The sequence below is a fragment of the Trachypithecus francoisi genome, unplaced genomic scaffold, assembly GCF_009764315.1.
Source record: "Trachypithecus francoisi isolate TF-2019V2 unplaced genomic scaffold, Tfra_2.0 Contig01676, whole genome shotgun sequence".
Lineage (NCBI taxonomy): Eukaryota > Metazoa > Chordata > Mammalia > Primates > Cercopithecidae > Trachypithecus > Trachypithecus francoisi.
The window spans coordinates 1,694,589-1,926,794 of record NW_022681448.1 but is presented as its reverse complement, the minus strand read 5'-3'; the positions used below and the strand labels follow the sequence as shown (position 1 = coordinate 1,926,794).

Here is a 232,206-nt window from a genome sequence, read left to right as displayed (position 1 = left end):
CCACAGCTGGGCCCCGGGCCCCGTGAGCTGAACTATAATCATGAAGCAGCTATTTGCTCCTAAATCTGTTTATGCCGGTGTACTTGTTACACATTACTGAAACCAATAAAGTATGACTCCAAAGAGACAATAACTGTATGAAAACGAAGTTGGATGCCTTTCAAAGACTTAATAGAGGGGAAATTTTTTTTCGTTTTAATCTTTCTAAATTGCTATCAAATTAGGTATGGGCAAAAAATAAACACAATGTTTGCGGAAATAATTTTTAAAGGTTTCAGATCTAACATATCTTGTTTCTCTTGTGTTGCCTGCCCATTCTCTTCTAGAAGAATCACAACTGTGGCAGGCCTGCGATGGCTGTGGTTGAGGAAAGAGGCCACACCCACAGCCAGTAGAACCACGCTCAGCAGCAGCCTAGCCCCGCGTGGAAGAGGCGTGAACACTCTCGGGAGAGGTGGATGTGCACTAACCGTTCCCAGCTCTGATCTCTTTGATTCACTGAATATGGTGATTGGTTTTATCTGAACGTCAGACAAAAGGGTATCTACGCCCAGGAAAGACTCTAAACACTCTGGACCCTGCTGGGGCAGATGGTGACCATGACCCAGTGATACCACTCTCCAGTGGGCAGCCAGCCCAGTCTCCTAATCATAAAGGACATTCATAGCAACACTAGGAAAAAGAAACGCTACTGTTCTGACCCGGAAAACAGAAATTTAAAACATTAAATATACATGTTCTAACTAAGAGGCAGATGGACCGCGCATGGTGGCTTATGCCTGTAATCCCAATCCCTTGTAAGGCAGAGGTGGGTGGATCATTTGAGGTCAGGAGTTCAAGACCAACCTGGCCAACATGGTGAAACCCCATCTCTACTAAAAATGCAAAAATTACCCGGATGTGTTGGCGGGCACCTGTCATCCCAGCTACTTAGGAGGCTGAGGCAGGAGAATTGCCTGAGCCCAGGAGGGTGAGGTTACAGTGAGCTGAGATTGCGCTACCGCACTCCAGCCTGGGCAACACCTTCTCAAAAAAAGTAAAATAAAATAAAATAAAAGGCAGACAAACAAAAGGAGATTTCCTCTGATCTTAAAAACAGAAGTATTTGTTTCACAGCCTGGATAATTGAAGATCTGCATTAGCAAACTATCACAAGAACAGAAAACCAAACACCGTATGTTCTCACTCATAGGTGGGAACTGAACAATGAGATCACTTGGACGCGGGAAGGGGAACATCACACACTGGGGCCTATCATGGGGAGGGGGGAGGAGGGAGGAATTGCACTGGGGAGTTATACATGATATAAATGATGAATTGATGGGTGCTGACGAGTTGATGGGTGCAGCACACCAACATGGCATAAGTATACATATGTACCAAACCTGCACGTTATGCACATGTACCCTAGAACTTAAAGTATAATAAAAAAATAAAATTAAAAAAAAAAAGAAATAACCTTGGGCCCCGCCCTCCCTCACAACAGACTGGGATAGAGGGAAGGAGGGCAGGAGGTGGGCCCCTTGTCCACGAGAGGCTCCTCCCGCCCCGTCCCCTTCCTCAGGAGGGCGGCCTGCCCAGTGCAGGCTCCGTTCACACCCACCTCCCTTCCCTGCAATCCACTCCAGCTGCTCACGGCCAGTCAAGGGGGGCGCTCTTCAGAGAGGAACAAACGGCTTCGGGGAGAGCCTGAACTCCCACATCCCAGGTGTGGTTTGCCAGGGAGCACAGAAGAAGGATGCAGGTCCCGAGAAGGAGGAGGCGCAGGAGGACGATAAGAGAGACAAGAGAGACAAGAGAGGCCGCCCAGCAGCGGGCTGAGTGCAGGATCTGGCTGAGGCCTCCTGGGGAGGGGTAGAGGCAAACATGCTGCTGCTTCTAGGCTGCTCGGGAGGATACAAGCTCAGAAGGGGCTGCAAGGCAGGACTCGCTGAGGAGCAGTCATGTGGATGCCCCGCCTCTCACACAGCACACACTGACAACATGCAACTCACAAACAACACAACACTGTACAATGCATTTATACAACACTCACAACACACAATGCACACAAACACACACAACCTATACAACACATACCCAATACATGCAACTCACAACAAAATATGCATTTATAACACACTCATGCAACACATAACCAATACATGCAACTCACAACACATGTACGTACAACACACTCATACACACATACAGCGCACGTAACTCACATACAATACAACATGCACCTACAATGCACTCGTACAGCACTCATACATACACAACACACAACTCATATACAACATGCACATGCAACACACTCATACAACACACAACACTCATACAACACACAACACACGCAACTCAGAACATAACATGCACACACAACGCTCACACAACATATACACCATACATACAACTCACCACATACACAAACAGCACACTCATACAGCTCACGTACAACACATGCAACTCACGCACAACACAACATGCACGTACAACACACTCATGCAACATATAACACATACAACATACACACAACACATGCAACTCAACACAAATACATGTAGAATGCACTCACAACACACAACACTCATACAACACACAACACATGCAACTCACAAACACACGTACGACACACTCATACAACACACAACACTCAAACATACAATCAATGCAACTCAACACAATATACACATACAACACAGATACAACCCATGCAACTCACATACAACACAACACACTCATACAACACATTCATACAACACACACTGTACAGATTCTAAGTATGAAATACAAAACAGTACACGCACGGTTTCTAAAGTATGATGAAGCTTTTTTTCAAAAAGGTCGTCCACATCCAAACTGGTACCATGTCCTCATTTTCAGCTGCTGTTCAGATTCAAGCATTTTTATCATCCGCTCTATGAATTATAATAATACAGCATACACCCATTTTTCATTTTACACCCACTTTGGTGTGGGGTGCTCCAAAACAGGGGCCAGGAGCCTCAGAGTCGTCCCTCGGAACAAAACACAACCCACACTCTGAGGCCAGGAAGGGAACTCGGGGGGCGACACACACACTCTCTCATCTGCAGAGCTCTGCTTCAATTACTTCACATGGAACCGGGGCTGGAACGGGGTTGGTGAGGTACAGACATGGCAAACCGAGACGAAACTGGCAGGTGGAGAAAGATCGGCCAAAATCCAAGGAAAAATGCTGAACATTTTCCACAAGTAGTTCACACAACAGATGATACTCGGGCTACTGAAAGTTTATTGAGAGGGATCTTGCTCCAAAGAAAAAGTTCTCTCCCAAGGTTATCGAAGATTCACAGCAGACACCTGCCCCCAACACACCATCTGCTGAGGGCCTATGAGTCAAAAAGAAGATAAGACAGAAATAACAGTGCAGGGGGAGGAGAGCGGGAGGGGACCGAGAACTCGGAACCAAGTGAAGTGATGGGCGGACACTGAATGCCTGACTCCAGGGTTGTCAACTCAGAAAACAAGTCTGTTTAAGTCCGTAGTAACAGTGTTAGTGCTTTCACTGAACCTGCACTCAACACTGGAGAACCTCCCTGTGTTATGAAGACGATCTGAAAAATAACATGAATTCACAATGTAGAGTGACGATTCAGCCACAGAAAATAAAACTGATAGAATCCACTGCAAGTCACACTGTGTCCTTCTTTAAGGTTGGTTTATGGTGCAGAAAAGAGGCAGCTTGAGATCTAAAATACTTAAACTGGCAGACACTTGTTTCCTGAATTCTCACAACCATGGCACCAGCTAGGGTAAGACAGAGTGGCTTTCAGAGCTTCCAGAACAGCAGAACAGATCAATCATAAATATGCAAAAGTCATCTGAAGACAGAATTCATATTCCACGTTTTTGCTTAAACTATTCATGTGATTTCCAATAAGTGGGAAACATTCACACCAATTTTTATAAGAAAGTTCAATGTGAACACATAGTACAGAACACTATCTTTGTTTTGGAATTTATTGATTTAATATGACAATTTCAATTGTCTTTAGGGATTCCTGATATTGAATGCTCATCTTTATTAATGATGAGCTACCCATTTTCTGACTGAGGAAACGGAAAGTTGTCACTGCCTAACAGCAATACTCAAAACAGCCTGTATGAAAGGAAAAGGTATATCTGTGTGCACACACATGCATACACATGCCTAAACATGCACACAAGCATGTGCATATGCGCACACACACATACATGTGTATGCACGTGCACACGTGCATGCACACGTACACATGTGTGCATACATGCGTATGCATGTACACATGTGTGCATACATGCATATGCGTGCACACATATGCACATACATGCATACACACGCATATGCGCACATACACAAACACATATACACACGTACGCATGCACACATACATGCATATACATCTGCACATGGACACACATACACGCACATACACACATGCACACACAGGTATCATCTCAGGTATGTGGATTCAAAATTCTGATGCAAACAAGAATAATCACAAAACAAGGTAGGGTGTCAACAAGTGAGAATTGAGATGGAAGTTCTGGAATGTTCCAGAGACGATATGGGGAAGGTCCACACAGCACATAAACATCTTACCCATTTTAAACGTGACCATTCCTGCCAACATCGGCCTGGATTAAGATGATTTCATTGACATAAGGAACAGAAAATATAATACTTGTTCTAATGAGATTCTCTAATCATTAGATTATTTTCACAATGATAAGTAATCACTAAATAACTTTCTCTCAAGGGTCTAAAAATAAAAATAAGATAACAAAAGAAAGTCACAGTCCTGACAGTTTTATCATGCAAATAACAGCTGTGAAAATAAAGCATGTTTCTGAGACTATGCCCTCCTCAAATATCCTTTATGGAATTTTGTACCAGTAATGGCTGGTAATTAATTGTTATACCAAGTGGAAAAGTATATCATTTGGGGTATATGAAGTAAACATGTAAAGAGAAATGACCACACACACCCGAAACCAGGTCTCATTTCACAACTGTTTCCTACTTTAGATTTGCTTAATTTACTTCATGAGGTGCCTCGAGGAGAGAAAGCAGAGCTGGGATCTGCCCCGAGGCTGCTTCGGGAAGAGCTGGATGGGCACCAAGCCCCTCAGACCGAGGGCTGAGCTGCGTGGCTATGACCCCATCACTACGGCTCCCCAAGCGTGTGTCCCTGTGTGTCACGCCAACCCCTGCCACACAGATGACACACGCCACACGCCTAACACAGGCTCAGCACACACGGAGCGATCAGTAAGTGGTGACTAGGGAGAAGCGACGGCCTTCAGCGTGGACGGAGAAAACAGGCCACAGACTCACAGAGGAAACGTCACAGATCCACAGACGGAGAAAACACCACAGACGCATGGACGAAGGAAACAGACCACAGACGCACGGAGGGAAGAAAAGCACCACAGACGCACGGAGGGAGGAAAAGCGACACAGACGCACACATGGAGAAAACGCCACAGACGCACGGACGAAGGAAACGCCACTGACGCGCGGACGGAAGAAAGGCCACAGACGCCTGGATGGAGGAAACGCGACAGAGGCACGCACGGAGAAAATAGGCCACAGACGCACGAACGGAGGAAACAAGGCAGAGACGAGCACACACCAGTGTGGAACATGGGACAGGAACGTCCCGGCCATGCGCCGTCCACTCCCACTAGGGACTTCCCACCCCAGAGCACTCAGGATGGCTATGGAGCTCCTTCCATCCACCCCAGAGGTGAAGCTGGGGAGCCAGAGATGAACAGGTTCACGCCCATCAAATGCGGCTGCAATCCCTGTAGTAACTGGAGGTCACCATTAAACAGAAGGGCACCTCACTTGGAATAAAAGCACTCTGCATAAAAGAACTCAAGATTGGCCGGAGACTGCTTAGAAACCATCACAATCATTCTTGTTAGTGACAGCGAAGCTTCAAGAGTGGTCACTTTTCCTGCAGAAACGCCACAGAGGTGATTCCTGGAACTCATTTAGAATATTTCTTTCCCGGAAACCACACAACCAAGAGTTTAATAATGCCGTCTCTTGACCAGAAAGATTCAGATTTCTGATGAAACTAAACCCTGGCCAGCCTCCTGATTCTAGAAGATGCTATACAGAAAAACTAACTCAAAGGGGTTGCATTTTTTTGTCATCCATGACACATAAAAAAAATTTTTAATATACAAAAAATGTAGGAATTTACAGTGACTACCCATGTATCTACCCCCTGGATCACAGATTAGATGTTAAATGTAAAGTTCTAAAGGTTTCCAGCTAAGGAAATGTGCAGTGTAAACCTCTACCTGGTTAGAACCAAGGGGAATGGAATGAGCTTTCCCCGGCCTTGCTGCTCAGCTGGGAGGGGCTGCCACAGTTCAGCCACCCACCCCAGGGCACCCAGGATGGCTGTGGAGTTCCTGCCACCCACTCTAGAGGTGAGCCTGGATCCCCAATCGTGGTGTTAAGAGTGAGCCAGCCGGGCGCGGTGGCTCAAACCTGTAATCTCAGCACTTTCGGAGGCTGAGATGGGTGGATCACAAGGTCAAGAGATCAAGATCATCCTGGCTAACACAGTGAAACTCTATTTCCACTAAAAAAAATAAATACAAAAAACTAGCCGGGCGAGGTGCCAGGCGCCTGTAGTCCCAGCTACTTGGGAGGCTGAGGCAGGAGAATGGCATAAACCCAGAAGGCGGAGCTTACAGTGAGCTGAGATCTGGCCACCGCACTCCAGCCTGGGCAACACAGCGAGCCTCCCATCTCAAAAAACAAAACAAAACAAAAAAAAGAGTGAGCCAGCCTTTAGACGCCATGTGGTCTATACTTGAATAGAAAATGTTCCAGGAAACCAAAGATTCCAATGCCTGTGATGAATTCTTAACCATTTGAAACCCAGGCTCCTCATCTATATAAAGAGAACAATGCTCTCTCCTGGGAAAGCATTTCAGAAGGACAAAAGAGGATCCACATGAGAGCAGCTGAAAACTACAAGGCACCTGCAATTATAAGATATTTTTCTATATCTTTGTTTTAAGGAATGTCAGCATTCTAAATATTGCACTCCATTCCACATCACCTTTCAGGAGCAAATCATAATGATCAAAGCTAACAGCAGAATCTCTACCAGCTCAGTCACCGCGTGCTTCTTCTCCCTGCATGAGAATTCCTGCAGAAAGAGGGGACCATCCAAGAATGGCACCCTGCCATCATGTGCCCATACTCCTTCCCCAGGGAGCTATTCCTGTACTCATGGGGCATGGGAAACCTGTATAATGCCACCAGAAAGTCCTTGTTTGACTTACACACTTCCCAGAAGGGCTGATTTTATCCAGAATCCGAACTGTGTCAAACACTAAACCTAAGAAATCATCAAGAAACCAAGGAAATGTAAGGCCATCTCCTGCCCCGGGTGCATGGCTACTAGGGAAAAAAGAGAAAATGAGACATGAAAGGAAACTTTTAAGATATTCAGACCATCACTGGATGATTCCAGGAACCCATTACAGATCATTGCTGTTCCTAATAACAGGAAAGAAATTCTAAAATTCCAACAGGCATGGTGAGTCCCTCACTTTCATGAAATCAAAATAATGCATTACTTATCTTCTAAAGGACAAAAGAAAAACTCTACTTCCTCTTCATATTAATTTGTGTACAAATAATTTAAGTGAGAAAATCTTAATGTCTGGACTGTGATATCAATAGCAAAATAACCCCAAGCTTCCCAATTAAAAGATATAGACGGGCTGAGTGGATTTAAAACAAGAAAAACCAACTATATGCTGCCTACAAAAAACTCACTTCAGCCATAAAGACACACACAGACTAAATGTGAAGGGATGGAAAAACATGTTCCACATTAATGGAACTCAAAAGTGAGCAAGAGTAGCTATATTTATTTCAGACCAATCACAATTTAAGTCAAAAACTGTAAAAAGGAGACAAAAAGGTAATTATGTAATAAAGAGATCAACATAGCAAGAGGATATAGCAATTATGAGTATATGTGCACCCAACAACAAAGCACCCAGATATATAAAGCAAATATTAGTAGATCTAAATAGAGAGAGAGGTCTGGCATGGTGCCTCACGCCTGTAATCCCAGCACTTTGGGGGGTGGAGGCAGGTGGATCACCTGAGATCAGCAGTTCAAGACCAGCCTGGCCAACATGGTGAAACCCTGTCTCTACTAATACAAAAAATGAGCCCAGCATGGTGGCACATGCCTGTATTCCCAGCTACTTGGGAGGCTGAGGCAGGAGAATCACTTGAACTTGGGAGGTGGAGGTTGCAATGAGTTGAGGGTGCACCTCTGCACTCCAGCCTAGGCAACAAGAGTAAAACTCCATCTCAAATATATATATACACACACATATATATACACACACACAAACACACACACACATATAGAGAGAGAGAGAGAGTGAGAGGGAGAGACCAACACAACAATAGTAGGGGCTTCAAAACCCCACTGTCAGCACTGGAGATCATCTAGACAGAAAATAACAAGAAAATATCAAGTTGAAAGTACAGTGTAGACCAAATGGACCTAACAGACATTTACAGAACATTTCATCCAACAGATACAAAATGCACATTATTCTCCTCAGCACATGGAACATTCTCTAGAATCAACCACATCCTAGGCTACAAAAGAAGTCTCAATACATTTTTTTAAAAATTGAAATAACATCTAGGATATTCTCAGACTGTAACAGAATAAAGCTATATATCAACAACAAGGAACAGTACTTCTCAAAAGAAGACATTTATGCAGCCAATAGACACATGAAAAAATGCTCATCATCACTCGCCATCAGAGAAATGCAAATCAAAACCACAATGAGATACCATCTCACACCAGTTAGAATGGTGATCATTAAAAAGTCAGGAAACAACAGGTGCTGGAGAGGATGTGGAGAAATAGGAACACTTTTACACTGTTGGTGGGACTGTCAACTAGTTCAACCATTGTGGAAGACAGTGTGGCTATTCCTCAAGGATCTAGAACTAGAAATACCATTTGGCCCAGCAATCCTATTTCTGGGTATATACCCAAAGGATTACAAATCATGCTGCTATAAAGACACATGCACATGTATATTTATTGCAGCACTATTCACAATAGCAAAGACTTGGAACCAACCCAAATGTCCATCAGTGACAAATTGGATTAAGAAAATGTGGCACATATACACCATGGCATATTATGCAGCCATAAAAAAGCATGAGTTCATGTCCTTTGTAGGGACATGGATGCAGCTGGAAACCATCATTCTCAGCAAACTATCACAAGGACAGGAAACCAAACACCGCATGTTCTCACTCATAGGTGGGAAATGAATAGTGAGATCACTTGGACACAGGAAGGGGAACATCACACACTGGGGCCTGTTGTGGGGTGCGGGGAGGGGGAAGAGATAGCATTATGAGATATGCCTAATGTAAATGACGAGTTAATGGGTGCAGCACGCCAACTTGGAACATGTATACATATGTAGCAAACCTGCACATTGTGCACATGTACCCTAGAACATAAAGTTTAATAAACAAACAGAAAACAAATCAACAACAAGGAGAACTTTCAAAATCGTATAAATACATAGAAATTAAACAATATGCCCTTGAATAGCCAATGGGTCAATGAAGAAATCAAGAAGGAAATTAAAAAATTTCTTGAAATAATTGAAAACAGAAACACAACATATCAACGCCTATGGTATACAGCAAAAGCAGTATTAAGAGGAAAGTTTATAACTATAAGCTCCTACATTTAAAAAACAGATTTAAAATAAACAACCTAACAATGAACTGCAATGAGCTAGAAGAGCAAGAACAAATCAAATCCAAAAGTGGTAGAAGAAAAGAAATAACAAAGATCAAAGAGGAAGTAAATCATATCGAAACTAACAAATATGAAAGATGAAGAAAAAAATGTTGGTTTTTTGAAAAGATAAATAAAATAGACAAACCATTATCTACACTAAGAAAAAAAAAAAGAAATCCCAAATAAATAAAATTAGAAACAAAAAAGGAGAATTACAGTTGGTACCACAGAAATACAAGGGATCATTAGAGACTATTTTTAACAACTGTATGTCAACAGATTGGAAAACCTAGAGGAAATGGATCAATTCCTGGACATGTACAACTTACCAAGATGGAACCAAGAAGAAACGGAAATCCTAAACAGACCAATAATGAGTAACATGTATGAGTATGTAATAATAAAAAGTCTCCCAACAAAGAAAATCCCAGAACTACGTGGCTTCACAGCTGAATTCCACACATTTTTATTTCAATTCTTCTCAAACTATTCCAAAAATATTGAAGAGGAGGGAATTCTGCCAAGTTCATTCTTCAAGGTCAGCATTACCCTGATACCAAAATAAGACAAGGACACAATAAAAAGAGAAAACTATACGTCACTACCCCGATGAACACAGATGCAAAAATCCTCAACAAAATACTAACAAACTGAATCCAACAGGAAATCAAAAAGATTATACACCATGATCAAGTGGGATTTACCCCAGGATGCAAGGATTGCTCAATAAACACAAATCAATAGACACACTACATCACATCAACAGAATTAAGGACAAAACCATATCATTTTGATAGATACAGAAAAAGCTTTTGATAAAATTCAACACTGCTTCATGATAAAAAGTCTCAACAAACTAGGCACTGAAGGAAACATACCTCAACACAATAAAGGCCATATGTGACAAACCCACAGCTAACATAATGGTGAATGGGGAAACACTAAGAGCTTTTTCTCTGACATCTGTAACAAGACAAGGATGCCCACGTGTGCCACTCCTATCCAACACAGCACTGAACGTCCTAGTCAAGAGCAGTTAGGCAAGAGAAAGAAACCAAGGGCACCCAAAGTGGAAAGGAGGAACTCTAATTGTCTGTTTTCAGACAATGTGCTCTTATATATTTAAAAAAAAAAAAAGACTCCAGCAAAAATCCCTTTGAACCGATAAACAAATTCAGTAAAGTTACAGAATACAAAATAAACATATAAAACTCAGTAACATTTCTATAGACTAACAATGAGCCAGTGGAAAAAGAAATCAAGAAAGCAATCCAATTTAGCTACAAAAATATCAAATAAAAATAAAAATACCTCAGAAGAAGTCTAACCAAGAGGGTTAAAGATCTTGCAGGGGCCATTGAAAATAATATGCTAAGAATAGATAAGGCTCAAGGACAGTATCTCTAGCTAGTTGCACTTTCAATGAACTCCCGTAGTCAAGGACAGTATCTCTAGTTGAACTTTTAATGAACTCTAGTAGGCGCCAAGAAGGCAGACAAAATAAGAAAGAGCTTAGAGACAAGGAACTAAGTAGAAGGTTACATCTGGGTGCAGAAAGTTTGTTTTGCATTGTGTCGTTTTTGCTGACGTGGGATTTATGGAGTATAAATAAAGTGAGGCGGAGGCTCTGGGCGCGGCCGCCATGTTCTCTGTTTGTCTTTGTCTCTTGTGTGTGTTCATTCTCCACCACCCCCGGCGCGGGCCCCAAGAGATCTCTATGAGGAAAATGATATTCTACCCTCTGAAGGTAGAACAGTGGAATCTAGAGACAGGAAAGGGTGGCGGGAAGGTGGAAAGGGAGAGGTTGGCTAATGGATCCAAAATTATATCTAGATAGTAAAAATGAGGTTTAGTGTGCTATAGCCTTGTAGGGTGACTATAATTTATTGTATATTTTCAAGCAGCTAGAAGAGAGGATTTTAAATATTCCCAGCATTCAGAAATCACAAATGTTTGAGAAGATGGACACGCTAATTACCCTCATTTGCTAATTACACATGATAAACATGTATTGAAATATCACACTGTATCCCATGGATATGTACCATAACGTGTCCATTAAAAATAGTAGTTGTTAAAAACCCAGGGGCCATTTCTCATTTGTCCTATGTCAATGTTGTGGTCCATTGGTGGAGACCTAGCCATTTGCAAGTAAGACTATAGTCACTTGAGCTGAAAGCAAATGAATCGTCACAAAAACTACCACTGGCACCAAGTCTTCTTTCCAGAATTTCCTGCCCACAGCACTGCCACAGTCACTGTGGGCAGGAAAGACACACTAGCAACCAAGTTTCAACCCCAGCACAGTGGATGCTTTTATTTCTCTGATTTGGAATAAGTGTGTGTTCATAACTTACATTTACTCCAACTGTCCCCTTGCTTAAATAGTTCCTTAAGGATGACTTCCTGTTACTAAACTCCAACAGCTTCTGAGCATCCACTATATTCTCCAAAGTCAATAAAAAGAGAAAATGTGTTGAAAGCCTGATAATGTTCACTTAAGAATCCAGCACGATGTACCGCTTGAAATGGCCACTCCCCCTTGTTTCTTTACATGACTTTTAAAGTAACCCCAGTTATTACACATAATTGAAGCCATAATTTCTGCAATACCATTAGGTCCACAGAGGGTGGGGCCAGGGGACTTCAAAGTCTGTCTCTGAATTTTTTTGAAAAAAGAAAAGCTTATGAGAGTAGGTAATGAAAATAAATATTCACACAACTCGAAACAGGGGATGGTGACACATAAAGCTCCAGCCTGGCACAGGTGTCCAGCCAGTGAGGGTGGGGACACAGACTCGTACGGTCCCCACAATCCCCCAGACGTGCCACAGTCATGTGGGTGACCTGAGACAGAGCCAGGCTCTGAATTCCAGGAGTTGTCTGGCTCTTGTGCACCCCATGTGGTCCACAGTGCACGACGATGCTCCACGTCACCAGTCCCGATGCAGAGCACAAGAATGTCCCATGTCACGAGCCCCCGCTGTGGAGCATAGCCCGAAGGTGCCAGCCCAGCCTCCTACACACACTGGCCACCAAGGCACTGCCCTCCAGGAAGGAGGACCCCAGAGGTCGTGGCAGGGTGAGGTTCTGCTCTTCATCATCCCCGAGAAGAGGGGAAAGTCCCAGCAGACATTTGGGGAGCCTCTACAGGTGGCTCTGGGACTCTGAGCAGAGGTTCAAAGATGTCCCCAGATACGCTAGACTCAAACCTAAAACAGGCCATTCTTCCAGATATGCCCAGACTGGAACCTACAGAGGCCATCCTTCCTAGCTTTCCTCTGGAAAAGCAGGCTTAAAAGAGTATCGACTAAAAGGGGCCACCAGGAAGAGGGAAGTCCTATCTTTAAAAAAAGAAAGATTTTTTTTAAAAAAAGAGGCACTGAGGCTCTGACCCATCTGAGCACAGAGTACGTGCTCGGCAGCATCTGTCAGAGCAGAGCAAGCACACACACGCTCTCCATACCCTGTGCTCCTGGCCCCCGTGGTCCCCGCACCCACGCTCCCCACACCCGTGCTCCCCACCCCTGTGTTCCTGACACCCGTGCTCCCCACACCCACGATCCCCACATCCACATTCCCCACACGTATCTATCCTCCCCATGCCTATGCTCCCTGCACCCGTGCTCCCTGCACTGTGTTCCCTGTGCCCATGTCTGCTCCTCGAGCTCTCTTCCACTGATTTCCTCTGTACGTCCCTCTTGATAGTCACTGTCACCGTGAATCACCTGGCTAAATGGAGGTAAAGAAAAAGTCTAGAGTAGCACTTTGGAGGACAGAGTGGAAGTGGCTGTTTACCAAGCAGGGCTATGAGATGAGCGCAACTGAACCCCATTAATCCTGACGGTCAGTTGATTAGCCATGTTCAGCAGCTGGAGACACTGAGGTGCAGAGGGACGGGCTTGCTTACCCCGGACGATGCTGACAGTGTAGGCCCAGCCCAGTCCCACAGCCACCAGGAGGAGGCTCCTGAGTGGGCAGGCACAGAGGTATAACCCAGAGAACGCCTGGGACCCTGTCACAGACTCCTTAGGAAGGAAACAGAGAAAGGTCCACAGAGACTCAAGCAGTACAGAATAAGGTCACCCACAAGTTAAAAACACATGTTTGTACTTTCTCGTCCCAGTGTGCTAAAAATCCAGCTCGCTCACACGAACAGCCTGACGTGAGCCCAGCCTCCTTCAGCACTGGGCTAAGCGAGAGCCGCACCTGCCCCTCTCCTGACAATAGCAGTCTGGGCAGCTGTTCTTCAACATACTTGACACCCTTCTGTGAGGATTCAGCTACACTCTGTCGACACTGGGTAAGTTTAATCCCGACACAGCTAACCGTGTCGATCTGCAGTGAACAAACAACTTACTTTGGATGATTCTGTCAGTGACAAAGACCCTGAATCTCCCAGTAAAGCTTAGTGACACGACTTACCTTTCTGTTTTCAATTCAGGTACACTGGCCCATAAGGTCTAGTTTACCTGCTGATAATGCCTTGGAAAGACCACCAGGGGGCCCCACACCATTTTCAGCTTCATAGGGATGTGAATTTCCCTTTGATGACAAAGATGATGGGGAAATAAAACAAGGATCCAAAACAGATGCCTGTGTGTTTCCTGGGAGTGATAAGGCCAGGAACTGCCGCTCTGTGTCAGGTGAGGCAGTAACAGAGAGAATGGCACCAACTCCTGAGACAGGACTTGAGCATGGTGCAGCCACCGCCTGTGGCCACGGAATTTCCAGGGAATGCAGGCCCCAGTTGCATGGTACAGCCACCATCTGTGACCACAGAAATTCCAGGGAATGCAGACCCTCAGTCACATGGTACAGTTACCATCTGTGGCCACAGAAATTCCAGGGACCACAGACCCTCAGACACATGGTACAGCCACCATCTATGGTCATGGAAATTCCAGGGAACACAGACCCTCATTCACATGGTACAGCCACCACCTATGGCCACGGAAATTCCAGGGAACATAAACACCAGTTGCGTGATGCAGACACCACCTGCAGCCACAGAAAATCTGGGGAATGCAGACTCCAGTCGCATGCTGCAGCCACCACTTGTGGCCATGGAAATTCTGGGGAATGCAGGCCCCAGTCTCTAAAGTGTTATTTGTTTTATGAACTTTACTGCAGTGAATGTGGAAGAGTTTCTCTCTGTGCAGAGCTCAGTATCCATAAGGGAAGTCGGCCCTAGGAATGCCTTCCTCCTCTTCAGAGCTCAGGGCCCAGGGCTGACGCCCTTGGGAGGGGTCCTTGTGTGGCAACTGTGCCTGTGGAGGGTTCCCCAACACTCACTGTGCACCTCCTAGGAGCGGAGACTACAACAGGGAGCCAGAGACCAAGCTCTGCTCAGACAACAGTGAGCTGATGACCTTCCACTCTAAGTTCCAACTGCATGGAGTGTGTATTCCATGAATGCTTGTTAAATGAATGATTCATGTAAGGTCGTCTGGGCTGACCTTTGCTGGTCTGCTTACTGTGGGCTTCAGAGCATAGACCTCATTCCTGGAGCAGCCAGTTCTTCCCAGAGTGAGGGCTGCTGGAGTTTGGACAAAGTGCAGGGCTTCTGTCCTACAGAAACGTGCTCAGGACCCTGCGCTGGGCACGCTGGGGGCCTCTCCAGCAGGAGATCCCAGTCCTGATCTTGCAATACCAGTGAACCCCAGGGGAGTCCCAAGTGCTCAAAATCAAGTAAATGTCCATTGTGATTTAACATATCCATTTTAGAAGAAAGGGCAGATTGCCACCTCCCTCCTCAAACTGGGGACCATAGATCGATCCACGGCCCTAACTGAGGCTCTGCCTTAAATCCTGCTAAAACTACCAGCCAAACACTCAAATTTACATTAGAGTTAAAGGAAAAAAACAAACTAACCCAAACACCTGTAAGAAATGGTCAAGTAACCTGTGATACATCAACCCAAAGATTAAACATTAAAACAATGAAGTAGCAAGATATTAAAAGAATATAAACTTTATGTACATCATGGCTCAAGGTTCTAAAATTACACAGAGACAAATGGAATGGAAGATGGATAGGTTTACAGATACATATTTTATTTTTTAATTTTTAATATTACTCCTCTAATGTATGATTTGACTAACCAGATGATAATTCGGCCAAAAAAAAAAAAAAATCAAGCATGCCTATAGATAAATATGTAAAGAATCCTTCTCTCTGATGCCAATGGAATTAGTTTGGGTCTGGCCCACAGTCTTCAATCTTTTAATGAAGACACAAAAACGATCTTTTAAGCTTCTAGAAAAAAAAAAAGAAAAGATTTAAAACCAGGACCCCAGAAGAAAAGGACCCGCTGTGTATCAGCGTCTCTCCACGCCTCTCCACCCCGGACAGTGCTCCCTCTTTCCCCATTTTCATACCTACTGCACAAAGCACTTAGTAAAGAACTATCTCAATTCATGAGTCGCACAGCACAAAGGGCCGATGTCGCTGCCAAACATACCCTGCAGCCCCAAAACGAAGCAGCAACCCCCAGTGAAGGACGAATGAGAGGCTGCTGGTTGTAATTTTAAATCTCACAACTCAATGTCTTTGCACTTTCCTGCTTTGTTGGTTTCAAGGGCTTATTAAAACTAACCCCCCTACTGGATACTGAAGAAAGAAAGCAGGACAGTTGTGCAGGCTCCGAAGAGGCAGAGCCCTAGTTCCGCAGCCACCACTGTCTTTCTACCCACAGCAGACGGGTTAACAAATTAGTCTCCCTTAGAGGGCACTGTTTATGATCATGGCGAACAAATGGATGCAATTGCTTCTTTTGAGATGTAACAAGTTTTGGGCCCTCAGCAGAAAAAACAAACAAACAAACAAACAAAAAAACAGGGCACTGGCACAAAAGTCATAACCTCTGCGTGACACACACACAGAAGGAAAATTAAAGTCGTGGAGGCGGAGGCGTTCGGAAAGGGATGGTGGAAGCAGGAAGGACGCCCACAGAATAGAGTGGTCAGAAACCGACCACGTCACCAAAGGGCGCCTTAGACGGTCCAGAGGACAAAATGCCCCTCTTTCCAGGGTAAACACCCATTTGCCAAACTAAGCCAGTGACCGCAAGCAAGAGTTTGCGTTTTTTTTAAGGCGTCGAGTAACGATGAGAAGAGCAAGAAATGAGCTTAATAATGGGACTGACAGGGCCCTAGGCTGGTGACTCAGTTGATGTGCACAGCATCAAAACCCGGGTTCCTCAATGCGCTCCCTCTGCAGTTCAGGACAGCACTACAACTCACCCCATAAATCACTGCTTTAAAAAGCAGTTCTAAAAAAAGAGACGACCCATTTGAAAGCAGCTGGAGGAGGAGGACAGAGAGTGACTCTCAGAATCCAACTGCTTGTAGCCTCGGAACCATAACAAGAATATGAAACTAACGGGTCCAGTGTGAGGCAGAACAGAGATGCTGTCACGGCTCTCCGGGGGCTGAGCGGGAAGCCCATGGCTCAGTCCCCACAACGCCCTAATGGTGCCTGGAGCAGCCCACAGGCCTGTGTCCTTCGCCTGGGTTCACCTTCCTCGTTTCCTGGGTACATTCAATGTATAGCCTTTATTCGCCAAGAAAAGAACATTCAAATCAAACTACTGTCATAACTGAAGGACTCTTAACACTCCAGTCCACACGTTCAAAAGCCCACAAATATCAGTGCTGCCACTGTGCAGGTAACAATGTTTTTGATGCATCATGCACCTAACCAGTAACGATGTTTTCATGTTTTCCCGTAGCCATCTCATTCAGGATACTTAAATATCTGTGACGACTTGACACTTAGTTATCTGTGACTTTCAGATAGATTTCACAAGGCTACCTGGCCAAGACGGCCTCACCCTCCTGATCCCGGGCACAGGCGCCCCTACGTGCCCCTGGGGCCTGGGGCGCGCACTCTCCATCACCTCCCGCTCTTCAATGTTAAATGTCCTCCCGGGGCGCCCGCGTCGTGGGCCCAGGCTCGGGCCCCTCCTGGAGAGCCGTTTCCACATTGCAGGGCAGGGGAAGCCCAGAGCCCGCGCGTGGCGCCGCTTACCTCCCGGAGTTCCCGCTTTCTGGTCCTTCCCGTCCACGGAGGCTGGAGGGGAGGGCCTGGGACCCATTTTAGTTTTCAGTTTTGTCACGAGCCGGAAGGTGACAGCACATGCGAGCGCAAGAAACCCTTTTTGTAAATCTTCCAGCGGAAACGCGAGGGGCTGCCGGACCGCCTCGGAGACGCTAGGCGGGAACCCAGAGCACCCCCGCCGCGTCCTGCATTGCAGCAGCCGGGACCCCGCCCACGCCACGCGGGGCACGAGGCGACAGGAGGCGTGCGGGGACCCGGCCGTTTCTTTCTCTACATTCTGGGTGGTGGCGTGGGGCGGAGTTGGGGGCTGGGGGGCCACTAAGGAAGTGATCGCGCTGTACCCTCGCTTCGGAGGGGAAGCCCGGCCCCGTCCTACAGCTCAGAGGCAGAACGACCCCCGAGGGCGCTCCAGGCGACCCCCTCTGCCAGGCTCCATTTAAAACATAAACCGGAGGGGATGAAAAGCTCACTATCTTCCGGATGGAGGTTCCTACCGCCATGACCCTTCCTCCTCCGCCCCACCCGGCAAGGACCCCGGCGCTGCCTTGCCGGCTCACGCTGCCCCTCAGGTACCCCTGCCCTGCCGCTCCCGGGCACCAGCTTCGACACAGTTCTCCCGATGGCTTCCCCGCTCTTCTCCCCGGTTCTTCCCATCGCTTCCCCATCTTTCCCCGGGTCCTCCCATCGCTCCCCGCCTCTTCTGCCCTGTCCCCCAATCCCCTTCGCCCTGTTCTCCCTCTCTCCGTCCGTCCCTTCCTCCTCACCTGGAGGGGGGCGCGCACCTTGAGCATCGCCGCCGCTGGTCCGCACGCGGATGGCCTTGCCCGCCCCGGAGAGGTGCTCCAGGAACTTCCGCAAGGAGCCACCAAAGCAGACCACGCTCTTGAGTAAGTCACATATCCTTTCTCTATTTGGTTTCTTTACATTTTTTTTCTTTTCTTTTTGTAAGGAGGGTCTTACTCTGTCACCTAGGCTAGGGTGCAGTGGCAGGATCAGAGCTCACTGCAGCCTCAAAATCCTGGGCTCAAAGCAATCCTCCCGCCTCAGCCTCCCCAGCAGCTGGGGCTATGGCGCATGTTACTGTGCTCAGCTAACTTTTTTTAATTTTTGTAGAGACAGGGTCTTGCTTTGTTGCCCAGGCTGGTCTCAAACTCCTGGCCTCAAGCAATCCTCCTGCCTCCACCTCTCAAAGCGCTGGGATTACAGGCATGCACCACCACACTCTGTTTTCTTAATTTTTAAAATGAGGGTAATCATGTTAACACTTCCCCAGAAGACAAGATAAAGCACCACCTTTTCCCGCCCAATTTTCACGAAAATAAACTCCTTCGGCTTCTAAACACCACCAAATTTAAATTCCCCGTTTGAGATCCTCAGGGAAGGCAAATTCTCAGACCCTGTGAGGCTCACCAGGAGGCGAGGAGCTCTTCTTGTACCTAGGGGTGGTGAGGTGTGGGTCATCTTGCCCAGTCAGGCTGGGCGCAGGCATGGTGGTCCTCTAGGACTGTGGCCCATTCCCTCAGAACCACAGGCGGACGACTTCACATCACTGAGGTTAGCCCTTTCTAGATGTTACCACGAGTTTTACTGATTTATGGATGACTAAGTTCTTGTCCTAGTCAACCTCAGAGGTCTCACAGTGCTACACAGAAACAACTAGGTTGATACCTGCAAGGTCAGAACCCAAACTCCCTTAAGCTATTTACCAGCAGTGACAAACATCTGCAGACCATTTCACCTCCCCATCTCTCCATGTATTCTTCTGCGAAATGGGAATGATCCCTGCCATTCCTTCCTCACACGTTTGTTTTGAGGCTCAAATAAGATCAAGCACTTTGAAAACGTTAAAACACCAAGATCAAGCACTTTGAAAACGTTAAAACACCAAGCAGTGGTGAAGGGTTCTATTATTATTATCAGAAACAAGTCTGTTATCAACCAAGGCTGTCTTTATTTCTGAAGTACATGAAATACCAGAACAAGGCTTGTTCTACCCGATGGTAACTGACAATAACCGAGCAGGCAAGGACTCTGACGCTCTCACTTGTCTATGGTTTATCAGCGGTCCTCCTACCTGCTTTAGGAATCACACTGACCCGCTTCCACATGAGATCTAATTTTCTAATTCGGCTGCTGTCCAAGTTTTATTATTATTATTACTATTATTAATCTGAGAAGATCTCGCTCTGGCTGGAGTATAGTGGCACGATCTCAGCTCACTGCAGCCTCCACCTCTCAGGCTCAAGTGATCCTCTCACCTCAACCTCCTGAGTAGCTGGGACTACAGGCATGCGCCACCATGCCCGACTAATTTTTGTATTTTTTGTAGACACAGGGTTTTTCCATGTTGCCCATGCTGGTCTCGAACTCCTGAGCTCAAGCAATCTCCCAAATTGCTGGATTACAGGCGTGAGCCACCACGTCTAGTCCCAAGTGCTCTTTCTTTTTTTTTTTTTTTTTTTGAGACGGAGTCTCGCTCTGTCGCCCAGGCTGGAGTGCAGTGGCCGGATCTCAGCTCACTGCAAGCTCCGTCTCCCGGGTTTACGCCATTCTCCTGCCTCAGCCTCCCGAGTAGCTGGGACTACAGGTGCCCGCCACGTCGCCCGGCTAGTTTTTTTGTATTTTTTAGTAGAGACGGGGTTTCACCAGGTTAGCCGGGATGGTCTCGATCTCCTGACCTCGTGATCCGCCCGCCTCGGCCTCCCAAAGTGCTGGGATTACAGGCTTGAGCCACCGCGCCCGGCCCCCAAGTGCTCTTTCTAACCCTCCACCCTGCTGTTATCATTCACGTCGATGCACGGTTCCTGAGCCCCAGCACTATGGCTACTCATTCTCCATAGCACCCTGCTCCTCCTGCCTTCTCTGGGCAGTTTTTCCAGTTTGGTTTTCCCAGCCCTTCTGACCAGCCAAGCAAGGATGTATGGATACTTAGAAAACGTACATCCAAAGAAAGGAAGAAGACTGTCAAAGGGACTTTCCAGCAGATGAATCTGAAATGTCTGGATACAACACACAACTTTCACCAAAGAGGATTTGGTTAATATGCTCTAAATGCTCCTATCAATTGGATATAATCATTTGTGCAAGAATAATGCAATTTTTTTTTTTTTTTAGGCGGAGTTTCACTCTTGTTGCCCAGGCTGGAGTGCAATGGCACGATCTCGGCTCACCGCAACCTCCGCCTCCCAGGTTCAAGCAATTCTCCTGCCTCAGCCTCCCTAGTAGCTGGGATTACAGGCATGCACCACCAGGCCCAGCTAATTTTGTATTTTTAGTAGAGACGGGGTTGCTCCATGTTGGTCAGGCTGGTCTCGAACTCCCGACCTCAGGTGATACACCCGCCTCGGCCTCCCAAAGTGCTGGGATTACAGGCGTGAGCCACTGCGCCCAGCCTGAATAATGCAATTCTTAACATATTCATGAAATTGTATGCTGCCGTAATAAGATTAATCAAGTCCGATTTATTTACCTTACAGTCATTATGTTTTCAAAGCAAACTCCCACGGGAGATGAAATCTCAAATTATTGGATTTAACTCTCTGCAAGAAAGAGAAAAGATTCTTTATAATGCACACCACATTGCTAAATAAATGTTCTCATCCTAGCATTCTCGTTTGAAATTTTTTGCAACTTAAAATTTCTATGAAAATCTATCTTGGGCTGGGCACGGTGGCTCAAGCCTGTAATCCCAGCACTTTGGGAGGCCGAGGCGGGCGGATCACGAGGTCAGGAGATCGAGACCATCCTGGCTAACCCGGTGAAACCCTGTCTCTACTAAAAATACAAAAAAAATTAGCCGGGTGTGGTGGCGGCGCCTGTAGTCCCAGCTACTCTGGAGGCTGAGGCAGGAGAATGGCATGAACCCGGGAGGCGGAGCGTGCAGTGAGCCAAGATTGTGCCACTGCACTCTGGCCTGGGGGTCAGAGCAAGACTCCCGTCTCAAAAAAAAAAAAAAAAAAAAGGAAATCACAGTGTAATCCTCTATTCGGCCTAGTAGTTCTAGAAAGTCTGTACTATGACTGCTTGCACTGATATCTCTGCCACCCTCCATTCTGACTACCCAACTTTCTGGAATTAAATAAATTACCCGACAAGAATTGGACACAGTTTGTATTAACTGCTTGGCCCAGATAATTTCCACACGGGACATTCCCAAAGCCTGCAGAGTCCGTATGAGATAAGCAAATCTCATTTTTCCGCATGCAAGATAGGAAATAAACACTGCCTGTTTATATTTTCTCCCAATTGCAATCACTTCATAGAAGTTATCCCATGGATTTTATTTTATTTTATTTTATTTATTTTATTTTGAGACAGGGCCTTGCTCTGTCACTCAGGCTGGAGTGCAGTGGCATGACTCACTGCAGCCTCGACCTCCCAGGCTCAAGCAATCCTTCCACTTCAGCCTCCTGAGTAGCTGGGACTACAGGCACAAGCCACCTTGCCAGGTTAATTTTTTTATATTTTTATGGAGACTGGATGGGAGGTTGGGATAGGGGAGCATCTCACTGTATTGCCCAGGCTGGTCTCGAACTCCTGGGCTCAAGCAATCCTCCTGCATTGGCCTCTAAAAGTGCTGGAATTACAGGCATGATCCACCACACCTGCTAACTGTTGATTAATTAGTACTTAGTAATTCAGAAACAACAGACTGTAAAATCCTCCTGTGGACAAAAACTGGCACAGAGCTGAGCGTAATGAATTCTCTGAGTAGAGAAAGTGGAACCTTCCATCCTTCAACACCCAGCCTAGGGCCTTGTATGAAGAGAAGTTCAATAAATAAAAGTTGGATTGTTGGAATCCTTTTTTTTTTTTTTTTTTTTTTAGCTGGAGTTTTGCTCTTGTTGCCCAGCCTGGAGCGCAGTGGTGCGATCTCAGCTCACCGCAACCTCCGCCTTCTAGGTTCAAGCAATTCTCCTGCCTCTACGTCCCAAGTAGCTGGGATTACAGGTGTGCACCACCATACCTAGCTAATTTTTTGTACTTTTAGTAGAAACGGGGTTTCATCATGTTGGCCAAGCTGGTCTCGAACTCCTGACCTCAGGTGATCCACTCGCCTCGGCCTCCTAAAGTGCTGGGATTACAGGCATGAGCCACCACACCCAGATGGATTCATTTTTTTAAGTGCTGTTAGAGCTATTTACAGCCCACAGAGTAACTGAAATACTATACATTGTCAATCACTATAATAAGTAAGGAATAGTACGGTCTATACAAGTAATTTTGTTTTGTTTTGTTTTTGTTTTTTGAGATGGAGTCTTGCTCTGTCACTCAGGCTGGAGTCCAGTGGTGCAGTCCCAGCTCACTGCAACCTCTGCTTCCTCAGTTCAAGTGATTCTCCCGCCTCAGCTTCCCGAGTAGCTGGGATTACAGGCAGGTGCTGCCACACACAGCTAATTTTTGTATTTTTAGTAGCAACGGGGTTTCACCACGTTGGCCAGGCTGGTCTCAAACTCCTGACCTCAAGTGATCTGCCCGCCTCGGCCTCCCAAAGTGCTGGGATTACAGGTGTGAGCCACCATGCCCAGCTTATACAAGTAATTGTAAACGAAAAGGAAAAAATGGAGATACAGTTTTTTCATGCATCTTAAACTTTGGTGCTTAAAGAAAAGTACCATTAAATTCTGCTCTCACATGAACACACACAAGATTACCACATTTGCTCTGGGCTGCCGTGTATAGGAAGGACATATATATTCAACAAATATTTGTTGAACTTCCATTCTGTACACAAAGCACAAAGAAAGATTCGTTCCCAGTCCATGTGGGTACTGGAAAGCAGTTCCAGCACTGCCTGCCAGGGGGCACCCCAGGCAAGCACATCTCAGTGGCTGCCAGAAAGTCAGCGAATTGAGGCTGAGTCTCTCTCTACACCCAAGTGTTAGGCGTTCTAGGCTCAAAGACAGACAATGACAATGCGGGCAATTCTCTCTTCACTGTGTCCCTTTCTTTGCTAGAAATGTTATTAGAATGTGGAAATGTGACCCGTCGATTGAGAATTCAGCACTAATCAGTTTGACATATGAGTATACCTACATATACACATATTTCTCCCTGAAATTGTCCTAAATACTGTCTTTCTTGAAACCAAATGAGAAGGAAACAACTGTTACAACTAAACATTAAGCCATAAGATTAACATCTTAGCTGTGTACCTAGAAATTGTAAAGTATGACAAGCGTAAAGAAACTGCTAGCTTCTTAGTTCTGCTGGTCTTTACACAACACCGTTTTAAAAATTGTTTTATGGTAGTAAAATATACATAACCTTTAACTTACCATTTAATCTTTCTTAATGTGTACAGTTCTGTGGCATTAAGTACATTCACATTGTTATGCAACCATTACCATCATCTGCTTCCAAAACTATTTCTATTTTCCCAAACTAAAACTCCATACCTAAGAAACTCTATCTTCCCATTTCCCACTGCCCCAGCTGCTGGTAACCACACTTCTACTTTCTGTCTCTATGATTTTGACTGCTGTAGGTAAGTGGAATCATACAGTATCTGTGACTTTTGTGACTGGCTTATTTCATTTAGCATAATGTATTCAAGGTTTATCCACGTTGTAGAATGTGATGTGGCTCTCCTTGCTTTTTAAGGCTGAATAATATTCCACTGTAGGTATGCAATACATTTTGTTTATCCATTCATCCATTGATGGACACCTTTTGGCTACAGTAAATAATGCTTGCATGAACATACGTGTAAAATATTTGTTTGAATTACATAATATAATTTAAAATCTGTATTTTAATAAAAAATGTTAAATTAGTACTATATTTCCATTTTTATCCTCAGATTACCAATAATAGCATTTGGCAAACATACTACAAATATTAACAATTTCTAGTGCTTTTGTGATCGACCAAAAAACAAAACCCAGAAACTATTCCTGTGCTTCTCAGAGAAAATGTTTTAAATGAGAAAAATACTCAAGTATTTTAAGACCTTCAAAGGTAGCATTTTCCAATTAAAAACAAGAAACTAAGTCTCCATAACTACTAGCTACTCCATACATACACCGCAAAGTTCCCAAAGGGAGAAGATATTTTAGATGCACCTTTAAGGGCTTAGTTTTTCCTCCTTGGGATAACTTTAAATTCAGATCTCAGCAGAACAAGTGCATTCTTCAGGGCAAGCCGACTGCTAATCCGAGTAGATCTAAACGCTAATGAAGGCAACCGATGGAAGCTGCTCCTTGGAGACATGAAAACTATGAGACTTGCATTTTGCCACATTCCTGGAATAAACTTACTACTCATGAAGGTAATTTTGGAACCGTTTCAGCTTGTAGAATGATCACCGAAATGCAGCCCACCGATATTTGTTAATATCCCAGACTGGCCAAGCCCCAATCCAGACCCTGGGGGACAGGGAGGGGACCCACGGCCTCTCTAGACTGTGCCCAGACAACAGACAAGGACGATGCCGCCCTGGCTCCGCGGCCCTCCCGGTAGGCGTCCCCCTCAAGCGTGGTAAAACCACCCCGAGGGGAACAGAAAACGTTAACATCTTCGCTGCGCGCCAGCAAACAAGTTAGGCCTCGCCCTGGCATCTCCAGGACCAGATGGACGAGGGACCCGCGGGGACACCTTCCTGGTCACCTCAGGCCGGGCCAAGTCTCGAGCGCATTGAAACAAGTTCTGTTTAAAAAACAAGCATCCCTGCGCCTGCCGGCTCCATTAAGTGTGTCTGACCCGAAGCCGGACCGCGGCCGCTATTTATAGCCTCCCGCCCGCCGCGGCGCCGCTCCCCGACAGCACCCACGCTGTGCCCGGCGGCGCTTCCGCGGGGACTCCCTGCGCGGTGGCCCCCTCCCCGCGCCAGCCGTCCGGGACCCGCGTCCCCCGGCGGCTGCAGACGGTCGAGACCTAGGGCCCGATGCCCACGCGCCCCCGGCTCTGGGAGCCCCGGAGAGCAGCTGCCTCGCGGGGCCTGCGGAGCCCGGGACAGGCGCGAGCGGGGCGCGGGCTGGAGCATCTGCGTGCGGTGGGCGCCGGCCAAGCGGGTCGGGACGGCCCCAAGAGCCCTCGGCTCTCCCCTCGCGTCCCGCGCCGGCGTGCCCCGGAATGTGTGGGCGGCAGGGAAGAGCCCCGCGTCCACACCTGGAGCGCCGGCGCAGGTGCGGGGCGGGGATGCAGGCGCTGGGCTTGAGCGTGCGCGCGGGCTAAGGTGCGGAATGGGGCCGCGGGGGAGTGCGGTGGCTGCGCGTGCAGGGTCGGGGTGCAGGGTCGGGGTGCGGGGGCCGTCGGGGTGCGCGCCGGGAGGCGCGCGGGGCGGGGCCGTTTGGAGGCGGCGGGGGCGTGGCGCGGCGGCCTGGGCTGCGGCTGGGGGCGCTGAGCGCAGCGCACACTGGGGCTGCAGGGATGGCGACCAGGGCGGGGAGGCCGGACCCTGGCGCGGGGCGCACGCGTGAAGCGGCACCGCACGTGTGAAAGGAATTCTTTTCAGAGAGGCCGGGAGCCGTGCTCGGGAGGAAGGCGCCCGGGTCGCCGCCGCGGCAGAGCGGGGTAAGGCGGGCCGGGCGCCCCGGAGGCCGGGCGCAGGGGCTGAGGGTAGCGCGGGGCGGGGACGGGCGGGTCGGCGGCGCAGCGGAGCTCCCGGGCGAGCCGGGCGGGCTGGGACTGCAGAGCTGGGAAGCACGTGTGCGGCTCCCAGCCCCGTGGGATTCTTTTAGGATTCTTTGGAAAGTTGTGGGGAGCTCGGGAAATTTGTGAGAAACTTTTGGAATAATTGATCCTCCTGCTCCTTTGCTCCTGGAGGTCTGGAGAGCTGCGCCTGGTTTGGCTTCCCGTGATGGACAGTCCAAGGCCGAGTTTTAGTTGTTTTCCCGGGTGGTTTGCCCCTCGGGTGGAGGAAGCCGGGCTGTCCCGGAGCGTCAGGCTGCAGGGCTCCTAGCGATACTGAAATGCTAGAAAACTCGCAGCAGATGTCACCGCGCCAGCGAGCGCCGCGCACCCAGCCGTCCGCGGGCATTCAGCATCGCCCTGCTCCCCAAAGTCGTGTTGGGATCGTTTAGAAACGAGCTTGGCTCGCCTACATTCTTTTCAGAAACTTTTAAAACTTTTTATTTTTAAGAAACACTGTAGCTATTAATGCCACGACCAAATGTCTTGACCTATATGTTTGTTATGACGTGTTCAAGTATAAAGAATTTGCAGAGGAGTGGAAAAGCCCCGCCCGAGCCCCTTCTCGTAGGAGACTTGAGAAAACAAATGGCAGTGACGCGGCTGCGTTTGCTTTGTTGCCGGCTCCAAACGAGTGAGCAAAATTCATCCTACCGTGTAGAGTTCTCGGCTCGTGAATATGTGACTGCGACTTTAGAACTCCAGTTTTTATTTTATCAAGATGTCTCCAAAACATGCCGTTTAAAAATGGTTCTATACCAACAGCTGACAAGCGAATTACGGCTCTCATCACCCAGGAATTCAAAACCGTGGTGATTTATGATCTGTGCATCACTTCACTGGCGGTCCATCCATGTGCTATGACATATATTGCAAGACAAACATTAAAAGATTAAAGAGGAAAAAAGAGGGATTTATTTTCCAAATATCACTGTGCGCAAAGTAAACATCAGCTAGTTTGACAGAGATTCCACCTGCTCAGCAGTTTGGTTCATGTTGAGATAAGCATCTCATAAGGGCAATGCACGTGTTGCTGTAGTGGAAATTAATTCACAGAACTGTACTACTCCAACAAATCAGACAAAACTGTTTCTTAACCAGGAACTGTTAACTGGCTGAAAGCTGTCTTAAAAGAATGATGGGTAACAAAATTTTTTGCCAATAAGGAAAATATTTTTGACCCAATTTTCTTGAATGTTACTTACATTTTAACTTATATTCATTTCTCTTAGCTAAAATAACGTCTACACACTACACACGTGAAACGAAACATATATGTTTATCGCAGCCTTTGTTTGTTTGTTTGTTTTGAGACGGAGTCTCTGTCGCTCAGCTCAGGCTGAAGTGCAGGGGCGCGATCTCGGCTCCCTGCAAGCTCCGCCTCCCAGGTTCACCCCCTTCTCCTGCCTCAGCCTCCCGAGTAGCTGGGACAACAGGCGCCGCCACCAGGCCCAGTTAATTTTTTTTGTTTGTTTGTTTGTTTAGTAGAGACAGAGTTTCACCGTGTTAGCCAGCATGGTCTCGATCTCCTGACCTCGTGATCCGCCCCCCTCGGCCTTCCAAAGTGCTGGGATTACAGGCGTGAGCCTCCGCGCCCGGCCTTTTTTTTTTGAGATGGAGTCGCGCTCTGTCAACCAGGCTGGAGTCTCGATCTGTCACCCAGGCTGGAGTGCAGTGGTGCAATCTCAGCTCACTGCAGCCTCCCGAGTAGTTGGGACTACAGGGGCCTACCACCGTGCCTTCTTCCTCCCTCCGCTGGATGGTAGCTATTCCCCAGTACTATGTAGTACTTATATTTTGATCTGTTTTTTGCTAGTCTGCCTCTCTCATAGATTGCAATTAAATCTCCTGAGAGTAAGGACTGGATCTTAATTATTTTTACTGTCCTCAGTGATGTCATTTGGATTTATATGACGAAATTGCCTTTTAACTGATGGCACTGTGTTTATGAGATCAGTGTTTGGTCTTCTATTGAGACGTCACGACTTGTGTTTTAGACATGACAAAAGCCTGTTCTGATCGCTGCGATGCTGCAGCACCCCTGTAATTTTCTCTATTACCCTTGCCCCAAGCCACCCCTCAGAAAGTGGGGTACTGGTAAATTCGATTTTACTTTAAGGAAGTCACTTTTTTTCATTATTCAATTTTTAAAACTTTGAGGACTAAAACATTGAAGGAAATACATTAACACATCACTGAAATGTCTAAATAAAATGTTTGGATAAGAAAATAATTTCAGTGGAATTAAGTGGTTCACAGAAGTTATTAAAACTTACAATGCCCTTTAGTAATTAGCAGAAGAAACCAGAGGGTTCCACTGGGAGATGGAGCTGGGAGGTCTCTGGAGGGTTGAAAGGAAACCCAGTGGGGCGTGAACAGTCTTGGCAGACAGTGTTTCTAATTACCCTGCAACTCTTTACATTTGCCTGTCAACTGAATTGAAACTAAACCAGCTGTTAATTTTCTAGCTTAATGTTAGGCCTCCTTGTGGAAATGTTGCTTTAGTGCTGATTTCTAGGGGGAATATTTATTTTATTCAAGTATTTCAAGAAGAAAGACTGTAGATAAATAGTATATTTTTAATTTGGCCAGTCTCGAGTATAGATATTGAAGACAATTGTTTTTAAATTAACACAGTTGTTTTAATTACTTCCAGTTTAAAAATAGCTCTCACTATGGCCAGGCTTCGTGGCTCATGCCTATGATCCCAGCACTGTGGGAGGCCAGGGTGCACAGATCGCCTGAGGTCAGGAGTTCAAGACCAATCTGGCCAACATGGTGAAACCAGAAATATTTTTGTGTTTTCTATCAAAAATACAAAAATTAGGTAGTTGTGGTGGCACATGCCTGTAATCCCAGCTACTTGGGAGATGAGGCCCAAGAATTGCTTGAACCCAGGAGGCAGAGGTTGCAGTGAACCAAGATCATGCCACTGCACTCCAGCCTGGGAGTGCAGTGAGACTGTCTGAAATAAAATAAATAAAATAAAATACTTTCACTAAGATTTTAAGTTATAAAAGGTAAAAAAAGATTAGTTCCTCCCTTTGACTAGAAATGAAAGTTTTTCACCATATTTACCTTAGCCAAATAAAGGTTTAAGAGCATATGACTTTTCAGGTATGCATAAAAGATTTAAATCCCCACATGAAAGAGAAAATAAGATAATAATACATAAATGGCAGACACTGTTGTACATGCTTTCCATACATTCTTATTTCGTAAATAAGCACATTTAAAATATAAAAATGTATAATCCTAGCAATGCCTTAGAACTATTAAAGAAGTTAAAAAATTAAATTTATAATATTCCTAAATCAGTTGGCTCTGGATGAGAGTAATGTTTCCTGCAACAACAGCATTAGATTTTTGAAACATTAAGAATAGAACCCAGGGCCAGGTGCAGTGGCTCAAGCCTGTAATCCCAGCACTTTGGGAGGCCGAGACGGGCAGATCACTAGGTCAGGAGATCGAGACCATCCTGGCTTACCCGGTGAAACCCCCTCTCTACTAAAAAAAATACAAAAAACTAGCCGGGCGAGGTGGTGGCGTCTGTAGTCCCAGCTACTGGGGAGGCTGAGGCAGGAGAATGGCGTGAACCTGGAAGGCGGAGCTTGCAGTGAGCTGAGATCCGGCCACTGCACTCCAGCCTCGGCGACAGAGCAAGACTCCGTCTCAAAAAAAAAAAAGAAAAAAAAAGAAAAGAAAAGAACCCATGTATCTCTCCATGTAAATTAGAGATGGAAACTCCTGGAACTCTACAATAACCACATAACTTTGAGATAAAGGATACTCTTAAATTGTATATGTATATTTTATAGTAATGCCAACAAATACTAAAATCTACATTATCTATTGAAAAGATCTATAGGACTCCTATAGATATATTCTATATATTATGAATATGGCATACAAAATAGGACAAGGGAGAAAATAAAATAACCTGTCATTTTTAAAAGCATATCAAAGTTGGTTCAGTAACAAAAGATAACCTAGCAAGACTAAATATTTTTAAATCCCCAAATAAACAATATTTGGAACCAAACAAAGGAATTTGACTACAAACACTATAGAGCTTCAAAATCATAAGAAAATGCCATGAATAATTTTATGTCAACAAATTTGAAATACAAAGTGGAAAATTTTCTAAAAAATATAAGTGACCAAATTTGACTTAGTAAACCTACATATGTTAGTAACAGTTAATGAAATTAAATTTGTAATCAAGTCTTCCCTCCTACCCCCTAAGAAAAAAGACATTAGTCTGATGTCTCACTTCAGTGCGATGGGAAAGTGCTGGAGGGACGAAACAGAGCATGGCCCTGTGGCCATGCTCACAGGGCTGCCCTAGGACAGTCTATGGGGGCAGGGGCAAATGCACAGCATCCAGCAAGGAGGCTGGGCCACAGTCCAGAGACATGATGTGAGCAGTCGAGGTATGAGAAAAGGCCCGGCCTGCATATGCCTGAAAGTGGTACCCACAGGCATTCCCCTGGCCTGGTGTGGGGAGGGCACCAGCAATGGTGCTCGGAACTGGAGGAATGGAACTGCCTTTTACCAAGATGGGGAGACCAGAGGAGGCCCAGGTTTGGGGAAGAACATGGAGATCATGAATTGCCTGGGACACGTTAAGTTTAAAATGCCTGAGATGTGCGAGTGTGGAGGCTGGAGGCGCACATCTGGGAGTTGTCACTAAGTGGACCCTGGGGCTGGATTGAGATCACTGAAGGGCAGGGGAGGAGAAAACAGGGGTGATGATAGAGCCCAGGGGTCCAACGGCATCCAGAGGGTGAGCACACACGGGCAGGGCACCTGCAGAGGAGCTGATCACCACCAAGCCAAGTTTTAGTTAAGACTCTGGAATGCAGCCACAGCCAAAAGGTGTAATTTGTACCATACCTGACTCCCTCTCATAACACCATATTGAAAATTAAGGCCGGGCGCGGTGGTTCAAGCCTGTAATCCCAGCGCTTTGGCAGGCCGAGACGGGTGGATCACAAGGTCAGGAGATCGAGACCATCCTGCCTAACCCGGTGAAACCCCGTCTCTACTAAAAATACAAAAAACTAGCCGGGCGAGGTGGCGGGCGCCTGTAGTTCCAGCTACTCAGGAGGCTGAGGCAGGAGAATGATGTGAACCCGGGAGGTGGAGCTTGCAGTGAGCTGAGATCCGGCCACTGCACTCCAGCCCCGGCGACAGAGCGAGACTCCGTCTCAAAAAAAAAAAATTAAAAATAAAATAAAATAAAATAAAATCACTGCTTCCAACCCACAACTCCTGTTCCCACTTCCATGGAAACGTTGCTGTCTTCTGGAAATGCATTCTCTTCTCCCACCTCTTATCCAAAACCACAAACTCCTAATCCCAGCTGAAATCCCACTTTTCTCTGCCTGCCCATTTTAGTTTAATATGAATATCCCTTTTCTCTGAAATCTCCTTGCATGTATATATTATGTAGCTCCCTAATTTACTGAATTTTCCCATCTCCACAAATAGATTTTTAAGATAGAGCCTATTCCTTAAACTATTTCTTTCTCTTTTTTTAAGAGACAGCGTCTTGCTCTGTCACCCAGACTGGAACGCAGTGGCACAATCACGGCTCACTACAGCCTCAACTTCCCTGGCTCAACTGATCCTCCAACCACAGCCCCCTGAGTAGCTGGGACTATAGGCATGCACCACCACACTCAGTTAACTTTTTTGTAGAGAGGAAGTCTCACCGTGTTGCCCAGGCTGCCTATGAACTCCTGGTCTCAGGAGATCCTCCTGCTTGGCCTCCCAAAGTGCAGAGATTACAGGTGTGAGCTCCTGCACCGAGATCATTCCTTAAACTTCTTGTGTGGCCAACAAAACCTGTGGCCCAGAATTGAGAGCAAGACTGTCACTGAGTAAATAGCCATTGATTTATCTGAGGGAAAATGCAATGGCTCTTGAAGGCCAAGGGGAAAACAATTTAACGGTTGAAAGGAAAGGGTAACTTTTCAAAGACTAAGAAAGCAGCGACATAAACTTTGAAACATAAGACCTGTTTGTTATTCAGACAGTTAAGAATCAAAGTTTTCACTGAGACAAAACCGAAAAGATGAAGGGCCGTGTCATGGGAGATCGTAAACACCCTGCAAGCCAGGACTATGGAACCCCCAGTTCTTAGGTCAGTTCTCTTAAAAGGGCTTAATAACGTGGGCTGCGGTATTCTGTCATTAGGTCGCATGCACCTTGCAAGGTTAAGCGATCACACCGGGGCCCTCCCCGTGGGTGATGAACGAAAGCCCGTGTTTTCCTCTGCCCGGCGGTGCTCAGGAGATGTGGCTCAACAGCGCCTTGCCTGACCTCACCCTCCGTCAGTCCTGGCATACCTTCTCTCATCCTCTGTCTGTACTTAGCACAGGAGAGCCTTTCTGTGACACATGTGCAAGTCTCTGCTGATTTCACTATCTAATGATATTAGGAATATGATTATAAAGTGATACCAGGCTGGGCACCGTGGCTCACACCTGTAACCCCAGCACTTTAGGAGGCCAAGGTGGGCGGATCACTTGAGGCCAGGAGTTCCAGACCAGCCTGGGCAATATCGCAAGACCGCGTCTCTACAAAAAAAAAGTTAAGATTAGCCCCACGTGGTGGTACATGCCTATAGTCCCAGCTACTTGGTAGGCTGAGGTGGGAGAATCACCTGAGCCCAGGGAATTTGAGGCTACAGTGAGCGATGATCCGTGCCACTGCACCTTAGCCTGGGCAACAGTGAGACTCTGTCTCTAACAACAACAACAAAAAACACCAAAAAAAAAACCCAAAAAAACATGGTGTTGGTAAAACGCCTCCAGAGCTTCTGCATGTCATCCAGAGCCAAGTAAAGTCTGATGGTGGCCAGGTGAATGTCGCATTGCCGAGGAGGCTTCCACACAGGTCTGATCAGGATCCAGGTGTCAGTCTCCCAGATAGATTGTCTGTCTGCTGGTTAAATTTTCATTTATTCATGCATGTGTCTTACAAAACAGAACCCAAACTGTGAAGTGTAGTCGTGAGGCTCAGATGAGTGGCAGGGACATGGACACCCTTGCCCTTGCTCGCTTAGAGTCTGTTGGGGAAACTGCTTTCTCCAAACACTGTGCCTGATGTGGGAGATTGCCAGGCAGGAGGATGGAATCCACTGTAAACTCTCAGTGATCCCACAGTCATTATCCTCTGACATTGGGCGACGCGTGCAAAGTGTATTGTATTTGTTTGTGTGCTTACTGCAGACATGATTAAAGCAATGAACGGAGTAGAAACCACAATGAAAGAACAATGAAAAAGGAGTCAGCTGACTTTTTCAAAAACTACAACTTCGAAAAATGAAAGCCATGGTCATTCATCTTTTATGATGAGCAATGTGATATGTTGTCATAGAAAATGCAGAGAACTGTGAAAAGAAAAATCACCCCCTTCTCAGAAGCGCCACTGTTAACATTTCAGTATTATTTTTCCTTTTTCTGTGTCCACGTAAGAGAGTGTATAAAATAGCTGGTATCAGACAGTTGTGTTGTCCAAAGCTTTTGTCATTTATCATAGCATCAGTAATGTTTCATGTCATTAGTGTTCTGAAAAATTACATCTAATGGCTCCTTTATTTAGTAAACTAAAACTATATTTTAGTAGTTATAAATGAACCATAGCTTTTCATTTTTACCAGGCTTTATTTCATGAAGCATTTAAGATAGTGTATCAGTTGGGAATTCTTTTTCACTTGCAAGCAACAGGAAACCTAATTTGAACAAATAAGATTTTCCCCTCACAGAAATCTGGAGGTGGCTGACAGGGCTGGCTGGGCAGTTCCACGGTTCACAGCAGGTGCCCTAGGACTCTCCTAACCAACCCCCCACGCGTATTGATTCATGCTTGCCAGGCGGCTGCCCAGCTCCAGCATCACGTCTGTACGTGGAAAAGGAAGGGAAGGGACCACACAGTACCGCCTGCCCTTTTCTTAGAAAACCAAAGCTTTCCCAGATGTTCCCCAGCAGACATCTGACACCTCACCGGACAGAACTGCCTTTTCTATTCACCTCCAGCCACAAGGGAGGATGAAGAAGCAAACATTTCCCTTCCCAGTCACATTAGAGTCAGGCGAGGGAGAGAAGGATGGGAGCAGGAGCTGGGTTGGCCAGAGCACGGTGTCAGCCATGGCCAGCCAGCACTGCTCAGGTAACTGTTCATCCTCTGCCAGCCATTTCTGTTTCCAGTCATTCCTTATGGGTAACATCACAATACGCCATACACACATGTTTATCCAAGTCTCTGATTATTTCCTCAGTAGGATGTCCTGGAAGTAGAATTAGAGGTCAAAGGTATTGTTAGGTTCATGTCGCTCATGCTTTTCCAGAAAGATCCACACAGATCCCTGATGTGCTACCACACTCAGTGTCTGAATGCTGGACGCTCCTGTTCGGGACACAATCTGTTGTCCTGTCTCTGGGACGCAGCCTTGGCCCCGATGGGGCACAAGCAAGGCTCTGGCTGGTGGCTGGTCATTGTTCTTGTAGATTGCACTCCGAGATCGCAAGTCTCTTCCAAGGGCATATATTAGAGTGTTTTGCAGCCCCTGGGCCTGAAGGATCTGGAACAGGCTGAGCCGCTGCGGTCAGCTTCCCCATCCTATTGTCTGGTTTACCAACTGAATAAGTAGTTATTTTGCCCCGTGTTTCTCAGCAGGTGCACGATGGGCATTTGGGGTGGGACAGTTCTTTCCTGTGAGGTCACCCCAAACACAGCAGAACATTTTGCCTCCACTGGCCCCACAGGGAAAGGCCAGCAGCATTGTCCAGTCTGTGACGGGCAGCAGGCCCCTCCCTCATGGTGCTCTGTGCCATCAGCCCTGTGTTGGGAGCCAGCCAGACCCCTGTCCCAGCAGCTCGTGTAGACTGCTATTTAGCAAGAACTGCTGGAGCATGTGTGAGGCTGCTGGAAGGGGAATGAGCTCTGGAAAGCACATCACCCCGCTGCTCCGCCTGTAGACAGGGAACAGGAAAGGATGCCCATGCCAGCCCTGCCCTCAGAGCCAGGCCTAGGGGAAGGACACAGGGGGCAGGTGTTCTTTAGAGCCCAGAGGCTGCTCTCGCCCAGCAGAGCTTGGCAGGTGGAGCTGGGGGAGGATGGAGAGAACCTGCTGGAGCGGGGTGGGGAGGAGGTGTTGGGAGGAGGTGACAGCCATTAAATCAGGGCGTGGCAAGGGGGAGAGAGAACCCAGGGCACCGGTGTAGGCCTGAGGTGGCCACCCCTGAGGGGACTGTGGGGGCAAGGGGCAGGTCAGCAGGCAGTGGCCTGATGGACCGGGGCTTTAGGTTGGAGAAACAGCATGTGCGAGGCCAAAGGTGGAGTTTCAGGCTTCAGCGTATCTGGGCCCAGGTCCCGATGGGTCTTGCATGCTGTCATGGTTTTGTCCTGTGCAGTGTCTACCCAGACGCCTGGGCAGGTAGGGGCATAGATGCCACTGGGGGCCTGGTCCCAGCCCAGAGGGACGCTTGGAGGAGAAGCAGGAAATTCCCAGACGTCTTTCATGGCGGTGACTGGGTGGTTTCAAGTGCAGTAATTAAGTTTCTAAAGTAAAACATCCTCCTCCTTAGAACACAAGAAAAGATGCCAGCCACAATAGGAGATGAGAGACTGGGAGGATGCGTGAATAGTCAGCTTTGTCTAAGAGCTCCAGGGGCCCAAGCAAAACGCTGGGAGTTTATTCTGAGGGAGAGTTAACATTCGTCTGTTTCTTTAGATTGTTAGTGAGTAGAGTTTTCTTTTGTTTATTTGCCTTTGAACCAATTCATAAAAATTAATATTTAAAAAAAATTTTTTTGTTTGAGACAGACTCTTGCTCTGTCACCCAGGCTGGAGTACAGTGGCGTGATCTCGGCCCACTGCAGCCTCTGCCTTCCAGGTTCTCCTGCCCTCAGCCTCCCAAGTAGCTGGGACTACAGGCGCACCCCCCCATGCCTTGCTAATTTATGTATTATTAGTAGAGATGAGGTTTCACCACGTGGGCCAGACTTTCTCAAACTCCTGACCTCAAGTGATCCTTCTGCCTTAGCCTCCCAAGGTGCTGGGATTACAGGTGTGAGCCACCGCGCCCAGCCTGAAATATTTTAAAATCGAAAATGACAAATGTTTTCTTTGGTTCCACTAGAGACTGTGTCCACACAGCTGAGACTGCTTTCCTCACTGCAAAGCATGGAGCTGTCTTTCTGTTTCCATTCCCAGCATCCAGCCTGTTGGGGCAGCAGCAACACGGGGTGCCATCTCATCTTCGTCCCCTGTGTCTGCGGGCACTGCCGCTTTCTCCGCAGGCCGGCAGTCTCACCTCCCTCCATCCCTGTGGATGACCGTGGTGCCTGTTGTACACAGGCTCAGAGAGTGGAAGCTGCCTGCCTGGGCATGTTTACCTAACACTTGCTGAGTTGGGCCTGGGGCTGGGCCTGCAGCTGGTACCACCTCCCACCTTGGGCTGCCTTCGTTGGAGTCACACCTCTGGGGCAGGTGTGGCTGGTGAGCCCTGCCCAGCACCCATGGGCACTCTGACCCAGAAGACCGAGGATCCATGCCATCTCCCACACTGGCTGGGCTCCACTCACTTGCACCCTGACTGACGCTGGACATGCTGTTTCCACCCCCAGACATCCTGGGTACCCATGAGTGCTGTTGGGTGACAGCCACTGAAGGCCCGGCTCTGCTGAGCTGGCCCCTGGTCCTGGCCGGATCCTCAAGCTCAGTTCACCCCAAGGGCGTCCTCTGCCCCCATCCACCACCCCTCCAGGTCTGCCTAGAATCCGATGTGGGCACTCGGGCAGGTGAGGTGATTTCAGGTGGTTGTCAGTTGATGCTGAATCCTGTGTGAGAAGATTGTTCCCTTATCAATTCTGTTTCTACTCTAATAGTGGCCTTGGAGAGGGGTCTGGTTTGATACTAGTCTGTTTAACACCTCTCCAGTACTCCTCCTCTTCCTCTTCGCAACAAAGAGAGCTCACACCCAGAGCTCAAGCAAGCAATGTCCCATAGAATGTATCAACTTCCTTGTCATCAAGGAATTTCTTCTTTTTTGAAAAGGGGGAGTAAGCCTTTATTTCCTTATTTCCAAAATACAGCTGACTGAGTTGGAATGTATTTACTCTTAAAGCTACCATCCCTTGAAGATATTAGTGCCAGTTTTCCACTGACAGTAGTAATGTAAACTTTCCTAGTTTAGATAAATTTAAGCGTAAAGAGTTGATGTGAAGACAGAAAAAGCAAATAGTAGAAGAGGTATCAGATTAACTTGGCAGAAGTTCTGAAGGTGGCATGGGCATGGGGATGGCAGCAGTTTGAGAAAAGGTTGCTGTAATCCCACCAGAACAGAAAGGTCATGATTCAGAATTGGCCCAAGCGGGCGCAGAGGCCGGAGCTCCCCTAGGGTCAGCCTCAGGGCGAGGATTTGGGCAGCCTGGAGGCCAGCGGGGGACATTTTCTCTTCTGGCTCTGGCTTCCTCCTCTCTGAAATCAAGAGTTTAACCTGTGGTTCCTCATGGACGCTTGCACTTGTGTAGTGCCTGCTCCTCCGGGTCCTGGGGAGCTGCGATGCCTGCGCTGTGGAGAAGCTGCCCATCGGCCCATCTCATCTCAGTACCATCGGGGCCGCCGCCGCCGCCCAGGGGCGCGAACCCCGGCACTCAGCCGTTGCCGACCGGTGTTCATGAGCGTTTTCCTCTTACAGGTTAGGAATCTGAAGCGATGGGCGACTGGAGCTTTCTGGGAAGACTCTTGGAAAATGCACAGGAGCACTCCACGGTCATCGGCAAGGTTTGGCTGACCGTGCTGTTCATCTTCCGCATCCTGGTGCTGGGGGCGGCGGCGGAGGAGGTGTGGGGCGACGAGCAGTCCGACTTCACCTGCAACACGCAGCAGCCGGGCTGCGAGAACGTCTGCTACGACCGGGCCTTCCCCATCTCCCACATCCGCTTCTGGGCGCTGCAGATCATCTTCGTGTCCACGCCCACCCTCATCTACCTGGGCCACGTGCTGCACCTGGTGCGCATGGAGGAGAAGAGGAAGGAGAGGCGGGAGGAGGAGCCCCCGAAGGGAGACAGCCCCAGCCCCCAGGAGCCGCCGCAGGACAAGCCCTCGTCGCGGGACGAGCGCGGCCGGGTGCGCATGGCCGGGGCCCTGCTGCGAACCTACGTCTTCAACATCATCTTCAAGACGCTGCTGGAGGTGGGCTTCATCGCCGGCCAGTACTTTCTGTACGGCTTCGAGCTGAAGCCGCTGTACCGTTGCGACCGCTGGCCCTGCCCCAACACGGTGGACTGCTTCATCTCCAGGCCCACGGAGAAGACCATCTTCATCATCTTCATGCTGGCGGTGGCCTGCGCATCCCTGCTGCTCAACATGCTGGAGATCTACCACCTGGGCTGGAAGAAGCTGAAGGAGGGCGTGACCAGCCTCGGCCCGGACGCCTCCGAGGCCCAGCTGGGCACGGCCGATCCCCCGCCCCTGCCCCCCAGCTCCCGGCCCACGGCCGTGGCCATCGGGTTCCCGCCCTACTATGCGCACGCGGCTGCGCCCGCGGGACAGGCCCGCGCCGTGGGCTACCCCGGGGCCCCGCCACCCACCGCGGACTTCACACTGCTGGCCCTGACCGAGGCGCGCGGCAAGCGCCCGTCCGCCCAGCTCTACAGCGGCCGCCACCACCTGCTGCTGACCGAGCAGCACTGGGCCAGCCAGGCGGCCGAGCAGCAGCCCCACGAGCTCGAGGCCCACCCGGCGGCGCCCCCGCCCGCGGCCCCCAGCCCCACCCCGCGCACGCACGAGGCTGAGGCTGGCGCGGCGCCCCTGCTGCTGGATGGCAGCGGCAGCAGTCTGGAGGGGAGCGCCCTGGCGGGGACCCCCGAGGAGGAGGAGGAGCAGGCCGTGACCACCGCGGCTCAGATGCACCAGCCGCCCTTGCTCCTCGGAGACCCAGGTCGGGCCAGCAGGGCCAGCAGTGGGCGGGCCAGGCCGGAGGACTTGGCCGTCTAGGCCCCGGGTGCCTGCCTCCAGACAGCTGTGTAGTGATCTTTTTCTTAGAAACCAAACCCAAAGTGCACTTCCCACCAGCAGATAGAACCTGAAAGTGAGCGACTGGCGTCCCAGGAGGTGGACGATGGAGGAGAGATCAGGTTTCCGTGTTCAATGCTTGCTGTTCTTAGCACTGTGAGTTGCAGTGGGGCTAACTCCCACTTTCTGAGTTTGGGGGTTGGGGGGACAAGGGTTGTGGGCCTTTAAGATCTTCACAGCAGCCCAGAAGTCTGGTTGCTGAGGGCTGTCTCTGGGGGTAACTGTTCCGTTGTGATAAAGCAACAGGTATCCTGCAGTCCCTTCAGCTCCAGGGCAATTGGGTTTGCTATTCCTAAGCTCTCCAGAGCCTCTGGGCAGCCCAGAGAGTCACAGGGGCACTTAGCTCTATCTCTGTTTGATACTTTTAACTTAGAGTTGAATTTCATTTGGGATATTTGCCAAACTGCACTAAAAAAAGATTTACAGCAAGTCTATGCAGTGTCATTTGTTTCTGAAATTGCATGTGAAGCCCAGGATATCAAGCTTCAGGCTTCATGACAAGTGACAAAGAGCAGTTACCCTCCAGAGGCAGGCTCAGTGGGCAAGGGCCCCAGAGGTTGCTGGCAGAAGGCAGGTGGAGACGCAGCCACACCTGAGGCCGTTTTTAAACAGTTGAGGAAATTGACATAAAAGTGTGTTGGGTATGCCGTAGGTATTTATTTTCTAAATGATTATTTTGTGCTTTGAATGGTACAGATATGCCTATTTTCTCCCACTTTCTTTCAGGAAAAATGAAAGAAAAATAGTGTGTTTCTTTCTCTAAATACTGTTAAAATGATTAGTGGCAGAAACAGTGCTAATTTGTCCTAATGCATACTAGTAAAGATTTTGAACTTTCTTTTAAAAGAAATTCTTTAACTTCATGAGTCACCTAATTACAATGAGAATGTATTATATAAAACAAAAGCAGGGGAAAGTTTTAAGTGCATTCAAATACTTGAAGTTCTGAAGATTTTGAATGGGAAGTGAAAAGTGAACTACTGTTGCCAGGAAAAGTATTTATACAGATGAATCTATGACAGTCGACACTTTAAAAAAACAGTACAGAATAAAAACACTTCAAGCTTCCTAATCATTCTTTGTGGACAGCCTGTTTGCTTTCTGCAGTGTAAATAATATAAGTGTCTGGGGATCCCTGCCTGGGGGAGGGCGTGTGCTCATGCAGGCTGTATGCCCCCTTCTCCCTCCACACCAGAGCTGTCCTGACAGGGAAGGCTATTTATGTGTGTGGGCATGGCTGGAAGACAGCAGAATTTTCTGTCCTGCACACACGGCTGTAGTATCTTGGTCACCATTTGTTTATAAAATGAATGATGGTCATGTTGAGCCTGTTTCTACTCCCACTTTTCACCTCCAACTTCTACTGAGTATCGTTAGCCCTTGTTCAGCAAGACCAATTTAATAATTTCTTTTTATAAATTAACTTCTCGATGGTGCATTTGTGACCACACTCCAAACATACTTTCTGTTTTCTATCATAAAGGGTGCTCCACTAACAATCTGATGAAAGGAATGCAATTTCCAAGTCTCAGATTCCTGCATGCAACTTGTTTTTCGTGTCAGTCAAACACAAAGAATTTATTAGTACATTCTGCTTGCTGTAGGATTCACTGGACAGGCTCCTAGGCTTGAAAAATGCTAACCTTTCCATACATCTCCTCACAGACTTTCTCAACCAGATTGAGAAAGAGAGAAGTTAGCCCTTTGGAAAACTGTGAGTGACTTTCTCACCTCTTACCAGGCTGGTGCATAACTACAGCCATTCTAGATACATAACTTCCCTCCGAAGTTAACTCATTACGTGCAGTGTATGCCATAGGCCTAGGGCAGCAGGACTTAGTTCTCGTGAGTGATAAAGGCTGCTAGAAGATCCTAGTGTGGGAAGCATTCTGATAAAAAGCTTTGGCCATTTTAGAAAATGCAATAGCAATCATCCAAGAGCATATAAGTGCAGCTCAAGTACAAGTGGATGTGAATACTTGCTTCTTTAAATTCTACCATAATAAATGTTCATAACAGTAACAGGCTTCTTGTTTACCCACAATTTGATTTTGAGTGGGGTTGGAGATGAGCATGAGAACTCAAATTGTATTTAGTTTTTACATTTTAAAATTGAATTTAGTCAAAATATGTTTATGGAAATGCCAGTATTGTACAATTGACCATAGTCTAGTAGGCCCATTTAGAGTGGATAGGAGTGTGGAATTAGATTCACCTACTTGAAAATCACTAATCTATAATAAAGAAGTGAGGTTTTGCAATAGAACAGTGCCTGTGGTGTTTTTTCAGGTTAGCATACTGATTTCAGTTCGTGTAAGAAATGAAAGCATGTCTTACATCCTTTTTCTCTTTGAGGTATCCATGATTCTAAAGGCTGGGTCTTTCTCTCTCGGGCAGTGTGAAATTGTTCTCTACTCAACTAGTCCTTTAAGACATTGAAACGTGCAATAAAAATAGAAATTGCCTCTGTCCGTGGGCGAGATTCCAGACCATTTTTTTTTTCTAGCCTGGAAATTTCACTGAAACTATTTTACTCTTGCTTTATTAGAAAGTTTTAAAAAATCTCTAAGCCTATTTTAAAACTCAAATGCTGTACCTATAGCGTTTGAGTATTATATTTACATACATGGTTTTTAAGCTGCTGTATACAATTACTTCTTATATCCCTGTTTTTCTAAAATGTTAAAGATCACTATAGTTACAGTACCAAAATTCATTTTTTAATTCTAAAACTATTTCTTATATTATCACTCACTTTCTCCTTTTTAAACTTTTACTGAGTTATTCTTGTATTTTTTAATAGAATTGACACCAAGAAATCCTTAAATTTACAAAAGAAAAATAGCAAGCCAGCATCTCTCTCATTTATCCTGGATTTCTTCGACTCTGGACAAGTAAGTGGATAGATCATAGAATTCCTACACAACAATACCTAGAACAATAACTATGAATATCATTTAAACATTACTTTACAAAAAATTAACCCAACAGGGTTTAGGTCTCCTTTCACTTTAGGCTTTTTAGAAAGTATTATTAACACTTTAATTATTTTGTATTACTGAATAAAGTCCTTTTTTCTGAATTTTTTGAACGTCTAATATTTGTAACACTAATTCATGAATCTCCACCAAAATAAATACTTATAGAGAATATTGCATGATTTAAGAGAGTAAATACATTTTCCAAAGATGAGTAGAGTCCTGCCACCATCACCACCTGCCACTCCCACAAATTGAGGATATCCTACATAACCTTTAATGTAACATAACGGACATTGTACATTTAAGGTCAGGCAAGGCACTTTTCTTCCTAATTTTATATTACAGTGCAAATCTTGGGTTGACTCACTCTAAGGTTTCTGACTGCCCAAAAGATGTTTTCCCCTTTACATTACAGAACATAACAAGGCAAACAAGTTAGGGATTTGAATAACACTCAAAGCAACAAACTGTTTCCAGAAAATGTCATATTTGAAGCTGTTTGGTGTGTAAATGTTCATTTAGCTCATATATTTGCAAAACTCTTACTAAAACTTAATTTCTGTGCCATAACAGTGTCTTTCCTGGATTACACTGTAACTGGAAGTAAACATTTTCTAAAATAATAAAAGTGGCCTTAAGTTTAAACCACTAGTTCTGCAGTGGGTTGCTTTCATTGACAGACTCCCTAAGCAGGTATTCAGAATCACACTTTTTGTTACCTTGGATATAGTAAGGAGGAAGACCTTTTTTCCTAACAGAAGCAGTTTGAGAAGTCACTGCAGGGGCGGTCCCATCTCTCACAGGCTTTCCCCAGAGTGAAAACACACAGGGTTCAAGCATTGCCGATGCCTGCGGCGAGTTCTGAAGAAATAATATAAAAGTTCACCTTCTTCCTGTCTCGTTAAGTCCGCCCTTGAGCAGCGTTCTCTCAAGCCCCATAGGGCTTCATGAGAGCGAGAAAGAGATCTTTGCTTTAGGAGGCTGGAGTTTGTGGTTCTTGGGAAGCTGGCCCGCATGGAATTCTATGTAAGGGGCCCGCTGTACCTGCCTCTGTGACACTGTTGGCAACACTGGAATGCGTCTGATTTTCAGTGCTTGAGAAGGAACGCATTTCCCACCTGCAGCCTTCCTGCTTTATGAACCCAGATGTGAGATGATTCCCAGGGACACAGTATAACACCAAGCCGCCGGCCTGGGGGCTGGGAAAGCTTTCAGAGCTCCACACCCAGAACTCAAAACTCAGCTCCTCCAAACACAAATTGGGGGGAGTTTCCCATATTGCAGGCAAGTGCAAACACCTGTCGTGAGGGACAGTTTGGGGGAGACAGTCGCGGCCTGTGGAAGGAAATGTTTAACAGTCCCAGGCCGCAACCTGTGGGTCCCTTGCTCACTGCGGGCCAGGACGGCCCGGACCCTGGGGACAGTGCGCGAGTGGCACCGACGAGAGGAGAGGGGCCGTGGTAAGAAGGCACAAGTGCATCCTGGGCAACATAGGGAGACCTCGTCTCTTCAAAACAGCAACAAACAAACAAACAAAAAAAGTCCTGGCGCGGTGGCCCACGCCTGCAATCCCAGCTAGTGGGGAGGCTGAGTGGGAGGATGGCTTGAGCCTGGGAGTTCCAGGCTGCAGTGAGCCGTGATGGCGCCACTGCACTCCAGCCTGGACCACAGAGCAAGACCCTGTCTTAAAAAAAAGAAAAAAAGGCCGGGCGCGGTGGCTCAAGCCTGTAATCCCAGCACTTTGGGAGGCCGAGACGGGCAGATCACGAGGTCAGGAGATCGAGACCATCCTGGCTAACCCGGTGAAACCCCGTCTCTACTAAAAAATACAAAAACTAGCCGGGCGAGGTGGCGGCGCCTGTAGTCCCAGCTACTCGGGAGGCTGAGGTGGGAGAATGGCGGGAACCCGGGAGGCGGAGCTTGCAGTGAGCTGAGATCCGGCCACTGCACTCCAGCCTGGGAGACAGAGCAAGACCCTGTCTTTAAAAAAAGGAAAAAAAAGCATGGACACACGGATCAGGACCGTTTCCCTCGGGAGGGGGCGGCGAGGAAACGGTGCGGACCCGAGTCTGAGCCTGGGCTGGCTGCACACCTGGGAGCAAGTGCCAAGTGCGCTCCGCACAGCGCCGCGGGAGGCCCGGGAGGGACGCGGGAACCACGGCGCCTGCTGCTGGCGCCACAGAACCCAGGCTGGCCGGGCGTGGAAGGAGACGCTTTCCGTGGGCTTTATCGTCTGCGCGGGCCTATCCGTTAGAAGGGAGTCTCCTCACCAGGAACTCGCAATGGTCCTGTACGGTGGACAGTTCCACGACCGAGTCCAGGTGAGCCGCTGTGGTCATGGACAAGGGGCTGAATGCTGCACCTCTCTTCTCCCACAGCTGACTTTGGGAAAGTTATCGAACGGCTTTGACTTTGTAGATGAGTTTTCTTGTCTGAAAAATTGAAATAAAGTTGCAAGGAGTAAAGAATGAACTTAAAATGCTTTGCCTAGTCCTTAACCCATAGCGATGCTTAATAAACGCAAGATTCCGGGTAAATAAAAATAATCCGCAGGCTGACCAAGATTTTCACCTGCCTACCCATTTTTATGGTTTACCTTTATTTCAAAACAAAACAGTTTTAGGCCAATTGGCTCACGCCTATAATCTCAGCTCTTTGGGAGGCTGAGGAAGGAGCATTGCTTGAGGCCTGGAGTTCAAGATCAATCTGGACAACATAGTGAGACGCCCCTCTCTACAAAAAAAAAATTTTAATTAAAATTAAAATTAGCTGGGCAGGCCAGGCGCAGTGGCTCATGTCTGTAAGCCCAGCACTTTGGGAGGCTGAGGCAGGTGGATCTCCTGAGGTCAAGAGTTCAAGACCAGCCTGGTCAACATAGTGAAACCCCGTTTCTACTAGAAATACAAAAATTAGCTGGGCATGGTGGTGCATGCCTGTAATCCCACCTACTCTGGAGACTGAGGCAGGAGAATCGCTTGAACCCAGGAAGCGGCGGTTGCAGTGAGCCAAGATCGTACCACTGCACCCAGCCTGGGTGACAAGAGCAAAACTCTGTCTCAAAAAAGATAAATAAGGGTTGGGCCCAGTGGCTCATGCCTGTAATCCCAGCACTTTGGGAGGCCGAGGTGGGTGGCTCACCTGAGGTCAGGAGTTTGAGGCCAGCCTGACCAACATGATGAAACCCCGTCTCTACTAAAAATACAAAAAATTAGCCAGACATGATGGTGGGTGCCTGTAATCCCAGCTACTTGAGAGACTGAGGCAGGACAATTGCTTGAACCAAGGAGGCAGAGGTTGCAGTGAGCCGAGATCATGCCACTGCACTGCAGCCTGAGCAACAAGAGTGATACTCCATCTCAAAAAAATAAAAAAATAAAAAATAAATAAATAAATAAAAATTAATCGGGCATAATGGCACTCACATGTGGTCCCAGCTGCTTGGAAGGCTGAGGCAGGAGCACTGCTTGAACCCAGGAATTCAAGACTGTAGTGAGCTATGATTATGCCACTGCACTCCAGCCTGCGCGACAGAGCAAAACCGTCCCACTAATATATATATATATATATATATATATTACAGCTTTAAAAGGGGAGGAAATTCTAACACATCCTACAACATGGATGAAACTTGAGGACTTCATGCTGAGTGAAATAAGCCAGACACCAAAGAACAAACACGACACAATCCCACCTGTACAAGATACCGTAGACTGTCACACTCATGAAGACAGAAACTAGAATGGAGGCCACTAGGGGCTGTGGGGAGGGGAATGGAGAGTTGCTTCCTGGGGACAGTTTCAGTTTGGGAAGATGGAAAACTTCCAGAAAAGGATGGTGGTGATGGTTGCACAACACTGTGAATGGGTTCAATGACCCAGAACTGTACACCTGAAGATGGTTAAAATGGTCAATTTCCTGTTATGTGTATTTTACCACAATTAGAATTTTGAAATATATAGATTCAAGAAGCCCATAAGAATCACATTTCAAACTGAACTAAAATACATATGGAAAATGGCGCGATGCCTACGCATACCGCTTGGCGGATCTGAACATACCTAGAGGAAGAGACAGAAAATGGCTTCCTCCCCAGAGCTGCCCTCTCTGTCCTCTGTTTATGTCACAACTGCCCACCCTTTCTCTTGTCATTATTCATGCTGAAATTCCTCCGGGAAAAGAAGGAGGCCCTTGGGATGGGGGCTGTGGGGGTGGAGGGGTTGGAAGGGCAGGTATGGGAGGAGGGAAGGGAGGTGCAGAAGGAGGCAAGTGGCCTGGGGACAGTCACCTGCAGCTGTCCTCATCCTGGCGCTTGGTCCTGTGTCGGTTTGACAAGCCGTTAGCTCACCCCAGAACACTGTTATTGGCCCTGATGTGGAATCTTCTTTGAACCATTTCATGAGTTTTCATCAAATTTCTAGTGAGAAAAACAAAAAGGTTTATAATTCTTTAAAAAAAAAAAAAAAAAAAAAAAAATCTAGGCCAGGTGCGGTGGCTCATGCCTATAATTCCAGCACTTTGGGAGGCCGAGGTAGGCAGATTGCTTGAACTCAGGAGTTCAAGACCAGCCTGGGCAACATGGCAAAACTCCATCTCTACAAAAAATACCAAAATTAGCTGGGCGTGATGGGGCAAGCCTGTAGTCCCAGCTACTTGGGGGCTGAGGTGGGAGGATTGATTTGAGCCCTGGAGGCCGAGGCTGCAGTGAGCCATGTTCATGTCACCGCACTCCAGCCTGGGTGACAAAGTGGTACCCTGTCTCAAAATTAAAAAAAAAAAAGGCGGGGTGCGGTGGCTCACACCTGTAATCCTAACATTTTGGTAGGCCAAGGTGGGTGGATCACAAGGTCAAGAGATCGAAACCATCCTGGCCAAAATGGTGAAACCCTGTCTCTACTAAAAATACAAAACTTGGCCGGGCGCGGTGGCTCAAGCCTGTAATCCCAGCACTTTGGGAGGCCGAGACGAGCGGATCACGAGGTCAGGAGATCGAGACCGTCCTGGCTAACACGGTGAAACCCCGTCTCTACTAAAATATACAAAAAATTAGCCGGGCGAGATGGCGGCGCCTGTAGTCCCAGCTACTCGGGAGGCTGAGGCGAGAGAATGGCCTAAACCCGGGAGGCGGAGCTTGCAGTGAGCTGAGATCCGGCCACTGCACTCCAGCCTGGGCGACAGAGCGAGACTCCGTCTCAAAAAAAAAAAAAAAAAAAAATACAAAACTTAGCTGGTCGTGGTGGCACATGCCTGTAGTCCCAGCTACTCGGGAGGCTGAGGCAGGAGAATCACTTGAAACCGGGAGGGGGAGGTTGCAGTGAGCTGAGATCATGCCACTGCACTCCAGCCTCTGCGACAGAGCAAGACTCCATCTCAAAAATAATTAAATAAATAATTAAAAATAAAAATGCCGGGCGCGGTGGCTCAAGCCTGTAATCCCAGCACTTTGGGAGGCCGAGACGGGCGGATCACGAGGTCAGGAGATCGAGACCATCCTGGCTAACACAGTGAAACCCCGTCTCTACTAAAAAAAAATACAAAAAAAACTAGCCGGGCGAGGTGGCGGGCGCCTGTAGTCCCAGCTACTCGGGAGGCTGAGTCAGGAGAACGGCGTAAACCCGGGAGGCGGAACTTGCAGTGAGCTGAGATCCAGCCACTGCACTCCAGCCTGGGCGACAGAGCCAGACTCCGTCTCAAAAAAAAATAAAAATTAAAAATAAATAAATAAATAAATAAATACGAAAATCTCCCCCAAAGGCAGTTTCTATGGATTTTTCTAAATAAATTGCTTTAGACTTGGAAAGCAGTTTCATCACAAAAAGCCATGCAGGTCCCTGGGCTTGGAGGGGTGGCTGCCTCCCTGGGGTCCACCCTGGAAGGCCCCACACTCACCTGGGTGTCCACTTCCAGAGGTTAATGTGTTTGCTAGGAAAAAGAAAAAAAAGAATGCTTTCTTTCATTTCCCCCAAAGAAAGTGTGTGCCCACTTTTCCTAGTTTCTAGGCCAACAGACGACACACCTGTGAGTGCTAGAGGTAGCACCAGGGCAGAACCTAGGGCCCCTGTTTGTCAGTCTCAGTCACTGCCACCTAATGGAACTAAAAATCATGTCACAGGGTTGCCTGAAAGGAGGATGGTAATGAATGTGCTCACTGCATTCTCAGATGTTAAGACCTATCCAATCATAAAAAGCACCATTAAACACCATAAAATTACAAAAACAGTGTCGTGTCATGAATATTAAGGGAGTCCCATGCTTTAGAACCAGTAGGGTGTCGACCCAGGTCTGTCACGTGCTAGCTGAGTGACTTCTAGACAGTTTCCCTCTTGGGCTCTCAGTTCCCCCTTGGTGAAATGGAGATGACACCCCAGTCGCTGTAAGGAGTAAGAATATTTCATGATGTCAGAATCAAATTGATATTATTCCAAGATCAGGCCAAGGGGGAGGGGCCCCAAACTCCCCTCAGCTCCCTTCACATTGGGGATGTCACTGACTCATAGTTTGCCCTCACACACTCCCAGTGGGCCAGGCTCGTGGAGGGGACCAGATCTGTGAATGAAAACAAGCAGCATCACCCACAGTTACTGAAGGGCTATTCGTAATAGCAAAAAGGTGGATGCAACCCAAAGTCCATCCACAGATGAGTGGAGAAACAAAATGGGATCTGTCCATACAATAAATATGATTCAGCCTTAGAAAGGAAGGAAATTCTGACACATGCCACATCGATGAGCCTTGAAGACATGATACTACGTGAAATCAGCCAGGATAAAAGGACAGAGACTGTATGATCCCATTCATGAAGTATCTGGAGGGGTCAAATTCATAGAACAGAAAGCAGAATGGTGGTTGCCAGGGGCTGGGTGGAGGGGCAAGGTGGGTGAGTGTTTAATGGGGGCAGAGTTTCAGGCTGGAGAGATGAAAGAGTTCTGAGATGGATGGTGATGATGGCTGCTCAACAGTGTGAATGCACTTAATGTTGGCAAATTTTATATGTTTTGATTCTATTCACAACAATCAAACAGTTTTTAAATAAAAATAGAAATTGTTAAAATAAAAAAAAGAAAGAAATGAGCTACAATTTCTTTGCCCCTCAGAGGCAGCGGGAATGAGGCTGACATGCTACTATATTTGTGCTACCATGGAGGCACTTAGGACATAATAACTCTAATATTATGGTCAGCTTGGCTGGTTCTTTTGCTGTGTGTACTAATTTTCCAGTTCGGGGAGAAGTTGTTTCTCCGTTGTGTGGACGGAAGGCGCTTGTTTTTCAGGCTGGCTACACATCTGGCCCACTCGCTATTGTCTCATCACTGCAGCTCACCTCCATGGCAGCCCTGCCGGGATTCCCTCTCGGTGGATTCTGTAGAACACTGCCCGGGCAGTAAGAAATTGTACCCAACGCTTGGAATGAGCTCTGGATTAGAGGCTTGCTGAGGGCAGCTTTTGTGGCCACATGAGGTATGCTGGAGTGTTGCAGGAGGTGGCTAGTCAGGCTTGAGCGTGGCAGGAGAGGGCTCCCTCCACCTCACCAGGAATGTCAGGCGACCATCAGGTGATGGTCAGGCAGTTGTCACACTCTCTCTAAAACAATCATTGGTCACAGCCAGTGCCAGGGAAAGGCAGTCTCCCAATAAACAGAAACACCAGAAACTGGTGATCACAGCTTCCCAATAAGCTCCAGGAGTTGGGTGAGCAGCAACTTCTGTAAGGTTTTACATCAGAGAAGGAATTTTTCCAAGCCTTGTCAGCAAGGCCCTCCCCAACACACTCCCTTCCTCTAGAGCAAGTTCGGATCACCTTCTCACAACCTGTTCTGTTGATTGTCTGCTTCCCACCCTCTGGCTTTGTGGCTTTTGTGTTTGCCTGGCGTCGAACTCTAGGCACACATAGGTTCTCGATAATACGTGCTGAATGAATGAATGTCGATAATACGTGCTGAATGAATGAATGTCGACACTACGTGCCGAATGAATGAATGTCGACGCTAGGTGCCGAATGAATGAATGTCTCCTTAAACACTGTGGGAGTCAGACAGTCACGTCCAGGCCACCAAATCACACACTTGCAACCTCTGCTCTACTCCGTTCTAATAGGGCTGATGATTCACTCAATAGACACAAGTGCCAATGAGCTGACCTTTCTCCAGAAAAGTTGGTACTTGTTCATCTACCTCTGTGCGGCATTCGTGGGTGCGACGCACACAGAAGTGGGCCGGACACTTCCGGCTTCCCACCAAACTGCGGATTACGTTGTCCAGTAATGGGCTGGGGGAGAGGATCTGCAGCCTCAAAGGGCTTCACTGGGCTCCAAATACCAAAATGGAAATAGAGACTTTTACAGAATATAGGAGGTGCCCTTCCTTCTTATTTTCCTTGAAAGTTCAAAGCACATTAAACAGGGGAGGGGAGAATGACTGACTTTTGAAAGTCAGTCATTTGTGCATGAGTTCAGTAAGCCGTAAGAAAGCTCTTAATCCCGGCTACAGCCTGCATAGCTGACTGTAGGAGGAGGCCCACAGAGGCCTGTAGGAGGCTGGCAGAGGGGTGAGGGTGGAGAGGGAGCTGAAGCACAGCCCCCAGGTCCCCCAGCCCCAGCCTCAATGGGCCTGGCCTCCCTCACTTCCCCAATGGCACCTGTGGGCTGCAGGTGCTGAGGAACTATGTACATGCACAGCGGGTCACTTGTGGCAGAATTGAACAGAGTGGTCTTCAAAGCAGTCCTGAGCTACAAATTTTCACTTTCAGCATCTTCGAAAACCATACAGAAAGTACAATAATCAGAAAGCACATCCCACCTCCATTTTAGCATTTACCTCGTGTGTGTGTGTGTGCGTGTGCGCCTGTATGTATATGTAAGTGTATCTGTGTATGTGTCCGTGTGTTCGTGTGTATGTGAGTGTAAGCCTGTGTCTGTGTGTATGTGTATGTGTGTGTATGTGTGTGAATGTTTATGTGTTTGTGTATCTGTATGAGTGTATGTCTGTGAGTGTATCTGTGTGTGTCTATGTGTATGTGAGTGGGTGTATCTGTTAGTGTGTGTCAGTGTGTATGACTGTGAATGCGTGAGTGTGAATGTGTGTATGTGTCTGTGTGTATCTGTGTGTGAGTGTATCTGTGTGTGTCTATATGTGTATATGAGTGGGTGTATGTGTGTTAGTGTATGTCAGTGTGTCTGTGAATGCGTAAGAGTGTGAATGTGTGAGTGTATGTGTCTATGTGTATATCTGTGTGTGTGTATCTGTGTGTGTCTATATGTGTATGCGAGTGGGTAGGTGATATGGTTTGGCTGTGTCCCCACCCAAATCTCATCTTGAATTGTAGCTCTCATAATTCCCACCTGTGGGAGGGACCTGGTGAGAGATCACTGAGTCATGGGGGCGGTTTCCCCCATACTGTTCTTGAGGTAGTGAATAAGTCTCACGAGATCTGATGGTTTTATCAGGGCTTTCCCCTTTTGCTTGGCTCTCATTTTCCCTCTTTGCCTGCTGCCATGTAAGATGTGCCTTTCGCCTTCTGCCATGATTGTGAGGCCTCCCCAGACAAGGTGGAACTGTGAGTCCATTAAACCTCTTTTTCTTTATAAGTTACCCAGTCTTGGGTATGTGTCAGCAGCATGAAAATAGACTAACAAAGTATGTCTGGGTGTATAGTTAGTGTATCTGTTTGACTGTGAGTATACGTGTGAGTGCCTGTATGTGGGTGTGGGTGTATGAGTGTGAATCTGGTCTGAGTGTGTGAATGGGTTTGTCTGTGTGTTAGTAGATCTCTGAGTAGGAGGGTGAATGTATCTGTATGAGTGTGTGTGTGTCTATGTGGAGGGTGAATGTATCTGTATGAGTGTGTGTGTGTCTATGTGTCTATGAAGGTGTATGTGTGTATCTATATGTGTGTCTGTACATGTGTATGTGTGTCTGTGTATGTGATTGTGTCTGTGTCTGTAGGAGTGTGTGTGTGTGCATGTGTGAATGTGTGTCTGTGTGTGTGTGTCTGTATCTGTATGAGTGTGTGTGTGTCTATGTGTCTATGAAGGTGTATGTGTGTATCTGTATGTGTGTCTGTACATGTGAATGTGTGTCTGTGTATGTGTGTCTGTGTCTGTAGGAGTGTGTGTGTGCGCGTGTGTGAATGTGTGTGAGCATGTGTATGTGAGTGGGTGCCTGTGAGGATGTTAGTGTATCTATATGTGAGTGTGTGTGAGTGTAACTGTGTGTAAGCATATGAGTATGGGGGGGTGTGAGTTTGTTAGTGAGCATAGGTGTTTAAATGTATGAGTGTGGGGGGGTGTCTGAGTGTGTGTATATATGTGTGTATGTGTGTGAGTGTGTGTGAGTGAATGTGTGTACACACTCTATTCCTTCTCATTGTACTCTCAGATTTGGTCTTAAAATATTTGGGACTCAATCCGGACAAAACATGAGGAAGATACAAAACCACAGGACGGCAGTGTGGCCTGGAAAGGAAGAACTTTTGTTTGTTTGTTTGTTTGTTGTTGTTTTTGTTTGTTTGTTTTTGAGACAGAGTCTCGCTCTTGTCGCCCAGACTGGAGTGCAATGGCACGATCTCGGCTCACTGCAACCTCCACCTCTGGGTTCAAGCGATTCCCCTGCCTCTGCCTCCCAAGTAGCTGGGACTACAGGCGCCGCCACCACACCCTGCTTATTTTTGTGTTTTTAGTAGAGACAGGGTTTCACCATGTTGGTCAGGCTGGTCTCGAACTCCTGACCTCATGATCCGCCCGCCTTGGCCTCCCAAGTGCTGGGATCACAGGCGTGAGCCACCGCACCCGGCCGGAAGAACTTTTTTTCTTAAGAAAAACGAAAACTGAGCATCACCGATGGGAGCCCGAGTCTCAAGCCTTCCCTAACCACGCGCACTCCAGGGGTAGGTCCCAGGGCCTCCGTCCTTATCACCGCGAGGGGCGACTGCACAGGTACGGAGGTTTTTCAAAATTCACTAAACTGCATCATTAAAATTAATGTATATTGTTATATGTAAATTTTGTGTCAATAAAGTTTTCAAAGGAAATATATATATTTGCGGGTGCATATATGTAAATATACATCGATGAAGAGGAATCCTTAACTTGACACAAAATCGTGGACTCTTCCATTCCGTGTATTTCCCTCTTTGATTCTCAGCAAGGTTTTGATGGCCGAGCCGGTCTGCGGGCGAGAGGAACCCACAGGACGGGGAGCCCGGCTGCTGCCAGGTGGCCCCGCCGGGTAAAGGGCCACAGCTGGAGGGGGTGCAGGGTCCCGCGGCTGCTCTAACAAAATCCCACAGGTGCGGTGGCTTCCGGGCCGCCCGGGACAGTTGCATTCCCACAGTTCTGGGCGTCCGGAATCGGCCCCACGGTCCCCAGCCTCTGCCCCCACGGTCACTTTCCTTCGCCTCCTCGCCCTCCCCTACAAGGACGCTTTGATGACATTTGGGGTCCGCCCGGATCATCCAGGACGATCTCCCTAACTCTGGACCCTTAGCCTGGCCACATCTGCAGAGCCCCGTGGGCGACAGAAACTGGTGTTTCCAGGGACAGGGGTCAGGGCCCGGGCACGGCGCCCGCCACTGCGGGTGGGTATTCCGGGCTGGATGGCACCGTCACCCCCGCCCAGAGAGTCTCGAACTCCCCCTCGCTTGGACCCGTGGCGCGGAGCAGAGACGAGGGCGCCCCTGGAATCGACGGGAAGCGCCCCACGGACAGGCCTGCGGGGGAGACCCGAGCCCTCACCCACCCTGTCTACACAGCGATTCATGCCACCCACCCTGTCTACACAGCGATTCATGCCACCCACCCTGTCTACACAGCGATCATGCCACCCACCCTGTCTACACAGCGATTCATGCCACCCACCCTGTCTACACAGCGATTCATGCCACCCACCCTGTCTACACAGCGATTCATGCCACCCACCCTGTCTACACAGCGATTCATGCCACCCACCCTGTCTACACAGCGATTCATGCCACCCACCCTGTCTACACAGCGATTCATGCCACCCACCCTGTCTACACAGCGATTCATGCCACCCACCCTGTCTACACAGCGATTCATGCCACCCACCCTGTCTACACAGCGATTCATGCAGGCGCCTGCGCTCGAGTCCGAAGTCAGGCTGCGTGAGACGCCGCGGCGGCCCCACGACCCGACGGTGGGACCCGGGCCCGGCCGCCCCGCGGGCCTCCTGGTGCCTGCGCGATTCGAATGTGCGGCTCCGGTCAGCAAGGCCTGGCCACCCGGACACCAGGGAGCCGGCGGCTCAGCTGGAGGAGAGGGGGTGGCACACTGGCGGGCAGGGGACACGGGACACCCAGCCGGAGGGCAGCAAAGAGGGGCGAACTCGGGAGTGGGAAAGGAGGCGAGGCCGACTTAGTGGCTGCGGGGAGAACGGCCCAGCGGAGGGCACCGCGCCACGGCGGCCGGGGGCTGCGGTTCTGGGGCTGCCCCGTGGCCTGCGGGATGCGGACGCGCACGGTGGGCACCTCCCCAGCCCGCTGACCTCACCTCACCCCTCACCCTCATGGCCCCAGCATTGACCCTGGGGGACGCGCGGGCTGGCCCTGTTGCCCACTCGGGGTACGCCCCCGAGGGACACGCGCGCCTTTACTCTCGCAGGACGAGGTTGCTCAGCAACTTCCCCGGCCCCATGGACCCCCGGGGCGGCATCCCGATGTTTCAGCTGGGGGCATCCAGACAGAATCAAGACTTGGTCCAGCTCCTGCACATGGCTCACGCCTGTAATCCCAGCACTTTGGGAGGCCGAAGTGTTAGGATCACTTGAGTGAAAAGTTCAAGATCAGCCTGGGAAACATAGTGAGACCCCGCCTCTAAAACAAGTTAAAAAAACAAACAAACAAACAAATTAGCCGGGCGTGGTGATGCAACGCCCGCAGGTAGTCCCAGCTACTAGTGAGGGTGGGGAGGGTGGGGGGTGTGGAGGCTGCAGTGAGCTATGATGGCGCCGCTGCAGTCCAGCCTGGGCAACAGAAGGAGACCCTGTCTAAAAAAATAAAAAGCTTTGGCCTAAAGGGGAAAAAAATGGCCTAAAGGTTTGCTTCAGGTCACACCAGGATGCAGAAAGCACAAGCAGTGACTCCCAGGCAGCGCTGTGGGCTAATAAGCACGGTTGGTAAGTGGCAGACCCCCTGCTGAAGCCCAGGTCCTCAGATGCAAGCCCACAGCTCCTCCACTGAGCGCGACTAAAACCAGAGCCCAGGCAGCTTCAGGGGTGCAGAAGCAACGCTTGCCATCAAAACAGGTGGTTTGGGGGTGGTGAGAGGAGGGAGGTGAGAGGAGAGGAGGGAGGGAGTGGGGTCAGGAGGCCAATGGGCACCCCTACCTCCTCACTAACAGAGCAGGCAGAGCTCTCAGCCTGGGCGTGGTGGAGCCCACTATGGTGAGATCCTGCTGAAAATACCCTGCACTTTGAAAACAGCCACATCCAGGAATCCAGGATCACTGGGTGGGGACTGCAGTCCAAAGACAGGATGCTGAGCAAGGATGCTACCCACGTTTGTGTGAGCTGAACACTTCTAAAGCTAGAGGCTCTGTTTCATTTCATAGCAGCCTATTGGTTATCTAACTTTAGCTTACACAAGAGGCACTTGGAGGCCTTGTTAAAAATAGATTCCTGGGGCTGGGCACAGTGGCTCATGCCTGTAACCCCAGTACTTTGGGAAGCCGAGGCAGGTGGATCATGTAAGGTCAGGAGTTTGAGACCAGCCTGGTCAACATGGTGGAAACCCATCTCTACTAAAAATACAAACAAATTAGCTGGGTGTGGTGGTGTGCGCCTGTAGTCCCAACTACTTGGGAGGCTGAGGCAGGAGAATTGCTTGAACCCGGGAGGCAGAAGTTGCAACGAGCCGAGATCGCACCACTATACTCCACCCTGGGTGACAGAGCGAGACTCCAGCTCACAAAAAAGAAAGAAAGAAAGAAAGGAAGAAAGACTCCTGGTCCCCAGAGCTGCTGCATCAGCAGGTAAGGTTAGAGTTCAGGAATTTGCATTTCTAATAAGCTCCAATGCTGCTGGTCCATGGACCACAATCTACAAGAACCACTGTCACGCCAGAGACGCACCGTCAACAACCTGCACAACTATACCCAGCAGCCCTGAACATCACAAAAGCGCCTTTAACAAAAACAGCTTGCAGGCCTGCTTGTGGGAGAATAAACCAGGCTGAAAAAATGACAGCCAGGCCAGGCGCAGTGGCTCATGTCTGTAATCCCGGCACTTTGGGAGGCCAAGGCAGGTGAATCACGAGGTCAGGAGTTCAAGACCAGCTTGGCCAACATGGTGAAACCCCATCCCTACTAAAAATACAAAAAAAAAAAAAAAATTAGCTGAGCATAGTGGCAGGTGCCTGTAATCCCAGCTACATGGGAGGCTGAGGCATAAGAATCACTTGAACCTGGGAGGCGGAGGTTGCAGTGAGCCGAGTTCGTGCCGCTCCACTCCAGCCTGGGCAGCAGAGCGAGACTCCATCTCAAACAAACAAACAAGCAAAAATGACAGCCAATAATGTCCATTATTTACAAGGCAAAGACAGGCACGAATATACTTGCAACCTAGATAATTCCCAAAGTGACTTAACTGCTTCGTTTTTAGGTTGTTGGTCATCTGACATTTTTGGCAAGATGACCACAGAAATGAAGCATGCCCTTCTCAGTGCATCACACCGAGGGGTGTGTGATACCATAGTGACTTAGTTAAGCACATCTTGGCTGTTTGCTTACAGCGGCATCTTCCCAGTTTCTCTGTTATAAAGCTAACAAGTTGGGGAGATACTCTGAGATGATGCAAAGCCCGTCTCCTCACACTTTCCCCCTGGATTTTAGCATCCATCAGTTGCTCTCACCTGCAGCATTTTTCCTGGGGGCTTTGCCCACGGCTGCCTTTCTATTGCTCTTTTTCCTTCTGCGTCTGCTCACTGGACCACTCCTTCTCAGCTGCCTTTGTCTCCATGTGAGCTCACCATGGGCTTGTAGACAACAAAATCCCAGGACTTTTACTGATAAAATAGCTAACATTTGTAAATGCACAGTTTACAAAGTGCTCTCACTTACACTATCTCATTTGATTTCCTCACATGAACAGCTGCCCAGAAAAGCGTCTGCATTCTGGGACCCCTGCAATGGGTCCAGCCTAAGTGGAACAGACAACACTGTCCTGGTTAAATCATCTTGTTAATTGGGTGCCAGCCCAGTTAGTTGAGTCATTTGCCGTATTAACTTGGTGTCATTGGGAAATGAAGTAAATGGACTTTCTCTATCATTAGTCAAGTCATTGGTAAAAATATTGAACAGGACAGAGCTAAAAACCTATAAATTTTTATTTTCAGTAACACTTTACTATTAATTGGACTACCCAAAGAGAAAGAAAACGAGTAGTAGGGAGTTAAAGAATTATCTTACATGTATTGTTTCTTAGAAATTCTGAAGTCTATATTTAGCCAGATCACATGCTCTGTGACTGATCATAAATTCCTACCAACAGCAGAATTTTTTGTTTTCAGTTACTTTCTCTGGCAACTGTACTAGCTACCATGTGGTAAATGACACAAAAATCTCCTTGAACACATGCATATATCACTATCCTTCATATAGAAAATAAGTGCATTATCTTACAACGTCAGAGCAATTGTAGCCTACTGTGTGCCTGGTGAACAGTAGGTGTTCAATAAATACGTGTTGAAGTAACAAATGAATGCATGAATGAACACATGAGTGAATGACTGTAAAATGTAGAAGGTAAGAGGTTTAAAAACACGGGTTTGTTTTTATTCCTCTTTTTTTTTTTTGAGATGGAGTCTTGCACTGTCACCCAGGCTGGAGTGCAGTGGCACAATCTCGGCTCACTGCAACCTCTGCCTACCAGGTTCAAGCGATTCTCCTGCCTCAGCTTCCCAAGTAGCTGGGACTACAGGTGTCTGCCACTATGTCCGGCTAATTTTTTTTTGTATTTTTAGTAGCAACAGGGTTTCGCTGTGTTGGCCAAGCTGGTCTTGAACTCCTGACCTCATGATCCACCCGCCTTGGCCTCCCAAAGTGCTGGGATTACAGGTGTGAGCCACGGCGCCTGGCCTGTTTTTATTCCTTTTAAAGCAACATTAATTAAATGACATGACAATTAAATCAATAGAGTATTGCTTAAAATTGCCCAGGCAGTAGATACATGATAATGTTGAGAAAAATGTCTGGCAAGCAGGAGAAACAACTTCAGCACGCCAGTCTGTCTGCCCCCTGCTTCCAGGGCCCAGCCATTCCTGCTGTCCTGGTGTTAAGGTACCGTCATTTCTCCTCAGGCTCCTGTAGGACCCTTGTCTCCTGACAGTCCACTCTCCATGCAAGAAGTCAAATCCTGCCTCTCCTCTGTTAAAAACCTTTCCAGCAGCTTCCACCTCACTCCAAGCAAAAGCTGAGGGATTCCCGGAGGCCCACGAGACCCCTGGGCCGGATCCCCTTGGCCGCCCCGGCCACCCTACCACCCTCCGTTCCAGCCACTGCACCCTCTACACCACCATAGCTGCACCTCCTCTCCAGGGCTCCGCTCTACTGTCACCTTCTCAGTGGGGCCTTCCCTGACCCTACAGTTTTATTTTATATTTTATTTTATTATTTTTTGAGATGGCGTTTCACTCTCATTGCCCAGGCTAGAGTGCAGTGACGCAACCTCAGCTCATTGCAAGCTCCACCTCTGGGGTTCAAGCCATTCTCCTGCCTCAGCCTCTCGAGTAGCTCAGATTACAGGCGCTTACCACCACACCTGGCTAATTTTTTGTATTTTAGTAGAGACAGGGTTTCACCATTTTGGCCAGGCTGGTCTCAAACTCTTGACCTCAGGTGATCCACCCACCTTGGCCTCCCAAAGTGCTGGGATTACAGGCGGGAGCCACCACCCCCAGCCGACCCCACAGTTTTAAGTTGCAGCTCCTTCCCACCTTGTCCTCCTCTTCCCAGCGCCCTTTCCCCTACAGCACGTGTCATCATCTAGCACACTAAAGATCTGGTTCATTTTAATTCCTGTCTTTAAATAAGACCTTATGTAAAAGACGAGGGCAGGAATCTTGAGGTGTTTTGTACACTGTTCTCTCCCCGACACCCTGGAGTGGCACATGCCCAGCACGTAATAGTCACTCAAGCATGCACTGAATAAATGAATGAATGCATCATACATTTTCGCATATATAAAATATTTTTGAGATCCTTAGATTGGAAACACTAAAAATTATCATGTCTGGTCCTGGGACTAGACAACATATATTAAATATCTGTTTGGAAATAAGGGCTTTGCCCACACAAGACTTTACATTCCATTTAGTTTTTCTATTTTCTTCCTCTTGAACATCATTATTTCTTCTGACGAAACACCTCAGACTGTACCAAATGGCTTTTCCTTGAAGTTAAATGGATAAATAAATAACAAAATCAACACAACAGCAATCACAGAGAAAAGAATAAGTATAGGCTGGGCACAGTGGCTCACACTTGTAATCCTAGCACTTTGAGAGGCTGAGGCAGGTGGATCACTTAAGATCAGGAGTTCGAGACCAGCCTGGCCAACATGGTAAAACCCTGTCTCTACAAAAAGTCCCCCCAAAAATTAGCTGGGCATGGTGGTGGGTGCCTGTAATCCCAGCTACTCAGGAGGCTGAGGCTGAGGCAGGAGAATCGCTTGAACCCAGGAGGCAGAGGTTGCAGTGAGCTGAGATCATGCCACTGCTCTCCAGCCTAGGCAATGGAGTGAGACTCTGTCTCAAAACAAAACAGAAAGAAAGAAAGAAAGAAAGGAAGGAAGGAAGAGAGAGAGAGAGAGAGAGGGAGAGAGAGAAAGAAAGAAAGAAGAGGAAGGGAAAGGAAAGGAAAGAAAAGGAAAGGAAAGGAAAGGAAAGGGAAAAAGAAAAACAAAGGCTTAAACTCATAACTATGAGCCTCCTTTTGATTTTCTGATGTGGTTCTGTGTAAAACCCCTGAAAATATGAAGATTAAATTGTGTGCCTTCCCAATGTTCTTTTTAAAAACCCTCTTGTCTGGGGATGCCTGGGATACAGAGTTTCAGGCTGTGAGACCTTCCCGTGGATCTGGGCTGAATAACACTACTGAGAACAGGATAAGAGGGAAAATGTCCTAACAAGTCGGTCCTCCAACACAGAATGTATTGAAAATAAATTTGGGTGTCTCCATTCTCCACCTCAACTGCGTTTAGCAAATGCTCCCTTCCAGTCTGGAAAGCATTTCATGAGTTAAGAGTCACAGAGGAGCTGGAAGGAGGCTTGGAGCTGGCCTCATCTAGTGATCTTATTTTGTGGAACAGGACAGCAGAGGCCTGGAAAGAGCACATCTCGTTTTACCCATTCGTAACTCAACAAACACTTAATAAGACTCGTGTGCTAGGCGCTCTTCTGGCACCACAGACATAGGAGTGAACAAAACAAAGTCCCTCGGGAAAAGGACAGTCTTTTCAACAAATAGTGTTGGGAAACTGGATATCCATACACAAAAGAATGTGGATACCTCACACTGTATGCAAAAATTAACTCAAAATGGATCAGGCCGGGCATGGTGGCTCACGCCTGTAATCCCAGCACTTTGGAAGGCCGTGGGTAGATCATTTGAAGTCAAGAGTTCAAGGCCAGCCTGGCCAACATGGTGAAACCCTGGCTCTACTAAAAATACAAAAATTAGCTGGGCATGGTGGCAGGCGCCTGGGAGGCAAAGGCAGGAGAATCTGTTGAACCCAGAAGGCAGAGATTGCAGTGAGCCAAGATGGCACCACTGCACTCCAACCTGGGCGACAGAGGGAGGCTCTGTCTCAAAAAAATAAATAAATAAAGGCTTAAATGTAAAAGCTAAACCTATAAAACTCTTAGAATAAAACAAGGGAAAAGCTTCATGACACTGGATTTAGCACTGGTGGTTTCCTGGCTACAACACCAAAAGCACAAGTAACAACAACAAAAATAGACAAATTTCATCAAAAGTGAAAACTGTTGTGCATCAAAGGACCTTATCAACAGAGGGCAGCCCACAGAATGAGAGAAAATATTTGTAAACCACTTATCTGACCAGGGTTTACTATTCAGACTGTATAAGCAACTCAACAACAACAACAAACCCTTAACTACAAAAAACAAAAAACTCCTAAACTCAACGACAAGAAAATAAACAACCCAATTTTTGTTTGTTTGTTTTTTTGTTTTTGTTTTTGTTTTTGTTTTGAGACAGAGTTTCACTCTTGTCACCGCGGCTGGAGTGCAGTGGCACAATCTCGGCTCACTGCAATCTCTGCCTCCCGGGTTCACGCAATTCTCAAGCCTCAGCCTCCCAAGTAGCTGGGATTACAGGCATGTGCCACCATGCCCAGCTAATTTTTGTATTTTTAGTAGAGACGGAGTTTCACCATGTTGGCCAGGGTGGTTTTGATCTCTTGACCTCGTGATCCGCCCACCTCGGCCTCCCAAAGTGCTGGAATTACAGGTGTCTGCCACCATGCCCTGCTAATTTTTGTATTTTTAGTAGAGACGAGGTTTTACCATGTTGGCCAGGCTGGTCTTGAACTCCTGACCTCAGGTGATCTGCCCACCTCAGCCTCCTAAAGTACTGGGATTACAGGCAGGAGCCACCACACACAACCCAAATAACCCAATTTTAAAATGGGCGAAGGACGTGAATAAACAGGTCTCCAAAGAAGACCTACAAATGGCTAATAAGCACAAAAGATGCTGAATGTCACTAATCATTGGGGAAAGGGCAAATCAAAACCACAATCAGATGCCACCTTGAGCCCGTTTGGCTGATAGGGTACAATTAGAGAAAGATATTTGGTTTTTGTCCCTGGTTCCTAGCACAGGGCCCCTAAAGCCCTTGGAATTTCCTGAGTGATAGTAGTGTCTTTTGTTATTTGTAATGAAGCCCCTATTGATCACATCTGAGTTTATGCTACGGAGGTGACTTAGGGTAAACCCTTACATAGCTTCAGGATGCGGTTGGTCACCGGAAAGACCAGGTAAGTAGGAGGTTGGATCCTTCAACCTCACCCTTAAACTTGTGAGAAGGGGAGGGGACTAGAAATCAAGTTCTGAAAAAGCTCTTGAACAAGGAGGTTGGGAGACTTTCCAAGTTGTGGGAGTGTGGTGAGCCTGCAGCCCCCACCTCATACCTTGCCCTGCCGGTCTCTTCCCTCCTGCTGTTCTGTGTACTTGAGCTCAGTTAATGAGCACAAATTCCCTACAGTATTGGTCTCTGACACTGAAGAACAACATTTTCACAAATTGAGTTTTAAAGATCTAATTGACTCTTATTAGCAATGTATGAAACAGGCAGCCTTCCGACTACAGAATAGAAGGCACTCGGCTGGGTGGCGCAGAACAATTGGCTTTGGTAAGGCAGCTTGAGTAGGGCTGAGGAAACCGTGTTGTTTGAGAAAAGCGCGTTGGTTATCACTGGGTGACTTTCTGAGGTAGGAGAATAGGGTCTGGAGGCAGGGAACCCAAGGCCAATTCACACTGAATTCCTAGAACTAAATCAAAAGGAAAACCCCGACATTTCACACCTAACTAACAAAAAAACCAGGGGCAGCTGGGCATGGTGGCTCACGCCTGTAATTCTAGCACTTTGGGAGGTCGAGGTGGGCGGATCACCTGAGGTCAGGAGTTCCAGCCCAGCCTGGTCAACGTGGTAAAACCCCATTTCCACTAAAAATACAAAAATTAGTCTGGTGTGTTGGCAGGCGCCTGTAACCCCAGCTACTCGGGAAACTGAGGCAGGAGAATCACTTGAACCCAGGAGGCGGAGATTGCAGTGAGCCGAGATCGCGCCATTGCACTGTAGCCTGAGCGACAAGAGAGTGAAACTCCGTCTCAAAAAAGAAAAAACAAACAAATAAAAAACCGGAGGCTACTCCCTTTGCAAACCCTACCCTTTTCTGCCTGGCAGATAGAAAATTGAAAGTGTCTCTGAGGGCAGCCAATCAGACGTTTACATAGGATTGTAACTTTGTAACTTCACTTCAACCTCTTTTTGATGGCTTCCCACAACCAGTCAGACTGATGGTGGGCCAAGTTCGCCTTTGCATAGAAGTGTAACTTTGTAACTTCTCTTTGCAATCAGAGGCTTGCATAGGATGTAACCTCTGTAACTGAAGTTACACCTCAGCCTCTGCTTGCAGGTCACTACTTCATTTACACAGAGTGTATACCAGGTAACCAATGGGAAACCTCTAGAGGGTATTTAAGCCCCAGAAAATTCTGTAACAAGAGCCCCTATGCTCCAGCTGCTCCCACCCTGTGGAGCATACTTTCATTTTCGATAAATCTCTGCTTTTGTTGCTTCCTTCTTTCCTTGCTTTGTTTGTGCGTTTCGTCCAATTCTTTGCTCAAAATGCCAACAACCTGGACCCCTCCACTGGTAACCTGTCCTTGTATGAGTTTAAGCAGAGGAGACCTCTCTATTATGCAGGCTCAGTGAACTGGACGGACCCCTTTTGATTGGTTGCTGGTAGTCTCCTATTCTTTCAGGAAAACTGGCCCTGTTGGGGGATTTTCCTGTTTTGTTTCAGTTTCAGTTTGATTAGGTGGCACTCAGCACAAGTGATTCCATTTTGGTCTGGCCTATTGGGGCCTAGTGCAGGAGCTCAGTCCAATTCAGTGGCCTCCCATAAATCTTATTTAACACTTACCACCACTGTGCATATGTGGAAGGTAAAACTCGGAGACGTTAAGTATCTCAGTGTGTCACAGAGCTAGTAAAAGGCAGAGCTGGGGTCAGATACATTGATTCATTCACTCAAAAACCTTTTTTTTTCTCGGGTGCATACTATGTATCAGCCTCTGGGTACTGAGCATGGGAGCAGAATCAGACACCCCGGACTGACAGGGCTCACGGGCGACAGGTGGAGACAGTTCTCAATTACAGAAATCATTTGTTCTCACAAACGGTGACACGTGCTAGAAGAAAAAGGCCTGAGAACTAGGAGGGCATCTAGAGGCACCCTTTCGGGTCTGGGCGTCCTACAGGCAGCTGGAGGAAGACGTGTGAGCTGACATCAGATGCATGGGTAGGAATCTACCAGGACAGAGGGATGAGTGCCTTCCAGTGGACGGAAAAGCTGTCCGGTTCCCGAAAGTTTCTTTTTCTTTCTTTTTCGTGTGTGTGTGTGTGTGTGTGTGTGTGTGTGTTTGGGGGGCCGGGCAGGGTCTCGCTCTGTTGCCCAGGCTGGAGTGCAGTGTCACAGTCGGCTTCACTGCAGCCTCAACCTTCTGGGCACAAGCGAGCCTCCTGCTTCGGCCTCCCCAGTAGCTGGGGCCACCGCCCCGCCAGAAGGTTTCCTCCTTCCGCACCAGTCAAATCCTGAGCTGTGTCTGAACCTCTCCGCGGAGGAAGGTAACGTGACCTCCCCCAGCTCACTCGCGTGACACTCGGTCCCCCCAGCGAACGGCTGAGAAGCCGTGGGAGTGACGCGCAGCCCCATTCCTTCCCCCTCCTGCGCCGGGTGTCCCCACAGAAAAACACGCGCCGACCCACAGCTGCCGCCCACTGCTAAGGAAGGGCCTTTGCACCCAAGAATGGAAGCGGGGTGGGTCGGGGTGAGGGCCCCAAAAGGGGTGGGGAAGACCCTGGCAGGGAGAACACTCAACGTTCTCTGCCAGCTGCTGCCCTGCTGGTCCCGGGAGCCCCAGCCTCCCTTCCACAGGCGCTGGGGAGGACACGGGCGGGGGCCACACGACGGGGAGGGGCGGACGTAGGAGGAGACACATGGGGGAGGGGCAGGCACGTGAAAGGAGGCGACACTGGGAGGAGGGGCACCCCGCGGGGAAGGAGTGAGGAGGGGAGGGTGGGGGAGGGGCACCCCGCAAGGGAGGGGAGGGAAGGTGGGCACGCGGGGGAGGGGGTGGGGGAGGGGAAGGGGCACCCCGCGGGGGAGGGGGTGGGGGAGGGGCACCCCGCGGGGGAGGGGAGGGAAGGGGCACCCCGCGGGGGAGGGGAGGGAAGGGGCACCCCGCGGGGGAGGGGAGGGAAGGGGCACCCCCGCGGGGGAGGCGTGGGGAGGGGCACCCCCGCGCAGGTCTGCCCTGGCTGGCGCATCTCGGGTCCTCAGACTGCCGGAGCTGGGAGACCCGAGACCAGCTCACCTGCTCTTCCTCACTGCTGTGCCAAGAGGGAAAAGAAGCGCCGCGTTGCTTTGGCGGAGAAACGCCTCCTGGAAGAAGGGGCCTGACCCTGAGCTGCCGTGTCGGCACCTGTCTTCCAACCGCAGCCCGCCAGGCACAAACGCGAAGGGAGGCCGCCCTGCAGGCTCCTGGGCGCTCCGGGCTCCGCGCGGCCCTCGGCGCACTCGCAGCGGAGGGATGGGGACCGCGCCGCGGCTCCGGGCCACCCGGGCAGGCCGCGTGCTCAGGACGCAGCCGGGGCCGTCCCGTCGAAGGCGACAGCTCCCCAGCTCCCTGTGGCGGGCCACGCCGCCACCCCTGGGAGGCGCCCCGCCGGGAGCCTGAGCGCTGGCTGCCAAGTGTGGGATGGTGAGGCTGCGTCCTCCGAGGTAGGTCAGACAGCCCAGAATGTCTGCTTTGGAACGGAAAGGCCGCCCCGTGTATGTCACTGATACTCGGCTGGTCAGTAAAGCAGGACATGGAAGCTGTAGGTACATTGATACTCCTCACCCGCAATTCAATAGAGCCATTTCACTCGTAGTTCAAAGAAAATGTGGCCGGGCGCGGTGGCTCACGCCTGTAATCCTAGCACTTTGGGAGGCCCAGGCGGGTGCCTCGTTTGAGGTCAGGAGTTCGAGACCAGCCTGACCAACATGGTGAAACCCCGTCTCTAATAAAAATACAAAAAGTAGCCGGGCGTGATGGGGGCGCCTGTAGTCCCAGCTACTTGGGAGGCTGAGGCAGCAGAATCGCTTGAACCCGGGAAGTGGAGGTTGCAGTGAGGCGAGATGGTGCCACTCTACTCCAGCCTGGGCGACAGAACACGTCTCTCTCTCTCTCTCCTCTCTCTCTCTCTCTCTCTCTCTCTCTCTCTCTCTCTCTATCTCTCTCTCTCTATAGAGAGAGAGAGAGAGAGAGAGAGAAGAGAGAGATGGAGAGAGAGAGAGAGAGAGTCATATTTTTCAACCATCACAGCTAATAATAGTCATAACAAATAATTATATCATTTATTCGTTTATCTGCAAGACTATTTTATTTTATTTTATTTTATTTTATTTTTTGAGACAGAGTTTCACTCTGTCACCCATGCTGGAGTGCAGTGGCACGATCTTGGCTCACCACAAGCTCTGCCTGCTGGGTTCACCCATTCTCCTGCCTCAGCCTCCCAAGTAGCTGGGACTATAGGCGACCCCCACCACGCCCGGCTAATTTTTTTCTCTTTTGTATTTTTAGTAGAGACAGGGTTTCACCGTGTTAGCCAGAATGGTCTCGATCTCCTGACCTGGTGATCTGCCCACCTTGGCCTCCCAAAGTGCTGGGATTACAGACGTGAGCCACTGCACTTGGCCAAGACTATCATATTTTAAATGCTGCTGCTTCTCCTGATGTTAGAAACAGTGTCTTTTTTTTTTAACCATATTCGCCAGTAATATAAGTCTATTGGAGAAATTTTTACTGTAGTGTATTTATTTTTTTGAGAAGGTCTTGCTCTGTTACCCAGGCTGGAGTGAGTGAAGCAGTCACAGCTCACTGCAGCCTCAGCCTCCCAGGCTCAAACCATTCTCCCATCTCAGCCTCCCCCCACCTCAGCCTCCCTACTAACTGCGACTACAGGCAAGCATCCCTGTGCTTGGCAATTTATTTTATTATTTTATTTTATTTTATTATTTTTTGTAGAGGCAAGATCTCACTCTGTTGCCCATGCTGGTCTTGAACTCCTGGGCTTAAGCAATCCTCCACCTCAGCCTCCCAAAGTGCTGAGATTACAGATGTGAACATACACTGTATTTATTTTTAATAAATTTATTTTTATGTATTTATTTATAAATTTATTTATTTTAATATATTATAAATATATTTATTTTTATATATTTATAAATTTATTAAATTTATATTTATTTAATAAAATTTATTTTTAATAAATACAGTGTATTTAATAATTTCTTTTTATGAAGTTAAAAAAATAGTCCTCAAAAGAAAGAGTTTCTCAAAAACTCATTGAATTAAAGCCTTAATTAAGCTTTACACAAAACGGATTATATCCACCGATGGTTACAAACATCAAAATTATTCAAAAGTCCCCCAAACACTTCATCCTGGAATTTTAACTAATGTCTGAAATTAGCTAATGCAGGAAACTTTAACTTAAGAACTTTTCTAACTCCTTAAACCAAACACAGAGTTACTCTATGGGGCTTCAAGCCCCTACCTTCTTTATATGGTCCTTTACATCTAAAGCCTTTGGATATCACTAACTGAAAGGTTACTTTTATTTCAGCTATCTTCCTTATACTCATCCCTATTTTCTGATTTTTCTAAAATGAGTTTATGTTGTTTTCATAATTTTTATAAAAGTTATTTTCATTTTTAAAATTAACTTCAACTCTAAGAGAAATGTTTCAGGTCACATTTAAAAAATAGAAAAATGGGGCCGGGTGCAGGGGCTCACGCCTGTAATCCCAGCACTTTGGGAGGCTGAGGCGGGCGGATCACAAGGTCAGGAGATTGAGACCATCCTGGCTAACTCGGTAAAACCCCATCTCTACTAAAAATACAAAAAATCAGCCGGGCATGGTGGCGGCGCCTGTGGTCCCAGCTACTCGGGAGGCTGAGGCAGGAGAATGGCGTGAACCTGGGAGGTGGAGCTTGCAGTGAGCCGAGATCGGGCCACTGCACTCCAGCCTGGGTGGACAGAGCAAGACTCCGTCTCAAAAAAAAAAAGACTATGAGAGGGCAGGGAAGGAGCATGGAGGCTGCTTAGGAGGCTGGCACAGCCATCTAGGCTGGGCATGGTGGTGGCCCGGCATGGAGGTGGCAGTTGAGGTGGTGTGAAGGGGTCAGAAGCTGGATATAAATGGAAGATGGGGCCTGTAGGATATCCTGTCATGGCCACTGTGCAACATGGAGAAAAAGAAAGGAATTGAGGATGAATTTGAGCTTCAGTTTTCACCGCACTGTGAGGCACAGTGGTCAAGGGTAAAGGCCAGGGTTTACCCAAAGAGTCTACCAGACAACAGCTAACATCCTAAAGGACTGTGCACCCAGCTTAAAAATTAGAGGAAGAAAGAAAAGAATTAGTAATCACTCCCTCCTAAGACTGCAAGAAACTTTGCCTGTTTAATCCATGTTATTCAGTGGAAAGCAGTCATCCTGCCCCAGATAACTTATAACCATAAGCTAGTTCTCAGGCATATTTTTAGCCTGAGCTCACACAACTAGTTGGACAAAAATCCCTTCAAGGTGACAGCTGGGTTTAAGGTGTCTCTAACCTGGGACAAGCACCTGCCAGTCCTCTCGGGAGGGATCATCTTCATCCTGTGTCTCAAAGAAGCCCCACATGATCTTCCAGTGAGCGGCTATTGAAGGAGTAATGGTCTTTTCCCCTTTCTGCAGCAAGAAAAAAGTCATTTTTAAAATTTTCCCTTACACAGCTTACAGACAAAAACCCAGTACATGCACAAAGCAATGAGGCCCTATGACAGCAAATAAACAGAAACAAGAGACACTAGAAATAGACCTACAAAGACTTCAGATTTTAGAATTATCAGACACAGAATGTAAACATGTAAAGAACAACAACAACAAAAACAAGATTAGAAATATGTGAGGTAAATAAGAAATAATAAATAATGACCAAATAGAAGTTCTAGAAATTAAAAAATAATAATAATAATTGAAATTTAAAACTCAATGGACAGATTTAACATATAGCTGAAGAAAGAATTGGTGAACTAAAAAATATAGCTGAAGAGGCCGGGCACGGTGGCTCACGGCTGTAATCCCAGCACTTTCAGAGGCTGAGGCAGACGGATCACCCAAGGTCAGGAGTTCAAGAACCAGCCTGGCCAACATGGTGAAACCCCGTCTCTACTAAAAATACAAAAATTAGCTGGGCATGGTGGCAGTTACCTGTAATCGCAGCTACTGGGGAGGCTGGGGCAGGAGAATCACTTGAACCCCAGAGGCAGAGGTTGCAGTGAGTCGAGATTGCATCACTACACACCAGCCTGGGTGACAGAGACTCCATCCCCCGCCCCAAAAAATACACACACACACACACACACACACACACACACACACACACGAAGAAATTATCCAGAATGCAGCATGGAGAGTCAAAGAAATGGCAGATATGAAAAAGTGATTCAGAGACATGAAGAATGGCGAGAGGTCTCACATATTCGAAGTAAAGGAGACAGAGAGGGAGCAGAGACAATATCTGAAAAGATCAGAGCTGAGAATTTCCCAGAGTTGACAAAAGACCCTAGCCATAGATTCAGAAGTCCAAGAAATCTCAACTCAAGGAAAAAAAAATCCACCAAGTCAAGACACATTATAGCAAAAGTACAAACACTGAAACATGAATATGAGTTATACGGATTTGCATCTGAGCGCACAGAGGTAACCTCTGATAACATTTTGATTTATCTGAGGTATTTTCTAAGTGTACACTTAAATGAAATTTGGATCCTGCTGTATATTCTGGTTTTTTAAACTTATTATGAACATTTCTCCACATTATGTTTTCTTCAAAATCAAAGTTTTAAAGGCTTCATGACATTGCACCTTATGTATGTATGACATTTTGTCTAAGCATCAGTTGTTGAACACTGTTGAACATTTAAGTTCTTTCCACGTCGGGCCTGTGTTAAATAATGCTTGTTGCACATAACTGGTCTCCACATCTCTGGTTATTTCTTTAGGGTGGACCTCTAGGAGCGGGATGGCTGGGTGAAGGATATGGACTCTGTTAAGGGTTTTGATGCATATTGCCAAACCACTTTCCAAAAGGCCTGTGATGACTCCTCCCTGATTGGCAGCTCACAAGTGCACCTTTCCCCACGCAGGAGGACTTCTCACCTAACTTGACTCAGGTAAATTCATGGTAGGTTGGTGGACTCGCCCCCCAAATGTTAATTGACTTTCATTTGTGCATCTCTCCAAAGTCAAAAGGCCCCGATATTCATATGCTAATAAAAGGAAACCACTTCACATCTCACTTCAGAACAAAAGTAATGAAAATCCCTCAGGAACATACACATATGAAAACTTGAAAACCCTTTCAGTTATTTTTAAGCGTTGCTTCCTTGTTTTCGAAATTGACTATGCTTCATTTACTTGAACACGTTTTAAAATGCAGTTGTCATCCATTCCATGTCTCCCAAAGCTGGACAGTTTGTTTTATGATCAATGGTGGCCTTAGCTCATATCACGTGATTAGAGGGAATTCAGCACACATCCCACCCTCTAATCACAGCTCTAATCTCGTTTTCACATTTCGCTCTGGTTATCCTACTTGACCCTGCTGACTGAAGCACTTTCATTGTGCTGGTTAAAAGGACAGGAATTGAGCAGAAACAAGAGTGAGGTCTGAGAATTGTTTTTATACCATGTGCCCATCCAGCTCTATGGCCAAATGAATAAAAAAGATCTGGAGTACAGCCAAAGCCACTTGATAGAAAACTCTGACTTCCAGAAAGTATTCTTGGTGCTTTTTAAAAACACCATAATTTGCCCAGGTTGAAAGAAAAAGGCCTGTTTGTTCATAGTGAAGGCACAGCTAGCTAGTGAGCCAGCGTATGATCCAGGGCTCTGCAAACCTTTTCTGTAAAGGGCTGGATAGTAAATATTTTGGATATTGTGAAACAAATAGTCTCCGATGCAACTGCTAAATTCGACAACTGTCAAAATTCGACAACTGTCACACAAAAGCAGCCACCGTTAATAAGTGGACCATGGGTGTGGCTTGTGTACCCGTACTTTTTTTTTTTTTTTTTTTTTTTAGACAGAGTCTCACTCTGTCGCTCAGGTTGGAGTGTAGTGGTGCAATCTTGGCTCACTGCAACCTCCGCCTCCTGGGGTCAAGCAATTCTCCTGCCTCAGCCTCCCAAGTAGCTGGGATTACAGGCGCCTGCCACCACGCCCGGCTAATTTTTGTATTTTTAGTAGAGACGGGGTTTCACCATGTTGGCCAGGCTGGGCTCGAACTCCTGACCTCAGGTGATCTGCCTGCCTCAGTCTCCCAAAGTGCTGGGATTACAGGTGTGAGTCACCACACCCGGCCACCAGTACTTCTTTACCCAAAAAGGGCAGTGGTGGGATGGCGTGCAGGCAGCAGTTTTGACAATCCCTGTTGTATAATCTAAGTTACCTCTGAGTCTCCTTCCAACTCTGGGATTCTTTCAATCTGTTACGTTTGGGACGTGTGGCATTTTGGATTTAAGTTGCTCGGTGCTGGCTGATGTTAGGGACGGCAGCGGATGGAAAGGAGGTTCCACTAACACCCAGAGGCCAGCAGGGCAAGCGCAGTGGCCAGCCCCAGCTGGAGGAGGCTGGACTCAGGGTTCTGTCCTTTTCTCTTTTGCCTTAGGCATTAACATCTGAGCTTTTTCTTACTCAATTCCTGTTAAATGTCTATAACCGCGGGGGAGTCTTCCAGTTCTGTAGTCACATGGAATCTGCACTGTGTGGTGAGGAGAGGCAGCTGATGGACCCACCTGCCTGGAAGAACAGCACTGTGGGGAAGTGCAAAGGGCTGGGTGCCAGTGACCCCAGCTCCCATCCCACCACAGACTATTTTGGAAGAAATATGGGTCCAAATGAACGGCCCTGTGACAACTGCAGTGCCAGCTTCTAGGACAGTCTCAAAAGGGAAATTAAGTTCTCACCGCTCTTCTCCCTTTTACCAGCAAAGCTCGCAGAACGGGGCACCGTTTCTTTCTGGAGCTCCTGATCTGTGTTTTGAACTCAGCGTCAAGGTTGGCCTCAATGAACCTGACACAGACACCCCCTCATTGCCCCCCGACCTCATGGCAGTGCATTTACTGACCTCCAGGCCCTCGCAGTGCCTTCTTTGTCTCTTCCTCTTTTGCTTCTCCTTCAATGTGGGCACTCCCAGAAGTTCTGTCCTTTGTTCTTTCCCCTTTAGGCATCGTCCTTCAGAGATCCCGTCCACCTCTGGGTCTGTGTCTCTTTGTGACCAACTCCAGCCTCTTCCCTCCTTCCCTTGAGCTCTGCATTGCACCTGGGTCCACCTGGACCCCAGACATGGCGAGCAGCTGGATTGAGGACAGGCCACCCCCTGGGCCTGCTCCTGGCTGTGCCCCTTCCATTTGTGGGATCTTTCGTCACCCCAAACTCAGAACCCCAGAATAACTCGTGCACTTCTCCCTTGTCTGCCGTCCCAAATCCCTTTGCTCTTCCATCCCAGCGCCTCCCCAGTGGCCCTTCCTTTCAGTTTCTGCCACCGGCTCCCTGGGCTGCCCCTGCACTCTCTGGGCAGGCTGGCCCCCATTCAGCCTATCTTGAACACAACTGCTCAGATTCACGCTTTAAAGCCCTCTCTTGAAGTCACTCACCTAATCGAAAGCCACCTGTGAGTTCCTGTTGAAGCAGGGCCGCGAGGCCCTCCGTGACGGGCTTTGAGCAGTGGGCCGGCCCCATTGCCCGGCCACCCCGCACTCTGCAGCCAGCCTGTGGAGCGCTGCTCACTGCTCTTCCCACATGCCCAGCAGTTCCCTTCCTGGGTGACTTCACTTCTTTCATCCCTGACAGTAAAATGCCTTCTCTTTCTCTATCTGTTCCCCAACTTCAATTTAAAATCCAGTCCCTCCACGATCTTTTCCCAGGTCACTGTGGCTGAACTCAGTTCTTTGTCCTCTGTACCTTGTGGAACTTAGTCTGTGTCCCTCCGGCCAGGTCGTCTGATGCTGTATGTGGGAGCCGTCTTCCGAGTGGACAGTGAGCTCCCTGGGCGGGCACTGAGTGTCCCTATGCACACCTCACCCGCTGTAGGTATCCAAGTAACATATGATCCTGTGAATAAGTATGAATGAACGAAGGATATTGTTTTCCCTATTTCTGGAGGAAAAAAATCCACAAAAGCCTGTTTGTCTTGGTGTTGGTTTTTTGTACCCTTTAACCCATTCCACAGACTAGCATCAACATGTATGTCACTGGTAGTTCTTAATAAACATTGAATTAGGCCACGTGCGGTGGCTCACACCTGTATTCCCAGCACTTTGGGAGGCAGAGGAGGGAGGATCACTTGAGCCCAGGAGTTTGAGACCAGCCTGGGCAACATAGTGAGACCCCTGTCTCTAAAAAATATTTTTAAAAATTTGCTGGGCATGGTGGCACACACCTGTAGTCCCAGTTACTCAGGACATGGAGGCCTGAAGATCGCTTGAGCCCAGGAGTTGGAGGTCACAGCAGTGAGTTATGATCAAGTCACTGTACTCCAGCCTGGGTGAGTAAGACCCTGTCTCAGTCAACCAATATCAAATTAATCTTGGCAACTTTAACAAAGGGGGGGAAATAGAATGGCAGTCCTTCCTTTAGGCTTTAAAAAATGGTTTAAAGGGCATTAAAGTGTAGAAATATTTCATATAATCAAACCTCCTCAGAGGAATTATGTAAGACGCTCACAATATACCAGAGGAAAAAGGTGGAAGATAAAAATGCTTTTGTTTTACATACAAATAATATGGATATATAAGAGAAGGGCTAGATGGGGGGAATACTGATATGCTTAGGGGTCAAATTTCAGATATATTTGCTGTATTCAAATGTTTCTTCTTTATGGTTACCATTTTCTATTCTTTACTGCTTTTACAAAATAATATGACTCCAGGTCAGGCACAGGGGCTCAAATCTGTAATCCCAACACTTTGGGAGGCTGAGGCGGGCAGATCATTTGAGGTCAGGAGTTTGAGACCAGCCTGGCCAATGTGGTGAAAACCCGTCTCTACTAAAAATACAAAAATTAGCCAGGTGTGTTGGCGGGCTCCTGTAATCCCAGCTATGTGGGAGGCTGAGCCACAAGAATCACCTTAACCCAGGAGGTAGAGGTTGCTGTGAGCTGAGATCACACCACTGCACTACAGTCTGTGTGATAAAGTGAGACTCAGTCTCAAAAAAATACTAATAATATGGCTCCAAACATTGAATAACCTAAAGCAGGATCTTTTACCGATAAGAATGTGAATTTTCCAGAAAGCTGTGATTTGGAAATCCAAACTCCAAAAAGTAATTAAGCATTTTCTGCTTATCTCTGACACAAAACTCTTTAACGTCTTCCTTGCCTCATGTCTCTAACTTGCAGCGTTTCACTAGAATGTGTTCCCGTCTGCCTTTCCCAATGTGGTGCCAGTCTGTGGCTGCGGCTGTTTTGGGTGTTAACTGAACGCTTGCCCACGTGACGTTCTCATTAGATCCAACAGGATGGAGAAGCTTCTGGTGTGCACCATCAGACTTGGGGGAGAAGGGGAAAGAAGAATGAGAATTTAAACAACAATCTCTCATTTCAGAAGGTTTCCTGTTTCCCAGAAAAGTCTTTGAGTAAAACTCACCTGCATGTTGAGAGCTTCTAGAACGTACCACAGAGCTGGGTTTTCAGGGATAAAATCAACCCCTTCTCTCTCGGTGAGTGCTCCTCCATGTCACTAGCCAGGAACGCTCCTCAAACAGGAGAATCTGTGGGACACTGCCAAGGAGAAAAATCCTCTCCCTCCTTCACACCCTGAGGATGAAAGGAGTTGGAACCGATGCTGACAAGTATACACAGGCATTGCGTGTGGGGACCTGAGGCTGCTAGACTTCCTCACCCACTTAAGTCAAAAGGCTGCCTTCTTACCAAAAGCAGCAAGTTCAGGTAGATCCAGATGGGCTCAGGAGACAACAAATACTACTTCTCTTATAGAATGTTTTCCCTTCAAGTGCAGGATCAACACCATGATTGCGGAGTGCATTTGGTGTGAAGGGCCCCGTGCTCTCCAGCGAGCCCATGTTCTGCCTCCCTTTGCCGATGACCCCTCTCCAGACGCTGGCCCCGGACGTTGGATTTCCCAGCCTCTAGAACGGTGAGAAAGACGTTTCTTTTCTTTATAAACGAGCCAGTCTGTGGTATTCTATTGTAGCAGCACAAAACAGAAGGAAACGCTGCCCACCCCTAGCACATTCCCACGAGCACCCGTTCGGACACTTGTCCTCCTGGGTGAGTCTTTGCCGATAAGATCTGTCACTCCAGTGAGGCTGAAAATGTCCCTAGACGCGGGGTTCTTCCTCCGGCCTCCAGTGTGGGAGAGACCCTGAGAAGAAAGCACTTGGTGCATCACACAGCACAGCATGGAGATGCCACGTGGAGAGCAACTCACCTGCAGCAACCACAGACGTGGACGCAGGAACACGGGGCAGGTGTTCAAAAGACGGTGGTTGGGCCGGGCGCGGTGGCTCAAGCCTGTCATCCCAGCACTTTGGGAGGCCGAGACGGGCGGATCACGAGGTCAGGAGATCGAAACCATCCTGGCTAACACGGTGAAACCCCGTCTCTACTAAAAATACAAAAAACTAGCCGGGCGAGGTGGCGGCGCCTGTAGTCCCAGCTACTCGGGAGGCTGAGGCAGGAGAATGGCGTGAACCCGGGAGGCGGAGCTTGCAGTGAGCTGAGATCCGGCCACTGCACTCCAGTCCGGGCGACAGAGTGAGACTCCGTCTAAAAAAAAAAAAAAGGTGGTGGGCAGGCTCAGCTTCACCTGGTTCCTGTGGCTGCGCGACAAACTGTCACGTGCCTTCCAAGACCTCATGGCCACGCTCTGTGGTGCTGGCCCCAAGCTCCTCTCTACCAACCTGAGAAGTGCTGTCCTCGTCCTGAATGAAATCTGACATCTCCTTTCAGCAAGTCAATGAATGTCATACTGAAAACTACTCTTTGATGCTCAAGTATTTTTCTCTGGTATAAATCATGCTTGAAATAATGGAGGCAAGGTAGTGGCCATTTACGACATAAGACAAAGTTAGAGAGGAATAAATTAAATTAAATAATAAATAAAATGAAATTCCCAAAATACCTTTCTCAAGCTAATGCTTAGTTTACAGATGATAATACTGCAAGCATCAGGCATGAATTAATGTTCTTTGTAGCAAAGGCCTGTATTTCAAATGCACCAATTTAATTAAATTCAGCTTTTCTTACTGTGGTAAAGCAAACATAAAATTCAACATTTTAATCATTTTTAAGTGTATAGCTCAGTGATATTAAGTATATTCACACTGTTGTGCAACCATCACCACTATCCATCTGCAGATTGTTTAGTCTTCCCAAACTGAAACTCTACACCCATTGAACAGTCATTCCTCATCTTCCCCTCTCCCGCCCCAGCAACCACCACTGTGGTTTCTGCCTCTATGAATTTGCCTACCCTAGTACCTCTTTTTTTTTTTCCTTTTTTCTTTTTTTGAGACAGAGTCTTGCTCTGTCACCCAGGCTGGAGTGCAGTGGCAGGATCTCAACTCACTGCAACCTCCGCCTCCTGGGTTTGAGCAATTCTCCTGCCTTAGCCTTCTGAGTTGCTAGGACTACACGCGCCCACAACCACGCCTGCCTAATTTTTGTATTTTTAGTAGAGATGAGGTTTCACCCTGTTGGCCAGGCTGGTCTTGAACTCCTGACCTCAAGTGATCCTCCCACCTCAGTCTCCCAAAATGCTGGGATTACAGGTGTGAGCCACCGTGCCCAGCCCCTAGCACCTCTTATAAGTGAAATCACACGATAGTCATCCTTTTGTGACTGGCTCATTTCACTTAGCATAATGTTTTCAAGGTTTGTCCTTGTTATAGCATGTGACAGGATTTCCTTCCTTTTTAGGATTGAAAAATATTCCATTGTATGGATAAGCCACATTTTGCTCATCCATTCATCTGTTGATGGACATTTGAGCTGTTTCTATATTTGAGCTCTCATGAATAAATTAAAAGACGAAGTAATACTTTAAGCAATTTAAAAGTAAAGAAGTCATCCCTCCTATTGGCTGTTTTGCTTTCTGCAGCCTCAAAATATTAAATGGAAAATTCTGGAGATAAACAATTATCTAAGATAAGAGTGTGCAGCCTTTTGAGTGGCGTGATGACATCCCACACCGTCCCAAGCCGTCTCACCCTTTGACGCGAGTCATCCCATTGACCAGTGTCTCCACACTGCACTTGCTGCCACCTGTCAGTCACTTAGTAGCCATCTAGATTATCAGACCGAAACAGAGTATATATAGGGTTTGGTGCTATCTGTGGTTTCAGACATCCACTGGGGGTCTTGAACCATATCCCCCGAGGAGAAGAGGGGGCTGCTGTAGCACTGAGAGACATGTAATAAAAACCAGCAGTGCCCTGCCCACTCCAGATTCCTCTCCTGTTGCTCTCCAAGAGCAGCACCTTTCCTGTCACTGAGCTCTTTCTCCTGGTCACTACGGCCATATTTCTAAACATACTTCAGTGCATTTTTTTTGGTTTTAGTTTTTAAATTTTCATGTAATCTACTGACTTCTCACCACAGAAGAGTTGGCTCTTCTACATACATACCCCCTCACATGTCCATCCATACCTATGTCCCCTTTCCATCATCCCAAGACCACCACAGCATACATCTTGATAGAATAATGTTTCAGTGTTTATAGTACTATGTGTATCAGTCGGGATCATCTGGAGACAGAATCCACACCAGTAACACTAACAGGGAAAATTTAACATAAAGAATTATTAACTAGTAATTAAGGAATGAATTCCTGGGAGGCATAAAGTGAACATTGGAGAATGCAGGAACAGCAGGTGTAGAGAGCACCTGTTACCTCTAGGATGGAGGGAAGGCAGCAAGGCAGGACCAAGGCTGAGGCTGCAGCCTATGGTAGAGTCAATGAGGTCCTGAGGCTGGGCCGATGGGCAGAAGTCACCACTGATTTGCCAGTGAAACTCACAGGAAAACTCCCCCTGGGGTTCTGCTGGCAGTCTCTCCACGAAAACAAGAAAAACGAGGACTGAACCCCAAGAAAACCCTTTCCTCTTGCAATGTCTTCCCATGCCCTTTACTGACAAGCCTTGCCATTGCGACGGCCAGCAAACGGGAAATGCTTACAGGGTACAGCTCCAGGAGCACAAAGAAAGGTAGAAGGGTGGATTTAGAGCCGAGAGACGATAAAGTGACAACCGGGGCACGATGATAACGTCACACAGCTGCCTGAAAGCTTGTCGCCATCCTTCAGTGCCTCTCATCCGGGCTGCAGCTCCTGTTTCCTGGATCCCCTTTCCTCATTCATAATCTCATTTCGGCAGAACAGAGCCACCTCTTGACAGCGACATCTAAGGGGGAAACTTTCTGAGAACTTGCGAATCTGAAAATGCCCTTCCTCCACCGGATAGCTCAGCTAGACATAGAATTTCAGGTTGGAAATAATTTTTTTCAGCATTTTAAAGGCTTTACAGCACTGTTTTTTTTAACTTCCAGCACTGCTGTCAAATCATTTTCTGATTCCAGATATTTTGTATGTAATCTGCTTTTTGGATTTTTTTTCTCCCTCTTTGGAACCTTGTAGAATCTTTGCATCACATCCCATTTTTTGAAATTTCACGATGATGTGTTTTGGTCTGAGACTTTTTAAATTAATTACCCTGGGCACCCTGTGCCCTTTCAACATGGATAATCTCACTTTCCCATTCTAGAAACTTTTCGCGTATCATCTCTTTGCCATTTTCTTCCCCTGCAGCTTCTCCATTCTCTCTCTCTCTGGAATTTGTAGTTGTCTGATAGTGGACCTTCTGGGTTAAACCTATAGGATTAAAAAAAAATCTTTTCTCTTTCTTACTTTGCCCTTCTTTATCTTTTTGCTCTACTTTATGTGAGATTTTCTTAAATTTGTTATCCAGTCTTTTGACTGAATATTTTATTTCTGCTATCATATTTTGAATTTTTCCAAGTCTTTCTTAATATTCCTTTTTCGTAGCCTCTGATTCTTGCTTCCTGGATCTATCTATCTTTTTTTTTTTAATCGAATTAAAGTTTTCCTTTGTTTCCTACATTGTAGCACTTTTTTCCCATTTCCTTCTTGTTTTGGTTCTCTTTCATGTCGAAAGCTTTCTTCAAATGTCTAGTCCATGCTTACCTAGAGTGCAAACCCCTGAAAGGGAGCTCTGTGGACCTGAGGAGGGTTTCCTGACTGCTGGCATTCACTGTAAGGTCATTGTGCAGAATCGTGATGTCAGCAGCTGTAGGTATCACTGTCATTTGTCCCGGGCTGTTTATCCCCCGAGAGAGGAATCGTCAGATCTTCTGCAAGCCTGGCCTCAAGCATCCTGGGTGCCAAGCAGTAGGGTTCTCACTTTCAGCTGTAGACTGGCATGCAACCCGCCAGCCTCAGTCTTGTCTGGCCTTTCTGAGTCCCAGGCTTCTCTACTGCACTTTTTCCAGAGACTAAACCTCAACTCCTACCTGTGGAGAATGGCTGCTAAGGCTGGGGGGAGGATCTTGGAAAGGACTACATGGTTTTACTGGCAGACTTTTAAACAATCGCCTGTATCTGATCTTCAGAGTGTCTGATGCTTCCAATTCCTAAGACTTTTTGGAGTTCTGGGGCATAATTGCTAGCTTTTGGTTAGCTTTCCTTTTTACCAACACGTATTTTAACTTTCTAGGCAGCATAGTGATTAGGCACACAGACTTGGAGCCCAGACTGCCTGTTGGAACCCTCGTTTCATTTGCTAGCTGATGAGTGTTGGCAAGTTATTTGAACTCTTTGTGCCTCAGTATCTCCATATGTAAAACGGGGATAATAATACACTACTCTGTAATAGCTTAAGGCAGGGGTCAGCGCACCACAGCCATCAGTGCAAATCTGGCCCATGGCCTGTTTATGGCCTATGAGCTAAGAATGGTTTTCACATTTTAAACGATTGTAAAGAATAAAAAAAAAAAACTCATAAAAGAACATGCAACAAAATGACAGTAAGAGGTGAAACCAGCTGGGCTTCTGGGTTGGGTGGGGACTTGGAGAACTTTTGTGTCTAGCTAAAGGATTGTAAATGCACCAATCAGCACTCTGTGTCTACCTAAAGGATTGTAAATGGACCAATCAACGCTCTGTAAAATGGACCAATCAGCACTCTGTAAAATGGACCAATCAGCAGGACATGGGCGGGGCCAAATAAGGGAATAAAAGCTGGTCCCCCGCCAGCAACCACCAGCAGCAACCTCCTGAGGTCCACTTGCGGGCTGTGGAATCTTTGTTCTTTGCCTTTTCACGGTAAGTATTGCTGCTGCTTAACCTTTGGGTCTGTACTATCTTTATGAACTGTAATACTCGCCACGAGGGTCTGCGGCTTCACTCCTGAGGTCAGCCAGACTACGAACTCCCTGGAAGGAAGAAACTCCGGACACATCTAAAAACATTTGAAGGAATAAACTCTGAAGAGTTGTAACACTCACCGCGAGGTCCGGGGCTTCATTCTTGAAGTCAGCAAGACCAAGAACCCACCAGAAGGAATTCAGGACACATTAGGAGGTCCACAAAGCCTCAGATACTTGCCCTTTGGCCCTTAATAGAAAGGTTTTCCACCCTTTGGCTTATAGGGTGGTTGTATTAACTGCGTTAATATAGCTAAAGTGCTGGAACAAAACATCTGTTCCCCAAGTTGGAGGTATATAGTCAATACATGTAACAGAGTTTTCAGTGTACGGGTGGCATTTAAAGCCATTGAGACTACGTAAGAACCCCACAGATTTAAGTTAGATAAGAGGCTCGAGAACTGAGCTGTGGACATCCTAACTTTAAGAGGTTAGGGGTTAAGGGGTTAAGGATGGTATTAGCAAAGAATACTGAGAAGAGCCATATGAAGTAGGAGAAAAATCAGGAGACTATAGAATATAGGAAACTAAGTTCAAAAATATGTTTCAAAAAGGAAGTCATGTGCTGCAGTTTAAAATGCTAAGTAGTATGATGATTAAGAATTACCTACTGGGCCCGGCATGGTGGCCCACTCCTGTAATCCCAGCACTTTGGGAGGCTGAGATGGGAGGATTGCTGGAGCTCAGGAGTTCAAGACCAGCCTGGGAAACATGGTGAAACCCCATCTCTGCAAAAAGTACAAAAATTAGCCAAGCATGGTGGAGTGCACCTGTTAGTCCTAGTTACTCAGGAGGCTGAGGCAGGAGGATCGCTTGAGTCTGGGAGGTCCAAGCTGCAGTGAGCTATGATTGCACTACTGCACTCCAGCCTAGGTGAGTGACACAGCAAAATGCTGTCTCAAAAAACAAAAACAAAAAAAAGAATTACCCACTGGATTTAACATAGAGGTCAGGAGTGACATTGGTAAGAGCAGTCAGTGTGATTTGGGACAAAAACCTTCTTGATATCTGAGAGAAAACAGGAATTATAGACCATAAGGCTAGACAACTTTTGAGGAATTCTGCTATAAAGGAAAGCAGAGAAAGGAAGTGGAGGGAAGTAGAGTTTAAAAAGGGTTGTTTTAAAGATGAGATCGACAGCAGCTTTTGTGCTACAGTGAACAATCAGTATGCTTACAGGTGGGTAGAAGTGATGATGGGATCAATGGAAGTCTCTTTTCATTGCTTTAAAATTGTACTTAGGTCAGGCACAGTGGCTCACGCCTGTAATCCCAGCACTTTGGGAGGCCTAGGCAGACAGATTGGTTGAGGTCACGAGGTCAAGACCAGCCTGGCCAACATGGTGAAACCCCGTCTCTACTAAAAATACAAAAATTAGGCTGGGCCGGTGGCTCAAGCCTGTAATCCCAGCACTTTGGGAGGCCGAGACGGGCGGATCACGAGGTCAGGAGATCGAGACCATCTGGCTAACACGGTGAAACCCCATCTCTACTAAAAAATGCAAAAAAACTAGCCGGGCGAGGTGGCGGGCGCCTGTAGTCCCAGCTGGTCGGGAGGCTGAGGCAGGAGAATGGCGTAAACCTGGGAGGCGGAGCTTGCAGTGAGCTGAGATCCGGCCACTGCACTCCAGCCTGGGCGACAGAGTGAGACTCCGTCTCAAAAAAAAAAGGAAAAAAAAAAAAAAATTAGCCAGGCATGGTGGGACGTGCCTGTCATCCCAGCTGCTCAGGACGCTGAGGCACGAGAATTACTTGAACCCGGGAGGAGGAGGTTGCAGTGAGCCAAGATTGCGCCACTGCACCACAAGCTGGGCGACAGAGCAAGACTCAGTCTCAAAAATAAGTACATAAATAAAAGTGCATTTAAAAGAAATTGAAGTAGAAAGCAAAGTTAACAACTTAAGTAGGAATTGGCAAGTTCAGGCTGCAGACCAAGTCTTACCTACAACCCATGTCTACAAGACACACTAGCTAAGGATGGTTTACGCATTTTTTGATGGAGACATTTTAAAAAATATTTTGTGGCATATAGCATTCAAATATTTCCATGAATAAGGTTGTATTAAAACACAGACACATTTTTTCACTTATGTATGGCCTTTGGTGGCTATTTCGCTGCAAGGGCAAGGCTGAGGAGCTGTGACGGAGCAGCCTGTGGCACTCTCAGCTCTGTGCTGCGCTTAGCACACTGCAGTGAGGGCTTCACATCAGTGTTTCAAGTGCCATGCACATTGCCACGCCAACATCTTATTTTCACCACTGCAAACTCACCATGTCAAAGCAATTAAAACGTCCTTTGGGTGCTCCGATGTTAAGGCACAGTGGAGTTGGATTCTGCTATTGCATTAGCTGGCTTTGTGTTTATTGTAAAATGACACGATAGCGATGCTGAAGAACACAGTGTCCATCAACATGACCAGACTGAGCCCTCCTCACAGTATGTCCAACTCATAGGAAAGCAGCGGTCAGAAAAATTAGAAAATTTGAAACAGAACCTCTCACTCCAGCACAATTTCCTCAAAAAATAAAAAATTCAAATGAAGCTGCAACCAAAGTAAGTTTCCAGCGGCTCATTTGTTAGCCAAGCAAGGAAAGCCGCTTCCCAATGGTAAATTAATTAAATTGTATGTGATTGCAGCAGCCAAAGAAATGTATCCAGAGAAAATAAGCTTGTTTAAGAGTACTGGCCTTTTGGCAAAAAGACTTGAGGACTTGAAGAGTCATTTAAAATTTTGAAAACAAGGTAGATGTTTTCAAGTGTTTTTCTTTGCTCTTGATGATTTTTTACCGACACTGCTTAGGTGACTTTTCAGTGTGTCTCATTGCAAGTTTAAAGTGACTGAAGAATTATTAGCATCTATGAGTAGATCTGTAGCTAAAGTGGAGAAAACCTGAAAATAGAATTGGCTGAGTGCAACTAATGGTGGCAAAATTATGAAGCAGAAAAAGTCTTAGTTGAAATGTAAATGTTTAAAGCCTAAGGTTGTTCATGGTATTATTTATCAGCAGTGCTTTGCAGTAAACACGTCGTGAATGGATCACGTGTTACTGAACCAGCAGTGTCAATGGCGAACTTCATTCACTTTCATGGATTTAACTATCGTCAATTCTGTGAACATCTGTCAGACAGCACAGTTGAATATCCTGACTTGCCCTACCACACAGCAGGTCAACGACTTGGCAGCAATCAAGTTTTATTTGATGTTTTGAGCTCAGGGCAAAGACTGCAATTGTTCTGAATGAGATAAACCACACTCAACCACTACGATTCAACACTGAATAGCTCTGGAAGTTATTTTGTTGCAAGCTTGATGACGTTTCTTGATGAATTCACCCTAAAATTACAAGGCAAAACAGTGCTTAAATGCAAAACATACTGCAATAAGGTTATTTCAGTTAATGATGACAACTAATGTTGCTTGAATCACAAGTAACATCAAGCTGCTTATGCAATTCTCATGCTGTCAAAAGTCAAAAGCAATGGCATTCCCATCCCCACACATTGAGAGCAGACACGTTGCCAGTCTCAAACTAGAGTTCCAGCAGTGTTTTTCAGAGCTCAATGCAAGCGTGAAGGAAATTTCTGTACTTCAAAATCCATTTAATTGTGAAACTGAGCAGATCACATCTAACTTTTAACTGAAAGTGATTAATCTGCAACACAGTAACATGCTGAAAGGTAACTATCAAGAGAACGATCTAACAGAATTGTACAAATGCTTTCCAAGTGATGAATATTTTACTATAATCACACGCTCATGGACTGATATCAGTATTTGGCAGTATTTACCTGCTTGAAAAGATTTTTTTTTATTTTTTTGAGACGGAGTCTCGCTCTGTCGCCCAGGCTGGAGTGCAGTGGCGCAATCTCGGCTCACTGCAAGCTCTGCCTCCTGGGTTCACGCCATGCTCCTGCCCCAGCCTCCCAAGTAGCTGGGACCACAGGCACCTGCCACTACGCCCGGCTAATTTTTTGTATTTTTAGTAGAGACGGGGGTTTCACTGTGTCAGTCAGGATGGTCTCCATCTCCTGACCTCGTGATCCGCCCGCCTTGGCCTCCCAAAGTGCTGGTATTACAGGCATGAGCCACCGCGCCCAGCCTGAAAAGACATTTTCAGAGATGAAATACATTAAAACCTAACAGGTGAACATTTGCAATCAATTTTGATCATAGCCAACTACTTACTTTGAACTCCAATTAAGTGAACAACAGTCCCCTAAAAAGCATTCTATCCCTCTCTTTAGTAGACTCGATTAAGAAAAATTGTACTCAATTATTATTTCGAATTTTGTCAGTTAAAAAAATACACGGACATTCCTCTAAGTACTTACATAATATCCTCAATGCTGCCTCTTGGTCTGCAAGGCCTAAAATACTCACTCTCTGGTCCTTTACAGAAAAAGCTGACCAACCCCCGAGTATATAGAATGGAGAAGTGTTCATGTGTGGCAGGAAAGGTATGGGATGGTAATCCAGCTGTCAGGTGTGCTCCTCTCAGCAGTCAGCTGCCGACGTGCAGGTGGGGCAAGCAGGGCAAGTGTATGGAGCGCGGCTGGGGACGGCTCTGCTAAGTTCCTTTCCGTGTATCCATCTGCTATCTTCCACAATTCTGCTGCAGGCTCACCTATTCCTTTTGTCTCCGCATATGCTCACTAAACATTTGCTCTACCAGTTGAGAAGAGGTTCGTGGATGATTGGGGTAGCCTGGGAGGACTACCTATTTCAGTCTGTCACAGACATGAATGGCCAAGTAGTTCAGGAGCACCCGTGGGCTTTTAGACACAAAGACCTAATGTGGGTCACACCTCTGCCACTTCTTAGCTGTGTGACCTTAGGCATTCGCTCATCTTCAGACTGGGAATAGTAATTCCCACAATACATCAGGGGTTGGCACACAGGGAAGCCCTGCAATAACTATTGCTTTTATTCTCACAGTCACTCAAGGAAAAAAGCATCTTGCCTCAAACTTACAGCAAACAAGTAGAGAAATGGATGATTCAAATACTACACCACACTAGCTTTGACTCGCCACTTACCTATTACGGCAAAATGAAAAGCACATGTCCCCACAGGTCACAACTTTCTGGAGTTCAGTGTAGATAAACGTAGAAAATGACATCTGAAAACAAAATGGGAGGTGCAGACTAACACCAAATCCTTCCGTACGTAGTGCGGAGTTGCTTAGTTTTCTCCTAGGGGAAGGCTTTCACACTTTGAAAACCATAAAAATGTTTTACGTTTGCCAACCAACGCACACGAGTATAAAACAAAGTTCATGAAGAAAATGCCTTTATTATGTTCTATTCCATGCAATTCTATTTCATTTTTTAAATTGTAGGTGGACCACTTTTTAGACTGTAGTTTGGGTTTTTAGCCAAGGTGTTTAAAATGCAACTCTCTGGGAGACTTGCACCCAGACTTATTAAACCCATCTCCAGTGGGCAGACCAGAAACCTCCAGTTTAACGAAATTCACAAGTGATGTTTAAGTGTCACTATTTTGAGCAGTACTACAGACCATCAAGTCCTACACCTTCATCTCCTTGGCTCTCACAAAGGGAAGGTTACGGAACTCAAGCTGTACTAGTATGCTGAGCAAATCAGAAAAGATACCCACACACAAACGCAAGGGAAGTGTTCAAAGGCACACCAAAAAACAGGTATTTCTTCATTGATCACAGGTCATATTTCCAATGGTTCCTTTATTTTCAAAATTCTTAAAAAGTACCTGTAATCATTGATTCATTCAACAAACATTTATTAACACCTAATAGGTGCTAGAGACTTTTCTAGGTGCTTGGGATCCAACAGGGAAACATTCCCTACATTACATTCCAGCCAATTATGTTCTGCTCTTACAGCAAGGTGACTGGTTAAACACTGAATGAACACACACTGATTCATCACCTCTAAAGACCGAGAGCCTTCCACCTGGTTCACTCTTATTTTTCAATGTGCTCATCTCTGCATCCTAAAAGCCGGTACCTCTCCCTTTCCAGAATGGGGACAGACAGGTGTAATGGTGAAGTCTGGAACCGCAGTCAGGAGACGGAGCTGTGTCACAAAAAGTAGCTTCTTGAAAAATTACTTGATCAGGGTATTTTACTCAAAATACAAGTGTGATCATGCTCAATAAGGCCTAAGTGCCCATCTTATTCTGATATTCCATCATATTCCCATTTCTCCCAGACTACGCTAAGTCCTCGAGAGGAAGGGCTGGGTCTGAATTCTGTGTTCCCAGCACCTGGAATAATTAGTGTGTGGAAGAATCTGAGTATTTGTTGAATGAATAAATGACTGGCTCCACGGCAAGACTGCAGCTCTTCATGAACGTTTATTTACGTAGAATACTTGTAATGCTCCAAGTATTGAGGCAAAATGAAAAGTAAAAGAAAGCAATTGTTAAGTGTTTCAAAATTCCGTCATGGTTCTAGAATTGCCATTTATATATATGCCTGTTTTAACAACTTCATGCATTTTTCTTAAAAATCTAATACACGAATTCTAAAGAAAGTCCTCAGTTACCTCTACCAAAGCTAAGCAATTTAAAAAGGGGGGGAAATGGCTACGTATTTCATTGGAAGGAAAATTCTAGACCCGACACCAGTTTCCTTGTAGAGGTCAGCAATCCCTAACCACCAGTTCTGAGATCCAAAAAATCTCTGAAAACCTAGTTTTTCCGTTAAGTTTGTGAGAAAAATTGACCTAAACTATGTCAGGCAGATAGCTTACTGCCTTACATAGTTAATCCCAGTTACTATGAACGTCTCATTTAGAACTGCAGAAATACTAACGTTTGATTATGGGGTGCTGCCCCGGGCCCACTGAGGGTGTTATGTAATGTACGTTATATATATCATCTCTGAAAAGGAGAAAATTCTGAATTCTAAAACCCTAAGGGTTTCAGATAAAAGGATTATAGTATACTGATAAACAAAGAAAGTAAGAGCAATGGAAGCCTCATGCTGTATACCATTTGTATACTATTGCCGTCTGCTGGTGTCGATAGAGAACTACAAATACGTAATCCAAATGGCAAGACTTCATCTTGCTTATAGGGTTAAGAGCAGCACACTCGTAACTTGGAAAATAGTTGAGATTTTATTTTCAAAAGTAATTATTATTAAAAAAATCCTTAGTGGATGAAGTTTAAAAAAAAAACTCTACAACGTTTGCAAGAATTCGTGTGCTCCATCCATCCTACATAACCTAGAAGCTGAATTACTCATTTGATTCAATGCACTTGAACACCTTTTAGATTTCTCTTTAGTGCATGGTGAGGGTGCTCTAGCTACCCCTTTTGGGTGCTATTTTTAACTCCTCTTGTATTAAGTTGGGCTGAAAGCCACAGATAAGGACCTATGCCATCAACACCGCGCCATCAAAATATCCAGAAATCGCTCTACTGACCGTTTCCAACAGAGCTAAAAGCAATGTCCAGATTACAGGATCTCACATTTCATAGACTGCGTCATCACAGACGGTCGTAATCCTCTCTGTGAACCCTCTTCTAGACCATAATGGCCTTTTGAGGTACTTCTGTGTGTCCACCACGATCTCTTTCTATTCTACCATCAATACTCTAAGTTCTCTAGGAGTTTAAATATACTGTATGTCTTGTTTACCCCCAAAAGATGTAAGTTTTTTAACACTAATGTCTTCTTTTGCTTTCTCTTCCTCCCTAACTACCATGGTTAGCAGCAGCCTTTTAGCACAGAGGAAACATAAAACAAATACTAACTTTTGTGATAATGAATCTTAGTGTGCTGCATTTACTTCTGAGGAGTTATCCGAATTGGACTTTTAAAATTAGGCCTAACATGTTCTTCGTGTTAAAGTTATTTTAGAAAAGATCTTTCTCCTCTCCAGGAAAAATGTGTCTTTAAATAACTCACAAGGATTCAATGTGAGCCATCCAGAAAGAATAAAGACCTAAGATCCCTGAAGAGCTACAGTTGTTCTTTTCATTGCACAAGAGAAAATATGCTGCTAAGATGGACACCTCTTAACAACTAATGGTCTTTGGTTCTATTCTTAATATTTACAGGTTAAATCTTACATTCCCTTTCTTTCTTTCTTTCCCAAAAGGCCTAAATTCATGAACTTGTGTAACTCAGTAACTAATCAGGACATCACTTGCCCAGATTTTAGGGACCTTCCCTTTTCCACTTCATTACAAGACAGGGGATCACAGTCACTTACTTGAGGTATCCCTCTGACATCTAACTTCCAAGTAAAGAAAAAAAAGTACAAATTGGGACAGCACTTTAAGTTGTTTCTATTCTCAGATCCAAACTGTTACAGATAACCTGTTCTGGACATCAACTTCTAAACTGATATAATCCTCAGAACACAGTGGAATGGAATAAATGAAATTCAAAATCTTCTCTAAAAATGAGTAAGGGGCTTATTAAGGGGGAAATCCAAAAGTATGTAATTTAAAGAAATTTATTCTTTAAAAATATTTTCATGTACACTTTCATGACTATTTTGAGGGGAACAAGGAGATTATCCTACAGTCAATATTAGCTTAAAAACATAAGTGACACGTATAACAATACATTTTGGAAATAACTGGCATAATAAAAATGCAAATGTTTGTAGTGATTTAAGGCTGCAAGATATTTAAGATCTCAGATTAAATGAACCCACATTAGAGTAATGCAAACCCAAACTTGCAATTTTATGATTTCTTCATATTATAACCCTTAATACTATGCATAAAGAAGTTACCTCATTCCCAAGTCATAACTAGAAAGGACAAAGGGAAAGTCCGTCAGAAAAACAGTGATAAATTTGAATGCATAGTACAATATGCATCCTCCTCCTATTTCAATGTTTAACATACTGACAATCCCATTTAATAAAAGAAAACCATGAGTTACTATTTAAGCAAAAATTATTTTTATGGAAAAAAAAAGTTGAGCTTCTTGCCTAGAAAAATCCTTTAATATCTATGTCACCTAATACAGTAAAGACTTTTAAAATGTGTTAATGAAGATTCAATTTGCATGGGAAATCCACTTTCTTCAATGTGGATAAATATTTTTCATTGGATCATTTTAAATGGCAAAATCTTCAGAAAACAGAACAGAAAAATATAGCATCTTCAATAAACATTTCAAGACAATAAAGTTATATTTACAGGATGCTATCTATAATCAGAGATCACCTAGAAGCAAAAGGAAATTGCTATCATTTCATTGTCCTTTTCTCCGCAGTCAACTATGACCACTTAAACTAAGATCCAAGAATCAATGAAATGTGTTCTAGGTGAAGTGAGTTTCACAGAACAAACAATTCTCATAAAATAAGTTTTTCTTTTTCTTTTCCCCCTGAGAATCAAGTTAATCTATCGTTGGATTGCAGTCAAGACAAAGACAAGAGCTCTAAATCCTCAATCATGTCAAGATCAAAATTATGTAGACATTTCCACTTAGAAAAGCTAAAAATGTACAAATGAAGAAACTGTAAATAGCAAGACAAGGTGCTTGATAGTAGCACTATGGCAGAAATTTATGGTATTTGGTAACATATACAATAAGTGACACCTGGGAAAAGCTTTATTGCTCTTGATGGAATATAGCACCACTTTGAAGACTAAAAGATGGTTAGAATTAACCACCTTTTAATCAACAATAGGCATTAATAGGAAAAGTGCTAAAAGAAGTAGTTCTGGAAAAAGGTAAGTTAGAGGAAATTTTTGTATTATATATTTTAAATGTTACCCACTTGTCTTCGTTAAATAGACAATCAGCAATCTATTTTGGTAATGTAATATCAGATTTGCTACTATCAGTCTGATTATCACTCAACAATATAAAATCAAGGGACAGAAAAGTCATTAAACTTATAAAACAAGTTAGAACATTATAAAGTAATTTTAGGCCAAAAACATTCAGATAATTATTGCTTAATATACAATAATGACACCTGTGAAATTTTCCAAATCAGAATTGAGAAAATTTCTTTTGTGTGCTGTAACATTTATCCTATCGGAGAGAGGAGTATCTAAGGATGTGTAGCAATTGCTAGCCACTATGGAAAATAGCTCAATTTTCCCCTGAACAATTTCTAAACACTAATGCTACCATGGTCATTCAGGAATCAGAAGAAAATATGATTACACACATGCTAGAAAACGGCCAAATGATTTCAAGATAATTTGCAGCTAGCACTTTGTTCAGTCTTTAGAAAGTAGATTTTAAGTTTCCTTATTCTAAAAGAAAAGGTGTGAATGGATAAACTGCTATGCAGAAGCACAAATTTTTTTTAAATGCAACCTTCTATAAGAAGTAATTTAAAAAGCCAAACAATCTAACATTAAATGGGATTTCCTCTGAGATTGACTTTCTCTATTAGTTTCTTTCTTTGTTCCTCAATCATTTGCAGTATCAGAATTACTACACTGGTAATCTTCATAATAAAATGTGATCCTATCTTATGTAACGTAGCTTGACTTTCTGTAACTATTTCAGGAGTGGAATTTCTAAAAATAATTTTATCCAATGTAAACAGGCACAAGAATTCTAATAAAATTGCTAAGTTTTAGAGTACTACACAGGTAACATTGCAGCATGATCTGTATCCTTAAGAGGGAAAAAAAGAAACAAAAATCAAACCTCCAACAATGAAGAGGATTTCAGATACTTATGGCTGGCATAAAAGAAAACAGAATTTTATACTTTCATCAGACATTTTTACAAAGGAAATGTCTTGATGATCTTTTCAACTTACAATCATTTATATATATATATATATATACACACACACATACATACATATATATACATATATATATATATATTTGTTTTTTTATGGATTGGGTGATGCAGAAAGCCACAAATGAGAAAAGGACACTAAGGTTTTAATAAGGGGAACAAAAAATTGTTTTCAGCAGTATAGATTCACATTACAGTACACCAATATCGACAGCATTCTCTTGTCTATTTTTGGTACAGAAGATGGTATCTCTCTACATAACCTTGTAAGGCTTCAGTAACTAAAATGTAAAACAAAACAAAAAACCCCCCAAAACAAAACAAAAACCCCAGCCTATTAGTTTACAGTTTATTTTAAAAATTCCAAAAGACACTGCAAGTTCTAAACTTTTAGTAGTGCTACCCATACACAACCATCTGGTTAAGAACCCAGTAAAAGAGCCCCTTCCAAGGAAGCTTTGCAACAGCAGAGTTGTGCAATATGGATGTTTCTTACTACAAGAAAAAAATTATACATGGCACATTCTCATTCATATTCTGTAATGTAAAAAGTTACAAACATACCTAATCAAATAAATAATAATAAAAAAAGAATTTGAATGTATTTGTTAAGTATCCTAAAACCACTACATAGAATAATGGCAACTTTCACTCACAGATTATTTACATGGTAATACCCAGTGTGGGTACACTGCTACAAAACTCAAAACAGAAGGAGTAAACTTGAAATGTTTTCCATAATAAAGATCTAGCAGCATGACTATCTAATGCTGTTTTATCCCGATTGCTTCTGAAACGTTCCTTTTTAGTCTGTGTCTTCATCCAGTTCATAATTGTCTTTATCATAAATATCTTTTACTAGAAGAACCCGTACAAGCATATTTTCCAAGGTGTTCCGGTCCAGTGAAGTAGATGTATACCAGACAGGGCTATCTGTAGAACTAGAGCATTCTGGTTGCAAATAAAAAACATCCATCCTCTGATTAAGATTCTGTGGACTTTGGAGGTGGGAGGAAAGAGAGGAAAAAGTCAATTTCACAAAATACATACAAAATTTCCCAGAACTTTCGTTTCTTCTGTCAAGAATAATTCAGACCCCATTAATCACGCTATATGACCAGACCCTATGCCTCACTGTCTCCATTATTCTGTCATTTTCCGTGATAGAGATTATTTCTCACCACAGTTTTAACTCTATTTCATTAAATCCAAGACACCATCAACAGACACACCACTCATTACTTTAATGTTACCATTAAGCAAGTAAAACACTGCCAATTATGATTTCAAGATGCAACAATTTAAACTGTGCATCCCAGTTTCAGAAATAGTGAAACGTGAAAATGTCTTAGAATTGATGAAATATGGCAGCACATAAAATTTACAAATTCTTACAGCATTACATAATAGAAACTTAATTTTTAAAATACCAACAAGATAATAGTGAGATAGGAATTTCCACCTAACAAATAGTTACCACCAACTGAAGACCCTGACACTATTGCAGCCAAATAGGACTACCCTAAACCATGGTGAGAAATACAGGCTGAGCATCCCTAATTCAAAAATCCAAAATCTGAAACTCTTTGCCAAAATGATACCAAAAGTGGAAAGTTCCACACCTGACTTCATGTGAGGAGTTTGCAGCCAAAACACAGGCACATAAGACACAGGTTATTCAGCATCCCCAAGAGGAAAATAAAATCACCTTCAGGCTATGCATAAATAAAATTATCTTCAGGCTACATGTATAAGGTGTATATGAAACATAAATGAATTTCATGTTTAGAGTTGGGTCCCATCCCTAAGACATGCTGTATATGCAAATATTCCAAAATCCAAAAAAGTCTGAAATCTAAAACACTTCTGGTCAGAAGCATTTTGGATAAGGGGCATCCAACTTGTACTACTACCATCCTATACATGACACTATTGCTTTTACAAGTTCTTGAGGGCCATCCTGGGGACCTCACTGTGGTTTATAAATTTGTTTAAATAGGGAAGTACATTTTGAATTCATGCTGGCCTTCTGAAAATTAGAGAGTGCTTACTTAAAACAATAGGCAAGCATAAAATAATCTATGATCTCTAAACGTTTTATTGGCTTAACTTTTTAAAATGCCTGTTGGTCTGAGATTGGGGGAAAAAAAATTCCAGAACATGATTCCATTTTTCATACCTGCTTGACTGTTTTCTCTTAAATGTAAAGACTTCACTTATATTTCCACCTATCTATACGACCTTTGAGCATACCTTTACACCGCACATTGGCAAATTATAGCCAGCCACCTGCTTATGTGAGGTTTTACTATATTTTACTATATTTACTATATTTTACTATAACACAGCCACATGCCATGAATTTATATACAGTATATGGCTGCTTTCTAGTTAGAAAGAGAACCAACTAGTTACAATAGAGATACTACAGCCCAAAAAGCCTAAAATATTTACCATCTGACCCTTTAAGAAAAAGTCTGTGTCCCTTGCTTTGCTGTCATTGGAATCGCTGTAATTTAAAAGAAAATGACAGGCACAATGGCTCATGCCTGTAATTCCAGCACTTTGGGGGGCTGAGGCACGAGGATCGCTTGAGGTCAGGAGTTCAAGACTAGCCTGGGCAACACAGTGAGACCCTGTCTCTACAAAAAATACAAAAATTAGCCAGCTATGGAGGCACATGCCTGTAGTCCCAGCTACTCAGGAGGCAGAGGTGGGAGGATCACTTAAGCCCAGGAGTTTGAGGTTGCAGTGAGTTATGATCATGTGCCACTGTACTCCAGCCTGGGTGAGAGAGCAAGACCCCATCTCAAAAAAAAAAAAAAAAAAAAGAAAGAAAGAAAGAAAATGGCAGCAGTGGAAATTTCATTAGTAGAGAGTGATTTCTTAACATATGCTTAAACTCTGAGTATGATGTATAAGCTGGGTATTTTCAAAATAAAGGATTGTAACTGAATGAACTTAGGTATAACTGAGAGAGAAGAAATCTCAAAAAGAATCCATTAAAAAAAGTCACTTCTTGGTAATGTTAAATTTAAACCAGCCAACTTCTACCATCATTTTTAAAAGTTAAGTATCATTAACACGCACCTTTTAGACAAGTAGCATTCAAACATCTTCACAGGACATCTGGAAGGGTTGGCTGTGTTTTCAATCTGTTCAAACACTGGCTCATCATCTTCATGCTTTCTTTTTCCAGTAGTAATTTTATCTTAAAAAAATAAAAGTGAAATAAACCTCCTAAAATAATCCTGAAGATATAAACATCACTCCTAGTGTCTGTTATACCAAAGAATAGGGACTAGGTGCCCCTTGGCTTGGAATTTTAAGTTATGGCTTCTGGTAATGTAAAATTTTTCAAACAAAAGGAACTGAGACATCTTAAGAAGACATAGGTTGTCTTATTTTATAAAACAGACAGTCCTTAGGTTCTTAACAAGTGACCCAGGTGGTCTTTAGTAAGGCAAGGTTTGGATATCCCTACCACAGACAATCTCAAAATAAAAATCTGGGCCAGATGTGGTGGCTTATGCCTGTAATCTCAGCACTTTGGGAGGTCGAGGCGGGCAGATCACCTCAGGTCGGGAGTTCGAGACCAGCCTGACCAACATGGAGAAACCCTGTCTCCACTAAAAATACAAGGTTAGACAGGCTTGGTGGCGCCTGCCTGTAATCGCAGCTACTTGGGAGCCTGAGGGAGGAGAATTGCTTGAACTCAGGAGGTGGAGGTTGCAGTGAGCCGAGACTGCACCATTGCACTCCAGCCTGGGCAACAAGAGCAAAACTCTGTCTCAAAAAAAATTTTTAAATAAAAATAGAAATCTGTTACACTACCTTCATTATCTGTTCCACATAAGGAAGACACTTGGTATCGAAGACACGCTTTGTTTTCCATCGTTAAAGGATTTTTTTTCCAATGCCTAAACACAGTGCCAAAGGAAAGTCTTAAGTGTTGTTCCACTGTTTTCAGGCCAAAATACTTAGTGTTAAAGTAGAACAGTGTATTCAGAAGAGCTACTGGAGAGTGTGATCCTAGTTGTTTTATCCTCCAGAGATAGTCTTCTTCAACTCGAGAGAATATTGACCCTTAAATAGAGAGAACTATTTTAAAAGAATTATAATAAATAAAAATTTTAATTTAACCATCCAGAAGTAGACATAGTTAATTTAAGAACAAATCTATACCAATTTTTCTTTCATATTAGATCAACTAGAATAATTTTAGAATTACCCATGCAACTCTTTAACAATACAGAGGCTACTATGGAACTATTATCTACGGAATAAGGGACTGGACGTTTGCTTCTGTTCTTCAGTAGGACAAGCCAAATAGTGGTCAGGAAAAAATGTAAATCTTTTTAAAATTAAAATTCAGGAATTTAAACTCCTGAAAAAAATTGGTGACTCCACACACATACACATTTTCTTCATATATTGAAAACACAGATTTAAGAGAAATTTACATCAGAAGCTCCACTGGAAGGCTTAAGACATGAACATCCAGTCTCATACTCCAGAGAAAGTAGATCACATTTCTTACAAAGTTCTTCATAAACACTAGTTATTGACCACATTCGTTTCTAATTCAACAAGAGATGAATGTCAGATGAGCTCAAGAGTAAGTTTTCAGAAAATGTTATCTAATGTAAGTGACTTAATTATAATACTTTCACACATACTCTGTAAAAATAACAACACCTTTATTTAAAATAGCATTACCATCTGGAAGTATGCTTGGTTGCCAGCTTCGCAGTATTTTATTCAATTCTTGCTCAAATGTTTGGTATCCAGGATCAATAAATATGTTGTCTTTTCGATTACTTCCACCCAAGTACTACAAAAAAAAAAAAAAGGCCCCACAAACTTTCTTGAAAGAAAATCAGCTAATTATAGTGAACATGTTACACTCTGTATTTCTTAAGAAAAAAATATAGCTTTATGTCTTTGAAATGCATACTAAAACATGACTGATTTTAGGTATGCACCTAGAAATTAAAAAGAATCATAAATTATCAACAGGTCTCTTGCCTGAAACACTCAAAGCTGAAATACACACCCCAGAATCGAGAATGTAAAAACTGGATGACAATCTTCAGTCTGTCAGACAAAAAAAACCAGAATATTTGACTCCAGTATTTATTATATAGTGGATGAAGAAAAATGTAAATTTTAAAATAAAAGTGACTTTTTTTTCTTTTTAGTTTTTTTTTTCTTATGAAGTCAGAGTAATTAAGGTAATGACTAAAGAAAAACACTGAGTGGTAAGGACGGGATGAAATGTTATCTGTAGCTATTGAAAGCTCTCTTCTAGCGCTCTGACTTTGTCAGGCTAACGCTTTCTTCTTCTTGTCTCTATACTCCTAATTCTCCACCTGTCAAACAGTGCAAATTTATGAATCTTATAACTTACTGTCACAAACCTAGAAAAATCTTAACAGTGAGGGTTGTTACAGAATCATTTAAAGTATAAACATTAGTGGGACTTAGAGAAAACAACATAAAATATGATAACAGCACAAAGAATGAAAGGCAAGAATGGGGAGTGCACTGTTCTCAGGCTCTTAAACTACATGTGAAGTAATATTATTTGAATGTAGACATGTCATTAAAGATGCAGACTGCAAACCTAAGGTAGCAAGTAAAACTTAAGAGGTACAAATAATAAACCAATAGTGGAAATAAAGTGGAATCACAAAACATACTAATTCAAAGGAAGGCAGAAAAAGATAAAAAACAAAGAACAGATAGAATACAAAACAACCAGAAGGACAAGAGATTTTAATTCAATGACAGCAACGATCATGTTACATGTAAAAGGTCTAAGCCAAGGTCAGCAAACTCGAGTCCTAGAGCCGTGTCCGGCCCATGCCTGTTTTGATCAAGTGTTCTTGGAATACAGACATACTGGTTCATTTGCATACTGTACTGCAGCTTTCACATTGTAACGACATAGCTGAATGGTTGCATGACACAGACAAGCATGACCTGTAACCATGTACCATTTGGTCCTTTATTTATAAAGTCTGTTGGTCCCTGGTCTAAACCGCAATTAAAAGACAGATACTGGGGTGGGAGCAGTGGTTCACGTCTGTAATCTCAGCACTTTGGGAGGCCAAGGCAGGCAGACAGTTTGAGCTCAGGAGTTCAAGACCAGCTTGGGCAAGATGGTGAAACCCCATCTCTACAAAATATACAAAAATTAGCCAGGCATGGTGGGATGTGCCTGTAGCTCCAGCGACTTGAGGGGCTGAGGCAGGAGAATCACTTGAGCCTGGGAGGTCAAAGCTGCAGTGAGACATAAGATCACACCACTGCACTCTAGCCTGGGACAGAGTGGGACCAGTCTCAAGGGAAAAAAAAAAAAAGAGAGAGAGAGACAGATATTGTCGGATTCATTTTTTTTAAAAGGCAAAGTTCAACAATATGCTGTCTACAAAAAAACTATTTTAAATAAAAGAACAGATAAGTGAAAAGTAGAAGAAAAAAATGTACACCATGTATACACTAATCAAAACAGAATGCCATCATCTGAGTTGATCCAATGTTATTCAAACTAGTCAAAGGAATATTAGTCAGCAAAATTCTAAAATAGTAGAACAAAAACTCCTAAAGTCTTTCAAATACAATGATAGACCAACTGATAAAACCCTGGTAAATCAAGAAAGTAACAATGCTAGGCTTCTCCCAGGCTTTCAGGTTAGTCAAAGGGTAGATGTTCTAAAAATAGCATTTCCTAAACTACCTGGAGATCCTCATTGTTATGAATGAGAATAGCAGTGATTGTTTAAAATATAGCAGCATGATTCCAGCTATTTAACAGGACTATAAACTTTTGTATTGTTCCTATATTTCTAAAAATATAAACTTAATGGCCGGGCGCGGTGGCTCAAGCCTGTAATCCCAGCACTTTGGGAGGCCGAGACGGGCGGATCACGAGGTCAGGAGATCGAGACCATCCTGGCTAACTCAGTGAAACCCCGTCTCTACTAAAAAATACAAAAAAAAAAACTAGCCGGGCGAGGTGGCAGGCGCCTGTAGTCCCAGCTACTCGGGAGGCTGAGGCAGGAGAATGGCGTAAACCCGGGAGGCGGAGCTTGCAGTGAGCTGAGATCTGGCCACTGCACTCCAGCCTGGGCGACAGAGCGAGACTCTGTCTCAAAAAAAAAAAAAAATAAAAATAAAAAAAATATATAAACTTAGTTGGGCATTACATAAAACAATCACTAAAGTAAAATTCCCAAGTTTAGAAGAGCAATTTATATTTTTTGCTTTTAACATAAAGCAACATGCGTAATAAAAAAATGAGGGAAATGATTCTGAAATAGTTTCATCTGTAAATCTAGTACAAAGAGAAAATTTCGACGTAACATTCAGAACCTTAGCAACAATAATAAACCAAAAAGTAAGTTCCCAACTCAGCTCTACTAAAAGCAGTTCCTAAAGGAAGTGCCAACACTTAGTCCTCCTGAAAAGGCTTCTCTAGGCAATCCATGATAAATCATCTGCTGCTCTTGATACAGAACGAATTACAGGATGTTTTATTACTCGTTTCTGGTAGTATGGGAAGCAATGGCATATTCTTGCTGCTGGTATTGTCCATCATAGGCAGTCACACTTAGAAACATCTAATCTATAGGTACATGGTTGCCTGAGCACCAAAGCCCTTGCCACCAATGAGAATCTACAGAAGAGAATGTGTGGTTTCAGGAACAGAGGCAAAGGAGAAGCTGTGAGGAAGAGCAGCAACTTAGAGTAACCAATCCCAGAGAAAACGCCTTGACAGAATAGGCCTGTCTGGAAAGCAGCTTTCTTAATAAAAAAAAATCGTGACAGAAAGTCTTCAGTTATCGGATTTGAATTCGTAAGTATCTTTTTTTTTTTTTTTTTGAGACAGTGTCTTACTCTGTCGCCAGGCTGGAGTGCAGTGGCGCAATCCCGGCTCAGGCAACCTCCGCCTCCAGGGTTCGAGTGACCCTCCGGCCTGAGACTCCCGAGGAGCTGAGATTACAGGCACATGCCACCACGCTAGGCTAATTTTTGCATTTTTAGTAGAGACGGGGTTTCACTATGTTGGCCAGGATGGTCTCCATCTCTTGACCTTGTGATCTGCCCACCTTGGCCTCCCGAAGGGCTGGGATTACAGGCGTGAGACACCGTGCCCGGCCAATCAGTATCATTTTTTAAAAAATATAAATTCCTTTTTTAAGAGTTACTGGTCTCTCATTTTACTTAGATTTCTTTGGGACTATATATGAGAGAACTAGAGTTCCCTAGATAGTTTTGGAACATCCGTAAAGAGCAGTATTGAATAATAAAAATAACTTAACTATTCTAGTAGCCACATTTTAAAAATTAAAAAGAAACAAGTATAATATTTTACTTAACCCAATATATCCAAAACATGTAATCCCAACATATAAAAATATTTAACATTTTAAAAATACAAATTCTTTGAAATCTTGTATAAATTTTACACACTCAGAACACTTCTCATTTCAGACTAGCCACATTTCAAAGGCTCTGTTTCTTATGGATAAAAAATGCTTGGGAGGGCAAAGCAGCACATTGATAATAGGTATCTACTTAAACAGAAATTACAGTACTAGTACTTGCAAAGCAAAATGAAAATCTCATAAACACAGCTAACAGAGAGTTGAAAAGCATGTGTTTTAGATACATTCAGACTACTGGCATGTTTGTTCAGACAAGTATTGTCACTAATATGACAAACATATGGTCAAATAATGTTTTGGAGATCTAACTAAAGCAAGAAACACTATGTGCAATTAAATAAAAATTGGGAATATAAGACATAATTTTAGGGCTATCAGATTCTAAGTCTCAAAATCAGTTGTTTTATTAAATGTTATATGAATAAAGCTTCATTAAGAATGATATAAAATATTCCACCATTAAATTAATCTATCAATCAGTAGTTCTGCACAATAATTTGTTTCCAATATTCCAGCTTTCAGATGCCTATACACTCAAGAAAAAAAAATTTCAAGTGTCATTTTTAAAAATACTTAAAACCTTTTCATGTTTCTCCCTGGATAAAGATGAAATCTAAACATTTAATCAAAGAATAGAGGGCCGGGCGCGGTGGCTCAAGCCTGTAATCCCAGCACTTTGGGAGGCCGAGACGGGCGGATCACGAAGTCAGGAGATCGAGACCATCCTGGCTAACACAGTGAAACCCCGTCTCTACTAAAAAATACAAAAAACTAGCCGGGCGAGGTGGCGGGCGCCTGTAGTCCCAGCTACTTGGGAGGCTGAGGCAGGAGAATGGCGTGAACCCGGGAGGCAGAGCTTGCAGTGAGCTGAGATCCGGCCACTGCACTCCAGCCTGGGCAACACAGCGAGACTCCGTCTCAAAAAAAAAAGAATAGAGGCCTTTGTGGTATGACTCTTACTTACCGCAGCCCCCAACCTCAATACCCCAAAGCTTTCTCCACTTCACATTATACTTTCCAGCCAGGCTAAGTGGTTCCTGGTAAACTGTGCCCTTGTACTGCCATTGTCCTTCTCTCATCCTTTTGCTGAATACGTTTCTGTATGTACTTCAAAACTCAATTTAAAATTTAAAATTCAATGTCATCTACATTCATATACTTTTTCATTGTATATACTTAGGTAGAATTAATTAGTCCCAATTCTGTGTTACCAAGTCTGTATACACCATGAACATAACATTATTTAAATATTATTTGTCTGTGTATTTCAACTCTTTTGAGTGGAACATATTGTAATGGCTTTTAATTCAAACTGCCCACCAGATTCAAAATTTATGAGCTGTGTAACTTTGGCAAGTAACTTTACTTCCTCATAAAAAAATGCTGATAATTATAGTAAAGTTGTTGAGAGGACTGAATGACACATCAAGCATGTAGCAAGCATAGTGCACGGAAAGCAGTAAACAGTAAATGTAAGCTGTCAACATGCTTATCTCAGTCTCCAAAGCATACTCCAATGTCCAGCATCCAGCATACAACAGCGCTTAATGTTTGCTAAATTAACCAATGAAAGAAGGATTCAAATAGCCTGAATCAACCTCATCACTGCTATTAAAAAACAGAGGCCGGGCAAGGTGGCTCACGCCTGTAATCCCAGCACTTTGGAAGGCCGAGGCGGGTGGATCACGAGGTGAAGAGAACGAGACCAACCTGGCCAACATGGTGAAACCCCGTCTCTACTAAAAATACAAAATTAGCTGGGCGTGGTGGCCTGTAGTCCCAGGTACCTACTCAGGAGGCTGAGGCAGGAGAATCACTTGAACCTGGGAGGCAGAGGTGTGGTGTGCCGAGATCGCGCCACTGCACTCCAGCCTGGGCAACAAGAGCGAAACTCCGTCTCAAAAAAAAAAAAAAACAAAAAACCCAAAAATTCTTAAGGTCCTCTGAATAAAGATTAAACAAGTTTAGAAATCCTCTATGTATTTTAATAAAATTTAATTATTTGAAAACTACCCATTTACACAGAAATTAAATTAACAAGTCACACTGTGAGTTTACTATATTTTTTATTTTAGTAAATAAAGTTCTTTCTTCTTTAAAAAATATCCCTCTATGTAAAAGACTTAACATGTAGAAAGTAAAAAATAAAAATTCTGGAGAAAAATTTGGAAAAATGACAAAAACTTATTGTCTGTAATAAACAAGAAACTCACAAACTAAAAAAGATAAACAATGGGGCAATTCACAGAAAAGCAAATGGTCAATAAACACAAAGATCCTCAAACTTTTTGGGAAAGAAATCTGTTAATATCTTTAAAAATAAAAAATATACTTTTCTTAAGATCCAATAGGGCCGGGCGCGGTGGCTCAAGCCTGTAATCCCAGCACTTTGGGAGGCCGAGACGGGCGAATCGCGAGGTCAGGAGATCAAGACCATCCTGGCTAACACGGTGAAACCCCGTCTCTACTAAAAATACAAAAACTAGCCGGGCGAGGTGGCGGGCGCCTGTAGTCCCAGCTACTCGGGAGGCTGAGGCAGGAGAATGGCGTAAACCCGGGAGGCGGAGCTTGCAGTGAGCTGAGATCCGGCCACTGCACTCCAGTCCGGGCAACAGAGCGAGACTCCGCCTCAAAAAAAAAAAAAAAAAAAAGATCCAATAATACCCTTTCTGGAATCATATCTCAGAAATAAACGTATCCGTTCTTCAGGATAATTATACAAGATTTGTGTGGGGCAGGAGGGAAGCAGAGGAGGAAGGAAAGTATACACCGTCTATAACAGCAAAATTTCATCAAACAGAACGCTCATCATTGTGGAAATTACTAAATTAATTGTGATATAGCACACAATGAGATATAGACATAGTCAGGCCTGTTCCTGCTTAGAGGGACTGCCACAATTTACTGGGAAGTAGATGAACAGAAAGTAAGATGTAGAAGTGTGTAATATGGTCTAGTGTTCCTAGCTGACCAAATTATCTCTTTCATCACGTTACAAAAAAACAGAAATACACACATCTAGCTAACAGTGATAAGGTGGGGAGATTAAAGAAAAAAAAGTGACTGGCATGGTGGCTCAGGCCTGTAATCATAGAACTTTGGGAGGCTGAGGTGGGTGGATCACCTGAGATCAGGCATTTGAGACCAGCCTGGCCAACATGGCTAAAACTCATCTCTACGGGGCGGGGAGACCAAGTGGCCAGGAATGGTAGCTCATTCCTGTAATCCCAGCTACCTGGGAGGCTGAGGCAGGAGAGTTGCTTAAACCCAGGAAGTGGAGGAACCAAGATCAAGCCACTGCATTCCAGCCTGGGCGATAGAGACTCTGTCTCAAAAAAAAAAAAAAAAAAGGTGTCTATAGTTCTATTTATAATGAATTTAGTATGACAGATATGTGTTCACATACGTAAAACAGTGTATGAAAGAATGATCATGAAATGTTAATGACGGTTATCACAGGATTTCATATCATTTTTCTTCTTCCTCAAACATTTTCATATTATGTGAACATTTAACAATAACCACCGTTCCTTATACAAAATCAGTGGAGGAAAGTCAGTTACTTTGAGAAGGAATAAGAAGGAATAAGAAAAACAAACAAAACAAGAAAAAATAAGGCTGTGCTCCCCTTTCATACAGTACCAGTTATTTACAATTATGTTTAATTTTTCAATGTACAAAACGGAAGTGACTATTTACTTCAGTTTACATTCACAGGACTTAGACTTAGTCCTTACAACAAAAGATATTGTTTCTTCTATAGTTCTATAGACATATGGAAGAAAATCATACTTCCTGTCAACTGTATCTTTATTGTCAGATGTGAGCAAAACTAATGAATCCAACAGAAAAATATGCACACTCTTCCAAAAATAGCTTCTATTTCTGTATACATCTTGAACTAACATTAAACAGCACTGATTTCTGGGAAGTTTACTTTAGTTATCTTATCTTTACACTGAGTTTCAGTATTACTTTTAAAGCTGCTTATAAATACCACAGTCTTTGAAAACAAGGCTGTGAAAATGTATCCAATAATAAAAATAGATATTCCACAATTTTTAAAAATTGTGGTAAACTGTAGAACAAAAAAATTACCATCGTAACCATTTTTAAATGTGCAGTTCAGTGGTAAAACAACTTTTTGAGAAAACATTCATCAAATACATAAGGAACTTATTTTAAAAAGGAAGGAAGCCGGGCACAGTGGCTCACGCCTGTGAAGTCCAGCACTTTGGGAGGCTGAGAAAGGTGGATTGCTTGGGCCCAGGAGTTCGAGACCAGACTGGGCCACATGGAGAAACCCCATCTCTACAAAAAACACAGAAGTTAGTTAGCCAGGTGTGGTGGTACGTGCCCACATTCCCAGCCACTGAAAGGGCTGAGGCAGGAGGATCACTTGAGCCTGGGAGGTTGAGGGTATACTAAGCAAAGTTCATGCCATTACACTCCAGCCTGGGCGACAGAGTGAGACCAAGTCTCTCTCTCTCTCACACACACACACGCACACACACACACACACATGCACACACACACACATGCAGGAAATTCTGACATATGCTACACAACACAGATGAACCTTGAGTATATTATGCTAAATGAAATAAGCCAGACTAAAAAGGACAAATACTGTATGATTCCACTTATATGAGGTGCCTGTGGTAGTCAAAATCATAGAGACAGAAAGTAGAACAGTGGCTTACAGGGCTCAGTAGAGAAGGAATGGAGAGTTATTATTTAATGAGTACAGAGTTTCAGTTCTGCAAGATGAAAAGAGTTCTAGAGATAGATGGTGATGCTGGTTGCGCAACAATGTGAATGTACTTAATGCCACTGGACTGCACCCTTAAAAATGCTTACAACCGTAAATTTTATGTTATGTGTATTTTACAATAACAAAAACTGAGAGAAAAAAACCTATTTAAGACATACTTCATAATCATTACACAATCCACTTAGATCTCAAAACCTCTAATAGTATTGAAGTCCTAATTATTTAAATAATCCATGCAATAAAAAGCAATCCAGAGACTCAACTTCCTGTGATACCATTTTCCTTAAGTCAAGAAAAATCAAATGCAACATATAAAAATTTGTGATATAAGTAAACTAGTTTGAGAGAAAAGTTTACAGTTTTAAATGCTTTCCTGAAAAAGAACGATCTAAAATCAATTATCTAAGCTTACGTCTTAAGAAGCTGGATAAAAAGAGAGCAAATTAAGAAAGGAAATAATACGGCTCAGATTCACAACAAGAGAAAAATTAAAATGATACACCTTTAGCTACGTGAGTGTCTAGGCCAACTATACAGACCTAGCTAGCTCCATGGGCCCAATCCTACAAATCTATGAGCTAAGAATTGCTTTTTACTCTTTTAAAAATGGTTACAATTTAAAGCAGTTTTATGTAAGTAGCTATATTACAGTCTAAAGTTTTACCTTTTGGTCTGCAAAGCCTAAATTATTTACTATCTTGCCCTTAACAAAAAGGTTGGCTGATTCCTGAGCTGGACTGTTCAAGATACAAAAAGAGGCTGGGCATGGTGGCTCCCATCTGTAATCCCAGCACTTTAGAAAGCTGAGGCAGGCAGATCACTTGAGGTCTGGAGTTTGAGACCAGCCTGGCCAACGTGGTGAAGTCCTGTCTCTACTAAAAATACAAAAATTAGCCAGACATGGTGGCGGGCACCTGTAATCCCACCTACTTGGGAGGCTGAGGCAGGGATTCGCTTGAATCTGGGAGGCAGAGGTTGCAGTGAGCCAAAATCACATCACTGCACACCGGCCTGTGCGACAAAGTGAGACTTTGTCTCAAAAAAAAAACAACAAAAAACAAAAAAACTAAGAAACAAAAAGGCACAAATTACCAGTATTAGGAATGAAAGGACAATAAGAAAGTATTATCAAACTTAGGCTAACAAATTTGACGAGTTTGATGAAATGCATCATTTCTTGAAAGACAAAATTGCTAAAAGTGGTGCAAGAAAAAACAGGAAATCTAAACAGTTGACATCAACTAAAGGAACTGATTAAGTGATTAAAAACCACACCCACCACACCCTGCCACCCCTACCACAAAAAGCAATCCTAGGCCTATATGGCTTCACTGGGAATTCTATTGCATATTTAAAGAAGAATACCAATTCTCACAAATTCTTTCAGAAAATAGGAGGAAGGAATATTTCCCAACACTTTTTTAAAAATTATTATTTTTTATTTATTTTTGAGATGGAGTTTTGCTCTTGTTGCCCAGGCTGGAGTGCAATGGTGTGATCTCGGCTCACTGCAACCTCTGCCTCCCAGGTTCAAGGGATTCTCCAGCTTCAGCCTCCCAAGCAGCTGGGATTACAGGTGCTTGCCACTACGCCAGGCTAATTTTTGTATTTTTAGTAGAGACAGCATTTCACCATGTTGGCCAGGCTGGTCTAGAACTCCTGAGCTCAGGTGATCCACCTGCCTTGGCCTCCCGAAGTGTTGGGATTACAGGTGTGAACCCCCCGTGTCCAGCCCCAACTCATTTTATGAAGCCACTACTACCCCCAAACCAAAGCCAGGTAAAGACAAGAGAACTTTCAAGTTTACTTCCAGCTCCACCAGAAGCAATTTGAAAATGGTGTCTTCCTCTCTGAACCGGCCAAAAAAAGCAGCTCTAAACAGTGAATTTCATAACCAGAAGCGGAAGCCAGAGAGACCAAGATGAATGGGAATCCCTTACTCTTCCTGATGGTTGGAAGGAACCCGCTCTTTCCAAAGAGGACAATCCCAGAGGACTCCTGAAGGAAAGCAATTATGTAACTCTGTTCCCAAAATACAGAGAGGCTTACTAGAAAGAGTGCTGGCCAGTGGTGCGCAAAGCCTTGAATGAACGTCATTGTTAACGCAACCCTGCCCTGGATCCAGGGCAGCATGACTGCTTGAACTGAGGCAGAAGAATGGGGTCTGGAGGTAGAGAAATTAAAGTCATTCATGGTGAATCAAGGGAAAACAGCTGGTCTGGGGGCAGGGAACCTAAGGCCAATTAACGCCAATTTCCTAAAGTTGAACCAAAAAGGAAAACCCCATCTCCCCATGCCCATGAAGCAAAGGCTACTCTCCCTACAATCCTCTTCCTTCCGCCAGGTCTCAGGTGGAAAGAGGGAGTGCCCTGGACTGACCATGGGCCAAGCAGGGACCATCCCTTCATCTGCACAGGGGGTCAATTCACCTCAGTCTTTTATTAGTATTAGACCAAATCCTTCATCCAGATAAGGGTAACCGATAAGGACCTCAAAAAGAGTACTTAAATCCCGGAAGACTTTGTAACTCAGCCCTAGAGTCACTTGCTTGGGTCCATTCCCACCCTGTTCAGTGCTTTCTTGCTTTAATAAATTTCTGCTTTCCCTGCTTTGTTCCTTTGTCATTTGTACATTTTGTCCAGTCCTTTGTTTAAAATGCCAAGAACCTGGAGAATTTACACTCAAGGCCTTACTTCCGTGAACAGTAGTACCAAGAAGACTTGTACTAAAAAATACAAAAAATTAGCTGGGCATGACGGTGGGCACCCGTAATTCCAGCTACTCAGGAGGCTGAGGCAGGAGAATCGCTTGAACCCAGAGGCAGAGGTTGCAGTGAGCCAAGATGGTGCCACTGCACTCCAGCCTGGACGACAGAGCAAGACTATCTCAAAAACAAAACAAAACAAAAAAAACAGAAGACTTTTGATTCAAATATCATCACTGGAACCAGAGATCTGAAACAGTTAGCAAGGAGTGTTTCATTTGAACAGGCAGTACGAACTCTTCCAGATGATGTTGCATGTAACATCATTAAAACAGGTTAGTTAGTAAGAAATAAAGAGATTTGTAAAAAGACAATGGCTCACTGGTCTCAAAGGATCAACACTGAAAAACTCTTAACGAACTTGCTCCATTAGAAAGGAGGGAAACATAGTTTCAGTCACTGAACCTTTTAGTGGCTTAAAAAAGAGGTTTGAGACTGGCCAGGCGCGGTGGCTCACGCCTGCAATCCCAGCACTTAGGGGGCCGAGACAGGTGGATCACGAGGTCAGGAGATCGAGACCATCCTGGCCAACACGGTGAAACCGCGTTTCTACTAAAATACAAAAAATTAGCCAGGCGTGGTGGCGGGTACCTGTAGTCCCAGCAACTTGGGACTGAGGCAGAGGAACTGCTTGAACCCGGGAGGCGGAGGTTGCAATGAGCCAAGATTGCACCACTACACTCCAGACTAGTGACAGAGCAAGACTCCGTCTCAAAAAAATAAAAGGCTTGAAAAGTAGTCCTATATACTATGAAGAATATGTAGCCAATTTATAATATTAAAACCTTAATGATTAAAAGACTTGGCAAAAGATTCTGAATTTCAATCAAAAGCTGGGAGAGATTTCTGCCACAATTCAAACATACAACTATGAATAAATGCAAGGAACCAAAGAAAAAAAAAGTTAAGAAAGAATATACACCATTCCCACCACCACTGGCTAGTGGTGAAAACTTTTCGAAGGTGAATCAGAAGCAGTGGCAGAAAATGGAAGCAATAAAGGCTAAACAAGTGGAAGCCCTCGGTAAGAGACGAGCAAAGAAGCAAAACTTTAATTCCATCTACAGAAAACCCGATGTGAAACCTAAGAAACCTTCTACTGAAACTAAAATTCATGTGGCCAGCATCAAACAAAAAGTTAAGTAAGCAAAGAATAAGCAAGTTGGAGCTCTTACAGCTGAAGAAATTAGGCTTAAGATGGAAGCAGATGAAAAGAAAAACAAAGTAACATAAAAGAAAAAAAAAAGTAATATACCAAAACCCCTTGACTAGATCTTAGGAAGTTATCTCCTTTTTGTAAAGGATTTTGAGATACCAGGGCATTAGTTGCCTTATTTGTGAGAAATAATATTCTGATCACTTTTTTTTCCTGAGTTTTTGTTGTTGTTGTTCGTAGAACGATGTTCTTTATAAATAAGAATTATCGTTAAAAAACAAAACTTTGAACTACTTATCATGAACGTCTGCAAAAATCATCATCAATATATTTGCACATCTAATCTGGCAATATATAAAAAAGATAACATTATACAATTGGAGTCTATCCCAAGAATGCTAGGCTGGTTTAATGTCTGAAAATTAATTTAAATTCATACCATTATTAATAGGAGAGGAAAAATCCGTATCTTAATAGATGCAGAAAAGGGAGTTGACAAAATCCAATAAGCATTTATAATTAAAAAAAAAACTCATCAACAAAATAAAAAGTTAAAAAAATCCTTGGTCAACTAAGAATGGAAGAAAAGCTCCTCAACTTGGTAACAGGAAGTTACCAAAAAAAAAAAAAAAAAAAAAAAAACCCTAAAGGGTGCATTGTACTTAATGGTCAAAGACAAAATACTTTCCTCTATTATCAGGAACTAGGCAAGAGTTTCTGTTATCAATAATTCCATTCAACACTGTACTAGGACTAGGGTTTGGGTGGCAGGAGAGAAAAATGGGGGAAGGTTTTAAGCAATGCAGTAAAGCAAAGCAAAGAAAGATCAGAAAGAGGTAAAACTGTCCTTATTCATAGGTGACATGATTGTGCATATAGAAATTTCTAAGATATATTTAAAAAATACAAGACCACCTACTAGAATAGTGAACTGATGAATATATAAAAATCAATTATATTTCTATATGCAAGTAATGCCAGGGGAAATAGCTAAAAAGAGCAAAAAGCATGTCTTTAGGGAGAGGAACTAGGTATTTTGTTGTTTCTATTGATTTTAAAAGTTGTATTATCTAAATACGTTTTTAAGCCTTGTTCTACCAGAAACTTCTTCTAAATGAAATTCCACACATAACCCAAAACACAGCCCTCAAAAAGCAGGAATGAATTAAAACAAGAGGAGCCTAGAACTCCTCTCTTCCTGCTGAGTTAATCTGGCACGACCCTAGTGCTCTCTACAGCACTTTAAAACCAGTTGATCTAGATAACAGAATTATTTCTAAAATATAAACGTTCTCCTTAAAAAAGTTTCACCACCATAAATAAATATACACACACATTCAAAAGCAGTAGAAAATGGGATCTAGAGGTTTATTGTGTAAAAAGTCACAACAATCATCCAACTCAATGAGTGCCTACTATGTGGACAGTATGAAAAAGAAAGAAAAGTAAGACCTAGCTTCCCTTTGTTTTTAAGAGGATTTATATGTAATAAAATTGTTCTGAAACTCGAGGACTAAGACAATTTCATCTGTGCCTGGTACAGTATAAACGCTATTCCCACTCTCCCCTCCCTCCTAGGTATAATAAAAGAAGAGGAGGGAAAGACACACATGGTCTTCAATCCTTCAGCCAGAACCACTGGAGTCACATGTCTGGAATTCATAAGTGTCTGGGTTTCACAGGGGAAACAGGGCATGTACATAATTATAATACATTAATATTCCTAGAGTGGTGTGGGTAAACACTGTACTCGTTTAGAAACATTAACAATCCTATAGGAAGTTCTATGGTGACTGTTCTATAGATGAGTATTAACACCAAGAGTAATAAAGAAAATAGCTTCGGCCGGGCGCGGTGGCTCAAGCCTGTAATCCCAGCACTTTGGGAGGCCGAGACGGGCGGATCACGAGGTCAGGAGATCAAGACCACCCTGGCTAACACGGTGAAACCCCGTCTCTACTAAAAAAAAAATACAGAAAACTAGCCGGGCGAGGTGGCGGGCGCCTGTAGTCCCAGCTACTCGGGAGGCTGAGGCAGGAGAATGGCGTAAACCCGGGAGGCGGAGCTTGCAGTGAGCTGAGATCCGGCCACTGCACTCCAGCCTGGGCGACAGAGCGAAACTCCGTCTCAACAAAAAAAAAAAAAAAAAAAAAAAGAAAATAGCTTCACAATCCTTTAAGTTAGGTTTTACTGTTGAGTGTGTTTTCATGAAAAAAATTCTGGTTTTCAGAGGTTTGTGGAATGGTGGACGTATATTATCATCTAAGCATGAGGCTCAAAGTACACGTAAACCTATACAACGATAAAAAAGTACACCTATTCACGTTTGCTACTGCAAGATACGTGATGGTCCTCAAATAGAGTGAATTACAGCCATGCACTATATATCTGCACCACCACTTACAGAATCTGAAGCAAATTTCTATCCTAAAGAAAAAGTAAATAAAACACAAATGAAGACAATTCTAGTTTTTTTCAGTGATTTATTTCATTATCTAACACCTGTTAGCAGAATACAATGAACTTTTAGGCCTACAAACAAAACTCTGAAAAGATCTCCCCTGTCATCCACCAGATTTCAAAACACATGGGATGTGAAGCTGGAGATTCTTTCTGACTTCTGGGCACAAATCTGTAGGATTTGTTCAGAACTAGAGGTCATTATTTAAAGTTGGTCTCCATGTTTACTGTAGAAAACAAATCCACAGACATGTGGATGAAGTTTATCTTTACCCCTAAAGAATGATCTCTTCTTATGAAATAGCCAAAGAATTAATGAGTAGTTACACTGTTTAGCAAGACAGCCACACATCAGCAGCACACAGTGAAACAGACCTATTTACAGAGTCAGGACATTTTTCTGTTTACCTGTAGATCAACAGGGATCTACAGCCAGATCTGGCTACATATCATGCCTTATAATGTGAATTCATTTATCTGCAACGGTAAGGAAAGAATCTCATCCTGATTATCATTTATGTATAAATGGTGGCAAATACATAACTTTGTAGATGTGCTAGAAAAGATGCCGAAGTTTTGAGTGATCGGTCCATACCCTATTTTTCCCATAAATTCTTTTTGGTTTTGGTACAAAGTTTTGGAGAACTTGAAGGTTTTTAGGAACATATATATTCCATTACAGAAGAAACACAAAGTAGCTAATCCTTTATAATATCATAGTATTTCCAAATAGACTAAATTTTTCTTTGTCTTTCTTGGTAAGTCAATAAAGGTTCCATAATGCTACAGGAACAAGAACTACCACAACTTTTCTTATTAAATTTATACTTGAAAGCAGCCATCAAATTACTAACCTCCTGTATTCCAAGGCAAAGGTAATAGATGCTGTCAGGTGCATAATTCTCTCCATTTGGCCGTCGGATCTCATTGACAAAATGAGCTAAACCATAGTTAAGCTCAGCTGTGGTGTGTGAGAGTAGATCCTCTTTTAACTTTACTGATTTAGCTAAAAATACATAAAATAAAAATCAGTAATTGTTATTATTTACTGTCTTATTAAGGTTAAGAACTTTCTGACATTCTTTGTAAGAGCTCTGAAGAAAAATAAAATGCATTCTTACAGGTATTTTAAGTTACATTTATGTTTTTTAAATTTAAAGGTACTCCACAACAGAAATCTTGATTTTAAATAGGACTTAGGAGAAACAAAATTAACACTTACAAGATTTTAACTCATCTAATACCAGAAGATCTTCATCAAGTTGCCTAGTTTTGACCCAGTGTTTCCATGCATTTACGCCATACGTGTATTTGAAAGGAAAGCTGCATTCTGAATTGTCAGAACTATCATCATGAGACTGGTATCCTGATACAGCCTTTCTCTTGGCTCCCTATTAGTAAAAAACACCATAACATCTTTTTTAAAGCCTACATTATTTCATTACTTTATACAAGCCACCTCTCAACAAAGGCAAATTACAATCGACCCTTGAACAACATGGGTTTGAACTGCAGGGGTCCACTTGGACACATATGTTTTTCTGTGTGCATGCCTCTCCTACCTCCTTCTATCTCTGCCAACCGTGCCACCTGAGACAGCAAGATCAACCTCTCCTCTTCCTCCTCAGCCTACTCAACATGAAGACAATGAGGACGATCTATTTCCACCTAATGAATCGTAAATATATTTTCTCTCCCATATGATTCTCTTGATAACATTTTCTCTAACTTTATTATGAATATACAGTATGTAACATATAAAATATGCGTTAATCAACTGTTATCAGCAAGGCTTCCAGTCAACAGTTGGCTACTAGTAGTTAACTTTTTAGGGAGTCAAAAGTAACACATGAATTTTTGACTGTGCAGGGGGCGCTCAGTGAAGAGTAGGCTACTAGTACTTAACATTTTAGGGAGTCAAAACTTCTACACAAATTTGTGACTGTGCAGGGGGGATCAGAGCCCAACCACTGCATTGTACAAGGATCATCTGCAATTACAAATATAGTTACTTCTTTAATCTGTAATAAAAATATAGTTATTTGTTTAATCTGTTATGAAACTAGAAAAGAAAAAAATGAAATACAGGTATTTGCTTTGAACTGACTGGTATTCCTGAATCTGACAATAGTTAGTCAATATTTCAGGAAATGTGATGTTTCTACATAAATCACTTTGTGCAACAAAATCATATTAAATTCTGTGGTGAGAGTCACCAATGATGAGAAAATAAATATAAGACAATTAATAAACTAATCTAAATATTACTGTAAGAGAGAAACTGAAGAACTTTTCAACAACTCCACCTTATAGAGAGTGACACTTAACTACTTTTCACTTTTTATTTTATTTTATTGTTTTATTTTTGTTTTTTAAGACAGGGCCTTGCTCTGTCATCCATGCTAGAGTTTTGTAATCACGGTATCTCTCCTGCCAGGTAAGTATCCATGCTGGAGTTCTGTTTTGAGGTGAAGTCTTGCTCTGTTGCCCAAGCTGGAGTGCAATGGCACGATCATAGCTCACTGCAGCCTGGATCCTCCTCCTGAGTAGCTGGGACTGCAGGCACGTGCCACCACGCCTGGCTAATTTTTAGAAGTCTCACTGTGTTGCCCAGGCTGGTCTCAAACTCCTGGGCTCCAGCAATCTTCCCGCCTCAGCCTTCCAAAGTGCTGGGATTACAGGTGCCACTGTGCCTGGTCCCCCTTTTCACTTTCCTGATGGCATTGTTCGCAATGCAAAAGTTTTTAATTTTGATGTAGTCCAGTTTATTTATTTTTCCTTTTCTTCCCTGTGCTTTCGGTATCTTACCAAAGAAACTGCCTAACATAAGGCCATTAAGATTTAGGCCTATGTTTTCTTCTAAGAGTTTTATGTTTTTAGCTCTTACATTTAGGTGTATGGCTCATTTTGAGTTAATTGTTGTGTCTGGTGTCAACGAGAAGTCCACCTTCATTCTACTGCAAGTATTCTCTCCCTTTTCAGGTTTTTTGTTCTTTCTTTTGGAGACAATTTGTGAAAGCTATCTTTCTTAAGGTATTTTTAAAACCTGCTTTATGTTGGAAGTCAGAAACACAGAAAGTTGGCAGAATACTCTAACAATTACAGTTGTTCACGCATGTAGATCTGGTCTACTGAATGATCAAACTGTCCAGCATGTCTTCCCATGTGTGTATGCCTAAAAGACACCAGAAATAATAAACTGTATACTTCAATCCCGCTGATAATCTCATCAGAAATAATGATGGAAAAAAACAGCTCCCTTTCTAGAAAACAGTCTGAATTTTTGTGAAAGAATTGAAATTATTACTTTAGCAACTGTTTTCTATTTTGACCCTGCATCAAGAAAGTTTAGCCTGAGATATTTTTATTACTTAAAAATAGATTACCTCTTAAATGATTTTCCAACCTAGAAAACAAAGTATGTTCCCACATTCTCAGGCACACTAAAGACCACTGTATCCCTGTTTGCCTATAGAGATACTATTATATAGGCTATAAGTGAATGTACCTTTTTTTTAGATCGAGGTCTGGGCTGTTCCTCGTATTCTTCACCAAAAACAGGTGGTAATAAAAATTCATTCTCCATATCAAGCTCCTCAGCAGCTGACAACCAAATCAGAACTTTATTTTAAACGAAATAGCACAAGGTTATGTTACATAAACACAGCCAGCAAATAACCACAGGATGTAAACCAGCACTCGTACATGGGGACAATCTGGGCTGGGCTGGGGAGTAAATGACTCATTGCATCTAACGTGGTTTGTAAGTTCTGACAAACCCTGTTCAAACTCCTATAAAACATATATAAAATGAATATCAACACAGAATTTTCATGAAAATGTATGATATCAGAAAAATTACTACAGTCTGGAATCCAATTATAAGATCTAAATAGTATCGGTACAAATCTGATTCAATCTATTAAATGTTTTTTACAAAAACCAACGTTTCACATTCTACTCAGTGTGCTCATTAGCCATCCATGGATTAAGAAAATAATGAGGCCGGGTGCGGTGGCTCACGCCTGTAATCCCAGCACTTTGGGAGGCTGAGGCGAGCGGATCACAAGGTCAGGAGACTGAGACCATCCTGGCTAACACAGTGAAACCCCATCTCTACTAAAAATATAAAAACTTAGCCAGGCATGGTGGCGGGCGCCTGTAGTCCCAGCTACTCAGGAGGCTGAGGCAGGAGAATGGCGTGAGCCCGGGAGGCGGAGCTTGCAGTGAGTTGAGATCGCACCACTGCACTCCAGCCTGGGCAACAAAATGAGACTCTGTCTCAAAAAAAAAAAAAAAAAGAAAATAATGAAAAGTGACATGCCTATTTTACGAAAGACTTGAAAATAATTTTTCCTTTGAAGGTGAACTTAATTTTCAAAGGGATCTTTAAAAAATGCTATATATATATATACAAAATATATACATATTTTATATATATATTTTTTGATACAGAGTTTTGCTCTTGTTGCCCTGGTTGGAGTGCAACGGCGCAGGCTTGGCTTACTGCAGCCTCCACCTCCCAGGTTCAAGCAATTCTGCCTCAGCCTCCCAAGTAGCTGGAATTACAGGTGCTCACCACCACGCCCAGCTAATTTTTCTGTTTTCAGAAGAGACGGGGTTTCACCACATTGGCCAGGCTGGTCTCAAACTCCTGACCTCAGGTGATCCACCCACCTCGGCCTCCCAAAGTGCTGGGATTACAGGCATGAGCCACTGCACCTAGACGCTAGCAATTTTTTTAAATTAAAAAGGACACAAACACTTCTTTAAACTTTCTATAATGAATTACTTCTAGAGGTTTTTTTTTTTTTTTTTTTTTTTTTTGAGACAGGGTCTCATTCTGGAGTGCAGCAGCACAATCTTAGCTCACTGCAACCTCTACTTCCTGGACTCAAGCAGTCCTCCTGCCTCAGCCTCCCAAGCAGCTGGGATTACAGGCATGCACCACCATCCTGGCTACTTTTTATATTTTTTAGTAGAGATGGCATTTCACCACATTGCCCAGGCTGGTCTTGAACTCCTGGGTTCAAGTGATCTCATTCCAGAAGTTAACTGGTAAGGTGGGTTTTTTCAAAAAAAAAAAAAAAAAATGAAGTTAACTGTTAAGGTGAGTTTAAAAAATATGAACACTGTTAAAGGCAATGACACAAACATCAAATGGTAAATTATCATAACCACAGTTGACTCCACAACTCAATCCCATAGTCATGAAGGTTTTGAGTACCTCTGGGAAAATCTATTTCGATGTCCAGATCTGGTTCGTATGGTACATCAGGCATGCTGGACTGTGTCTCTGGGTCAGAGTTCTTCAAAAGATCGGAACCAATTATATCTGTTTCAATAATTACACCTGAAATCAATCCATACTATCATTAGGAATCAAAACACAAAACCCCAACGGTATCTGTATTTAATCTGGCAAAAGCAAGTCATTTAATTTTAAATGCAATATAAAAAAATACATTTAATGTCACAAAAGGGCATATTATATATATAACTATCTCAAAATGTAAACCACTATAAACCTCATAATTATAATTAGTCACAAGCACATGAAAACTTTCAATCCTATAAATTTTATAGGAAGACTCCCTTCAAAAGCTAATAGGTATGCTTTGATATTAAAACAATTTCAACAAGTAAAGTATTTCTAAAAGCAACTTTTTGTCAAAAATAAACTAATGAGGGTAGACAACTGTAGTTTTCAATACTCTTTGAATTTTGACCTAGGTTTCTCAAGTCGTTCAATATATGCTTATTAACAACTGCCTTTTAATGGTTTGATCAATTGCTTTCAAGTGTTTTTGTGTTATAGTCATGGTAAGAAATGCATTTTATCCAGCACATACTGCAAGGTGATGGCAGGGAACAGAAAGACATCTGTATACACACTGGTTTCACAAAATAATACCCTTTCTATGAGGGATTCACATTGGGATTCACATTGTCATTTTTTTTATCCTGCTCCACTTAGTTTTTCTTTCGTTAAACAAAAACACTGGTTGCAACCCACTAAATTAATTTCACAACTTCTTACCACAGTGCTTCAAAAACACTGTCTCATTATTAAATCCAGAGAAAATTATAGTATTTTGATTGTCCTCTAGGGTAGGGTAAGAATTAGCTCAAGGTTGAACTAGGACTCTGGGTATCAAGAGAGGGTTAAGGGTGGAAAATAAATATTCTAAGTGACTTAGAACCATCCACAACACACTCATCATGTTATATACCATGTAGCGCAAGCACTGCCCTAAGAGAGGTTAAGATAAACTCTGGTTTTGATAATGCAAATTATTTTATCAGTATAAGCAATAAAAGAAAACTAGGGGCTAGGTGTGGTGGCTCCAACCTGTAATCCCAGCACTTTGTGGGCAGGCAGATCACCTGAGGTCAGGAGTTTGACATCAGCCTGGCCAACATGGTGAAGCCCTGTCCCTACTAAAAATATCAAAATTAGCTGGGCGTGGTGGTACGTGCCTGTTAATTCCAGCTACTCAGGAGGCTGAGGCAGAAGAATAGCTTGAACCCAGGAGGCAGAGATCTCAGTGAGCCAGGATCGTGCTACCGCATTTCACCCTGGGCAACAGAGCAAGAGTCCATCTCAAAAAAGACAAAAAACAAAAAACTAGGGATAACTATTACAAAAGAAGAGTTCTGATCACTATTAGAGTTTACTACAAGTTATAGTTTTGTATCTGCACTACTCTATTAACAAGAATAATTCTGAGTGGATTTTACAAGTCAAATCCTGCTTAAAACAGAGACCAAAGACCAAATTCCTGCTTCGGATATCTGTCTGAGGGCACCTGGCTAAATATAGTGTAGATCTCTTAATATAAAATACATTTTTGTTACAATGCTTTCCTCACCCCTACATAAATTGAAACAAAATTATATGCCCTGGAAAGTAATGTAACAATACTTATAAATAACCCATGGTAACAATATTTATAAATAACCAATGGAACAACACTTATAAATAACCAATGGTAACACTTATTCGCCAGGTATAATTTAGTGTAGCTCACTGTTGATGTTGGCAGTCTCTGTTTTCCCCTCGTCTTCACTCATCATATCCGTCATTGTAAGCAACTCTGTATCAAGAGGATCTGAAGAAACCTTGCTTTTTAGCTCCTCAATTGCTGCAGGAATCTTCTCACTGCTGTCCAATGGAGCAGGCAGAAAAACAGGAACTGGCACCTAAGCAACCAAATCATTTTGAGTTAGGTTTACTAAACATTAAAAGGTATTTTTCCAAATTAAAAATTACTCTGACACATGATCTACTTTATAATATCACACTGGATAAAAGCTTTGAAAAGAACACATACAAAACTAAGATGTTAACTGACAAGAAAGCCTAGAATACAAACATCTACTTTTTGGAATACAAATTAAAGAAAAAGAATTTTTGAAGTATTTCTGTCCCCCAGGGGACTATAACAGCCAAGCCCTGACACAGTAGTGTCAGTCTAAGTACTGCAAGTGATTTGGGATCAAATAATACTTTATATGAAATTCTACGTTTCAGTTCTAAACCTTATGACTTCACAAATACTTCTTTTTCTTTTTTTTTTTTTGAGACAGAATTTCGCTCTTGTTGCCCAGCCTGGAGTGCAATGGCACTATCTCAGTTCACTGCAACCTCCGCTTCCTGGGTTCAAGTGATTCTCCTGCCTCAGCCTCCCAAGTAGCTGGGATTACAGGTGTGCCCCACCACGCCTGACTAATTTTGTATTTTTGGTAGAGACAGGGTTTCACCATGTTGGCCAGGCTGGTCTCGAACTCCTGACCTCAGGTGATCTGCCCATGTTGGCCTCCCAATGTGCTGGGATTACAGGCGTGAGCCACTGCACATGGCCCACAAATATTTATTTTGAAAATGAACCCAAATATAAAACTCAATATGCATAGAGCAGGCGCAGACATCTGCGAAATGTTACTCGTGAGGATGAACATACACATAGTTACACACAAAGCAATCAGTCATGACAACAGAGATACAACCAAATCTAAGTTCACTGTTGAAGAAAGGTAAAGATGGTTTTATTAGCTTCATTAAACTAGTAACTGCAACTACAGTTATCCTCAGTATTCTAGGGGATTGGTTCCAGGATCACCTGTGGATGGATACCAAAGTCTATGCAGACTCAAGTCCCACACCCCTACAGTCAGCCTTCTATACAGATTTCACATCCTCAAATAATTTTTTTTTTTTGAGACAAGGACTTGCTCCGTAGGCCAGGCTGCAGTGCCGTGGTGCAATCACGGCTCACTGCAGCCTCCATCTCCCAAGCTCAAGCAATCTTCCTACCTCAGCCTCCCAAGTAGCTGGGACTACAGGTATATGCCACCATGCCTGGCTAATTTTTGTATTTTTAGTAGTGACAGGGTTTCACCATGCTGCCCAGGCTGGTCTTGAACTCCTGGGCTGAAAAGACGCCTACCTTAGCCTTCCAAAGTGCTGGGATTACAGGCAGAATACTGTATTTTCAGTCCGTGTTGGTCACGGATGTGGAACCTGCCAATATAGAGGGCCACCCATATTTATTGGAAAAAAAAAAAAAAAATCATCCACATATGTGGGTGCACGGAGTTCAAACTCTTGTTGTTCAAGGGTCAACTGTACATTGTTTTCTCAACTGTGCCTGCTACATCTCAAAATGAAAAAGAACTTAAAATGTGACTTACAGGAACAGGAACTGTAGTAGGAACAGGAATATTCTGACTGTACATGTGCATAGGAACTGGGATATACACAGGCACAGGGATAGGCACTGGAACATATTCTGTCTTCCAAGTATCATCTAAAAACACAAAACATATTTAAGGAGCAATGTTAACTAACACTTATATACAGGTGCTTAATGTGAAAATAATTTGATCAAGAAAAATTTAACTACCTCAGTACCTTTTCTTTTTCTCTAAATTCCCAGTTTTTACAAGTTAGGTAACTTAAAAAGAAAGCAGCAGCTGTTCTTACTTACAGAAAATACAAATAGAATTTAGGGATTTTTTTTTTTTTGAGACGGAGTCTCCCTCTGTCGCCCGGGCTGGAGTGCAGTGGCCGGATCTCAGCTCACTGCAAGCTCCGTCTCCCGGGTTCACGCCATTCTCCTGCCTCCCGAGTAGCTGGGACTACAGGCGCCCGCCACCTCGCCCGGCTAGATTTTTGTATTTTTTAGTAGAGACGGGGTTTCACCGTGTTAGCCAGGATGGTCTCGATCTCCTGACCTCGTGATCCGCCCGTCTCGGCCTCCCAAAGTGCTGGGATTACAGGCTTGAGCCACCGCGCCCGGCCGGGATTTTTTTTTTTAAGAAAGAAAACATCCTTTAAAAACACTATATAGTTCCAGATACCCTACCATACTCTCCTCAACAACCTCCCCAAAGGCTTATTTAATCAAATAATTAGAATACAGATAACACTGTGAATTTGATAAAAAATACATATTTGAATAATTTCATCTCATTCTGACAGGAAGGAAACAGAATTGTTACCATTACAAATCACAGGTAAAGAGGAAATTTTTGATAAAGTATTTTTTCACTTTGACATAATTTGTATTCTAGGCCTTTATCAGAGATTGATCATAATGATTTAAAATGAGATGCTGTGTTCTCCAGGTAATATCTAAAATTAGATAAGCAAAATCAACAGAAAATGACAAATTGACCGAATGAATCTACCCTGGAGGCTGTTCCATTCAAGAAAAGCATGTAAAGATGAAGGTATGGGGAAGTATGTAAGTCACATTGTCCTAAGTTACCTGTCTGACAAGATTTGGTCTGCATGTGAGGTTTACAGTAAGTAGCTTTTGTCATTGTTAAAGGTTTGCAAAGAACTGCTTTGTTCTTCATCTCTTTGTTAGGTGTTGGAGAAGGGGGTGGTGCTGAACCCTATGAAGAAGCAAAGAGAAACATTTTTATTTTTATGTCTAATTTTCAATACTTCCTGGTGTCAATGAAGGATTTTCAGTACTATGAAGGGAACACACAAAAGCAGAAGAGGATAACCAAATTATGCTATTATCACTATGTTCACCATACTCTTAATTTATAAGGATCAATATGAATCTATTCTACCTAGTAGCAAAGTAGTAGCAATTATTCATTCTATAGATTTATATCACCTTCAAAGGATACCATCAGAATGATTTTAGAAAAATACAAAAAGACAATCTAACTTTTAAGTACAAAATCAAGATTGCAAACCTGAACTACGAAAACGCTTAGGCACTTTTAAATTTATTTCAGAAAAAGAAGATCTTACAGTTATTATGGCTCTCTGATACTCTAGCTCCCTCTGCTGGATAAATGGCATTAAATATGATCATAAATTTGAAAAGAAAAACGAAAACAATTACCCAAGATATCCTCAAACTTTAAGTTGTATATTTCCTGTGGCCCCGCAATGGCAGTTTCTGAAACCTATTCTACAGATGCAGTCTCTCAGATATTTTGCACTAAGTTCACCGTAGCATTATTTGCATTGCAAACAAAACAAAACCCCACATAAATAAAATGTGAAATAAGCGGAAGATAAGAGCACAAGGGAGTAAAGGTAAGGTACTCTCCACATCACCTATTGATACGGAGAAAATGTAGGTACATAATTCAGAATAGTTGTGTTCTATACAGTTGCCCCAAACAATGACTACTGAACTGCTGCTTCAATGGGAAATACAAGATTAGGTTCCTGTGAGCCTCCGATCACAATGTTTTCATCAACTGATCAATACATAATTTTGTTAAAGATACTTCATACAGTATTTTTTTATAATAAAACAGTATTTCATTAGAGCATTTTTGTGTAATACAGTACTGAGATAAACACAGTACAAATACAGCACACACATACTGTACATCACTCACACAGCACATGCACACTGTACAGTACGCCACACATATATTGTACAGTGATCACATAAACAACACTGAACACATACTGTTTACTGTACCTTTATGCAAATAAAGTCCTAAAAAATATTAAACAAAAATTAAGCAGTCAAAGTTTTACAAAAGCTGGCCGGGTGCATTGGCTCACATGTGTAATCCCAGAACTTTGGGAAGCCGAGACAGGCGGATCACCTAAGGTCAAGAGTTTGAGACCAGCCTGGCCAACATGGTGAAACCCCGTCTCTACTAAATATACAAAAAATATATAAATAAATAAATAGATAACTAGCCAGACATGGTGGTGCCCACCTCTAGTCCCAGCTACTCTAGAGGCTGAGGCAGGAGAATCGCTTGACCCTGGGAGGCGGAGGTTGCAATGAGCCAAGATCATCCCACTGCACTCTAGCCTGGATGACAGAGTTAGAATTTGTCTCAAGAACAAAGCAAAAACAAAACAAACATTAACGAAATTCCACTGTGGATGGAGCTGCAGGATGTGTGATGAGACACTGCACTGTGTGGTCTGACCTCTCAATCTTGGTGTGCCGCATGAAAACCGAGGTTGTAGAACTGGCTCTTGTGCCTTGCTGACAGTGTCAGTGATTTTCTTACTCAAACTGGCTTCAAAAATTGTGTCAGCCCTGGCAGCTTAGCTTTTAACCTCAGATCCTTTTGCATCTCAAGGCATGTTCTCAGTAGTGCTTAAACTTGAGACTGTGCTCAAGCATAGGGCCATTTTTCTGTTTTATTGACAATTTTTCCCAAGACAGAATTCCATTCTGATATCACCCTCCTTCATGTTGCCAAAGCCTTCTATGCTCATTTGCTGTGTGATGCACACTGTGTTTTTAACATTGTTCTTTATAATTTCTGTAACACCTTTTCAGTTTGATCAAACATTTTCCCAGCAGTTATCAATAGCCTATTGGTGGGTAGGCAAATTTGAAATTCATAAATGAGGACTGACTGCACAATTACCTCTCAGTATATGTGGAGGATTGGTTCTAGGACCACCACCATCCGCCAAAGCCCCTACCCCTACTCCTCATACCAGAATCTGTGCATACACAACTCCCAGTCAGCCTTTATAGAACTCACCCATATGAAAAGTCTGCCCTCAAATTTGCCTCGCAAATCCTTTATTTTCCATCCAAGTTTGGTTAGGAAAAAAAAAACAAAAAAGCCACGTGGAAATGGACAAATGCAGTTCAAATCCATGTTGTTCAAGGGTCAACTATACTTAAAGCTACTGCTGTGTGACCTCAGGCAAGTCACGCAATCTCTTATGCCTCAATTTCCACCATCGTATAATGGAGAGAATAACTTAGCAAACAGTATCTGTTACATACCAGGCATTAGGAAAGTTTGGTCTGAACTGGAAAATACTCTACATCCCAAAAGAGAGGATCTAAAGTCATAGACGTCCTGGGATTGCTCAATGTTGCACTTCTTGCCATTCTGCAAATACTACTTTATGTCAATAAACTATGCCACTTGGTGAAAATCTACACTTGAACCAAACTTGTTTTTTAGAATGTTTTTTACTTTTCAGTCAATAGGCAGAATCCAGTTATTTGTGTACGCTGAAGTAGGACCCAAAAGAACAAAAATTATAATGACAAAAGCCACCATCTGCTGAGTATTTGCTAGATGCCAGGGAGTATGAAAAGCACCAAATCTTATTGCACACTCCTAACACCACAAAAGGTAGGACTTTTTATCACTCCCATTTTACATACGAGGAAACTGAGACTCAGAAGTGATACAACCTGGCAGGAGGCACTGAGCTAAAAGTTCTGAAATCAGGATTCAAGTAAGATTCATCTGATGTCAAAGTTTATGTTCTTCACTATACATACTGCCTCTCTGAAGTCTGGAACAAAACAGCTATACCATGGTTTAGTATTCATCATGAGTTAGGTACTACATTCATCTTGATTTTTCAAATAAACTTACACAAAGAACAGGGAAGTAACTTGCCCAAAATTAAACAGCTAAGCTCCTATCCTTTGAAGTTTACGGGTGGAGAATTAGAAGATTCCAAAAGCTTACAAAGAAGAAAAGATGGGAGAGGACTTTATAATTACAAAGAAGAAAAGATGGGAGAGGACTTCATAATTACAAAGAAGAAAAGATGGGAGAGGACTTTATATGACAAAAGGCAACGGCTGCAATGGCAGCCTTACTTATCCTTCCCTATCAATAATGCTTCCTCTATCCCTCCGTCATATAGTTTGGTTCAAGTCCTGTAGGAGGAGAAAAATATTTAATATCATGCTAATAGAAAGGGTTTCTGGTCAAAAGCACACACCTTTGAAACAAGGTTGAGGACTTGCCTTATAAATATAAGTATATAATAGGGAATAGTCATCTTTCATATCTTCAGCATGGATGAAAGCCTCTGGTATTAAAATCAGATAATTCAAGTGAATACTTTACATACTTCCAAAATTATCTGATTTTAAATTATTTCCATAAGGGGGCGTATGGATAGAGAAAGCAAGGAAAAAGTATTCTTACTTTTCTAGGATTCTGTCCAACTATTAACATCAAAAACAAACACTGAATAGAATAAATGTAAAAATACCAATTTTCATCTATATCAGTGATTCTCACTTCTGGTTACATATTAGAATCCTGAAGAACTCTTCTTTTCTTTTCTTTTTTAATGGAGATGGAGTTTCACTCTTATTACCCAGGCTGGAGTGCAGTGGCACAATCTTGGCTCATTGCAACCTTTGCCTCCCAGGTTCAAGCAATTCTCCTGCCTCAGCTTCCTGAGTAGCTGGGATTACAGGTGCAGGACACCACGCCTGGCTAACTTTTTGTATTTTTAGTAGAGATGGAGTTTCATTATCTTGGCCAGGCTGGTCTTGAACTTCTGACCTCAGGTGATCCACTTGCCTTGTTGCAGGGATTACAGGCATGAGTCCCTGTGCCCAGCCAGAACTTTTTTAAAATACAGAACTTTTGGGTTGGAGCCTAGGCACTGGAAGGTTTTGAAAATTTGCCAGGTGATTCTAATGAGTAGTCAGCGCTAGGAACCACTGATCTGTTCTTTTGTAACATAACAAGAACTAGCCCAGAGACTTTATTGCCGATAAATGACTCCTAAAGAGCTTCCCTCAGATAAGGATGCGAGAAACACCAGGATCCACCGCTGGTGACAGCTGTAAGATGCAGCATGCCAAGGCCAGGCAGTGCCCTACCACTCTCCAGAGAGTGGCAAAAGCATTGCCTCTTATCTTTAGTAGTCATTAGTAGCATCAACCTATAAAACTCTTACAATGCTAACAAAAGTAGAATTTGATATATTACACCAAAAGAAAAATAAATAGGAGGACAAAAATCCAGGACACTTTGTGTATTTCCCAAATTTTTAAACTCAAAAAATTCTAGCCACCAACATGTATCTTCAGATCTCTACTTGAAAGATAAATGCATAAAGCCATTACTAATCTGCCTCAGCCTATTCCTTCAGCCTCATTTTCCATTATTCCACCAAAGATCCCCTTCAAGCTTGGCTCTAGTAAGTAGTTCTGCCAAATACACATGTGCTTAGCACTTTATTATTCTCCTATTTTTCATGTCTATCTGATAATCATCTACTCAACTGTTTACAGTCAGCTTATTCATATCTTTCAGAACAAATACAGTCATTTCAAACACACTATTGCCATTGTCTTAAAGATGCATCTATTATGGAAACATCCGTCAACTCAAATATCACTTATGTCTATTGCCCCATTGTGAGGAGAGGCTATAATTAATTCTCCTTTATATTCCTTAGCATGTATGACAGTCTCTGGTATTAATATAATTCAGCTGAATACTCCACTGTCTCAGTTAAGCAAAAAAAAAAAAAAAAAAAAATTACTGTTATGATCACATTAAATTGGCCTAATTATTTTTTACCCTGTATTAAAAAAATCACAATTTAGCACTCCATTTCACCAATACTTACTGTCATTTTGGTTCGAGACGTCTGACAACCCTGATCTAAAAAACATAAAAAATTTAAAATAAGACAAATACTCTTTCTTCAGAATTTTCTAAATCCCTATTTCTCATTAAATTTCACTAATTTAAAATGTGACTAAAGAAAATATTTTAGACATTTTAAGGGAAGAATTTCAAATTTGTATAAAGTATAGAAATATACAGGTAAATAAATGAAATTAAATTAATCCTTCTTTCCTTTTGTGCCCTCTGAAAGTATACACTGCTTTTGGGGAAATACTATTATATATTCTTAGATTTATATCTTAAAAGATATATATATATATTTTAAAATTACAGCTTCTAAAGGGTTTTTGTTGTTCCTCCCAACCTATTCCCTAGCAATTCGATTTGCTAAAAATAATTTGCATTTAAAATTGCAGATGACACCATAGGTAGATGTCTGTTCTTTTTAAAATTTGTGTTATAACGCTGTTTAGCTTCTCCTCACTATCAACTACACCTTGTTTTCTCAATTAGCATGACATTTCAAAAAGACAATAAAACAAAAAGCAATACATTTATAAAAACAACATACCAGGATACTTCAACCCAGAGAATCTACGGAATTTAAGTTGCTATTAAGCGATCTCCAAAATCAACTATTCATTATCAGTGTTTTGGATTCAGAACTACGTAAAGACTGATTTACAGGGTTTTCAAGTTATCACCTAAATTATTACATACCATAATGCAAGTTTTCAGGTCCTTTCTGAGTTGTCATGTTGGGCTCATTTTGCTGACAGTAGAAGCGCAGTAAGCAGTGTTGATCACAGAAGTGCTTCATTTCCCCACGCCACTGAACTCGCTCTTTAAGAGTTCCTTGAGATTTACAACAGTCACACCTTGCAGCCTTAATTTAAAAAGGAAGGTTTCAGACATTGCAAATTATTTTTGAAGATTTCCAGAAGTTTATCAGTGATTATTGCCAAATGTGATAAAACCGTGACTGATAAAGAAAAATAGAACTATAATATAAATCATTTATAGACAGTAAAATGTACAATAAGTAAAACTGGGGGGAAAAAAAAAAAAGGAATTTCTCAATTGACAAAGTTCCATCCTATACTTACCAGGAGTCAAAGACCAGCATCACAAAGGTAGGATAACTAAATACATATTGGTAGACCAAATCAATGTATTTTAATGTTTTTAAATACTTTTGAGGGCCATATAATATACTGGTAGAATCGTCTACTACCATTATATTGAACATTTATGAGTAATGAACGGATTTCCCAGGTTTGTTGTACAAGACAAAGGTAATTTTGAAGCAAGCTCTTATGATGAGAAATTTATGGATGTTAACTTGAAATATTTCAGTTTTTCAACAGTTTAATATAAATTTGAAAACCTTTAATACATTTATTTAGTTTTAGTAACAAGAACTTTGAGTTCATGTTTTTAAACACTCAATGTTTAAATGTTCTGAAAACCAGTAATATCAATAAGACAAGCGATTTGACCCACATCTAGGAAAACAATCAGCCCAATGGTCCACAACTTAACTTGCAATACCGAAAAATGATACAAGAAAAACAAATTAAAATTCACAGAATGTACTTTATTTTGGTGAATCAATCTTGAGACAGATTTTTGTTTTTAGAGATCTTAATTTCCCTAGATTTTGCCCATTTTCACTATTTCTTAACATCTTGACTAATGAGTGTGAAGAAAATATAAATGATATATCTTCAAATACAGAAAAATGATATAATTTCAAATACAGTTCTTTTCATAATTTAAGTTTCTGATCTAGAAATGAACTACTATTATTTTTTTCAATTACCCTTTGGCTTACCAGCTTTGAAATTTTGACAAAGTAATAACTGTTAAGTATTTTGCAGTTCATAATAATTGTGGCTACAGCTTTTCCTTTATTACTCTAATCTAGAGTTTTACACTGTGGATTTTGAAATTTCTCACGTTATAATTTCAACAGGAATTCTACAAATGTCACGTCAAAATTCCTCGTCAGGAATATTAACAAATGACTATGTTGACACACAGGTCTTATGTAACAAACATACCCCAAGGTTAGAACACAGGCTTTTTTTTTTTCTCGAGGTCAGGTATTTCTCCTGCTGAATAAATGTTAAGTGAATGAAGATTTATAGTACAAATTATGACTACTAAGTGATGCCAGTATCACGACTTTTGTTCAAAAACTTGTGAATCCAAATTTTATACTGCTGATGGTATTATGTGATCATCTCAGTAACAACAGCACTTAATATCAACCAAGATCATATTTTCACTCAATAATAAAAAAGTCCCTTTGTTAAATTCTCACCAGCGAGACTGTTTTTCAAAATAACCATAGACTTGTTCCAGGGTTTCTTTTCTTTCTTTCAGTTTCTTTTTCCCTTTTTACAATTTATGCTCAAAAAAAGAGCCAAAGCATAAAGGAAGGAAATGGAAGCTTAATACTTTATTCACTGATTCTGAACAGCGTAAGAACCAAAAGTAGAGTTATAGCCTGACTACACTGTTCACTGAGAACCTGAAATAAGAGCCAAACCCGCTGTATCTTCTCTCTATAAATCTTCACAACAGCCCCGCAAAATGGGTACTGCAGACTAAGATCTAAAAAGATTAAATAACTAAGGCCAAATATTAAAAATGCAGAGACAGGATTCCAAAGGCAGACAACCAAGTCAAAACCCAGGCTTTATCCTGTACACTAAGCAATAAAGACAAAATGAGTTACTATAAATGAGTAGAGAATAAATATCCTAACACAATACAAATAAAATGCTACAAGAAGATTCTCGATTTAACCTTTAAAATAGAAATCTGTATTAATTCAAATCATTACACGTACTACGCTGACTCTTAGTAGTAGTATTGCCATTTATACAATCATTTGGAAGATCAAGGGCATAAAATCAAACACATTCCACCTAAAGAATTTGAACAATGGAATCACTTCATCATTCTACAATTAGACACTTGGTTTTTATAGAATCAATACCTGAAGCTCCCTCCTTCTTTTAAAGGTTCAAAACAAATTTAGATAATTTCCCTCTACCCAAAGAAAAAAGGGGCAAGATTAACACCAATTTACAAATGTAAACAAAATAGGCATCTATTTTTTCAGCCTGAAAAAATAGTAAGTGAGAACTCCATACATGCTAATAATTCCAAGTTTAATGCCACAATCAAAATTTTGGAGGTTGTGAACTTTTGTTTCTTTTACATCCACTCATGCAAACCCCTAGTAAAATGTTTGGAATTCAGCTAAAATATGATGGCCAATTTAAAAAGATCATTAATGATCATCATGCCTTACCAACACCAACACAACTCTACTCCAAGATGCATTCCCTAGCCATTTGCAAAAAATAACTCTTAAGACACCATTACAAATGAAATAAATGGAACATAAGTCTCTGGTTTTAAAAATACTGCATCATCTATTTTGTGGTTTTCTTGTCATTGTGAAATCAAGGATAGCAAACTAAGGGGGAGGAGAAAAAAAAAAACAAGTCACAGGTTCAAACAAATCTAAGTAACAGCCAGGTACTAAACTCTGATTCAAAAACCTTAATCCAATCTATCAACTAAACAGAAATTTCATTTTCAATAACTAGCAAAAGGTCATTCAGCCTATCCTGACCCAGTCCCTTTCACTTCTTGGATAGTTTCAACTTTTCATTTTGGGTTGATATATACACCTTTTCAAACTTTCCTATCTATTTGTTCCCTAATTCACCAAACAAACCTAATATTCCAGGGGAGAACCATGAATACGAAAAAGATAGGGGTATTTTACAGACATTTTAAACAGAAATTCTTTATGACTTCTCAATACAGCTTTCTGAGCACAGTAGAGTGATTCACTACAAAAAAAAGAACGCAGTGATAAAAGGTGATTGGGTACTATGCAAAGCATAGGAATTCTCTGGTGACCAGAAATATATATTTAAAGCAATATTTGAATATTAAATATTCTTTTCCTAAAATTAATTTCAAAAACAATTTAAAAGCATGGATATAGCAGTTTATAAAGAAAAATTATAGAAGTCTAATATTATTAATTTAAAGCCCATCAATCATACTGTTAAGACTATTAGAGGGCATTTGTATTAAGAATTTAATATTGCCACCGTTCGCTACTTGTTTGGAAAACAAATCAAAATCTGTGTTAAAAACCTGTGCAATCGGAAGTAATATGGTTTAAGAAAAGCTTAGGTCTTAATAGACACAGCATTGGGAAACAGTGGACCTTTGGAAATATTATCTTTACCAATTTTTCAAGCACCTTCTAGCTATTATTGCATTACAATACTAAATCCTTTTTCTTAAAAACTTTTAAACTTACACAGATCAAAAGAACTATCTGGTTTTTCATTATGCCTGGAAACATTTACTTGAGGAAAAGTAAAATCTACTTCTTTCTAAAAAGGTATCTGGGAGAAGAAAAATACATTAGTTGTATTTTCAGCATCTTTTGGTTGCATGATGTCACAGGTTTCTTACTGCAATTTAGAAGAGACAGGATTTAATAAATCTCTATTTTAAATCTAGAAGCAAACCATGATATAAACCAGAAAACACAGCTCATTCAGTGACTTGTCAAGTAAAAAAATTTTTAAAGCATAAAACTAAATTTAAATAAAAATGTAGAAGTTATTTATATAGGTAGTAGTCTCTCAATCTAAAGTGCAAAGATAAGAGAAGGTAAAAATACAATGTGTGTGCATGACCATTTAAGAAATGTTCATGGCTAAACATGAAATAACAGCCAGATTGGCTAGCTGTTGATTTTTAAGTTTCTGTGATGAAGCACTTTTTTCCTTTGGCTTGAAGCTTATTTTTCTGATAAGCCAGAATGATTTGTAAGGGTCATAGGTTTTAATGCACAAATATATAAACTTGTGAGTATTTAAATAAAAAAAGATAAATCATAAAAGGGGGAGGACCCCATAATTAGTTTACCACATTTTCAAGATGGTATCATGGCAACAGTGAATAGAAGGGATGCATGGGGGGTATAAGAAAATACAGTCTGACTCAAGTAGAAAGCACAGAGAAGAAAGTTACCATTTGATTACAATAATGACTGCAAGCAGAAAAACCAAGGATGAATGAAGAGAGACAACTCTTTACATTTCAAAGACTGTGGTGCATATTGATTGTATAGAAAAATCAGCATTGCTACTTGCTTTATAAATTTCTACCATGTAACCAAAATAGTCTTACCTTTGTTCCTCAGATTAGTATAATATATAATAAGTTATTACGTATATTATACAAAGATCTGTTTAAAATAAGGCAGGAATATATAATGTATTTAAGGTACAGAATACTGACATTAAACATAACTAGATGATTGTAACTTGGTATTTGACTAATGTATTTTTTGTATATTCTGAAAAGCACTGCTTCATTAAATCCTCATCACTAAATTCTGCATCAATGAAAACAGACATAACTATCTTTTAAAATAAGAAGCAAGGTGGAACACATGACAGCATCTACAATAACATGGTCTTCTGCCAAAGAACATACCTTTGCTTCCCAAAAAGAGAAACAAATCCCAAACTTATCTATCTATCTATCTATCTATCTATATCTATATCTATATATATAATTTTTTTTTTTAAATTTAGAGACATAGATGGGCTCTATGTTCCCCAGGCTGGTCTTACTGTGTCTCCCAGGCCAGAGTGCAGTGGTGTCATCAGAGCTCACTGCCACCTCAAAAACCTGAGTTCAAGTGATCCTTCCACTTCAGCCTCCCAAGGAGCCCGGACTACAGGCATGTACCACCATGCCTGGCTAATTTTTTTTAATTTTTTGTAGAGTTGGGGTCTCGCTATATTGCCCAGGCTGGACTAGAACTCCCAACTTCAAACAACCCTCTCACTTCATCCTCCTAAAAGGCTGAGATTAAAGACGTGAGCTACCGCTCTCAGTAATCTTTTTTTTTCTTTTTGAGACAGGGTCTTCCTCTGTCACCCAGGCTTGAATGCAGTGGTGTAATCATAGCTCACCACAGCCTCGAACTCCTGTGCTCAAGCAATTCTCTTGCCTCATCCTGCTGAGTATCTGGGACTATAGGGGCATGCCATCACATCTGGCTAATTTTTAATTTTTTTTGCAGAGATGGGCTCTATGTTCCCCAGGCTGGTCTTGAACTTCTGGCCTCAAGTGCTTCTCCCACCTTATACTCCCAAAGTGCTAGGATTACAAGCATAAGCCACTGAGCCCAACCCCAGTAATATTTTTTAAAGCTGGGAGATCATTCATTCAAAGAAAGAAGCCAAACAGAGAAATACGTTCAGTATGCGCTGTGAACAACAAAAAAATCCTCCAAGAAAGATTATTATACATTAAAATTTTATATTCATAATTTTACAATTAGGCAGATATTTGTACAGTAAAATGACAGGAAATCATCATCACATGGTAACAATTTCTGTCTCAATAAGATAAAGAATGCAAATAGATACAAAAATAAAATGGGATTTCCAAATTTGCACTCACTAAATGCCTTTATTGAGATTATCCAAAAGAAAATTTTAAAAATAAAACCTCCTAAACAACGGGCATAAAAGTACACTTGTAAAAAGACCATTCTCAAGCACATAAACATCAGATACAAGATTAAAATGAAAGAAAAAATGTTAAAAGGCAGCTAGAGAGAAAGGTCAGGTCACCTACAAATGGAAACTCATCGGACTAATAGCAGACCTCTCAGCAGAAACCCTACAAGCCAGAAGAGATTGGGGGCCAATATTCAACATTTTTTTTTTTTAATTTAACACCAGTGCCACTTGCCAACCAGAATTTCATATCCCACCAAACTAAGCTTCATAAGTAAAGGAGAAATAAGATACTTTTCAGACAAGCAAAATCTGAAGGTATTTGTTACCACCAGACCTGCCTTAGAAGAACCCTTGAAGGAAGCACTAAATATGGAAAGGAAAGACCATTAACAGCCACTACAAAACACACTGAAGCACACAGACCAGCGACACTATAAAGCAACCACATAAACAAGTCAGAAAAACAACGAGCTAACATCATGATGACAGGATCAAACCCACACATATCAATACTAACCTTAAATGTAAACAGGCTAAATGCCCAATTAAAAGGTACACAGCGGCCTGGATAAGGAAACAAGACCCACTGGTATGCTATCTTCAAGAGACTCATCTCACATGCACTGACACACATAGGCTCAAAATAAAGGGATGGAGAAAAATCTACCACGCAAATGGAAAACAGAGAAAAGCAGGGGTTGCCTCAGACAAAACAGACTTGAAACCAACAAAGATCAAAAAAGACAAAGGAGGTCATTACATAATGGTAAAGGGTTCAATTCAACCATCAGACCTAACTATCCTGAACATAAATGCACCCAACACAGGAGCACCTAGATTCATACAGGAAGTTCTTAGAGATGTACAAAGAGACTTAGACTCCCAGACAATGCTCCAATGACAGTATCAGACAGATCATCAAGGCAGAAAATTAATAAAGATATTCAAGACCTGAACTCAGCACAGAATCAAATGGATACCCCAAAAGAACAAAATATACATCCTTCTCACTGTCATATGGCACATACTCTTAAAATTGATCACATAATCACATATAAAACATTCCTCAGTAAATGCAAAAGGACTGAAATCATAACCAAAAGTTTCTTGGATCACAGTACAATCAAATTAGAAATCAAGACTAAGAAATTCATTCAAAACCACACAAACTTGGAAACGGAATAACCTGTTCCTGAACAACTTTTGGGTAAATAATGAGATTAAGGCAGAAACCAGTTAATCATTTGAAACCAATAAGAACAAAGATACAACGTACCAGAATTTCTGGTACACAGCTAAGGCAGTGTTGAGAGGGAAATTTATAGCACTAAATGTCCACATCAGAAAGTTAGAAAGATCTCAATTTAACAACCTAACATCCCCAACTAAAGAACTAGAGAACCAAAAGAAAACCAACCCCAAACCTAGCAGAAGACAAGAAATAACCAAAATCAGAGCTGAACTGAAGGAGATTGAGACATGAAAAACCATTCAAAAGATCAATAAATCCAGGAGTGTTTTTTTTTCTTGGGGGGGGGGTGGATTAACAGACTGCGAGCTAGACTAATAAAGAAAAGAGAGAAGACCCAAATAAACACAATTAGAAACAATAAAGGGGATATTATTACCACTATCCCACAGAAATACGAATAACCACCAGAGATTACAATGAACACCTCTGTGCACATAAACTAGAAAATCTAGAAGAAATGGACAAATTCCTAGACACATATACACCCTCCCAAGACTGAGCCAGGAAAAAATTGAATCCCTGACCAAACCAATAATGAGCTCCGAAATAGAATCAGTAATAAATACCTTACCAACCAAAAAAAGTCCAGGATCAGATGGATTCACAACATAATTCTACCAGATGTACAAAAAAGAGCTGGCATCACTCCTACTGAAACTATTCCAAAAAACTGAGGAGGGGGGACTTCTCCCTAACTCATTCTATGAGGCCAGCATTATCCTGATACCAAAAACTGGCAAAGACACAAGAAGAAAAGAAAACTTCAAGCCAATATCCTTGACGAACATCAATGCCAAAATCCTCAACAAAATACTGCCAAACCAAATCCAGCAGCACATTGAAGAGGCTTATTCACCATGATCAAGTAGGCTCTATCACTGGGAGGCAAGTTAGGTTCAACACACACAAATCAATAAATGTGACTCATTACATAAACAGAACTAAAGACAAAAACCACATGATTATCTCAATAGATGCAGAAAAGGCTTTCAATAAAATTCAACATCCCTTCGTGTTAGAAACTCTCAATAGGCCGGGCACAGTGGCTCACGCCTGTAATCCCAGCACTTTGGGAGGCTGAGACGGACAGATCACAAGGTTAGGAGACAGAGACCATCCTGGCTAACACGGTGAAACCCCGTCTCTACTAAAAACACACACACAAAAATTATCCGGGACGGTGGCGGGTGCCTGCAGTCCCAGCTACTCAGGAGGCTGAGGCAGGAGAACGACGTAAACCCAGGAGGTGTAGCTTGCAGTGAGCCCAGATGGTGCCACTGCACCCCAGCCTGGGCGACAGAGTGAGACGTTGTCTCAAAAAAAAAACAAAACAAAACAAAACAAAAACAAACAAACAAAAAAAACTCTCAATAAACTAGATATTAAAGAAATATACCTCAAAATAAGAGTCACCTATGACAAATCCACAGCGAACATCATACGGCATGGGCAAAAGCTGGAAGCATGCATTCCCCTTGAAAACTGGCATAAGACAAGGATGCCTCTCTCACCACTCCTGTTCAACACAGTATTGAAAGTCCTGGCCAGAGCAGTCAGGAGAGAGAGAAATAAAGGGCATCCAAATAGGAAGAAAAGATGTCAAATTTCCCTGTTCACAAATGACATGATCCTGTATCTAGGAAACTTCACAGACTCAGCCCAAAAGTTCCTTCAGCTAATAAACAACTTCAGCAAAGGATACAAAATCAATGTACAAAAATCACCAGTTTTTCTATATGCCAACAACAATCAAGCTGAGAGCCAAACTAGAAACACAATCTCATTGAAAATTGCCACAAAAAGAATAAAATACCTAGGAATACAGCCAATCAGGGAGGTGAAAAATCTCTACAAGGAGAACTACAAAATACTGCTCAAAGAAATCAGAGATGACACAAACAAATGGAAAAACATTCCATGCTCATGGATAAAAAGAGTCAATATCATTAACATAGCCATACTGCCAAAGCCATTTACAGATTCAATGCTATTCCCATTAAACTACCAGTGACACTCTTCGCAGAACAACAACAACAAAAACATGTCTTTAATTCTATGGAACCAAAAAAGAGCCCAAGTAGCCAAGGCTATCCTAAGCAAAAAAACGCAAAAAGAACAAAGCTGGAGGAATCATGCTACCTGACTTCAAACTATGCTATAGGGATACAGTAACCAAAACAGCATGGTATTGGTACAAAAGCAGACACACAGACCAATGGAACAGAATAGAGAGCCCAGAAATGAGGTCGCACACCTACAACTATCTGATCTTCAACAAACCTGACAAAAACAAGCAATGAGAAAAAGATCCCCTATTCAATAAATGCTGCTGGGATAACTGGCTAATGATATGGAGAAGACTGACACTGGATCCCTTCCTTACACCACACACAAAAATTAACTCAAGATGGATTAAGACTTAAATGTAAAACCCAAAACTATAAAAACTCCTGAAGCCAACCTAGGCAATACCATTCTGGACATAGGAACCAGCAACGATTAAGATGCCAAAAGCAACTGCAACAAAAGCAAAAACTGACAAATGGGATTTAATTAAAGAGCTTCTGCAGAGAAAAGGCATGCCCACGTATGTTCATTGTAGCACTATTCACAAGAGCAAACACTTAGAGTCAACCTAAATGCCTACCAATAGTAGAGTGGATAAAGAAAATGTGGTTCATATATACCCTGGAATACTATGCAGCGATAAAAAAGAGATTATATCCTCTGCAGGAACATGGATGGGACTGGAGGCCATTATCCTTAGCAAACCAACACAGGAAAAGAAAAGCCAAAGATGAGAACACAAACACATTAACAGGGGAACAACAGACACTGGGCCTACGAAAGAGTGGAGGGTAGGAGGAGGGAAAGAATCAGGAGAAATAACTAATGGGTAGTAGGTTTAATACCTGGGTGATAAAACAATCAGTACAACATGACCCAAACTGACCTATATAATGATGGGTCATTTACCCGTCATTTACCATGCCCCAAATTGACCTATATAAAAAACCTGCACATGTACCCCTGAACTTAAAAGTTAAATTTTTAAAGTGTAAAGATTTAGTATGACACATACACATACACACATTTATAGTTTCAAATTAAATGTTTCTGGTCTCTACTTAGCATTCCTTTCAATTTTAAAGTCCCCCAAAACTCACAATTAAAAAGACGAAAAGCCAAAAAAGAGCAAGATGTTTTTAAAATATATCCCAAGTATCCAAAACAATTACCTGCTAACATTCAACACTGATAACATAGTCAAAAGTATTTCTATTTAGCTGTGCACGGTGGCTCACACCTGTAATCTCAGCACTTTGGGAGGTTGAGCAGGGCAGATCACCTGAGGTCGGAGTTCGAGACCAACCTGGCCAACACAGTGAAACCCCGTCTCTACTAAAAGTATAAAAATTAGCTGGGCGTGGTGGCACACGCCTATAATCCCAGCTACTTGGGAGGCTGAGGCACAAGAATCGCCTGAACCTGGGAGGTGGAGGTTGCAGTGAGCCAAGATGATGCCACTGCACTCTAGCCTGGGCGACAGAGATTCCATCTCAAAAAAAAAAAAAAAAAATTCTACTTAGTGAAATAAAGACACAATAAATTTTAGAAAAACATCCACTTTGTTAAACTACAATGCTGAAAATATAGGTGTATCATAATCTTTTGGTAATGCTTAGGTTATTAAAAAAAGAGATATAAATGCTACTTCAAACAAGCAGAAATGACAAGACAATTTTAATGAATATTATCAGGGCTAGGCCTTAAGTGTGTACATTTTTAAAATAAATGAGTTGCCAGATTTATAATGGTAACAGCTACAACGTTTTTTAAGACTGGTTAAAGTAGCTGCTATAATAAAGGAGTTACTCGCCTTGTAGTACCAATCCTGAAATTTTTTACAGCAGTCTTCACTGCAGAAATCTCTCACAACACCATCGAGTTCTTTAGTTGCTCCCTTCTTACACAGCTGAGAACAATAGTTGCAAGTAACACATCTCAATCCTAAACGTCTTGCAAAATCCTGTTTGTATAATAATTTGCAGCCTGAAAAATATAAGGTTTATATATTAAAACAAAAAACACACAAAAACTAATTATTGAGCAGAGACAGATCTTAGTTGGTCAAGATTTTTCCTCTCCTGATCAAAACTGTAAAATCTACTATAATCAATATCAACCTATACAAATTAGAACAGAATATGGGATACTTTATTAGATAACATATTATCTAACATGGCTAAAATAATGTTTCAAGACATTAAAATCTAGTAATGTCTCAGAATTATTTTATCTGTTCTATTTAAATAGAATCTTGCTTGGGCCGGGGAAATAGATAGATAGAATCTTAAGTATCAAAGTAAGCATACCTTATACAAACAGGCATTTTAGAAAAAGGAACAATGTAGACTACTAAGAGGCTCTGAGTAAACTTATAGAGATGTTCAACTTAAGCAGGCATTTTAGCTAATTTTTCAAGCTTACCTGTCTTACATGGACCTTCAGGGAAATAAAACAGATTTACTGACTTGCCCAAAGAAAACACTTTTGTTATCTAGTCCTTTAATGAAGTATATCTTTTTTCTAGTACATAAACGCATTAAGTATTTTTACATATCTTATTTATTCCCTATAACATCTCTACGAGGATCAATACTCTGTACTTACACTGTGCTATGTAAGCAGAATGACTTACATGTTATCTACTAAAATCCTATTCATCCTTTCATAAGGACCTCAAACTATACCCCTACCACAAATGCTGCCAACATCAACCTCGTTTAAAATGACATTTCCTGTCTGCAAACATGAACTGCAATTGTTTTCTACATAATTTATTTAGCAATCATTTATGTACTATCCTATGACTTCTGTTACCTTGATCTATATTTTTAAATATTCTTTAAAATTTACCTTTTTAGCTTTATCTAACTAGAGTTTGACGGTAATACTAGGTATTATGTGTTTTGTTATTTCTGACAGGTTCTAGCAGAGAACTAGGTGCAGTAAGAGAAAGCAAAAAATATGTCATTAAACAGGAAAAAAACACACGTTCTTTTTTAAAATGCTATTACCCAGCTGAATGTATAAATCCCTCCAACTGAAAATTATCTTCTTGAATGTCAATTACCTACTTGCTGCTAATTGTCTATTCATTTTAGTAAAGTCCATATAATCCAAATGGCAGACAATTAATAACATACATGAGCAATCAACATCAGTATGTCCAGATTTATGAATCAGCAAGAATGTCACTGCACAACTCAAATGTAAAAAGACTAATTCAGAATCAATCTTTTCAATGAAACATTATAAGATTTGTCATTTTTCATTATAGCTTTGCTCTTAACAGTGAAACATGGTTACTTTCCATTCCAGGTGAAATGTACAAAATTAAATGTAAATAGGAATGCCTTGTTTTATAAGCAAGCAGCACCCTCTTACGGACATGACTTTACATTACATGTTAAGACTGTAAATGAACGCACTAGTTGAATGAACTGATAAATCTTTTTATTTTGCTGTCATTCTCCACTGCTGACATTTAGGATTTTCCCACCTTTCTCTTACTCCAAACTAGCAGTTAGGAATCCATAGAAAAAGCAGATCTAGAAAAAATTATTCCTCACTAAAAAATTATAGGTAAAGATAGCAGACAGGAAAGCTGGGAGTTCAGTGCCAAGGGCCAAAGAAAGAATAGAAAGCGAAAGCCAGCTTAGAGCAAGAATGTCACATTTGGGAATAGGAATAACAAGAACCCCAAAATCCATAGCTACAATCCTAGTTCCTATCTCTGGATAAGTAGATTTAGAATTTGAATTCATCTGTATAATCTGCTGCCTGGCACCAGAGCAGCAAAAGTGTAGATAAGAGGAAAGGGAATTCTTGAACATACTAAAACAGAACCCAGTGTTTCCCTGGCACCCCAAATTGAATACCTAAAAGCATCTTCCCATTTTAGTACTGCCATATGTGATTTTCTTTCTGGTATACATATTGAAAACCTTTGCAGGTTAAGTAGTGAGCTGGGCAGGGAAAATGGAGCTAATTTTTAGAAAACAATTTTAATCCACTTGGAAAACCAACTTTCAGACCACAATGTGTAGGTTTAGAAATAACATGGTATGACAATGCTTTTATTTTATTCTAAAACTTAAATAAGAGGTTACCAAATTTTTAGAGATAAAACCATCTTGAAGCCCATGTCTACAAACACATATAAAATAACAAAACAAGTCAGTAGAAACGTAAACTCAATTTTTTTGTTTGGCTACATTAAAAGTGTGCAGCCACTCTGGATATATTAAAGTATTTTGGCAAAACACATTAAATATCAATAAATGTTATGAACAACACTGTATATACACTTGCCTTCACTACAGAAAGGTCTCTTAACGCCAGAGAAATTTACTGTTTCATGAAGAGTCTTCTCCTCTTGACAGTATTCGCAATATGTAACTATGCAATGCAACTTCTTATAGTCATCTGAACAAGTTTTGCTGCAGAACTGATGCACTTTGTTCTAAATGCACAATGGGAACCTTGGTAAGTATATGATAACCACCTCAAGAACAAGCTTAAGAAATAAACAAGCCACTTTCACAGAAGCAAAGTTAAATCATTTACCTATTTCATGTTAAGATCCTTGGGGATAAATTTCCTACAGGCCATGGATGCCTAGTTTAACGAATTCACTGCCAAATTTAAACATAGCTCCACAAAATTCAATGCCATTAGCTACCCTAAAATTAGTCAGTGAAAGTAAAAGTATCACTAAATAAGATGATAGACTGGTGTTGCTAACATAATTGGAGAAATGGGAAGAAAATGATGGAAAATACAGCATAGGTAAACTAAAAAAAGATAAAAATTATGACACTAATAATATTTTCAGTCAAAAAGAAAAATCCTTTGTCGAGTATAAACAAGTAGGCTCCACCGCATCCCCAGCACACACCTTAACAGTAACACACCATCATGAGAAAAGCATTCAATCTGGTGCCATCGCACAGTGTGCTGCAGAACTGGACTATGATTAGCGTCTCCCAGGCCCAAACCCACAATAGCCAGAGCTACTTTTCAAATATCCACCCAAGCAGGTATGAACAAGTTAAAACTTCCAGGGAGGCAGCTCTGGAAGTTCTCTCATTATTGAGCAGGCTACCGACTAAGTCTAAACCATCTACTTTACACTTAGCAAAGACATGTGAAGACCAGAGCAAGGAAGGTGAGGGAGTCTGGGAATCAACTCAAGTAGTAAAACAATCATTAGTGGAAAGTTGCCCCATTATGACTGTGTAATTTATAAAAGGAAGAAGGTAACAAAGAAGCCACATGGAGTGAGGAGCAAGAGACCACCGAATTCTCAATCTCCCAGGGGACACGCTCAACTCTCATTCAGCGTGGCAGTGCCTCTTAACTGCTTCTAACACTTAACCTCCACGTAAATAAAAGCAACACACCAAAACAACTACAAAAGTGGGGTGGCACTGACATAAATGCAGCGGAAAGGACCTCATCTTGATCTAGTACCAAAATTCAGTGTATGCAGGATCTTCATTTTCTATGACACTATTATTCTGTGTGCTTGCTAATGGATTTCTTTCTTCATTCCCTCATCACTCCTTTATTATCTCTTACTGGGCCTTCATTCTTACTGCTGTTACTTAAAGGTTATCAGTCACTAAGAATCATCACTGGATGCCAACAACAGTCTCAAATAGGGATTGGTTTAAATGATCTGGAGACAGCACCGAAGAATAAACTAAAAAATGTTCCAGTCACTAAACGGTTAAAATGAAATTTCAGGTTTCCAAAGTATTTTAGAAATCATGTAATCCAGGCTGGGTGCGGTGTGTCATGCCAGTAATCTCAGCACTTTGGGAGGCGAAGGCGGGCGGATCACCTGATGTCGGGAGTTTGAGACCAGCCTGGCCAACATGGTGAAACCCCATCTCTACTAAAAATACAAAAATTAGCCAGGCATGGTGGCGTGCACCTGTAATCCCAGCTACTTGGGAAGCTGAGGCAGGAGAATCGCATGAACCTGGGAGGTGGAGGCTACAGTTAGCTAACATCACGCCACTGCTACTCCAGCCTGGGCAACAGAGCAAGACTCCATCTCAAAAAAAAAAAAAAAAAAAAAGAAAGAAATCATGTAATCCAGTTCTGGGTACCACCCTTCACCTAAGCCTTACATACTGAATGACTCACCAACAGCTACTAATAAATTTTGGCTCAAGAACAGTGTTAATACTACATCTTCTAAATCTTGTATACCATTTTATCATATACTCCGTGTACTACCTGCCACCCAGCCCCACCCCTAAAGGAGTGAAAAGAAACAATGGCCAAAGGCAAGCATTGCTCAAGAAAGCAATGGGCAGCCTGGGCAGCCCTGTCCATCTACCCGTCTACTACTGCCCCCTTATGAAATAAAAGTCAACGATCTGAGTTGTTGCTAATTAAGACATGTCAAAGCATATTAGTAAACTAGTAAAAAAAAGGAAAAGAAAATAAACTTGTATTGGGATTCATAGGCCACTATTCTTTTATTAAAACACAATTATGGCCGGGAGTGGTAGCTCATGTCTGTAATTCCAGCACTTTGGGAGGCTGAGGTGGGCGGATCACTTGAGGTCAGGAGTTCGAGACCAGCCTGGCCAACATGTTGAAACCCCATCTCTACTAAAAATACAAAAATTAGCTGGGCATGGTGGTGCCCACCTGTAGTCCCAGGTACTTGGGAGGCTGAGGCAGGAGAATCACCTCAACTGAGGAGACAGAGATTGCAGTGCATTCCAGAGATCATGCCATTGCATTCCAGCCTGGGCAACAAAGCCAGACTCTGAGGAAGGAGAGAAAAAAAAAAGAAAGAAAAAAAAAATTACAGAATTGTATCGTTTTTTTTCTTTTCTTTTTTTTTTTTTACTTATACTTTAAGTTCTAGGGTACATGTGCACAACATGTAGGTTTGTTACATATGTATACATGAGCCATGTTGGTGTGCTACACCCATTAACTCGTCATTTACATTAGGTGTATCTCCTAATGCTATCCCTCCCCCTCCCCCCAGAATTGTATCATTTTATAAATGACAATGTGGCATATGACTAATACATTCTAATATGTACAGGTGCTGAGTGATAGAAAATATAGTTCTCAGATAATACAGGACAGGGAGAAACATGGGACAAAAAAAGGAAAGACAATTGCTCTAGGTACGTAGCTAAACAAAGTGACATTCTGTAAACTATTATGAACATAATGTATCAGGAATATGACTTCAATAATTTTTCTTGGACCTAAAAAGAAATAGATCCTCTGTTGGTTTTCCACTCCCACATGAGAATAAACAATCCAATCACAAAAAAAATCTGAAAAGCATATTCTTATCTACCAAGAAATAGGTTTCCAGATGGAAATACAACATATATTTTACTAGACTTTCTTTTTAGCACTAGATAACACATATTGCAAAATACAACTTGCCTCCCATTCCAGGATTTCTGGTTTTGAACAAAAGGAATTTTTGCAGTAGTTGCATTTCAACTGAATATCACTTGGCGCTACAAACTGGCCATTTGGAGATGACTGCATACTTAGAGCCTAAAACAAAGAACAAAAGATACTAAGCCTGACATGTATTTTTGATTTTCTATTTGTGATTACTGTCAAATATCCACGATGTCCAGAAAGTAACATGCATCTTGCTTAGATATCTTTTCAGCACATAAAACTCATTTCCAAATTTTGTCCTTAAAAATTATAATAGTAAATGTTAGTTTTATTAAATTGAAATTCAATTTATTTTTTAACCACAGAATTATTATTTACCTAAAATAAAAGAAAAAAGAAAAAAATCATACATTCAATCGTGATCTGTTTACCTAAAGAAAATGTAAGGAAGTAATAGTAAGCAAACAATAGTGAGGTTAAGTTGCCCATGTTCTGAACTAACAGAAGTTTAAAAAAACAAAAACCTAGTTCTTATTGCTATCTCCAATAACCATCAAATATCTAATTTACTAATGTTTTGTGCCACTGCATCACTACTATAATTTTCATTCCAAGTCTACCAGTGAAATAGGCCTATGTTGGCCAGGCGCAGTGGCTCATATCTGTAATTCTAGCACTTTGGGAGATCAAGGTGGGCAGAGACCTGAGGTCAGGAGTACGAGACCAGCCTAGTCGACATGATGAAACACCATCTCTACTAAAAATACAAAAATTATGCCAGGCGTGGTGGCTCATGTCTGTAATCCCAGCACTTTGGGAGGCCAAGGTGGGCAGATCACTAGGTCAGGAGATCGAGACCATTCTGGCTAACATGGTAAAACCCAATTTCTACTAAAAATACAAAAAATTAGCTGGGGATGGTGGCAGGTGCCTGTATTCCCAGCTACTCAGGAGGTTGAGGCAGGAGAATGGCATGAACCCAGGAGGCAGAGCTTGCAGTGAGCCGAGATCACGCCACTGCACTCCAGCCTGGGTGACAGAGCGAGACTCCGTTTCAAAAAAACAATAATAATAAAAATTAGCCAAGCGTGGTGGCACATGCCTGTAATCCCAGCTACTGGCGAGGCTGAGACAGGGGAAATCGCTTGAACCCAGGAGGCGGAGGTTGTGGTGATCCGAGATCACACCACTGCATTCCAGCCAGGGTGACAGTGAGACTCCATCTCAAAAAAAAAAAAAAAAGGAAAAGAAATCGGCTGATGTTACATTTAAAAATTGATCATTTCTTCTTCAAAGTTAGGAGAAAAAAGATTTACACACTGGTATTCATACCAGGAATTTTAGTATTCCTTTTTTTAAAGTTAAAACAATTTACAGGCTGGACATTGTAGCTCACACTTGTAAGTAATCCCAGTACTTTGGGAGGCAGAGGCGGGTGGATTGCTGGAAGTCAGGAGTTCGAGAACAGCCTGGCCAACGTGGCGAAAGTCTGTCTCTCCTAAAAATACAAAAATTAGCTAGGCATGGTGGCAGGTGCCTGTAATCCCAGCTACTCGGGAGGCTGAGGCAGAATCACTTGAACCCAGGAGGCAGAGGATGTAGCAAGTCAAGATCACGCCACTGCACTCCAGCCTGGGCAACAGAGTGAGATTCTGTCTCCAAAAAAAAAAAAAAAAAAAAAAAAATTTTTTACAGAACAAGACACAATATAAGCATATATATATGGACATTAACAGATTTTTCTAATTCCTAATCTGAATGGTGAGGACACTGGTATTTAATTATCATTCTTTTTAACTGTATCACACATATATTATATATAATCTTTTTTTTTTTTTTGGAGACGGAGTCTCGCTCTGCCGCCCAGGCTGGAGTGCCATGGCCGGATCTCAGCTCACTGCAAGCTCCGCCTCCTGGGTTTACGCCATTCTCCTTCCTCAGCCTCCCAAGTAGCTGGGACTACAGGCGCCCGCCACGTCGCCCGGCTAGTTTTTTTGTATTTTTTAGTAGAGACGGGGTTTCACCGTGTTAGCCAGGATGGTCTCGATCTCCTGACCTCGTGATCCGCCCGTCTCGGCCTCCCAAAGTGCTGGGATTACAGGTTCGAGCCACCGCGGCGGGCCATATTATATATAATCTTAATGCATGAAATGGTTAATAAAAATTAGCTATTCAATGTACAGTAGGAGAAAAAAACTACCATTTTTAAAACTTCTGCATACACTGTACAACACCAAGTTTGTGAAAAATAAGATATACAGATTTAAGACTATCAGATGAATAAATTTAAAAAATAAAAGCCAACATTACCCTTAGCATTTCCAAAAAATTTGAGCCCCATTAAAGTTAACTAGTCTTTCAAAACAAATGGAATATGCTACAGTCTGAATGTTGGTGTTCCCCCACAAATTCAAAGGTTGAAATCCTAAACCCCAAGGTGACAGTATTAGAAGAGGCAGAGGCTTTGAAAAGGTGATCAGACCATTAGAGCTCCACCCTCATGATCTAATCAGTCAGTACTCTTATAAAAGAAGCCTGAGGGAGCTTGTTTGCTACCTTCACCATGTGAAGACACAGCAAGAAGGTACCATCCATGAGGAACAGACCTTCACCAGACAACAAATCGTCAGTGCCTTATCTTGGACTTACTCATCTACAGACTACGAGAAACAAATTTCTATTTATAAGCTACCAGTCTAAGGTATTCCATAATAGCAGCCTGAATGGACTAAGAGGGAATATTATCCTATTACCTTACTTTTAAAAGGAAAAACATCTAATGAAGATATAAAGTTCAAAATATATGGTTTGCTTTATGATAAAGGGGAAAACATAGCTTTTCTGTCAATTTTGTATTTATATGCAGAGTGATGAGGCTACCTGTCGGCCTATCTGGATGTATTCCTCAAAATAAGAGCCTAAATTAAGTACAGTCGGTCCTACACATGCATGGATTCAACCAACAGAGGATCCAAAATAAAAAAAAAAGATGATTGCATCTGTATGGACACGTACAGTCATTTTCTTCTTGTCACTATTCCCTAAACAATACAGTATAACAACTCTTTACATAGCATTTACATAGCATTAGGTACTAAGTGTAATCTAGAGGTGATTTAAAGTACACAGGAAGACTTGCATTGTAGGTGACATGCAAATACTATGTCATATTATATAAGGGATTTGGGCATTCCCTGGATTTTTGTATCTGCAGGAGGTCCTGGTACCACTTGCCCATGGATAGCAAAGGATAACTGTATACCTTAAAATATACAATGTACATATACAGAGGATCTTATCAAATCATGGGTGATACAAGTTTCAATTAAATGAAAAGGGCAGTTACAACATTTTCAATTATCAGTTTAGTTTATCCAACAATATGAAAAAACAAAGTTCAAGATCTGACAAGCAGCATACTACAGACACTCTCTGCCTCTCTTCTAATTAATAATTACTCCTTAATTTCTAGTTGAAGAAAAGCCAACAAGGCAAAAGCAGTATCTACCACTGTGAGGATGCATCAATGGCCATGATCCTAACTTCTACAACAACAAGTCTAAAATGTGGTTTATCACCTAAGTTCAGTAAGAATATTACTATTAACAAAACTGACATTCATTTGAATTCAAAAACAACTCAATTTAAATACTAATAAGTGATATAGTAACTATCATAACATACTTAAGAAACTATATTTTCAGTTTAAATAAATCAACATAGAGCACAGTACCTGGAACAAAGCAGAACTGTTGGATGAATTAACTCATGAAGCATGGCTTTATGCACGGGTTTGAACCTTTGGGTAATACCCTGAAATTTTCACACACAACAGGTAAACCTAATCGTATCACCTAACTAATGCTTGAATTCTCTCTAAACTATTCCTTCCTAGTGGTCAACCAGGTTAAGTTTGAGCGCTTCCAATAATCTATCTTCCGAGACTATCCATACTCCAAATTTGAAGAACTATGTCAGAAAGTCTTTCTTTACATTTACCAAAATGAAAAATGTCTCCCCAAAACTGATCTTGTATCTGCAGGAGGATCTTGTATCTGATCTTGTATCTGCAAGATACAAGATAAACTGATCTTGTATCTTGTATTAAATTAAGGCCTAGTGTAAAAAATCTAATTCCCTCTTTACATGGTCCATTTCTAACATATGAAGAAAGCATGTATTCTCATCACTTCTAGGCTAAATACATCTAGGTCCTCCATCCATCTGTCACATAAGAGTTCCCCTTAGGGTTCACATTTTATTCAAACCATCTAATAAGAAAAAACTACACAGCAGCACTGAACTAAACTATATTAAAATTTCTTTTCCTTCAAAATCTGTATGACAGTAGCAATTATAATTTCAATTAGACTATCCAAGCTAAAATGGAAAACTGGTACAGCCGCATATTCTGTGACTAGGATATCCACCTTCCAATTTGACCCTCAACAAACTAGTAAAAATTAAGATAAAATAAAGATAAAGCATATTATATTACACTGGTTATTTTCTATGTGTATTTTATTGGGGGCATGGGTTATGCAAAATAAACAACAAACCTGAAATTTAGCCACACAACTGGAATTGCAAAAGTTATACAGTTTTCCATCAGGCATTGTGGCTTGGTATTGAGGTAAAGAGTTTCGCTTACAAAAATGGCAAATAATTCCCAAACCTAGGAAAGAAAAGGTACATATCTGATTTGTTTATAAAGTAATAAAAAAGTTTTTTTTTATCTTAACTGCTGAGATTATAGAACTTTCTGTTAAAAAATAAACTATTATTATTTGCACCTTCAATAATGAAGATTATTTGCACCTTAAAAATATTGTCATAAAGGACTCTGATATTATGCCACTAAAACAAACATAGATACAGAGAAAAAACTCAGTTTTAGGTAATTTTTTAGATGGAGTAACAATTTTAGTTAAGAACATAGATATGAAGAGAACTAAAAAAGTAGTACAGAATAATCAAAATAATTAGAACAGTTTTTTAAAAGATTAACAGAAAATAAAAAGCTGTTAAAAACAAGCATAAAAACATTAAGAGTATTTATGCAAAAAGTAATTATTTTGTAAAGTTTTTTTAACTATCCAAATATGTGAAACTTACTTTGTGATTTTGCATATTTTGTCTTGTGACTGTTCATACAAGCAGTTGAACAATATGGCTCCATATATCCATTAGGACCTATACACTGAGTCATATCAAAAAACCTGCACTGTGTTCGGCAACCAGTACAAGTTGTCAGTTTTCCGTATTTCTAAAATTTGAAACATAAAAAGATAATTTTTAAGACTATAACTTAACCAGAAAAGAATTACCAATTTTTCATTACACTTTTTGTCTCTGCAAAACAATCCTGCTAATCTCTAAACAGGTTTAGAGTCACGAGTCTTCATCTAAATACAAACTATTAACTATGCAACAACTGTTAAGGTTCAAACAAAGCAATGATCATCAGCTAAGTTGCCTTCAAAAATAGAATGTTTTTCTCTCTATTATATTTAGTTCAACAGAATCCCTACATAAAGGTAAGTAAAACCTGAAAATTTAGGAAAGGTACAGTGCTTTTTGTTTACAATGAGGACTTGTCATTTGACAAAATAAATTAAATGGAACTATGAAATATAAGCCTTAATAATAAAAAGTATGGTGAAGAATGAATTTGAAGATTTTAAATCATTTTCCCACTGAGCTGCTATTGTTCCAAGCACTTCTGGAACATCTCTTAAAAATGATTTATCACCTATCTACTACATTTGAAATCTCATTCAATCACAATAAAACACAATAAATGTTTTGAATTAAAAAAAAATTTAAACCATATTCAAAATGACTTCTGGCTATAAAATGAAGTAAATAATTCATCAATAGATAATAATAAAGTTAAGCCTCCTGCCAAAAGTGAATACAGTAATATGCCAAATAACGATGTTTCACTCAATGATTGTAATGCCATATTTTTACTGTACCTTTTCTATGTTTAGATATATGTAGATACACAAATACTTACCATTGTGTTACAACTGCCTGCAGTATTCAGTACAGTCACATGTTGTGCAGGCTTGGAGCCCAGCAGCAACAGGCTATAGCATTTAGGTTTGTTTGAGCACACTCTGTGATGTTCACATAGCATTTAGGTTTGTTTGAGCATACTCTGTGAGGTTCACAAAACAAACCTGCCTAACGATGCATTTTTCAGAATGTATTCTTGTCATTAAGCAATGCCTGACTATATGTGCCAACAAGATAACGGAGGAAAAAAAAAGGAGATAAAGAATATGAGAGGCAGGGTGTGGCTCACATCTGTAATCCCAGCACACTGGGAAGCCTAGCAAGGTGGGTTGCTTGAGCCCAGGAATTTGAGACCAGCCTGGGTTCAAGCATTCGTCTGGCTATTTTTTTGGTAGGGGTGTATTTTTTTTTGTAGAGAACTGCTTGAGCCCAGGAGTTCAGTAACAGCCTGGGCAATACAGCAAGACCCCATCTTCCACAAAAAGAAAAACAAAAGGTAGAAATAAAAAAGAAAGGCTAGCCTTCAAGTGCAACCTGTTTTGATCCTCTTTCTGAGTGGTTGCAAAACTCTGTCATAATCAAGTTAAATCAAATATCACAAATCATGTTGCAAAATAATTGTTTCCATTTTCCATCTGATGTTGCAATTAAATCCGTCTTCATACCCACGAGCATCTATACAATATGAAAATATAAGAAGGCTTCAAAATGTTCCATAGACAGCATAAATAATAGGTGTTATACATAACAATCAGGCCAAAAATCACAACTGAAATGAATACACTGCATGGAAAAATGTCACAAATACCACAGGGTTTCAGAAAATGAAGGCAATAAATGGAAGGTAAAAATAAACAAAAAAAATACAATCAACATCAAGAAAAAGATCTTTCAGTTTGAAACAAATAGAAAAAGTATAAGAAACCACAGCTGTTTATGTGCCAGGAATGCACATTCATTATCATCTTATTAAAAGAAACACTTATGCTGCCTACTTCCTCATTTACTGTAATATCAACTAAAGAAAGCCCTCAATTTTGCTTTTCAAAGTGGAAATCAACTCATTCTTTAATGATAGGTCCTCCTTCAAAAATATTTGTCAACTGCAAAAGAATGGTGACAAGGAAAAAATAAAAATGACTGTAAACATATCTTATTATGATGTGTAAGTACAACAGAGGAGAATGCTCTGTTTTTGTTTCCTGAGGTCTATTTGATGACTTAAATTTCTATACTGGAAAAGGGACAAAAACAAAGCAAATCAATGAAACAGAATATAACATGTTTAAAACTTGAAATGACAGTACAAATTAGTAATGCTATAAAATATTCGGGACAACTGCCACTATGCTGCAAGTTTGCAAGACAGAAAAGCCAGCTCCCACTGGATGTCTGCAGAGGCCTCCATGTATCAGCACCTACAAAGAATTCCTTTACTGATATAAATTAAGTTCCACCATCTCATCAAATCATGGATTTGATTTCTATTTGAAACATTCTTCAAACTGACTGAGTCTATCCGTTGGATTTGTGATCCCAACACTGATTTTATTGGCAGAATGATTAAATAATTAGTAACAGTTTTAAGACATCAAGTAAACATGGAGTTAGGCAACTGTTCCATACAGACAAATAATTTTATCTCAAGAGAATGAAGGCCAGGTGCAGTGGCTCACACCTGTAATCCCCACACTTTGGGAGGCTAAGGTGGGCAGATCACGAGGTTGGGAATTCAAGACTAGCTTGGCCAACATGGTGAAACCCCATCTCTACTAAAAATACAAAAGTTAGCCAGGCGTGGTGGTGCATGCCTGTAGTCCCAGCTATTCGAGAGGCGGAGGCACAAGAATCACTTGAACCCTGGAGGCAGAGGCTGCAATGAACCAAGATCGCACCACTGAACTCCAGCCTGGGCAACAGAGGGAGACTGCCTCCAAAGAAAAAAAAATAAGAAAAAGAAAATGAGAAAGTACTATCAGAATGACAGAATCACTGAGAATATTTCAATACTGCCACTTTCACAGCTACCGCTGCCTCAAAGAACCAATTAATGAAAGAACATTAGCCAAAAGGGAAATGTAATTTTATGCCATGTTTACTCAGCTTCATATGTAAGCAATCAAAATAATCATATTTAAATTTCATACAAATTTATATGCATCCTATAAACACACATTTAGTGATGTAAAGGAACAAAGCTTTGTGGAATAAATTACGAATTTAAAATATTCCCTTTTTGGACATGGGGAAAAATAAGCCTACATATAACTTCAGTGAAAAAGAATGAGATAGAACCAAGTAAAACAAGATATGGAAAACGTAAAAAGGAGATATGATGGGTAAGTTTATGACAAATTGGCTCATTTTCAGTCTACTCATTTAAAAGATATACCTTATATATTAATTTTAACCAATTTCATGTGGGTATCAAAACTGTCACGACTTTACAACTTCTCTCAAATTTTCCTTCTACATGTAGGAAATATATTTCATTTGGTACATTTGGACCAAGCAAGTAGACCACATTGGAAGGTAATCAAGAAAGAATGGCTTGATGTACCTGTTGCTGCAAATCTAATTTAGGAAATAGGGCCCTAAGATATAGCCTGCATATTATCTACTTTCCTAGCCACATTCAAATACAGTATGAACTTTAGTCTGTGACGTTGCACAGTAAAAAAATTACCTTTATATTTACTAACCTCTAATTGAAATTTAACATTCTCTTTCACTCTGATTGGAGGCAACAAACTTATTTCATTAGTTTAATAGGGCCTATGACTGTAAAAAATAAAAATTCCCAATTTTTATATCACTCTTAGTATCCCTTAACATATCAATTACATTCAACTTCAAAATTAGTTATTAACCACTGTATTTTATTCCTAAACACATTAAAATAAAGCAGCACATTTCAAAAATTTTAAAAATATTTTGGTAACTATATTTTGATATAATTGGCTGTCTTCGTAATCACAGGTATTTTATGCATTTAATAACATTCTGAGAATGAATCTGTCCTTATTACCAAAGGAGTCCAAAGCACTGAAATAGTGAAGAACCTTGATTAGAAGAAGTGGCAATAAAACTTAAACAATGACATATTATAATATTTATTATAATAAATAAGATAATTTCAAGTAAAAATTACAATTCATTTTTTCAATAAAATCTGGAAATCATTTCTTCATATTGCAAGATTTGTTTGTACAGAGAAAAAAGGGTTTAAAAATTTATATACCATCGTGTTTTACTTTTCTCTATTACTGTATACTTTACAATTTTTCTTTTAACAGACACATTCTAACTTTGTAATTTAAGGATTTTTTTTCTAATTGACAACAGATGCTAACAATAGTGGGTGAAAAGTTTGCTTAACTTAAACAGATACAGAGGGAAAAAGAGCAACTTTACCCTGGAGAAACCTGACAGACATCCCCTTAAACCAGTTAACACACAATAATGCAACACACAGCATGTGCTTCCTGATGTGCACGAAGAGGGACACACCATCGCTTAGGAGGTATTCACGCCAAAAACGCATTACCTTAATCTAACCTTGAGGAACTATTAAACAAACAAAGTGAGGGATGCTCTCCAAAGTGGTATTCAAAATGTCAAGTCGTAAAAGACAAACAAAAACTAGGGAACTATTTAGATTAAAGCAGAGTTAACTTCCACTCCCAACCAACAGAAACTAGATTTAAACCTCCCACCCACCTTTAACAACTAGAAAATTAGACACACACACACACACACACACACACACACACACACACACAATGGTTTTCAAACTCTACACACAAGGTAGCACAGAACTGTACACCTAAGAAAAGGGAAACAAATCAAGTGAGTCCTGTGGCTACCAAAGCTTGAGGCCTAGAAATAGCTGGGGGAAGGGGAGGTTAACAGAGCCTACTTACTAGTCAAACTGGGCTGAGGAAACACAAGGCTTTCAAGGCAGCTAGAATTTAGGAAACAGAGTACTGACGATGATGGAGCTACACCAAAAAGCTCTGATGTTAAAAATACGTCTACAGACGTATTTTGGCTGAAAACTGATCTGTGCATTTGTGAGATGAAAGCACCTATGCCCAGAGAAAGAACCCCAGAACCACAAGAAAGCATTAGGCTAACAATTCCCAAAGAACACACATGGCCAGGAATACTCTGTATTGCTACCTGTTCAAGAGTGGGATGACCCTGTAATACAGGGAAGATTCAGATCTCTCCAGGTATCATCACGGGAGTATGAATAAAGAGCCCCAGGCCGGGCGCGGTGGCTCAAGCCTGTAATCCCAGCACTTTGGGAGGCCGAGATGGGTGGATCACAAGGTCAGGAGATCAAGACCATCCTGGCTAATACGGTGAAACCCCGTCTCTACTAAAAACACAAAAAATTAGCCGGGCGAGGTGGCGGCGCCTGTACTCGGGAGGCTGAGGCAGGAGAATGGCGTAAACCCGGGAGGCGGAGCTTGCAGTGAGCTGAGATCCGGCCACTGCACTCCAGCCTGGGCGGCAGAGCAAGACTCCACCTCAAAAAAAAAAAAAAAAGAGCCCCAGACTACAGTTTGCTCTACCAAAGAACTTTCAAAAACTTAAAAGCAAGCCTCAAAAGGATCCAAATAAATCGAGGTTAATTTGACAGCACGCCATGCTAGAACAAAGTCCAACAAAACACTGAAAATAATACAACAAAATTCAGCAACCAATAATGTAAAATTCACAATATTCTGAATCAAACTTAAAAATGACAGGCATTTTGTCAAAAAAAAAAAAAAAAAAAAAAAGGCAGGAAAATATGACTCATTACCCAGAAGAAGAAAAAAAATAAAAATCAAACTATAGAAACAGATCTAGAAATGACAGATACGAAAACAGTAGGCAAAGATGTTAAAAGAACATTATAAATATGCTAATACATTAAAATACTAGAAGAAAACATGAACATAATTAGGCAGGAAATAGAAGACACAAAAGAGACCCAAATGGAACTTTCAGAGATGAAAAACATAACATCTGAAAAAATATGCTGCATGGTATTCACAGGTGATTTTAAAAGATCAGCAAACTTAAAGATATAGCAATAGAAACCTTCCAAAATGGAGTACAGAAGTAAAAAAACTAGGGAAAAACAAACAATACAAATAGAAACAACAATGCAAAACAGATACAAAACAATATAAAAACAATACAAAACGATACAAAAAAAAAAGCCTCGGTGACTGGGAAAGTGGCAGGAATATATCTGGAATTGGAGTCTCAGAAGAAGAGGGTTGGGAAAAGGCCTAAAAAATATATTTAAATAAATAATGGCCTATGATCCTGTATTGGATTCTAGACAAGAAATAATTGTTTTTCATTTGTTGTAAGGGACATTAATGGACAAAATTTGAATAAGCTCTATTGACTAACCTGATAATAGTTTACTGATGTAAATTTCATTATCTTGATAACTGTACTACAGTTAAAAGTCTTCCTAATTTTAAACACTTATTACCCATTACTAATTCATGTATCTGGATTAACAGAAATACAGGCTTAGAAATTTTTTTGAAAGGGTTTTTTTTTTTTTTTTTAACTTTTCACGTAGGCACAAAAGAGAGGATTTTTATATCCCATTATCAAATGCCTACTGTGTACAAGGTATTGTGCACTAAAAAAATTATATCTGAAAATAATTTCTTAAGAACATAAATATCTAAAGACAAATGAGCATATCACAAGAAAACACATGTAAAAGTAGTGAAATTAGAAACCTATCTATGTCTTGGAGATAAAGAAAACATCATTTGATACAATTTAAGTTTGGAAATTTTAATGTATTTCAAATTGCACAAGATTTTTCAGATACATATTAATGACAGTAGTAGCAGTGCTCAAAAATGTTAAGGCCTTGAACTCCATTTACATTCCTGCTCACCTCAGGCTGCATTAAGAAAGAGTCCTGCATGTGATCTCGAACCTCCTTCAGGAAGCTTGGATGGCTACCTACCTAAAAAAAAGATTTTAAAAGACTTTATAAACACACATAAAGAACAGGTGCTAGATTGAAAGGTAAATAAGCATTATGTAAAAGTTGCTTCTCAATTATATTTTGTGACTTACAAACTCACTCCAACTTTTAAAAATGTCTGCCTGTCCTGTTCCCACTACTGTTGCCCAACTTAAAGAATTATCAAATAATTATATCTTAGAAAAAATGGTATAATGATAAAACAGTAATAATGGGCTAAGGAATTAAAGATAGACACTTAGATCTGACTCACCTCTAATTTCTGAGAAAAATCACTTCTAATTTGGAGTGTTCTAAGATCTCTTTAAAACCTATTAAACTCCAACACTTACAATGAAACTCAAAGCTCCTAAATTAAGTCATTTGGAGATTACACAGCTACAATTTCTACCATATGCAAAATGGACTGAGAATTTTTTTTTTTTTTTTGAGATGGAGTTTTTGCTCTGTCGTCCAGGCTGAAGTGCAGTGGCATGATTTCGGCTCACTGCAACTTCCGCCTCCTGGGTTCAAGCGATTCTCCCACCTCAGCCTCCTGAGTAGCTGGGATTATAGGTGCCTGCCACCACAACTGGCTAGATTTGTATTTTTAGTAGAGACAGTGTTTCATCATGTTGGCCAGGCTGGTCTCGAACTCCTGACCTCAAGTGATCCGCCCACCTCGGCCACCCAAGTGCTGCGATTATAGTCATGAGCCTGGCATGTTTGAGAAATTCTTTTGAAAGCACATATGACAGCTTCCAGAATATAATACAAATACATATCCTTACTCCTTGCACAAAAGTTTTAAAAGACATGCTTCCTGCTTTCCATGAAAGTCAAAATACTATGCTAGAAAAGGAAAACTACTGAAAGGCATGGGGCAAGCGTTATACAGTCTCCACCACCAGGATCTAGATTATTAACTAAGTGTTTATACAGTCTCCACCACCAGGATCTAGATTATTAACTAAGTGTATATACAGTCTCCACCACCAGGATCTAGATTATTAACTAAGTGTATATACAGTCTCCACCACCAGGATCTAGATTATTAACTAAGTGTATCAATACACTTCAGAAACTAATTGAGCAACGAGAGCACAGAGAAAAACAACAAAAGGCAGCTAAGTTCATTGTTACAGACAAAGGTCAAAGGGGCTGAGTGGAACGGAAGGAAGGATTATGATACAAGTTTAGCTCCCAGGCTGCAGAAAAAGAAGACATTCACTCTAGCATCTCATGTAGTTGTCTCCAAACACATCCAATTGGGTCTCTTTATCAGTAAAATAGTAGGGCAGGGACTCCCACCTATTTATTAACTAATGAATTATGAACATATAGTATGTAATTATAAAACATGAAAGTAATGTTAAAGAATAAAAGAAGAAACACTATTTTAAATAATTTTTATTTATTTAACAATAGTACAAAGAACATTTTCTCTATCCACTGGAGTAGAATCATTTGGTGTCAGTAGAGGTTATGTGGGGAACAGTATAAGGAACTCCTACTTCTCTAGTCAGGGTAGTATCAGCTAATGTCCGGAAAGGAACCAGAACTCCCATATCCACTCAGCAATAACCAGCTGCTTCTCCTCCACAGTTGCAGAGAGGCCAAGTAGAGAGGCTGACCTTTTATCTCCACTTGGCAATAACATAGCACTCAAAATGTTCAAGTTTCAAATAAAAAAATCATTTATCATGCCAAACACCAGGAAAACTGTAATTTAAATAGAAAAGGACAATTAACAGATGCCAATACCAAAATTACAGAGATACTGGAAATATCTGACAAAGATTTTAAAGCAATCATAAAAGTGCTCCAACAACCAATACACATGCACTTAAAAACAAATGAACACACAGAAACTTCTAGAAAATAAATAGAAGATATAAAGAATAAAATGGAAAGAAACAGTGAACAGGAAGATAGAATTATAGTACTCAACCTGAAAAACAGACTGGGTGGGAGGAAAAGTAAAACAGAGCCTTAGGGATCGGTAGGCTGGTAACAAAATTTTAAAAATAAAAATAAAAAAAAAATAAAGTAACATTTATGTCATTGGAGTCCCAAAGGGAAAGGAAAAAGAGGACAGAGTTAGAAAAGTCCTCCAAAAACACTACTGTTTTAAACGTCTCAAATTTAGCAAAAGACATAAATCTACAGATAGAAGGTTAGCAAACACTAGGAAGGATAAAACCCAAAGAAACACCAAGATACACAAAATTTAAATTTCTGAAAACCAAAGACAAAAAATCTTGAATCTGGCAAGAGAAATGACACACCTGTAGGGAAATACAGTTGAAATAGCAACAGCTCCTCTGCTCCACAGACCCTAATCCCATTCACATCAAAAAGGCCAATCAGCCTAGACTTCCACCCTGGCCTGGCTACGTGATGCCTCACCCCAGCACCCTAGCAATGGTAAAGTCAGAGCAGGCCAAGCAGGAAACTTGAACTTCCACCCCACTGGGTGGTAATTAGACAACTTAACCACCTCCACCCTGAGGAGGTCTGACCTAGCACAAAGCCAGGACTTTTACCAACAACTTGCAGTAAAGAGGCCAAGACTGACATCACAGAATCTGAGGAGCAGTAAAGGAAAGAATGAAGAAAAGTAAGCAAAGGCCTAAGGGGCCCATGGAATAAGATCAAACAGACCAACATATACTTTATGAGAATTTCAGAAGAAGAGAAAGGGGCAAAAGATTATTTGAAAAATTAATGGCTAAAAACTTCCCATATTTGATAAGACATAAATCTACAAATCTAATAAACACAACAAATTACACGTAGGATAAACTCAGACACATACAATAAGACACACTATAATCAAACTGTTAAAAGACAAAGAAAATCTTGAAAAAAAACAAGACAGAAATGGTTCAGCACAAGAAATTCTCAATGAGATTAACCATCAATTTCACAAAAGAAACAACCATGGAGGCCAAAAGGCAGTGGAATAACATTTAAAATAATGGAGAAAAAAAGTTTTCGAACAAGAATACTATATCCAGCAAAACTATCATCCAAAACTGAAGGAAAAGTAAAGACACACAGATAAAAGGTGGAGGGAGTTTGCTGCCACTAAATCTACCCTACAAAACAAATGCTAAAGGGAGTCAAAGCTTTTTATTGAAATGGAAGTACACCTGACCCAATCTTTAGTAAATATATGGGAGAATACAAAACAAGTATAATTGTATTTTTGGTTTATAAATCCATTTTTTATTTCCTACACGATTTGAAAGACAAATATGCACACACAATTATAAATCTGTATTACTGGAAATACAATGTTTACAAATGTAATTTATAACAAAAAGAGGGCACAGATATATAGGCGCAGCAGCATTTTTAAAAGCTAATTAACTTGTTATAAGTTCACATTAGATTGAATTGTAGGATGTTACATGTAAAGCCTCCCTGACAGTAACCACAAATAATATATTTAAAAATAATATAAAGACAATGAGAAGGAAATCAAAACAGTGCACTACAATCAACTAAACACAAAAGGCTGTAATGCAGGAAATGAGATACCAAAAAAAAAAGGTATAGAATATACCGAAGAAAAAATAGGAAAATAGCAGAAATAAATCCTTCCTTAACGGTAATTACGTTAAGTGTACATGGATCAAATTATCCAATTAAAAGCCATCATTTTTTTCCTATTCTGTCAATTTCTGCCTTTTGATTGGATAATTTGATCCATGTACATTTAATGTAATTACTGATAAGGAAGGATTTATTTATCGAAAGATACAAACAGGTCAAAAGTAAAAGGATGGAAAAAGACACTCCATGCAAATAAACAGTAACTAAGAGAGTTGGGGTTGCCATATTAATATAAGGCAAAAAGAGCCTTTATGTGAAAAACTGATACAAGAGATAGAAAAAGAATACATACTGAACAAAGGGTCTATTTACCAAGAAGATACAACAAATACAAACGTATACATAGCAAATATCAAAACCTCCAAAATACATTTAAAAAATTAACAGAAGTAAAAGGAGAAACAGACAGTAATGGAGGTAGAAGCACATAACTGTACAATAATAGTTGGAGACATCAATACACCATTTACAATAGTGGACAGACCATCTAGACACAATTTCAACTAAGTAAAGACAAATCTTGAACAACAATATAAACCAACTAGAGTTATTAATAACAAACATATATTGAGTATTCTTGCCAACAACAGTAGAATAAACATTCTTCTCAAATGCACATGGAGCAATTTCCAGAATGAACTACGTTAGGCCACAAAAAAAGTCTCAATAAATTTTTGAAAACTGAAATCACACAGAGTATTTTTCCAATGAGCAATGGAATAAAACTAGAAATCAGTAATAGAAGGAACACTTAGAAAATTCACAAATATGGGGATATTAAACTATACACTCTTAAATGTGGCTCAAAGAAGAATTCACAGGAAATTTTTAAATACTTAGAAATGAGTGAAAACAAAACTAAAAGAATACCAAAAGTTATGAGATGCAGCTTAGTGATCCAAGAAAATTTTATTTACAATTGTAAATGCTTATGTTTAAAAAAAAAAAAAAAAAAAAGGCCAGCACGGTGACTCACACCTGTAATTCCAGCACTTTGGAAGGCTGAGGCGGGCAGATCACCTGAAGTCAGGAGTTTGAGACTAGTCTAACATGATGAAACCCCAACTCTGCTAAAAATACAAAAATTAGCCAGGTGTGGTGGCAAATGCCTGTAATTCCAGCTACTCAGGAGGCAGATGTAGGATAATCACTTGAACCTGGGAGGTGGGGGGGGTGCAGTGAGCTAGGATCATGCCACTGTGCTCCAGTCTGGGCGATAGAGTGAGACTTTGTCTCAAAAAAAAAAAAAAAGAATAAAGAAAAAAGAAAGAAAGAAAGAAAAGAAAAAAGATCAAGTAAATAATTTAACTTCTCACCACCTTGAGGAAAAAGATGAGATCACTATACCCAAAGCCAGCCGAAGAAAGGAAATAATAAAGATTAGAGCAGAGAAAAATAAAACAGAACAGAAAAAGTGAGAGAAACAAACCAAAAAGTTGGTCATTTTAAAATATCAAGAGAATAGACACAAAGAATAAAATATGGAAGGGAGACATTACTACTGGCATTCCTGAAATAAAAAGTGGTACAAGAAAATGCTATGAACAATAGTACATCAACAAATTACATAGCATAGATGAAATGCACAAATTCCTAAAAACACACAAACCACCAAAACTGACACAAGAAGACACAGAAAATGCGAACAGACATATAACAAGAGACTCAGTCATCAAAAACGTCCTGGCCCGGCATGGTGGCTCATGTCTATAATCCCAATACTTTGGGAGGCTGAGATGGTCAACAGATCGAGACCATTCTGGCCATTGAAACCCCATCTCTACTAAAAATTCAAAAATTAACTGAGCATGGTGGCATGTGCCCATAGTCCCAGCTACTAAGGAAGCTGAGGCAGGAGAATTGCTTGAACCCAGGAGGGAGGAGTCGCAGTAAGCCAAGATTGTGCCACTGCACTCCAGCCTAGGCGACAGAGTGAGACTCTATCTCACAGACAAACAAACAAACAGTCCCAAAAAAGAGAAGGTCAAGATCAGATGACTTCACAGGTAAATTCTACCAAACATTTAAAGAATTAACACCAATTCTCATGCTTCCAAAAATCAGAAGATATAAGATATCTCACCCACCCTATTCTATGACACCAGCATTACCCTCATTCCAAAGACAGATAAAGACATCTAAAGAAAGAAAATCAAAGACCAGTATCCCACAAGAATACAGATGCAAAGATCCTCAACAAAGTACTACTAAACTGAATTCAATATATTAAAAGGATTATACACCACAATCAAGTGGAGATTTATCCCAATAAAAGTGTGGTTCAACATAAAGAAATCAATGCATGTAACATATCACATAAATAGGAGCAAAGATAAAAACCACATGATCATCTCAAAGGATACAGAAAAAGCATTTGAAAAATTCACCTTGGCCGGGCGCAGCGGCTCACACCTGTAATCCTAGCACTTTGGGAGGCCAAGACGGGTGGATCACGAGGTCAGGAGATCGAGACCATCCTGGCTAACACGGTGAAACCCTGTCTCTACTTAAAAATACAAAAAACTAGCCAGGCGACGAGGTGGGCGCCTGTAGTCCCAGCTACTCAGGAGGCTGAGGCAGGAGAATGGCGTAAACCCGGGAGGCGGAGCTTGCAGTGAGCTGAGATCCGGCCACTGCACTCCAGCCTGGGCAACAGAGCGAGACTCCATCTCAAAAAAAAAAAAAAAAAAAAAGAAAAAGAAAAATTCACCTTATGATTAAAAAAAAAAAACACTGAATAAAAAAAGTAATACAAAGACACTACTTCAACATACTAAAAGCCATACATTCTAACATCAGACTCAATGGTAAAATAATTCTTTTCCTCTAAGATCAGCAACAAGGATGCCCACTTTCACCACTTTTATTCGGCAGTATCGAAAGTTATAACCACAACCCTTAGTTAAGAAATAAAATGCATCCAAATTGGAAAGAAAAAGTAAAACTACCTCTATTCACAGATGACATGAAACTCATAAAGCTAGTAGAGCTAACAAATTCAGCAAAGTTGCACAGTACATGATTAATGTACAAAAATCAGATGTGTTTCTATACACTAGTAATGTACAATCTGAAAAGGAAATAAAGCAAATCCACTAGAAATAGCATTAAAAGAATACCTAAGAATAAAAGCAGCAAAAGAGGTGAAGACTTGTACACTAAAAACCACAAAAGACTGCTGAAAGAAATTAGATATAAATAAATGGTATGTCTTCATAAATAAATGCCATTTTCACAGATAGAATAACTTACTACTGCTAAGATGCCAATACTACCCAAAACAATCTAAAGATTCAATGCAATTAATATAAAAATTCCAACAAATTCTTCTGCAGAAATAGAAAAGCCCATCTTCAAATTCATATAAAGTTAGAATGGGTTCAGAATATTCAACCAATCTTGACAAAAAACAAAGCTGGATAACTCCCATTTCCTGATTTCAAGACTTAGAAGAAAGACACAGTAATCAAAATAGTATGGCACATACATAAGATCACACATGTAGATCAGTGGAACACAGAAATGATCTCTGGCCAATTAATACTTGACAAGTGTGATAAGTCCATTCCATGTAGAAAGAGTAATCCCTTCAACAGGTGGTGGTGGGAAAACTGGAATTCCAGTACAAAAGAATGAAGTTAGATCCCTGCCTCACATAATAAACAAAAAGTAAATTAAAATGGATCAAATACCTAATTAAGAGCTAAACTCATAAAACTCTTATAAGAAACTGTAGAGGTAAACCATGACCTGGGATTTGGCAACAGATTCTCAAATGACACCGAAAGTACAACCAAAAGAAAAAAAATGGGTAAATCAAAATTTAAAACTTCTGGCTGGGTGTGGTGGTTCACACCTGTAATCCCAGCACTTTGGGAGGCTGAGAAGGACAGATCACTTGAAGTCAGGAGTTCGAGATCAGTCTGGCCAACCCGGTGAAACCCCGACTCCACTAAAAAAATACAAAAATTAGTTGGACATGGTGGCCTATGCCTATAGTCCTAGCTACTTGGGACGCTGACGCAGTAGCTCCCAGGAGGCGGAGGCTGCAGTGAGCTGAGATCACACTATCACACTCCAGCCTGGGCTACAGAGCGAGATCCATCTCAAAAAAAAAAAAAAAAGACCGGGTACGGGGGCTCACGTCTGTAATTTCAGCACTTTGGGAGGCCGAGGCAGGAGGATCACTGAAGGTCAGGAGTTCGAGACCAGCCTGGCCAACATGGTGAAACCCCATCTCTACTAAAAATACAAATATTAGGCCAGGCACTGTGGCTCATGCCTGTAATCCTAGCACTTTGGGAAGTCGAGGCAGGTGGCTCACTTGACTTCTGGAGTTTGAAACCAGCTTGGCCATCAAGGTGAAACCCCATGTCCACTAAAAATACAAAAAATCAGCTGGGCATGGTGGTGTGTGCCTGTAATCCCAGCTTCTTGGGAGGCGAAGGCAGGATAATTGCTTGAATCCAGGAGGTGGAGCTGCAGTGAGCAGAGACTGTGCCGCCGCACTCCAGCCTGAGCAACAGAGCAAGACTCCATCTCAAAAAAGAAAAAAATACAAAAATTAGGGATGGTGGCACACACTTGTAACCCCAGCTACTCGGGAGGCTGAGGCAGGAGAATCGCTTGATCCCAGGAGGCAGAGGTTGCAGAGAGCCAAGATCGTGCCATTGCACTCCAGCCTGAGTGACAAAGCAAGACTCCTTCACCCCCAAAAAAATAAATAAATAAAAACTTCTGCAAATCAAAGGACATTATTGAGAAAGTAAAATAAAAACCTACATAATGGAAGACAGTATTTGCAAAACATATACAGAATGAGCAACCCAAATGCAAAAAATCTGAAATGCTCTAAAACCCAAAACTTTTCAATTACCAACATGACGCTCAAAGGAAATGCTCATTGAAGCATTTTGGATTTTGGATTTTTCAGAATTGGATTATTTGAATGTAAGTATAATGTAAATATTCTAAAATTTGAAAAACCTAAAATCTGAGACACTTTGGGCCCCAAGCATTTCAGATAAGGGATACTCAAACGGTACATGATATAAAGAACTCTGTCAACTCAAGAACAAAAGTACAAAGGGATACAAAATTATAGCTACATAGGAGGAGTAAGTTCTATGGTTCCATAGCACTATAGAATGAATACAGTTAACAATTATTATTGGATAGATTCAAAAGGCTACAAAAGAGAGAATTTTGAACGCTCCCAACATAAAAAAACAATTTTGGGGTGATGGCTATCCTAATTTCCCTGATTTGAACATTCCACATTTTATACACGTATAAAAACATCACTCTACCCCCTACGTATATACAAGTACTACGTATCAACTAAAAATAAAAGAGGGCCGGGCGCAGTGGCTCACGCCTGTAATCCCAGCACTTGGGGAGGCCGAGGAGGGCTGATCATGAGGTTAGGAATTTGAGACCAGCCTCACCAACATGGTGAAACCCTGTCTCAAGTAAAAACACAAAAATTAGTGAGGTGTGGTGGCACAAACCTGTAACCAGCTACTCAGGAGGCTGAGGCAGGAGAATCGCTTGAACCCAGGAGGCAGACGTTGCAGTCAGCCAAGTTCTCGCTGCTGCACTCCAGCCTGGGCAAAAGAGGGAGACTCTATCTCAAAAACAAACAAAAAAAAAAAAAAAAAAAAGAGAGAGAGAAAAGAACAAAACTACAAAACCCAATTCAAAAACAGAGAGGACTTGAACAGACAGATACTTCTCCAAAGATGATACACGAATGGCCAACAAGCAAATGAAAAATTGCTCACTGGCCAGGCGCGGTGGCTCACACCTGTAATCCTAGCACGTTGGGAGGCCGAGGCAGGCAGATGGCTTGAGCTCAGGAGATCGAGACCAGGCCTGGGCAACATGGTGAAACCCTATGCCTCCAAAAAATACAAAAAATTAACCAGGCATACTGGCCTGTGCCTGTGGTCCCGGCTACCCGGGAGGCTGAGACAGAAGGATCCCTTGAGCCCAGGAAGCAGAGGTTGCAGTGAGCCAAGATTGTGCGCCTGCACTCCAACCTGGATAATACAGCGAGACTCTGTCTCAAAAAAAAAAACACACACAACAAAAGCAAAATTGCTCATTGTCATTGGTCATCAGGGAAATGCAAATCAAAACTATGAGATACCACCATACACATACTAAGATATCTACAAAGAAAAATCAAAAGCTTAAAACACAGAACATAACAAGTGTGGCAAAGATACATAGAAAATAGAAACCTTGTACATTGCTGTTGAGAATATAAAGTGGTACAGTTGTGTAAAATAGTTTGACAATTCTTCAAAAGGTGAAACACAGAATTACGCTATGACTGAGCAAATCCACACTCATCCAAAAGAATGGAAAATCAGGATACTTATATCAAATTTATACACCAACATTCACTGCAGCATTATTCACAACAGTCAAAGGTGGCAACAATGCAACATCTATCATGGGGCAACACACTGATAAACAGAATGAGGCATATACATACAATGAGTATTATTCAGCCACACAAAGTAACGATCTTCTGATCACGGCTATACTATGGATGAAACTGAAAGCATTATGTTTCAGCTTTCAGGTAAAATAAGCCAGATACAAAAAGACAAATATTATATAACTTCACTTATATGAATATCTAGGATATACAAATTCATAGAGACAGAAAGTACTAAGTTACTAAGGACTGGGATAGAAAAAAATGGGAGTTATTGGCTAATGTCACAGTTTTTGTATGGCATGATGAAAAAGTTTCAGAAATAGAGTCAATGGTGGCATAACATTGTAAATGTAACTAACGCCACTCACTTATATACTTAAAAATACTTAAAACTGCAAATTTTATGTTACATATACTCTACCACAATGTTTAAAAAACTTACGAGTTACTTTCCTTTTTATGCTCTGGAATTGTTTAAATAACACTGAGATTTTCTTGTTTAAATTTGATGGAATTCCTCTATGAAAACATCAGAGCCTGGCCCTTGTTGTGGGGTAGAACTTTAATAATTATCTCTATTTCATCTACAGAAATTTGTACACTTAATTTTATCTGCTCTGAAGTCCAGCTGGGGAAATTGTATTTTCACAGGAAATTACTCAATCTAGGTTCAATATTTTTATATAGGGCTATACAAATTAGTTCTTATGACTGATTTTTGTCAAGTTCTTTTGTTTTGATGCTCATGTCTACCTTGTCATTTCTTATTTTATGTATTTCTGTTTTTAAAACTCTTTTCCTGATTGAATTAACAATTGGGTATTTTTTCCCTGGTTTTTCAAAGACCTGATTTTTCAAAGAGGCAACATTCTGAACAATGTTAATGCTATTTTAAATTCCTAATTAGTTTCTCCTTTTATCTTTATTTCCTTTCTTCTCTTTTGTTTCAGCTTATTTTCCTTTTTCCAGCTTTTTCAGTTAACTATTTAATTCATTTATTTTCATTTTTACTGCTGTAAGTATATGAGGAAATGAATTTTCCTCTGGATATTTTTATAAAGAAAATGTAACACTGATACCTTAAGAAGGCACACAAAAAAAGGACATTACAGACCCATTTTACTTATAAATATCAATGCAAACATACCAAATAAAGTATTAACCATCAGAATGTATGCATATTTTTGAAAAAATAATTATCTGGCATAGTTTATTCTAGGAATACAAGGATGGCTCAATAGATTAGGAAATCTACTAATATGGCAGTGCCACCTCTTATCCTTGAGAGATATATTCTGAGGCTCCCAGTGGATGCCTGAAACCTTTGATACTACATCTTTTCCTATAGACACATACCTACGATAAAGTTTAACTTCTAATTAGCCACAGCAAGAGATTAACAACAATTGGCCAGGAATGGTGGCTCACGCCTGTAATCCCAGCACTTTGGAAGGCCGAGGTGGGCAAATCACTTGAAGTCAGGAGTTTGAGACCAGCCTGGACAACATGGTGAAATCCAGTTGCTACTAAAAATACAAAAATTAGTCAGGCATGGTGGCACGCGCCTATAATCCCAGCCACTCATGAGGCTGAAGCAAGGAGAATCATTTGAACCCAAGAAAAGTAGATTGCAGTGAGCTGAAATTGCACTACTGCACTCCAGCCTGGGCAACAGAGCAAGACCCTGTCTCAAAACAAAACAAAAAACAACAACAATTACAGTTAGTTATAATTAACCTCTCTCAAATTATCTTATTGTAGTCTACTCACCTACAATTAATTACTTTTTGAAATTATCTTATTGTAGTCTACTCACCTATTTGGGAACTGCAGCTGACTGTGAGTAATTGAAACCACAAAAAAACACAACCTTGCGTGAGAAAGGACTACTGTATAACTCACACCTTATAATGGTAAATGCTATCAGAGTGCACACCGTTATAAATCTGAGGCCAGGCGTGGTAGCTCATGCCTGTAATCCCAGCACTTTGGGAGACCGAGGAGCACAGATCACTTGAGCTCAGGAGTGTGAGACCAGCCTGGCCAACATGGTGAAACCCCATCTCTAGTAAAAATACAAAACTTAGCTCAGCGTGGTGGTGCACGCCTGTAATCCCAGCTACTCAGGAGGCTGAGGCAGGAGAATCACTTGAACCCAGGAGGCAGAAGTTGCAGTGAGCCAAGATCACGCCAATGCACTCCAGCCTGGGCAACAGAGCGAGACTCGTCTTAAAAAAAAACTAAAGAGGAAGAAAGTTCATAAAACCTTCTCCACAGACAACGAAAAGATCTTTAAAGCAATAATTTCTGATAAAACACTTCATAAATTTATGAAGACTGAAATCACACAGAGTATCTTTCCAATGAGCAATGGAAAAAACTAGAAATCAGAAAGTCCTTAAAATAACATTAACCTGGACAGGTGCAGGTGGCTCACGCCTGTAATCCCAGCACTTTGGAAGGTGGAGGCAGGTGGATCACCTGGGGTCAGAAGTTTGAGACCACCCTGGCTAACATGGTGAAACCCCGTTTCTACTAAAAATACAAAAAAATTAGCTGGGCGTGGTGGCGCATGCCTGTAATCCCAGCTACTTGGGAGGCTGAGGCAGGAGAATCACTTGAACCTGGGAGGCAGAGGTTGTAGTGAGCTGAGATCACGCCACTGCACTCCAGCTTGGGAAAGAAGAGCAAAACTCTGTCTCAAAAAAAAAAAATTAAGCTTAAAATTATATATAATCAATATGACTTCAAAGCTGAGCTTTAAAAGTTTGAAAAATATTTGCAGACCCTCTCCAACTCCCAAAAAGAGAAATCACTCTGATAGCATTTACCATTATATGTAAAATATTAAAATTACTGCCAATAATCTACATACACAGATGTTCCATAAGAATGGAGTTACGGCCGGGCGCGGTGGCTCAAGCCTGTAATCCCAGCACTTTGGGAGGCCGAGACGGGCGGATCACGAGGTCAGGAGATCGAGACCATCCTGGCTAACACGGTGAAACCCCATCTCTACTAAAAATACAAAAAAACTAGCCGGGCGAGGTGGCGGGCGCCTGTAGTCCCAGCTACTCAGGAGGCTGAGGCGGGAGAATGGCGTAAACCCGGGAGGCGGAGCTTGCAGTGAGCTGAGATCTGGCCACTGCACTCCAGTACGGGCGACAGAGCGAGTCTCCGCCTCAAAAAAAAAAAAAAAAAAGAATGGCGTTACATCCTAATAAACCCGTTCTAAGTTGAAAAGACCAAGGTCAAAGGTGCATTTTAAGACATTTCCAACTTACAACGGGTTTACCCAGACTTAACTCCATCATTATATCATGGAAATGACCTACCTCAAATGAATAAATACAGATGGTCCCTGACTTACGACGGTTCAGCTTTAACGGGACAAAGCAATATGCATTCAGTATGCTCCATGATATGACAACAATTGAATTAAATGAAATTCTAAGATAAATCCGGTTAATAAACACTGTTAGAGCAGAAGTATTACCACAGTTTCAAGCACATTCTAAAGAACGCCCAATTTTGATTAGAACATGAATTACCTGTTTGTATTCACTGACACAACTTTGACAGCAAAATCTTTTCTGTTGACCATCAATCACCAGAACATTATTTCCAGCACCTTTACTGGGCAAGTACTCCCCACACTGTTCACAGCAATTCATTATTAAACCATTGGCCATTCTGTATCTATTAAAGCAGTGGTCACTGCACAGCTTATGAGTCATATTTTTAAAGCTGACTTCATGGCGAATCTAAAAGAAAAATAAACAAAATCTTACAAAACAGATAAATCTGACATGTAGCTAAATAATAAAGCATTCTGCACAGAAATAAGCACGTCCCAATAACGCTTGTTTGGAGAAAAGGAAAAATGATGCTTTTTTTTTTTTTAAGACAGGGTCTCACTTATCACCCAGGGTGAAGTACAGTGGCACCATCAAAGCTGACTGCAGCCTCAATCTCCTGGGCTCAAGCAATCCTCCCACCTCAGCCTCCTGAGTAACTGAAACTACAGACACACAACCACACCCAACTAATGTTTTTTCTTTTAGGTACAGATAGGGTCCCACTATGCTTCCCAGGCTGATTTCAAACTCCTGGCCTCAAGTGATCCTCCCACCTTGGCTTCCCAAAGTGCTAGGATTATACAGGTGTGAGCTACTGGGCCTGGCCCCATTCTCATAATTATTTAAATTGGTTTTATACACACAGGAACACATGTATGGCACTGAAAAAAAGAAAAAACCATCAGTGACATCACTACATACTTCTCTAGAGGTATCAGAAGATGACAGAAAACCAGGGTTGGGTAGTGGTGACATTAAACTCCATAGACTAAAAATCTTTAGACCAATTTTTAAAAACTATAAATAAAGTACATTTCTCTAGAAAAATGAGGAGGGGAGAACCATTATAAATCATTCAAATGACTTATATATAAACAGATTACTTTTTATTTAATACAATATTAATAATGTGAGGTTATCAAAAAATATTCCAATTATTCTACTTCTCAGCAAAATTATTTGTAGTATTTCTTGTGTAGTCTGCCTGCTTGTTTAAATAAATATATTACTAGACAAAAATCAATCTCAACACTATGGTTCTGTCTGTGAGTGCTCCCAATCTCAGGGAAAAACAGGCACATTAACACAACGATTTTTCCCAAATCATCCTGTGGGAGAATCAGATTATATAAAAGGATATTAATAACTTAAGATCCTATGGGAGAATCAGATTACATAACAGGATATTTATAAGATAGTCTTTATAGATATTCATTTTTAAGGAACTGATAAAAGATTATCTAACAGTTCTTAAATGAACTTTAAAATATTCCTATTTGTTAGAACTAAATGATAAAGTAAAAAAATACCAACCTCAGTTAGTTTACCACAGATTGTACATCTTGATTTATTTAGAGCTCCTTTAGTAGGATTCTGTTTGTCTTCATAGAGAGATAAGCAAGATGTACTACAGAATTCCTGGAAGGACTCACTTGAATCCACTTGAGCAACAATGGTTCCTTTCATTGTAGTTATATCTCTGAAAAATAACAGGTACATATTAAAATTCCATTCTAAAAGAAATCAAATATAAGACTCATAAGTGACATTTTTCATTTCTATAGACTAAGTCCTGCAAATCAAATATCATTCTTGGATCTAATAAATCATTTTTATTAGACGTTCTTAATAAAATATGAACTCTTGGAAATAAAGACTGAGAAGCAGAAATATTTTATACTATTAAATCTTTGCCACTACTCAATTTATCTTTAAATTCACTAAAAAGGATTTCAAATATTGGGAAAACTAAAAAAAGAAAAGCTATTATTAGTTACATGGAATTAATGTTAAGGATTAATTCACTGAGGTATACCCTGTTCAGTTCCCTCCCCTGGATAAGTAGAAAGCAAGAGGTATCCAGGTCATAGGAATATGGTGCATGTTCTAGAGGGATAACTGAACTTAAAATATTCCCACACACCCCATCCCCAAATAACCTCACCCAATATTAACATGGCTCTCCAACAGTAAATACAAATGTTAGAAAATGACAATACTGTCAGGCACAGTGGCTCACGCCTGTAATCCCAGCACTTTGGGAGGCCGAGGCGGGTGCACATCACGAGGTCAGGAAATCGAGACCATCCTGGCTAACATGGTGAAACCCGATCTCTACTAAAAACACAAAAAATTAGCCGGGCATGGTGGCGGACACCTGTAGTCCCAGCTACTCAGGGGGCTGAGGCAGGAGAATGGCGTGAACCCGGGAGGCAGAGCTTGCAGTGAGCTGAGATGGCGCCACTGCACTCCAGCCTGAGCGACAGAACGAGACTCTGTCTCAAAAAAAAAAAAAAAATGACAATACTGATGACCTTTGAAGTTTTCCTTTTATTCTGATTTTCAAGATCCTACACTGTAGTGTTTAACTTTACTACTGCAAAGCAATCTGTGCAACAACTGTTTCCGTATTTGAATTTATTAAACATGTACAGAGCACTAAGCCCTTTGTAAAATTCAAGATCTAAATATAGCTTCCCAGAACTGAGCTTCTCCCAGATACGGTGCAGAAACGCCACCAGGCTTTACCTTGCATGTAACATGCCATATTCCAGCTATTTTTAACCAATGAAGCCAGAACAAAAAAGAACAGCAGAAGAGGGCTGGGCATGGAGGTTCACGCCTATAATCCCAGCACTTTGGGAGGTTGAGGTAGGCAGATCACTTGAGGTCAGGAGTTCAAGACCAGTCTGGACAACATGGTGAAACCTCGTCTCTACTAAAAATACAAAAATTAGCTGGGCGTGGTGGCAAAAGTCTATAATCCCAGCTACTTGGGAGGCTGAGGCAGGAAAACTGTTTGAACCCAGGAGGTGGAGGACCTGGGAGGTAGAGGCTGCAGTGAGCTGAGATCACACCACTGCACTCCAGCCTGGGCTAGAGTGAGACTCTAAAAGAGGCCGGGCGCGGTGGCTCAAGCCTGTAATTCCAGCACTTTGGGAGGCCGAGATGGGCGGATCACGAGTCAGGAGATCAAGACCATCCTGGCTAACACGGTGAAACCCCGTCTCTACCAAAAAAAAATACAAAAAACTAGCCGGGCAAGGTGGCAGTGCCTGTAGTCCCAGCCACACAGGAGGCTGAGGCAGGAGAACGGCAGGAACCCGGGAGGCGGAGCTTGCAGTGAGCTGAGATCCGGCCACTGCACTCTAGCCTGGGCGAAAGAGCAAGACTCCGTCTCAAAAAAAAAAAAAAAAGAAAAAGAAAAACAAAACAGAGAAAACAGCAGAAGAGAGGATCCTGTCTTTCCAAGGCTGGCTAAAAATTGGTACCTGAGTCTTGAAATACTATTTCTAATGCTTTAATGTTCAAAACACACACATATAAAATCCAAAGACTTGCCAATTTTATAATCTTGATCTGAAGATGGTGTAAAATTTAACCAATTTTAATACAGAATCATGCATAAACTGCTTAGCATTTTTATTTGGCTATAACAATTTCTTCTCATTACTTACGTAAATAAGCATACATTGTTACAAAATCAAGGAGTCCAATGGAGATTACAGACAAAATTAATTATAAGGACCTATCTAAATCAACTCCAATGCCTAGCCAAACAGGAAGCCTTTTATCCATACACCACCTGGATTTGACAGGAAAGTCTCCAAAGGTATTACATATCTGTTTCACTTTTCTTAAAATTTTACACCACCACAATTCAACTACATGGAATTGTGCTGAAAGGTAAACCTTACTTTTTACACATAACACAGAGTTTCTTTGGAGCAGGCTTGTGGGAGAAGGAAGAAAGGCAGGTGGTAGAACAGAAGAGGTGAGCTGATCCTTTTCGCTGATAAGCTGTCTGGCCCTTCTGTAAAGGTTTTTTGCAGTTTGCACAAGTGACTTTAACTGGTTTAGTAGGCTGCTGTTGCGCAGAAGGCTGGAAAATCTGTTTAGGAAGTGAGGCCACTGGTGATAAAGAATCCACTCCTGGTTGTTTCTGATTACGGGGAAATGAAGCTGACTGGGAGATCCAAGAATCTTAAAAACAAAATGCACAAGAAAGAGTTATGAAACAAGTGTTTGTTTATACATATTCAAATTTATATCAGAGAAATATTAACTTTCCATTTTGTACAATTTTAAGATGTTAATGGAACAGCAACATAGCAGAAGGTTTATAGCACAAGTTTCGGAGTAAGAATGTCACAGTAACAATGTGACAATTCTTTAAAATACATGTAACAATTCTTTAAAGAATTCTTTAAAATAATTAACATTAGATTTTAAGTGTCCTCAGCACAAAAAAATGGTATGTCGGGTAACACACAGCTCAATCTAGCCATTCCCACAATGTGTATCCTCTTCAAAGCAACATGTTGCACACAATAAATAAATATACAAGTTTTGTCAAATTTTTAAAAATTATTTAAAAGAAAAAAGAATGGTTCACATTCCAGCTCCATCGCTTACAAGATTAGGAAGCTACTTAAATTGTGCCTTACTCTTTAGAGCGCTTGAAATGGTTTCAACCTCATGCTAACAGTAAACATTAAATTACGTAAGACATATAACAAAGCCTAATAACTGGCATATAGGAAGTATTAAAAAAATGTCACTAGTTATTAAGCAGGAAGTATTCACGTATTTATAAAACATTACTTTAGGCAAGGAACACATATTTCAACACTAAAGAATAAAATCCTAACAAGAACCTTTGACAAATGTAACACAAGTCTAATAAAGTTTACAATTATTTCCAAGACATGTTTTTAAGAACAGCTTTTCCATATACATATTTAGTTTCATGGCCTTTAAATATAACACATAATCTCATAGAAAGAGTATTACATAGAAATGATGGAATTAAACCAATGTATACAGGCATATCTCAGAAATATTTCTGGTTCAGTTCCAGATCACTGCAATAAAGCTAATACTGCAATAAAGCAAGACACGGGAGTTTTTTTGGTTTCACAAAAAATGTTATGTTTACACTATAATGTAGTCTATCAAGTGTGTAATAGTATTATATCTTTTAAAAATCTACATATCTTAATTTAAAAATACTATATTGCCATAAAATAAAAAAACTATTCATGTGAGCTTTCATCAAGCTGTAATCTTTCTGCTGGTGGAGGGCCCTGCCTCAATGTTGACAGCTGCTGACTGACCGTGATGGTGGTTGGCTGTTGGCTGTGGCAATTTCTTAAAATAAGACAACAATGATCTGTACCCCATCAATGAACTCTTCTGCTGTTTGACAGCAGTTTACCCACACTAGAGCTTCTTTCAAAATCAGAGTCAATCTTCTGAAACCCTGCAACTTCTTTATCAACTAAGTTTATGTAATAATCTAAATCCTTTGTTGTCATTTCAACAACATTCACAGTATCTTCACCAGGAACAGATTCATCTCAAGAAACCATTCTATTTTGCTCAACCATAAAAAGCAACTCCTCATCTGTGCAAGTTTGTCACGAGATTGCAGCAATTCAATCTCATCTTCAGGATCTACTTTTTTTTTTCTTTTGAGACAGTCTCTCTCTGTAGTCCAGAATGGAGTGCAATGGTGCAGTCTTGGCCCACTGCAACCTCCACCTCCTGGGATCAAGCAATTCTCGTGCCTCAGCCTCCTATGCAGCTGGGATTACAGGTGTGCGCCACCACACCTAGCTAATTTTTGTATTTTTAGTAAAGGCAGGGTTTCACCATGTTGGCCAGGCTGGTCTTGAACTCCTGGCCTCAACTGATCCATCTGCCTCAGTCTCCCAAAGTGCTGGGATTATAGGCACGAGCCTCCATGACCGGCCTCATTCGGCTTCCACTACAAATTCCAGTTCTCATGCTATTTCCATCACATCTACAATTACTTCCTCCACTCAAGTCTTGAACCCTTCACCATCATTCATAAGGGCTGAAATCAGCTTCTTCCAAACTCCGGTTAATAATGCTGTTTTGACCTCCTCCCATGAATTACAAATGTTCATAAGGGCATTGAGAATGGCGAATCCTTTCCAGAAGACTTTCAATTTACTTTGCCTAGATCCATCAGAGGAATCACTATCTATGGCAGTTATAGCCTTATGAAATGTATTTCTTTTTTTGGGGGGGACTACAGGCGCCCGCCACCTCGCCCGGCTAGTTTTTTGTATTTTTTAGTAGAGACGGGGTTTCACCGTGTTAGCCAGGATGGTCTCGATCTCCTGACCTCGTGATCCGCCCGTCTCGGCCTCCCAAAGTGCTGGGATTACAGGCTTGAGCCACCGCGCCCGGCCGAAATGTATTTCTTAAACAGTAAGACTTACAATTCAAAATTACTCCTTGATCCACAGGCTGTAGAATGAATACTGTGGTAGCCAGGTATGAAAACAACACTCATCTCCTTGTACATCTCCATCAGAGCTCTTGGATGACCAGCTGTACTGGGCAGTAATATTTTAAAAGGAATCATTTCTGCTGAGCAGAAGGTCTCAACACTAAACTATTCGGTAAACCATGCTGTAAACACATGTGCTGCCATCTGGGCTTTGCTGTTCCACTGATAAAAGTACAGGCAGAGTACATTTATCCATGATTCTTAAGGACCCTACGATTTTCAGAATAGTAAATGAGCACTGGCTTCACCTTACAGTCACTAACTATATTTACTATATTAACAAGAGAGCCAGCCAGCTGTTTTGTCCGTTGTTTCATGTTGCCACCTATATCAATTATCTTAGATCTTCTGGAGAACTTGCTGCAACTTCTACGTCAGCATTTGCAGCTTCACCTTGCGCATTTATGTTATGGAGATGGCTTATTTCCTTAAAGCTCATGAACCAACCTTTACTAGCTTCAAACTTTTCTTCTATTTCCTTATCTCTCTCAGTTCTCATAAAACCAAAAAAGAGTTAGGGCCTAACTCTGGATTAGGCTTTGGCTTAAGGGAATGTTGTAGTTGGTTTGATCTTCTATCCAGACCACTTAAACTTTCTCCACATCAGCAATAAGGCTGTTTTGTGGCCGGGCACGGTGGCTGACACTACTAATCCCAGCACTTTCGGGGTCTGAGGCAGGTGGATTGCTCGAGCAGTTCAGCCTGGGCAACATAGTGAAACCCTGTCTCCACAAAAAAATATTTTTAAAAAATTAACCAGGCATGGTAGCACATTCTTACGGTCCTAGCTACTTGCGAGGCTGAGGTGGGAGGATCTCTTGAGCCTGTGAGGCAGAGGCTGCAGTGAGCCAAGTTCGAGCTACTGCACTCCAGACTGGGTGAGACAGTGAGATCCTGTCTCAAAAAAAAAAAAAAAAGGCTGTTTCACTTTCTTATCATTCCTGTGTTCACTGGAGTAGCATTTTTAATTCCTTCAAGAACTTTTCCTTTGCATTCACAATTTGGCTGTTTGGTGCAAGAGGCCTAGCTCTCAGCCTTTCTAGGCTTTTCAACATGCATTCCTCACTAAGCCTAATCAGTTCTAACTTTTGATTTAAAGCAAGAGATGTGAGGTTTTTTCTTTCACTTGAACACTTAGCAACCATTATAGGGTTATTAATTGACCTAATTTAAATATTGCTGTGTCTCAAGGAATAGGGAGGACCAAGGAGAGGGAGAGTTAGAACACACACAACATTTATCAAACAGGTTCACTCTCATATGGGTATGGTTTGTGGCATCCAAAACAATTACAATAGTAACATCAAAGATCACTGATCACAGATCACCATAACAGATATAATAATGAAAAGGTCTGAAGTATTGTGAGAATTACCAAAATGTGAAACAGAGACACAAAGTGACCACACGATGTTGGAAGTGTGGCGCCAAAAGCCTTACTTGGCTCAATGTTGCCACAAACCTTCAATTTGTGTAAAATGCAATTATCTGTGAAGTGCAATAAACAAAGCACTATAAAATGAGATATGCCTGTACTGACTAATCCAATGTCAAATTCCTCTACCACTGCACAGGTTCAGCACAGCACAGTACTGAGGTGTGGTAACTATTAATGGTAGAGGACATCTTTTCTCTCTCGTGCTAAGCTTCTTTAGTGCTTAGTAGGAAGTCTGCAGTTTGCTGCACTAGTTCCTGTTCTGCAGGCCTCTCATGGCGCTACCAATACCATAACCTATCTTCATTTTGAAACATTTCAGGTTACCACTTCCAATTTCTACTGCTTTGGTTTCTCATAAATTTCTTTTTCCTTTCTAGTTTCTCCTGTATTTTGAACTTCCATATATAAAAGCTGCCCTTACACAGGAAAAAAATTACTTTCCTTGCAGTACAAAATATAACCAGAGCTTGGGAAAACTTCTTTCCTACCAAAACTTTAAAAACGATGATTTTTTGGTTCTGACCCATTCCATCAACCTAATGGTTTCAAGGGGCTATTCAGATTTTACCTGACTGTATTAATACCCCTTAGTTTGAAAAACAAAAACAAAAACACACCAAACTTATTAGAATAAAGAGTGCATTCTGGAATTCTGTTATTTAGCTATCATCACAGTAACTGACCAGTTTTAATAAATGGGTAAAAATCTTATCAACGAGAAAGAAAATCACTAGAAGAACTGGTAATTCCATCTTATGAAAGGAAAAAAAGGCCTCCAACCAAAACTTACTCTTGCACAGATCTAAAAGAAGCAGTTCTTGCCACACAAACACAGGCTCCTCAGGGTGTTCTACTTTCTAGGCTTGTCACTTGAATACATAAAGGAGCCTATCAAAACTTAAGGCCATTTATTGCCTTGACACTGAAATAAATGGTGCTTCTCTATTTTCAATTTACATTTGCCCTAGTTTTACATTTTTATTTCCTCCAACATCAAAAAAAAAATTTGAGGAATAGAAAAGGCCTAATCATTTTGTCTAAACCTTCAATTTCATACAAGGGATTTCATGAAAGGATAGCTGGTAAATTTTCCCACTTAACAATTAGTCCAAGAACCAATATAAATAGCCAAGATTTTATAGCTCTTCATCCATTATTCTCTACTACAAATAACATCAGCATATAAATGCAAGACCCAATTCATATTTCTCTGTGTACAGTTTTTCTGATGACTAGTTTACAGAGTTTGAGTAGACGAGAACACAATTCTTATGATATGGTCTCTTTGATCCAGCAATATTCCTAAAGAAATAAGTATCCCAAGATGTACACACAAGAATATTCTTAAAAAATAATTATCTAAGTAAGAAAAACCAGAACCGAGCTAAATACAAAATAGACAAATTTCACATGCATATATTGACATGAACAAAATTTCACGATCTACTGCTAGGTATTAAAAGGAGTGGCAGGAATGGTTGCAAAACTGTACCTATGCTATGATCTCAGGTTAGAATTATATGTACCATTAATTAATTGATTCTCAGTGGTAAGACTTAATGTTATTTTCTTCATATTTTTACATATAAGAAAGAAAAAATAGCTATTTTAAAACTAATTTGAGCACTATTTAAGCAGCAAAGTTATAATGAAAGACTAACATACAGTTCTTAAATTGCTAAGAGCTTTTTGACAAGATATTTCTGTAAGTTAAAAATGCTCATACAAACTCACACATACACCCACATACACACATACACACTTCTACCTACCTACAAGGGGTTTTAGAAGTAATAAGAAATTCCAAAACTGAGTAAAAAAGAACATATTTATTCTAACACCACTATATACCAGGTATGTATTTTTAAACCAAAAATCGTTAGGGGCATGGGAGTAATCTTATCATTTAGCCCAGTAACTTCACTTGTAGGAATATACTCTAAGGAAATAAGAATGTGAAGAAATATTTCATCATAGACCTACAAGAGCAAAATATGGGGAACAGTCTAAAAGCCAAATATGGGAATGTTACATCAATACCCACTGCACAGCCATTAAAACTTATATAGTTAATGGTATGAGAAAATGCAGTGGAGGAAAAAAATAAAACAAAACTACACAGATCTGCATTTCCACTAAGTTAACAAAAGACAAAAAAGACTAAAAGACAACCACCCAAAGCATTGATAGTAGCCATCTTTACTCAGGAGGACTATGACTCGGTCTCACTGTGTTGTGCAGGTTGGAGTGTGTTGGCTATTGACAGGCACCAGCACAGAGCACTACAATCTCCAACTCGCGGCCTCAAGGGATCCTCCCATCTCAACAGCTCCACATCCCACACCATTATGCTCAGCTCTATTTTTTTCAGACAATGTCTCACTCTGCTGCCTGGGCTAGAGTGTAGTGGCACAATCATAGCTCACTGCAGCCTTGATCTCCCAGACTTAAAACGACCTTCCAGCTTCAGCCCCCCAAGTAGCTGAGGCTACAGGTGTACACCACCATGCCTGGCTAGTTTTTTGGGGGGTTTTTTGTTTGGTTTGGTTTTTGGGTTTTTTTTTTGAGACAGAGTTTTACTCTGTTGCCCAGGCTGGAGTGCAGTGGCGCAACCTCCACCTCCGAGGTTCAACAAATTATTGTGCCTCAGCCTCCCGAGCAGCTGGCATGCACCACCATGCCCGACTAATTTTTGTATTTTAGTCGAGATGGGGTTTGGCCATGTTGGCCAGGCTGGTCTCGAACTCCTGACCTCAGATGATCCATCCACCTTGGCCTCCCAAAATGCTGGGATTACAGGCTTGAGCCACCGCAACTAGCCCTTGCAATTTTTTTGATCTTTAGTAGAGACAAGGTCTTGCTCTGTTGCCCACAGGCTGGTTTGAAACGCCTGAGTTCAAGCGATCCTCCTGCCTTGGTCTCCCAAAGTGCTGGAATGACAGGCATGAGCCACCATGCTTGGCACCAGCTCTTGTTTCTAATCATAGATTTTCCAAGCAGTCTTCAATAATCAGACATTACTCTACAAATAAGAAAAATAACTAGCAATTCATAGAGCATTCTACACTGCCTAGATTTTAATTACTTCACGTTATTCTCCACAATCCCTAGGATAAGGCCTAAAATGATGACAGAATGGGTCAGACACAGAGAGAAGTATGTGAGAGAGAAAAGCAGATAGATACACACACATAGAGGAATTGGGGGAGAGGTTAAAGAGAGACATCCACAGCCATGTCATGAAAAAGTCAAGAGTTCGTTTTGTTTTTGAGACGGGGTCTTACTTTGTCACCCAGGCTGGAGTACAGTGGTGCAATCTTGGTTCACTGCAACCTCTGCCTATGGGGCTCAAGGGATCCTCCCACCTCAGCCTCCCAAGTAGCTGGGACCACAGGTGTGCACCACCATGCCTAGCTAACTTTTCATATTTTCGGTAGTTTGTATTTTTTCACCATGTTGCCCAGGCTGGCACAGAGTTCTTATCACTTCCATATTTTAAAGTTTTCACAGAACAAGGCTGCTCACAGAAAACAATTTCAAATAGTCAAGAAATCTATCAACCTTCAAAAAAAAAAAAAAAGGTGGGGGGCTAGGTGCAGTGGCTCATACCTGTAATCCCAGAACTTTGAGAGGCTGAGGCAGATGGGATCACTTGAGGCCAGGAGTTTGAGACCAACCTGGCCAACATGGTGAAACCCCGTCTCTACTAAAAATACAAAAATTAGCTGGGCGTGGTGGCACACATTTACAATTCTAGCTACTAGGGAGGCGGAGGTGCAGTCAGTTGAGACTGCACCACTGCATTCCAGCCTGCGTGATAGAGCAAGACTCGGTCAATAAATAAATAAATAAGAAAAAAAAGTATTGCTTATTTATGCCCTTGAAAAATAAAAATAATTTTTAAAATTTTTAAGTAGTAAAATGCTAACTAAAAGCTAAAGATACGTGGTCAAAAATAAACACGTATATAAAATAACGTATATAAAAATAAACACAAAAAAAATCATTGAGTTGTATACATTAAATATATACAGACTTTTGCATGTCAATCATAACTTTAGTTTTAGAAAAGAAAAAAAAGGATGATATGTTTGGCTTTCTTCAAACGTGAGAAAAATAAAAGAAAATCTTAGCCAACTCTTAATAAAAAATAAAAGGGCTGGGCATGGTGGCTCATACCTAGAATCCCAGCACTTTAAGAGGCCAAGGCAGAAGGATTGTTTGAGCCAGGAGTATAAGACCAGCCTGGGCAACATAGTGAGACTCCGTCTCTACAAATAATTTTTTTTTTTTTAATTAGCCAGGCATGGTGGCTCACGCCTGTGGTCCCAGCTACTCTGGAGGCTGTGGTGGGAGGATCACCTGAGCTCAAGAGGTCAAGGTTGCAGTGAGCTGAGATTGTGCCACTGTACTCCACTCTGGGCAACAGAGAGAGATCCTGTCCCAAAAAATTAACTAATTAATTAAATTAAATAAGCACAGGGAAAGTAGAAATAAATCTAAAAGTGGCTGGGTGCAGTGGCTCACGCCTATAATCCCAGCACTTTAGGAGGCTGAGGTAGGCAGATCACCTGAGGTCAGGAGTTTGAAACCAGCCTGGTCTGCCCAACATGGTAAAACCCCATACAAAATACAAAAATCAGCCATGTGTGGTGGTGGACGCCTGTAATCCCAGCTACTTGGACAGCTGAGGTAGGAGAATGGCTTGAACACAGGAGGCGGAGATTGCAGGGAGCCAAGATCGCGCCACTGCACTCCAGCCTGGTTGACAGAGCAAGACTCTGTCTCAAAATAAAATCTAAATGCAACTACTGTACCATATTACACTGTTCTTTAAATGTACTATTATATTAATCTACTGATTCTCTAATTTATATATTAAAACACTAGCAAAAATTCTATCAGCAAAAAGTAAAACATGACAAACAAGATATTAAATTATCACACTTCATTCTTTTGTTTGTTTTGCTTTTTAAATTTAGAGATGGCGCCTCGCTATGTTGCCTAGACTGGTCTCCAACTGCTGGGCTCAAACAATCCACCCACCTTGGCCTCCCAAAGTACTGGGATTACAGGCATGAGCCACCCTGCCTGGCCAAATTATCAGACTTTGGTGATGAATGTAAAGAGTATTTTTTCTTAAATCCTTTAAATATAAAATTACTTTAACTTTCTAGTAATCCACAGAAAAGTACTATACATGGTTTTACAATTCTTATTAAAATTCCAAACTTAAGATAAAATTCAATATAATTAACATATTTCACATATGAAACTAAATAAGGTAATAACAGTTACTACAATGAAAAAAGCAGCAGTCAAAGGTTTAAATGTATTTACATGAAGTAGAGTTTCTCTTACTGCTTACCAGGATTATGATGAGTTGCAGATTCTCCATTCTGAAATACGTCTCCTGCCACATTCATTCTACCAGGATTAAAAGGTCCTACTCCAGTCTTGGTCTGTGAAGTTAAAGATGGGGTGTACGTTTGTATATTAACACCAAAATTACTTGACTGCAGTCCGTTAGAGACATCTCCCAAGTTGGTATTCTGCAGTGATGTTACATGTGTAATCATTAAGTTCATATCTCGCCCGTCAGTATTTTCTAATTGGCCATCATTCACAGAGCTTACACCTGTTTCTAACGTTGTAACATTAGCAATCTGAATTTCAGAGTCTGGTTCTGTGGTGATACCACTATTACCCATTCCTGCATTTACCTTACTTCTTGAAAAACTGGAAGTGGAGAAACCCACATCATTGGTTCTGTTTTTAGTTTCAGGAGGTCTTCGTTCAGTAAAACTGGAGGAGTTTTTCTCTTGCCCTTGATTTGTCTCCATGTCCTCTTCATCATCAATGACAATTGTCTCGCTGACACTTCTCTTCTGAGACGCCAACTCTTTTGAGGAAGGAGTAATGTTGGAATCATTTCCTTGCAGTTCTTCATTTTTGGAAGATGTAAATGTTATGGTTCTTTGATCAGCTACCACTGGTACAGAAGGTGGGGGAGGTTGTACAGGTTCGATAAAAACAACATCATCATCATCTTCCACTGACGAGTTCTGAAACTTATTAGATCTAGACACTAAAGGATTAGCTGGGCCACTAAATGAGTTTCCCACATTCGTGAGACTGGTTGCCATGGCCGTACTCCCTAATAAAACAGGAGTCTGATCAGTCAATTCTAATCCTCCCACTGAACTTGTGTCCATGCCAAAGAGCCTGTTAGGAAGAGAGAAATAAGAATTAAAACGTCAGTATGACTTTTTATGTTACTCTAACTGAAACCACTGATTTAAAGGGTACTTTTATTTTATTTTTATTCTAAATGAAGTGATTCTTATCTAACATTCAGGAAATTATGTGATATCCATTCTGTGATCTCATTCATTAATCATTTCATATAGTTCACATGTTAACTTTTGCAGGATAACAAGGAAGGCAATTATCCAATTCTTATTGGATAATGAATCATATGCAATATATTCATGGTAATCATATGCAACATATTCCTACCACCACCACCACCACCTCCTTTCAGGGGTACATTATTTACTCCATAAACTTTAACACTAAAAATACGGATAAATCCTCCCACACATCTGAACAGGAAAAAAAAAAATCAAAATTTGACAAAAAAATAATTACTTCATTATACACTTATCCCATTTATTCACTGTATCATACAAAGTCACATGCTATAATCCTTTCCCTTACCTCATCTTTTTTGGGGGGTGGGGAAGGACAGGGTCTCATTCTGTCACCCAGGTTGGAGTGCAGCGTTGTGATCATGGCTCACTACAGCCTCGATATCCCAGGTTAAGGTGATCCTCCTACCTCCAACTAGCTGGGACTACAGGCCATCGCCACCACACCTGGCTAATTTTTTTAATGTTTTTTGGTACAGATGAAGTCTCATTATGTTACCCAGGCTGTTCTCAAAATTCCTAGGCTCAAGAGATCCCCTGACCTTGGCCTCAGCCTCCCAAAGTGCTGAGATTACAGGCATGGGCCACTGTGCCTGGCCATCTTATCTTTTTTTAACCCACTTTTCTCATATTCTCTGGCTACCATTAATTGTACAATTAAATCTTTCTGAAAATTTTAATCTTTCTTGACCCTATCCAGAAAGCATAAATTCTTTTTTTGCCAGGTACCATGCTGTGTGCTTTATATCCCAGTAGCAGGCTGCATAAAGGTCACCAAAGGTCTCAGCTCCCCATCCCTGGAACCTATAAATGTTGTCTTACATGGAAAAAGGGACTTTGCAGATATGATTAACGTTAAGGATTTTCAAGTGAGATTATATGGGATTACCTGGGTCATAAATGCACTCACAAGTACCCTTATAAAAGACATGCAGAGGGAGACTACAGGTGAAAGAGAAGGCAGTGTGACTATTGGGAGCTGAGGTGGGCAGATCGCCTGAGCCCAGGAATTTGAGACCAGTCTGCACAACATGACGAAACCCCATCTCTACAAAAAATACAAAAATTAGCCGGGCATGGTGGCACGTGCCTGTAGTCCCAACCACTCAGGAGGCTGAAGAGGAGAATCATCTGAGGCCGGGAGTTTAAGGCTGAAGCCAGCCATGATTGCGCCACTGCGCTCCAGCCTGGGCTACAGAGTGAGACCCTGTCTCAAAATGGAAAAAAAGAAAAAGAAAAGAAAATTCTGGCTTACAGATGCTAACTCTCTTGCCCAAGTCACATAGCTAGGTTGAATACCCAGGTCTCTAAAACTCAAGAGTTCAAAACTCATCATTGTGCTATATTCAACTAATATTTTCTTTTTTTTTTTTTTTTTTTTTTTGGAGGCGGAGTCTCACTCTGTCGCCCAGGCTGGAGTGCAGTGGCCGGATCTCAGCTCACTGCAAGCTCCGCCTCCCGGGTTTACGCCATTCTCCTGCCTCAGCCTCCGGAGTAGCTGGGACTACAGGCGCCCGCCACCTCGCCCGGCTAGTTCTTTGTATTTTTTAGTGGAGACGGGGTTTCACCGCATTGGCCGGGATGGTCTCGATCTCCTGACCTCGTGATCCGCCGGTCTCGGCCTCCCAAAGTGCTGGGATTACAGGCTTGAGCCACCGCGCCCGGCCTTCAACTAATATTTTCTAAGCACCTCCTATATGCCATGCTGTGCTGAAGCCAAAGAAAATAGCAGAGTTAAGAAGATAACCTCAGGCCAGACACAACGGCTCATACCTGTAATCCTAGCATTTTGGGAGGCTGAGGTGGGAGGATTGCTTGAGCCCAGGAATTCGAGACTAGCCTGAGCAATATAACAAGACCTCAAATCTACCAAATACTAAAATTTAAAAATCAGCCAGTCATGGTGGTGCACATCTGTAGTCCTGGCTACTTAGGAGGCTGAGGCAGGAGGATCACTTGAGCCCAGGAGTTCGAGGTTGCAGTGAGCTATGATTGTGCCACTATATTCCAGCCTGGGCAACAGAACAAACCCTGTCTCAAAAGAAAACACACACACACACACATATATACACACATACACACACACACAACACACACACACACACACATACACACACACAGAGAGAGAAAATTTCTAGAACAAAGTTACTGAGCAAATGGAGATGAGATAGATCATCAGGTGGTAGTATCACTAATTCTGAACAAGAACCACTTTGATCTCACAAATCAAACTTGGGGGGCGAAATGCAAGGGGAACCAACCAGAAAAGGAAAAACTGAAGGGTAAGTACAGACTATAGATTAATTTGTAGATACGATGAATAGGAAGTTGAAGTGGCTTATATACAGTGGTTTGGCCTAATTTTGAGTGTATTATCTGAAAAGATGAGGAGATACTGGCTATATAGTTCTTCAAGACTGGTTTAAAAACACTTCATTTAAAGAGCCTCTGAAAGGATAAAAAAGAGACTAATATGTATTGCTTTGATTTACAGATGACAGTGGTAGAGGCATTTTTCACTGTACATCTTGTAGCATTTTCTTAATTTTGGATCACGTGATTTATCACTTTTTTTAAAAATTAAATTTAAAAATTTTTAAACAGAATAACAGAAAGTGAAGAGATAACTAGTTTGGTGATCAGAGAACATCTCTTTAAGCAAGTGACATTTAAACTGAAATATGAAATGATAAGAAAGATTCAGCTGTGAGAAAACTGGGGATGGGATATTCCAGGCAAAGAAAACAGCTTCTGCAAAGCCTAGGGGGAATGAAGTTGGCCAATCCAAGCTGCAAAATTAAAGCCAATGTGGCAGATCAAAGCAGGAGCAAAGAGGAGGATAAAATGAGATAAACAGGCAGAGAAGAACACATCAAGGCCAACTAGCTAATACATTAATTACATTTAACAGATTTACAGAGCACCTAGTATGCACAAGATACTTTCAAGGCACAAGGGCAAAATCAGTAATCAAAACAGGTAAACAGCCCTGCCTAAGCTTAGAAAGCATTAATTCTAACTAAACGTGAAAGTTTGGATTTTACTGGAACAGGAAACACTGCCATGTTTTCAGCAAAGAGGTGATACAATCTCAGGTTTTAACTGCGGCTGCTATGTGGGAACAAGAAAGAAAAACTGGAAGTCAAGAAACAAACTAGATGGCCATTGAAATGGTCCAAGTGAGAGATGACAGTGGCTGAAAAAAGGGTGAAAAAAATCTACGAGGTATACTGATGACTTTAAAAAGTTATAGAACACTCATGGAGATAAGAGTAGAAGGATGCTTAGCAAAGGCTCAGAAGGGTAGTGGTGAGGTGGGAGGTTAATGGGCACAAAAAAATAGAATAAGACCTATTATTTGATAGCACAACAGGGTGACCACAGTCAATAATAATCTAATTGTGCATTTTAAAATAACTAAGAGTATAACTGGATTATTTGCAACACAAAGGACAGTTGAAGGGATACTCCATTCTCCATGTGATTATCACACAATGCATGCCTGTATCAAAACATCTCATGTAGCGGGCAGAGGCTGAGACAGGTGGATCACTTGAGGTCTGGAGTTAGAGACCAGTCTGGCCAACATGGTGAAACCCCATCTCTACTAAAAATACAAAGATTAGCTGGGCATGGTAGCATGCACCTGTAATTTCAGCTACTCAGGAGGATGAGGCATGAAAATCGCTTGAACCTGGGAGGTGGAGGTTGCAGGGAGCTAAGACTGTACCACTGCACTCCAGCCTGGGTGACAGACAGGGTAAGACTCTGTCTCAAAAACAAACCAAAACCAAAACAAAAACAATCTCATGTAACTCATAAATATACCTACAATGTACCCACAAAAACACAATGTACCCACAAAAATTTAAAAAGTTATAGAACACAAAGAAAATTACTACCGTGATGTTATGCATATCCCAAAAACCTATATATACAATATTTTCCCTGAAGTATATATATTTATACAAAAATTCATGGAGAAAAAAAAAAAAACTCTTCAGAGGATCACATCATGCTGATAGAAGTAGTTTGCCAGGAAGGGTAGAAGTTTAGGGAGGGGGAGGGTGAGTGGTCAACCATATGCACTTTGGACTTTGCTTTAATCTAGAGTTTCATGCAGCAAAGCACCTGACTGAATAAAGGAAGGAAAAGGAGTCAGTAGCAGAAGATGATATACAGTTGGCAAAACTCTAGTCAAAGATGCAATCTCCAGATACAAAAAGAGATGCAGAATAAGCACTTTTCACAGACATCAAATAAGGGTACACTAACTTTTTAATGAAACATTGAAACATTTAAATAATTTGTCTTTTCTTTTTTATTTTTTTTTTTGAGATGGAGTCTCTGTCACCCAGGCTGGAATGCAGTGGCGTGATCGATCTCGGCTCACCGCAACCTCCATCTCCTGGGTTCAAGCGCTTCTCCTGCCTCAGCCTCCAGAGTAGCTGGGACCCCAGGAATGAACACCACGTCCAGATAATTTTTTGTATTTTTAGTAGAGACGGGGTTTCACCATGTTGGCCAGGGTGGTCTCAATCTCTTGACTTCGTGATCCACCCGCCTTGGCCTCCCAAAGTGCTGGGATTACAGGCGTGAGCCACCTCCCGAAGTGCTGGGATGACAGGCGGGAGCCACCACGCCCAGCCGTAACTTGTCTTTTCACTGAATCTCTAAGACGTAACACAATGCTTGAGCACAGAGTAGACAAATATCCCAAATATCTACGGCAAGAACAGAACCCAAAGCCAATTATGTTCACTTTAACTATCAAAGTTATTTTTAAGTAACAGCATTATTTAATTATCAAAGTATACACTCTAGCCCTTTAGTTTATATATACTGTATTATTCTCTGACGATTAAGTGTCCTCACTAAACCAAGTCTAGTGTCAGACGGGCACTTTTCCACCACTCAACAAAATAAGGAAATGAAATATTTTCAAAAACATACGATATTTGACAGAATACCAAGGTCTTATTTTATTCTCACATAACTCTGACAATCCCTTTGAGTTAAAAAACAGAATTTTTTTCTACAATAAAACAGCAGCTCACAAATTAATTAAAACTGCCCAAGGTCCCAAGACAGTATAGGATTCAAACACTATGTACACAGAGCTCGATTTCAAAATCAGTCTCCATTGGTCTCAGATAAAGAGCTGTGTGTCTATCTGCTGTCAGATAAAAGACATGCTGTGATTGGAAAATGGGAAAAGATACATTTATAACTACTTGAAAGAAAATGGGCTGGGTGCGGTGGCTCAAGCCTGAAATCCCAACACTTTGGGAGGCTGAGGCGAGAGGATTGTTTGAGCTCTGGAGTTCAAGCCCAGTCTGGGCAACAGAGTGAAATCCCGTCTCTACTAAAATACAAAAATTAGGCTGGGTACGGTGGCTCACGTCTGTAACCCTAGCACTTTGGGAGACTGAGGCAGGCAGATTGAGCTCAGGAGGAGTTTGAGACCAGCCTGGCCAACGTGACAAAACCCCATCTCTCCTACAAACATATATATATATATGTATGTATACAAAAAATTAGCTAGGGGGCCGGGTGCAGTGGCTCACGCCTGTAATCCCAGCACTCTGGGAGGCCCAGGTGGGTGGATCACGAGGTCAGGAGTTTGAGACCAGCCAGGCCAAAACAGTGAAACCCCATCTCTACTAAAAATCAAAAAATTAGCCAGGCGTGGTGGCGGGTGCCTTTAATCCCAGCTACTTGGGAGGCTGAGGCAGGAGAATTGCTTGAACCTGGGAGATGGAGTCTGTAGTGAGCTGAGATTGCACCACTGCACTCGTCTCAAGAAAAAAAAAATAAGAGCTGCATTATTTATTTACATTATTGTTTAATATTTAATTTCATTTTGCTTAATAGCTGTGAATATTTAAATCCTGACCTCTACCATTTTCTTGCTGTGGTTTTAAGCAGCTTACTTAACTGTTGAGGATTTTTTTTTTTTTTTTTTTTTTGAGACGGAGCCTTGCTCTGTTGCCCAGGATGGAGGCTGGAGTACAGTGGCACGATCACAGCTCACTACAACCTCCACCTCCCAGATTCAAGCAATTTTCCTGCCTCAGCCTCCCGAGTAGCTGGGATTACAAGCATGAGCCACCATGTCCGGCTAATTTTTTTGTATTTTTAGTAGAGATGGGGTTTCACCATGTTGGCCATATTGGTCTCAAACTCCTGACCTCAAGTGATCCACCCCGCCTCGGCCTCCCAAAGTGATGGGATTACAGGTGTGAGCCACCGTGCCCCACTGAGGATTTTTTTTTAATCTATACAATTGATAGAATAATGATTCTACTTTAAGGGGCTGCTATAGTGTTTGACATGAATATTTGGTCCACAATAACCATTAAAAGAAAGTTTAGCTATTACTGATGACAGTACTTGCATTTAAAAATTTTTAATTGAATTAGTTATGGTAATTTTGAAGGAAAATGTTATTCAGTATATTGCAATTTTTAAAACTTTCTGTAATGGAAATGTTAAAAAAATTGTTTTTCAAATTTACTTAAAAATAACTAAAGGACTTATCTGAAACTTTCTCCTTAGTGTATCTTGTTTTTGCTATAAAGAAGCTCTCCTTATTAAGGAAGTGTCTTAAGAGTAATGACGTTTATATTTTAATTTTTGAAATAATATCTTAGGGATAGGGAGTAGTAATTTATAGGTCTTTGGGTAAAGTAAATAATCACCCCTCTCTTTTTTTGTTTTTGTTTTTTCTGAGATGGCGATCTTTCTATGTTGCCCATGCTGAACTCCTGGGCTCAAGTGATGCTCCTGTCTGTGTAGCTAGGACTATAGCTGTGTGCTGGGTTAAGCTTTTAAACAGAATTTTCCATTTTCTTTTTCTTTCTTTCTTTTTTTTTTTTTGGAGACAAGAGTCTGGCTCTATTGCCTAGGCTGGAGTGCAGTGGCATGATCTCGTCTCACTGCAACCTCTGCCTCCTGGGTTCAAGCAATTTTCTGCCTCAGACTCCTGAATAGCTGGGATTACAGGCGTCACTGTGCCCGGCCACAGCTCTTATTTTTTAAAAAAACATAACCATTCAATAAAACAACCAAATCGATATTCAAAATACACAAGATTTAAAAGAAAAAGCAAACCCAAAGTACCAACCTACAATGGGATTTTTTAAAAAATGGGGCCGGGCATGGTAGCTCACACATAGTAATCCCAGTACTTTACGAGGCAGAGGCAGGCAGATCACTTGTGTCTAGGAGTTAGAGACCAGCCCTGGTGACTGAGTGAAATCCTGACTCTACGAAAAATACAAAAACTGGCTGGGCGCAGTGGCTCACGCCTGTAATCCCAACACTTTGGGAGGCCGAGGTGGGCGGATCACGAGGTCAGGAGATCCAGACCATCCTGGCTAACACTGTGAAACTCCGTCTCTACTAAAAATACAAAAAAAGAATCAGCTGGGTGTGGTGGTGGGTGTCTGTAGTCCCAGCTACTCAGGAGGCTGAGGCAGAAGAATGGCATGAACCCGGGAGGCAGAGCTTGCAGTGAGCCGAGATCTCGCCACTGCACTCCAGCCTGGGAAACAGCAAGACTCTGTCTCAAAAAAAAAAAAAAAAAAAAAAAATTAGTTGGGCATGGTGGTGCACATCTGTAGTCCCAGCTACTTCGGGGGCTGAGGTGGGAGGATCGCTTGAGCCAGGGAAGCAGAGGTTGCTGTTAGCAGAGACGATGCCACTACGCTCCAGCCTGCACAACAGAGTGAAACCCTGTCTCAACAACAACAACAACAAAAAACACAATGAAGCTGAGCTTGTAGTTAACATTCACTTGTCATAAGGGAAGTACCTGATCAACATAATGATTTTCACAAAAATGAGATAACAGCTCAGCCCAAATCTACAGATATTATAAAATGTGCAGGCTTTTAATATGTAAGTTATCTGGCTCCTTTGCTTTGGCATACTTAGAAGAAAACCACCTCCGGGGCAGAAAAGCTAGAACTGACCTCACACTTCCCTCTGGTGGCTGCTATGTGTAAATTCAGTCTCCTTAGAAGAAAGGTTCTTTACCACAGGTAGATCCCTGCAGCAATCTACTTCTCAAAACAGAAGAACCATGCAACTATGACAGCTATTTTAAAATCACAGACTGTAAATAATATTAGTCACTTCTATATATCACAGAAATGATGTTTCAACCAGAAAACATCTACTTAGTCCGTTAGATAATCCAATTAGAAGTTGATCACTTCTCCATTATCAAAGTAAAATCTACTCCATGTAGCCGCCACTCTTCTACCTCCAGTCGATTCTAACTAGCTATTTAATACTAAACAAATAACTTATCTGAATTTCCACTTTACCACAGTAAATGGTATGAACACGGTTCACATGGCTTTTCTTCTAATTCAAAGATATAACTGGATGTGAAAACCACTTAGCACACTCCTAAATACTTACCTAACTCCTAAACAATTACCAGACAACTGATGCTTGTACCTCGGAACTTCAGTAAGTTTCCAATTAATTTTTAAGCTGCCTTGTGATACTCCACATTATAAATCATATATGCTTTCAGTTCTATTTGGTCTTTATTTTGATTCAGTGAGAATTAATTAACAGAACAATTGATGTTGTCATGAAAAAACAATGAAAAGGTGACAGTTAAAATATAAATGTTCACATATTTGTATCAATATTAGTACTTGCTGAAAAAGGCTGATGAACCTTCAAAAAACAAAATCACAAAGAAAGCTCTTCAAAGTGCTTCAACAAAAATATTCATCATCATCTCCCTTACAAGCCTACCTAAATGCTTTCTAAGTATCGTTAAAGAATCACAAAGAAAGCTCAGGTGAACTCTTTTTTTACAGCAAAGAGTATTATAAGTCAGTATGTATTCATGGCACTTATAATAGTTCTGAGTTAATATGACAGATTTAAAATGTTAAGAATAAAAATTCCTGGCCAGGCACAGTGGCTCACGCCTGTAATCCCAGCACTTTAGGAGGCCATGGCGGGCAGATCTCTTGAGCCCACAGTTGGAGACCAGCCTGGGCAACAGGGAGAAACCCCAACTCTACAAAAAATAGGAAAATTAGATGGGCATAGTGACGCACGCCTGTGGTCCCACCTACTTATGGGACTGAGTCGGGAGGATCACTGAAGCCCAGGGGGTCGAGGCTGCAGTGAGCCAAGATTGCACCACTGCACACTAGCCTGGGCAAGACAGCGAGACTCTATCTCAAAAAAGAAAAAGAAAAAAAAAAAGAATAAAAATTCCTAAGAAAATAGGAAGAAGGAATTATAGGAAGAATTATTAAAAGCATTATCAGTAAAGTCAAGAATAAGACAAGAACATTCTTCTACTATTACCATATAGCACTGTTCTAGAAGTAACAGCCAATGCGATTACACAAAAAAGAAATGAAGAAATATACAAATGTGAGGCCAGGCACAGTGGCTCATGCCTGTAATCCCAGTACTTCGGGAGGTCGAGGTAGGCGGATCATCTGAGGTCAGGAGTTTGAGACCAGCCTGGCCAACATGACAAAAATCCCATCTCTACTAAAAATACAAAAATTAGCCGGCTATGGTGGCGCACACCTGTAATCCCAGCTACTCGGTAGGCTGAGGCAGGAGAATTGCTTGAACCTGGGAGGCAAAGATTGCAGTGAGCCGAGACTGTGCCGCTGCACTCCAGCCTGGGTGATGGAATGAGACTCCGTCTCAAAAAAAAAACAAGTGAAAGTGGGGAAAATATTGTATACAAATTATACAATTCTTTACCCCAAAGACCCAAAAGATTTACCTGAAAAACTATTATAGACAGTGAGTTTATACAGTAAAATAATTGTATCTACATAACAAATTAATATGTAGAAATCAGTCAACTGAATGGCCATAAAATTTTGCTCCCATCCAAAGGTCAACTAAACCTACAATAAGGGTTTTTTTAGAAAAAAGGACAAATCTACAAGGAAGGGGAGATAAGAGAGAATTCAAGTGCACTAAAATTTTGGAAGAGGGAAGGCAGATAAGCATGGATTAGTTGTAACTGACTTAGCAGGCCTGAAAAAGGTAACACTGAACCCACAGGAAGCAAAGTTTTGAAATGAACAAATTACAAATGAAACTGCAGTTAACATTCACTTGTCAAGGTAGGAAGTATCTTCATCAACATAACAATTTTCAGAGGAATGAGGCAACAGTTCAAAATAGAATACTCAACAGGCTCAGGAACCACTGAAAGCAATGGCAAAAACTGCGATTACTTTTGCACCAACCTAATAGCAGCCTCTCTTTCCCAAAGGGGATGATGTACTTAGGGCAGCTAATGTTTGGGAGGCTGAGGAAAGCAGATCACCAGATCACTTTAGGTCAGGAGTTGGAGACCAGCCTGGCCAATACGGTGAAACTCCATCTCTACTAAAAATACAAGAATTAGCCAGGCATGGTGGCGCATGCCTGTAATCTCAGCTACTCAGGAGGCTGAGGTGTAAGAATCTCCTGAACCTGGGAGGCAGAGGTGGCAGTGAGCTGAGATCAGGACACTGCACTCCAGTCTGGGTGACAGAGTGAGACTCTGTCTCCAAAAAAAAAAAAAAAAAAAAAAAAAAAGACAGCTAATAGACAACTCAGTGAAAACTATTGAAAAGCAATTAGAAACCTACATTTCCTTTCCCATTCAAATAAATCCACAAGTTTAATCTGTGGAGAAAGTACAAGATCGACTTTGGACAGGAAGATATCAGGCACAGTTCAGGGGCAAGCCCCTTATTTCAGCTGAACCTGAGATATAAAATAAACTGATACATACTCAACTCAGTACTGGTGCTGAGACCTAACCTCCACCTAAAACTGCAAGTCACACATCTCCCTATTCAGGAAATTGGAAGGCTCTTTCTGGAAACATGATTTCATAAAAAGATATCCACGAATGGAGACTTCCCAACAAACATCCACCCAGATCATCCCTTAATGAAGTGTGATTATCAACAGTGTACTGTGACCCCCAACAGCTCCGAGTGTCCACACAGCTTTTAGACATGCATTCTTAACCATGAACAGACAACCAAGGACTACCTGACAGATGAGTAAAGATATGAAAGATATCTTCATGATGAAAACAAATGGGATGAAAAACTCAAGTTGGTAGAAATGGTAACTATCTAAGGGGAAAAAACATCTTAAGAAAATAATATATTCAGAGAGATAAGAAAACATACCCACAAAATATGAACAGAATGCTAGGAAAAAATTCGTACCTACAGGAGGAAAAAGGTACTTCTCCATGTTAAAAATATGACTGCAGAAACTTAAAATCCAATAGATGAAAATACGATTTCCCACCTACTGAAACCAGGGATCCTTGGAGAAATGGTATATTGCAGGTCAGAGGCAGGAAATGTGTAAGATTAGCCCAAACACTTGCTTATAGTAGATAGCAAGAAAGCTACTGAAGACTAATGGAGGAGTTAAAAGGACTCCAGAGCCAACATGAATAGGCTCCAACTGGCCAAAGACAGGAAAATTTAAAAATGAATAAAAATCACTGCAGTTAATTAAAACACATAAAATATGTGGTTTTTGGGAGGTTTTTTTCTGTTTTTTAGAGGCAAGGTCTCACTGGCAACCCAGGCTAGAGTGCAATGGCATGATCACAGCTCACTGCAACCTTAACTTCTGGACTCAAGTGATTCTCCCATCTCAGCCTCCTAGAAAGCTAGAGCTCCAGGCATGTGCCAGCATGTCTAGCTAATTGTTTTATTTCTTGTAGAGATGAGGTCTCCCTATGTTTCTCAGGCTAGTCTTGAACTCCTGGCCCTAACTGATCTTCCCGCCACAGCCTCTCAAAGTACTGGGAATACAGGCATGAGCCACCATGCCCGGCCTCAGATATGCTTCAATCCATGAGTTCATCAAGGCACTAACACCAACAAAAGCAAACCTAATTCCAAAGCAAGACCCAGTAACATAAAGATATCAATTTTCCCTAAATTATCTGCAAACTTACTTTGATCCCAATAAAAATACTAACAATCTTTAATTAGATAAACTGATTCTCAAATTTATATGGAAAAATTAACAAACAAGGAAAATTTTTTTTTTTTTTTTTTTGAGACGGAGTCTCGCTCTGTCGCTCAGACTGCAGTGCAGTGGCACATTCTCAGCTCACTGCAACCGTCACCTCCTGAGTTCAAGTGATTCTTGTTCCTCAGCCTCCCAAGTAGCTAGGATTACAGGTGCCCGTCACCATGCCCAGCTAACTTTTTGTATTTTTAGTAGAGATGGGGTTTCACCACGTTGGCCAGGCTAGTCTCCAACTCCTGACCTCAAGTGATCTGCCTGCCTTGGCATCCCAAAGTGCTGGGATTATAAGCATGAGCCATGGCACCCAGCCAAGAACAGGAAAATTCTAAAAAGAGATGAGTAACAGAAGAAACTAGCATATTATGAAGCTATAATAAATAAAACAGTGAGGTAGGGAATAAGAAAAAACAGACCAAACAGACGAAAGAGTCTGAAATAGACCCAATATATCAAGAAATTTAGTATACAATGAAATTTCAAAGGGGATATAAATTTTTCAGAAAAGTAGTATAAAACAACTGGAAGCAACTGAGAAATATTACTTTGAATTCTTGTCTCACACCAAAAGAAATTCCAATATAAAAATAAAAATCTGGGAACCCACCTACCTCTCATCATACACAAACGTTAATGCAAGATAAAGTCTTAAATTTTAAACTTATTTAATAAAAATTTAATGTAAAAATAAATTACAAGAAAACCAAACATTTATTTTTATAATTTTAAAGATACAAGATCCTTGTAAACCTGACATAAAAAATAGATGAAGTAACAAACTTTTTAAAAAAAGAAAAAACACAGATGAAGACAGAGACTTCAGGCGAAATGGTGTGGCAAGAAGTTCTAGGTATGGGTACTTCCACCCAAGCAACCACTGAGTGGGAAAACATGATTGGAACCAACTACTTTGGATCTCTGGAACCTGACTGTACACCTAAAACCAACGCAGGAGCAACGGAGGGAGAGGCTGGTGATCATTCCTAAGTTAGGGCAAACCAGCCACTATCCCTCATTCCTCACCCCAACTCAGCTTTGGGAATAGCATGCTATGTTCTTGGCACAGCTGGCTATACACAGGGCTGACAGTTTAGGATTGTGTGTTTGGGCTGGTCTGGAGCAGACACTTCCTTGGTTTCAGCCTTCTGGGCAGGAGCAGCTTTCCCTGCAGCATCTATCACAGATTTACTGAGACATGACCCTTTTCTCTTTTCTATGTAGACATTTAAGAAAATTTTTGTCAGGTCACTACCTCACCAGAGAGAAAATGGAACAGAAACTCCAGTGCCTACAAACAAGAAACATAAACTGTGCAAAAAAAAAAAAAAAAAAAGGTGCAGAAAAAGTCACGTGAACAGCTCTATCCCTCAACAAGTAAAAAATCTGCGATCTATAAAGACTGGGAGAATCAGATTTCCAAAGTTAACGAATCATTTGAAAAAACAGTGGCTGAAAACGGCCCAACTATGATGATGATAAATATACATATCCAAGAAGCTCAACAAACTCCAAAAGCAGGATAAACTCAAAGATATCCGTGTCAAGACACATTGTGGACCTCAAAAAGAGCAGAAATTTTGAAAGCAGCAAGAGAGAAGAGACTCAACTGGTTCAAGGGATCCTCATTAGATCATTTAGATTACTAGCATATTTTTCATCAGAAACCATTAGAAGCCAGAAGTCAGTGGGAAGACATTTAAAGTGCTAACAGAAAGGGGGTGGGGGGGTGGGGGGAGATCTGTCAGCCAAGAATTGTATATGCAGCAAAAAATCCCTCCAAAAATAAGGAGAACCTAAGATATTTCCAAATAAGCAAAAGCAGAAAGAAGCTCATTTCCTGCAGACCTGCCCAACATGAAATGCTGAAGAGAGTTCTTCCAGCAAAAATGGTGAAACACTGAACAGTGGTAAGAAGAAATAAAGAATATGAGTGAAGGTAACTAATGAGATAACAGAAAAGTCAGTGGTAATGTACTTTAGGTTTATAATTAATTTTTTCATATGATGTAAAAGATAAAGGCATAAAACAGTAATTTTAGGCTGGGCACGGTGGCTCACGCCTATAATCCCAGCACTTTAGGACGCCAAGGCAGGGAGATCAACTGAGGTCGGGAGGTTGAGAACAGCCTGACCAACATGGAGAAACCCCATCACTACTAAAAATACAAAATTAGCTAGGTGTGGTGGTACATGCCTGTAATCTCAGCTACTCCAGAGGCTGAGGCAGGAGAATCACTTGAACCCAGGAGGCAGAGTATGCAGTGAGCCAAGATTGCACCATTGCATTCCAGCCTGGGCTACAAGAACGAAATTTCGTCTCAAAAACAAAAAATCCCAAAAAACAGTAATTTTAAATTTATATTAATAAGCACACAATATATATAGACGTAATCTATGACAACAATAATACAAAGGAAGAGGACAGAGAAGTACAGCAGAGTGTTTGTATACTTCTGAAACCAAATTATTTGCAATACGTTATTATAAATTTAAGATGGCTATTTTAATCCCCAAGGTAACCATTTAAAAAATACTTAGAGGCTGGGCACAGTGGCTTACACCTGTAATCCCAGCACTTTGGGAGGCCGAGACGGGAGGATCACAAGGTCAGGAGTTTGAGACCATCCTGCCTAACACGGTGAAACCCCGTCTCTACTAAAAATACAAAAAAATTAGCCAGGCATGGTGGTGCACGCCTGTAGTCCCAGCTACTCGGGAGGCTGAGGCAGGAGAATGGTGTGAACCTGGGAGGCAGAGTTTGCAGTGAGCCGAGATGGCACCACTGCACTCTGCACTCCAGCCTGGGCAACAGAGCGAGACTCCCTCTCAAAAAAAAAAAAAAAAAAAAAAAACAACTTTTAAAATACATAGAAAAGAAGGAAATCAAATGGTACACTAGAGAAAAATTTAATATAAAAAGCAATAATAAAAGAAATAGAAACGGTTGGCTGAGCCCAGTGGCTCACGCCTGTAATCTCAGCACTTTGGGAGGCCGAGGAGAGTGGATCACGAGGTCAGGAATCGAGACCATCCTGGCTAACACAGTGAAACCCCGCCTCTACTAAAACTACAAAAAAATCAGCCAGGCGTGGTGGCGGGCACCTGTAGTCCCGGCTATTCGGAGGCTGGAGCAGGAGAATGGCGTGAACCAGGCGAAGTCTGCAGTGAGCCGAGATTGCACCACTGCACTCCACCTGGGCAACAAAGCGAGACACTGTTTCAAAACAAATGGAAAGGAAAAAACGTAAGACACGCAGAAAACAGCAAAATGGCAGAGCTAAATCCTTATGAAGACTTACCTTAAATATAAATGTTTTAAATTATAATAAAAGATACACTGGCAGACTGAATTTTTAAAAGCACTATCCATCTATATGCTGTCTACCAAAGATTCACTTTAGGGCCAGGCAACATGGCTTACGCCTGTAATCCCAACACTTTGGGAGCCCAAAGTAGGAGGACCACCTAAGCCTAGGAGTTTGAGACCAACCTGGGCAACAAAGCGAGATCCCATCTCAATTTAAAGAAAAAGATTCACTTCAGATACAAAGATACAGAATAGTTGAGTACTATTTTCTGCTAGGATAGAAAACCTAACACATGCAAATATTCACCAAACGAGAACTGGAGTGGCTATATTAATCAGAAATTAAATTTAAATCAAAAAAGGTTATAAGAAAAGGACATTATATATTGATGAAAGGTTCATTCTAGCAAGAAGATACAGCAGTTCTAAACATAGATACCTAACAACTAAGCCCCAAAATATATTAAAGCAAAAATTACCAGAATTGAGAGAGAGAGACACAAAACCCTATGATAATAGCTAGAGACTTCATTATACCCTTTCAAAAATGGATAGAATCACCAAACAGAAGATCAGTAAGCAAACGGAAGGGGCTTAAACAACACCATAAACTACTTAGACCTAAAAGACATAGACATACAACAGACCTCTAAAGGGAAGAAAATTCTGACACACACAGTAACATAGAACCATGAGGACATCACGCTACCTGAAAACAGCCAGTCACAAAAAGACAAATACTGTAGGATTCCACCTATATGAAGTATCTAAAGTAGTCAAATTTCATAAACAGAAAGAAAAATGGTGGTTACCAGGGGCTGGAGGAAGAGATAACTAGGGAACTGTTGTTTAATAGGTAGAGTTCTGGTTTTACAAAATAAAAAAGGTCTAGAGATCTCCTGTGTGACAACGTGAATATACCTAACAATATTGAGCTGAACACTTAAAAGTGGTGAAAATAGTAATTTTATGCTTTTTTTTTACAATTTAAAATAAAAAATAAAGTACCATTTCACACGCAATAGGATTGCTACTTTTCTTTTTTTTTGAGGTGGAGTCTCGCTCTGTCGCCAGGCTAAGAGTGCAGTGGCACAATCCTGGTTCACTGCAACCTCTGCGTCCCGGGTTCAAGTGATTCTCCTGCCTCAGCCTGCCAAGTACCTGGGACTACAGGCGCACGCCACCACACCTGTTGATTTTTGTATTTTTAGTAGAGACAGGGTTTCACCACGTTGGGCAGGATGGTCTCGATCTCTTGACCTCGTGATCTGCCCACCTTGGCCTCCCAAAGTGCTGGGATTACAGGCATGAGCTACCGTGCCCAGCATAGGATTGCTATTTTTCTAAAAAAGGAGGTCAGGCGTGGTGGCGCACACCTGTAATCCCAATGCTTTGGAAGGCCAAGGTGAAAGAACCAATTGCGGCCAGGAGTTCAAGACCAGCCTGGGCAATATAGCAAGACTCCAGCTCTACATATATACATACATATATACATACATACATAAATTTTTTAAGTGGAGGAAGAAGTTTTTTAAAAAGAGAAAAGAAAAGAAGTGCTGATGAAGACCTTCAGAAATTGGAACGCTTGTGTACTGCTGGTAAAAACGTAAAATGGTACCACACCGTGGAAAACAGTTTAATGGTTCCCCAAAGTTACATGTGGATATTAATCTATGACCCATCAATTTCACTGAGATATAAACCCAAAATAACTGAAAGCAATGACTCAAATAGATACTTGTACAACAATGATCACGGAAGCATTTTCACAACGGTCAAAGGGTAAAAACAACCTAAGTGTCCAACAAAAATTGAATGGATAAATAAAATGCTGATAAACATATACAGGGGAATATTATACAGCTTTAACAATGAATAAAATTCTGATACATACTACAACATAGATGAACTCTGAAACATGCTAAGTGAAGCAGGCCAGACACAAAAGGACAAATATTGTGATTCCATTCATGAGATAGTTGGATACAGAACGTAGAACAGAAGTTACCAGGGGCTTGAGGGAGGGGAGACAAGGAATGCTAATGAACATGGTTTCTATTTGGGATGACGAAAACATTCTGGATAATGTTGATTTTTACAAGAAATTGTGAAGGTACTTAATGTCACAAAATTGTGGACCCTTAAAAATGGTGGGAAAAAAAAAAGGTCAATTTTATGTTACTATATTTTCCTGTTTTTTTTTTTTTAGAAAAGACAAGACACTATATGGGGGGAAAAAACACCAAAAACAATGGTAACCTATGAAAAGAAAATTTTTGTCATCACGTAATAAAATGAAAGCAAAGAGCTCCTACAATCAATGAGATAAACCAACAATCAAATAAAGGACAAAAAATAAACACAGTTCACACACACAAAAAATCACTCTTAAATATGTATCTACAAAAATACTACTTAAATTCTGAAAGGCCACCACTTTTCTCTTATATTAACAAAGGCCCACCAAGTCTTAACAATATCCCATGTAGCAAGACTCCCATTCTGTTAACTGGTATCGTCTCTACAGAGGGCAACTAAAAAAATATTTCTTTGACCAAGCAATTCCACGTTTAGGCATCCATTCAACAGATACATTATCTCATATTTTAAAGAACAGACCAGGTACAGTGGCACACACCTGTAATCCCAGCACTTTGGGAGGCTGAGGAGGGTGGATCATGAGGTTAGGAGTTAGAGACCAGCCTGTCCAACATGGTGAAACCCCATCTCTACTAAAAACACAAAAATTAGCCCAGTGTGGTGGCGGGCACCTGTAATCCCAGCTACTCGGGAGGCTGAGGCAGGAGAATTGCTTGAACCCAGAAGGAAGAGATTGCAGAGAGCTGAGATCGCACCACTGCACTCCAGCCTAGGCAACAGAGTAAGACTCCGTCTCAAAAAAATAAATAAATAAAAACAAAACATAGAAGGATATTCATGGTAAAATCAAAACATTTAAACAATCCAAATATCTCTTAACACAAATGGATAAAATGATGACAAAGACATACAACAAAATACTATGCAGCACTTTGAAACAATGAAGCCACTCTAAACGAATTTACATGCTAATAAGGATCAACCACACGTTTAAATTAAGTATAAACAGCAAGGTAGGCGGGCGCCTGTAGTCCCAGCTACTCGGGAGGCTGAGGCAGGAGAATGGCGGGAACCCGGGAGGCGGAGCTTGCAGTGAGCTGAGATCTGGCCACTGCACTCCAGCTTGGGTGACAGAGCGAGACTCCGTCTCAAAAAAAAAAAAAAGAACAATGCATAAACGTACCACACACAGCATCTCTGGATAAATGCCCAAGAAAATGACAAGAGTGGTTTGCCTCTAGGGAAGAGAATTGTGTAGATGAATCAGAAGGAAGAAAAGTGAGTTTTCCTTCTCACTGTTTATCCTCTTCTACCTTTTCAAGTCGGTATCATATGCAAATATACTAGAATTTGATTAGGGTTTCACTGAATTTAGAAGATTAATCCGGAGACAAAGTAAACTTTTTTACATTACAGAAGTCTTCCCATTCAGACGCTGGCACATCATTCCATGTAAAGTTTTCTTCTATGCCCTCTGGTAAGGGTGTCCAGCCTTCTGGCTTCCCTGGGCCACCCTGAAAGAGCCTGCCTTGGGCTCACATTCATGATCACTGATGAGCAAACAACAACAAAAATTGCAAACAAAATCTCACAATGTTTTCAGAAGGTTTACAAGTTTGTGTTGAGCCACCTTCAAAGACCTCCTAGGCAGCATGGGACCTGTGGGCTGCAGGCTGGACAAGCTTGCCCTATGGTATTGTGCTGGGGTTTTCTGTTTGTTTGTTTGTCTTTTGAGATGGAGTCTTGCTCTGTCACCCACCCTGGAGTGCAGTGGCGTGATCTTGGATCACTGCAACCTCTGCCTCCCGAGTTCAGGCAATTCTTCTGCCTCACCCTCTCAAGTAGCTGGGACTACAAGCACATGCCACCACGCCCAGCTAGTTTTTGTATTTTTAGTAGAAATGGGGTTTCACCATGTTGGCCAGGCTGGTCTTGAACTCTTGACCTCAGGAGATTCACCTGCCTCGGCCTCCCAAAGTGCTGGGATTACAGGCAGGAGCCACCACGCCTGGCACCCCTACGGTATTGTTTTATAGTTTCCTTCATTAAAGTCTTGCATACTTCTTGTTATAGTTATTCCTATTTCTTGCAATAATAAAATGGATTTCTCCATTACATGAAAAAATTTACATAGCAAAAAAAGATTCCATAAATATATATACTTGTAGCTGGACGCGGTGGCTAACGCCTGTAATCTCAACACTTTGGGTGGATGAGGTGGGCAGATCACCTGAGGTCAGGAGTTCGAGACCTGCCTGGCCAACATAGTGAAACCCCATCTCTACTAAAAATACAAAAATTAGCCAAGCGTGGTGGCGGGCACCTATAATCCCAGCTACTCAGGAGGATGAGGCAGGAGAATCGCTTGAACCTGGGAGGTGGAGGCTGCAGTGAGCCGAGATCACACCATTGCACTCCAGCCTGGGTGACGAGAGCGAGACTCCACCGAAAAAAAAAAAAAGGGGCCGGGCGCGGTGGCTCAAGCCTGTAATCCCAGCACTTTGGGAGGCCAAGACGGGCGGATCACGAGGTCAGGAGATCGAGACCATCCTGGCTAACACGGTGAAATCCCGTCTCTACTAAAAAACACAAAAAAACTAGCCGGGCGAGGTGGCGGGTGCCTATAGTCCCAGCTACTCAGGAGGCTGAGGCAGGAGAATGGCGTAAACCTGGAAGGCAGAGCTTGCAGTGAGGTGAGATCCGGCCACTGCACTCCAGCCTGGGCAACAGAGCAAGACTCCGTCTCAAAAAAATATATATATATATATTTGTAACAGCTATAACAAAGAATCGATACTTATACTTCAGAAGGAACACGTTAAATTTAGCTATTTGATAATATACAGTGTTGCGAAGAATGTGGAGGAAGTGGTGGAAATGCAGTTGGTATAGTGGAATAATGGAGGGCAATCTGGCAGTTATCTATTAAAATATATAATATGCATATACTCTGACTCAGGAATTCCTATTCTCAGAATCTTCCCTAGAGAAAACACTCATAAATCTGAAGAAAATGCAAGTATATTCCTTGCAGGATTATCTACAATAGCAAAAAATTGGAAATAAACTGTCCATCAAAAGAATGTCTAAGCTGTATTATATCCATGCCATTAAATACTTCACGACAGTTAAAAAGGAGATCTTTCTGTACTAACTCTAAAAGACATCTAAGACATACCACTGAGTGAAAAAAAAAAAAGTTGTAAAAAGATATGTATACTAGACATGTTTTTAAAAGGCATACACAAGATTACCAGATCATTCTTATGGGTAAATGTAATACAAAATAAAGTGATATTCTTAACACTGGGAGAATGGAGACAGGGACCTGAGAACCAAAGACAGATAACATAAATTATGTATTCACATGGCTTACAATTTAGCCACAAATCTGTTGAACATATCTTTGTTAGATACCTAAAACAAAGCTAGTCTGGCTTTAGAAGATGATAGGAACCATTTAATTCAAGTACACAGCTACTAAAAATCCTTCAAGGGTTATGACACAGTCTAAACAAAAATCCCTTTGATCTAATAAATAAATGAATAAGTCAATTATTTCATTCAGAGATCTCTAGTGTGTAGAATTTCCAGAGGTAAGAAAAAATTTCTTCTCTCCCATAGGACCAAAATTTAACTACAAGGTACTTTCAAGTAATTTTAACTTTCTTTGGGGCTCTCATCCATTCCCATGATTTAAAATAATACCCTAATACCCCTAAACTCCTTACTTTATCTCAATCAAGATGTTTCAAAACTCCAAACTGCCTACTCTCTACATCTAGTTTTGTTTTTTTTTTTAACTTGCTCTATCCCCTTTTATCTGTACCTCTTCCAGTTTTTGTCATTTCACCATGTTTTGTGTCTAGCGACTCAATAATAGAAACCTGGAGGTCATTCTTAATTCTTTCTCCTTTCTTCCCCTACAGACTGCCATCATCAAGTGCTCATTCTACTTCCAAAATAAATCTCGCAATTGTCCACTTTTACCCATCTCTACTACTATCCTTCTTGCCCGAGAAGTCCATCATTTTTCTGCTGGAATACTGACATTACCTACTATACTCCCCAGAATATCTAAAGATCTTCTTAAAAATGAATCAGCCGGGCATGGTGACTCACGCCTGTAATCCCAACACCTTGTGAGGCTGAGGCGGGCGGATCACCTGAGATCAGGAGTTCAAGACCAGCCTGACCAACATGGAGAAACCCCGCCTCTACTAAAAATACAAAATTAACCTGGTGTGGTGGCACATGCCTGTAACCCCAGTTACCTGGGAGGCTGAGACTGGAGAATCTCTTGAACCCCAGAGGCGGAGGTTGTAGTAAGCGAGATCACATCATTGCACTCCAGCCTGGGCAACAAGAGTGAAACTCCATCTCAAAAAAATATATATAAATATAAACTAAAAATGAAATCAGACTGCAACATTCACTTCTTACATGGCTTTTCAGTATACTTAGCAGAAAGCTTACAATTCCTCCCCTTACCTGTATGTAATATTTCTGTCTGACTTGATCCCTACCTACAATCTAGGTTCACTTTCAGCCCTACTTTTCCCCACCTTGCTCATTAAGCTTCAGCTAAACTAAACTAAGCCTTCTTTCAGGCTGTGGAAGAGTTCAAGCTCCTCATCTCAGGATCTTCCTGTGCCTGAAAGACTCCTTTTCACGCTTCCATCTATTCTCTGCTTAAATGTCACTCTCTCAAAGAAAGATTCTCCTGTGTCAAACACTCCACTAATCCATCACTGGTCTCAATTAGGTGTCTCCTGCTGCACTCTCAGATCATACTCATTTCCTCAGCTGCATTTATCCAATTTGCAGTTATGTTTGTTGATCTGTAATCTGTAACCCCCAGAAGACTGCATGGTCCATGAAGGCAAAGACCTATGCTCTTATTGCGTCTTACTGTATCCTTGAACTTAATAAAAGCCTGGCCAATAAATATTTACTGAATGAATATTTCTCTTTAACAAATAACCTTTCTGGGATTTGAAGATGCCTGTTTTGCGGGGTGTGGGGGCAGGTATTTCACTCCTCCCTGACCCACAGTGAATTCTGGCACTGTCTCTTCTTGTGTGCACAGGACAATCACTTCATCCCCACGCCCATTTCCCTGTTATAAAATGGAAAATTAGAATAACTCCCTCAAAAGATGAAACAAGCTAAAACATAATTATCTCTATCCTTTGTCTTTGGTCCTAATTTGTTTTACTTCTATATTCATCTACCTAAGTACAGTTAGTAGTAACATGACCTGATTTTAGTCCCTAATGAAAGCTTATCATACCATATCCCCGCGATCCCCTTTACCAGAGAAGTTAAATAAAGCCATACTTCTTTCTCCAAACATAGTTTAAAAACTACAACAGCACAAATAAACTTCAACTACACACGTTAATTTGGAAACAAATCATCAAACATTCATTTATTCTTATGACCACTTGTTGGTATTCCAAATCTATGATCTAGTGTAACGACTGCTTTTGATAACAAACTTCCCGTAACGTTTACACAGATGGAGTAGAGGCTTTTAAAAAAAACATTACCTTCTTTACGTGACTTCAATGTTCCATGATTAAGACCTCATCTAACCTAAAGAAACAACAATACTTACATCAATAAGCAAATGAGACCACAGATCCAATAAGGTAGACTTCAGGTACTAAGAATCTATTTCTCTAATACAGACCGTTACTAAGTAAAAATCTCTTGCCTCTGTTTCATAAGACTCAAAACTCTTTTTTAACCAGCATTTTTTTCTTGATATGTTCAAATGTTTCACTGATTGCTTTTAAAAAAGAAAAAAAAAAAGTGAAAGGCATACAGAGCATGGAGCATAAGAATTTCCTTATTAGACAAATCTCAGAAAATAAAAACCCTTATCACTTACAATAGCTCTTATTTTTTAAATTATCTAGTAAATAAAGTGAGCCTGAAGCAAAGAAGGCAACCCTCAATAAATCTTAATTAAAGAAGGCAGTCCTCAATAGTCTACTTTGCTGATCTCTTTTATTCAATCCCTTCCTTCATACCTTGAGTTATACTTTTGCCTCTGAATTTCATCATACATCTCACACAATAACTACCAATTATGAAAAACATGCTTGACTGCACTCTCATCACAAGTTCCTTGAAAAGACCTTATACTATATTATGACCCAATTTTGCAGTTGAGTAAATTACTCTGTACAATCAAGTAAATCTCCTATGGCATACAGCTGTAGGTGGCACACACAAAGTTTGTACCTAAAAAGTTCACATACCTTTCATTATACCACATTATCTTCCCATCTGCTAGAACTAAGACTAGTGAACTGGGTCTAATAAACTGACCGCTAGATTTCAAATAATCGCCTAAAGACTTCTGCAACCTAAGGACAGGGAAAGGAAAACAAGGATGTCAGACTTTGATGAATACGCCCATTGTTGATAGGAATAGTATATATGCAAATTATTAGTGTGATGACCAGATGGAAAATCATAAGAATACATTTTAAAGTTTAAACACTGGTCTCAAGGAGAATGGAATTAGGTGGGAATTCTCATTTTCTATGTCACATATATTTTTTACTGCCTAAAGATTTTAAGGGAATGTTTTATTTTTATAACCAAAATATTAAGAAATGTCCTTTTTGATATGCATATAATTATTCACTTCTGTTTACTACCTATTACACTTTGTTTCACATTTTGTTTACATTTACTCATTTATATGACTATCTCTGTAAACTGAACAGTGAGAACTTACATGAAAAACACACATAACACACTTCCTACTTGATTTTTTATTTTTAAGGGTTAAGTCCAGGCTTGATTTTTATTTTATTTCACATGCCAACAGAAATTTCTCAAGTTTTTGCAAAATAAGCGATGTCATCAGACTGAGCTTTAGGAAAAATTAATCTAGCTACACTGGAGTCAAGAATAGGAAGATATTGCCTTGTAAATAATTTCGTTTTCTAACAGACTAAGGTGAAAGTTAAAAACAAAATAAGAGAGAGCTAAAGATGACAGCAAAGGACACTTAAAGGTCTCAACATTAGAAAGTCTAGTGAGGGGAGGCCGGGCGCGCTGGCTCACGCCTGTAATCCCAGCACTTTGGGAGGCCGAGGTGGGCAGATCGTCTGAGGTCAGGAGTTCAAGACCAGCCTGGCTAATATGGTTAAACCCCGTTTCTACTGAAAACACAAAAAAAATTAGCCAGGCGTGGTGGCGTGCACCTGTAATCCCAGCTACTCGAGAGGCTGAGGCAGGAGAATCGCTTGAACCTGGAAAGCGGAGGCTGCAGTGGACCGAGATCACACCATTGCGCTCCAGCTTGAGCAAGAAGAGCAAAACTGAAAAAAAAGAAAGTCTAGCAAGGGGAAGTGAAGGAGGTGGTCATAACTATGAGACCACACTAAGCCCCGGAAGTAAAAATTTTAAATGTTACAGAATTAAGACCAAAAGAAACAGTTAAAAGATTTGGCAATTAGGTAGCCAGTGATCTCAAAAGAGCAGATTTGTTATACTGTTGAGAGTGCAAATCAGATAGATTTCTTTCTAGAAGTATAGGGAAGAGAAGAAATCATTAGAAAAAGATGCAGAGATTCTGGAGGATAAACCATTTTTATCTCGATGGAGGATCAAGCACTGCAGACCAGTGAAAAAGCCAGAGAAGGGGAGCTGGTGAAGAGAAAGACGGCAACTCTTCCAGTCATTACCAGGTGACACGCAGTAAGTTCACCATGCCAGGTGCTGGCAGCAAATTCATTATGTTTGGTCCATACAGACAGTTAAAGAAGTGTAGCTGCTATTAACTGAGCACCTACTATGCCAGCTGCATACCCTGTATTATTTTTAGTCCTCACCTCAACAATCTCAGGAAACCAGGCATTACCATACTCATTTGTTAACTGACTGAACTACAGCTCAGAGGTTACATGACTTGCCTGATATCACAAACTGGTAAATACTGGAGCAAAATTGTTTTTAGTAGTTATATTAAGGCATAATATACACATAGTAAAATTTACTTAAGTGAAAGGTTTGATAAATATATTAAATGTATATACTTATGCAACAATCACCACAATCCAGTTTTATAAAACACTCTATTACCCCAAAACTCCCTTCATGAGCAGGGCAGATTTAAGCCTGAATCTGTATAACTCCAACTCATGTCATGCTACAGTGAGAAAAATGGCTTTTTTTGGCAGAAAATCTGCAAAATTAAGTCGTTACCCTTCCAATCTTCTGTTAGTACTCACTAGTTCCCTTTCCATGTGAGGCCCTTATATATCTCTAGAACCACACTCACATATCATGATCTCACCAAATACACAAGTTTATTATAATTTGGAAACATACCCCCTAAAAGCAAAGTATAATCAGACTTTTATATAGGATGCTATTAGTTACTGCAATCTTTTTTTTAAAAAAAATGCAAAAGGAGTTAGGAAAAGGAAGACAAATGAATAGGTAAGTCCAGGAGAAAGACTGAATGAAAACAGAAGAGTAAGGTCCTTAAAAAAAGGACAATGTGATATACAAATAAAGAGACCACGAAATAACAGAAGTCAGGAGTCTGTGTCATGGAAGAGAGACTAACTGGAACAGAAGCTTCTCTTCTTTTTTTTTTGAGACGGAGTCTTGCTCTGTCGCCCAGGCTGGAGTGCAGTGGCTGGATCTCAGCTCACTGCAAGCTCCGCCTCCCGGGTTCCCGCCATTCTCCTGCCTCAGCCTCCCGAGTAGCTGGGACTACAGGCGCCCGCCACCTCGCCCAGCTAGTTTTTTGTATTTTTTTTAGTAGAGACAGGGTTTCACCGTGTTAGCCAGGATGGTCTCGATCTCCTGACCTCGTGATCCGCCCGTCTCGGCCTCCCAAAGTGCTGGGATTACAGGCTTGAGCCACCGTGCCCGGCCGAAGCTTCTCTTCTATAAGCCATGTAAAACCGTACAGAGACACGGGATGGAATGACTTCCCAGGCAGGAGTTAACACTTAGTTGGCTAAGAAACAGGACTATACAATATTAAGAAACAGGACTATACAATATTAAGACAGACAAAAATCAAAATAAAGTGAGACAATATTCATAGTAAAGTTATAAAGCTAAAACTTTGTTAAATTTTATAATAATGATTTTCCTATAACTAATTAAAACAAGTGCAAATTTTTCATTATGTAAAAAAACAAGCAGGTTGGGCACGGTGGCTCACGCCCATAATCCCAGCACTTTGGGAGGCCAAGGCAGGCAGATCACCTGAGGTTGGGAGTTCAAGACCAGCCTGACCAAAATGGAGAAACCACGTCTCTACTAAAAATACAAAATGAGCCCGCCGTGGTGGCGCATGCCTGTAATCCCAGCTACTCAGGAGGGTGAGGCAAGACAATCGCTAGAACCCGGGAGGTGGAGGCTGCAGTGAGCCCTGATCGTGCCACTGCACTCCAGCCTAGGCGACAAGAGCAAAAAAAAAAAAAAAAAAAAGAATTATAGACATAAAAGAATTCAGGCCTGGGCAGTGGTTCACACCTGTAATCCCAGCACTTTGGGAGGCTGAGGCGGGTAGATCACTTGAGGTCAGGAGTTCAAGACCAGCCTCACCAACATGGAGAAACCCCATCTCTACTAAAAATACAAAATTAGCCAGGCGGGAGGCTCATGCCTGCAATCCCAGCTACTCGGGAGGCTGAGGCACGAGAATCACTTGAACCTGGGAGGCGGAGGTTGCGTTGAGCCGAGATTGCACCATTGCACTTCAAAGCCTGGGCAACAAGAGCAAAACTCCGTCTCAAAAAAAAAAAAAAAAAAAAAACAAGCAAATATAGAATTACGTAAGAATTCAGGCCTGGTGCGGTGGCTCACACCTGTAATCCCAGCACTTTGGCAGGCCCAGGCAGGTGGATCACCTGAGTTCAGGAGTTCAAAACCAGCTGGCCAACATGGTGAAACCCTGTCTCTACTAAAAATACAAAAATTAGCCAGACGTAGTGGTGCACACTTGTAATCCCAGCTATGCAGGAGGCTGAGGCAGGAGAATTGCCTGAAGTTGAACCCAGGAGGCGGAGGTTGCAGTGAGCTGAGATCATGTCATTGCACTCTGGTCTAGGCAACAGAGCAAGACTCCATTTCAAAAAAAAAGAATTCAGATACCATATCAGAGCCAGAAATCATTAAAATGATTAAAATAAGATATGACAAGCCTGGAACGAAAAAAAGTACAAATCTAAACAGGAGGATAAACTAAAATTTTCATTTAACTTACATTTTCACTTCCACCCAAACCTTTCCTTAGTTCTATAGAACTAGAAACAAAATTCACTAAGTCTAGATGAAATGCTCTTCCAAGCAAAGCCAAAGAAACTGCCAGCCCATAATTAAGAGAACACATCTTTTATGACTATTTAATATACAACAGGTGTTGTAATATCCAATTTGTTCAATCAGTCCCCTGATTATTACCCTGAACATTCTGTCTAGTCCAACTTGATATTCCAAGAAACACTACTCTTCCTACGCAAAAGACATACCTCTTTGAAAGGAATGATTATAAAACTATTCCAGTATTAGAAGAAAAAGTCGTTTTTTAATGTTAAGTAACAAAACCCAAAAATTTAGTTGTCAATTCTTACACTAGTAAGTCCAGAGACGGTATCTAGGTGACTATGGCAGAGAGTAATATACACATGCATTGCTATAAAGTAAAAAGAATTTGTCTCACTGTATTATAGTCACATTGTACAAATATTATTCTGTCTGCAACTTCTAACTGTGCATCCCGATGTTACTTAAAATAGCTATGTATTTTTCTTATCCAATCTAAATGCATGGTTAGAGAGTTTAATGCAATAGTTTTAACAGATCTTTCGGCCGGGCGCAGTGGCTCAAGCCTGTAATCCCAGCACTTTGGGAGGCCGAGACGGGCGCATCAAGAGGTCAGGAGATCGAGACCATCCTGGCTAACACGGTGAAACCCCGTCTCTACTAAAAAATACAAAAAACTAGCCGGGCGTGGTGGCGGGCGCCTGTAGTCCCAGCTACTCGGGAGGCTGAGGCGGGAGAATGGCGTGAACCCGGGAGGCGGAGCTTGCAGTGAGCTGAGATCCGGCCACTGCACTCCAGCCTGGGCGACAGAGCAAGACTCCGTCTCAAAAAAAAAAAAAAAAAAAAAAAAAACAGATATTTCCCAACATTTTCATACGAAGTTGCACCAATTTATTCCTAGTAAATTTATCTTGAAAGATTACAATTTAACATTAACTTGTAATATAAAAAACATATTTTTAAGGATAATTTTCTTTTTTTTTTTTTTGAGATGGAGTCTCGCTCTGTCGCCCAGGCTGGAGTGCAGTGGCCGGATCTCAGCTCACTGCAAGCTCCGCCTCCCGGGTTTACGCCATTCTCCCGCCTCAGCCTCCCGAGTAGCTGGGACTGCAGGTGCCCGCCACCTCGCCCGGCTAGTTTTTTGTATTTTTTAGTAGAGAAGAGGTTTCACCGTGTTCGCCAGTATGGTCTCGATCTCCTGACCTCGTGATCCACCCGTCTCGGCCTCCCAAAGTGCTGGGATTACAGGCTTGAGCCACCACGCCCGGCCAAGGATAAATTTTTTTAAACTCTTTAGATTTATAAATTCACAAAAACCAATCTGACCTTGAAATTCACTAGGAACACTAGAGAGAAAAAAAATCTGGAACCCTCTGGAAAAGAGAGAAAAACCTAATCCTTGGCAGCCTATTGACATTAAAGAGAAGGTTCTAAATTAAGAATAAACAAAAACAAGATGATAACTTATATTAATAAAACATCAGTGTGCAAAAGTTTAAAAAACCCAACCAGCCGGGTGCCGTGGCTCAAGCCTGTAATCCCAGCACTTTGGGAGGCCGAGACGGGCGGATCACGAGGTCAGGAGATCGAGACCATCCTGGCAAACACGGTGAAACCCCGTCTCTACTAAAAAAAAAAAAATACTGCCGGGCGCGGTGGCTCACGCCTGAAATCCCAGCACTTTGGGAGGCCGAGGTGGGCGGATCACAAGGTCAGGAGATCGAGACCATGGTGAAACCCCGTCTCTACTAAAAATACAAAAAAATTAGCCGGGCGCGGTTGCGGGCGCCTGTAGTCCCAGCTACTCAGGAGGCTGAGGCAGGAGAATGGCGTGAACCCAGGAGGCGGAGCTTGCAGTGAGCCGAGATCGCGCCACTGCACTCCAGCCTGGGCGGCAGAGCGAGACTCCGCCTCAAAAAAAAAAAAAAGGAAAAAAAAAAAATACAAAAAACTAGCTGGGCAAGGTGGCGGGCGCCTGTAGTCCCAGATACTCGGGAGGCTGAGGCAGGAGAATGGCGTAAACCTGGGAGCTTGCAGTGAACCGAGATCTGGCCACTGCACTCCAGCCTGGGTGACAGAGCGAGACTCCGTCTCAAATAAATAAATAAATAAATAACCCAACCTACTGGCTAGGCATGGTGGCTTATGCCTACAATCCTAACACTTTGGGAGGCCAAGGTAGGAAGATCGCTTCAGTCCAGGAGTCCAGGAGACAACAAAGCGGATCCCTGTCTCTACAAAAAACCGACCTATTAAACATACATTACCTATTTCTGTGAATAATCAGTTTACTCTTTTTTTTTTTGACAGTCTGTCACTCTGTCACTCAGGCTGGAATGCAATGGTGCAATCTTGGCTCACTGCAAACTCCACCTCCCAGTTTCAAGTGATTCTCCTACCTTAGCCTCCTATCTGGCATTACAGATGCCCACCACCATGCTTGGCTAATCTTTGTATTTTTAGTAGAGAGAGGATTTCACCACGTTGGCCAGGCTGGTCTCGAACTCCTGACCTCAGGTGATCCACCCACCTCAGTCTCCCAAAGCTGGGATTACAGGGGTGAGCCACTGAGCTCGGCCAACCAGTTTACTCCTACATCATTTCTTGAAATAGCAAACATGAATACTTATAGAACACTAATCAAATCAGTAAAAATAAAACTCAACAGCTATATATACCCTTCTTTCAAATTAAAGAGCATTAATTTTTCTTAAACTTTATTACTTCTAATTTTCAATGGACTGTTATAAAGTTAAAAATAAAACAGTACTAAGAACAAATCCCAAAGTCATACTAATCAAGTGATTCTGCTAATCTCTCTGCACATCATTTTTTAAACTTTAATAAAAAGTTTAAAAATGTTTACGAAAATTCATTCTGCAGCTCCACAGAGGTGCTTCAAGTATTGTGTAAAGCTCAATTCAAAAAAAATTAATATATCTTAATATATGCACAAAAACAACAGATATGTTCAAATGTGTTATAATCCAACACATTTTAAACTGATGAACTCATCTTGTTGCCAAGCATTTGGTGTGACCATAAAAACCCTTTTCATATGTCTATTTTAGTAAGAGGCATCGAAGACTACAAAGTGACTTATTTAAAAAACCAGGTTGCAAATATAAAAATGGGCAACTCCAACTACATAAAAAAATTTGCTGATATACAACCAAAATAAAATACCAAAATAAGCTGCAACTGTTCCTCAGATTGCTGCACTCAAATTCATGGATTTATCCAACAGCAATTTTTCTCATTGACAACTTTGTAAGTCTTATATATTGGAGACCTGCATTAGTACTTTTTGATCTGAATACTTCAAAAGTCCTGTTCACTTTTGTGCTTTGACAGGAATATAAGAAAATTAACCAACTGAAGTGTTTTTAAAGGAGGAAAATGCAGGAAGTCAAAGCAATTTATTTCTTCCCTAAATTGAAATGCCCTACATAAAATACTATTTGCGAATCTAATGAGAGAAAACACTTGAGTTTGGGCTCTCCTTGCATTCGCTAAAAAAAAATCACATGCAGGCCAGCACGGTGGCTCACACCTGTAATCCCAATACTTTGGGAGGTTGAGGCGGGCAGATCACCGGGGCTCAGGAGTTCGAGACCAGTCTGGCCAACACGGTGAAACCTCGTCTCTACTGAAAATCCCCATCTCTACTAAAAATACAAAACTAGCCAGGTGTAGTGGGCAAGTGCCTATAGTCCCAGCTACTTGGGAAGCTGAGGCAGGAGAATGCTTGAACCCAGGAGGCGGAGGTTGCAGTGAGCAGACACCGCGCCACTGCACTCCAGCCTGGATGACAAAGAGAGATTCCATCTCAAAAAAAAGAGGCTGGGTGAGGTGGCTTACGTCTGTAATCCCAGCACTGTGGGAGGCTGAGACAGGCGAATCACTTGAGGCCAGGAGTTCGAGATAAGCCTGAACAACATGATGAAATCCTGTTTCTACTGAAAATACAAAATTGGCTAGTCACAGTCGCGCGCACCTGTGATCCCAGCTACTTGGAAGGCTGAGGCACGAGCATCACTTGAACCCAGGAGGCGGAGGTTGCAGTGAGCCAAGTTTGCGTCACTGCACTCCAGCCTGGGCAGTAAGAGTGAAACACCATCTTGAAAAAAAAAAAAAATCACATGCAATTTGAATAGCCCAGTCTTCTTATAATAAATGACATTTATCATGATATATGTTAACAATATTGTCAAATGGGATGGAGACATATTAATGCTAGAGAGACAGAAAATATAACATTTCTAATTATATCACGCCTTTTGACACCAGAGTTTCAGCATTTCATACCTATTCTTCGCATCACATTAATACCAGAGCATCTGACTAAAGGTAAAGATTCACTTTGTCTCAAATGTATTAAGTTTGTACATCTCCGTACCTCAAACAAGGGCAAAATACAATAAAACTGAAAAAAAAAAAAAAAAACTGTTCTTCAAAGGCAATATAAGCTCTCTATCCACACAGAAGTTAAAAATGTTCATATGTCAGCGTATATGTCATACCTGAGTGATTCAGGGTTGTCTCACCACATGAAATGCAAAAGCCTAGCCCATGGAAAAGCAGAGACCGCTTTATATCTTTCTCCCAACAGTTTAAAAGGATAGGTGGGAGGAAATAGATATTATTAAGGATGCACTAAAGAAAGATGCCATAAATATTCAAAGTAGTTTTAACTGTCAAAATACTTTGTAAATAGATTTAAAAGCACTCATATATGTTCCTACTGTATAATAAAAGTACTTATTTAGTCAAGGCCAATTAAAAATCATCAGGTTATCTTCATCTTACTGTCTAGCACATAACAGCATCACTAGTTGCTGTTTTTAAGTAAAGAAATGTTCAATTCTAAGCTAAATTGTTAAGCAAAACAAGAACCACATTCTGGTTATGTAAAAGCAGCACTGCTTCCCGTTAGTATACATATGTTGGCATTACAGAAAAGTACTGATTTTACATTTTTTATGTTCCTCGTCTCCAAATATCTAGTAAACATAACCAATTATCAAGCTTCCCCTATCAACATAACTAAGAACAAAGAAAAAAAAAATCCTAGAAAGGCAAATCTTTTGTGAAAATATGCAGCGATAAGCATCTTCCATCCATTTGAAAGATCTAACCTTGATTCACTATATTTGAATGATCTGACGCCTGAGATGAACTTCAAACTCATTAGAGAAGTTATAGTCATTCAAGTTAGCAGTATTTAGAAAACAATTACAGACTGTAAATTTTACAGACACATTGAAAAAGAGACTATGTTAATTCTGATCCAAACAGCCCGTTAATTTTGAAACAAAGCAGTATATAAATCTAATTGATAACTGTGGTTATCAACATCACTGGGTTTTCATGATAATTAAATTACTTAACACGTTAAAAATTAGTGCGGGCACGTATTGATAATTTTAGAATGTGAATGATGGGTACATGGAGGGTCAGTACACTATTCTTACACGTAAAATTTAAAGTTTCCATAATAAACTTAAAAAAAAAACCTTAGGATCGGGCTAGCATACAATAAGGGCTCAATACATGCCATTTGTATTACCCTGTGGGCTACTTGCTAAGATTAAAGGAAAGTGTCCTGGACTGTGCCTAGAACGATGTATATTTAATACAAGTTACTATTCTCACATCATCCTTCACAATGTATATTCAGCAAACGCTTATCAATTAACTGTTTTTTAAACCATGTGGACTGAATACTTATGCGTAAATAACTCATCTCTGACTCTGACAGGGATGACAAGTTACAATATCAACTGTCAATGGGCTCCAGAGATATAATGTATCCAGAGTGCTGACTTCAGATACTTTGTTTAGTTTCAATTGTCTGAAGGAAACTATGACTGGCTATCTTCATCTTCCTCTCCAGCACATTACATGGTTGCCTTAAAACCAACAAATTAAATAATTATCAGGTAACACATTCAAAAACGACCGCTAAGTGAAAGATGATCAACACGGAAGACGGGGAACGAAGAAAGTAACTAGATCAGTACACTGGACTGATCAGCATACTACTTGGTGAACAAGATAGCACTAGAGGAGTGGACTCCATCCCTTTCGTAAGTAAATAAATGAAAAAAGATCTAACAACTCACGAACCGTGTCAAAATTTGCGTTTCCAATAGGCATAAACAAAAATATGATTATTTCTACGTTTCCAATTCCTTCAATCAATTAGCCATTGTTTACGGAAGAAAAAATGTTAAGGTTGCATGCACAGCATTCAACAAGAAATAACTTTAATTCCCATTTTGGAACTCTAGAGGGCACCAGAAATATGCCCTCCTTCGCACCACCCCTCCTCCCCGGTAACGTGAGCAGCTGCAGAAGACCGTCGTCTGGTTGCTGAGGTTGGTATTGCAGCAGCAGGAGCGATGTCTGCAGCGGTGGAAACAGCAGCGCCCACTCCCAGCTGCCTCACCAGCCATTACCCAGGCTTCGCCCTGGGGGCAGCTGCCACCCAAGGGAAAGCTCCTCCCCCTCAAAACAACTGGGAGGGCCAGGTCCCGTAGCTGAACCCCTACAACCTGACAATGTCCTCTATTGGCAACAAATTAGGGGCAAAGGACTCACAATGGGGGTGTTTTCCTCCTCACTTTCTGCCAAGGATGCACCAGACAGGGCTGAAGGCGATTCTTGGTCCTGGGATAGGAGGAAAAACGAAAAATGTATCAAGAACACACAACCTGGTGGCAGAAACCAACCCTTTCTGCCAGAAGGAGGCAGAGAAGGGAATAAGAGGTCAAGGAGGCTCGGTTCTTCTATTATTACCCCCACCATGCGCACAATAGCCCCCTCCTGCGTAAGTGGGGCAAAACAGCGCAAAATATGGATCTGGGGCCAAAACCCATGTGAAAGGCAAAATCTGGAAGGGAGGGGGCCTGAGGACAGCGAGCCTGCTCCCGGGAAGGGAGGGGGGAGGGAAAACGCTGCCTCGACGCCAGCAAGGGATTTGTATTCCCTCCTAAATTTGCCCACCCAGCGTCATCCCCGTCACTCCAAGTACCAATTCAGAGGTAAGGGGCGGCTCACGTCACCGCTGGGCCGATATCGCCCACATTTGCCCCAAGCAGTTGCCCTGGGCCCGAGGTTTGCCCCCCCCTGCAGTCGGCGACCGGCAGCGCTGCCTCCCCGTCCGCCATTAGAGACCCAGCCAAACAATACGTGCGGAGCAAGAGCCGCGCAGCGCAGCGCCGAGGAAAAGAAGAGCGAAGGAGGGGACCCGGCGGGGCAGAGGCAGCAGCCCTCACCCCGAAAAACTTGGGGACCTCGGCTCCAGTGGACAGGGTGGGAGCGCGGCCCCGAGAGCGGAGACCCGGCCGGGGCGCCCCTCCCCCGCCCCCCGCAGGAGAGAAAGGAAAATGCCCCGCGACCTCCCCGGGCGGCCGGCACCCCCGCCCCGCCGTCCCGCCGCCCCGCCGGCCCCGCGACCCCCGCCGCTGGCGGCCGCCTCACCCAGCCCTCCCGGCCTCGCCCGCACTCTCCCAGCCCCTCGGGCCGCACGCAAAGGCGCCTGTGACATGAGCGCAGCCCCGAGCTGCCCCCGAGGCCCCGACGCGGCAGCGGCGACGGCGGCCGCGCCGCGGGGTATTAATCCCGGGTCGGTGGGAGGCTCCGGAGGCTGCCCTCACCCATCTCCGCCTCCCTAGTCGCCTCCGCCTCCGCCTCCTCCTCCGGAGGCTGCGCTGCTCCCAGCCACCCCCACTCTCGGCGGCCCCGGACTGGAAAGACAGCGGGGATAAGCCTCACCCGGTTCTGGCTGCGGCTCCGCGGAGCGAACCTCCCCTCCCCCGGCCCACCCCCCTTCGGCGACACGCACAACTCCGCTCGGTCCAGTCCCGGCTTTAGCGCTGGTGAGGAGGAGGAGGCGGAGGAGGCGGCGGCGCGGCCGAGCCCGGGGAGGCCCCGCCCTCCGGGCGCTCATTGGCTGGCGGGAGAGGCGGGCCGGAGCGCCTCGGACATGCCCATTGGCTCCGACGGCCGTCCTTCAGGGCCCCCCCTCGGTGGGGTGGTCCGAAGGGCTGTCCGTCAGGTGCGGGCCACTCCCCCGGCCCTGCCGTTCCACTCCCGCCTCCGCCGGCCCTCGACTCCCGGCCGGGTCCCCTCCCCGCCGGTCCCCCGCCCCCACCCACCGGGTCTGCCAGGGTCAGGAGCCCGAGATTCGCTGCCCGCCGCACCGACCCCGCTTCGGCTCCTCAGGGCCCGGGGCTCTCCGGGACCTAGACAGCCCGGGAGACTCCGGTGGGGCCGCCTGCCCTCGCCCGAGCTTGGGCGCCCAGGCCGCGGCAGTGGCTCCCAACGCCCCTGCCCGAGGAGAACCGCGGCCTCGATGCCCCATCGCCCTCCCTGTCCAGTTCCTTGAAGGCCCCTGCGAGGGGCGAGGCCGGGGAGGCGCTGGAGCGGGGCCGAGTGGGCTTTCGGGGCCACGGGCGAACTGGAGTCCTGACCGCGCTGGGGGCAGTGGAGGCCCTTCCACCCTCGCCGCGCCCCGTGGGGAATAGTCCCCCACCTCCCGCCATGGCTGCAGCAGGAGGAGACGACGTCCTCCATTTTGTCGGAACGACTGTGGGAACTTGGGACCCCCTAAAAATCAAACCCCGTGGGGCCGGGAAACTTGTCCCGGGGAAGCCCCGACTGGGCTCTGCCATTCGGCCAAGGGAAGAGCCCCGGCTGCCTGCGTCTGCGTCCGCGGGGCCGTAGGGGACGGGCACGACGGTGGAGAGACCCAGACGCCGCTCCCCGCCTCCATCAACCAAGATGGAGGGAGCTGCGGGCTCCCCTGGAGCTGGGCTCCCGCCGGCTGGAGGGGCTGAGGCCCGCCCTGGGGCGTCCCTGGGCGCCGCCGTCCTGTGCTCCGCAGCCCGGGGCGCTGGCCCTGCCCAGGCCGCTCTACCGCCTGCCACCGTCTCCTGGTCCTCAACTGTTGATGGAGACTCCATGGAGGCTCCCTCCACAGCCCGCTCCATCGCGGGGCGCACTCGCTGCGGCCCCCGGGGAGAGCGGAGTCAGGGACAGACGGCGACGGGCGCCCGAGGAGGGCGAGCCCCACAGGCCACCTCCACGAGGGGTCTTCTCTTTTGTTCCTCGTCTACACCTACGTCTTCGGCGGACGTCATGGTGCTGAACCATTTCCAAGACTCACGTAAAGATGGAAGCGATGCCGCTTGCTTCTCGCCCTGGCGGTTCTTAGTGGGATTACAACTGAGGGTGTTGGTTATTTTCCCACCCAAATGGATGGGCGACTTCTCAATTTCACGATTATCTGACACCATTGCCTATTAATAAACAGATAGATGATAATACAGTTTCAAGTTCAACACGATATTGATGAGCATGAAGTTTTTAGTGAAGTTAATCACCCATGAAAGACTGATGTTTAAACTCATAGACGCAACTTACAGAGGAAATCTAGTAGAAGTTGAATTCAGTCACTCATTAAAAAATAAATCCAGTAGACTTTCCACCTTGTACGAAATACCTTGAATACACTGCTCTTTTTTATTGAAAAAAATTAATAAAATATACTTGAACCAGCCTTTCAAAAAGTATCACTAATTATTAGGAAACTATTTTGTAACTAAAATTTTTTAGTTTTAAATACACTAAAATAGCCTCTTAAGATTTTATACTACACAGTACTGTTTTAGACTGAAAAACTATCACAACAGAAACATCACAACAAAAACAGCCACTATCATCAAAACAGACACATCCTCTACTACCAAATTGTAATAATTTGGTGAAAACTTGCACCATCCCTTTTCTGCTGCCAGTCCTATTGCAGTAGCTTCAGCTCGTTGAGTTTATATTTAGAAGAGTGAAGTAGACATACTTCCAAATAAGCTCTGTGATAAACTTAAATGATAGATTGGGTTGCCATATACTGTTCAGCTGGAGCTCTATACTGCTACGAATTCCCTAGTGTTATTGCTGTTTTACATAACTAATGAGCACCTGTGCTAATTATAGTATTTATATTCACTTTTTTAGTTCATTCAGGTACATTTGTCCATGAAACTGTTCATTGGTTTGCTAGTCTGATACCAGGGAGAATTTTCGTTGAGAATTTAGAACTGGGAAAAAAGTATTTGTCATAATGTTAAAAGCAGACTTAATTTTACATAAAAGTAATGTCAAAAATAAATGTTTAAATGTTCATAACAGCATTCATAATTTCCAACATCCCTAAAATGTCCATCAACTGATGAATGGATAAACAAAATGTGGTACATCCATACAATGGAATATTATTCAGACATTAAGAGGAGTGAAGTTCTGATGTACGCTACAACATGGACAAACCTTAAAGACATTATGCCAAGTGAATAAACAAGACACAAAAGACCACTGAATATTTTATTCCATTTACAGGAAATGTCTAGAATAGGCAAATCTGTAGAGATAGAAAGAAGATTACTGGTTGCCCAGAACTGGAGAAGTAGGGAGTAGAAAATGGTAGCTAAAAGTTATGAGGTTTTTTGATGGAGTGACTCAAGTGTTCTAAAATTGACTGTAATGATTGCACAACTCTGAATGTACTAGAAATCTCTGAACAGGATACCTTAAATGAGTGAATTGCATGATATGTAAATTATATCTCAATAAATCCACAACTAAAACTGTGTATGTGTGTATGAATCTATTCTGTACCTGTCAAAAAGCATACCAGACATCCAAGAGGCAACTGCAAGACATGAGCAAAAGACTTGTATTTCAAATATCTGGCCACTCAGAACCTCAGAAAGTTACCTTCTCTCTGAGTCCATTTCCTTATTTGTAAAATAAAGTAATAAAGAGTTGTTGTGACTGGACATTGTGGCACCCGCCTGTAGTCCCAGCCACTCAGGAGGCTGAGGCAGGAGAATCACTTGAACGAAGGAGGCAGAGGTTACAGTGAGCCGAGAGCACGCCACTGCACTCCAGCCTGGGCAACAGAGCAAGACTCCAACTCAAAAAAAAGAGTTGTTGTAAGGACCAAGTAACTTCTGTGAAAGTTATACAAAAGTGTTAGGTTTAATTGCATTTCGAAGACCAAGAACTCACCATTCATTGAGATGTAGTATAACTGACTCTGGGCACAGCTTAAAGAGCCAGACTGCCCCCATCTGAATTCTGGCATTACCCACAACTAGCAAGTAGCTAGATGCTTTTAGTCATGCGTAAGCTTCTCTAAGCCTCTGATCAGTTCATCATGTGTCAAATGTAGATAATAATTCCTCTTTCATAGAGTTTTTTAGGGGGTGAAACGAGCATACATGTATAAAAACTTGCACCTTGCACCTCACTTAATATAGACCTCAGTAAATTTTAGTTGTTTTTATCATTCATACTTGACTCAATGAAATATTAGAAAAAAAGTTATAATATTCTACTAGGACCATATCAATATCTCTACCACCAATACTGTGCTACCGTATAATCCAAATAATAATAATAATAATTGCAGTAACTAAATCAAGTAGTCTTGGGGCTGGGTGCAGTGGCTCATGTCTGTAATCCCAGCACTTTGGGAGGCCGAGGTAGGTGGATCACTTGAGATCAGGAGTTTGAGACCAGCCTGGCCAACATGGTAAAACCCCATCTCTACCAAAAAATAACAAAACTTAGGGTGGTGCATGCCTGTAGCCCCAGCTACTCAGGAGGCTAAAGTGAGAGAATTGCTTGAACCCGGGAGGCAGAGGTTGTAGTGAGCTAAGATTGTGTCACTGCACTCCAGCCTGGGCAAAAGAGTGAGACCCTGTTTCAAAATGAAAAAAGAAACAAAAAAAAAACCCACAGTATTTTAATAATGGAAACAGTGAATAAAATTTTCTATGAGAGAAGGAACAAAGACTGAAACCAGTTTAATGTTACTTATTGATATATAAAGTACTCCTCGGTAGGATGCTTCTCATAGGATTCAAAAATAAGAATTTTAAATAATAATTGTTAGTTTTAAGATGTTGACGTTTATAATTTGCTTATACTGATGTTTGATATTATAGCAACCAAAAAGCCATAATTTTGCTTCATAGTTGTGGAGAAAGGGTGGAGTTCCTTGGCCCTAGGATTCTTGGCTCCAGAATCCATGCCCTTAACCACCTCATGATACAGCCTCTCTAGATAGCTTTGTCTTCATTCTTAAATTTTAACTCTTAAACATGTCATCTTAAAAAATTTTAAACATAGCACTAAATAATGCATTTTAGATCAGTGGCATATAAACTTTTTTTGACCATGACAACTACTGCGATACGCATTGTACATCAGCACCCAGTACAAACCCCTACTAGATACGTGACTGTATAACTGAAACACAGGATTCATGGAATAATTAATTACCTTTCACTGTCTTAGATGCATTTTAATATTATCCATTCTAGTATATTTAAATCTAGTCTATACAGTTTTAGTCCTTCTTTTTAAATAAATAAATAATAGTTGCAACACACCAAGTTCATTTCATGGCTTACAAACTGTGGTTTGAAAAATATTACTCTGGCCGGGCACGGTGGCTCAAGCCTGTAATCCCAGCACTTTGGGAGGCCGAGACAGGCGGATCACGAGGTCAGGAGATCGAGACCATCCTGGCTAACACGGTGAAACCCCGTCTCTACTAAAAATTACAAAAAACTAGCCGGGCGAGGTGGCGGGCGCCTGTAGTCCCAGCTACTCGGGAGGCTGAGGCGGGAGAATGGCGTAAACCCGGAGGCGGAGCTTGCAGTGAGCTGAGATCCGCCACTGCGCTCCAGCCTGGGCGACAGAGCGAGACTCCGTCTCAAAAAAAAAAAAAAAAAAAAAAAAAGAAAATATTACTCTGCAGAAAGCAAGTTATGGATAAATTTAAGTTATAAATCAGTTGAAAAAACAAAAGATGATATCAGAAACTGAGAGTAATCTCAAATGAACCATAGATTGAATTTTTTTTTTTGAAGCCAGAGTCTTGCTCTGTCGCCAGGCTGGACCACAGTGGTGCAACCTCAGCTCACTGCAACTTCTGCCTCCTGGGTTCAAGCAACTCTTCTGCCTCAGCCTCCCGAGTGGCTGGGACTGCAGGCACGCACCACCACACCCCGCTAGTTTTCGTGTTTTTAGTAGAGACGGGGTTTCACCACGTTGGCCAGGATGGTCTCGATCTCTTGACCTCCTGATCTGCCCACCTTGGCCTCCCAAAGTGCTGGGATTACAGGCATGAGCCACCGCACCTAGCCTATATAGATTGAAATTTTACAAATAGAGATTTAAGTTGCCATTCTTCCTAAATACATGAAATGCTTATTCTTTCCTATCAACATGTTTTACACTTTATGAAAGAGTAGTGAAGCTTATTAACAATGCCTGGAAAAGTATGCAGAGGTGAAGTTAATGCTAATTCCACTACTTGTTAGCTTTGTGACTGTCTTAGTTCATTTAGTACTTCTATAACAGAATACCTAAGACTGGGTAATTTATCAGTAACAGAAATTTACTGACTCACCATTCTGGAGGCAGGGAAGTCCAATATCAAGGTGCTGGCATCTGTCATGGGCCTTCTTGCTATGTCATAACATCAAGGAAGGCATCACATGTCTGAAAGGCTGAGAGAGGATGAGAGTAAGAGCAAGAAGGGGCAAGCCCCGTCCTGCAATAAGGAAACCTACTTCCCTGAAGACAGCATTAATCCATTCCAATCTCTTAAAGGTCTCGCTTTTTGATACCATCACAACACCAATTACATTTCAACATGAGCTGTGGAGAGGACAAATATTCAAACCATAGTAGTGACCCTCCACTTTCTGAGCCTCAGTTTCTTCAGTGAACTGAGGGAATTGTACATCCTAGGCCCTTAAAAGGAAAATCCCTTCTCTCCTTATAATCTTCTCATCCTTTGGGATCCCATGCCTCCAACCAACCCCATCTCATTTTTCCAGTTTATTGTAAATATTCCTTTCCTCTGAGTTCCCATGGCTTCATTATTGAGTAATAAAAAGTATTTGCACCTATAGTCTTAAGAAACATTGCCCTTCACTCTTCCTTATCAGTTCACACTGGAATAAGAGTCTCACCATGTTTCTCTTGTTAAATCAAATGTATTTATTTTAATTGGCAAAAAATTGAATATATTTACTGTATACAACACGATGTTTTGAAACATATATACATTGTGCAATGACTAAATAAAATAGGCATAACCTCACATACTTATTTTTTGTGGTAGAAACACTTAAAAATCTACTCTCAGCTATTTTCAAGAATACAATATAGTGTTATTGATTTTAAACACTGTGTTGCACAATACGGTGTACATTCTCTTGAGCTTCCTCCTATGTAGCTAAAACTTCTATCTTTTGACCCACATCCTCTAAATTCCACCAAACTCCCACGTCACCACCCCAGCCCCTGGTAATCACCATTCTACGCTCTGCTTCTATGAGTTCAACTTTTTTAAGATTCCATATGTGAGATTATGTGGTATTTGTCTTTCTGTGCCTGGCTTATTTCACTTAACGTAGTGTCCTTCAGGTTTATCCATGTTGTCACAAACAAGAGGATTTCCTTCTTTTTAAGGCTGAATAGTATTCCGTAGTGTATATAGGCCACATTTTCTTTCTTTTTTTTTTTTTTTTTGAGACGGAGTCTCGCTCTGTCGCCCGGGCTGGAGTCCAGTGGCCGGATCTCAGCTCACTGCAAGCTCCGCCTCCCGGGTTTACGCCATTCTCCTGCCTCAGCCTCCCGAGTAGCTGGGACTACAGGCGCCCGCCACCTCGCCCGGCTAGTTTTTTGTATTTTTAGTAGAGACGGGATTTCACCGTGTTAGCCAGGATGGTCTCGATCTCCTGACCTCGTGATCCGCCCGTCTCGGCCTCCCAAAGTGCTGGGATTACAGGCTTGAGCCACCGCGCCCGGGCTAGGCCACATTTTCTTTATCCATTCATCTGCTGATGGACACTTACAGAGATTCCATATCCTGGCTATTGTGAATAATACTGCAATGAACATGAGAGTATAGGCACCACCTGAAGGAACTGATTTCATTTCCGTTGGGTATATACTCACTAGCGAAATTACTGGATCATATGGTAGTCAATTTATTTGTTTGAGAAACCATCATACTGTTTTCCATCATCACTGTATTAATTTACATTCCCAGCAACAGTGTGCAAGGGTTCCCTTTCTTCCACATCATTGCCAGCATGTGTATTCTTTTGTCTGTCTATTTTATTTTATTTTATTTTATTTTATTTTATTTTATTTTTGAGATAGAGTCTAGCTCTGTCACCCAGGCTGGTGTGCAGTGGCCCCATCTCAGCTCACTGCAACACCCACCTCCCAGGTTCAAGCGATCCTCCCGCCTCAACCTCTTGAGTAGCTGGAATTACAGGTGTTTTTAGTAGAGATGTGGTTTCTTCGTGTTGGCCAGGCTGGTCTTGAGCTCCTGACTTCAACTAATCCATCTGCCTCAGCCTCCCAAAGCACTGGGATTACAGGAGTGAGCCACCGCGTCTGGCCCCTTTGCCCATTTTTAAATCGGGTTGCTTTCTTCCTATTGAGTTATTTGAGTGAAACCCCGTCTCTACTAAAAATACAAAAAACTAGCTGGGCGAGGTGGCGGCGCCTGTGGTCCCAGCTACTCGGGAGGCTGAGGCAGGAGAATGGCGGGAACCCGGGAGGCGGAGCTTGCAGTGAGCTGAGATCCGGCCACTGCACTCCAGCCCGGGCGACAGAGAAAGACTCTGTCTCAAAAAAAAAAAAAAAAAATAGAATTATTTTATCCTGAGCAAGGGGTAATGCTTTGATTGCTAAGTAACTGTCTCTGTGGCAATTGTTCTTATTTCTTTCTTAGTATTGTTTTAAATACCTACAGAGTCCTTCTACATATGTATAGCAAAAGAGAAGTAGCTAAAAGAGGTCTGTGTCTACCAAGGGTGCCTACTAGGCCCCCATTACCTAAAGAATCAATTCTAGAGTTCTTTCTACAGTCCTGCATATTTTACAATGACTCCCACCAATACAGCCCTGTCTCCCTTCTCGTTCTCTCAAACAGCCTACACACTAGACACATTGGGTAATTTACCCCAACAATTCTGCATGCTTTTAACAGACTGCCTTTGTGCGATTTCCTCAAACTAGTAAAAACCTGGCTTCCACTCAGTTTGGTGAACTACTTCATCTTCAAGACAGAAAATTTCACACTTGGGCACACATACCAACTGGGTACTGGGCAAGAGCAGTTTTACAATAATCCATTTTCAGATCCTCTAATTCAGTTGTACACGTACCTAAAATAGATCTGCCCCATTCCCATCCACCCTTCTCCCACTAAAAACAAAAAGCAGGCATCTCACCCCAGAACTGCATGAAGGCGAGGTGCCTCCTGGTGAAAAAGACTTCAAAATGCCCAATGAGAGGACAATTTGAAGCACTGGTGTAAATTGAATTAAATAAATGACTCTGATGACTGGACAGCAGATGATTTTTGAACATCAGGTGGTTTTCAATTCTTTATTTTCAACAAAATTCAATGAAGAGCTAACTGGGATGTCAGCTAATCTTATAAAACACACATGCATGGTGTTGGGAGTTTAATTGTGTTCCCCACCCCCAAAAATATATGTTGAAGTCCTATTTCCCAGTACTTTGGAATGTGATCTTATTTGGAAATAGAGTCTTTATAGAGATAATCAAATTAAAATGTTGCCATTAGCCCTAATCCAGTAGGACTCATCTCTTTATGAAAAGGAGAAATTTGGACACATATAAAGGGAAGAAAACCTGAGAAACTTGGGCAGAACACGGCCGCATGACTGGAATGTTGCATCTACAAGCCAAGGAACTCCAAGGATTGCCAGCAAAAAACAAAAGCTGGAAGAGCAGGAAGCCGTTCACCTCTAGGGCTGTCAGAGAGTTTGGCTCAGCTAACACCTTGATTTCAGACTTCTAGCCTCCAGAGCAGTAAGACAATAAATCTGTGCTGTTTTAAGCCACCCAGTTTGCAGTCTTATGTGATGGCAGCCCTACGAACCTAATTTCTATACAGCTTTTAGCATGTAATTCCCCAAGAATTCAAAATAATTAAGAGATGGCATTACACAAAACTTCAATTTTTGTCTATTTGTTAACCAGTTTTTCATCACGTACATCCATAAAACTGAAAAGGGGGGTAGTAAAACGTGTCCCATTTCAGCAAAAAAAAAAACTTTTTTTCATTAAAAAATTATGAGCTATTTCAAGAATTACTTTTTATTGATTGATGGATTGATTGATTGATAGATTGACTTTTTTTGAGACAAGATCTCTACCTGTAGCTCAGGCTGGGATGCAGTGGCAGGTTTATGGCCCACAGCAGCTTCAACCTCCCAGGCTCAGGCAATCCTCCCACCTCAGCCTCCCAAGCAGCTGGGACTACAGGCATGTGCCACCATGCCTGGCTTTTTTTTTTTTTTTTTTAATTTTTGTAGAGACGGGATCTCCGTATGTTGTCCAGGTTGATCGCAAACTCCTGGATTCAAGCAATCCTCCTGTGTCAGTAAAAATATGTTATTGATTTGGCACTTACCATCGTTTCTTTAAAAAGTACACAGATGATAAATTCTTTAGCAGTAGGACATTTTATGTGGTTCCTTTTTCTCATTCACATTTGTATTTCCATTCCACTTCCCCCACAGAATTGTATCCTAGTGTAATATATATTTGTTATTAAAAATTTTAGTGATCATCCTACTATATTACTCTGCAGTAAAAATATGTAATACATTAAAATTCAAAATGTATAAGTTTCTAGACCAAAAATCTAAGTGTTGAAAATTTCTTACACATGAAGCTATTATTTACATTAAATATTTGATTGAATTAACATAATGCATTATACACTTGGTTTGGTAATTATGAAAAGTAGAATTGTATAGAAATACCTCACTTGATGAGATAGAAAGTAATTTTTGGCCAGGTGCAGGGACTCATGCCTGTAATCCAGCACTTTGGGAGGCTAAAGCAGGAGGATCACTAGCACTCAGGAGACTGAGACCAGCCTAGGCAACTGGCAAGATCCCATCTCTACAAAAAGTAAATAAATTAGCCAGGTGTGGTGGCATGCACCTGTAGTCCCAGCCACTCAGAAGGCTGTGGTGGGAGGATCAGCTTAGCCCAGGTCAAGGCTGTAGTGAGCACCTATGGTACCACCACATGGCAGCTTGATTGACAGAGTGAGATCCTGTCCCCGCCCCCACTCTCAGCCCTCTGCCAAAAAAAAAAAAAAAAAAAGCAGAAAGCCATTTGCCTGGAGTTGTTCCTGTACCCAGAACCCTTATACAAGCAAATCAAAACATAACTTAGAGGCATTCCTTGTATCTGATTAATTTTGAACTGAGCTTTAACCAATCACAGAAAGTCAACCAGCCAATTGGTTATAAAAGTAAGGACCTCAAACTAACTATACCCAAATAAGGAAAACACCTGACGGTAGTCAGTCAAGTAATGTCTTTACTGTACTTCCACCTTCAGCCTATAAAAGCTCCCTGCTCACACTACAGGTCACTAGAGATCAGAATAGAGATCTCTGAACCTCTTTCAGTTTTGAGTGTTGCCCAATTAATGAATCCTTTAATGCTCAAATAAACTCTGTTAACTTTATTTTGCCTAAAGTTTTTCTTTTTTTTTTTTTTTTTTTTTTTTTTTTTTTTTTTGAGGCTGTGTCCCCCAGGCTGGAGTGCAGTGGCCGGATCTCGGCTCACTGCAACCTCCGCCTCCCGGGTTCACGCCATTCTCCTGCCTCAGCCTCCCGAGTAGCTGGGACTACAGGCGCCGCCACCTCGCCCGGCTAGTTTTTTGTATTTTTAGTAGAGACGGGGTTTCACCGTGTTAGCCAGGATGGTCTCGATCGCCTGACCTCGTGATCCGCCCGTCGGCCTCCCCAAGTGCTGGGATTACAGGCGTGACCCACCGCGCCCGGCAATCCAAACAATTTTAAAAAGACATTGCACCATGCCAAATTTTGGTTTCTGCAGAAATCCTAGAATGGCTCAAAATTGGAAAAATCTTTAAATATTAATCACCACATCCCAGCACTTTGGGAGGCCGAGACGGGCGGATCACGAGGTCAGGAGATCGAGACCATCCTGGCGAACACGGTGAAACCCCATCTCTACTAAAAAATACAAAAAACTAGCCGGGCGAGGTGGCGGCGCCTGTAGTCCCAGCTACTCGGGAGGCTGAGGCAGGAGAATGGCCTAAATCCGGGAGGTGGAGCTTGCAGTGAGCTGAGATCGGCCACTGCACTCCAGTCCGGGCGACAGAGCGAGACTCCGCCTCAAAAAAAAAAAAAAAAAATATTAATCACCACATTAAAGATAAAAGGAGAAAAAAATACATAATGTCATCTGAACAATAAAAAGATTAAAAATTGGAAAGAACGAAACAAAGCTGTCATTATTTACAGATATATGATTATTTACCTAGAACACCTAGAAGAATCTAAAGGCACATTAGTAGAAATAACAAAAAAATTTCACAAGTGACTGACTATAACATCAATATAAAACTTGAGTTGCATTTTTATATACTAGCAATAGTTGGATATAATTTTTAAAGACATTATTTACAGTCTCAACCAAAGCTATAAATTGCCTAGATTAAATGTGACAAAAGGCTGGGCCTGCGGGCTCACGCCTGTAATCCCAAGCACTTTGGGAGACCGAGGTGGGTGGAACGCCTGAGGTCAGGAGTTCCAGACCATCCTGGCTGACACGGTGAAACCCCATCTCTACTAAAAAATACAAAAAACTAGCCGGGCGAGGTGGCGGCGCCTGTAGTCCCAGCTACTCGGGAGGCTGAGGCAGGAGAATGGCCTAAATCCGGGAGGTGGAGCTTGCAGTGAGCTGAGATCGGCCACTGCACTCCAGTCCGGGCGACAGAGCGAGACTCCGCCTCAAAAAAAAAAAAAATATTAATCACCACATTAAAGATAAAAGGAGAAAAAAATACATAATGTCATCTGAACAATAAAAAGATTAAAAATTGGAAAGAACGAAACAAAGCTGTCATTATTTACAGATATATGATTATTTACCTAGAACACCTAGAAGAATCTAAAGGCACATTAGTAGAAATAACAAAAAAATTTCACAAGTGACTGACTATAACATCAATATAAAACTTGAGTTGCATTTTTATATACTAGCAATAGTTGGATATAATTTTTAAAGACATTATTTACAGTCTCAACCAAAGCTATAAATTGCCTAGATTAAATGTGACAAAAGGCTGGGCCTGCGGGCTCACGCCTGTAATCCCAAGCACTTTGGGAGACCGAGGTGGGTGGAACGCCTGAGGTCAGGAGTTCCAGACCATCCTGGCTGACATGGTGAAACCCCATCTCTACTAAGACGGGTTTTTTTTTTGAGACAGAGTCTCACTCTGTCACCCAGGCTGGAGTGCAGTGGCTTCATCATGCCTCACTGCAACCTCCACCTCCCGGGTTCAAGCCATTCTCCTGCCTCAGCCTCCCAAGTAGCTGGGATTACAAGTGTGTGCCACCATGCCCAGCTAATTTTTACATTTTTAGTAGAGACAGGATTTTGTCACGTTGGCCAGGCTAGTCTCAAACTTGCGACCCCAGGTGATCCACCCATCTCAACCTCCCAAAGTGCTGGGATTATAGGCATGAGCCACCGCACCCAACCTGGTATGGTTTTTTTAAACAAGACACACAGAATGATAACGATAGAAAAAGATTGATAACATCAACTCTATTTGTTTTTTTTTTTTTTATTGCACTTAGCAAAAAGACTCAGTAAAAAAACACAAATCACAATCTGACGGAAGATATTTTTGACCTACTTACCTGACACAGGAATGAGTTTTAAATGTTCCTACAAATCAATAAGAAAAAGGCAGGTTGGGTGCATTAGCTCATGCCTATAATCCCAGCACTTTGGGAGACTGAGGGAGGCTCGCTAGAGCCAGTTCTAGGACAGTCTGGGCAAGATGGTGGACCTCACCTCTACAAAAAAAAAAAAGGAAATTAGCTGGGTATGGTAGTGAGTGCCTGTAGTCCCAGCTACACAAGAGGCGGAGGTGGGAGGATGGCTTGAGCCTGGAGAGTCAAGGCTGCAGCGAGTCATGATCTTGCTACTGCACTCCAGCCTGGCCAACAAAGCAAGACCCTGTCTCTAAGAA

General features: G+C 42.0%; 2 protein-coding genes across 8 annotated transcripts; one reads left to right on the top strand and one right to left on the bottom strand.

The window, feature by feature from the left end:
* The first annotated feature begins 26,252 nt into the window (after positions 1-26,252).
* On the top strand, positions 26,253-43,247 carry GJA3 (gap junction protein alpha 3). The gene is made up of 2 exons (XM_033197346.1): positions 26,253-26,415; positions 38,243-43,247. The coding sequence occupies exon 2, from the start codon at positions 38,260-38,262 to the stop codon at positions 39,541-39,543; it is 1,284 nt and encodes a 427-aa protein (XP_033053237.1). The 5' UTR covers positions 26,253-26,415; positions 38,243-38,259; the 3' UTR covers positions 39,544-43,247.
* A 46,094-nt stretch (positions 43,248-89,341) lies between these two features.
* On the bottom strand, positions 89,342-220,233 carry ZMYM2 (zinc finger MYM-type containing 2). 7 transcript variants are annotated; one of them, XM_033197328.1, is made up of 26 exons: positions 218,824-218,990; positions 217,648-217,716; positions 182,559-183,060; positions 182,204-182,297; positions 172,774-173,059; positions 170,390-170,555; positions 169,049-169,261; positions 155,354-155,425; positions 148,525-148,675; positions 147,969-148,084; positions 143,443-143,559; positions 140,323-140,473; positions 137,825-137,997; positions 126,826-126,991; positions 126,104-126,138; positions 121,011-121,140; positions 119,932-120,047; positions 118,269-118,440; positions 116,465-116,590; positions 114,746-114,840; positions 112,460-112,628; positions 112,092-112,243; positions 96,350-96,464; positions 95,465-95,716; positions 94,721-94,841; positions 89,342-92,628 (listed from the first exon to the last, which is right to left on the bottom strand). In XM_033197328.1, the coding sequence occupies exons 3-26, from the start codon at positions 183,048-183,050 to the stop codon at positions 92,436-92,438; spliced, it is 3,873 nt and encodes a 1,290-aa protein (XP_033053219.1). In that variant the 5' UTR covers positions 183,051-183,060; positions 217,648-217,716; positions 218,824-218,990; the 3' UTR covers positions 89,342-92,435. The 7 variants fall into 7 exon arrangements, 6 of the variants coding, with proteins under 6 accessions (XP_033053219.1, XP_033053191.1, XP_033053230.1 ...); XM_033197300.1 differs by adding an exon at positions 206,286-206,331 and having other exon boundaries at positions 182,204-183,060; positions 218,824-218,978; XM_033197339.1 differs by lacking the exon at positions 218,824-218,990 and adding an exon at positions 218,530-218,678.
* Positions 220,234-232,206: the final 11,973 nt, after the last annotated feature.

Excerpts from the sequence above, each read along its gene's own strand:
- GJA3 (XM_033197346.1), top strand. The coding sequence starts at position 38,260 with ATGGGCGACTGGAGCTTTCTGGGAAGACTCTTGGAAAATGCACAGGAG.
- ZMYM2 (XM_033197318.1), bottom strand. The coding sequence starts at position 183,050 with ATGGACACAAGTTCAGTGGGAGGATTAGAATTGACTGATCAGACTCCT. Across the intron at positions 120,048-121,010 it reads GACCAAATCTTGTCAGACAG|ATGATACTTGGAAGACAGAA; the intron begins GTAACTTAGGAC and ends TTGTGTTTTTAG. Across the intron at positions 94,842-95,464 it reads ATGTGGAACAGATAATGAAG|ATAAAATTACTACTGGAAAA; the intron begins GTAGTGTAACAG and ends TATTTTTTTAAG.